Raw genomic sequence first — 272232 nt, 5'->3', positions numbered from 1 at the left:
AATAGCTAGGCAGAGGAGGGATAAGTGAGTCTGGATAAGAGAGAGACAAGGCCAGCCAGACATGAAGGAAGCAGGATGGACAGTATGTAGATGAGATAAACAGCCTCAGGGCAGGACATAGACTAATAGAAATGGGTTAATTTCAATTAAAAAGCTAAGCAGAAACAAGCCTAAAGCTAAGGCCAAACATTCATAATTAATAGTAAGACTATGTCATGATTTGGGTGCTGGCAGTCCCAAGAAAGCCTGCTGCTACAAATCCGTAACTTCACATGTATATATTGGATGATTAGAGACCAAATACCACTGCCTAGCCTTGGGGACTTCCCAGTTGAATGTACTTTTCCTTTGTGGTCCTATGGTCCTATTTCTGGCTCTGGCTCCTTAATGCCCAACAGTAATATTATTAAAGTCCTTTTCTAGGATATGAGACACACACTTCCTCCCAAATTGCCATCCAAAGCCTCATCACCCTCTGCAGTAATCCAAGTGCTTGTAGTGCACCCTGCCTCCACCATGGTTTTAGTTTTAGTACATGATGTAGCTCTGTTGTGCAAGAGGCATAGTGGGGAAAAAGGAAAGGTTAGGTCGAGAACTGCCTGCTATGGGCACATCACTTTTCTGTCCCGGTTTGACCTGGGTACAGGGATAGTGCCCACTTCTTGAGGTTGCCTGGACTAACCAGGTTCCATGTGTGTACCCTAGAACGGATCCTTCTAGATCACTGGAGACAGTGTGTCAACCATTATTTACTAGCATCACTCTGTTTCATGTGTTGTATTTTATCTCTCAAGATTCTAAGTCTCTGGGGACAGAAAGATGGTTTGTAACTCTCTGTTCCTTCCTTGTGCACATGTGTATCCCCAGCACCCTGGGCATGCAGTCCTTGACAGAAGTGGACTGACTCAGAAGCCCCATGCTTATCATTTTGTCTTCCCTCTTTAGGGCTGGGAGTGCCCCAGGATGGATCTGAGGAGGAGGAATGGCCCACCCTGGAAAAGGCAGCCAAAATGACCGGAGTGGACCACCAAGCAGAGGTGGTTGTGGACCCTGAAGATGAATGGGCCGTTGAAATATTTATGAATAAGAACCCTCCTATGAGGTAGGACTTAAGAGTTGGGACAGTAGATCCTGGTAGAAAGTTCCCACAAACTAGTTCCTGGCCAGCTTTTGGTCTGAGCACTGCCAGCTATAGAATACCATCTTGGCCAAACCTTCTAAGTGAGCCTGACCCAGACTCCAGATAGCTCCTCTTTTGTCCATCTGATGGAGAACTTCCTGGATTACCCAGTTTTCTCTTGGCATGTTACTCTCAGACCTTAGGCTCCCTTTAATCCAGGGCTTTCTGTCTCGGCCCTGGCATTTGGGCTGGGTGGAAGCTAGAACCTAAGGATCTTCTGCAGCTGTTGCTGACATCTCCCCTCTAGATACCAGGAGTGATAATGAAAAATTATCCCAGGCATTGCCAAATATCACCAAAGGAGTAAAACTGCCTCCAGAGAGAACCAGAACTTCATCCCCATCTAGTTTAAATGCTGCTTCTGAAACATGCAGGTATTTCGGTTGCCTGTGGTCAAATTCTTGGGCAGATGTATCTGGCCTGGTGCGGGTGGGGAAATAAGTTTAGGGCAAAGGGCCCTCATCCAGTTTATTCTGACTCTGCATAATGAACGTGTGGCTGTTCTCAGTTCTTCAGAGTGTGGTACAGTCTGTCTCTTATCATGAATGTGAAGTGATGAGGGGACTATGGCTTGAGTGTGTAGAATGCTGAGAAGAGCCCTCACAGATGGATTCTGACAGCTCTACTAGAGTTCACAAAGTGTGGATCTGGTTCATGTTCCTATCCCCAGAGGGCTCCCAGTGCCACCACATATCTGCTCTTTCATGATTCCGACAAACTTAGCAGATTGGGTTTCTTCGATCCACTGTAAGTGACGAGAGTAGAAAGGGGGCTCTGAGTTTCTGGGCTCTTGGTACTGGCATCTTCAGAACCAGGGCAAGGTCTTTGGGAACACAGCCATCAGAACATGTAAACTATGGCCCATGGGAGGGACTGTGAAACACTGTCAGATGGTATAACCTGGGGCACATGGAAGAGACTGTGAAGACCAAACTAGAGGTTGAAATTTCACCCTGTCCCCAATAATGCCTTAAAACCTTATTTGGATTGTTTACCTCTGAGTTTCAGGCCTCTGTGTCTGGGAATAAAAGCACCGCCCATCAGACGCAGCGGTGGCACACGCCTCAATCCCAGCACTCTGAAGGCAGAAGCAGCTGCATCTCTTGAGTTCAAGGCCAGCCTGGTCTACAGGGCTAGTTCCAGGACAACCAGGGCTAGCCAGAGAAACCCTGTCTTGAAAAAAAAAAAAAAAGCGGCAGCCTTCTGCCAACATCCTACTGCAGACCATAGGACACAGATCTGGAAGTCTGAACAATGTTGCCTGGAGGCTAGAACCCAGGGCCTCATCTGAGCTAATCACTGACTGACACCTCCAACAGAGGGGCCACTTTTAAGTATGTGTCAGTGACCTTAAAGATGCCATGAGCAGACTATAACCTGCTATGATGGTAATATGTTAAAATTTTCTTTCTTCGTTTAACTTCATGTATATGGGTATTTTTCCTGTATGTATGCATGTATGTCATGTGAGCAGGTGACATGGCTGCACAGGGTATGCTCTTTCTCGAAGCCTTGGTACTTAGGTGGGTCCTTCTTGGGAAAGAATTGTCCTGAGAGTTGAGGATGCTAGCTGCTTTCACAGGACAGGATCGGTGGTTACAAAGCTGGGCATCAGCCATGTGGGGGATGACACTTGTTGCTTGAGCCTTAGGGAGGGGAGGGGCAGCTACTGGGCCTTTGTCCTCCTCTTTGATGGAAGCCTTGGTAGCATCGGAGAATGGTTTGAAGTGGCCGGTAGATGGCGCTGGAGCCATCACAGTTGACACTTGATAGTGGTCAAGGTCAGAGGGGCTGTAAGGCGGAGTCAAACAAAACACCGGGATTGTGTGAAGGACGGGTGTCCCTGGAAGCAAGCTCTCCTCTTTGGAGGTGTCGGACACTGGAGTGACCGGCCTGTTTTCAAGGTATTTCTTGAAGCCAGATTTCCAGTCGCAGCTCATAGACATTTACAGTAGGCAGTGTACTGTCTAATCATCTTGTGAGTGGTTGTCTTCCACAGTGACTAGGAATGATGAGACCTTTCTCGATGTGAGGGCCTTTGAGAGGCCCCCCCTCAAGGAGTTTCCCGATTGTAAGAGGTTTCCTTGAATGTCTCTAGTTGATCTGCATTCATCGGTCCACTGCCTGCCCTTACCACATCTTCTACATAACTCAGAAGGCAGAGGCCTTCTATAACGAGACATGGTTGGAATTTCCTTGCCTACAATTCCTTAGTATGTCCTATTCTGCCACATTTGAAACATCTAGGTTCTTGGTGCCTTCTTGGCCCTCTGGATTGCCCTTCCTACCCAACGTCCTGTTCCATTACAGTGATAGCATCTGGTCTCTTGGTGTGCCTATTTTGACCTCTGGAAGTTAATTCTCCTTCCCAAGCTCCTGCATCATTTAACCTCTTGGTCTTAAAAAAAAAAAAAACCTTATGAGATTGCCCCTCCAACCCAAGCTCCTGTATCTTGGACATTATAGTCTGGATTAGCTGTATGCAAAACCCCTTCTTCCAGTGCTGCTGATCTGATCTTTAAAGGTGAAAGTATTCTTTTGCATATTGGGTTTGCATTTTCATACGCTAGAGAGTATGATTTTTCTAGGTTCTGGAGCTGCTACCTGTAACTCTACTGTCCTGGATAGTCTTTGTAAAACGTTTTGAAACTGTTCTAGGTTTCTTTCTCCTGGTTCATGATTCTTTTCCCAGGCATTTAAGGCTGCTGTCCTGCATAGGGAGAATACATGCTAATCATATTCAGCCTGAACCTGTGGGTCAGCATAAAGACCCTCGCCAAGAATCGTATCTAAGGGAGCTGCATAACCTTTCGTTATGCCTTGAAGCTCGAGGGCTTTTGCTGCCTCCCTCCACAGAATCTGAGACAAATCTTCAAGCACAGCTGATACTAGGCATTCTGAATCAGTGGGTGTCACCCCATTGAAGGTTGCCTATGAATTTAATAATTCACATGAGGACTATGGAGACCATATGAAACAAGGGAGTTCTTGAATCCCTTAAGGTCTTTGAATTGTATGGGTTCCCATTGATATGGCATCTGGCCATTTGAATGCTTTTTGGACAGCAGTTTTTATTTCATAGTTGCTGGAAACACCATGGGTGTATGCATAACAAACTTAGGAAATTTTTCCTGATGTGTGTTTTTTGCATTAAATAAATATCTTATTAAAAACACTCACATAGCATTATCAGGAATGATATAATAAACAGCTTTCAATAGCCTGCATAACATTACAATACAAACAGTATTTATAACCATCTCAGGGTTTATAAACAAATCCAACATCTCATGAAAACTAAGTTAAAAAAAAACCATAGAAAAATGCACACTGAAGTTCATTATCTTAGTGAAAAACTGCAAAAGATTTTCCTAACAAGTTAAGCACTACCTTGTAAAGTGAACTATACATCACTGTGTCAATCAAGATGAAAAATTCATTCAAGTAATGTTGACGCCATGCAGAAGCACTTTCAAGTATGGCTCTGTAGTCAACCTGTTCCTCTAGAAGCAGATTGCCGATCTGCTTTCCATTTGATCTGAGGTTGGGTGTCATTTAATTGCCTCTCTTCTACACAACCCATCCTCTCAAAACCACACTGCGTGCTCCTATTGGGCAGCAGTTTGACAAATGACAGTGGGAGACATGTAAAGCAAACCTTCCTTATTGATGGCCGGCTCAAAACTGCCAAACACACCTACAGGTTCTTGATGTTGTAGATTCAACATCATGGTGTGGAAACCATTAAACCTGTGGCTTTGTGTGCAAATCAGACATTCGGAAAGTTCTAATGACAAAATGAGACCAATAAATTGGTCTCCGAGACTCATCACAAAGCTATTTATTTGAAAAACTAGTAAGCAACACTATATTTAGGCCACAATGTAACATAGAGTTCTGTTGCACAGTACACCGCCAGATTCCAGGACTGTTTGCAGACACTCGTTGATATGAACCTGAAATCACTCCTAGATCAAAACCATTCTCAGATTTGGCCAACAGTCCCGTGACCTTTTACTTCACAATTTTCCCTTTATCAGGTCAGTGCACTCTATCTTAAACTTGTTACTTAAAAAAAACAACTTTCCAAACTTTAAAAATGCTTTTCTTTATAATTAAAAGTCGACAGGTTTACCAAATTATTTTCAGTTATCAGTACATGTACAAGCAAAATGGGAGGGACTCAAGATAAAGACTTAAACCCCTGAAAAGAGAATATTAACTGGCAACATTATGTCGCGTCCACCCTTGACCAGCAAGAACGACACAACACCGAGGAATCTTCTCACAGTTTATTCGGGAACCTTGATTTTCAGGAAGTGGACCCAAACCCAGGAAGGCGGGGCTTCATATATCCAGCAACTACCAATCATCTACGCCCAGGTGGCACGCTAGGATAGGTTGTCACCAAGCCGATTTAGAAGGATACGTGGCCTCTCTCCTAATAAGGAATTGTTTACCACAGAGAGCACTGGCCGTTGGGCTGGCGGAAGGCGGAAACCGGCGCCATCTTTTAGGCGCGGTACTCTGCAGCTCCCAACAGTTCCCCCTTTTTGTTTTAATATTATAGGAGTAGCAGTATCTATCTGTTGTCAGATTTCAGTCATCTCTATCTTAGGTTCAACCCCAGTGTCCCTATCTTACCCGTCAAAGAGTCACTGTGTCGCCCTCACAGGCTCATGTCTTAGGTCGAAGGGAGCACATGTATGCTTATTCGCTCAGCAAAAGGGTAGGTGCCCGCATTGAGCATGACTGATTCAGATACGCATCACTCACTCAGCAAGGGCGAGACAGACACCTATTTGTCTGTCAGCATGGATAACCATGCTTGAGGGGATTGTCCTGCTTCCACAGCAGCAAAGGCCTGTACCAACATGGCAGCTTGGGATTTTTGCGACTTCCTGATCCTGCATAGACACCACAGGCAAACAAAAATGGCTAACAACATCATGGAGAGCATAACCCCCACCCCAGTCCATTCCTTAACTAAACTAAAGGCTTGCTTAAGAGTAGTTAAGAGGGTATTGACAGTGGGCAGGCTCAGGCGTGTAGCATTCATGGCAACAATTTGTTGTGTTAAGGTATCTGACAGGTTCTGGAACTGTCGACTCCAATTTCCCTGAAGGTAGGCACTCAACTGCCAACTCAGGTTGCTGTTCTCCGTGAAATTGTTGGCTATCCTGGAGGTGATACATAAAGAAGAAAAGGAATGAATGCATCCTATGGAAGTTAAGGTTACTAAATCATCTACTTGCTCCTGCAACAGGTCCACTCTTTGGTTCACAGTTAAAATGCCAGCTTTTAAGTGGCCATCAATAGATCTTAAGGTAGTTAATGTGGCCGTTTTTTCCACAATGTCATTGTCACTGTCATTTCCACAATGTCACTGTCTCAGCTGTTTGGACCTGTGCAGCCATGGCAACGGCAGCAGTTGTAGCCGCTGCTGCAGAAAGGGTTATGGCAGTAACCAATGCTGCAGTTATGCCAAAATCCCGTTTGGATCTGAAGATTTCCATAATGGGAAATGTTCCTGTATCCACTTTAACCGGAATAGGAACATACGTAGGGACCCTCATCACTACTGCTGTATTAGCAGAACCATTCCAACATTGACTAGCAATACAGGAGACGTCAGTTGAATTACACGAGATCACTTCCTTGGCAGCATTAGTAGCATTAGAGAGCAGAAAGAAAAAGGGAGCTTTTAGACATACTGGGCTAGCTGGAACAGTGAAATTATCCAAAGTTTTATGTACTGATTCTTAAGAGAAGGTCCCTTCTCATCCCTTGTACCAGAAACATTAAGAAGTCTTATGGTGAGATTCTGGAGAACCGCAAAAGGTTCAAGGGAAGTAAATGCTCCACGCTCGTTGGAGAGTACCCACTGAAACCATGGCCAGGTATTTTTACTGCCTGTTCTTTGGGAACCTCCCTGAGTTAGGTTATACTGATACCTGTCAAGAGGGGGAGTAAATTCAAAACCAGGAACTATCTGTTTAAGTTTGTGGTCTGGACTCTTGACAGGGCGTCCAATGAGGAGGATACCCTCGATTGGGTGCACAATAAGGCAAGACTTGTCGAGCAGTGGAGTTCTCTTGACTAAAGTGTGAATTTGAGGGTCGGAGCCCCTCCATGAGCATCAGAAGTGTAATGATATTTACATCCTTGGTCCCATTTGTACCAGTGCCGGAGCCAGAACTAGCGCCTGTACTAATCCGGGTCAGGACCTCGGTGAGCATAGCGCTCGAGATTTGGTTATGAGTAAGGGGGTCAAGCCAATTGCCAACAGAACCATTTTTCATCCAAATGCATGGGTTAGAACTATTAATGAGGGAGAAGCATAATGCTCCCTGAAGTGACACATTAGTAGCCGAATACCGGGCAGTATCGGGGTCTAAATTTACACAAGGCAAGCCCAAATCACAGCTAGTAGAAAAGAAAACAGGCAAAACTTTAGATGCGCTATGAACAGGCAAGGGAATTGGCCACGCTTTCGCTATGGCCCACAGGATTTGTTCTCTGGCCTGGATCAGGCACAGTGTTGTCAAGGTCAGCAGCAGGATCAATATCGGAGGCTTCATCTTGTTTGTTGCACCGCCTTGTTAGTCTCTGGAATCCACACCGGGTCTTGCTGATCCTGGGGAAAAACACAAACAGAACCTCTCGCCCATGCTAACACTGGGTCCGGTCCATGCCACAGACCCGTAAGGATATCTTTCCACCTTACGTAGCCCTTCTGAGCAGGTGCCTGAGTCTGGTGCCTATCGGCAGCAGAAAGGCCTTGAGAATCCAAATTTAAAAAATTTAGAGTAAAGAGAGCCAAGGATAGTTGTTCCTTTGGTGTTCTACCATGGCCTATTCCCCCTTTTTGTTTTAATAAACATTCTTTCAATGTGTGATGAGCTCTTTCAACTATTCCTTGACCTTGGGAATTATAAGGTAGGCCATGGTTTAATTGGACTTCCATTTGCTTACAGAAGGAGGTAAAAGATTGAGCTGTGTAAGCAGGGCCATTGTCAGTTTTTAATTGCTGAGGTTTTCCCCAGGCAGCCCACGACTCAAGGCAATGTCCAATGACATTGTGAGCCTTTTCCCCACTCATAGGTGTGGCATGGATGATGCCTGAACAGGTATCCACAGACACGTGGATATATTTGAGTGTTCCAAATCCTGAAAAATGGGTTACATCCATTTGCCAAATTTTCAGGGGCAATAGCCCTCTGGGATTGACCCCCACGCTAGGGGGGTGCAAAAAGGTTATGCACTGTTGATTATTCAATACTATCTCTCTAGCCTCAGCTCGAGATAGCTGAAACTTTTGCTGCGAAGTTTTTGCAGATACATGGAATTGTTCGTGAAATCGCTGCACCCGCTCCACAGGGGAAGCAAAAAATACATATTCCCCTCTAGTACAGTGGTCTACGACCTCATTGCCTTTTGACAGAGGTCCAGGCAAGTTAGTATGAGCCCTAATATGTTGTATAAAAAATTTCTGATGGCGATGCCAGATCAACTTTTGCAACTCCTGTAAGAGTTTGCACACTGTACTATTAGGTTTTATAGGTCCTGCAACCTCCAGGGCCTTAACAGCATTCACAACATATGCCGAATCAGAAATCAGATTAAAGGGGAACGGGCAATTTCTAAACACTTTAAGGACAATTTTACATTCAATAATCTGGGGGGAGCCAGACTGATATTGAAATTGCACTGGATCCTGATGCTCTATCATATAGGCTCCACAGCCCGACTTGGATCCATCAGTGAAAATGTTTGGGGCTCCAGCAATAGGAGCAGCTGCGGTCATTTTAGGAAAAATGACCGGATGTTCTTTAAAAAAATGACATTAGAGGGTGTTTTGGATAATGATTATCTATTTCTCCTGAAAATCCGCAGCGCAGAATGGCCCAATCATACACAGTTCCACAAAGGATCTTAACTTGCTGAACAGTATATGGGATTATGATCTTATTTGGTAGTCTCCCAAAATATTGAATGCATTGCTGTATCCCATTTTGAGCCAAGTCAGCAACCGCTGCAGGATAGTATTCAATAGTTTGTCCTGGGGAGGATTTAGAATAAATCCATAGTAACGGACCATCTTGCCACAGCAAAGCTGTAGACTGGGAGAATGTTGGGAGCACACACAAAAGAATATCCATATTTTCTATTAGCCGTTTAAGGCTGGCATTTTGTAATTCTGTCTCCACTTTCTTCAAAACTTCTCTGGCTTTAGCGGTTAACTGCCTAGGTGAATCTAACGCTGAATCACCATTGAGAATATTATACAATGGTTTCAACTCATAATTAGGTAATTTTAAATAACACCTTATCCAATTTATATCTCCCAACAACTTCTGAAAATCATTAAGAGTTTTTAAATTATCTTTTCTAATCTCTTATCTTTTGTGGAATAATTGTATGAGGGAGAATCTTAGCCCCTAGATAATAACAGTGTCCCTTTGTACCTTTTCTGACTAAATTACGCATCTCAAGCAATTTTACCAATTTTATATACGCCTTATTGAGCGTTTTATCATCTCTGGCAGCCAATAAAATATCATCCATGTAATGAACACATCTAATCTTTGGAAAGTCCACTCTCAAAGGAGCAATGGCCTCTGCCTCCCGAGTGTTGGGGATTAAAGGCGTGCACCACCAATGCCCGGCCACAAGGTGGAGCAACCAGAAGCTCCTACTTCCTCTTTCCAGCAGTAGGGGAGAGGAGCAACAGGGCGGTGCCTTTGCTTTACAGCCGCCATTTTAGGGCGCTGTTTTTCTGGTACTTTTAAGGAATGTTTTTCCATGAGCTCAATAATCTCTCCCTCCTCATCCTCCGTGAGGTCCTCATCCTCACATATATCCTGCTCTGATCCTGAATCCTCTCCTTGTTCTTTTAACTCCTTCCTCAATTCTCCCGGAGAAGGATAGACTCGCTTCTTATTCCCTTTCCGTTTTTCCTTTCCAGCCTCACTTTCTGACTGTTCTGATCTTTCTTCTTGAAACATTTCAAGGGCAGCTTGTCCATTTGCTATAGCTTTCTTATATCCCTCTTGGTCCTCTAGACAGCTGCGTACTAGTCGCCATATCGGACGAACGCACGGCTTCAACGTTCCTTGTTCCCAAGCAAAATCCAAATCTTTCCCTAATTTATCCCAACTAGCCACCGAGAGATTGCCCGAAACCGCGAACCACAGTGCAATGGCGTCGCATTCACTCAGGAACCTCTGCAACGTGGCTTTAGTTAACCTTAAATTTTTAGAATGAAGCAGCTCTTGAAGAGCCAGAAAAATTGGATGTGATGGTGACGATCCCATAGTGCTTTTGTTTCAGTTTGTGTCCTCGCTCCGAAGGTGTGCAAGTCGGCTAACACCACCAAAAAACAAAAGCCCACACTGCAATGTTACAAAGTAGCCAAATCACAGCTATAATAGTGGGGTCCATTCACTTTACTCTCACTCTGCAAGTTAAAGCAGGAGTGAGGTGTTTACTTTCGGTTTGCTTTTGGGAAGATTCCCCATACGGGCCACCACTTGTCGCGTCCACCCTTGACCAGCAAGAATGACGCAACACCGAGGAATCTCACAGTTTATTCGGGAACCTTGATTTTTTTCAGGAAGTGGACCCAAACCCAGGAAGGCGGGGCTTCATATATCCAGCAACTACCAATCATCTACGCCCAGGTGGCACGCTAGGATAGGTTGTCACCAAGCCGATTTAGAAGGATACGTGGCCTCTCTCCTAATAAGGAGTTGTTTACCACAGAGAGCACTGGCCGTCCGGCTGGTGGAAGGCGGAAACCAGGGCCATCTTTTAGGCTTGGTACTCTGCAGCTCCCAACAACTTTACATAAACACAGATGACAGGTTAGCATAAGGAGAACGAGCTGAACATCCCTGAATTTTTAGAACAAAAGTTTTGAAATTCAAGTTATACTTGCTAAGAAAGCAAGTATTGAAAACGGTATGCTTTAATAAAACTTTTTAAATGGTGGTATACAATGCTATAAGCTTTCATTTAGTTCAGTATCCTATTGCCAAGCTAGTGTTGAGGTATATGACAAGTAGGAACATCACTCAAACTTTTAATCAATTCTTAGCTCATTAGCATCTATTTGTAGCAATCTGAGTAGCACCATCATGTTTATTTTTCTTCAATCTCCTACATATACATATGTATATATTTAATTCTTACAGTACTAAAATACTAAAGCATTACATTGAAAAGTTTTACAATTTAATTTACTATACAACTGTCATATTTTATACAAATTTATGATTTGAAATCCCCACGGCAAACCAGCAGCCTATTTTGTTTAGGGTTTTTGTTCTGTTTTGTCACTGACAGATTGCTTAACCCTGACTGCTCATCTTATGCAGGCGTCAGTCCACTCCAGCGACCTGGTTAGGAGACTTAAGCAAAGCAATGACATTGAAATGCATGAGTAACCCAAAGGCAGCCTCCTGTCCTGACCATACAGATGCAGGAGACGGTGTGGACCTAGGTGGACAAGCTAGCTTTGCTGGGTCTGTGGCAATCCACTAGTTATTGCCTGCAGTTAGCAGAGAATCTTCAGCTGTACCCACAGAAGCAAATGAACTTGTCATACTGTTTGTAGTATAGCATGTAAGATGAGCACCAGAAAGCATGTATTTTGTGGACTAACACACCCATTCAGCTTCCATTTGGATTTCACAGGCCGTGTCAACAACGAATACTGCTCATCAGCAGATACATGGCTAAAAGCAAATGTTTTAAAAGCTTTCCTTTAAAAAAAAACTTAATCTTAAACGAAAGTAAACTTAAAACATCCCAGTGCCTTAACATTGTTAAAGTTGCCAAAGCTTAGGTAGGCAAAGTGCTTCTAAAACACCACTTAAAATATTTCAATATACATGTGTTTGCACATATAAAAATGTGTATATGTACACATTATGTTTATAGTCCTACAAGGACATCACTGGATGAGCAGAGTCCAGAGGCCTTTAAAATGCCCATGTTTTAAAAACTAAGCTGTATAAGAATAAGACAGAAATGTAAGTGAAAGGTACCCCCAGCTCTTCAAGGCCACTCAATGCACTGGTTGCATGATAAAAAGGCATTAACTTTTCAGCTACTAAAGACACTATTTGTGTAACACCATTTCATGTCCTACCCCAAAATTTCAGTGTTTTGCCATTATTCACCAAAGCTTCCTATCACTACTTTTGATGAATAAGTTAATGTTAAGGTTACAGTAAAAACTGCATGTTAAAAAGCCATAATTCCAGTATTCAGTAATCAGATCAGCACCAGATGATTCCTGCAACTGTATGACTACAGTATTGTGTCCCATGGCTGTGCAAACTTGGTATTAGAAGTGGTCACATGTGTGGAGTGGCCAGGGAGCATCTCACACACATATGACCTCAGCCAATAAGAGAACCAGTGGTTTTAAAAATAGAAACTGTGGAGCACTTGCTTTCTACCTTCCCTTTGCATAGGATGCTTTGGTCTTTTTCCTGAATGCCACCAGTGACCACTTGGGAAGTCAGCAGAGATTAAGTGCAATGGTAAAATTAATTCCTATTTTGCTGGTGAGTTGACACCCTCCCCCAACACACATGTTCACACACACGTGCGCACACACACACACACACACACACACACACACAGAGAGAGAGAGAGAGAGAGAGAGAGAGAAAGAGAGAGAGAGAGAGAGAGAGAGAGAGAGACAGCATTTGTCATGGATGCTGTGACCTTTCCCAACTGCCCATGACATGAGAACTATACTACTGACAGGTTATTCTAGGTGGCCTGGCATAAAGGACAGCATCATGCATATCTGTTGTAAGGCCCCCGTGACCTGAGTGAAGGCATATGGAGATGTAGTCACCGTGGAGTCTGTGGTCACAGACCCTGTGTTCTCAGCAAGAGACTGGATGAAGCGCAGGTAACCGGGCTCAGAAAGTTCCTGCAGCTCTTCGGGTTCACATTTTACCCTTTTGCCATGGCTTTTCTGAGACACGTGGTCTAGTCCATACTTTTCACGTGGTCTGGTCCATACTTTTCACACTCTTCCCCTTTCTCTTGGACCTTTTCAGACATTTTGGCTTCCCAGAGCCAAGCCATGCTTTGGCTCATTCAGTTCTTATGCTGGTAAAATACAAGTGAGATCCTGGCGGGATGACCCCAGTCAGGATTATTTATTTGGGCTGTGGCATGAACCTCTCGCTTTGCACTCCCAATGAGAATGGATCTGTGAGTTAGAGCCACAGCCACCCCTCCAATGTCAGCATCCAGAAAGCTCTGCTCACTGTCTGACCAAACCTCCTCATTGTCCTCCACAGAAGAAGCTGCGCCCTGGCCTGCTGCCCCAGGCTGCTTCTCCTGACTGTCCTCAGTCAGACTGTGGAACAGGATTTGGGCAGGAGCAGTGCTGTCATGATTAAGCCCTGGAAGCACCCTGGATAACCCGTTAGCTGTGAGGGAGAGCATGTTCTCCTTGTTGTGGAAGGCCTGACTGGAGCTGGCTGTCGTGCCTCAAGCTGCAGGCGGGTAGCTGTGGATAGTGTGAGAAGGTGGATGGTGCTCACTGTTTGTGTAGTGTTTGGTTTGCTCATGCTGTATGGTAATCTGGAGGCAGCTCCCATGAAATGGCCATCCATCCCAGGGGTGGGATAAGGAGGAAACGTTGCCAGGTGATGTACATCCGGTTTTATGGTAGAGTTGCTGAGGGCATTCACTGCATGTTTTGGTTTCCATAACTTAAGTACTTAGAGGTTTGGAGACAGTCTCTCTAAGTGTGGTAAAGTGTGTGGATGGGTGGTAGGTTCATCTTGGTGAGGGGGTTCTGGCTTGGATATCTATACAGATCCCTGGGCTGAGACTGGGGGAAGTAAGAACCAAAGAAAGGAGAGCAGTTGTCCACAGACATGTTCCCATTGTACTAGTATGCTGCATATTGGTTATTCTGGTTGAAAAACCCAGGGTTAGGGGCTCATGGGGTCAGAACTCAAATATGAACCTGCAGCTTGAGATGAGGTGGATAAAGGTTTGCATGATTGGTATTTCCGTACATCTCTGAAGTGTGTGAAGAACTTGGAGAAACACTAAGTGGGTTGGAACATCTCATGCATGGGTTGGTGGAGTAAGAGCCAATGGACTCGGATTGAGAGTTGCTGGGCAAGATACGCTGTGGCTGTGTCTGAGGTGGCTGTGCCTGTGCCTGGTGTGGCTGCTGTACTTGGTGACGGTTCCTCTGGAGTGGCTGGGGCTACTGTGTATGACAGATCCTGAAGGCCACAATTGTTCTGGCAGATGTTTCTTTTGGTTTGCAGTTTCTATCTGCTTTGTTCATGAAGACTTGTCCTTTTCATTCTTATTTGAGCAGTTCTCAGGGGAGAAAGCTTTTCAGCTGCAGCTCTCTTGGCCTCCAGTTTTCTTTGTCGACAACTCTTGACCGGCTCTGCTAACATCCTCACTTTCCTCCAATAAAAATTCCGGACCTGAATCGACCTGTTTGGTATCTTCTCCTCCTGACCTTCAGCACTCCAAACTCCTCCACAGGAGAGATTCTGTACATTGGTAATACGCGCAGCTGCTCATCCTTAGGTTCTCCTCCAATTTCTCGATTGTCCTCTCTAGTGAGGGTGCCCACCAATGTGCTGACATTTGCCATGTTGTGCAGGTCTCTGTGGGCGTAAGCACAAAAGTCCATACATGCAGTGACCCCTGAGAATGGTTGGCCTTCCTTCAGACCCAAACGGCACTCTCTGGAGCTCGGTGTTCACATTCCATCTGATTATTGTATGCATCAGGTGCACACTTCTTGTCTATTGGAGCAATGAAAGTAGACAGGTTTTGCAAATGAGATTCTACTTTCTCTTCCTCTTTTGGATCATCTCCAAGTAGCTTAAATTTCCTTGGGTTCTAGCTTCTGGCATACTTACATCCATTATAGTACATGCTCCAAGAACAACCAAAAGAAAAGGAGGCACCACAGGTTTCTGAATCCAAGCCCTGACAAGCACAGGTTCCCTCTACATTCAGGGCACAGCATCAAATAGAGGGGGCACCGTATTTACTCAGGGCCTCTCTATGATCTGAGTAGAGTTGGTCAGCCAAGGTCTTGGGATTCCTTCCCATATTATAAGAATCGGAATCACAGCAACATCACGGCTATGGCCAGCTCGCTCTCGAACCAATCACAGGAATTTCTCAAGGCTCCCTTTTCAAATCACCCATTTGGCAATCGGGCATCCCTGAGAACTTTTGCCTTCTTTTCCAGGATAGATGACTTTCAATCCTAAGAGCTTTACCCTTCTGTCCAAACCTTTTTTTCATGATTGTTCTAATAGCTGCCACATTAGGACCAGCTCCTAGATGGGTATAAAAACAACCTTTATCTTTTTCATTAACTTGTTCCACACATCTGCATGATGCGATATCATATTGAGTCTTGATGGGAGTATCCAATAAATTTTTATAGCAAGTTTTAGGAGTTTGGAAGGTGAGTCCAAAAAATTGTTGAGCAGAGCCAGCTGTCCTTTTGGTTGCTGGTTTTTCCGAAGCTGGAATGTGGCTCTCAGGATCTGCAGCGTGAACATTAGTAGATAAAACTGTGATGGCCCCTGATATCTCCACTCTCATTGGTTCCTTTTGAGAGAGTCAGGGACTTGTGGTTAAAGAATGAGCTGAGCTGAAACTGCTTCAGATGCTGCTCCGAGGTCTCAAAGATGCTCTTCGGCTGCCCATCATCACAGCTCAGCGGGGAAATCTCTTGCTTTATCCTTCTGGACAGATTTTCTTGGGGTGCCGGCATGGGGCGTTTACAGGAAGAGGGTTTGGACCCAGGCTCAGTCTTGATTGGCCTGTGCATCTGATTATGACAAGAGTCAGCCTGGGACTGCTGTGCTTGCTGCTGCTCTTGCTTCTGTAAGAGGAGCCACCTAGGGTGGCATGCTTCTGAGTGTCCCTTTGAGGAGGGGTCTGCATCTGATTTCCTCCTGGCTTGGGGACAGAGAGTGCCTTTGCTGGATTAGGCACCGAGTACCTCTGCTGAGCTACTTCAGCTAGTCTTGCTGCCTGCCCAGATGACAAATTCTGGCTTCTGCCTTTTAAATCCCTGCAGAGCCAGAGCTTGTGGAGGCTTCTGTTCTTGGACAGGGAAGCACCTGTGATGATGAATATCCTAATTTGGGTTCACATCACTTGGAAAATATGGAATGTTCTGCAGGCTCGGTCTTATTTCCTTCAGAGTTGAGGATATAGAGTTGGCTGAGTCTCAGGAACTGGGTGTGTATCATTTGAACAGGAATCTGTGATTTTCTGGGATTTGATTGGAAGATATTCAGGTAAGAGTAATTCTTACTACTCACATTCTGTACTGGCTCTAATGGCCTTTGGCTACTGTGAGTTTGGAAATTACTTGATTTTTGAATACTGGTTTTCACCACTATAGCATTCTTCTACTTTAATCCGGCCAGAGCATGGTCCTTCTCTTTGCTTCTCATTGCTACCTTGGAGATGAGAAAAAGTCTGGGGCATTTGTTCTTTATTCTTCCTCTGTAATTGCTGCTGATTACAGTTCTGAGGAAAATTGGAGTTCTGGGATACTTGTGTTTGGGCTGTCTGCTTAGCAGGTTTATGTAGTAAAAAGGTTGAAAATGGCTCGGTCACTTAGGTCTGATGATTCAAGTGCTTATTAGTGGAGGGACCCACTCTTCGCTGGAAATGAAACAGAGGAACACTTGGTGCTTGCCCGTGGGTGTCAGGAGAGGGGTCTGCCTTGGAGATGCACCCCTAGTATGAAGTTTGTTGGCACTGTAGATGTTGGTCCCCCATACCTGGTGAGTGGCCTTGACTTATCTCCGTTTGGTATGTTTGTGACTTCTGCTCAGGTGGAACTGTGTGTTTCCCTTGAGTCAGCCCTGAGATTTGTGTGGGGAAGACTGGTTCTGGTTGTTGGGCTCAGCTCCTGGTTGTTGGAGACTGAGAGGGCCACCCTTGAGTGGAGAAAATACACAGGAGCCGGCCTGTGCTGTGTCTTTAATGCCTTATGCTCCTGATCGGGGAATTGACTATTGCTCTGCTCTGAGCTTTTCTTAAAGCACCTGCTCTCACTGCCAAATTCAGGAAACTGACTGCTGAGTGGAGATTCGACACAGAGGCCACAGCATATCCAGATCCAACAGGGACTAAGAGCTGAGTGATGTTTCAGGGGTGAACTGTCAGGCTCAGTATATGTCCCAACCCAGCACTTGTAGTTTTGGGTCAACATAGGACTCCAGGGCTGGGCCAGGTACCAGATCTTGGTTTCCTTGAGGGGGTTGGTTTCAGAGGTCTCAGCCTTCTTTAAGTGGAGGGGAGTGGCTCAGGATAATGGACTGGGACAAGTGTAAACATCAGATCTGTGAAATTAGAAGCCAGCCTGTGTGGATTCATCAGCCCCTCAGCCTGGTGACAGGAACTTAGATGATCCTGAAGGTCGTGTTTGAGGGCTAAGGGTTCAAAGTCATAGGAGATGGACATGTATGAAGCATAAGCTGCCTAAGAATAGACAGAAGTCTGTCCTATGTTTTCCTAACTCCATCCTCATTGGGGAAGATCTTCTGTGTATTTGTATCTCTCTTGGTTAATGAATAAAACATTGATTAGCTAGGTAGGAAGTGACATAGCTGGGCAGACTCAGAATATAAAAAGGGACAAGCAGGAAATTGCTCTCTTCTGTCTATTCTCTCTCTACAGACATGCTGAGCAGTCAACATGTAGGATGCCAGAGGAGTAATTGGTCCCTGGACCTTTCTTCTGTAAAAGATCACGTGGAAGACATAGATTATTAGAAATGGGTTAACTTAGATGGAGCTAGCCAAATAAGAAGTCATAGCCAACAGTTTCATACTTAATATAATTTTATATTTTCATTTGGGGTTGATGTGGCTATGGTTCCAGGCAGGCGGGAAGAGCTCACATTACAGCGTCTGGTATCCGCAGATGGCTGACAGGATGGAACTCAACTGATGCCTGCCTTTTTCTGCCTCCAAAACTGAACTTGAGGCTGGTGTGTGGGACTTATGTCTTGTTTCATAGTGTCTGGAAGGGGAGTGACTTTCACTCTCCTGTTTCTCTACTTTTGTTCAAGTAGTATGAGTAATTTCAATGTTTTCTGTGTGACAATTTTATAAAGATTTTTAGAGTTCTCAACTTTCATTTATGCATGGGAAGTCTTCCAGTTGCAAGGGAAATTAGGGGGATATAACAGTATTTCTTTGATTTTACTTTTTTGAGATATAAGGCTCATCTGGCCTTTATTGAACATAGTGCAGCTGGGGGTATCTAAAAGTTAGGCCAGCCATCCCTAGGATAGCTCATCTGACTGGGTTGTGTTCAAAAGATCCCAGGTAAAATGAAGCTAAGTAGCCAAGACCCCGAGTTTCCCCAAATGTGTTCCTTCCTGCATTGTCTGCCTACTGCCTGGGGAGAAGCAAGGTGCTCTGAACACTGAGATGCCATGCTTGAAGAGGAAAAACGGACATTTGGCAGACCCTCCTGCCATGGACTTAATTGAAACCATGGGAGTCACAAGTTGAAATTAGCAATGCAGAAGTATGGCCACAATGGGCCCCCATCCAGAGACTACCGGTCAGAGTTCTTGAGCTAAAAATTAATGATCAGGGTGGCAGGAATGAGACTCGTTATGATCTCACAAGTGTCTGATCTCCATAGAAGATTCTAGAAGCTCTGCCCCCACCCATAGGAAGCTTTGCTTACTTTGACGCGGGAAGTTTTGTTCAGTTGGGAAGCCTCTTTAATTTTTTTGGCCTCCCTGTCCACCACTGCCTGGGACCAAACTTCTTTCCTTAGCACTAGCTATCTGCTGCCCCAGGGTCTGTGACTTTGGCAGCTAACTGTACTGCTATTTATGATAGATCTCATGTAGTAGTGAAAGACCCCTGCCCTTAGCTTTTTCTTTTAAGTTTGCCTCCTTCTCCGGTCGGCAGCTGGCGGAGCGGGGAATACATCCTCCCCTGCACTCCCCGACCCTTGATCCCCACAGCTGCCGGCACTTCCCCGCCGCCGCACAAGGCCGGCCCCGGCCCCCGCGGGATCGCTCCGTCCCAAGGTCAGCCATCTGGACGCGGCAAAAGATAAAGGCCGTTTCGCCTGACTATTACGGTGCCTTTTTCCCCTATAAAAGGACTCCCCTTCCGGGGCTCGGGGCTTAGCCTAACAAAAGCTAAGACCCCAGGTACCAGCGCTACTAATAAAGCCTCTTGCCTTTGCATCCAAAGTTCGTGGTATCGCTGATTCCTGGGTGCGGGTCTCCTTCTACGAAAGTACCTCTTCTGAGGTCTTTCATTTGGGGGCTCGTCCGGGATCGAGACCCGCCCAGGGACCACCGACCCACATTTGGGAGGTAAGTTTTATGTGGATCCACTGTCTTGTTGAAAGACCTCAGAAGAGGTACTTTCGTAGAAGGAGACCCGCACCCAGGAATCAGCAAAACCACGAACTCTGGATGCAAGAGCAAGAGGGTTTATTAGTAGCGCTGGTACCCCGGGGCTTAGCTTTTGGTAGGCTAAGCCCCGAGCCCCGGAAGGGGAGTCCTTTTATAGGGGAAAAAGGCACCGTAATAGTCAGGCGAAATGGCCTTTATCTTTTGCCGGTCCAGATGGCTGACCTTGGGACGAAGGCTCCCCATTGGGGGGGCGTGGGGGCGGGGGAAGTGGAGGCCGGCGGGGGCAGGGACAGCGGGATGAAGGGGAAGCAGGGCGGCTCCGCCCTTGGCCTTGGAGGTGGCTCCCTGCTCGCAGCTCGCAGCTCCCGGACAAGCATCGCCCGCGCTGCACTCTCCAGCCCCTGGCCGCATCCTAGCCCTGCCCTGCTCAGTCCCCGACGTGCTGCCCTCGGTCAACTGCTCTTCCCAGCCCATCCCGGCTGCTCCAGAGAGAACACCCAGCATCGGCATAGGCGAGGGGAGACAGAGAGGCAGCGGGCCTTTCATTGTCTCGTCCTGTCCTGTCTTTCTGTCTGAAACCATTTTATGAACTGCGCTTGCGTTTGGAGTACACAGCTGCGTACATTTGTATTTTATTTGGCGGCTCCGGGGAGGAACTGACGGGTTCGGACTCCCGACTGCGGCTCCAGGAGACGTCCTGGTAGCGTTTGGAGCCTCGATGGGCTCATTTGTTTTCTGGCTAGGTTAGATGCCTTAGCGTTTGGAGCCTCATTGGGCTCATTTGTTTTCTGGAGTTTTACTTTCGACTCTCTGTCGAAACCGCGCTGCGAAAGCCTGTTCTGTGTTGTTTGGTCTTTGTTTTGTAGTTGATGTGCATAAACGCAAATGGATTACTCTTTGTTCCTCAGAATGGCCAGCCTTTGACGTGGGCTGGCCGCGGGATGATACCTTTAACCCCCAAACTATATTTCAGGTAAAAGACACCCCAAGGGCCCCCCCTTCCTTTCCCCCTCTAACCGCCCGCCACGCACTCCCTTACTCCCCCCCGGGAGAATTGACTGAGGAGCCCCTGCCATATCCGGCACCGCCGCCGCCCCCGCCAGAGGCAGAAGCGGCCCCGCCGCCTCGGCAGGTCCTCTTAACCTAGGAGGAGAAACAGCGCGTCCAGCTGCCCAATGAAATTGATGCGGCTTGCCCTCTTGAAAGACCTGAATGGGATTTTACCACTGTAGCAGGTAGGACGTCTCTATCGCCGGGTGCTCGTAGCGGGTTTCCGGGGGGCAGGACGCCGACCCACCAATTTGGCCCAGGTAAAGCAGATGATACAGGGGGCTGAGGAATCGCCCGCCGCTTTTCTAGAGAGACTAAAAGAAGCATATAGGATGTATACTCCCTATGATCCGGAAGATCCAGGGCAGGCCACCAGCGACCTGGACAGGGATCAATGTGCTTTTTGCTATACTTCATGAAAAAGGGACTTTGACAAAATTTTTATGTTGACTGAGAAATGAAAAAAATATATATATAAGAAACTTAAATAATAAAGAGGGAAAAAAAAGAAAACTTGTCTAAAAATATCTAAGAGTCAGAAAAATGAACTAAAAGGTTATAGAGAGCTAAAGCAAGTCATAGCAGAGAAGATTGTTACAGAAAATAATAGAGGGTTAAAGCAAGTTATAAAAGGTCAGAAAAAAAAGGTTGTTAAAAGTCAGAAAAAAAAAGGGGTTGTTATAAGTCAGAGAAAAATATAAACTATGCTATGGTTTCTCATGTTTAACCATATTAAGCTAATTCTGTTTTAAAAGGTCCTGTTTATTTCTCAAAAAAATTATATATACTTGTTTTAAAATGTTCTGCTTCCCGGTAGCCAGCACATGGCAAAATGTTCACATGACTTGACTGGTCGCCATTTTGCTAAAATTAAAAAAAGAATACTTAAACCGCCATCTTGACTAAAGATGAGCGCATGGAAATTAGAGATACCATCTTAGAAACAAGTTTTTCAGTTAAGATTTAAAATGTTAATGCTTCTATATATTACAGAAAGACCTTAAGGAAATTTAAATTTCTTTAAAAAAAAAAACAGTTTTTTAATGTTTATTTTTATTAATGTTTGTACTTAAAGAGCTTCAATTTAGAATTATTTTTGAGCAAAGCCTGACAATATAAAGTTTTTGTTTTATGAAAGATGCTGATCTATTATAAGATATTACAGTTTATATTTTAGAAATAAATTTAGGATGTTGGTAACACACACCTTTAAGCTCAGGATATAGGTAGCACACACCTTAAAGTTTAGAACATTGGTGACACATGCCTTTAATCCCACCACTCGGGAATAAGAGGCAGATAGATCTTTATGAGTTTAAGGCCTGCCTGGTCCGGCAGATCGAATTCCAGGACAGGCTCCAAAGTCACAGAAAAACCCTGCCTAAGAAAAAAATTAAGCTACTGTTTAAGGAATATAAGGTAGCTCTATGCAGTTTTAAGTTCAGCTGTGCTGTTTCAAACATCTTACTAAGTTAAAACCAGTTACAGTCAGACTAAAAATTATTTACAGAAATAAGACCTTACCTAGCCACCTGTATACTTAATGTGTGCTTAAGGCAAGTAATTAAAACAGACAAACAGACCTCTAATGCTTCAGAGATCTTCAGAATATGGCATTTAAATTGTTATCTTTAAAGTTTATAATGTCAGACAGACTGCCAGATCCTGACAATGACCCGAAGATTACAGGCACCTCAGTTCCTGCACCTGGACCAATGAGCAGATGCTCAGATATGAAACCTGCCGCCTGCCAGAACCTGGCCGAGACTGTGGACAAAGCTGCTGGACACTGGAAAATTGATTGTACCCCTTTGCCTAGACAAAACAAGGTCAGTCTTTTCCATGTCCCTCTTCCACAGAGAGAAAATAAAACGTCTCACAATATAGGCCTGGCGAAGATTGTTTTCTTTGAGACAGCTGCCTCCAACGGTAATGGAGAAACTTGGGTTTGGCTAACTGTATATGGACCTGCTTCTAACTGGCTTCTGTCACTTTTTAGTAGATTCGGACAAAATATACCCTTCTCAGATCTCTGAAATATTACTGGTTGTCAGCTTGACAGCATCAGACAGTCAGATCCACTATAGACTAGTAAATATGTTAGCTGATAAAATAATGACTATCTACTGTTCAGGCACAAGCTCAAGGTTTTTAAGTTTATTTTGGTTGTCATCTAAGTACAAACTTAAGGGCTTTTCATCAGGCCAAAGACACCTCTGTCCAATCCATACCTGCCTCTCTGGACAGAAGAAAAATGTACATGCTTATAGCCCAAATCTGTAGTTTTTGCTAAATATGTTGTTGCTGTTTGAACAGATATCCAGATATCTGCTTTTTCTACACTGTGGGCTTCAGTAAATAAGTTTTAACCTCTGTTCCCAGTTTAAATATGTCTTAAACAGGTTTCTGCTTCTGACAGACATCTGAGTACCAGTTGCTGACTTCAGACTGTTCTAAGTAGACTGCGAACCCTAGACTTGCTATGGATGTGAACCAGTCTGCTGATGTGGACACCCCCTATCTCTGCAACAGTGTCTGCTAACCAGAAGCCCCTGATGGATTCCCCATTGTCTAAATTCCTTTTTGCTTTTGACTAGCATTTCAACCTTCTGGGGTCCCTAACTTCGTCCCAAAGTCAGCAGGAAGCAGTTTGGAAAGAAATTTCGCCGTCCATTTTCCCTGGTTAAAATGCTAAGTCAAAAGGAACTCCCTTGCATGGGGATGCAAAACGACAGGGGATGCTCACTGGAAGCCTTCATCCTCATGGGACAAGATTCAGGTAACCAGAGGATGGCAAAAGGGCTCCACCGGTACCACCTCTATGCCTCTCCTTATTTCCTTTACGGATGAGGGTAAGAAAGCATCAGAATGGCAGAAGGGAGATGCTTGGGGCCTTCGCTAGTACCTGTCGGGATCAGATCGGGGGGCCATCTTTAAATTAGACTCAAAGTAAAAACTATCACCAACCTGAATATGTTTACAGCATACTAAAGAAATCATCGAGGGAGCCAATATCCTTAACCATGGCCCTATTATTAGAAGGAGTAACAATGGGGGGCAAAGCAGCCGGCATAGGGACCCCTGGTTATTCTATTTTTAATCCTTATATTGGTCCCTACATTCTAATAGACCCAAAATATCCAGAGACCTCTGAATGAAAGATTCCATTCAGTTCCAAGAGAAATGGGGGAATGAAAGACCCCCGCCCTTAGCTTTTTCTTTTAAGTTTGCCTCCTTCTCCGGTCGGCAGCTGGCAGAGCGCGTGGGGAATACATCCTCCCCTGCACTCCCCGACCCTTGATCCCCACAGCTGCCGGCACTTCCCCACCGCCGCACAAGGCCGGCCCCGGCCCCCGCGGGATCGCTCTGTCCCAAGGTCAGCCATCTGGACGCGGCAAAAGATAAAGGCCGTTTCGCCTGACTATTACGGTGCCTTTTTCCCCTATAAAAGGACTCCCCTTCCGGGGCTCGGGGCTTAGCCTAACAAAAGCTAAGACCCCAGGTACCAGCGCTACTAATAAAGCCTCTTGCCTTTGCATCCAAAGTTTGTGGTTTCGCTGATTCCTGGGTGCGGGTCTCCTTCTACGAAAGTACCTCTTCTGAGGTCTTTCAGTAGTAGAAATACACTACTTGGGAACAATGGGAGTGTTTGGCTACCATGGTGAGATCCTGGTTCCCAGTCTCATGTAAGTGTTCATGAGCAGCCATGATAGTCTGGAAAGTCCTAGAATAGAAGTGAAGGAGTATAGACTTCCTGGGAGACTGAGACATTAGTTCCAGACAGGGTGGGTGACTAAAACCACTGCCAATGTATTATCTGGATTCTGTGGCAGAGTTTGTCAGTGCTGTTAGTCAGGCTGCCCTGGTATCTTCTGTGACTGGATTGGGGAGAAGCAATTTCATTGTAATTCTTCCCTAGGCAGCAAACACAGACTCCCTTTCTGAAGTTATAACCTCAACTATGCCATTCTCCTCTCTTATGAAATTTCATTGTGTGGTTTCTTTGGCCATCTTGGTGGCTCCTTTGATAGCCATCTCAGGTTTCTTAGAAATCGGCTTCGTTTTGGCTTCAAGAGATGTTTGGGGAATAGGACATTCTTGTTCTGAATATGCATTTTGCTGGAGTATCGAGTAGACTTCAACTTTCTTGCCGTCTGTACTCATGATAGCAGCACCATTTCTAAAGTGTGTTCTGGGTCACCTCAGTTAAATGGGAAGGATGTACGGCAGGGGTGGATGGTGCTTTAACTTGGATACTGAGGATTTGATATCCTTAGAAGATGCCATGGGGAGTGGAGGAACTGGTGGCTTTTGGCCTATGGTTGAAGAAACGACTGATTCTGGTGGTAGTGGTATGGTGACTTCCTCCTCAGGAGCTGCGAGCAGTGTTGAAATTACTCCCTTCTCATTGAATTCTTTGGGAAAGCACAGTGAACGCTTAAATGAACTTGGCTGTCCAAACAGCTGATATTTATGCTGGAGGAACTTCTATCCAGAGCCATGGAGAGGCATCTGCAGGATACAGTGAATGGGGGAATTCAACTTCTTATTGGAGACAGGACCCCAGTAGCGGTGTACTCCAGAAGGGCAGGAAACTAGTTTCCTAATGGGACAGGGCTCATGGTGTAGAAATACTTCTTGGGAATAATGGGAGTGTTGAGTTACCATGCTGAAATCCTGGTTCCCAACCTACTTGTATGTGTTCAAGAGGGGTCATTTGATTGCCTGTAGGAAGTCCTCCAAGAGAAGTGGAGGTGTGTAGACTGTTCAGATCATGCAGCACTCTCTCTTCATGGATCTTAAGAAATGAGGATACTCATGTGACCAAGAACCTGAATTCCCCCAACATCTGTGAGAGTCATTTTAACTTTCCAGATTCGTAAAACAGGAAGGAAGTGTCTCCATGATTCACAGGACTCCTTGATCCATGTTAAATAGACCCCTGAAGGTTGTCAGTGAATTTAGTACAAGTATTGCTTTGTTCTCCAGTGGTTTGGATACTAGAAAGTGGCTGTTCTTCACCCCAAAGCAGATCACATCATCTCACTGTGCATACCTGCTGGGTGTCCCCCAAAGTCATTTGGTCCTGACATCCTAGTTAGAAACAGCCACAGTAGACAGATCAAAGAATGTCTAAGCACTTTAAGACGTCTGTCATTTGAGCTGCTGAGTGCCAGTATCGGGTCATCTGTGTGTACATATGGTTATGAGTGTCCTTTGCTTTGAACATTTCTATCCATTAAGAACACCATAGAGCCCATGACAAGAGGGTAAATACAATTAAATGACACAAGTGGAAAGAGGGAGAGGAGAGCCAGGGCCATGTCTGTAGGAAGGATTTTGTTTCCACTCAGGGCACATGAGACTTAATGCATTCATCTTTGTTGATGCCTTCAAACTCACTTCTTACATGCTGCTTTTTAGACCTTTTTCTTTAAGGTCTGATGTATAGGTATGGTGTTTAGTTTTATGCAGTTTGAGGTCAGGGGCTCTGAACTTTGTAGCCACCTGTCCATCCCTGTTGTAGGAGCCTTCGTATGTAGGCATGATCACAGCCAACACTGACAACTCTCTAACACTCTCCTCTGGGAGCGGGACTCAACAGACTAACCTGCCAATCATGCTTGTTGTCAATGACCAGGGCACATCTTGAAGTTATCAAGTCCTCCAAGTGTGCCATCTAAGACTGCTCATTCCAGATACTGCCCTGGGAGCCTTCCTATTGCAACTTCTTGCTATAGAAGTACCTCATATATTTAGGTAATCTTATGTACTTACCAAGAAGCCAATATGCTTCAAGACATCTCTATTAACACTTGTGTGACCCGTCCGGAGGGTCAGTCATTCAGGGTTCTGAAGGGGGGCTGCCTGAAAGAGTCATGGGTGAGAGAAGGGAAGGAGACCAAGCGCACAAGAGAGGGGACCAGAGTCCATCTGTGCATTGTCAAGGCCTCGATTTATTGGGGCTCAGAGTGGGCTTATATAGCCCTGGAACAAGGAAATTAGGCAAGCGGGGGGATAGCAGGAAGGAACGGCTGGTATTTGCTGGGGCTGGGACATTCTTGCGGTATCTTCGAATCAGCAGGCAGAAAGGCCCACACCTTTTCTCGGAACGCAGTTGTTAGCAGTCCCGCTTGGCCAAACTTATCTAATTATGGGTCACATGAGGCTCACAGGGTTGTCTTTAAGCCGCAAACTTTAAAGGTCATAAAATGCTTACAAAAAGTGGGCTTTAGACAGCATAGCTTTGGGCCCATGGCCCCTTACACTTGTGTGGCAGGTATGTAGTGAAATGACCGTCTCCTAATGAGTTTGCCTTCTTTGTCCATACATCTCATTGCCACTAACTTGGTCATCTTAAATGGCTCTTCAGGCACTCGGGTGAGTGAAAGATATGTGGACCCTATGCTGTGGTTAAACCTAGTCATACGTGACAAAGCCCAAGAATTCCCTTGAGCTGTGTAGGTGCTGAATGAAGTTTACTTGCTCTCACTGGTCCATGTTTTCATCCCTGTGTTCCTGACTTCAGTGACCTCTGCTGGGATTCATGCTCATTTTGCAATGGCCTAGCTGGACCATGCCCTGTTAGTGCCCCATCAGTGGAGGAGCATCAGGGACATGTGTGCAAATCCTGGGGTAGTATTGACTCTGGCTCCATTCCACTCTATCTGGGTTGTATTCTGACTCATCCCAATGTGGATACTTGTAGCTTGTCTGGATGGGTTTGATCAGGGTCCTGTATTAGTGTGGGTTCCCAGGCTGCTGTCTTTCACATGGGCAGTCTCCATGAATGAGATGGGGAGATAGCCTAAGGATCTTGTCACCAGGGTCCCTGCTGAAGAGCTTCTGTTCTGCTGTATCTCTGGCCTTGGTGTTTCATTTTGATTCTACACCAGTGGCTGTGAAGCACACAGAATCCTACTTCTGTACTAAGATTGTGGCAGGGCCCAAATTCCTGGTTACCTGTTCTTGATCTTCATGATACTAATTCCTAAGATGGAGTCTGTGTCCCTTGCTGTCCCACTGAAACTTGATTGGAAAATGGTGGCCTTAAACGCTCAGATTTGAATGCGGCCTGATTCCTGCCTTTAAGGTTGTACTCTATCATGACCAGATAGGAATCAAAAATATGTGTTAATATCACAGTATTTTAACAACCTCTTCTTGTGTCATTTCAAACACTTCAACAAGATAGCCCAGGTGTGAATTCACACAACTATCCTCCTACAAGCTCCTCAACACACATTAGGCAGAAGGTATTTAGCCACAATATTCCAGCCACACTGGACTAACAAACTGTCTCAAAACTTGTATATTTAGCATATTGCAAATACCAATTAAATTAGAATTACTCCCTGAAGATATTTCTAACTCTGACCATAACACTCGGGGGAAAAATTGTAAATGGAGACACCTTTTTTTATGACCACTACCTGGCCTAAATTACACAAAAGCTTATGAATACAAAATGATCAGGCCTATAGCTTAGGCTTATTACTAATCAGTTCTAACAACTTAAATTAACTCATGTCTATTAGTGTATATGTTGCTCCTTGTTTTACCTGTCCTCTAACATTGTGCTTCTTGGGGAATGTTTACGTTCTCTGGATTTTTCAGTTTGGCTTTACCAATAGCCTTATACCGCCTTGCTATTACCCAAATTGGCTTCTTTATCAACAAGTGAGTAATACATATTCAGTGTACTGATGATTGCCCTACAGCACAAACTAGGCAGCTGACTCGAACATTCCTGGCCTGTGTGGGCTGCATGTTAAAAGATAACCAAAGCAGATGAGGTGATGACACCATGTAATCCCTGCAATGTGGGACAAGGTTCAGGGGTATAGCCCTTGAGACAGGCTGCTCTGAAAACAATGAAACCGAGTCTCAATCTGTACAAATTAAGTTAGCAAGTGAGGAAAACACTGCATCCCAGAAGTGAGGGTCAAAGCTACTCCCATCTGTGAAACCCAGGCCAAGATCTGGGGAAACACTTGGCAATGGCATCTGTAGGAAATATACCAGTGTCCTGCCTCTCCACTGCTGCTCCTTTAAAAAAAAAAGCTACAGGCTTTGTCAGTAACTTTGAGATGCCCCTCAGGAGCCTGCATTGCCAGGTAGGGAATCCAGCCAGGTTAGCAGAGGCAAATGAGGCAACATCCCCAGAAAGCTGGATCAGAAGGACTCCACACCAGATGTGGACTTTCATCTACAGGCACCAATTCTACCTGCCCAATAGACACAGCATGTCCTGACCTCAGGCCTACAAAGCCACCACTTCATGGCTGTAGGCAGGTCTTGGCCCAGATCAAGAAATTCAAATAATCCAGAGTGAGAAGGGCTCAGTGACATCAGGGTCTAGAGAGGTCTTAAATGCATGGAGGTCTTCACTGAAGAGCTGGTCATGGATGACAGCTGAGCCTGAACATTCTATGGCTGGGATTGTGTTGACTGGTGATCTCCTTGGGCTTCCAATTGCCTGGCTTAGGGTCCTTCTGCTTTGAAAAGTCAGGTGGTCTGGCTCCAGACACCAGGTCACCAGAGGGGACAGTCCCTCATGCCCAATTCCCTCTTAAGCTCCCTGGGAACCTGGAGTTAAGTTGCTACAGAACCTTTGTGAGCTGGGACCAGCTGGCCTGCAGCAAGAGCCACACAGGGTGTGGACTGCAATGTGTCTTCATTTGGAGAGAATCAAATGGGCTTGGGGAATGGGAGCCGTGGATGGTCATTAAGGCTCCTGCATTGAGGAGTATCTTCCACTAGGGTGTTTCAGACCTCCTTCCCTGAAATCCTCTTAGAGCTTTGTCTTAGCAAGACTGAGGAAAGGCAGCCGCTCCTAGTGGAGTGGTTTAGCTCCTTGAGATTGAGAAGAGGCCACTGTTGAGTGGAGAACATATCCAGCCTGCACTGCAGCTTTGATACCCTCATCCTCCTTTATTGTGGATTGACAATTGCTCTGCTGTTTTTCCTTCAGTCTACTGAGGCAGAGGCTGTCACTTCTGTTAATCAGGCTGCCCTGCTCTCTTCTCTCTACTTACATCTTCCAAAATCCAAAAGAACATTTTTGTCATGTGTAGGAATCTGTCCTTTCCTGACTGAGTCTCAGGCTGAGATCTCTAAGTTATGGTGATTGTGATGAGAGTACAGACTGGTTCCAAAGTGTATGAGATTAAGAATGATAAACCAGGGTGATTAAGAATAACAAAGCCAGGGTTTTATAAACACTGGTCAATGATGATGTCCACTTCAAATTCAGTACCCTATCATATAATTTCATAAAGACTACTCATGAGACACTAGGAAATTACTTTACAGTTGTTTAGCCCTTAGAAATTGAAGATCCTCCACACCTGAGGACATGATTTTGGTCAGAAGACTTAATAGTGTTTTACAAGTAAATCCTGAAAACTATAAGCAATAAAAGTTGGTGGCATTGATGTCAGAGCTCAGCCTGTGGTTAAGAGCAATTGCTGCTCTAGAAAAGGATCTGCTTTCAGGTCCAGCATCGTGTTGTGGCTCACAACTGTGAGTTCCATTCCGTGGGTAGGATGTCCTAGCCTGGACACGATACACAAAGCTTACAGACCCTGCAGGCAAAACAGTCTCGTGACAATTTTCTTTGTTTAAAGGGGAGCACTGAAAACCGCCACAACATATTACAGTAAATGCTGAAATGAAGACTTGCCTATTTAAACAACTAATATTTTTGCTGGAGGATCCTCGGTATAGAGCCATGTAGAGGGACTGCAGGATATAATGAAATGGGGGGAATCAGCTGCTTGTTAACTGGAGAGAACCCTCTCTTATGAGTGCCTTTAGACCTCAAATTCAGAACACAAGAATGTAGTGTCTCCTCCATACTGCACAGGACTGACTGGTCTATGTGAAATGGACCCATGAAGGTCACCATTATTTGGAGAGTGGTTACTGTAGGGAGACACCGTAACCATGTCTCCTAAGGTCTGGCTACAGGTGTGCCTGCATGGTCAAGGTGAGGTCAGAATGACCCAGCATGGGCTCTTAAGCAACCACCAGCACTTGGAACCCCCTCTTCTGCTGCCCCATCTCCCTGGCCTCACTGCCCTGGCTTGCGTTTGGCTGGTATTTATCTGAATTAAAGGTATCTTGAATCTACAAGCATTTTCCTTCACTTGGCTCCCAACGAAATCAACGACCCATTCAGGCTCTTTGCAAGCCCGCTTGGGCCTCTGCTTTCCACTAGGAAAGGCTGCCCAGCCCAGAAGCCCTGCACACTTGCCAGTCTACCAGCCCAGAACCTGCGGAAGCGACCCGGCTCTCAGCGCCACAGCGGACTTTGGTATCTCCACCCACACATACATGGAGACACTACGTGTGTGTTCGCAGTAAGTAAACTGGGCTTGCGCTGAGAAGCCCGTGCCGCCTGGAGCTATACTCCGTGCATGCTACTGCTGCTGTCCGTGCTCACACCAGGGTACAGTGAACAGCAAGGAATACCACCACAGCTTCCAGCTGCCTGCTAGCCACATGCGCGCACCAGCGGCCCTAAACCAAACCCAGAAAGTTTTTCTTTCTGTGCAGGCCCCTCGTTTTCTGAGGTCTGCAGCCGCTGGTGTAACAACCGCCCATCCTCCACCGAGCCTGCTCGCTGCGGTGCCCCCGCCCCACGCAATCATTCCAAGTTCCTGGTCCTGAAGCTGCAGTACAGCTCAGCTGCCCGCCACACCGTTTCAGCCACGAGCCCCTGCCCAGCTACACCCGCCAAGCTTGGTCTCGACCAGGTTATATCCAAAGGTTTTCCCATACCTAGTAAAAACACATCCCCAATCCATCCTTCACACGCCCTATAAGGGTTTTTCAGGAAATTTCAGGTCCTCCTCAAACTAAGTGCATCTGCGCCACCTGCTGGTCAAACTTGGTTACTGCATCTGGAGTTAATGCTACTGGTAAATATGGCCCAATACTTATCATTGGTCTCGATGGGTAATGTTTTCAATTCTTATGTAAATTCAATGTTCGAGGAAGAGGTTGATCTGCTAAATATTGGCCTATATGCTTTATTTGCTGTTAATGTGTTAATATACGTATTATCATTAGCCAGAGGCCTCAGGAACAGGGATAAAGCTAATTTCACCACCTGCCTACAGGACATGCAAGCTTTACGTAATGAGGTTTTGGAGACCAGACTGACCCATGATACATTTATGCAGCATGTAGAACAGAAGCTAGATGATAGGCTTTGCTCTGTTTTATACGATATGGGCAGAACTGTCTACCACCCAAGTTGAAATGCAGTGCATTTATGATAAGATAAACGTAGAGAGATGCTCCATTTCAGAGGTGTTAAAGGCTAGGCGGTCAGAGGACTGAGATAAACTAAAGAATATATGTAACCAACTAGAAACTCAAATAGCCTCTCTGGATACTAAGATGCAAGATACCCAGGCTAGTTTTAAACAATTGGATCAACTGGAAACTCAAATAGCCTCTGTGTCCTGTAGTTTGGATACTAATATGCAAGATACCCAGGATAGGTTTAAACAATTGGATAATGCCATTAAATCAATGGCTGAAAAAATACGAGAGGGTAGATGATAGAGTTGAATCTAAGTTTCAAAGCTTGCAAGATGAATTACAGAACAGAGCTAACAAACTAGAAAGGTTTATCAAGTCAATTGCTGAGGCAAATCATGACCTTGATTCTAAATTTCAATTCCTGGATGGCAGTCTCCATGCCACCCAGATGCTAGCTAGGGATGAACGTATTAAACACCTAGAAAACCATATAGAACAGCAGTCACAGCAATTCATAGACTTGCTATCATGCCTTGAATCTTTCATGATTGGTGAGATTGAAACTTCACATGGGGACATCGTTGCTAGGCTCAAGGATCGCTTGGAGGACGAGGAGATGGAATGCGCTCCATCTGAGGCACCTACTCCACACAGGTATTTCAATCATTCTAAAGTTATTACGCATACACCATTGGTCTACCCAGCAACACTGGTAGAAAAGTCACCAACTAAAAAACACCTCCATGGACACGTGGCTTATATATGGCAGCCTATCCAGTTGAAGGATCTTAAGCATATTAAGGAATCAGTTGTCTCATATGGTCTTCATGGCCCATTTGTAAAACAGCTATTACATCCATGGGCCACCTTTAACAGGGTGACGCCCGCAGATTGGGTAGGACTGGTGTCAGCTGTCCTTGAGAATTCTTGTCAAATCTAATGGAAGGCATTACTGAGGGAAGGAAAGCTTCTAAAGCGTCAAGCCATTAGAGACGGTCTTAATGCGCCTCTTAAAAAATCCTAGGAGGAGGTATTTATGCTGACCCACAGGTTCAGGCTGAATATGACGACCATATGCTGTCCCTATGCAGGAAAGCAGCACTAAAAGTATGGGATAAGGTTCGTGAGCCAGGGGAACCAGTGGAAGCTTATACCAGAATAGAACAGGGACAAACAGAACTATTTCAGGACTTCTTAGACGGGTTGACCAGAGCAGTAGACTAACAAGTAACAGATCCAGCAATAAGACATTGGATTGTGTATACATTAGCTTATGACAATGCAAACCCAATATGCAAAAGAATACTTTTGCCTTTGAAGATCAGATCAGCTCCACATGGGTTTTGCATACTGCCCACATTGACTATAATATGCAATATGCTGGAATCTGGGCAGGAGAAGCTATCCCAAGAGGTTTCAAAAGGTGACAGGAGATTAAAAGTCCCAGAGATGAGGACAGAAGGGATTGGAAAGGAGAAACACCTTACAGGGATTGATATAGGTACCAAGAGGCCAGGGTTCATGGCTACTATGAACCAGAGCCTCGGGTAGGAAGAGCCAACTCCAGGAGTCCATGGAAGTGTCAGGAAAATAGAGGTTTCAGCTGTGGTAGGATGGGACATATAAGGAGAAATTGCAGGCAAAAAGATTCTAATGATCCCTCACAAAAAAGGCCACTGCCTTCCGGGTTGTGTAGGAGATGTGTTAAGAGCAGACACTGGACTAATGAGTTTAGATTGACCAGGGATATGCAAGGGAACCCGTTAAGGCCAGAAAATTCCAAACCCCACATCTAAAAAGGTTCGGTCGTTTCCAGTAACCTTAGATAATCTGTCACAGAATAGATAGTCCATCGTCTACTGTGAAAGATGACAATGCCATAGATGGTAGTTTGGCTAGCGAAAAAGAATTAGGTAAGACTGGATAAGACGAAAAGCACATATGTTGTCAGACCTCAAAGACAACTGACCTCACTTACGGATACAAATAAATGATAAAATTATTAACGGGGTAGTGGACACAGGCGCTGATGTCACTATCATTACCCACAAGTCCTGGCTGAAGGAATAGCCACTCAGGGAAGCGAATGTACAATTTTTGTGTATTGGAACACTATCTACAGTACAACAGTGTCCGCTCGGTGGTCTGCATTGGACCAGAAGGACAGAAATGGAGACTAAAACCTTACATAGCAAATGTAGCTATAAACCACTGGGGTCGTGATCTCTTACAGCAATGGAAAACTCTAGCATCCCTCCAGTGTCAGATACAAATTATAGACAATTGCTGGATAGTAGAAAAGATCGGGTAAGACGCTATGGGAAATGGTTACCAACCATCCAGGCTGTACAGAAACTAAATACAAATGATAGACCTGCCATTAAAATGGCTTACAGATGAACCTGTCTGGATAGGGCAATGGCCTTTGACCTCTGAGAAGCTAGGGGCTCTAGAAAAGTTAGTACAGGAACAACTAGAGGCTGGACACATAGAGGAGTCTACCAGCCCTTGGAATTCTCCTGTATTTGTTATCAAAAAAGTCAGGTAACTGGAGAATGCTGACAGGCCTGAGAGCCATAAATAAGGTAATTCAGCCTATGGGCTCTCTACAGCCTGGAATGCCACTGCCTTCCTTAATACCTAAAGGATGGCCAATCATAGTTATTGAACTGAAAGACTGTTTTTTCACTATACCATTACAAGAAAGTGATAGAGAGAAATTTGCATTTACTGTACCAACTCCTAATAACTCACAGCCAGTTCGGAGATATCAATGGAAGGTTATACCCCAGGGGATGCTAAATAGTCCTACTTTGTGTCAACACTTTGTACAGCAACCTTTGGAAGTAATTTTTAAAAAATTCCACAATCTCTTGTTTATCATTACATGGATGATATTCTTTTATCAGATTCCAATAAGGAAACTTTGGAACATATGTTTGACATGGTGAAGGAAGTTCTGCCTAGATGGGGGTTACAGATTTCCCTGGAAAAGATACAAAGAGGAGAATCTATTAACTATTTAGGTTATAAGATAGACTTATAAAGGATCAGGTCTCAGAAGGTGCAAATTAGAAGGGATCATTTCAAACTCTTAATAGTCTTCAGAAGCTGCTAGGAGAAATTTCTCAATTGCAGATGATTATTGGGGTAGAAGGTCATGACTTAAAACATTTAAAAATGGCTCTTAAAGGTGATAAGAACCTAAACAGTCCATGAATATTATCTGCCGAGGCAGAAAAAGAACTATTATGGGTAGAGAATAGAATATTGATGTACACATGAATTCCAAAATTGCAGACACAGGGAGGTGTAGTGTTTGCTCCATTGTTCACACGACTGACTAGCCTGTTAAAATGAATCACCAAAGGTTGCCATTCAAGTCAGAATGGTCACTCATGTTCTACAGTGTTCAGACACTAGACCTGAACTGACTGACCATTCTTCACACACTAAACAGTTCTCAGTGCATATTAGTGTGCATGTGTGTGTTTGTGATGAAGTTCCTGAGATCATGAAGGCTGACCTAATGACTACATTATCTATTTAACTGTATGGTACAATTGGGAGGTGGTTAACAGTAGGAGGGGCCTGTCCAGAGGAGCAGGGTCCTGAAGGTATGCCCTTGCAGTATCCTGCCCAGGGCTCTTCCTTTGTTCATTTGTTTTCTCTGACCATCAGGTAAACTGCTCCACTCTGAAGATATTCTGAACTTTGTTGGGAGTGAGTTTCCCCAGCTTAGGATTTGGAATATGAACAGAGATTAGGCAGTACCTGTCTAAGGATTCCAAGGAAGTTAGGATGACAGGTGCTGCCCCAAATGCCTCTTTGCCTGAATTGCTTACCCACTGTCTGCCAATTCCTCTCCCCTGTCCTTCATAGGCCTCGATCCAAGTCAGCACTTCCTGCTCACAAGGATAGTCAGCACCCTGAGAGTGGACAATCCCTGCTCTTCAAGCGCTCTGTAGGCCCTAGCCTGAGGACAACTGTGGGGCTGTTCATCTGAATTTGGGATTTGAGCCTTTTGTCACAGTCATGGTCACGTTCTTGTGCTCACTTCCTTTGCTTTTTTTCATGCAAAACTGTTTTATTAGAATCTGTAGAATGGTGGGGGAAATAATATCCCGCTTAAATCACTCTCAAAACCAGAGAGGGATCACAACTGAATAGTGAGAACACTGTATGCTCAACACAAGTTCATTCTTCCATCAACATTATTGTTCAAAAAGAAATGTATGTGAATATGGTATAAATCTTCAAGTCACACAAGGAAAAGACAGACCTGGAACACACCTCATCCAGTCCATTATGCTCTGTGTACTATCCTGACTTTAGATCCTTCCCTGTGTCTATGGTCTTTCATACCCTGATTGTGCTGGGATACAATCCCTACCATTTTCCAATCTTTTCCTGACCATGGTTGGGCCTTCACTGTTGGCCCTCAGCTGATAAGGAGCCCCTGATTCTCCAGGGACACACCTCTCTCTTGTCTGAATCAATGAAACATTGTTTTTAAATAAATCCAAATCCCCTTGAACAGTCATTCTGTGTCTCTAATGCATCACTTGAGTCCTGGCCTTCATTTCTCAGAGCCCAACAGTAATCTGTCATTTATACCCAATAGGAACATAGTGAGAACTCCAGGATATAGACACAGTATCCCTGGCAATCTAGACATCTGACTCACAAAGTAGACCTCTTTTGGCTCTCTTATAGCCAGTAGTATTTCCATGAGATGAGAACAATGTTGGGCAAATATGTCTGGCATGACATTTACCGATGCCATCACAGATTTCTTCAGGAGCAGGGTGTACCTCCTGGGCCAGATGTCTCAGGTTGGCAGTGTGCTGCAGCAGCTTCTTCAGACTGGACACAGTCAGGAAGTTCTTCACAAAATTCACCTCAACCAGCTGAGAACACTGGCTCAGGGCAGGGAGAGGGACACCAATTTGGAAGTCCATGAGCACATACAACCCCTCAATTTTAATGTCTGCAGTGTATCTGTCAGTCTCTCTAGCAGCATTCCTAGAAGTGGATGACTTAAATTTAAAAAGCTGACACCAGTCAGGTCCAGATGTGTGAGCTGATGGATGCTTAGATCCTGGGAAAGATACCTCATGTCTGATTCTGATAGCACACTGTGAGTGGTTGGAAGGGTATCTAAGGGACTCCTCAAGGACCTGAGTACTTGGTCCAGTCTTTAATTCAGGAAGAAAACCCCATTCAAATAGATATGCTGAAGCTTGATGAGTTGGGAGACCTGGGAAATGATCTTTCATCTCTTGTTTGCTAATCCATTCCAAAGGCATTAAGATATCATGGAGATGGAGTTTCTGAAGGTTCTCATCTTGCTCTTGTAAGCACTACAAGGGATCTCATGTCCCAGAGAACAGTCGCCTCCAGTATAGATCTTGGCTCTAATATCTCCAGCAGCTTTAGGGGGTTAAAGGCAGGGATGGCCCAAATCTCCAGCTTTTCACAGTTCACCTGCAGAACATCTTTTCTCTTTTTGGCCTATCAGTGGAAATACTCTGGGCATTTACAGAGATGCCTGGACTTGAGGAAAAGGTTCATCAGTCACAACCTGCTTTCCCTGTCATATTGGATAACCCACCACTGGTTGGGTCTCACTAACGACATCTGGGGAGCAGACACGGTCCTCTATTCCAGCCCATGCATTCCAGAAGTTATGTTGGGCATCCCAAAGATCCAGCACTTCTAGTTTGCAATTCCTAGGTCGATCATTTTGCTTAATCGGCAAATCAAGGCCACCCATCACAGCTTTCAAGATCACCAGATCGGGAATCTTCATCAGGGCTCCCACAGGAAGGCATTGCTGAAGGGCCAGGATGCCTCCATCACTGTCAGGATGTCTGTTTGCCATGAAGGTGCTTTTCAACAATGTTGGGAAGAGTTCCATGGGTACTTCCTTCAGAGCAGATACAACCAGAGCTTCATCTTTCAGCAGACTTCTCATTGCCAGCTGCTGGAGTGTGGATGGGGAGCTCCTCCTGAACTTTGTATACACAGGAGCTGAGGCTCAGGTTGAAAGGGTTGATCCATGTAGGACCTCTTCACCATACCTCACACTGCTGCCTCTTTCATGCCTGTCTTCAGTGTGGCTGTGGAAGAATGCCTGATGCTCTCCTTTGCTTATTTTTGAAGCATAGTTCTGAGACCTCTTGGCAGAGGTCCAAGCCTCTGAACTAGCTGCACTTCAGCCTGTTTCTGGCAATGTTCATGCTTTATACTTGGCCTCAAGTCTTGATAATGTCCATTCATGGAAGACACATGGGCTTTCAATGATATTTCACCTTCATGGAAAAGTCTCCAGTCTCCAGAAATGTAGTGACCATTTTCCATGGGGTTTTGGTTTGGGTCTTGTAGGGACATCTGAATTCTTGGAAACCTGATCTGTTCAGGTTGGTCTTACCTAAATCAAGACGTGTTTCCACATGTCTGGTTTCTCATTTGGAAAATTCTATATCCTTCTGTACTCTCTGCTTGGGAACACTATATTTCTCAGGACATTGTTCAGATCTCCAGCAGTGTTCTGAGGATGTTGTGCATATGTGAGGTGCATTTTGGGTGTTCCATACTTATCTTCATGAATGCAAAAAAGTCCTTAAGATGAAATGGGGGTGCTTCTTGAAATTCCTACTTTCCTGGGATCTTCAGCATCACCTTGCTGGATTTGACTAATTTCCTCAGGTAGTGAGAAATTCCTGAGTTCATCCTGAAAGGCAACTTAGATTTCCCCTTTCTTAGAAAACTGAAATCCATTTCCCTACAGTCTGGATGTGCCTGGGACATTGTAACTTCGAATTTTCAATTTGAATGCCAACATTCTGGTGTTGTAATGATGGCATCCACCCGTGTGTCCAGTAATTTTCAAGTATTCAGTTTGGGTCTTTGGTCTGTTATAGAGGTCTACCAATATAAGTTGTTTCCCCCATGAATTTTTGGTTCATCCTCCAAAGCCATTCTACCACTCACAGCAGCATGATTTTTTTACAAAAGGCACTGGATTTCTTAATTGTTCTGGGGAGGGTTGTCATACACTGTGAATGACTGGACCTTATTTGACATGGGGGGGCCTTCAAGAGCCCCCCCCAAGAGTTTCCCAATAGTAAAGGGTTGCCTAATTCGTCTGTTGATCTACATTCACTTTTTCCATTGTTGGCCTTTGCTGCATCTTCTACATAATCCAGAATGCTGGGGTCTTCGATTTGGGTTATGCCCAGAAGAATTATTTCTTTCTTGAAGTACATAGTAAGTTTTATTTAAAACGATGTATCCAAAATATCATAGCTACACAGTTATTAGTGAGATTATTTTACGTCACTTTTATAGTTTACACTTGCCATATATCTGAGAGTGCTCAAAAGCCACTAGTGGCCATTGGCTGCAGTGTCAGCCGTCTCCCCGACATCAAGTTTAACCCTTATATCTGTAACTTTTTTCACAGTTGACTATGAAAGCTTGTAGCACCTCTCCACCAACGTCATAGCAGCTCACCCATCCAGAACTTCAATTTGAGCTTAAGTAGATGTTCTGGGGTGAGATGAAGAGGCAGTATAAGCCTGTAAACCTAGTTACTCGGGATGCCAGGCAAGCTTAAAGTCAGCCTGGACTTGATTGCAAGTTCAAGGCCAGCCTGGGCAACTTGGTAAGACCCTGTGTCAAAAGAACAATAATAAAAGACAAACAAAAGCAGGGTTGCCAAGTGTGGTACTCGAATGCCAGCCTGATACAAAAAGCCCTGAGTTCAATCCTGAGCCCTACAACGGAAAGAAGAGGTGTTGTGGAACATTCCTTTATACTGTGGGAAGATGTGTCACTGTGATTGACTAAATAAAGACTAAAGAGTTGAAAAGCAAATAGCTAGGCAGGAAGAGGTTAGGTGGGACTTATGTGGACAGAGAGGACGTAGAGAGGGGGAAAGGCAGAGTAGCCACAGGATGGAGAGGAATCAGGATGGGCAGTACAGAGTAAAGGTAACTGAGCCACGTAAAAGAATGTATAAGAGCTAGCTAAGAACCAGCCTAAGCTAAGGCCGAACTTTCATAATAAGTCTGTCATTTTTTTGAACTGGTGGCCCAAAGAAAAATCTGTTTAAGGAGAGAGGCTAAATGAGGGCCAGAATACATCATCATTGTGAAGTGGCTAACTATATTTCTTTCTCTTCTGACATTGAAAGACCCCCGCCCTTAGCTTTCTCTTTTAAGTTTTCCCGCATGCAGCTGGCGAATACATCCTCTCCTGCACCCCCTGACCCTTGATACCCACAGCTGCCGGCACTTCCCCGCCGCCGCGCAAGGCCGGCCCCGGCCCCCGCCGGACCGCTCCGTCCCAAGGTCTCCGCCCCCAAGGTCAGCCACCTGGGCGCGGAGGGAGGAATCAAGTCTGTTGTACCAGACACCAGACCTTGAGAATATGCTGATCTGGAATGGCTCTGTGCCTCATTTGAACCATCAAATAGAATCCCTGCTCCTAGCTTGCGCCTTTTTCCCTATATAAGGACGCCTTTCCCTTGGGGCGGGCGCGCTTAGCCACACAGAAGCTAAGTCGCCCCAGGTACCTGCGTCTCCAATAAAGCCTCTTGTTTTTTTGCATCCAGTTCGTGGCCTCGCTGATTCCTGGGTGTGTGGGTCTCCCTCTACGAAAGTGCCTCTTCGGGGTCTTTCAACATAATAATTGGTATTGGTTGATCATTGCCCTCACCCTTATTTACTTTTCTCTCTTTTAAGCACATTTTCTATTTTCATTACTACTCTTAAAATCTTAAGATGAGCTGGGTGGTGATGGCCCACGCCTTTGATCCCAGCACTAGGGGGGCAGAGGCAGGCGGATCTCTGAGTTTGAGACCACCCTGATCTACAAGAGCTAGTTCCAGGACAGGCTCCAAAGCCACAGAGAAACCCTATCTCAAAAAAAAAGATGAAGGTTGAAGGTTGTGGTAGCATTTATTGTAAAAACCAAAGCTATAATCTCTTCTTGAAGCCATTAAAACTAAAGTGGTGAGTGAATTTTTACTACTTTTAAAATCAATGGTCAGTTCAATTTTCTTATCAAAGGATAAGAGGGGCTAAAGGCACATAAGGATAAGAGGCACATAAATTATATATATATATATATATATATATATATATATATATATGATTTATTCTACCTTGTCCATTATTACATTTTGTATAACCTGACAGATACAAGAATGGAAAATTTAGAGGCTATTTTGTTTGTAAAGAAAGCAAAAAGCAAACCTAAGCTATAAGTCAGCAAAAACAAAAGTACTGAATGTTTCGAGTAATAACGGTTTACTTACAAATCAGTGGTGGACTCAACAATTGAGACAACTCAATGTAGCTGGCCCAGGAACAGAATAAAAGGGACATACAATTATCTCAATGATTATAGAGAAAAATCTATTGAACTCAATATTTAGTATAAAAACTCCTATCTAATTCATAGACAATTTCTTACATTTGGCCACAGACATCAGTTTAAAAAAAAGTCATTAAAAACTATGCTTAGCCAGGTGTTGTGAGATAGACCTATAATCAGTGTTTGGGAGCTGAGGCAGAAGCACTAAGTGTCTGTGGCCAGCCTGGGTTATTTATGGATACCATATGTTGAACACCACTAAAACAAAGCCACCACAGAAGCAGGACAATTAGGTCAGGGTCATTCTCAATTACACAGAGTTCCAGTGCAGCCTGGGCTAGAGCCTGTTTCAAAACAAAATCCCAACAAATCAACAGACAACATTTGCTGGGCCTTGGTGGCACATGCCTTTAATTCCATCACTCAGGAGGCAGAAACGGGCGGCTCTCTGTGAGTTGGAGGCCAGTCTGCTCTACAGAATGAATTACAACATAGCCAGGGCTATACAGAGAAACCCTGTCTGGAAAAAACAAAACAAAACAAAAAAGGATCATACTTAACAGAGAAACAGGGAAAATTTTCCCATAAGATCTATCAAGAGTCCTCACTAGCACAAGTGGGAGGTTATCCTGCGAGAACATAGAAAATGGAGGCTCAGAGAGGAAACTCGTATTTGAAGGAATCTACTCATTGCTGTGGCAGGGTGCTAGACCTCTCAAGGGCTTGGGCGACGAAGTCATTGAGACTACACAGCTGTAGGGACTGGAATATGGACAAAGGGCAGTAGGAAAGTAATACTTAGAGAAGGTGGTGATGGGAAAGCCATGGTTTGTGACATTATAAAAGGAGACAGTGCCAGCCTCATAGTCTAAGAAAACCCCGATGTGGCAGGTGGCACTGTCATGGAGAGGAGCGAGGAGGTGAAAGAGTCCTCATAGGCTCTGTACTCATGCTTATGCTGCAACCCAATCACCCAGTATCTGCTCTGGGGCTGATATCTGGAGTAGGCATTCTGCTTGTCCGGATACTGGCTGAAAGAGAACATGGGTTCCACCGGGTTACTGCATACACCCAGGATCCACGCCGTCTTCTTGGTCACATCCACCTTCCAGTAGTAGTTTCCTGAGAAGTGCTGAGAGCCCAGGACACTACAGTCATAATGTTCCTCCAGACAGGAAGGCTTGCACAGCTTGGCACCCACAAACCTCACCTATCTCCGGTTTTTAGACAGTACAAGATTTAAATTAGCCATCTGTGGATTCAGACTCACGTCCACCTAGTTCCTTTGGACGTTTGTCAACTCTCGAAAGACTCGCAGCATCTTTTTCAGATGTGGGACTCAAAACAAACTTTTCAGCTTGGTGGGGAGAACTTGAGGCTTCCTCAAAGTCCAAAACTCACTCCTTTTTGTGACATCACTCGCATCCTGCAGCAGCTCCACTGTGGAACCCTGGCAATGGTGCTCCAGATCTGAGATGAGATCTTTCAGTGACTGGCTCTGATGGATCAGGTCCCCCTCTGCCTTCTCTATGATGCTCAGCCCCTTCTTTTCTCCTTCCAGTTTCCTCAGTTCCCTCTGCTCCTCCTGGTCCAGGCTGCTCCGTAGCTGCTTAAACTCAATCCGGATCCGGTGTCTCTCAGGCTCCACCTGATTCTTCCAGGATTCCCTCTTTTCTTGGATAAGGGCTTTTAGCTGCTCGGCTTCCTGCTGCTCCTTCCTCAGCTTCTTCAGAGACTCCTGGAACATCTCCTGGTAGTCCTTGGTCACCTCCTCCATGAGGAATGTGAGATGACCATGGTGTTCCTCAAGAAGCATTATTTCTAGGGATGCCTTGTCTACAATTTCTCAGATAATCATATTCTACCACAACTAAAACATTTAGTATTCCGATGTCTTTTCATACCTTTGGGAGATTGTGGGGGACTGAATATCTCTGTTATGGAATATTCTGGGTCCAAGGTTCTGGCTGCCTGTGGCGCCAGGAAGCTCCAGCCCACTATTGTATTGTTAATGTCAGCAGGGCTACTTTTGTTTATCATGGCCTCAGGGTAATATGCCTCCTTATTTGCATATCTATGCACCTAAGCATCTGAATAGGCCTGCACCTGGGCAGGGAGATCAGAGGTATGAGTAACTTGTGAGGACAAAAGGTTAGGAGCTAAGGGTCCAGGGGCCAGAGCAGGAGAGAGCATCAAGGGAAAAAAGACAGAAATGGTTGCCTCGTGGTATTAGCAGGATAGTTAAGAGACACCAGAAAAGATGGCTAATAAAGAAATGACTCTAGTTTCACAACATGGAACTGAGAGCTCTCTGAAGATGACAAGATGCCTGTGTTTGATCTTTATCGCTGTTGGGTTGCTGGGAGCTTCCAGGTCCACACACCCCTACTCAGGCCAGACCTCAAGGCTGTCGTGGGTTAAAGCTGAGACAAGCCACGCCATGACAGGAGATCACTTCCCTTACCCAACTTCAGTGTTATAGTCAAAGCACTCAACATTGGGTGTGTGCAGGATCCATTCTTCCATTGGTGCTGATTTGATCTTTAAGACTCATGCACCTTTTTGCATTTAAATTGACATTTTCAAAAGCTAGAGATTGAATGAGTACTTGTCTAGCTTTTAGACCTGATACCCTACCCCTATTTTTGTACAGCTTTCATCAACCTTTGCAAAAAGTCACTGAAAGGTTCTTTGGGGCCTTGTATAACCTTAGTAGATGACTTGTTTTCCCAAGTTCTTGAATCTGGCTACTGTGTGAATTTGTGTACAGAGAGGAATGTATAGAAGCAATGTTGTGGTAGGCACTGCCTGAAGGTTGTGGGTGGCTAACTGTTTTGAACCCAAGAACCTCAGTAGTTTGAGGCCTGTGGAGTTGGGCAGCACCTGGAAGCTGTTGTAGAGAGGCTGCAACAGGAAAATCCCAGACTTACTCAGAGGTTGCTCTGGTGGCAGCAAAGCCAGGGGCAAGTAGCTAAATTGTGACTTTTGTGCCTGAGTTGGATGCTAGATGTGTTTATCTAATTACCAATAAAAGCAATTCATGCAGATCCTGTGGGGCCTGGGGTCCAACATCTCCCAACAGTGTTTGAGGGCTAAGGGTCCAGAATCACAGGAGATGGACATGTATGAAGGGCAAGGTGCCAAAGGATAGATAGAACTGTCCCATGTTTCCCTAACTACATCCTGATGGGGAAAGTCCTTCTGTGTATTTGTATCTCTTATGGTTAATGAATAAACACTGACTGGCTGATTGGCTAGGAAGTAATGTAGCGGGGCAGAATCGAAATACAAGCAGGGACAAACAGGAAATCACTCTCTTCTCTGCCAACATGCTGGGCAGTCCGTGGAGGACACCAGAAAAGTAATAGGTCCCTGGACCACTCTCCAGTAAGTCAACATGGAAATACTTATACTACTAGAATTGGGTTAATTTAGACAGAGCTAGCCAAATAAACTATAGCCAATGGCCAACAGAATCCTAATGTTTTGTGTGGTCATTTGGGGTTGATGCGGCTATGGGACCAGGCTGGCGGGAAGAGCACACATTACAGCATCCTGTGTCCACAGAAAGGCTAACAGGCTCAATTACTGCCCTCCTGTTTCTGTCTCCAGACCTGAACTTTAAGGCTGGTGTGTGGGACTTAGTAACAGTCTCCTGTTTCCATAGTGTCTTGAAGTGGAGGGACTTTCACCACCCTGTTTCTCTATTTTGGTTCAAATTGTAGGATTAATTTCAATTCTGTGGGGCTATTACAAAAACATTTGTGCATGGGAAGTCTTCCCAGTTGAAGTGGATAAAACAGAATTTCTTGGGTTTTATTTACTTGGGAAACGAGGCTCATGTGGCCTTAATTGAACATAGTACAGCTGGGGCGGGGGTAAAAGCTAGGCACGTCATTGCTAAGAAAGCTCATCTGACTAGATTGTGTTAGAAAGAGGCCAGGGAAGATGAAGTAGCCAAGTGTCTCCCGTGCCACAACTAGGTCTAATGGAAACTCCCCTTGTGGTGATGGCACCACAACTAAGTATCAGGCAAAAGCCTGGAGATTTACTTAAAGATGTCAGATGTCCGGTTGTTTGTGCTAGGACAATGTGTATGCCTCTCTTTGCAGGGAGGGAGAAGCCTTATATAGAGACTTACAGCACAGTGAAAAACCCCAGGTGTAAGAGGTCATAGTTTTGGTGCCAGTGGGGTAAGGCCAGGGCTGTAAGCCATGCCTAGAAAACCAGATGAACCTGTGAGTATTGGTTGAAAAGCAACCCCATGGGCTTGTGGCCAAACATCTCCCAACATCTCTCCTAACAGCCAAGACCCCTAGTTTCCCCAAATGGGCTTCTTCCTGGTTGGTTTGCCTACTGCCTGGGGAGAGTGGCTCCTGACTCTGAATATGGGGGTTAGATCCCCTGCTTGAAAAGGAATCTCAGACACTTTGGCAGGGCTCCAGCCAAGGTCTTCACTGAACCCCCAGGAGTCACAAATTGGCAGTGCAGACACATGGTCATGATGGGGCCACATTCCAGATGTAACCACTGGTCATAGGTCTTCATCTCCAAAGCTAACGATTGGAGGGGGCAGCCTAAGAATCTTAGGTTTCATTACAGATCTCACACTGGGAGCCTTGCTCACTCCGAGGAAGGAAGTTGTGTTCAGTTGGAGATATTTTTAATGACTTAGACCATGCTGCCCACATTTCCAGGCTCCAAAGTTCTTACATGCCACTAGCTATTTCCTGTCCCAGGGACTGTGACTAGCAGGTAAAAACATACTCCTATTATTACAGAGCACACGTTACAGGACTGCTACTTGGGAATAATAGTGCTTAGGAACCAGGATCTCGGTATGGTAACTGACCTCCGTGTTTGGTTTCCTGTAGGGGTCATTAAGCTTGCCTGTAGAAGGCTCCAAGAGAAGAGGAGGTGCATAGACTTCCTGGGAGACTGGTTGAGACATAGGCTCCAGATGGGAAGTGTGAAGAACCCTGCTATTCTTTCAATCTACTGAGGCAGAGGCTGTCAGTGCTGTTAGTCAGGCTGCCCTGCTGTCTTCTTTCTACCTACATCTTCCAAAGTCAAATGAGCATTTTTTAATGCATAGCAATCTTCCCTTTTCTGTCTGATTCTTAGGCTGAGACCTCCAAATTAAGGTGAATGTGCTGACAGAGTGCCGACTCATTCCACAGTGAGACAGATGAATAATGACAAAGGCGGGGTTAGATAAGTGGTCAAAGATGTCCACTTCAAATTCAGTGTCCATTCATAGAATTCCTTAAGACACCTCATGAGATGCTAGGAAATGTCTTTACCAGGGCGTGTAACATTTTACATATTCAAGATCCCACCAGCCTTGACTCCTCCACACTCAGGGACCTGACTTTGGTCAGAGAGGAGAGTTTGGATAGTCTCCAAGTACATCATTAAAGCTAAAGGCATTAAGAGTGGTCATGAGGTCAGCAGATAGAGCTCATTCATTGGTTTGGAGCATCTGGTCTAGAAAATCCCTGGTGTCGGGTTCATTCCCCTGTTATGGCTCAAAACTGTTAATACTGTTCCAGGGGATATGATGTCCTAGCCTTGGTGGATACTACACACATAGTACACAGATAAGCATGCAGGGAAACACAAATAATACAAAGGGTTTTCAAAATGGCTGCATTGAATACTGCTACAATCTATTGGAGGAAATGGCTTAAATTAAGACTTGGCCATTCAAACTGTTAGAGAGCTCTCTCTGACATGAAATAGAGCAATTCAGGATTTAATCACCTGATGGCACTCATTCAGTGTTGAGAGATTAGAATTCCAAAACTGCAGAGACAGGGAGGGTGTAGTGTTTGCTCCATTGTTCACATGACTGACTAGCCTGTTAAAATGAATCGCCAAATGTTGCCATTCAAGTCAGAATGGTCACTCATGTTCTACAGTGTTCAGACACTAGACCTGGACTGACCATTCTTCACACACTAAACAGTTCTCAGTGCATATTAGCGTGCATGTGTGTGCTTGTGAGGAAGTCTCCAAAAATTAGTCATTAGGTCAGCCTTCATGATCTATTTAAATGTATGGTACAATTGGGAGGTGGTTAACAGTAGGAAGGGCTTGTCCAGAGGAGCAGGGTCCTGAAGGTATGCCCTTGCAGTATCCTGCCCAGGGCTCTTCCTCTGTTCATTTCTGTTCTCTCTGACCATCATTAGGTAAACTGCTCCACTCTGAACACTGAACTTTGTTGGGAGTGAGTTTTCACAGCCTAGGATTTGGAATATGAACAGATAGTCCTTGTGAGTCCCTCCTCTCTGGGGCTCTAATTCTCTCAATTGCCAAAATGCCCTAGCACCTTCCAAAGGTGTTGCCCCTCCTAGGGTCAGTGCATTTGGATTCGGGTCCTTCAAGCATCCTGATGACCGTGCGTGAGGAACCAAATTGATGGCTGCTGTGTAATCCATGCTCCCAGCTGCTCTTAGAGGGAACAGCCTAGGCCTTGGTCAGAGGGGCAAGAACCTACCAATTCTTGCTTTGCTTCCTGCTCAGCTTCTGTGATTGAGGGCTCTTTGAGGGGTGCTGATGGTCACTTTAATTTATTGCTTTGAATACAACTCTAAGAGGGCACAGTGAGGCCTGTACCCCACAAGCGGTGGTAACCCTGGTGGTTGCTGTTTCCCTCCCCCTCCGCTAGTGCTTTGTGGTCCAGGAGCTGCTACAGCCTGGGATGGGGCCATGCCTTCCTCTCCTGAGGCCCTGTACCTCGTCTTCCAGCAGAGGGTTTGAGTAAGGATGGATGCTGTGGAGGACAGAGCCTATCTGGAGAGGTCCAAGCCCTATTGATACAGGTCTTTCCTTAGGCTACAAGGTTTGGGCTGGTGGCCCATTTTTATCATGCTGCCTTAATAAAGATTCCGGGATAAAACTTGCTTTGGCTCTTGCAGTCCCTGGGGCTGTGTGTAGAGGTAGGGAGACATAAGTCAGCTATCTCGGGTAGGGAGCATTTCTTCTTAAAGGCAATGTGGCCCACTTTACCTGTGTACTTCTACAAGTTATGGTTTAACGAGTGATCACCATGCCCCAGAGGGCTCATGGGAAAACAGGTCTGGACAGTTTTATGTAAAACAAGAATTTTGCTGTACTCTGGCATGGTGGCCTATTCCTGTAATCTTTGGTGGCAATCACAGGGCAGAGGAAGTTGTTCTAGTCTAGCCTGTGCTACATTGCAAAATGTTGCTTCAAAACCCACACGGGGACTGGACTCTAGTGGCCCAGTAGCTGAGAGTATGGGCTACTCCTGAGAGCTAAGATTTGACCACAACCATTAGTAACTCTAGTCTCAGGATCTGATGCCATGCAGGCACAATGCTCATATACATTAAAAAACAAGCGATGGATGGGGTAGGAATGTGTCTGGAAATACTTTCTCTGGTTCCCATTTGCAGTACAGCAGAGAGGTAAACTGGTAGAGACATGACAATACGGTGAGTCATTTGGCTTGGCTGAGCTAGGTATACTTTCTCTGTCATTTACCTCCTGTTTCCAAGATGAACTAAAAGTGTAAGCAAATGCAAATGCCTCAAAAGATTGAAACTGTTTGCAGACACATGAACTGGATTGTGACAGGCGTACTTTTTCAAAAGCAAAAGTGATGTAGCAGAGTGACTTGGGAGTTGTCAGCTGTGATGCAAATGGCTTGGACATGGATGTGCCCCCTACCCCGAGATAGGGTTAGTTAGTCCTGTATAGTCTGTATAGTTAGTTCTGGTTGGTCTCAAACTTAGTTGCAGCCAGGCATGGATCTCTAAAATTTCATACACATTTTAAGCCATTAGAAAAAGATTGTTCTTTGTTCATCAGCTATACAAATAGGCACTTGACCCTGGTTTGCTGGTCTCCTCCCAGAGAGAGGGCCTGCTCCTACAGCAGTCTCCACTGAGAGCAATGAGGCGACTACGACCTTTCCAGCAGAACACCAGCAGAAGCTGGTGTTCCCCCAAAATAGCCCATGAACATGTCTTTGGTAGGGAGTGTGTGTATTGCCTGCATGCGTGCAATACACACACTCTCTTTGTGGAGAGGAAGGGGAGTCTAGATAGACCGTTGTGAGGAACAGGGTGAGGGTTCTATGGACACTAAGAAGCCACTCCTCTGAACTGGGAACAGAAAGAACCATGAATGACTCTCACCTCTAGCCACAGGGGAGGCAGGAACCTCCAGGGACTGAACCAAAACACAGAGCTTCAATAAATAACCAACTCTGTTTTATCCACACCCCAGTGAACTGACACAGTAACTGGAGAGAGCAGCCCTAATACCAAGTACCGGCTGGGTTGAGGGAGTGCTGACATCAGGTAACTCCAGTTAGCTTCCAGAAGTGAACAGGGACCAAAGCCTAGAATGGCAGAGAAAGCCAACCAGATCAATCCTCCTGCCCAGGACTAGAGCCACACACAGATGCTGTCGTAAGCCTTCGGTGCCTTAACCTAGGTCTTTAACTAGATCGTTGGTCACCAACTGGGCTCCTGGTGTCCTCCTATCCTCCCTGGACCAAGACAGGTGAGCGCTGTCATTCCATGGTGACAGGAACATCTTCTACATCTCTGGGGACTGCACTCTGGAGCTCACGTCTGATTTCCGGAGACAACTGTGGGTGGGGCTGCAGTCGAAGCAGTTCCAGGAGGGCCTCCTTCTGGTCCGTGGCCAAGTCGGCCTTGTAGCGTTGTGCCAATGTCAGGAGGCACTGGTGCCAGAGCACAGGCAGCTGGCGCTTCTCCGTCCGGAAGCCCAGAAAATGGAAGACCAGGGCGTCTAGCACCCGGTATGGCAACGCATACTTCTTATCTAACAGCAGGCGCAGGAAAATGCTGTTAGCGCCACTGTATTCCATCTCGGCAATCTTCAGCATGGCCGCACTAGGAGGGAAGCTGGAGTTAAGGACTAGTGGAGAGATTCTGGACAAAGTGTCTCCCCAGACTCACCCTAACCTAGAGCATTCCCAAGGTGTCCCCGCATCTCCTCATTAGTACACTCCTGGGATTGATTCTCTTTACCGCCTGTCTACATCCATCTCACACTTCTGCCTCTGGCCGGGATAGCAAACAATCCCTGCATTCAACTCGATAGGGTGTGTCTAAATGTCTCACCACTCCACCATTTTTCACACCTTTTTCTAGGTATCCATTCATTCATGCCGTCATTCAACAACTATTTACTGAACACCTACTGTGTGCCAGGTCTTTGGATCCTGCCCTCGAAGGCTTCTATTCTACTGGAGGAAATCATATACCTGCTGGTTTAAATAGCCACAGACTCTAGGTAATCATAGCTCATTCTCCCTTCTTGCCCTCCTGCCAAAGTTCTGGCCTCTCTACTACATGACTCTCCACCGACCTCACCAACACTACCTGGAGTGCAACACAGGGATGGAGCACTTGGTGATGATGCTGCCCACGATGATGGCTTCTCGGAGGGTACATGTGCCAGACTCGCACAATGGGATCAGGATTCCTAGGCAGAGTCATATACAGGGACTTTTAGTACCCAGCAACCCCATCATCTAAGGACCAACAGTGGAGATAGCCAGTTGCCAAGCAGAGTACTGACCCTTCCTTTCTCTCCTAATTCTGGGTTTTTACCTTTGAACCAGGCTCCAGGTTTGAAGAGGGCTTTCTTGAGTGCCATGTAGAGGTGAAAGTTGAGTCGTTTGTACTCTGCGATGTCATCTCGTACTCGGGGAAGCAGGACAAGGTTGTAGAAGCGCTGAGCCATCCGTTCTCTCAGATTAGAGGCAAAAATCCTAGCAAGGTGGGAGTTTGCAAGTCACAAGAGTCTGGCCCTGGCCTTTTAAGTATCACCATGCATGAGAGAGGTTTTAGAGTAAGATATGGGGACATCACTTCAGAGAGGGGTATGTGAAGTGGTATGTGAAAGGTTCAGGCATTATGCTGGCCTGCCTCTGTCACCTGGCAGAATCCACTCAGGCAGTACCCTGGTAAGCCCAGGGTTCCATGGGAACTAAGTCTGCACGCAGGTGGTATAGAGGAACCCTTTAAAAGACAGACCCTGCCCACTTACACTCTCTTCTCTTCTCTTCTGCTCTCTCTGCCTCTCTATGGCAACCGGTCATGGCGGTCAGCCATTAACCCCGTTCCTCTTCTTTCTTAGTCTCTACTCTACCGGGCTTATAATAAACTGGGTAATACATCTTAGTCTCATGTCTCATCTTGTGCCTCTTCTTCATTTCTAATTTAAACAAAAGAATAACAGTATGCACACCACACCCAGGTCAGCTTAAAGAGGAGCTACTTTGCCTGCAAGTAGGTCTGTGCACCATATATGTTCCTGGTACCCATCGGATTTCCTAGAGCTAGAGATGGTTGAAAGCCTCCACGTGGGTGCTGGGAATTGAACCCAGGTCTTCTAGAAGAACAAGTGCTCTTAACCACTGAGCCACCTCTCCAGACCTAGCATTTTTCTTTTGTTGGTTTTTCGAGATAGGGTTTCTCTGTGTGTAGTCCTGACTCTACTGGAACTCACTGTGCAGAGCAGGCTGGCCTAGAACTCACAGAAATCCACCTGCCTCTGCCTCCTGAGTACTGGGATTCAAAGTGTGCACCACCATTGCCTGGCCCCTAGTGTATTTCAGACAGTGCTGTTGCTTAGCCCCATGGCCTTTTGTGCATTATTTAAGCGAGGCACCTCGAGCTTCTTTCCCAGTCCAGTTTTTGGCTGGCTACTCTCCTTTCTCCACCATGAGGGACCTGAGGTCACCGGAGAATTCTCAGAATTCTCGAGCTACTCTTCTCTCACACCAGGGCTGTATCCTGGAAGCTATGTAGGCCCTTCCCATGGAAGTCTACCACAGGACTTTGTCCTGAAAACACAGGAGGAGAAGTTAAGGGAGTAGTAGGAACAAGTCCAAGGGAGAGAGCCATGGGCTGGCCAATGACATGGCTGAGGGAGGCAGAGTCTACTCACCACACCCTGCACCACAGATCAGCCGCCCTAGACCATCTACACTACCTGGTGGCTTGATACATAGCAGCTGCAGTCCAGGCCTCAGGCTCAGTGACATAGAGGATTTGCTCCCAGTTGGACAGTGCAGGGATGATCTTAAAAGCCTTGGGCAGTTTCCCACTTCGGTACTTGGATAACACCTGGAGATGGAGGAGGCAGAGCCATCAGCACCCACGGTTGAGGTCCTGGCCCCGTCCCTGCGTTTTCATGCGCGGCCTCACTTATCTTCAGAGCAACCCAAAAAGGCTCATTTCTCAGGTGACCAGAATTTAGTGACTAGACCCTGAGCCCACTGGTTCTGCCTCAGTCCTTTTCTGTCCTGGCCACCATGGCTCACTCGTCGGGTGCCATGTGTGAGAGGCTTCCTGTTAGGATACCCCACCACACATGCCCTCACAGTCCTTACCTCCCGGACTCCTCTGTAGACCTCCAGGACCCGGGGGTCCAGTTGAGGCATAGGGAAGCCCGACACCTCTGACATGACCGTCTCCACCTCTGTCTGCTTCTCTGTCAGCTTCTCCATGATGATGTCAGCCAGTGTGCGCCTATGGAGACAGAGGGGACAAGGGTGAAGAACTAGGGTCACTCTCCAGGAAGCTCTAAAGTCCCCTCACCCTGTTCATGAAAGGAAGGAAGGACAGACAGAAGACAGCCAGCCAGCCATAGTGGCACGAGCCTTTAAGGCCAACACTTGGGCAGATCTCTGTGAGGTTAAGGCCAGTGTGGTGGTCTTCATAGGGAATTCCAGGTCAGCCAGGACTCCGTAGTAAGACACTGTCTCAGAGGAAAAAAGGAGCCACAAAACAGTCCCCAAACAAATCAGGAATGCTGCACAAACTAGCATGTCACCCTTGCACAGGGGTCACTCTAGTCTGTGATATTGTTCCAGTTTTAGCATAAATGCTGCTATAAGCAACCAACTTACAACTCCTCTGGATGACGACAAACTTCACAAATTACTGCAGACAGTGAAGAACCTGAATGTCACCGCATTGAAGACAAAGCTAGCAGTGGAGTGGAGGTTAGGTCCTTGGACTGATGTCAGTTCTGCTCAGGTGTCACTCTTCTCTCCCCTGTATGATCTTGGGCCTGTCACTTTACTCCTCTGTGCCTCAGTTTCCTAGCTATAAAGCGGTGACAGTACTAGGAATACTTTGTCCAGTCAACTAAAGGATAAAATGAAAGCCTGCACGTGCAGCACTTGGTACTATCAGTCTAGAGTCAGTGTGCATCCAAGGCTGCCTACTTCAAACACACCTAAAACTGCTGGCAGAATGGTGAGCACTATCAAGAGTACAAACTGGAGCTCTGGCCTCGTGGGTACGCCACACATCTCCATCCCTTGCTAAGACTCCAGGTGGCTTCATTCTTTGAGGAGACTACATCACCACCTTCTCCCCACTCACAGAAATAGTCCTAAGACCAACTGCATCCTCCTCAGCCTCTTTCAATTGCTCCTTAAACTTGATTATTTTTTTTCTTTTAAATTTATTTATTATGTATAGTATTCTGCCTGCATGTATGCCCACAGGCCAGAAGAGTGCACCAGATCTCATTACAGATGGTTGTGAGCCACCATGTGGTTGCTAGGAATTGAACTCGGGACCTCTGGAAGAGCAGACAGTGCTCTTAACTACTGAGCCATCTCTCCAGCTTGATTATTATTGCTGTGTGCTCATGTGGAAGTCAGAAGACCACTCTATGGAGCTGAGTTTTCCTTCCACCTTGAAGTGAGCTCTGGGGATTGAACTCAGGTCAGTCAGGCAGGAAGCACTTCACCTGCCTGGCCATTTTGCTGCCTCACCTTTTCAGCCTCTTTAAATAGAAGCCATCAAATGAGGATTCAAAATTACCATAGCCTGAGGCTAGAGAGACAGCTCAGTGGTTAATCGCACTTACTGTTTTTGCAGAGGACCTGGGTTCAGTTCCCATTATCTGCACAGTGGATGTGACTCCTGTTCTCATATTCTTCGGACTTTCATGGGCACTAAGAATGCACATGACATACATACATACATACATACATACATACATACATACATACAGGAAAAATACCCATATAAATGAAGTAAATCGAAGAAAGAAAATTTTAACATTATTACCATCATAGCAGGTTATAGTCTTGCTCATGGCATCTTTAAGGTCACTGATACATACTTAAAAGTTGCCCCTCAGTTGGAGGTGTCACTCAGTGATTAGCTTAGATGAGGCCCTGGGTTCTAGCCTCCAGGCAACATTGTTCAGACTTCCAGATCTGTGTCCTATGGTCTGCAGTAGATGTTGGCAGAAGGCTGCCTGCTTTTTTTTTTTTTCAAGACAGGGTTTCTCTGGCTAGCCCTGGTTGTCCTTGAACTAGCTCTGTAGACCAGGCTGGCCTTGAACTCAAGAGATGCAGCTGCCTCTGCCTTCAGAGTGCTGGGATTGAGGCATGTGCCACCGCTGCGTCTGATGGGCAATGCTTTTATTTCCAGACACAGACAGAGGCCTGAAACTCAGAGGTAAACAACCCAAATAAGGTTTTAAGGCATTATTGGGGACAAGGTGAAATTTCAACCTCTAGTTTGGGTGCTTCACAGTCTCTTCCATGTGCCCCAGGTTATACCATCTGACAGTGTTTCACAGTCCCTCCCATGGGCCATAGTTTACATGTTCTGATGGCTGTGTTCCCAAAGACCTTGCCCTGGTTCTGAAGATGCCAGCACCAAGAGTCCAGAAACTCAGAGCCCCCTTTCTACTCTCTTGTCACTTACAGCGGATCGAAGAAACCCAATCTGCTAAGTTTGTCGGAATCATGAAAGAGCAGATATGAGGTGGGCCCGGGAGCCCTCTGGGGATAGGAACATGAACCAGTTCCACACTTTGTGAACTCTAGTAGAGCTGTCAGAATCCATCTGGGAGGGCTCTTCTCAGCATTTTACACACTCAAGCCATAGTCCCCACTTCACATTCGTGATAAGAGACGGACTGTACCACACTCGGAAGAACTGAGAACGGCCACACATTCATTATGCAGAGTCAGAATAAACTAGATGAGGGCCCTTTGCCCTAAACTTATTCCCCCCCCCCACACATCTACCCAAGAATTTGACCACAGACAGCTGAAACACCTGCATGTTTTAGAAGCAGCATTTAAACTAGAGGGGAGATGTCAGCAACAGCTGCAGAAGATCCTTAGGTTCTAGCTTCCACTCAGCCCAAATGCCAGGGCTGAGACCAAAAGCCCTGGATTAAAGGGAGCCTAAGGTCTGAGAGTAACATGCCAAGAGCAAACTGGGTAATCCAGGAAGTTCTCCATCAGATGGACAAAAGAGGAGCTATCTGGAGTCTGGGTCAGGCCCACTTAGAAGGTTTGGCCAAGATGGTATTCTGTAGCTGGCAATACTCAGACCAAAAGCTGGCCAGGGAACTAGCTTGTGGGAACTTTCTACCAGGATCTACTGTCCCAACTCTTAAGTCCTACCTCATAGGAGGGTTCTTATTCATGAATATTTCAATGGCCCATTCATCTTCAGGGTCCACAACCACCTCTGCTTGGTGGTCCACTCCGGTCATTTTGGCTGCCTTTTCCAGGGTGGGCCATTCCTCATCCTCATCGTCGGTTCCATCCTGGGGCACTCCCAGACCTAAAGAGGGAAGACAAAATGATAAGCATGGGGCTTCTGAGTCAGTCCACTTCTGCCATGGACTGCATGCCCAGGGTGCTGGAGATACACATGTGCACAAGGAAGGAACAGAGAGTTACAAACTATCTTTCTGTCCCCAGAGACTTGGAATCTTGAGCAATAAAATACAACACGCGAAACAGAGTGATGCTAATAAATAATGGTTGACACGCTGTCTCCAGTGATCTAGAAGGATCCGTCCTATAGTACACACATGGAACCTGGTTAGTCCAGGCAACCTCAAGAAGTGGGCACTATCCCTGTACCCAGGTCAAACCGGGACAGAAAAGTGATGTGCCCATAGCAGGCAGTTCGCGTCCTAACCTTCCCTTCTTCCCCACTATGCCTCTTGCACAACAGAGCTACATCATGTACTAAAACTAAAACCATGGTGGAGGCAGGGTGCAACACAAGCACTTAGATTACTGCAGAGGGTGATGAGGCTTTGAATGGGCAATTTGGGAAGAAGTGTGTGTCTCATATCCTAGAAAAGGACTTTAATATTACTGTTGGGCATTAAGAAGCCAGAGCCAGAAATAGGACCATAGGACCACAAAGGAAAAGTACATCCAACCGGGAAGGCCCCAAGGCTAGGCAGCGGTATTTGGTTTCTAATCAACCAATATATACATGTGAAGTTACAGACTCGGAGCAGCAGGCTTTCTTGGGACTGCCAGAGCCCAAATCATGACATAGTCTTACTACTAATTATGAATGTTTGGCCTTAGCTTTAGGCTTGTTTCTGCTTAGCTTTTTAATTGAAATTAACCCATTTCTATTAGTCTATGTGTTGCCCTGAGGCTGTTCTTCTGTCTCTACCTCCCAAGTGTTAGACAGTGTGGTCCATGTTTGTAATTCTAACACTGAACTCTTGGTTTGTTTGTTTTTGTTGTTGTTTTTGAGAGACAAGGGTCTGACCATGTAACCTTGGCTGGTATGGAACTTGCTCAAGCTCACAGAAATCTGTCTGCCTCTGCTTCCTTAGTGCTCAGATTTAAAGTCACGTGCCAATACACCTGGCTGACTTTTGAAACACCACACATAGCTGGCAAAGACCCTGGAAGAGTCTAACAAACCAAAGGAGTTGAAATATTATATAACAACAGGTCATTTGCAACAGAATTGGACTAAGGGTACACATAGCTCAGGAGAGTACGCAGAGCATGTCCAGCGAGACCCATGTTTTGTTGGTTTTTTTTTTTAATTTTGTTTTAGACTTATATACACTATTTTATGTGTATGCCTGTGAGTCATAAATGTCCCTGGTGCCCAAAGAGGTCAGAAGAGGGCATATGAGCCCTTGGAATTGGAGTTATAGATAGCAGTGGTCTGGCATGTGAATACTTGGAACCAAACTCTCGTCTTTCTGAAAAAATAAGTGCCTTTTTTTGGTTTGTTTTTCGAGACAGGGTTTCTCTGTGTAGCTCTGGCTGATTGGAGCTCACTATGTAGACCAGGAAATCTGTCTTCAACCCCCTAGTTCTGGGATTACGAGCTGCTGTGTATTGAGGTCAGGGGCTCTTGCTTCCAAAGCATGTATTTCACCAACTGAATTTTCTCATCACCTCCCTAGCATCTGGTCAGCAGAGGTGGACCCAACAGGTTGTCACTGATCACTAGCTGACGAATGGATTACAGACGTTAGAGAACAGTAAATGATGATGCTCCCACAGTGATTCAAGGGAACTCAAACAGGAGGATGTTCCAAGCTAAGGAAGTGGATATATCCTGAAGACACAAATCATCAGGGTTTACTGACAAACCTGATGTAGAATGAGAAAGAGGAGCCTTGAGCAAGGGGAGGCTAATGTGCTAAGAGACTCCATGGAGCAAGCAGTGAGATGTCAGGTAGACAGGTGGATATAGGGATGTTAGTTTACTGAAAGAACTATGTCTGAGAGAAAAAGCTGGGAGTAGTCATCAAATGCATGGTTTCAAACCGGAATCTGCAGACAGCAACACAGGAAAACCTAAAACTCAGGCCTGCTCTGGTCACAGAGCAAGTTCAAGTCCCGCATGAGTAACTTAAGGAGACACAGTATCGTAATTTAAAAACAAAAATTTAAGGGCAGGTGTGGTGTCAAATATCTATATTGCCATCAGTTGGAAAAACAGAGGCAAAAATCAGTAGTTCAAGGTCATCCTCACCTACATACAGAGTTTGAGGCCATCCTGGGAATGAGACCCTACCTCAAAACAAGGAAGTAAAGCTACTATGGCCCTAAAGCCATATTCAATCATCTCAATACTGCTTTTAGAATAAGAAGGCAAGACTAAGAAACTGGAGGTCAACCTTCCCAATGAGACAAGTATCAGGTACTTTCCCACTCATCTCTGCCGCCCACCCCCACTCGATTCTAAACTGTTTTCCTGCCTCGGTTAATGGAACATTTCCCATGTTTTTTATATCTTAGTCGGCAGGGCACAAAACTGGGGTGCCTGGCCTGTTGAATTAATGGCGGGTTTGTTGTTGTTGTTTTGAATAGGAATATATTCATTTTCTTTTACTGTCTCGATCGATAGAGGTATACCATGTATATCAGGCTGATCTGGACCTTACTATGTAGTCCACGAGGGCCTTCTTCTGCCTCAGCTTCTCACCTGCTGGGATTACAGGCGAGCACCGCTGCTCATTGCTGGAATATGTTACTCTATTTAATATTCTCTGCCTTGGGGTAGACTTCCGGTGCTAAAAGCAAGGACGAGTACATTGTTTATTTCGGTATCAGAACTGCCTAAACTCTTTTTTATTGGGGGGGGGGGTTTCAAGACAGTGTTTCTCTGTGGATCGAACTCACAGAGATCAGCCTGCCTCTGCCTCCCGAGTGCTGGGACTAAATGTGTGTGCCACCACCGCCCGGCTTAGAACTGCCTGAACTCTTAACACAGTTCAAAGCATTGCACAGGAAACACAGTCATACTTCACAAGCCCAGAGAATAAATACTGGAACTTGGTGTGAGTGATTACTTCCTGTTGGAACTCTGAGGTAGGTTCCAGAAGGTACGCGTTGAAGTGAAGGACCACGCGGGAAGGAAAAACTGCCTCCTCTTTGTAATTCCAAACCCGTATCCGGATGGACTGAGCTAGTCCGGCCCATGCCACCACTCCAGCCCGTGTCACTCACCCAGCCGCGTGGCGCGTTCCCGTGGCTTTGCAGGCTGGTCTGCAGTCCCGTGTTCAGTCTCGAGCTCCTCCTGCTGTTGCCTGGCTTGCTGCAAAATGCGTCTGCTCAGCCGGGGTCCAACATACTCTTCCTCCTCTTCAACCCCGCGTCCCCGCCGCTTGTCTCGGGTCCCCGCGCGCACTGCATTCCCAGCCAGAATCTGCTCGGCCAGAGGTGCATGCTTCTCCTGATTCCGGGCCCCGCGGGCCACCTTCAATTTGGGCATTTTTCTCGAAAAACTTGCCGATGCTACTCACACGTGGGAAGCCGGTTTAAAACTAGGACTGTGTCTGCGCCCTGTGTTCCGGTGCTCGGGAGGTCACCGAGAGTTCACAGCGCCCCCCAGCGTTCGGAGGCCGGAAGTGCCTCATATACCGCCATCTCTCCAGGAGCTCCGGGGCGGGAGCTGGACTCCCCAGATTCTCAGGTAATCTCATTGTACGGAAGTGGGTGGATGTCCCAAGTCACCTTTTCCAGACAGAATTCATGAATGTAGCCTGAGAGGTCCTGTCAAAGCAAAGCGCGCCCTGGGGGCGGAGCCGGGCTGATGACGGAATTCGTTCATCGCTGGAGCGCCCGGGCACGCCTCCCTTCTGTGGGTGTACCGCTCTGGCGCTCAGATTTTGCGTATTTCCGGAGCCTGCATCCTGCTTTAGGCGGCTCTACCTCCAGGGGCCTCTGGATCCCTTGACTTCGAGTGTTTGGCAGTGCCACCCCTTTGACCCTGCGCCATGGGAGTGACTTGGTAGGACTGCAGGGGCTCTTGTGGGACGGAGCTTGGGGTCGTGAAGGCCCCAGGAGGGGGATCGGGACGGAAGCTCTCGGTTCCTCGCGGGCTGACAAAGATGTCCTCGGGTCGTGTTGCAGCAAGGGACGCCGTGTGGTGCTTCTTCCTTCCCAGGCGCATCCTTTTGGCAAAGCCAACTCTTCATTCCAGGAACCTGTCAGGAGTCGTACCTTCTTTTTCTTGGTACTTCTTCATGTCCGTCAGGCCATAGTATTGTCGCCAATAGGACCTAAAAGTTGGGAATAGGCTTTCGCACTAAGAATTATTTGCAGGCAGCGATAAAAAAGAGGGGGGCGCTCTAGGAGAAAGTGACTTTTACATTTTGCTTGCAGTAATAATAGCCTGGCTTTAATTTGGTCTAATGTCAGAGGGAGAGGAAAAGGAGCTGTTGGAGGTTTGGAGGTCGGGGTTCCAGGCACATTAACTATCCAAGAATCACTTCCTACATGTTTGAGTCAGGTTTGGGTTTTTTTTTGTTTTTTATCTGAAACGTGTTTTAAATCTCACTTGGAAAAAGAGAGGTGATTGGTAATGTCTGGACACCGTGCTTTTCTTCAGGGCATTAATTCCAAAGTACTAGGCTTCAGCACGTTAAAAAAAATCTTGGTAGTGGTGTGTGTCTTCCCAGCTGTTCTGTATAATGTGTGTGTGGGATGTTCTTCAGGAAACCCAGGCTCTTGCAGGGTTTTTAGTGACTACTATACGTGCAAATTAGTTGACACCAGGAGCCTTATCTCAACCTCATCACACCGTAAAAAGTACCTGTCAGCAGTGAAAATAGAAATCACAGCAGAGTCACTGGGCCCTATAAAACATTTCTGTATATGTTTTTATGGGCTGTCGATCACCTGCCTCTGACTCCTGCATCCTGGGATCACAGGAGTGCTCCACCAATGCCTGCCTGCCTAGGGTTCATTATACAGAGAAAAGGTTTCCCTTCCTACTAGTATCGGTTCAACTCTCTCAAAATCACAGAGTTTCTGTCACAGTGTCAGTTTAGTGACTCTTCTGTTTTATGTATTGCTCACTGGTCCTTGAAACGACTATTGTCTCTTTTTCTAGGCGTATACACTCGAGGGATGCGTTCTCTTTGTTCTTAGTGCCTTTAAATGGAACTCTGTGATAGTGGGAAAGTTCTGTCCACAATGTCCAGAATATTATCCACCAGCCTCCTGGGGCTCTATACCTGACAAAAGCAGCTTATGATAGGGTTTATTTTGGCTCACTAGTTGAGTTTAAATAGAATGAGGTGGCTGGTCACATTATGTCCATAGTCAAGAGGTAGGTAGGGGTGTGTGGGGGTGTGTGTGTTTGGGTGTGTGTGCGCGTGCGCGAGAGCACGTGTGGTGTCCTACTCAGCTGATTTATCCACACCTTAGTTAAATAAGAATCTCACAGACAGGGTCAGGAGTTTGTTTAAGAAATAGGTCTCAGCCAAGTATACCCCTATAATTCCAGCACCTGGGAGGCCGAGACAGAAGGATTGCTAAAAGAGTGAGATCAGCTCAGGCTAATTCAGTGAACTCCAGATCATCTTCGGCGGCATTGTAAGACCCTATCTCCAAGCTTCTAGGTCCTGTCATGTTGGCACGTAAACCATCAATCACATCCACTGTACAACTCAGTGACACTGAATGTGTGCAGTGTGTGCTACCTAGAATCAACACTTAATGTTGGTATTTGTACCTTACTTGGGAATGCTGATGTGGTAGAAAGTTCCATGTCCCTGTGTGAGACACTTGAGACCTGTGTTCTGCCTGTTAAAGGAACTCTTGGACTGTGGGCCTCTTCCTTTCTCAGTTTAAGGGGCAGGATCAGAGTTAGTGTTATCTAAAGTAACTCCTAGTCCTGTTGATCTGGTAACTATTTGGGAATGAGTGGCTCAGCCAGAGCATGTTTGTCTCTGGACACTGCTGACTGTTCTGTTTCTCAGTGTGTCCCAGATGCCTGTGGCTGAGGGCAAGAGTGTCCAGCAGACGGTGGAGCTCCTCACCAGGAAATTGGAGATGCTTGGGGCAGAGAAACAAGGAACATTTTGTGTGGACTGTGAGACTTACCACACAGCTGCCTCCACCCTGGGCAGCCAAGGTCAGTAGATGACTGCGAGCAGATGTTTGGACCCGGCTTGGAGTCCTACAATTATTCATAGTCATTGGCATCTATTTGTGGTGGTCAGATTGCAGTTTGAGCTACTTGTTTAATTAAAATTTTTTAATTGTGTGTGTGTGTGTGTGTGTGTGTGTGTGTGTGTGTGTGTGTGTGTGTGGATATGCGCACTAGTGCTCCTGTGTGTGGATATGTGCACCTGAGTTCAGGTGCCTTTAGAGGCCCGTGGTGTCAGATCCCCTGGAGTTAGCCTTACAGGTGGGTATGGGTACTGGGAACTGAACTTGGGTTCAAGGCCAGCCTGGGCTAGAGAGTGAGAACCTTTCTTGGGAAACAAAAATTGTCTAGCACAACCAGAAGTGCTTTCTTTATTAAAGAATAGTGTTGGGGCTGAGGTGATAGCTCATCAGTTGAGAGCACTGACTGTTCTTCTAGAGGACCAGGTTTGATTCTCAGTACCTACATGGCAGCTCACAACCTTTTAAACTCCAGTCTTAGGGGAATCCAATGCCCAGTGCCCTCTATGGACACCTGGTACACCAACATACATGAAAAGCAAAACAGTTATATACATAAAAATAAAATAAAATATTAAAAAAATAAAATAAAATATTAAAAACAATATCCTAAGAGTTGATGCTAGCTCACTGGTAGAGCATTTGCATAGCATGTATAAGGCCCTGAGTTCAATCCCTAGCAACTCCCCTTTCTACTCACACAAAGTCCTTAATTGCTTTTTAAAAATTTCAAGGCAGTGCAGCTTCATGTAGTATGAATCTTATATGTAATTAAAGTATGTAGACCTGAGAACAGAGTGAAATAATTTAGAGTGTGACTCTGAGGGCTGACATGCTGCTAATGGATTTGAAGAGATGAAAAGTGTGAATTGGCAGTGCATAGATGGTTCCATGCAGAGCTTGCTAAATTCAGCAGGTGGCAGTAGAGAGTCCAGTGCAATACAGGGAGGCACTGAACTCCCCAACTCCTGCCATCTTTCCCCTCTATCCATCACTAACTTTTAAAAAAATATTTATTTATTTGTTTTTTATACATATATCATATATATATTGTGTTCTACTTGCATGCATTCCTGCACACCAGAAGAAGACATGAGATCCATTACAGATGTTAGTGAACCACCATGTGGTTGCTGAAAATTGAACTCAGGTCCTCTGGAAGAAAAGGCAGTGCTCTTAACCTCTGAGCCATCTCCCCAGCCCTCATCACTAACTTTTTAAACAAAGGATTTGTTTTACTTCATTAATTTTGTGGGTTCTTTTTTTGTAACAGGGTCTCACTATGTAGCCTTGGCTGTTCTGGAATTTACTATGTAGGCCTGGGTGGCCTTGAACTCACAAAGATCTGCCTACCTCTGCTTCCCAAGTACTGAGATTAAAGAAGTGCCCCACTATACCCAGCTTTATTTTCTTTGAGTATCTGGATGCCCATGGAGGCCAGCAGGAAGTGTAGGATCCCTTGGAGCTAAAGTTACAGGCACTTGTGGGCAGCCCAGTGTGGGAGTGGGATCTGAACTCTAGTCTCCTGACAGAACAGTGAGTGCTCAGAACTGCTGAGCCATCTCGACAGCTTCTTCTCCCTGCTAGAATACCATCTTTCCTGCCCCTCCACATCCTCCAAGTCTTGTTTTTCCTTTGATCTTTTCTTATGCTGAAGTCTCAAATTTCTTGTCCCTTTCAGGTAATCACTCTTTAAATTTTTATTTTATATTAAGTAGTTAGGTTTTTGAGATGAGGCTTTCTGTAGCTCAGGCTGGCTTTGAACTTGCTTTGTAACTTGTGTTTCTGATCCTTCTGCTTCTACCTCTCCAGTGCTAGGATCTTAGGTATACATCACCACATGCAGTTTATGTAGTGCTGGGAATAGAGCCCAGGTCTTCGTGCATGCTGGGCTAGGACTATCATTACCAGACTTCCCCCCTGCCCTTTTTTGTTTTGTTTTTGTTTTTTTTGAGACAGGTTTCTCTGTGTAACAGCATTGGGCTGTCCTGGAACTCGCTCTGTAGATCAGGCTGGTCTCCAACTCATAGAGATCCTCCTGCCTCTGCCTCCCAAGTACAGGGATTAAAGGCGTGCACCACCATCAACCGACTAACTAGACCCTTTTTATCCATCCATCCATCCATCCATCCATCCATCCATTGTGTGTGTGTGTGTGTGTGTGTGTGTGTGTGTGTGTTTATTTTGGTGTCTGGGGGGGGGACAGCGGGTATGCCCTTGAGTGTGGGTGCATGCCCACATCTGTGAAGGCTAGAGAAGGCTGTTGGATGTGGGGTGGTTTCTTCTATGGCTTTGCCTGATTGCCTTGAGCCAGAACTTCTCACTGAACTGGAAGCTCGTCATTTTGTGTAGCTTTCAGCCGGCCACTGAAGTCTCGGGATCCATCTAACTCTGCTCCCAGTGCTGTGGTCACAGGCATGTGCAGCCCTCCAGGCTTTTTTACCTGGGTGCTGGGGATTAGAACTTAGGCTCTCACTGAGTTATCTTCCCAGCCCCTATTCCCATTTTTTAAAGTAGCTTTGTGTGTTTATTTATATTTTTATTCCGTATGTGTATATACATGGACTCTAACAAGGAAGTAGAAGTCAGAGGACAACTTGCAGCCACTGGGGCTCTCATACCATCCTATGGGTCTCGGAGATCAAACTCAGGTTGTCAGGCTTGGCAGCAAGAGCTTAACCCATTGAGTTATCTTCCCAGCCCTATTTATCTTTTTTAGACGGGGACTTTCTGTGTAGCCCAGGCTGGCCTCAAACTTGAGACCATTATACTGCCTAGGCTTCTTGAGTACACAAGAGCTGCAATGTGTATCTATTTAGAGACTAGGGCTCCTTTTGTAGCTCTTCCCAGTCCCAACCTCAGCCCCTCCAGTGCTAGCATTATAGGCTTGAGCCACTTTTGTTTTATGTTGTGGACTCCTTACCTTCTTTTAAAAAGGGTTTTGTTTTGTTTTTTGTTTTTTTTTTTTTTTGAGGGGGTTTTGACAAGACAGTGTAGCAGGTAAAAGTGCTTGTCACTGAGTCTGATACTTGAGTTTTATCCCCAGGACCTACGTGGTGGAGGGAGAGAACAGATTCTCCTAAGTGCCCTCTTCTGAATTATACAGGTCAAGACACACATGTGCCCCTGCCCCACAACATAAATAAATGTAAATTTAAAAAAATAAATTGGGGAGCTAGAGAGACGACCTCATTGGTAAACTTCTTATCTTGCAAGCATGAGCATTTGAGTTTAGATCCTTAGAATCCACTTTAAGAGTTGGGTGCAAGCCAGGCGTGGTGGGGCATGCCTTTAATCCCGGCACTTGGGAAGCAGGTGGATCTCTTTGAGTTTTAGGCAGCCTGGTCTGCAGAGTGGATTCCAGGCTATCCAGAGATACATAGTTAATATTAATAACCTGTCTTTGAAGAAAAAGGGTCTAGAAAACCAGTAGAATCAGTGAGTGGGCTGGGCTGTTGAGTGGAGAGCACTAACTTAGATCCCAGAGTCTTGCACACTCTATCTCTGGCACCACACAATAAGTGACAAGGAAATCAAGCCAGCTTTGGTAGCACACTCTTGTAATTCCAGCATTAGGGAGTTATAGTCACATTCCAGGTTATGTAGCAAGACCCTGTTTAGAAAAATCAAACCAAGCTGAGTGGCAGTAGTGCACATCTTTAATCCCAGCACTTGGGAGGCAAAGGCAGGTGGATCTCTGAGTTCGAGGCCAGCTTGGTCCTCAGAGTGAGTTCCAGGAGTTCCAGGACAGCCAGGGCCACACAGATAAACCCTGTGTCTAAAAACAAAACAAGAAAAGGGGGAGGGGATGGCTGGAGAGATGGCTCAGCCATTAAGAGCTCTGGCTGTTCTTCCACAGGACCTGCTGTGGTGATAATCTGACTTGTACAAATAAAGCCTCTCTGAAGGTCAGAGAATGGAGCTTGCCACTTGCTTGCCATAGAGGTCTGGAGGTCTCTATAGACAGACAGGAAGTGAGGTAGCTGTGTGGAAGCAGGAGATAAGCAGGGAGAAACCCACAACCTGGCACCCACATGGCAGCTCACACTTCTCTGTAACTCCAATTCCAGGGCTTCTGACACCCTCATACCACATACATGCAGGCAAAACACCAGTGAACATGAAATAAAAATAAACTTAGAAAAGAAAAAGAAATCAAACCAAATCTAACCAACTAGACAACAGTACATCCTAAAGGAAACTCATTTGACAGAGACGGGGAAGGGGCTGAGGAGCATAGCTTCAGGTCCTAGAGCTAAAGTTCCTTCATGGTACACTCTGCTTTCCAGTGGTGCATTAACATTTGCAACAACTGCCAGCTTTTTTTTGTTTTGTTTGTTTGTTAGTTGGTTTTTGGTTTTTGGAGACAGGGTTTCTCTGTGGCTTTGGAGGCTGTCCTGGAACTAGCTCTTGTAGACCAGGCTGGTATTGAACTCACAGAGATCAATCTGCCTCTGCCTCCCGAGTGCTGGGATTAAAGGTGTGTGCCACCAATGCCCAGTCAACTGCCAGCTTTTTAAGGCATGGCAAAAAGACACACTTAGCTCAGCATGGCTGTGGCCGTCTGTGCTCCCTATTCCAAAGCCTCTGTAAGAGCATTTTGATTTCAAAGGAGGCATTAGCTGAGGTCCAGAGTTATATACCAGATGTTATTACTTCTGTTTTAGTTTTACTTTTATGTTTGAGGTTTTGGGGCTGGAACTTAGGGCTAGGCCAGTACCTGTTGCCAAGCAACACCACCATCCCTTAGTTTTATTTATTACAGATGATAAGGTAGAAGAGAGTCTCTGTATGGATTACTAATCATCATGATAAAGTAGCCACCTGTGAACTCACCACACAACTGCTCTCAACACCCTGAGAATCCCCTGGTGCTCTTCAGGTGTGTATAGCCCTTGTTGTGGGGCTGGCTTTTCCAGATGCCTGGCTTCTCTGGAAAAGGGTAGCATTTAAGGATCCTTTCCCTTCTCAGACTGCCAGGGTACCAACTTCCAACTGGTCTCGTTTGCTGCACTTGAGCTATCCTGGGGTATGTTGACACAGTCCTAATCATGAGTGGGCCATCTGTCCCTTGCAGGCCAGGCTGGGAAGCTGATGTACGTGATGCATAACTCCGAGTACCCCCTGAGCTGTTTTGCCCTTTTTGAGAATGGGCCTTGCCTTATTGCTGACACCAACTTCGATGTGCTCATGGTGAAGCTCAAGGGCTTTTTCCAGAGTGCCAAAGCCAGCAAGATTGAGACCCGGGGTACCCGCTACCAGTATTGTGACTTCCTGGTGAAGGTGGGCACAGTCACAATGGGGCCCAGTGCCCGTGGCATCTCTGTGGAGGTAAGACCTTGGGGAAGGACAAGCAGAATATGCTATGGGCTGCACAGTAAGGGTTCTGGAAGTTTTCCCACCCCACTTAGTATCTCGCCTGCCTCTACTATAGGGATATTTTGTTTGGGGGGGGGGTGGTAGACTCATATCTCAGGCCTTGAACTTACTGTGTAGCAAAGGATGATAAGTTTATGGTCCTCCTGTTTCTGCCTACAAGCACTGAGATTGTGGAGTGTACCACTATACTATACTCTTTCTTATGTTATTTATTTTTATAAGACAGTCTCATTTGCCTTGAATTCTGTGCCTTCACCTCCTGAGTGCTAGGATTGCAGGTGTATTTCACCAGGCCTGGTTTTTTGTGGTGCTGAACATACAGCATACACCTGAGAGAGAGAGAGAGAGAGAGAGAGAGAGAGAGAGAGAGAGAGAGAGAGAGAGAGAGAGAGAGAGAGAGAGAGGAAAAAAGGGGAGAGAGAGGAAAAAAGGGGAGAGAGAAGTCGTACTGTAGCCTGTTCATGAATTCATGCAATCCTTCTATTTCAGCCTACTAAGTGCTAGGATTATAGGAGTGAGCCACCATGCCTGTTTCTCTAGGAAATTTTTTAGATTTATTTTTTTGTTTGTGTACATGGGTATTTTGCCTGTGGGTATGTTTTGTGTACCACATGTGTGCAATGCCCACAGAGGGCAGAAGAGGGCATCTGGTTGATGCCCTGGATTTGGAGGCAAAGAAATTGTTAGTCACTATGTGTGTGCTAGGAACGAACCCCAGTCCCACGAGCAAGCAACACATGATTTTAACTGTTGAGCATCTCTCCAGCACCTCGCTAGGGTTCTTCTGTCTCTTCTTTAGCTATTCCGTCTCTGGCCTAGGATTGACGTGGGTTCACTCGGGTCAAAGGTTAGAGAGGCTGAAGGCACAACCCAGGAAAGCAGAGGAGTAAGGATGCAGAGATGCCAACCACCCTTCCCAGGAAGGGCTGGGAGAGACAGCTTTCTGAAGGGTGCTTGGGAGGTGGGATGTCAGTCATGTGCCTGTACCCCCTTCTTAGTATGTTTTATGAGAGGCCTCAGAGCTGTGGAACAAAACTACACTTTCCTTTCAGCATTCGTCAGTTTTCATGGCGAGCAAGAATATCCAGATGAGATGCCTTCATCTAGTTGTTTTTTAGTCAAAAAACTTGCTACGTTCACTTATGGCTGGCGTGGTGTATACATGCACAGCACGTGTGTGGAGATCAGAGCAGTCAGGTCTTTCTTCTACCATTGGGCCCTAGGGATTGAATGCAGGTTATCAGGCTTGGTGGCAAGCATCTTCATTGACTGATAGCCTTCTTCTTTGAGCCTAAATACATATGGATTGAAGGTGATATATGGGGGATATGGTGGTAGATAGCTTTAGAAGTGAAAGTCCAAAGCCTATCATGTGTCCAGCATTAACTGAGATTTCAAAAATAAGATATAACAGATATAAGCTTGCAGAGCCTGTCTTTTGAAATGTATCATTTAGTAAGCAAGCAAAGCTGAAACACAACCTGCAAGTTCCAGGACAGCTAGGGCTGCACAGAGAAACTCTGTCTTGAAAACAACAGCAACAACAAATAGAGAGAGAGAGAGAGAGAGAGAGAGAGAGAGAGAGAGAGAGAGAGAGAGAGAGAGAGAGAGAAAGAGAAGAAAAGAAATGCCCTGAAAGGCATTTGGCTAAGGGATTCAGGCTGTCAAGAGGCCTTGTGACTGTAGTTGTGACTGACATTCCTGTGAAGCAGTGTATAGAATAAGGAGCTCCAAGGCTGGGAGAGCTGGTGCATGCCTCCTGTCTCAGTTCTAATGAAGTAGAGGCCAGAGGATTCTGAGTTTGAGGCCAGCTTGAGCTGCACAGTTAGATCCTGTTGCAAAGTGAAAACCAGAGGAAAGTGAGTCTGGGGAGCATCCTTGGTAGTTCAGAAAATGATCTAATGGCAGGTTTTTGCTTTGTTTTGTTTTTGTTTGTTGTTGTTGTTGTTGTTGTTGTTTGTTTTAAGGAACCTCCAGGGCCCAGATTCTCTAAATCTTTTCAGTTGTGACTTTCAGTGGTAGCAGTGGCAGGAGGAGGGAGCGAAGAGTGAAACAGGCCTCATCCTTGTCCTTACCCTTGCTGTCTGTTCTTCTGTCCCAGGTGGAGTATGGCCCTTGTGTGGTGGCTAGTGACTGCTGGAGCCTCCTGCTTGAGTTCCTACAGAGTTTTCTAGGTAGCCACACACCAGGGCCCCCCACAGTATTTGGAAATAGACATGATGCTGTGTACGGGCCAGCAGATACCATGATACAGTACATGGAACTCTTCAACAAGATCCGAAAACAGCAGCAAGTGCCAGTGGCTGGAATTCGCTAGTGACTGGCAGCTGCCCCCATCTAAGCTGTCACCAGGGTATTGCCCAGGAGGAACAGGTGCTGTACGCAGGGTCCTTGTCCCTGGCCCCAGCTGGTTCCCAGCTGTAGCATGTGTTCTGGGGCTCTGGACTCCCCTCCTGACCCCATCACAGCTGTTTTTTACTTCATGCCTTAACTGGATTTGGCTTGTCTTCAAGAATGGTAATTGTGAAGAATGGAGAAGCTTGGGCTTTCCTGCTGTAGGGTAAAGGTAGAACAGGGTTGTCCCTGCCAGCACTGAAGGTGAAAACAGTATGTGTCCCCTGTTCCTGAGGATTTGGTATAGGCCACAGTGGCCACACTGTGCAGTGTGGCTGGGCTGGGTGGAGCCCCCTTTAGCTTGAGGACCTCTCCTGGAGATGGTTGGGTGACATGACTGGATTGCTCTCGATTTCTGGCTTGTTGGCTGCAGAGATTTGAGAACCAAGTCAGTTGGACTGTTGCTTTCATCCTTTGAATTCTGATAGTTTCCCTTTCTGGCTTGCATTGTGTGAACCCATAGGCTAAGCTGCTGTAGCAAAGCTAAAAGCACATTTTATTTCTTACCTTAATAATTCAGGGGCATTCAGTCCCCAGGTGCGGAATTAACTCTAGGATTAGCATGAACTAGGCTTCTTATGTCTTATTGTTTGGTCACCCCAATGTTTTTCTTACCACAGGATGTAAGCACACTTGTTGGCTCCACATTCACAGTCCACTGAGCAGACAGAGAGTTGCTCAAATCACTGCAGGCATGCTTTCCTGACTCTCCACTCTTGGTTTGTTTAGGGTCTTCTGCATTGTACTTCACAAGTTGTCCTCTTGTCACACTTGCGCCTTGAAGTCATTCATTGATACCATTGCTTACCCTACCTCACACCTGCTGCGGAAGCAGTGAACCAGGCTAGCATTTGAGATACATATAGGTAGGCTTGGGAAAATTGCTGATATACAAAGTGTAGCGTGGTCCTCAGAGGACAGCTAAGCAGACTTTCCAGAGCATGTTTGTTTCTACATCAGCTGTGAGGCGCTGCCCATGTTTACCCTAGCTTTGGCTGGCAGGGAAGCTCAGTATACCTTCCTGGCTGGAGGATCTGTTGTCCATATTGGTCACTGTTATTTCCCTTTGCTTTTGTTGTTAATGTTTATTTTATTAGCACTTCAAAAATTGAGGTATGTTTTGGGTGTCAATAAAATTTACAAATACTACATTTTGGCCTTCTGTTCCATATCTGGTCTTGTTGCAGTCTGTCTACTTTGAACTTTCTATAGGTTGCCTCAAATCTTTTGTGGATGAGACAATGTGCAGACAGAATTTTGAACATACATACTCCTGAAAACACTGAAGTTAAATGCGGTAAACATGGACTCTAGGCTCCTACATAAGAAGCGGCTCAGTTCCTAAAAGATAAAGAGAAGCATACACAGTCAACATCTTGTTAGTTGTAGTTGGCTTGCTTGCACATTTCTGGTATTCTTCATTTTAGCTTTTTTTTTTTTTTAAGATTTTGTTTTTAATTATTAGTGTGTGTGTGTGTGTGTGTGTGTGTGTGTGTGTGTGTGTGTGTGTGTGTGTGTGTGCATGCAGTGTTCTTGGAGGCCAGAAGAGGGCATCAGATTCCCTGGATATGGTGTTATGGGCAGATGGAGGTGCTGGGAACTGAATTAGGTCTTCTGTAAGAGTAGCAAGTGCTCTTAACTACTAGGCTGTCTCTTCAGTCCCTTCATTTGGTTCTTTTCCATTTGAGCTCACACTTGACTGGCTTTAAACCTAGTGACATGAGATCAAGCTTGAAGAACTGCTACATGGGTACTTTGCTTCATCCTTGTCAATGAATGGAAACACAACACTGAAGGAAACTGGCTAACACAACACCTGATAATGGCTCTGCTGGCAGAGGCAGCAGAGTGAACTATGACTGCTGAGAAGGCCAGTGTGTCATCTGGCTTTCATGTGCAAGTCTGGATGGGGCTTCTTAGAATACTGTAGGGCACAGTTGTCATTACATAACTTCTTGAAGGTTTAAGTTGTGTGAACATTGGGATTATTTTTATAAATTTAAGGGGAAGGGTGAGTGATTGTCATCATTTTATACATACTAGCACCTGGGGCTACGATTCAGCCAGGCTGGCTGGCCAGTAAACCTCAGAGATCTGAGATTCCACACATAGTCCTCTACACTTGCCTTTTTTACCTGGGTTCTGGGGATTGAACTTCGGTGCTCATGTGCCAGGCAAGGACTTTACTGACTGAGCTGTCTCCTCAGTTCCAAGGCAAAGATTCTTCATTTTCTTGCATTGTTTCGTTTTCCAACTTAGTCATCCCAGGCCCAATCACATAGCAGGGCTAAACTTGAAAATATTTTCAAAGGTGTGTGTGTGTGTGTGTGTTGTGTACATGTAAGTGCAGTGCTTGAGGAAGCCAGAAGGGGGCATTGGATCCCCTGCAGCTGGAATTATAAACAATTGTGAGCCTTTTGACATGGATGCTGGGAACTGAATTGGGTTCCTCTAGAAGTAAACACTCTTAATTCCTGAGCCATCTCTACCTGCATATAGGCTCATTTTTAAGGGTAACTTAAATTATACTGAACTGTCCTTGGAGTCCATTAAAAAGAGAATTTAGCCCAGCTGACCTTTAATCCCAGCACTCAGGAGGCAGAGACAGGAGGAACTCTTGAGTTTGAGGCTAGCCTGGTCTACATAGTGAGTGCCAGCACAGCCAGGACTACGTAGACAGTGTCTTAAAAAATCAAAAATAAGAGAATTTAAGGCCTGCAAGATGGGTGGGCAGGTAAGGGTACTTGCCACTCAAGCCAAGTGATCGGAGTTCAGTCCACGTAAGGTGGAAAGAGAGCCAACTCCACAAAAGTGCTGACTTCACCAGGTGCCGGTGTAGCGGTGTAGCATGCCACATGTGTACTTTTCCCTAATATGCACCGGCACACTAGTGTGTGGGTACACACACACACACACACACACACACACACACACACACACACACACAGAGAGAGAGAGCACTTTAAAAGGAAAATGTGGAGAGTCCTGGAGCTAAATCTAACAGTGGGAATCTTTGGTTGTGTAGGAAAGGCAAGGCTGGGGCTGTGACAGGCATGCTGGGGCTGCCAGTTAAAGGGATGAGAAGGCTGGATTAGGAGCTGCTATAATACTAGGTACCCGAATGTTGCTGTGAGAGGACAGTGTTGGGGATTATTTCTCCTCTGTAGTCCCTGAATCAAATCTAGGATGTCAGGCTTGGTGGTAAGTGCTTCATAGGCTGAACAATCTCGACAGCATCATCCTTAAATCGTGTGTGTGTGTGTGTGTGTGTGTGTGTGTGTGTGTATTGTGCTTATTGTGCAGGGGTCAGAGGGCAACTTGCAGAAGCCTGTGCTCTTCTACTGTGTGCATCCAGGGGAGGACACTGGGAAGGCAGGCTTAGCAGCAAGTACATTTACCCACTGAGCTTTGCCCTTCCTTTTTTATTGTCAGTGCAAATGACATTCCCACAACAAAGACCGATGGCTTCCAATATTATTTTAAAACTAGTTTGGGCCTCAGAGAACCTCTGTAAGAACCTTAAGAGCCTATGCACTCCCCTGGGCACAGACTTGGGGAACCACAGGTGTAATGTGTGCTCACGGTGGTGCGACTGTTTTCCTCCTAGCTACTCTGAGCACGCAGCTTTCTTAAAGTCCTCACTCTGAAAAGCACCTTGTTAGGAACTCTGAGTAAGACACTTAACTGTCTTCTCTAAGAAAGCTGTTGGGAACTGGGAAAAGAGAAGGAAAAACAGCTGTAAAAAATTATTATTACATTCACTTAAGGAGTTACAACTTAAAATTCCATAAACAGAACTGTTAAAGGTAACATGGCCTCCACCATAGGAACTGAACCTAGGGCCTCAGTCTCTTCCTATGCTACATTGGAGACAGGGTCTTGTTACTTATCCAAAACTCCCAAACTTACCATGCAGTCTATAGAGTCCTAAGGCTTAATGCCATCTTCCTGCCTCTGCCTCCTGATTGCTTTGATTACCACGTTTGGCTTTATTTTTTAATGATTGCCATTTTTGCTTCCTTATTTCCTATTTATAGACATAAAGCCTTGAATCACTGTAGCATATAATATACATTTACTTCCTTTTGTTTTTCTTAAGCTAAAAATGTCTTTATCCTTCTTAGCCTTGTCTTGGGTGTTGTAACACTTTTTATCTTATTTGGAGGGATCCTCCCCGCAAGGTCTGTCAGGAAGTGTTCCCATGAAGCTTGCCTACCTTGCAAGCCAGTCTTTCCTTTCTGTTTCAGAATGGATTTCATCCTTCTCGGAAGTCCTTAGGGCCACTGTCACCTCGGTCTGATTTATTTCCTAGTCCCCATTTGGGGGCAACGATCAAAATCCTCCGGTTGAAGAGGATTTTCATAAACAGCTGAATCCCGCCTGGGTCATCAGTGGCAAGAGTCCACACGTGTGTGCCTGTCTGGGCGCCAAGAGTTAACTTTTGCAAATGCTGCCTCGGGAACTCCAGGGTTCGTTGGCTGCCGCTTGCTTCGCCGTCAAGAAAATAACAAACCCCCAAAGCAAGCAGGAGTGGAAAAGGCCTCTTTGGAGCGGTGAGGCATATTAAAGGTAAGCCTCAGAGTGAGCAGTACTCGCTCAGAATTACTTCACACATCCCGGGGAAGAAAAGGGGTGGGCTGGGGAGAGTGTCTGGCCCTTTAAGAAGGAGGGTCAGACACTAGACTCTGCACCTTTAAGAGTCTCTTTGTCTAGAAATCTTCTGTATCCTCTGGTGCCTCAACCAAACTTTGCCGGGGACTCTCCCGCGCTACTCCGCGCCTGCCCCCTCACGCCGGCCGGCCTCGGGGTCGCGGCTGACCCGAACTTGGTGCCCGCGGCGCGAACCCGCGGAGAGGGTGCTGAGGCCAGGGGTCGCGGCCGGGAGGCGCGCCGTTGGCGCAATGCGGGGCCCTGGGGGCGGGGCTGTGGCCGGCGGACCAATGGGCGGCAGGGGGCGTGGTCTGCTCGCTGGTCTCCGCGCCCTGGTGACAGCTCGCGCGTGCTGATGATGGCGGTAAATAGAGGGGGTGCTTGGGGAGGGGGCGGAGGGCCGGCGGAGCGGCCGAGGAGGCGGCCCGGGGGGGGTGTGGGGGGCTGCGGTGTCTGGGAACCCGCGCGGACATTCGGGGGCCGGGACACCCGGCCCCGGCGTGCCGGCCCTCCCCTCCCGTCCCCTTTTAAAGGAGGAAAACAAGCCTCTCACACACCGGGTGAGGGGCGACAAAGGCGGCGCGCGCCTGGCGGGCGGGAGGAGCGGCGGCAGGGGGCGGGATCGCGACGCCGGCAGGCCTGGGGCGCCCGGGGCGGGGACGACGGGCGGCGACAGCCCCGGCGCGCGGGCGCTGCGCGTTTTTGGCGGGGTGGGCGACGTCTGGGTTCTGAGGTGAAAGCCCTGAGGCGAGAGAGGGGAAGGCACGCTGCGGGGGCAGCGGGTGCCGAGTTTGAGATGAGGATTAGGAGAAAGGGTTAGGAGCCGGGAAGAGGAGAGAAAAGGAAACCCAGGCTGTCCCCGGGATGAGGTTAGGAAGCCCGGGGCTGGGAAGAGGGATCCGGGGTCAGGGCTAGGAGCAGGGGTCTGGAAGAGACAAGGCTTGGCAGGTGGGTGGTGTTGGGGTGAGGGGTGCCAGGGGCAGAAGAGTTGTAAGTGGAAGACAAGGAGCAGAACCGCGTAATAGTTGGGAGTAGGAGAGAGAGTGATTAAGAGCCAGACGTGACAAGGGTGTGAACTAGTGCCGAGCCAGGGATGAGCTGAGGGGCTGGGATCGGCTGGGGTGGGATCCACAAGGTGTAGGCCAATAGCTGGCTGATGGGTGTAAATTCTGCAAAGTGAGGGAGACAGAAGGAGACCTGGATTACAACCAGGTGGAGTCAGAAATTGGAGCGTTTGTGGAAGGACTAAAGGAACGAGAGTTTAGAGCTGGGCGTTAATAGGACAGGCAGTTCTGGAAGAAAAAGCTGAAAGGACGCTAGAAGAGGGTGTCAGGAATTACAGGGCTCTGGGACGGGACCCGGGGGGCGGGGGGAGGGGGCTGGGGAATTGTTTAGTGAAGAGGTTCAACAAGGTCAAGATAGTGTAGTGCAAAGATTGACTTTTCAAGCAGCCTGAGAAGATGAGCAAGGAAGAGTTGGGCCCTGGAATTTAAAGGATGGAATGGGGAGTAAGAGAAGGGAAGCTGGGAGAGCCCTGATGGGTGTAGAACCGTGGTGGGCTGCACAGGGGTGGGGACTGCATGTGTATTTGTCCTGAGGTGCCCCAGAAGGTCTGGAAGGGGCAGGGCACAAATGCTGTAGTGAAGAATCCAGTGGAGAGGCCTTTGATGCAGAAGATAAGGAACCATGGTGAGTGAAGGGGGCCCTAGAAACAAGGGTAGAACCTGCAAAGTAGGGGCCCGGGTGGGGGTGCAGCAGAGGAGTTCTTTGTTAAGAGAAATGTGTATTGAATTTGTAAGTTCTTTTGTCCCTAAAAGTAGGAAATTCCAGAAATCGTTTTCTCTCTTGACGGAGTCTTGGATTCAGTTTCCATCTTTCATTGCTTGAAAATCCACTTTCATGTCCACTTTGAAAAGATGAGACCCGTTTTTACTTGATTTTGTTCTTGTGTAATAGAAAAACCGCGTAATAGTTAGGTGCCTAGAAACCTTTGGTTTCACTGATGTGCTAAAGGGTAAAAGATTTGTGTTTATTTACTAAGTGCCTGTGTGCTGTGATAGTTTGGGTAGGTGGTGTAGGAGTTTTGTACCTGACAAGTGCTGACCAGGTTGTATAATGGACAGCATTTTCCTTTCCATTGAAGAGTTTGAGTGCACCACTGGGTTAGAGAAAGCTAAGACTCTTTTTATTTTCATTAATCAGCCAGGTTTCTGCTTCGTTGTTTTCAGGGACTGAAGAATAAGGAGAAACCATTCAGAGAAAAGTGAATAGCCAACCAGGGAAGTTTCCTGAGGGGAGATTGAAGTCAAGGCTCTGAGGATATTGCGTTCCTAAGCTACCTTCAGCTTTGTGCAGAACATTTTTGTGTAGTTGCTTACTCCCCAGTTTTGCAGACTGTAAGAAAGAATGTTGGGAGTGTAGAGTTGTGGAGAGTTTTAGAGCCATGGACTCATCTTTTAGATTACATAATGCATTTATGAGTACCTTTTATGAAAAAAAATCTGTAAGGTAAGATTGCAGTTCCTCTGCCTGCTTTATTTCATGATTGTGAATAGGAAGGACACATTGATATTCTTTAGAACCTTTTGATTTGTAAGATCTATTTTTAATGAAACTATTTACATGTATTTATTTGTATGTGTTTGGAGCACATGTGGAGGTGGGAGACAACTTGCGGAAGTTGGTTTTCTCTTTCCATCATGGGGGTACTGGGGATTGAACTCAGATTGTCAGGCTTGTCCTCAAGCCATCTTCCTGGTCCTGTAAGACCATTTTGGAAATTAAAAGGAAGATTAGAATTTGGGACAAAACTAAGGTTATTCTTTCTTGGTAGTGTGTTTTAATGATTTTCATTCTAAAGTGTTTGCATTTAGCTAAGAATATTGAGTGTTTTCCTTTGCATTTACTAATGTGAAAGATAGTGTGTAGCCTCCTTTCAGGAGGACAGAGGATGCAAACTGTTGTTGAGAATCTTTTTAAAGTTTAATTTTATGTGAATGGGTGCTTTGTTTGCATGCACGTTGTCTATATACCACATGCATGCCTGGTGCCTGCAGAGGGGCACTGCAGAAGAGGGAATCAGATCCCCAGGAACTGGGGTTACAGACAGTTGTGAGCTGTGTGTGGGTTTTGAGTATCTAACCTGGGACTTCTGGGAAGATCAGTCAGTGCTCTTAACCACCGAGCCATCTTTCCAGTTTTGAGATTATTTCATTGGTGTACATTCAGATACACAATGATACCTTCTCCCCTTGAAGTCTTGTAGAGGTTGCAAGTGTTGTGGAACTCACTCTGTAGATCAGGGTGGCCTGGAACTCACAGACATCCACCTGCCTCTTCCTCCTGAGTGTTGGGATTAAAGGTGTGCACTACCACTGCTGGCTTTGATCTTTTCTGTTTATGAGACATTGGTCTCACTATGTAGCCCTGGCTGGACTGGAACTTGCTATGTTCACCAGACTGGCCTTAACTCACAGAGATCGACCTCCATCTGTTTCCATTATGCTGGAATTAAAGGCTTGGGTCACCATGCCTTCTGAAAATGGATGATCTTATCATTAAGGAGTCCAATGTTAAATTTAAGCTGTGTTTTCTTTTGTTCATCAAGTAGAAATGTTTTGTTTTGAAGTTCTGGCTGGAACTTACTAGATAGACCAGGCTGGTGACTACTTTCTGCCTCTCCTGTGCTGGGAGTAAGGGTGATCTCTACCACACCTGGCTTGTCTCTAGTTTTCTGTTTTTGTTTTGAGATACAAGCTCACACTGCATACAAACTGTTGAAACCTACTGTGTAGTCTAGCCTACCCTAAAGTTGTGGCAGTCTTCCTGCCTAGTGTTTGAGTGCTAGGATTATAGGCACTGGCTACCATACTCAGCTGTCAATGGAACCTAACTTTTATTTTGGTTATTATCTTATTTGCTAAGAATAAACGTATTTATAATATTTTTAGGTTTGGATGAGTAGGTTGTACATAATTCATTTTTTTCTGGTTAATCTTAGAGTCTTTGGACGGGAAGAGACCTTGAAAAGACCTTGGGTTTATCCTGCAACTTCAGTCAATATCCCACCTAAATCATCCCAGGTAGATCAAAACTCACCCTATTTTCTTAAAAATCTTCAGTGACAAGAGGGCAACCTGAAGTAATATCTTCTAGCATTTTGTTATTTTCAGGAAGTCTTTTTGCTTTTCTAATCAGCAAACACTTAATGCTATCTAGATTTGTATTTATTTATTCTTGTCTTGTCCTCAATCTTTTACTAGAAAAAAAAGTCTGCTTATTGTGGTATTTATAAAATTTCTAGCTGGTGCGATAACCCATGCCTGTAATTCCAGCATTCAGGAATTTGAGACAGGAGGATTTTCAGGAGTTTGAGCCTAGCCTAGATTATGGAGTAAGTTCCAGGCCAGTCTGAACTATAAGGTGAGACATTGTCTCAAAAACAAATAAGCAAGCAAACAAACAAACAAAAAATGAAACCCTTACTTATTCACTGGTAACAGACGGCATCAGTGAGATTCACCACCCTCTAGTGCCATATTCTGCTGTGAGTCAGCTCCCTTCAGTGACCCTGAGGCAGGGGTCTATTATTGCATTGAAATGAAGTGTCCCTTGAGATGAAGTGACTTGCCTATTTCTATAGACGTGTTTGTTCATTAATAGTCTTTCAGCACAAATGCTATTTTTGTCCATTGTTAACTCAATGTTGCAATCACTCCTTTCTTCTTGATGATGCGGATTGTAGTCACTGCTTCAGGTACACTAAGCTTGCGCTCTACCACGGATACCCATCAGCTCCTCAGTCTTGTGGGTGCGTGTATAAGTGCGCCCTCTTCCTCAGTCACTCACTCCTCACCCCTTTCTGGGACAAGGTCTCTCCTAAATTCTAACTTCACCAGCTAGGCTAGGCTGGCCAGTCAGGAAGCTCTAGGGGTCTGTCATTTGTCGTTTCTGCTTCTCCAGTGCTAAAGTCACAGACAAATGTCACCCTGTCTGGCTTTTTATGTGGGTATTAGGGATTTAAACTGTGAGATTAGTCCTCTTACTGGGTCTTTGCCAGTCTTTAAATGATCCGTGGTCTGTTATGAAACCCCTCACTCTTTTTTTTTTTTTTTTGAGGTAGGGTTTCATATAGCTCATATTGGCCTAGAATCTGGGACTGTCTATTTATGGAAAAGGATGTCCTTCAGTTCTTTGTTGTTTGTTTGTTTGTTTGTTTGTTTGCAGACAGTATTTCTCTGTAGCCCTGGTTGCCCTGGAACTCACTCTGTAGACCAGGCTGGCCTCAGAGCCCCACCTGCTCTGCCTCCCACCAGGATTGAAAGCTTCCCCCCTCTCCCCTTTTCACCCACCCTCCTCCCCCTTTAATTCTCAGCCTCCTCCTGCCTTCACCTCAGTGCTAGGTTCCAGGTACTTGCCACCATCCAACGCCCTCCTCTGTTTCTTTTTAAGTGGTGAACCTAGGACCAATACCACAAGGGTGCCATCTAATACACATATTATATCAAGGTTCTCCTGTGCTTTTACTTATTTCTTATTCCAAAATTGTTTTTAGAAAGCCAACAACCCCAAACCAATTTTATAGCACCTTACTGTGTTTCAAATTGCCTGTCTACTTTTGAAGTTGGAAAACTATTTTGTACTCTGTTGAAAGATTATTGCTGTTTGAGGAAAAATGGATATCCATAAGTAAAAATTTGCTGAGAACATTGCTATTTTATTTTCTTCTATATTTTCTCTTTATGTATGCCTGTCTAAAAAAAATGTACTAAATATTCTGCTTTCATTTGTTGAAATCAATTTACTCATTAAAATTAGAAACATAGCTTGGTGAGTTCGGTAGTTCACACCTGGAATTTAGCACCTGGGAGCCTGAGGCAGAAGGATTAACCACACGTTTGAGACCAGCCTAGACTAGAATAAGTTCTAGCCCAGCCTTGGGCTGCAGAGTGGCCCTTTCCAAACAGACAGGAACAAACTAAACTACTTAGTGCTTACCTTAGGTAGACATGAAAACTGTAACCTGGTGAGAGGCTTCTGTTAGTAACTTTTGAGATAGGGTCTCACTGTAGCTCTGGCTTGCTCACAGAGCTCATCTCTGTTGAACTCACAGAGATGGGCCTGTCCCAGCCTCCCACCTGCTGAGATTTAAGGTGTTTGCCTGTTGTAGCTGTAATTTGTCTTGGAACTCTTGAACCTTCTGCTTCCACCTTCCAGGTTTGGCAAGTGTAGACCTGTGCCAGTGATACAGTCTGGGGTCTTGAAGTGGTCTGGATTGGGTTCAGTTTTCTCTGCCAGTTAAAGAATAACAAGACAGGAAAAACTGAAGCATGACAGGTAGCACCAGAGAACACTCAAGCAACAGACAGAATGGACAGTTGAAAAAAAGGAGTTTAATGGGGGTAAGAAAACATAAGTAGGCAAAACAGAGGGGGCACTCAGAAAGCTGAAAATCCAGTTCCTTAGGGCTGGGGGGTTTAAAGCCTTTGAAGAGTTTTCCTCCCCTACTTTGGGGTTGATGAGTTTGAAGATAGATAGGATGGCTGATTAGTCTCCAACTGCTGTGTGGTGTTTTCTGAACTTGCTGAGCAACTCCATCAGCAGGGGTCTTGCTGGGAGATAAAAGTCTGAAGGGTGAGGAAAAGGAGCTGACCATCTTGGAAAATTGGCACCTTTATTACCTACTTGTGGCAACTCTGTCTATCTATCTGTCTGTCTGTCAGGGAGTCTGTCTAACTGTTGGTCTCTCACTACCATGACCTACAAAACTATTTGTTTTTAATGGCTGTGGGTTTTATTACAATTTTTCAATCTGAAGGAAAGTTAAAGAAATGATAAAAAGATTTAAAAAATTTATTTAAATATATTTTTGTGTGAATTGGTGTGAAGGTGTCAGATCCCCTGGAACTGTAGTTACAGTAGTTATGAGCTGCCATGTGGGTGCTGGGAATTGAACTCGGGTCCTCTGGAAGGGTAGCCAGTGCTACTTAACTACTAAGCCACTTCTCCAGCTGAAGTACAAAGAGATTTTATATGCTTTTATTCAAAATCACTACTTGTTTGCATTTCATCTGACTTGTTTTGTCAGGTTTTTTTGTTTTGTTTTGTTTTTTGTTTTTTTCTCCCAAGACAGGGTTTCTTTGTGGCTTTGGAGGCTGTCCTGGAACTAGCTCTTGTAGACCAGCCTGGTCTCGAACTCACAGAGATCCGCCTGCCTCTGCCTCCTGAGTGCTGGGACTAAAGGCATGCGCCACCACCACTAGGCCATTTTCTAAGTATTTTTAACCAAATAATATAGGATAAAATTAATATGAACACGTTTGTTTTAAAAAAGAAAAGGGAGCCAGGCAGTGATGGTGCACGCCTTTAATCCCAGCACTTGGGAGGCAGAGGCAGGCTGATTTTTGTGAGTTTGAGGCCAGCCTGGTCTATAAAGAGTGAGTTGCAGGACAGTCTCCAAAGCCACAGAGAAACCCTGTCTCAATAAAACCAAAAAAGAAAAAGAAAAGGGAGGGAACTGGTATGAGATGACTCAATGGTTAAGAGTAACTTACTGCTCTTGCAGAGGATCTGTGTTTGGTTCCCAGCACTCATGCTGGGTGGCTCTCTACTGCCTCTAATTCCAGGTTCAGGGGCATCTTAACACCTCTGGTCTCCAAGGGCACCTGCAGTCATATGTACATACCCACATACTCAGACATAAATAAAAAATAAAACTAGGCTCATTGGTTAAGAACACTTGTTGATCTTACAGAGGACACAGGTTTGGTCTCGGTACCCACATAGCAACTCACAATTGCCTATAACTCCAGTTCAAGGTGATCCTATAACTTCTTATGGTTTCCAGCATCAGCAGGCTTGCATGTGGTACACACACATACATACAGGCAAACATACTCATGCACATAAAAAAATTAAAATAGAGGCCAGGTGTGGTGGCCCATTCTGTAGGCAGAGGCAAGAAGATCTCTGAGTTTGAGACTAGCCTGGTCTGTATAGTAAGCTCCAGGACGGCCAGCGCTACATAGAGAGACCCTGTCTCAATAAATAAATTAATATCTTAGGGAAAAAATGAAAGGGAATAAGTTTGCTGTATATTTTATTTTAGTTAAAGCCTTTACGGTGAAGTAATGTCAAGATGGAATTTAGAAGTCAGAGGTATTGGTGCAAAGCCCGGAATCCCAGCACTCAGGTTGGGGCATAAGGGTTACCATACATTCCAGGTCATCCTGGGCTACATTATTTCTGTCCTGCTTGGGCTAACAGTGAGACCTTTTCTCAAGAAACCTAAATAAATAAATATTTGGAGGACTTTGTAAGGTTATACAGTGTGCTTTCTTTAGTAGATGCTGGGGAAGATTCTGTCACCTGTGAATGGCAGATAGATGTGTAGGCCCCTACTATTAACAAAAAATTGTGTTGTCAAATGCTTTTCTGTTGGGAACTTCTTGAAACTCACATCCTTAGGATGCGGCAGCTTCTAGTATTGCATGATGATGATTGTGTGAGAGACAGAGCTGTTAAGCCATGACATGAAATATTTGAGATGAAATTTCTACCTTGAAAATCTTTATGCAGCTTCAAGGAACTAGAAAGGACCAATGTACCTAAGGTTCTACTTCCAAAACATTGACTGGGATTCCTACAAATAGGTCTGCCTTATAGTGAGGTGATTCATAGAAGTAGTAACATGGCCATAAACCTAAATCTTGAGCCTTTCCCATTGTTTTCACTTAAGGAAATGAACTGACCCCATCTCACCTCCAATCAGTCTCCAGTGTTTAAGATGTTAAATGTGTGAATGCAGATAGGCCTGTCTAACTTAAGCCAGAACGCTATTACTTGCATCCTGACAAATGTAAAACACAGAACTTGTGGGCTTCACCTCCTTTTCTCCCCCTCTTTAAGCTGTTATCAGAGCTATGAAATATAGCTCCTTATAAAAGCTGATTGTAATAATTGGAAACACTTTCCTTTCATAAGAATGAGAAAATTACAAATTATTTGGGAAGCATTGTTTCTAGTCATGTGTTATTGTTTCTGAGACATGGACAGTTTTTAAAGACTATAATACCATCCCTTTTCCATTCACATGTTAATAGAAGTCTGGGAAGTAAGGGCTCCTCTGAAATGTTCAGGGTTGTTTTTATTATGTGTCAAGTTGTAAACAGCATTCTGTGACAGGTATTTTCTCTCTTTGTCTTCCTTTGAGCTAATTAGTAATTTACACTCTAGTAGCATCTCTCCCAGTCTCACTGTGTGAAAATGCCTGCTACTCCATGTCTTCCAAGCAGTGGGGACTGACAAATGATTGGGGGCAGGTGTTGGCTAGCACATCAGAAGAATCAGGGTAGAATTTTATTTTGTATGTGTCTGTCTCCCTTTTCACCATGCCCTCCCTTAGACATAAGAACTCATGTAACCCAGAGCTACTGCCCATGGCTCAGTTTGATAGTTATGTGCTGTTTCCCACCCCCACCCGTGCTGTGGGATTTGGGGAGGATTAGCCTAGCACTCTGCCTGGTGTAGAGCCCAGGAAACTGGTCTTTACTGCTCTCTCTTCATTAGAAGAGTAGCAGGTTTCCCCCATTGTCTTTAGAAGCCACCAGCAGTGCCTCTCTAGCTGGCCAGTGACTGCCAGGTGGTGGGAGGGCAGCACAGTAGCTGGTGTGTTAGAAAGATACTTATATCTGCTGCTCAGATCACCAATGGAAAGACAGTCCTTCCATAGTCTCAACTTTTTCAAAAGGCAGCTGAGTGACCAAAATATAAATTACATCTAAGTGTTAGCATGTGTCACATAGAGGTCCTGCTCTTTCCAGCCTCTTTCTCTCTTTCTTCATTCCATCTCTGACATAGGGAGAATGGGTCATTTGTGTGTGTTTACTTGCCCACATGGGGGTGTTAAATAAAGCAGCAAGAGCATTTGGCTCTAAAATACCCTGAAAGGACCCCTTTATCTGTGAATGTAAACTTTACTTGAAAATTAATGCAAGGATGGGTAGAGGCTTATTGGTTTATCTGTTTTGAACTAAAACTCTTCTAGAATGGCAGATAAATGACGGTACTTATTTTTATAATAATAGATACTGATTTATCAGGATAGTAAGGTCAAAGTCCCTGTTAAAATTAATTCGATTCTTAAAAAAATTGTTACCTAGAGGTAATGATGATGAAAATTGGGTAAGAGAATGTATGAATAGCTTATTCAGCCATCCTTGTTAATAGGTGCATCATCATAGGCACTGAGCCTTTGACAGCAGATCAGCACTTGTGAACAGAGGTCATCTCATTTATGTGGGCACTTACAGAGAATGTGGGTCTGAATTAGTGTTTGCTTTTTATAAACCCAAATCCCAGTCAGGCATGGTGCAATCCTTGCACTTGGGAGGTGGAAGCAGAGTGAGCTGGAATTCAAAGTTAACTGCAGGTATAATACCTGAGCGTTAGAGTTTAGAGCACAGGAGATTAGAGTTTGGTTCTAGGACCCAGGTTGGGTATCTGAAAACTGTGTTACTCCAGCTCCAGGAGATCCATTGCCGTCTTCTGGCCTCTGCAGGCACATACACTTAGTGCACATGACCTCCAGCCCCATAAACACATATGCACACGTGCACACACACACACACACAGTAATAATAATAATAATGGGCTGGAGAGATGGCTCAGTAATTAAGAATTCTTATTGCTCTTCTAGAAGATCCAGGTTTGGTTCCCAGCACCCACATGGCAGTTCACCACTGTCTGTAATTCCAGTTCCAGGGGCTCTAACACCCTTGTCTGCCCTCACAGGCACCTGCATGCATGTAATGCTCATAAACTTATACAAGCATGTGTACACTTACACATAAAGTAAGTAAATCTTTTAAAAAAAAGTAACTCTATTAGTCTGTTAGTTATTCTATTGCTATGAAGAGACACCACAACCACTGCAACTCTTATAAAAGAAAGCATTTAATTGGGGCTGACTTAATGGTTTCATGGGTTTGGTCCATTATTTTCTTGGTGAGGAGCATGATTACACACAGGCATACATAGCAGCTGAGAGTTCTACATCTGCATCTAAAGGCAGCAGGAAGAGAATGAGCCTTTGGACTTGACTTGAGCTTCTGAAACCCTAAAGCCCACCCCCAATGACACACTTCTTCCAGCAAGGCTTTACCTCTTAATCCTTCTCAAGTAGTACCATTCTCTAGTGACCAAGTATTCAAATATATGCGCTTATGGGGCATTCCTATTCAAACCATCATATTAAGGAAAAATCCCAGAATGTCAGGATATCCTCATGGGTAGCCAATGCTAAAATGTAATCTTTTTAAAATTATTTCATGTATTGTCTGCATATGCCACAGATTATTAATCATGGAAGTCTCCTTCTACTATGGGGGTTTCAGGGATCAGACACAGGTCTTAAAGCTTGGTGGCAAACACCTTTACTTACCCACTGAGCCATGCTGGCTGGCCCCAACATTTACTTTTCTGTTCTTTTTTATGTTCATTACAGCTACCTATCTGAATTTTATTGGATACTCCTGGTTAGACACTAATTGCATGTTTATACTTTGTAACATCTAGAAAAGATTCATTAGCAACACTATAAAAGATGTCATCAAAATTTATTGATCAGAGAGATATTATCAGTAAAGAAGAGAACTAAAGGCTAGAGGTGTGTAGTTCAGCACTTCCCTAACACGGGGAAGGCCTGGGGTCTGTTGTCAGAGTGGCAAAAATAAATCAGTGCATAAAGACAGGAAAGTGAATACATGACTATGGTTGTTGGTTGGTTTTTTATTTTTTATTTTTTTTTTTAAGACAGGGTTTCTCTGTAACAGTCCTGGTATTCACTCTGTATACTCGAATTCACAGAGATCTGCCTGCCTCTGCCTCCCAAGTTCTGGGATCAAAGGTGTCCGCCACCACTGCCCAGCTCTAAACCTACTCTTAAATGTTCCAAATGTATGGCAGAGCCTAATGAGCTTGTCATTACATTTCAAGTGAAAGGCAAAAAGTATGCCTTAATGATACATCTACGTCTTTTGTGGTTGATGTCATGGTATACCCTGTGCCGAAATTCTTAGCTGAACCAGTGACACCAGCCTCCTCAGTCACACTGTTAATGTGCCTCTTGACTTTTTTTCTTTAAGCAGTTTATCTTAGTCTACAGCTATTATTGTTGTAAAATCCACCTGAGCTTTAAATTCAGAAGTTAAACATTTAAATATAAAATGAAACATCATTTGCTACCCCTTTACCTGTAAGACTGACATCTTAAGTCAGTGCTTGCCAGTACGATGTGGGAAAACTGAAAACCTTGCACACTGTTGTCTGGAATGGAAACTTTCTTGGAGGTAAATTTGGCAGTGTTTATTGGAATTTAAAATGTGTCTATTCCTTTCTAGGAATTTGTTCTGTGTTCATATATTTGAGATAAGAAGAGAAGTACAAAGCCTGACACGTGGCTCACACTATAGTACCAGCACTGATGAGGCTAAGGCAAGATGACAGCCATATGTTTAAGCTAACCTGGGCTACATAGCTAGACCTTGTCTAAAAAAGGTCAGAGAAAGGGGAAAAGATAACAGGTGTTTTGTTTGGTTTTTAACTGTCATGTTCTGTTCTAAGAGGATGTGGAATAGAATGGTCACCTTGCACTGAGTATGCTAATCAGGTTTTGTGTGCATGCATGCATGTACATGTGTATGTTTAAGTGTGTGTGAAGGTCAGAGGTCAAACTCAGATGTCATCCTAAAGGAGCCATCTATGTTGTTTTTTTGAGACAGAGTCTCTTACTGGGACCTGGGGATGACTGGCCAAAGAACTCAGGGATCCTCCTGACTCCACCTGCCTTGCTTTGTATGTGGGAACTAAGAGTCCTCACAGGTGTGCAGTTAGTGCTTAATTGACAGCCACCTCCCAGTTTGTGAGTCAGTTTGTGTTAGCCTGTGGTAATGAGCACATTATAAAATCTCACAGAACATGGGAATCTCCTGAGTGTTTTTGTTTCCTGGTTTTTGTTTGTTTGTTTTGAGTGAGGAGGTTCTCCTTAAAAGTAGTTTTTTTTTTTTTTCACAGTGAAAGTGTCTTCCCTGTGGACTGAGGTATGGCTATCATTAGAGCTTTAGAGTTGCTTTTGTATCCCATCCCAACTTGTTTAAAGAACTTGAAGCTGTCTTTTAGTATTTCTGTTTTGTTTTGTCTTTTTGGAGATAGGGTCTCATATAGCCCAGGCTGACCGTGAATTTGCTTGATTTCTTGATCCTTCTGTCTCGGCCTCCCAAGTGCTAGTGTTAAAAGTATGAGCTACCATATTTGGCTCTCAAAATATTTATTTGTATTTTCTGAAAAAATTGAAGGATATCGCTTACTGGAAGGTAGCACTTGCCTAGTATGCATCAGGCTTGGGTTTGATTACAGCTTCATTTGGTAAAACAGTTATAAGAATGTTGAATTCTGAGGCTGGAGAGATGGCTCAGTGGTTAAGAGCACAGGCTGCTCTCTTCCAGAGGACCTGGGTTCAGTTCTAGGGTATCTGATGCCTTTTTCTGATCTCTGTGGGAACACATGTAGTGTATATACATACATGCAAGACATCCACTCATATATGTAAATAAAATCAACAAATCTTTTTTTAAAAAGGTATGGATCTTGTGGGGTTACTTAGTCAGTAGTGCTGCCCTGTGAGCATTAGTTCCTTCTCCAGACCCACATGAAGAGCCAGGCATGGCAACTGTTCCTATAGTCCCAGTGCTATAGGGTGGGGGAGCAAAGAAGCTCATTAGCCAGCCAGCCTAACCAAATCATGAGTTTCAGTGAGACTGCAGCTCCAAAAATAAATAAATAATGGTGGCTCATGATCAAGGAAGGACACCTGGTGTTGACCTATGGCCTCCACATGCGTATCACACACACACACACACACCACACACACACACACACACACACACACACACACCACACAAAAACCCACAATAACAAATACATACAACACACATATACACATATGTTGAGCTTCTTTCTCACTTGGTAGTAGTATATATAATTAAATTTACCCCAGTATGTCTATTTAAACATATAAACAGATATAAGATGCCATGTAAGAGATATTTAAAAGGTTTTATTGCATAAATTAATTATGTATGAGTACAAAAATGTTTTTCAAGTTTTGGGAGGTTTTCGTTTGTTTTGTTTTGTGTTTTTGGTTTTTCGAGACAGGGTTTCTCTGTGCTTTGGAAAACTAGCTCTTGTAGACAGACTGGTCTCAAACTCACAGAGGTTCGTCTTCCTCTGCCTCCCAAGTGCTGGGATTAAAGGCTTGTGTCATCACATCTAATCCTTTAAGAGGCAGATAGGTAGGTGTGTGTGTGTGCATGTGTATAACTGGGTAGGAGTTCTCTTCTACTGATGTATCCTCGGGATCAAAATCAGGTCATCAGGCTTGGGGACAATCATCTTTACTCTCCCATCGTTTGGGGTACTCTTGTTTCGGTGGACAAAGGCCTTCTGTTCACCTTTCCCATAGTCCTTCCCTACAGAATTTTCCCTAATGTGGCTTATATAAGCTTTTAATTCTATACGCATTTTTGTAAAACATTTAGTAATGTGGGTGGTGTTTATCTTTAGTCACAAAATATCTGGTTCTATACTGCTCTTGTAGTGTATAAATTTGGCTTTATAATCTGCTGGAAATGCCACCTTACTCTGGTTTTCACTTTGTTTACTGTTTGAAGGTCTATTTATGCTGGATGCAGACTTAGCTAATTGGTCTTAACTGTTGCATAGTATTCCATGGTGTACATAGATTCCCCATAGCAATGGGTATCTAGGCTACTGTAAATAATAGTATCAGAGCAGTCTTGCAGTATCCAATACGAGCATGTTTTAGAATTTAGAATGAATGGATGTATCACTTAACACCCCACAAGCACGGCATTTCTGTACTGCCCCAATACTTAGTCTACTTTTTGCCATTTAATACTAATGTCTCAGTCTAACTTATGTAAGGCACTAATGAGCTGGAGCATTTCTTCATGTTTCAGTTACTTGCTTCCCTTCTGTGTGTTGTTTCCTGTAGAAACTAGAAATTATATATGATTATGATAATCATAAACTTCATATCTAGACACAGTTGCACAATCCCTGGTTGGTTTTGAGCCATAAGAATATCATCTGAGTATCATCTATTAAATTTGTGTTGTTCTTTATTGAATACAAATGCTTGGATTTCATGTAGTCAAATCTATCACTGTTAGTTTTAATATGTTTTCCTTATTAGTGCTTCTCGGACTTAATGTTGCCGGGTTGTCTCCTAGATTTCTTTCTTTAGCTTTATGGATTTACTTTTCCTATTACATTTAATGTATGTGGAACCCTTCCTTCCTTTCCTTCATTTCTATCCTCCCTCCCTTCTTTTATTTCCTGGGCTGGGGGACCAAATCTAGGACCTTGTGTATCATGCTAAGCAAGCCCTCTACAGCTGGGATATTCTCAATCTCCTGTTGTAATTTTGACTGACATTGTTTAACTTTTAGGCTAATTTAGCAAGACCTGGCATCTCTCTCTCTCTCTCTCTCTCTCTCTCTCTCTCTCTCTCTCTCTCTCTCTCTCTGTCATGTGCACACATGTCTCTCCACTTATGAGCATGAAAAAAAAAAACATAGGCTTTTTTTGTTTTTAAGCTAAGACATTTTTAAGGATAATAATATAGTTTCTCAAACTTTAAAAAGGGAAACTGGCTTGGTAGAACACATGTTATAGCCTCAGATATTGGGGAGGCTAAGATAGGATTGCTTTATTATTACTCTTTTTTATTTCTTTAAAAAATATTTTTGAGATGTCGTTCATTTTGTAGCACTGCCTGACATGGAGCTCCCTATGTAGATTAGGCTGGCCTTGAATTTGCAGAGATCTGCCTGCATCACTGCTTCCTTAGTGTTGGGATTAAATGCAGATGCCAAAACACCTAGGTTTTCCTTCTTTCCTTCCTTCCTCCCTTCCTCCCTCCCTCCCTCCCTCCCTCCCTCGCTTCCTTCCTTTCTTTCTACGAAGGCCCAGAACTCATAAGAGATACACCCACCTCTAATTCCAGAGTACTGTGATTATAGATGTGCGTCACTGCACCCAGCTAAGTATTTTTTTTCTTAAATTTTTACTGTATATTTGTGTGTGAATGGTGTGTATGTGTGGAGGTCAAAGGACAACTTTGTGGAGTCTCTTCTCTCCTTCCCCCTTTATGTGGAGTCGAGTGATCATTTCAGGTAGCTAAGCTACGTGACAAGTGACTTTATCCACTGAGCCATCGTGCTGGCCTAGTAGGATCTCTTGAACATAAGATTTTAAGGCCAGCTTGGATAACATAGTGAGAGCCTATCTCAATCAATCAAAAATGGGGAGATCACACTTTGTGATTCTAGGGGTAATTATTATCTAAAATGTTCTACTTAAAGGCTATAGAGTATGCTACAGTTACTCCCTACCTTGCTGCTACTTATCTTTTCTCATTGTCTTAATTAATGCTGAACAGTGACTAGTGGCTTTACTGGAGTGAATTTGATTTAGTTTGGTTAACCCAAAAAACCTTCAGTGCTGAAAACTCAATAAATAGACTATCAAAAGATATCAAAGATATCAAAACTCACTAAGCATGGTGGCATATGCCTGCAATCCCAGCAACTGGAGAAGTAGAAGCAAAGGATCAGGAATTGATGGCCACCCTCTGCTACATAGCCAGTAGCCTTTTTTTTTTTTTTTTTTTTGACCATATAAATTGCTTTTTTTTTTTGTTTTTTGGTTTTTGTTTGTTTCTTTGTTTGTTTTCGAGACAGGATTTTTCCGTGTAGCTTTGGAGCCTATCCTGGCACTTGCTCTGGAGACCAGGCTAGCCTCAAACTCAGAGATCTGCCTGCCTCTGCCTCCCGAGTGCTGGGATTAAAGGCGTGCGCCACCAACACCCGGCTATAAATTGCTTTTTAATTTAATTTTTTTTTGGTCAGGGCTTTGTATTTTGCCTTTTTAATTTTCTTCTTTTTTTTCCAACTTTTTTTTTATTTGAATTAGAAACAGGATTGTTTTACATGACAGTTCCAGTTCCCTTCTCCCACCCGTCCTCCCCTACCACCAACCCCCCAACTAAAGCCTTATCTGTCACATATCTTTTCTGCTCCCCCTGGATGGTGAGGCCTTCCATAGGGTATCATCAGTGTCTATTGTATCCTTTGGGATAAAGCCTAGGCCCACCCCCATGTGTCTTGTTTCAGGGAGTATTCCTCTATATGGAATGGGCTCCCAAAGTCCACACCTATGCTAGGGATAAATACTGGACTTCTACAGGAGGTCCAGGTTCTCTAACCAGAATAATATCACACATGTACAGTTCTTGTCTATTTATAATACATTTATATACATTTCCTTATTGATCTTTGCACCATCTTTAGGATGTTATGTCCACTATAGGGAAGAAGTATAGGGGGTCTCAAGTCACAGGTGAGTTGTTCAGGGTTTCACAGCCTCGGCTTCTCTACAGCCTCAACTTCTCTTATGAAAAGTGAAAGTTGTACGCTAGGGATACAGTGTTATTGGTAGAGTGCTTGCCTGATGAGCGAAGCCTTACATTCAGTATTCAGTACTAAGCACCACAGATATCCACCTGCTTCAGTCTTTAAAGTATTGTCATTGAAGGCATGTGCCACTACACCCAACACATAGCCTTTGAGCAAGATCAAATATAGGATGTTAAGCATAAATTCCATGTGGTTATATATCTTTACATGCTATTGAGTGTAGAGGTGGTTAACATAGTTAGCTGAGGGGGCATCTAGAGTTAAATTTACTTGGTTTTAACTGTATTGCTTTTTGGGGGGTGTTGTTACTTTGGAAATCAGGTTTGGATGGGAGAGAGGGGCACTGTTTGAGTTTGAGGCTCCATTCATTCAGTTTCAGTATGGTTTATCTGAGTACCTTAGGCCTGCAGCTTATAATATATAGTAGACAAAAGCTGTAAGTTCATGATCTTGCAACTCTTTCTGTCATGTGGTCCACACTTTCTTGCCCCGTGCTACTGTTTTGCACCAAGTGCACCCAGATGTGAAACTTGGTGCCTCTGATTTTCAGAAAGGCTCTATTCACACAGGGCATTGTGGATTTGTATACTTAACTAAAGAAAGGGAGCAGAATAGAGGTGGAGAGAGCCTCGCTTTGCATTAATGCAGACAACTTTCAGCTGTCCTTGGCCTGAGCTCTTCACCCCCACCCAATCCCAGCTTTGCCCTATTGTACTAGCTCTTCTTTTCTTCTCTGCCCCTCTCATCATTCTTCTCTCAGTTCCTTTTAGAGATAAAACAACAAATTCTTCCCCTTGTAGAATGCCGAGCAATTTCCCTTTCTTGACAGCCATTCTGGGATCTTGACAGCCATTCTTCAGGGAACCACCCACTCTAAGGGGACTGGACCTGAGAGGTTGGGGCCCCATATCAAGGGTGCATATTTTTCTCAAAGTTTCTTTCACAAGGAATTCTTGTGTTCACTGTTAGGCTGATAAAATGGGGGAATTTGCCATCTTGTTACATAGCAACTAATACACCAATCAAGTTTTATTAAATCCTCAATGAATTTTCAGAAGTCTAAAAAAATGATTACATGTGTAATTTATTGAACTCATAAACTCTAATTATCTTTGCTTATAATATCCTTGTGTATAGAATATGTTGCTTTTAAGGATACTTGCTGCTTACCTATTTGTCATAAACCCAGTTAACATAAAGGAGTTGTCTCACACCCTCTCTGAACCATTATGTATTTCACTTATGCATAAGTAAGTTTAGCTTTTGATACTCCAGTATTTTTGTTAGGGTGATTTTTCATTTCTGACAGTTCCAAATTATGTAAAGAAAATGTGTATTCTTTACAGAACTCCATTTTTTTGAAGAAAGCTTTTATTTTATTTTTTTATATTTACTTATTTAGTTAGGTTATTTGGAGATAGAGTTTCTCTATGTAGCCCTGGCTGTCCTAGAACTCACTCTGTAGACCAGGCTGGCCTCCAACTCAGAGATTTACCTGTCTTTGCCTCCCAGGTACTAGAATTAAAATTTGTGGGCCTCCACCACCTGACCAGAAGAAAACCTTTAATGCTTGCATTTATGGCTTATTGTCTCTGTAAATGTCTGAATCTTTGGTTGCTCTTACCTGAAACATGGGTTGTATTTTTTTTTCTATTTTTTAAAGTATCAATGTCAAAAAGTTGTAGGGATTTCGCTGTGTTGTAATATATTAATCCTTTTGTAAATGAAGGTTTATCTCCTGCCTGCCAGTTTCCGAATAAACACTCAAAGGCTTAATGTTAATTATAATTGTTTGACCAATAGCTCAGGCATATCACTGACTAGTTCTCACAATTAAGCCATTTAGTCTATATTTTACCATGATGCTTGAGGCTTGATACCTCACATCTTGCTTCTCCATCGACTCCATGGCGTCACCCTGACTCCGCCTTCTTTCTCTCCATATCTTTGTATTTCCTGCCTGGCTCTATTCTGCCTGGCCATTGGCAAATCAGCTTTATTTATCAACCAGTAAAAGCAACACATATTTGCAGCATACAGAAGAACATCCCACATCATCTTTTTATGAATTTATAAATGAAATTGCTTTTTTCTTGCTACGCATTAGCTCGGGCTCACAGATTGTTTTCCTTACAGGTAGCTGAGAAGAGGAAAGCCCAGCCAATTTATGTGGTAATATGGAAGAAAATGGACAAAGACTGTTTAATGGGTAAGGACCAAAGCTGTAGTAAGATCTTATTAATGAAAATCAGTCCTGATGGCATGACCAGTCTGTCTTACAGTCCTGTCAGGGGAGTGGTTAATTATGATCTGTATTTTGGTGAAGTTCTAAACTTCCGATCCCAGTGTCCATCTTAACCTTTCACTTTTTTAATAGTTAAAGGTAAAATGGACCTTGAAACCAGAAAGAGTACTGAAACCAGGCTTAAAGTTGATTGGTGGTTGACTAGAGACTGCGCTTGCCATGGCCTGTCAAGAGTAATACCCACCCTTTTCCTCCAAATACTGCCAGCTTATGTGACATCAGGCTCCATACTATGGGGGTCTTGTTCACTTGTGTAACTGTAGATGTGTGTCAGGCAGCAATCAAATATAATTTCAAAAGCTCATATATTTTTACTGCCTAGAACTCAAATATTCTAGATAACCAAAACTGTCCATGAATGTTAAGTCCTTCGCAGAGTCTAGAGGTTTATACAGCATTCATTGGGCAGCCTTCTTCTCTGTCTAGTCCAGTGGGTCCCAACCTTCCTAATGCTTCAACCCTTCAATACAGTTCCTCATGTTGTGCTGACCCCCAACCAGAAAATTACTTTTGTAACTTACTTTGTAACTGTAATTTTGTTACTGTTACAAACTATAATGTAAATATCTGATATGTGACTCCTGTGAAAGGATTGAGACCCACAGGTTAAGACCATTGGTTGAAAATAGGAGCTACTTTGATACCAGACTACTTTGGGACAGTTGCTATTAGCCTGCTTGGGTGAGTTGATCTCTGAGCTTCAGTTCCCTAGCTCAAAGGGAGAGACATATGTTGATGCTGAGGGTTGATTAGTCCATATGAAAAATGTGCAGAGTGCCTGGAACCGTGTCAGTGCTTGGTGAATATCATCTGCAGGTGTCAGGTGCTATCCAAGTTAGCATGTTTATGCACACACGGATCTCTCTGTGATGTTACACTCTGGGAGTTAACCTGTCTTAGGGAAGGCCAGTGCTGAGGGCAAAGGATTCTTTATGAGAGTTTTCATCTTAGCCTATTTCATTTCTCTTAGAGTGTGTTGCTAAACTGAGAAGAGAGTTGTACACTTCCAGCTCTTACTGCGCATCTTATAGTGTATATGAATAAACAACCATTTTCAGGCTGTATATAATAGCTGCACCTCAGCTTGTATCAGCAGCTGGTAGCACGCACCAGTAGTCTAGCACTCGGGAGACAGAAGGATCATGAATTTCTGGTCAAGCCTCTGCTCCATAGTAACATCCTGCCCACCTGTCACCCCTAATTCTGTCTGTGCAGGATGCATTGTTTTGTTTTTGTTTTGTTTTTCTTTCTAGATAGGGATGCCAAATTTCCTGTTCAGAGTCTGAGTAACTATAACTAAATGTTTTTTTTCTTGTCTTTAGGAAGGAAAATTTGCAATTGTGTGTTACGGGATAGGTTAGGATTCTGTGGGGTACTGAGGCTTGAACTCAGGGCCTTGTTCTCATATGCATACAATGTAAATATTCTATTACAGAGCTACACCCCTGGCTTTTTCCTCCCTTGGTCTTTTTTTTTTTTTTTTTTTTTTTTTTTTTTTTTTTTTTTTTTGTCTTTTGGAGGCAGGGTTTATCTTTATAGCCCTGGCTGTTCTGGAACTCACTCTGTAGACCAAGCTGGCCTAGAACTCAGAGATCCACCTGCCTCTGCCTCCCAAGGCTAGGGTATGCTTCTACCACTACCCAGCGGTATGTGGGTTTTGTCCCGGGCTCTGTCTTATCAGAGCGAAGCATGGGTTTTTCTTTCTTCAAATGGCAATTCCCTTAACGTTAACGAATGAAGGAAATTAATGTTAAAGGATAAAAAGTAAGTAATATTTAAAGAATCAGCTGTGTGTGGAGTGGAGGCGGCACACGCCTTTTATCCCAGCACTTGGGCGACAGAGGCAGGCAGATCTCTGTGAGTGAGTTCCAGGACAGCCAGGACTGTTTCAGAGAAACCCTGTCTCAAAAAACAGAACAAAACAACAATCAGCTATGCTGATAAAATGTCTTGGCTTTGTTTTAAGTGGCACTACATGCATTGGTGGTTCCTTTTTCTTTTCTCATCCCACCCCCATCCATCGTTTGAGCAACTTTTCTAAATGTTGATCCAAGTATGGCTTTAGCATTTCTACCCCTTAACAGTGTCTTGCAGGAATTCTGGGAACTGCTCAGACTTTTCAGAAGTTGATGAAGTTGGCATTATCTTAATAACAATATTAAATCATGGTTTGTTTTCAATCCTTATCCATTCCTATGCATCAGCGCGTTTTCAGAAGCCTCCAAACTACGAAACTGACTGGATATAGAAGTAGATGAAGAGCCGGGTGGAGGTGGCACACGCCTTTAGTCCTAGCACTCAGGAGGCAGAGGCAGGTGGAGCTCTGTGAGACCAGCCTGGTCTACAAGAGCTAGTTTCAGGACAGCCTCCAAAGCCACAGGGAAACCATGGAATTTGGGGTTGGAGGGATGGTTCATTGGTTAGAACAATTACCCCTCCCCCTCATCAGAGGACGTGGGTTTGGTTCCCAGCATCTACATGGTAGCTCACAGCCATCTGGAACTCCAGTTGTAGGGGATCCAGTGCCCTCTTGTGGATTCTGTGGGCTCCTGTACATAGGTGCATGTAAACTCACTCAGGCACACAGACACACAAAAGTAAATAAATCTTCTTTTTTAAAAGTACAAAAAAATAGTGCCAGGCATTGGTGGTGCACACCTTTAATCCAAGTACTCGGGAGGCAGAGGCAGGCGGAGCTCTGTGAGACCAGCCTGGTCTACAAGAGCTAGTTTCAGGACAGCCTCCAAAGCCACAGGGAAACCGTCTTGAAAAGCAAAAAAAAAAAAAAAAAAAAAAAAAAAAAAAAAAAAAAAAAAAAAAAGCAGTAGTAGATGAAGAATCTCTTTGTTATTTATTCTTGGACATCAAAAAGATTTGTAGAAACTCTAAATGTCTCGCTGGGCGTTGGCAGCGCACACCTTTAATCCCAGCACTCAGGAGACAGAGGTAGGCGGATCTCTGTGAGTTCGAGACCAGCCTGGTCTATAAGAGCTAGTTTCAGGACAGCCTCCAAAGCCACAGAGAAACCCTGTCTCAAAAAACCTAAAAAAAAAAAAAGAAAAAGAAAGTCCAAATGTCTCTCTTATCCGTAGGTTTGCTATGAGCAGTAAGCTCAGACTGCCAGAGAGTCAGAGTTCTGTTCTTTGTGTGGCATGTTCCTGGCTTTGGATGCCAGATGGCTCTTTATTTTATAGTATTATCCAAGCATCTACTATGTTGCAGCCCTGTGGAATGGGCTGCAAACAAGGTAGTAAACAAAATGAGAGAAAAAAAAGCCTTGCTAGAGCCCATGTCCCTTCTAGTCTTTGAGTTTCTTGCCCCAGACAGGAGAATCTGAGTTCTCTCTCTCTCTCTCTCTCTCTCTCTCTCTCTCTCTCTCTCTCTCTCTCTCTCTCTCTCTCTCATTACCTGCATGCATGTGTGTATCTGGTACTCAAGAGGCCAGAAGGCATTAGATCCCCAGAAGGCATTAGGTTATGACCTGTGGGGTTCTGGGAACTGAACCCATGTCCTCTGGTAAGAGCAGCCAGTGTTCCTTACTGCCAAGCCATTTCTCCAAACCCTATATTTGCCTTCTTTTAGTGGGTGGAGAGGACCGAGCTCAGATCCTCTTGCTTGCTAGGCAAGCACTTCCCAATTAAGCTATCTCCCCAGCTCCTAGATCTGTTCTCAAATAATAATAACTGTTGTTAGCAAAGAATCTTTAACAGTCCTGACAATTTTTTAAACAAGTACATATTTTGTAGCCCAAGCCCTCCCCTAATTCTGGGATGACAGGTATATACCACCTATCTGACACTCATTTTTTTTTTTAAATTGGTAGTACTTGGGACTGACTGTAAATAAGGGTTTTAAGAGAATGGGAGGGCTGGGTGTTACTCAGTAATAGAATTCTTGCCTAGTACACAAGGTTCTGGAATTATTCTTAGCACAATAAAGGGAGAGAGGGAGGGAGAGAAAAAGAATGGGGAGGGGAAGAGAAGGAGAAGTGAAAATGAATAAATGTGAATGAGGATTTTATGAGGATTTTATGGATGAATGAATTTTATTTCCTCGCTGCCGATGGGTTTTCACAACATATTCTCAAGTCTTGGAATAGTGTATAAAATGTATGGAATTAAACTGGGCTGTGGTGGTGTACGCCTTTAATCCCAGCACTCTGGAGGCAGAGGCAGGCAGATCTCTTGAGTTCAAGGCCAGCCTGGAATATAATGGGAGTTCCAGAATAGGCAGGGCTATAAGAATACCCTGTGTGGAGGGAAAAAAAGTATTAAGGAGAAATTTTTTTTGTTTTGTTTTGTTTCTCTGTGTAGCTTTGGAGCCTATCCTGGCACTCTCTCTGTAGAGCAGGCTGGCCTCGAACCTCAAACTCACAAAGAAACACTTTCCTCTGCCTCCTGAGTGCTGGAATTAAAGGCATGCGCCACCAACGCCCGGCTGTTTTTGTTTTTTTGAGACGGAGTCTCTGTTATGTAACTCTGGCTGTCCTGGAGCCAGATAATGTAGACTGTGTGTGCTAACCTCAAACTCACAGAGATCCACCTGCCTCTACTGAGATTAACAGCCTGGACTAACACGTTTGGAACATATGCTGTGTCTTTTTGACATTTGTTTGAATATCCTATACTTGCATCATGTGCTGCATGTCACTTGAGAACTGAGTTCAGTAAGTCACCTTGCTTACTGCTATGCAATTTGTCATTTTTAAGCTAAGATTCTAAGTATTTTATTTTTGGTTTTTTGAGACAGGGTTTCTCTGTGTATCAGTGGCTTTCCTGGAACTCACTTTGTGGACCAGGCTGGCCTCAAACACAGAGCTTCACCTGTCTCTGCCTGTGCTGGGATTAAAGGGATTATATAATTTAAAGGCCATTCTCCCCTCAATGCCCTTGGAAAATAAGTACTTGAGTTCATTGGAACACACAGTCCTTTTACAAATCAAGTTTTACAAAGCCCAATAGAAAAAGATTTGCACTGATGGTTCACATAAAACAAAAAGATAGATATTTACCATAATTAAAGCCATACAAATAAAGCAATGTTTATACAATTTTTCAGACGTCGTACTGAAGCATATTGAAGATGCCACTTGTTAGGGAAACCCTGCTGCTAGAGAGTATGAGAGGGGCTGGTAGAGTATTTCTCTAAAATTCAGTAACTATATCCCTAGACGCAGTGTGCTGTAAATTATCTCATAGGCATAGTTGTGCAAGTGTGCCATGGTACGTATTCAGCGATACCCATATGCATGGCTTATGAAGGTGGTAATAATAGGTTTCATTGTGATGCTCTCACACATGGCCTTTTATGTATTTTTATCATTTTCACCACCCCTGTGACCCTCCTTCTCTTCCCTTTAACTGGCTTCATTTCCTTTTACTTTGTGGTGATTCAGTGAGTTTCATTAGGGCTGTTTGTAGGAGTGTAAGTGGGAATTTATTTGACTACACCACTAAAGAAAATGGCCCTCCCACCTATTAGAGCTTTAAACTTTTTTTATTATATTGCTTACATTTTTTAAAAGATTTCTTAAAATTTTATTTTGTGTGTATGGCTGTTTTGTCTGCATGCATGCTATGTACCATACTGGGGAATCGAACCTGGGTCCTCTGCAAAAGCAACAAGTGCTCTTAGCCTTTAGCCATCTCTCCAGCCCTATTATATTGTATTTTGAGAATTTTTTTTTTTGGTTTTTTTTCGAGACAGGGTTTCTCTGTGGCTTTGGAGGCTGTCCTGGAGCTAGCTCTTGTAGACCAGGCTGGTCTCGAACTCACAGAGATTCACCTGCCTCTGCCTCCCAAGTGCTGGGATTAAAGGTGTGGGCCACTACTTCCCAGCTGTATTTTGAGAATTTTTTAAAAAATGCTTTTATAGGGTTCTAGTGATGGGTAAGACAGAGTAAACACATTCTGCGTGGTCTCTCACACTTAATGCAGCCAGCAATATGCACAGAAGGCACACAGCAGCAGTCTGAAGGCAGGGGGCGGGGCGGCAGGGTGGTTCCAAAATGTAAGCAGTAGCAGCTGGACAAGAGAAGAGCAGGGTTTGAAGTTTCACAGGCCAGGTCCCTGATGTGGACTCATTGCAGGCAAACCCAGAGGTGCACCAGACTCAGTCATGCACCAGATGTGACAGAAAGCTTGAGTGTGAAGCTTCTAATGTGTGTGTGTTGCACTTATTTACTTAGTGTGTCTGGGCGTGTATGTTGAAGTCAGAACAACTTGTAGGAGTCAGTTTTCTTCTTCTGCAGTGTGACTTCTGAGGAGTCAGACCCAGGGTGATGGGCTTTGCAGCATGCATTCATACTTGCTGAGCCATCTTGTTGCCCATAAAACCTCTAGTTCGTACAAGATTGGAGGGGAGAGTGTCCTATCTCTGCACTCTCATACCCCAGGTCTCAGGCACTCATGCTGCTTGTGTGGACGGGTGTAGGCAAAGAGATAGTGCAGAAGCTCAAAGATGCCTGAAATTCAGAGGAGACCTTCTTCTTCACTGCAAGGTCTGTAGTAGTACAAACATGTGAGGAAACTCTATCATTTTTTCCCTTTCTGCAGCCTTGTCCCTCTAAGAATAAAAGCAATGTGGTCATAGAAAAGTGTTATGAAGTGGGCTCTCTAAAGCCCCAGTCTTTTGGCTGGCAGAGGATTGTACCTGGGAGGAGAGAGCATACACATGAATCTGATCCTAGACATTGATCTTGAAAGACTGGAATGAGACTAGATCAGAGGTTCTCAACCTGTGGGTCACTACCCTCTGGGGTCAAATGGCCCTTTCTTATAGGGGTCACTAAAACCATCAGAAGACACAGATATTTATATTACAATTCGTAACAGTACCAAAATTATAGTCATGAAATAATGATAAAAATAATTTTATGGTTGGGGGTCACCACAACATGAGGAACTGTATTGAAGAGCCACAGCATTAGGAATGTTGAGAACCACTGCTCTAGGTGGATCACTACCCAGCTCCTAGACTGGAAAATGGTAACACAACAGACCCGAGGCACATAGTTCTGATGTGTAAATTTATCAATATAAGGTTATCTGAAATCGACCTAAACTCAACCAGGGTTGATAACTTACTAAAATAGACAAAACAAAAACAAACTTAGTATTCTAGAGAAAACACAAAGACTTGGGGATTCTCAAAATTAAGCAGCCTCCAAATAACCACCATGGTCTCAACATAGGTAGACAGGAGACCCAAGATGCCATCACTGAGATGACAACTCCCTTCTGTCTGATGGGCTAGTCTTGGCCACATCATGCCCTCTGCTGGGCTAATGACTTTACTGCCAGGCAGAACCTTGCAGAGAATGGCTTGGATTCTCAAGACTGATCTGAGCTTGTCCTGAGGCCCAGCTGCTCCTGAGCCACATGGCGTTGTGCAAGAAGAGCAGATGCTCAGGGTGAATAGCAAAATTGTTTTCAGTCTTCATAATCACTCCTCTCTAACACTTGGGTTTCAAGGTGGGTTTGTAAATTTGTTTTTATGGTGGGATGCAAAGGGTTGAGAGGAGATTGTGTGTCATGTGTCTCAGGACAAAATATAATAGTCCTGTTGTGTGTTTTCCCTTTGTATATGAGCCTCTCTATTTTCCATTTTAGGCAGATGAGTAAATGCCTTGTGGCCACCTGTCACTTTAGCAGTAAGATAAATAACCAATTGAAGAAGGCAAATCTAAGGAGTCACACCTGATCTTTTGTAGTTGCAGATGATAGTCACTGACCAGCATTTGCTGTGAAGCCAGCAGATTCTTACCAGCTATACATCCCAGCCTGTGATTTACAGCACAGAACCCATGTTCCACACTTGGCACAGTTTGCTCCTGTCATCTTCTTAAAAAAAAAAAAAAAAAAAAAAACTCTTTGAGATGCTCACTAGGCCCCCTGGGTAGATCTGTTACTGCGGTTCCATGTCCCCAGTGGAGCTGGACCATTTGAAGTTGTATTTCTGTATATTTTCAAAGTTTTTCTTTGGCAACTCTGCTTGATTTTTGTCTGTTCACCCAGCAGCTACTGGAGCATGCAAAGCAGAGGCTTTCAGAAAAAGGATGCTTGAGAGAGGCTGCCCAAGTGTCAGAGCTACAGTACTGCAGGTTCTCAAAACCTCCAGTTGTTCAAGAAGAGAGTTGAAAGTCATAACCCGGTAGTTACAATTTAATGGTGTGGTATGTTGTGTGGAACTAAGTGATTGGGTTTCATTTGAAGAGAACTAGCAAGAACCCGGAGTAATGCTTTTCCCAGTCACGTTTTGTCCATTATCTGTATCACTTGCCTGGTAGGAAGGGGAGTTGGTGGGGGTCTACCCAAAGGATCTCAGCAGGAACTAGCTCGTCAGGCTTAGTTTGCTCCAAGTGACTTCTGATCATACCAACACTTGATGAGACAACTGTTTCCTGAGCTCTGTTGGTGCCAGGCATTGCTTGAAGCGTTTTCTTACCTGCTCACTAATTGAATAATGCAAAAGTTCCATATGTACTAATAGGAATATTCTTTTGTTTCCTGAAGAAACTGAGGTCTGGAGATCCCACTTGTCAGTCACACAGAGCTAACAGGAAGCTTGGCTTGACCTAACCACTGTGCTGATGCCACTTGGTTCATTTGCAAATGACTGTTGGAATTTCACATTTTATAGTTGTAGGACCAGAAAATTTTAAATTAAAAAGGACTTTTAATGAGAAAATAATAGTATACAAAGGAAAACTCTCGCAGAAAGCCCACCACTGGTGCTCCATATCACATGGTACGGTGTCTAGAGCATTGTGTTCTAGTCACAGCACCAGAGGCTGGCAGGGCTCTCCAAGCTTGCTGCTGCTGCTTTTTTATTTTTATTTTTTTCTTTTTGAGACAGGGTGACAGGGTCTTACTATGTTCTGGAACTCACAAACTCACAGAGATCTGCATGCCTCTACTTCCTGAGTGCTAGGATTAAAGATATAAGTCATCATGCCCAGCTGTTTTTTTTAATATTTATTTATTTGTGGGTTTGTATGTGTTGTGTACACACACATGAGGAGGTCAGAGGACAACTTATATAGTTGGTTCTCTCCTATCATGTGAGTGCCAGCAATTGAACTCAGATGTTCAGGTTTGTCAGCAAGCACCTTACCCCCTAACCATCTCATCAGCCTGGCTGTGGGCTGTTTGTTTTTGAGTCAAGAAGCAACTATATATTTTAAAAAACATGAGATTTAGCAATAAATACACTTGTTTGTACACACACAAAACAAAATATAGTGGTTCCTTTATTGTAACAGTCACATCCATTTCAAAGTGATGACAAGTACATGTGGTAAGACCTTGTTCTCCAATGCTTTGACCTGTAACAGTGGTTATTGGTGATTTTAATGGATCTTTCAAATACAGTAAACTACAATCTATTGTTTGTTCCATCAAAACAAAACACTTTAACATTAAGAATATTGGAGATAAAATCTCTTTATAAAGAACCAGTGTTTCCCAAGAACAGAACTGGTAAGACTCATCCTAGCTGATGAAGATGTGTGGTTAGAAGATTATTGTCTGGGTTGTGGGATCAGATTCTCTTTGGAAGTAGGATGGATTATCTTGGACCAGATGAGCACTGCTGCAGTCATAGTGTCATTCTGTCCATCCAAAATGCACAGGGACATGGATGGGCAGAACAACTGCTGTGGATATTCCCACCTTGTCCTATCACATTCTTTTTGGTTTTGTTTTTAATTATTATTTCAGATGTACATATGATTTGCCTGCTTATATGTATTGCGTTGCATGTATGTCTGGTATCTTTGGGGGCTAGATGAGGTTATTGGATCCCTTGGAACTGGAGTTACAGACGGTTGTGAGCCTTCATGTGGGTGCTGGGAATAGAATATGTGTCCTCTAGAAGAGCAACAAGTACTCTTATCTGCTGAACCATATCTCCAGCACCCCTTTTTTTTTTTTTTTTTTTTTTTTTTTTTTTTTTTTTTTTTTTTTGTAAAAATGGCCTGGGTGCTGTTGCTTCTAGCTCTTTAGGTTTTCCCAGAGGTATTCTGGTTCATACATTGCTACCACTGCCTGGGGGACCAGCCTCCAGCAGCACAGGGCTCAAAGGGAAATCCACAGAGTCCGTGTACTGTGACTTTTTTTATGTGAGGGAATAAGGGGGAAAGACACTCACACATTCCCTTGATGGTTTCCTTCAGACCTTTTCTTTATTCTTTTGTATTCTCCATTCTCTATCCAGAAATGTCCCTTCTGTCTCTCTTGGTGTTTTCCTTCTCCTCTACCTTTATTCTTATTTTCCTTCTTGGTGTTTTCCTTCTTTTATGGTGTTTATTTTTCCTTCTAAAGGACATCTTTATTCTTAATATTTTCCTTCTAACTCCTTCTACCTCTATCTTTATTCTTTCCCTTACAAGCTGTATACCCCAGCAAAATCTTTCAGGCAATACAGAAATTACAGTGTGGTTACATTCTGTTTTTCAAGTGAATGATTACAATGAATACAAATAAAAAAAACCAGCATGTTTTCCATATCCCTTAACATGATTAAACATTTTATGTATTACTGGTGGAAAACAAATTATCCCCAAGAACCCACATACATTCATACCCAAGCAGTTTGTCATAGATTAACAGAATAAGCAAGCAAGGTATTCTTTTCATCCAGTTTTTTTTACTGGCAGGCTGTGTTTTACAGTTACAAAAGAAAGAAAAGACAATCATTTTATTATTTATCTTGAAAGGTCATCTTATAAGGAATCTTAAAGGAATCACAAACCTAAACTTTTATACATGAAAAACAATCAGCTCTACTTTAAATCTTTAGGGTACATACTCACTCATCAATATCAGGAGACTGAGGGCAGAAATAGGTACAAGAAATTAATCATCACCTTGGTCATCAACCCATCCTAGCATGAAAGGTATGTCAGCTAATAATAATTGGACTGCTTTGTTCTTGCTCCCTGACCTTAATGAGTTCCCCATTCAACTATGTGCCTTTTTAAAACTTTGTATTTGTCCTCTTGGGTTTTTCACCTCAAAGCTATTTAACAAAAACATCTTAGTCTAAGTTATTTTCAAAGCTTTGTTTCAGCTATGATGCACTCCGAAACTGGTGAACACATCTCCCAACATTAAGGTTAAAAGAAAGGAAGCTAGCTAGGTTACTGGGACTCAATTGTTTTTCTTAATCATTAACCCACGCCAGTTTTTTGTTGTTGTTGTTGTTGTTGTTGTTTTGTTTTTTTTTGTTTTTTCGAGACAGTGTTTGTGTAGCTTTGGAGCCTATCCTGGCACTCGCTCTGGAGAGACCAGGCTGGCCTCGAACTCACAGAAATCCGCCTGCCTCTGCCTCCCAAGTGCTGGAATTAAAGGCGTGCACAACCACTGCCAGGCATTCTTTATTCCTTTAGTATACACTGAATATTGACTAGGCATTCTGTTGCTCCTAGAAATATAGTGTGTGTGGAGAAAGCATAGTGCCTGCTCTCTCCATCTGCTGGAGAAGGACCTCTGTCTGCCCACACCAATTTGCTAACAGCACTGCCTCTATTACTTTTTTTTTTTTTAATTGTTTTTACTTTGTTTCAACTCAGAGTCTTTCTATGTAGAACAGGCTGGAGCACTTATGCATTTTTAAGGCAATTTTCATGGCATTGGAGACATGAGGAAATGACGATTACCTTGCAATCATTTACCCTCCTACTGAGAAGGGATGTGTTTATAAGTTGAAAGTACTGTATCCAGGAGCTCAGCTCAGAGTAGGACGTAAGTTTGTGGGCCTTGATTGGTGGTGATCATAAACCCATCTGCTTTTGGTGACAGTTTTTAATGGGAGGGGTGTTTGGGTGGAAACTTTTCCTTGAAGGTGGAGCCCTTCAGTCCTGAGCTGGTGGGAAAGTTGTCCAGGTATTCATCAAAAGGGGAAGGAAAACCATGGAATGGGACATGAACAGGACAGGCTCCATGTTTACTAGTGTCTTGTTTCAGGGTCTCAGGTACTGTCTTGTGAAGACTTTTAGTGTTCTCCAAGGCCCAAAAAGTTTCTTCTCAGTGTCCTTCAGGCCCACTCTGCCTGCTCCTGGACAGTCCTGTTTCCCCTATGTCCTATTTCCTGCACCATTCTTTAGCTTGGCCTCTGCTGTTTTTTTGTTTTGTTTTGTTTTTTTACAAACAAAGCAGAACAAAAGGCTGAACATTGTATTGTTTTACCATATGCTACAATCAGTGTAGATAAAATAGTTATAATCTCTTGAAATAGAAATCCATGAAAATTCAGAGAGGTTAATGTTAAAGACTGACAAACAAAAGATTGTATATCATGGCGCATATGCTACGTGCTTCCCATTTAGTTCTCTTCAGTATTCTGTGGTTCATGAAAAGTGTTTCTAGAAATCTGAAAGATTTAACTACAAAAAGGAACATGTCTGTGGGGGCCAGAGAGATGGCTCTGTGTTAATAGTGTTTGCTACTCCTCCAGAGGACCCAGGGTTGACTTCTCATGAGTCTATAACCCTAGTCCCAGGGAATCCAATGCCCTCTTCTGGCCCCCACAGACATGCAGACACATAATGATATATATGCAGGCAAGGTACGTACATTAAATAAATGAAATTTATTAAATAAATTTAATTAATTAAATAAATGAAATTTAAAGCTTGAAATGTTATAAAAGGAACAGACTTCTGGGATCTGTAGGGATAGATCATACTTGAAGTCATCCCATCAGCAGAGGGTCATGTTGAACTTTCTTCAGATAGATGTTTTGAGTCTGCAGTTGCCTGGAAACCTTCATGAGTTGAGCCCTTCCTCCAGCCAACTACCATCTTGAATGTGATGCTGGAGGAACCCATCATGGCATGGCACACTCCAGAGCTGGGTCAACTGTCTGTCCAGGGTCACCCTTTAGATCTTTTTTATTTTTTATTTTTTTGTTTTTTTGTTTTTTGAGACAGGGTTTCTCTGTGGCTTTGGAGGCTGTCCTGGAACTAGTTCTTGTAGACCAGGCTGGTCTTGAACTCACAGAGATCCACCTGCCTCTGCATCCCGAGTGCTGGGATTAAAGGTGTGCGCCACCACTGCCCGGCTCCACCCTTTAGATCTTAACACAACAGTTGTATTTGCATTTCAGTGCTTCTCATTTTCCATCCTTCAGTAACCTAGAAAACCTAAATTGCAATCAAATTGTCTTTCAGGGTTTTTTTTTTGGGGGGGGGGTTCAAGACAGGGTTTCTCTGTGTAGTCCTGGCTGTCGCCTTTCAGAATCATGTAATGTCAATGCCATTAACACTCCTCTCACTTGACTAAAGCCTCCCTTGCATGCTAAGTGTGGCTTTGTCATCCTTCCAGCTACTCATCCATTCATCCAGAAGGCCTTATTGAACCATCGACTTTCTGAGAAATGTCAGACAAATGTAAAACATGGCAGCCCCACAGCAAGCTGTGTTCTATAACCTAAGGATTACTTGAACAGAGGTAGCTCAGCAGGTTAAGGCACCTGCCACAAAGCCTAATGACCTAAGTTCAGCCTCTGGAATCCATGTGGTAAAAAAGAGAACCAGCTCTTACAAGTTGCCTATGACCTCCATACATGCCCTGTGACACATGTTTGCCCCACCCCAAACATAAATATAAAAATACATCAAATAAAAAAGGGATATAGTAAGTACTTCAGCAGCTTGTCATGGGAAATAAACAATATTTATCTTCAGTTTTACAATAACTCCAGTTTTTGGTAATTGAGAGTAGGTTTAATCACTTATAGTGCCAGTTAATCATACGAATGTGGAAAAGCACCTTTGCCTAACCAAAGTTGTCTGTGTCCTGCATGGAGAGAGCGTGGATGGAGAGCTACTTAGTCTGAAAAATGCATGGCTACAAGCCTCTTACAGGACTCCCAGGTGGCATTACCCTAGTGCAGTCATAACTAGGGTCTGGACCTTTAACGCTCAGTTCAGAACCTCAATTTTGTGAAAACACGATGTGATGACCAGTTTTCTTAGGAATAGACATATGTGGTCAGAATCATCAGAGGGAGGATTCATTTACAGTGAGGAATAGGACTGTTAAGCACGCTGATCCTTGAGTGTGGTGGTTATTGCATTCTGTCCCTGAAGACCAGCTCCATGGAAAATCAATTTTGGTTTTCTGTACAAGGAGTAAGTGTAGAGAGAGCCTTGCTGGATAGTTCTAGTGACTGGTTCCATCAGGTCCTTTTGTGCTATCAGCAGGCTCCTCTGTTGTATTTATGAGTTGGGAGACCTACTCCCTTTCAGCCCTATAGGAAGAACACTGATCTATTAGTGCAAAGACTCTCTGTACACACTCACTGGTGACCCCCAGTCTGTAGTCAGGTATAGGCACACAGTCCTTTACAATCACATTCTCTCTGGCTGTCTAAAGTTGTACCTGGATCACTTTGATCAATTTGGGGATTATCAAACTCTGAAGTCACTTAGATGTCTGACATCTTGTTAATAATAGATCTCAGTGTTTTGGTATTTTTATTATTTATTTATTTATTAATTGATTGATTTTTTTCGAGATGGGGTTTCTCTGTGTAGCTTTGGAGCCTATCCTGGCACTCGCTCTGGAGACCAGGCTGCTCTCGAACTCACAGAGATCCACATGCCTCTGCCTCCTGAGTACTGGGATAAAAGTTTTGGTAATTTTAAAAAATGAATTATTAAGTGTATACTACATTACTTTCTTCATTCTCAGATATTATCCTAAAACTGTTTTTGTGGAAGCATTTTATGTCATTGTTATTATAAACATAAAGTGGTCATTGTCTCTGTCTCTCTCTCTCTGTCTCTGTCTCTGTTTCTCTCTCTCTCTCTCTCTCTCTCTCTCTCTCTCTCTCTCTCTCTCTCTCTCTGTGTGTGTGTGTGTGTATTAGTGTGTGTGTATTAGTGTGTGTGTATTAGTGTGTGTGTATACACTGGGGTTTAGAACCTTGGACCTTGCACCTGCTAGATAAATACTCTACTAGGGCTACATTCCCAGTCTCTCTCCCACCTTTCTCCCTGCCTCTCTGGGAACTTGATATCTAAACTAGGCTGGCCTCAAGCTCATAAAAATCCTCCTGCCTTAGCCTCCCAAGTGCTGGGATTAAAGGTGTGCACCACCATGCCTGGCTTCTTAAATTTTGACTGTGTTCAATGATTTTATGATCGTTAATCTCGGTTGTCACCTTAATTTGAGATCTAAAATGACCTGGGTTAGAAGTCCCTGGGCACACCTGTGGTGGTGAAAGATTCCTGGAGGCTCAGGCCCCCAGGATCTTGGCTCAGGACTGAGACGACCCCAATCACTAGGTAGAGGCGAAAGCTTGATGCAAACAGCACGAGGCTTTATTGTAGTTGTTTAACGAGCTAACCCCATGTTAGCTCAGGTCTTTCATCCATCCACCATGCCGGATGGCTAGGAAAGACGGCAAGAAGCCGCTGCATAAAGATCTTATAGGGCAGCATAAGGGGAGTGTCTAGGGGTATGCACAGGCTCAGGATTGGTGTGCCTCCAGGCTTGCCCTATGTTGATTGGTCAACTGGTTGTTATGGCCCATAGGCCCTCCCAGGGTAGTTGCTATGCACTGCGCATCATTGCTGTGCACTTGTCGGTAAAGCACACCCAGAGCTGTAAAGCATAGCACCACCAGCTAACTTCTGATTGGTTCCTTGTCATGAGGCAGGCATCTGACCTCCTAGTGATTAAGACAAGGTCAGGCAAGTACGTGTTCGGCTGTTATGGCTGCTGAAATGGGGAGCTGGTCCCTTCAACTCTTCATAACTTCATTCTGTATGTAACTAGGCACAATGCTGCACACCTGTAGTCCAGATTCTCAGAAGGCTGACACGAGAGATTACTGGAGCCTGGGATTTGGGGGCTAGACCAGGCTACTTGGTTTTGTTTTTTGTTTTTTCCAAGACAGGGTTTTTCTGTGGCTTTGGAGGCTGTCCTGGAACTAGCTCTTGTAGACCAGGCTGGTCTTGAACTCACAGAGATCTGCCTACCTCTGCCTCCTGAGTACTGGGACTAAAGGCGTGCACCACCACCTCCCAGCCAGGCTACTTGGTTTTAACAAATAATCAGATAAAACCTCAAACTAAGGCTGGAGGGATGGCTCAGTGGTTAAGAGCACTAACTGCTCTTCCAAGAGGTCCTGAGTTCAATTCCCAGCAACTACATGGTGGCTCACAACCACCTTGAATGGGATCTGGTGCCCTCTGCTGACATGTAGGCATAATGAATAAATAAAATCTTAAAAAAAAAAAAAAAAAAAAAACTCAAACTAATGAATGACTTTGTCTTATTATTTGGTCTTTGTTGTAAGTATGCATCATTGATGTTATAATTTAGTCAGTTTCTACAGGCAACGTAGAAATCAACAAAACTCAGGTTTTCCATTCTCATATCTTGTACTTTTCATGACCAATGTCATCAGTCTCGTCAGCACTACAACTCAGTTCTTCCTTCCTTGGGGTCTCAGGCCATGACTCACACTTCTCTCTCTTCCTCCTTTCTGCCTGTCTTTGCTCATGCAGTGTCCTGTCCCCAATTCTGCTTTCTGATCCCTGCTGTGGTAAGTGAACCCACACTTAGTTATTAGCAGCTGATTGGCTTGTTTGTTTTCCCTAATGAGATTATATGTTTGCCTCAGTACAGACTGTGACGCCTTGATGGTAGGACTGGCTGGCAGGGCAGGAAGGCTGGTTGTTTTTGTTTTGTTTTGTTTTGTTTGTTTGTTTGTTTGTTTGTTTTGAAACAGGAGCAGAGGTGCTAAGGCTTGTGGGGCTTGAACCACAGGAACATTGCCTGAATGTGTATTGGCCTTTGTGTAAGAGCCAAGCCAGTCCTCTCTCTTGGGCCTGCTCACTGGACTTGTTCGCGCACAGTGTGTGTTTTTGACACCCTTTTGTGCCTTACTAAGAAGACCCTTTTCTATTCCTGTCACCCAGCATATTCTGCAAGGGTTCAGTGTGCACCCCTGCTGAAAGCCCAGCTGAGGCTAATTCAACTGCACTGAGTTTGCTTTTGACATCTTAATTGGACTCTTACTATCCTTGCTCTCTGTTGCTATTAAATAACTTTGAAAAACTTTTAAAAAGTAGAAAATACTGGATAAAACTTTTCAATGTATTTGGAAAAGATAGTACATTTTCTTATTTCTAATTTTAGCGTGCTGTCTGACTGCATAACATCTCACTGTGAATACCTTGTTGGATGACGCTCTCTGGATGAAGTCGGGACAAGTTTCTTAGTTCTTATAGGACTCCAGACTCAGACAGGGCCACTGTTGGCCGAGTCTACTAGGGTCTTGGTTACATTCAGTGATTGACTTAGTATAGGGAGGCTGGACAGTCCCTTCACTGAGCCTGCCTCCCTCAGCTGATTCTCCTCCTTTTCTCCTTCAGGGACCTTACTTGGGTATTAGGAAAAGATACACTAACCACTAAACTGGAATATTATTGGAGCTGTCCCATTGGTGGAAAGACAGTCTCCTCAAAAATTCACTTCTATGAACAACTTTTGGGGCTGACACCTGGGAAGAGGACACATTACCTTGCTACCTTGGTTGATATGAAATGTCAGATGATTGACACTTCACTGATGGAGGCTCAGTTGTTTTGCCACTCTGCAGTAAACGGAAGAGAGCTCACTTTGCCATTCAAATCGCAGGGAGTTGGAATGAGGATCGGGCTCTTTCTGAAATGACTAGTGTTTAAAATAGGATTTCTTAAAGGTACTGCATAGTTTGCGTCATTAGAATCCCTATCTAAATATTTTGTTTCCTAATGAAAGTGTGGTAAACATCTGCCTAATGCCTGATGTTCACTTTTGTTCATGTTCGTGTGTGTGTGTGTGTGTGTGTGTGTGTGTGTGTGTGTGTGTGTGTGTGTGTGTGTGTGTGTGTACTGAGCCAGAGGTAATGGATCCCCTGGACCTGGATACAGGCAGATACAGCCATCTGACATGGGTTCTGGGAAATGAACTTGTGTCTTCTACAAGAGCAGCTGGTACTTTTAGCCATTGAGCCATGTCTCCATCCCCTCATGTCTGAATTTTTAAGACAACTGAATTACCAAATCTCTCAGTGTCATCTCCTTTTGAAAATAAATAACCATGTTTCATCCCTCAAAAGGGAATCTCCTTTCCATCTCTACTCTCATTTCCAGCAGTACACTCATTTCTTCTTTATTCTCTGGCATTCATTAGGTTGGAGGGCACTCATGACATATAATACAGTATGTTTCCCTTTGCTTTTCTTTACATACTGTATTTTTAATTATACACATAGCCACCCCCTTCTCTGCAATTCAAAAAATTAATTAGTGGATTCCATATGTGGCCGATTTATAATACCTTATTGCTTTTTTTTCTTTTCTTTCTTTTTTTTTTTCTTTTTTGGTTTTTCGAGACAGGGTTTCTCTGTGTAGTTTTGGAGCCTATCCTGGCACTCGCTCTGGAGACCAGGCTGGCCTCAAACTCACAGAGATCCGCCTGCCTCTGCCTCCCGAGTGCTGGGATTAAAGGCATGTGCCACCACCACCTGGCTTTTTTTCTTTTTTAAAAAAGGTTTTTAGACAGTCTCATATAGCCAGGCTGGCCTAAACTCACTTTGTATCCAACAAAGATCTTGACTCTATGGCTTCTACCTCCCACGATGGAGATTTTCTATTTTTATGTGGTGCTGGGGGAAGAACCCAGGGCTTCATATACGAAAGGCAAGCACTCTGCCAACTGATCACATCCCCAAGCCTGATTTATAGCAGCCCTGGCTTATTCCCCACTAAAGTCCCGCTAAAGTGTCCCCATGCTCTCTTTGTCACTTCCAGATTTCTCTTTTAGTGTGCATTTAACATATAGTCCTTTGTATTTGGACATTTGTCATCTTTACTCTTGAAATCAAGTGCTAAAAGTTTGTGGCTCCAATCATGCAAAATATGATGGGTCTTTGCCCTGGCAGATACACTTAGGTGTGCTGAGAGTAGGCAGGGTGCACACGACTTAAAGTAACCCCGTGTCTTAGAGTAGCCACTGACATCTATTCCAGAGAGTTCCTTTGTAAAGTCTAGTCAGATGTATTTTTGTATTCACAGAAATTGTCTTTTTTTCCCTGTCAGTGGTTCTTCGCATAAAAAAAGTATCTTCTGTGCAAACAGCTATGTGAGGAGAGAGCCACCTCCAGCCATGTGAAGAGAATAAGGATATCCCCAGTTCCACTGTTTGGGCTGCAGCTGGAAAAACAACTGCTGGCATCTTAACTTTCTAGCTCAGATTAATTTCTTCAGCAGTGCCTATAATCCCACTACTTGGTAGGCTGAGGTAGGAGGATCACTACAAGTTCAAGGCCAGCCTGAGCTACATCAGGAGACCCTGTCTCAAAACAAAATACTTTCTGCAGCTTGCTGCCAATGTGATGAGGTAGCCCTGCACTCTAGCCTCATATTACAGACACCTAGTAGGTTCATTTTTAGACTTACTGGTATTTTATGTATAGGTGTTTTGCTTCTATATATGTCTTTGCACCACATGTGTGCAGGGTCTTTGGAGACCAGAAGAGGGTATCAGGTCACCAGGAGCTGGGGCTATAGACAGTTGTAGATTTCCATATTCCATATAGATGATGGGTATAAAACCTTCATCCTCAACCAGGCATTGGTGGCTTACACCTTTAATCCCAGCACTTGGGAGGCAAAGCGAGTTCCAGGACAGGCTCCAAAGCAATACAGAGAAGCCCTTTCTCAAAACAAAACAAAACAAAACAAAAACAAAAACAAAAAGCAAAACCAAAAAACCAACAAAAAACAAAAAAAAACTTCGTCCTCTAGAACAGCTAGTGCTCATAACTACTGAATCATCTTTCTAGCCCTTCCATCTTATTTTCTGAGACAGGATCTGGAGCTCACTGGTTCAGCTACAGCAGTTGACCAGTGACAGCTAAAGTTACAAGCATGCATCACCATGCTTAGCTTTTACCTGGGTTCTGGGGATCTGAACTCAGGTCCTCTGCTGAAATTTTCTCTGGACTGCCAAATAGCTCCCAAATAAAGACATGGAGATTTACTACTACTTATGAATGATTGTTAGCTTAGGCTTGTCCCACTAGCTCTTTTAACTTATTTTAACCTGTTTCTATTCATCTACATTTCACCTCAGGGCTTTTTACCTTTTTTTCATTCTGTATGTCCTACTTTCCTGCTTCCTCCATGTCTGTCTGTCTGGCCTCTGGCAAGTCCCTGACATCTCTGTCTGTCTTCTGGAGCCTAAATTCTTCCTCCTACTTACTCTCCCTGCCCATAAGTTCTGCGTATATCCTCCCTCACTCTTTGCCATTCAGCTTTTTATTAGAACCATCAGATGTCTTGACAGCAACACATCTTTACATAGTTAAACAAGTGTAACACATCTTTGTGCAGTTAAACAGACATTTCTCAGCAGTCCTCAAGCTTTCATGATACGCACATATCTGTAATACCAGACTCCTGAGGTGAGATAGGAGGCAGGGATAAGGGAATCCCTAGAGGCTAGCAGACCAGCTAGCCTGGTGTACACAATGAAGGACAGCAAAGAGATTCTGTCTCAAACAAGGGGAAGGTGAAGGCTGACAACGTAAGCTGTCCCCTGACTTCTACACATGTGCTATGGCACACATGTGTTGGACTCACTCATGAACATATGCACATCATACACATACCTTAAACCACCCTCTCCGGGGGTGGGGGTGGGGTGGGGGGATGAATTTGGGCCAGCAGGATGCCTTAACAGGTAGTTACTTGCCATGCAAACTTGACCACACAGGTCCTGTTCCTAGAACACATAGTAAAAGGAGAGAACCATTCCCAAAAGTTGTCTCCTGACCTGCAGACATGACCCAGCAAGCTATTCACACTACTAAACTTGAAGCAGGCTCACATATGTAATGCTTACATAGAAACCCGGTTTCCCACTTGTAGCTGCCATCTCTGCACAGGGTTGGGGATTGTTTTTCTTGAGGTTCTAGGAATTGAACCAGGGGCCTTAACCATGCGGTGCAAGTATTGTACCACTGACCTATCCTCAGCCTTCTTTTACCTTTTATTTTGAGACAGGGTCACACTAGGTTGCTGTCCTAGTTACCTTTCTGCTGCTGTGACAGAGTACCATGAGCAGCACAACATAGAAGAGTTTACTGGGGGCTTGCTTGTAGTTCCAGAGAGTTAGTTCATGGCCATCGTGAGGTGGAGGGCATCCTGCTGGAGCAGTAGCTCACAACTCATAGAGATCCACCTGCCTCTGGGATTAAAGATGTGTGTGTGTGTGTGTGTGTGTGTGAGAGAGAGAGAGAGAGAGAGAGAGAGAGAGAGAGAGAGAGAGGAGAGAGAGAGGAGAGAGAGAGAGAGGGAGGGGAAGGAGGGAGAGAGAGAGAGAGAGAGAGAGAGAGAGAGAGAGAGAGAGCTCTAGTAATTAGTATGTGCAGGGTTTCTCTGAACTTCATCTCTTGCCTTCAGCCTCTTATTCTGGAAAATGAGTTAAATTTTAGACTCAGATCTCATTAGCAGTAATATAGAGTTATTAGGTCAAAAATTTGGTTGTTCCCTTGATGGTCTGCTGGTTTGGCCCCATGGTGGCATTTTCTTAGTCCTTTTACTGATCTTGCTCATCTGGAAACCTAGATTCAACAATGTATACACAGTGTGGTCATCACTGCTGCCCGCACAACCCTTGCTTTCTCCAGCAAGTGTCATTCACAGTGGTATCCCACAGTGCAGGGATAAGTGTGAAATTTCAATATCAAGTTGCTGCATTGAAATAGAAACATTTTCTGTTTCAAATTATAGTGTGACACTATGATGTTAGTAAAAATTATTGAGCTATAAACTGTTGTTTGAGACAGATACTCGCCTTTGTATTTATTTGCTGTCAGTTGACATGTCTGCCTTTATCATTTTCTCCATCATGTTAGGAATGGCTTCTTTCCATGAGCAAACCAGTGTTGTAAGCTGGGCCTAGTTCCTAGATGAAGCTTTATTCCTATTTTCACCAAAGAAAGCAGATCCTAATGTAATTGAAACCTCAGCAAGCTTTACTTGACTATAAACTTGCTGTGACCTGGCATGTGACTTATTTGTAGCATTAGCGCTTGATTGTTGACAGCAGACAAGAGCACACCTTGGGAGAGCGTTAGCACACTGAGCACATCAGAAGCCATCATCCATGGCCAAGGTCCATCAGCTAATGCCTGCCTGCCTGCCTTTCTTCCTTCTGTCCTTCTAGACTGTCTTTCTTTGTCCTAGTCAACAAAGGTTGACCTAGAAATTACTACGTAGCCCAGGCTGGCCTTCAATTTGCTGTGATCCTCTTGCCTTAGCCTCCCTAGTGCTGGGATTAGACATGTGAGCCACCATGCCCAGGTAAAAAATCTCTTCTTCTTCTTCCTCCTCCTCCTCCTCCTTTTCCTTTTTTTTTTTTTTTGTTTTTTGTTTTGTTTTTTGTTGTTGTTTTTCTAGACAAGGTTTCTCTGTGGCTTTGGAGGCTGTCCTAGAACTAGCTCTTGTAGACCAGGCTGGTTTCAAACTCACAGAGATCCACCTGCCTCTGCCTCCTGAGTGCTGGGACTAAAGGCGTGTGCCACCAAGCCCAGCTCCTTTTTCTTTCTTGTGGGATAATTTTGTTGTCATTATTTTAGTTTGGTTTTTTGAAGGTCTCTCTATTTAGCCTTGGATATCCTGTAACTTGCTACACAGACCAGGCTAGCCTTGAAAGACTAGAGATCTGTCTCAGCGCTGGGATTAAAGATATATACCACCACACCTGTCTTAAACACATGTTGATAATAAATTATATTTTCTCCTATGCCTTGAGAATAAAATGTTAGTAACAAACACCCTACCTGACAGAGTATGGCACAGGGACAGTGCAAATTCCAGGTGCAGAAACCTAAATGCAAGGGTTGGGGGTGGGTGGGCACTGCAGCACAGCAGAACTGCAGGCCAAGAAAAGGTGAGCTGATCATCACCCAAAGAAGTCACACTGTGCGACCGCAAATGCTAAAAACAAGCCTAGAAGTGGGGATCCGGACCAGAAAGAAACTGAGCGTGATGTGGTGATGAAGGCCAGCTCCAGCATGTCTAAGAAGCGGGGGCTCCTGAAGAAGACATCAAAGAAGGGGACCCCTACAAACCGGCTGGCCTTAGGGAAGAAGACCCTGCTCCAGTCCTGTGGCACTTGGAACAGCAGTGAGCAACTGTGCTTAGGCCAACTCCCCAGGTGCTGAAGAGGCACTCAGCTTTCTCTGACCTTAGGGTCAGACTGCGCTGCAGTGACACGCAGTGATACATCTGGCACTATGGATCCTCCAAAAAAAACACCCTCATTTAACACATTTAAAAACATCTTTACTATGTCACCTCTATAGTCTGTGTACATTTTGTGGGAGACTCAATTCTGGGCTCACTTAGTGAATAAAAGGGTTAAAATACCCAGTGAGATTGCATATGGCAATGAGCAGAATCACAGATGTTGATGATGCCACGTAATTAGTATTCTTTTATGTAAATGAAGGTTGTGGGCACATTACCATAGTGTCTACCCTCTCTGAGCTGGGCTGTATGCCATTTGGTCTCACCAAGACCAAGGAGGAATTCCTTGGTCCTTAGGTAAGAACTGAGAAAAGGAAAATTGAGAGAGAGAGAGAGAGAGAGAGAGAGAGAGAGAGAGAGAGAGAGAGAGAGAGAATTTCCTATAGAAATTTCCTTAATTCCTATTTTATTCATTGAAATTTTCTGATGATGTGGTTACACATTGCTAACACATTTTCTGTTTGAGAATAATGGGAATAATCCAATTAAAAGACATTTTCATATTGGGGGGGTTCTTTTTTGGGGGGGTGTTTCGAGACAGGGTTTCTCTGAGGCTTTGCAGGCTGTCCTGGAACTACCTCATGTAGACCAGGCTAGTCTTGAACTCACAGAGATCCACCTGCCTGTGCTTCCTGAATGCTGGGACTAAAGGCCTGCACCACCACCGCCTGGCATCTTCAACAGTTTTTAAATGATATAATAAATCTAGTTTCTCATCAGTACAAAAGGCAAAGGTTAAGATTTCTCTTAACATTCCATTTGACAAGTAGGGATAGCTAATTTTGCATTCATTTAAATGGAGGATTCTGGTTTTATACCCAGCTTTTGGTTTCCTTCTTTTGTCCTCTCCCTCCATAGTGACTGGGGATATTGAATCTAGAGCATCATGACTGCTAAGCAGAGCACTGGGCTACACCTACAGACCTTATTTCAGTTTTTTAAATTAAAAAGGTGCTGGGATTGTGATTTATGCTTGTAATCCCATGTGCTGACTAGTTTTATGTCAGCATGATTCAAGCTAGAGTCATCAGAGAGGAAGAAGCCTCTGTGAGAAAACATCCCTATAAGATCAGACTATAAGCAAGCCTGGAGGTCATTTCCTTAATAGTGACTGATGTGCTGCAAGGGCCCAGCCCATTGTGGGTGGGGCCAGCCCTGGATAGGTGGTGCTGGCGCTATAAGAAAGCAGGCTGAGCAAGCCAGTAAGCAGCACCCTTCCATGGTCTCTGCATCAGTTCCTGCCTCCAGGTCCCTGGCCTGACTTCCCTCATTAATGAACAATTACCCAGAAGTGTAAGTGAAATAAAGCCTTTCCTTTCCACATTGCTTTTGGTCATAGTGTTTCATCACATCAATATTAACCCTAACTAGGACATCCTATCACTTGACAGGCTGAGGCAGGAAGATTGCCACAAGTTCAAGGACAGCCTGAACTGGTATGCCTCAAAAAAAAAAAAAAAAAGTAAATAATCAAACTGTGGTGATTAAATATCAAATGCTACTACTCACTGGCTTTACTTTCACATATATGCATGAATCCAAGGTGTGCAGGGTGTTTATAAATGAAGTGGCTGGTCTACTCAACAGCACAGAGCTGCTGAGAGTCCATTCTTTGCCAGTTACACTCAGGTTCATCTGTTGACTACCTGTCACACTGGGTATGTAAGTGTCAAATGAGATTTTAGAATTATTGTGACCTTTGAGAATGTGAAGAGAAGGATGTACATGTCAGAAAAATACAAAGTGGGGTTTGGGTGTGGTCAGAAGGAGTGTGGGAGAGCCAAGCCCATTTGGGGTTGTTCTCCTTTTTCTGTGTCTTAAATTGGATGAGTTCGTTGTTTTTACATCACTTTGGGAGATTTTCATTTTGAGATCATATATACTGTCCTTTAGAGAAGCTAGTCTGCCTCGCTGAGGTAACTGGTGTGGTGCAAAGAGGTCCAGTGTTTTCCTGAATGGTGTACTCTGCCATGTGGCAGCCGTAGTGGGTAGCCACTACAGATGTGTAATGGGAAGAGGACTGGATAGGAGATGATGGGCTTGACCAGCAGGTGAGATCAGGAGAAACGGTTTTCAGGGCACCCTTTCCCTTCATCAGGTCTCCACAGAGACAGTGTGCTTGTTTGCTCGGGGTCTGCTGCTGTTTCTCCATTTCATTACTATCCCAGAAGCTGGCTTTAAAGACAGTCTTCTGGTGCTGTGTTTCATGGTGTCAGACTTGGTGGCAGTAAACTTCCTGAAGACACATCAGGAAACAAAATGGAAACATTTGCTGGGCATCAGGATCCTGTAAGAGGAGGCCATTCAGATGTGATTCCGAAAGCCGTGACTCAGCCTGGCCTGGTGTGCCTAAGTCTGTGTGACTGTAGTCACTAGCCAGATGTGACTATTCTTTTGTTTGGGTTTTTAAGACAGGACAGCTACATAATTTCGAGACCCTGTCTCAAAAATAAATAAATCAGTAAATAACTTTTAAGAATTTAGAGAACTTTGTCTTTAAGATTTTGTCTGTGTAGCTCTAGCTGTCCTGGAACTCGCTCTGTAGACCAGGCTGGCCTCAAAGTCAGAGATTCACCTGCCTCTGCCTCCTAGTGCTAGGTCTAAAGGTGAGCAACACCATTGCCTGGAACTTTTAGGATATTTTTAATCCTGGGAAAACTTAAGGTTTCCGAACAATAAAATATTTTTAAAATATTTGTTCAGCTTAATTCCCTATGGATGCCTACCTACTATATTTTCCTCATGAAAAACATTAAAAAGCAACATTAAAAGCCAAACATGGTGGTGCATACCTGTGACTCTAGTATTGGAGGTGCAGAGAAGGTGAGTTCAAGGCCAGCCTGGACTCCATATTAGTTCCAGGCCAGCTGGGGCAACATAGTGTGACCCTGTCTCTAAACCAAACCAACCAAACAAAAGACACAAAGAACAACAACAAAAAAACAGTATTAGAGATCACTAATCTCAACTCTTGTTTGAAGATGTAGGAAGAGTGCCACCAATTTGGGCCAGCCTGGGCTACAGAGTCAGTCTCAAAAAGGAAGGGAAGCAAACTTGCTTCTGTTTTCTTGTTTCTTGTGTCTGGGTAGTTAGCTTGAACACTGTCCCAATAGCTACACCATCTCTTGTCCTATCAGATTCATCTGTGTATTTACTTATTTTATTTTAATTTAAAAAATTATTTTATGTACATTGGTGTTTTGCCTGCATGAATGAATATCCTTATGAGGGTATTGGATCCCCTGGAACAGGAGTCATGGACAGTTGTGAGCTGCCATGTGTATGCTGGGAATTTAACCCGGGTCCTCTGGAAGAGCAGTCAGTGCTCTTAACCACTGAGCCATCTCTCCAGCCCCTCATCTGTGTATTTATTTACTTGTCAGTAAAGACGGTGAGAGTTTTGCCAAACTTTCTACAAAATGTGTTCTCTTCAGAAAGGCTAACTTCTAAAATATTACTTAAATTGAGACTTGGGCTCTGCCTCCTCAGCTGTCAATTCACTTTCTTTTTATCTTTCCCTTATTTTGTACCTTTACTATGAGATACACTGAAATTAACCTAAGGTGGTCAGGTTGATTTTGTTTTGAGGCTCTTGGTGGTACTTGAAATTACCAGTTTCAACTTTCAAAAGAACAAATTTTGAATTAAAGACTAATAAATCTTGCACAGAAATGGCAATTACAGCCCTTTTTCTAGGAAAATATTTTGCTGAAATGCTGCTTTTTTTTACCCCCTTTTGGGGGGCTTTGTGATTCCAGAATAAGAGAGTGGCGACTGCGCTAAAACATGGATAGATGCAAACATGTAGGGCGGTTACGGCTCGCCCAGGACCACTCCATCCTGAACCCTCAGAAGTGGTGCTGTCTGGAGTGCTCTACCACAGAGTCTGCGTGGGCCTGCCTCAAGTGCTCCCACGTGGCCTGCGGCCGCTATATTGAAGACCATGCACTGAAACACTTTGAAGAGACCGGACACCCGCTGGCCATGGAGGTCCGGGATCTCTATGTGTTCTGCTACCTGTGCAAGGACTACGTGCTCAATGACAACCCCGAGGGGGACCTGAAGCTGCTGAGAAGCTCCCTCCTGGCGGTTCAAGGCCAGAAGCAGGACCAGCCCGCGAGGCGTGGGCGGATGCTGCGGTCCACTGCTGCAGGGGAGGACGTGGTCCCACCGCAGCGCACTCCTCAGGGACAGCCGCAGATGCTCACAGCTCTGTGGTACCGGCGCCAGCACTTGTTGGCCAAGACGCTGCGGCTGTGGTTCGAGAAGAGCTCCAGGGGCCGCGCACAGCTAGAGCAGCGGCGGCGGGAGGAGGAACTGGAGCGCAAGAAGGAGGCGGCGCGACAGCGGAGGCGCGAGGTCAAGCAGCGGCTGCTGGAGGAGCTGGCCAGCGCGCCGCCGCGGAAGAGTGCGCGCCTGCTCCTGCACGCGCCCGGGCCCGTGGCCGTGCGCCCCGCTACCCTCGCTACCTCCCGGCGCGCGCCCGCGGCTGCCCTCAAGCCACGCCGTCAGCCGGCCGTGGCCCCAGGTGTCACGGGCCTACGCAACCTGGGCAACACCTGCTACATGAACTCAATCCTCCAGGTACTCAGCCACCTCCAGAAGTTCCGGGAATGTTTCCTGAACCTCGACCCTTCCACCTCCGAGCACCTGTTTCCCCAAGCAACCAACGGGAAGGCTCAACTCTCTGGTAGACCAGCCAGCACCTCTGCCACGGAGTTGTCAGTAAAGAGTGACCGGGCCCAGGGGTGCGAACCTCGGGGCCTCTGCTGGAACAGCGGAGCCTCCATCAGCAGGAGCCTGGAGCTCATTCAGAACAAAGAACCCAGCTCAAAGCACATTTCCCTCTGCCACGAACTGCACACCCTCTTCCGAGTCATGTGGTCTGGGAAGTGGGCGCTGGTGTCGCCCTTTGCCATGCTTCACTCGGTATGGAGCCTCATTCCCGCCTTCCGTGGCTATGACCAGCAGGACGCACAGGAATTTCTCTGCGAGCTGTTGCACAAGGTGCAGCAGGAACTTGAGTCTGAGGGCTCCACGCGCCGGATTCTCATCCCCTTCTCCCAGAGGAAGCTCACCAAGCAGGTCTTAAAAGTGGTGAACACCATATTTCATGGGCAGCTGCTCAGTCAGGTAGGTGTGTACCGACCCGAAGCACGGTGGGAAGCTTGGGTGGTAGTTTGGGCTTCCAGATTCCTGGGCTAAATGGTTGTTTGTACCTGACACTGTACACTGGTGACCATGTAGGTGAACTTGGGTATTCTTTGTCCAGATCTTTTAATCAGTCCAGTTTACAAAACTGAACGGTTTGTGTCTAGCACTCTTTCCAAAGTCGTTTTAAAGGGTCTTTCCCTTTTATTTATAAGTAGTTGGGGGTATGCCAAAGACCAAGTGAACGTCCTTCCCACTGCCCATAACTCCCCCCACCACCCCCCCAAAATATGGTCCCCAGTAGCCAAGTGTGCTTTAATTATGCAGCTGAGGATGATATTAAATTTCGGTCCTCCTGTCTCCACCTCCCAAGTGCTGGATTACAGAATCTATGTTCTCATTACCTTTCACTTTCAGGATCAAAACCATTCCCAGACCTAAGTAAGCAAAGATCCCCAGGCCTTATAAAATATACACAAAAGGAATTATTACATATTTAAAAAAAAGAGTGGGCAATGTAAGGAGACTTGGGTTAAAGCCTCTACACTGAGTTTCAGAGGTTCTGTGCCTCAGCTATTAAGATTGTGAAAAGACTGGTGAGTAGGCTGGGAAGGGAAACTGAGTAATCTCCCTCCTTTCTGCATGTGAAACCGCATCTGGGGACATAACAGTAGGAGAGAAAGTCTAACCACAGCAGATGGGATACTGTGGCAAACAGGTGAACCAAGTGTGGCCTTACCCTAGCACTTGAGGCTGAGACGAGAGAAACCAGAGTTCAAGACCAGTAGGGAATATACAGCAAGACTCTATGTCAAAGGGAAATAAAAATAAGAATGAAGGGAATGTGGGGAAAGGACAGAGGAAGGAGAGAAGAAAGAGCTAAATTTGCTACATGGAAGGACCAAGTAAAAGAGAAGAATTTGAGAGTGAACAAAGCAGACAGTGACCTGCCAATCCTCTCTCAGCCCAATTCCTTGAATGCCTCTGAGGTCCACTGAGACAGCAAGAGGGGAGAAAGCAGGGGGTGCCCTGTGGTTAGTTACAGCATAGTTAGAAATGCAGCCACACATAATATGCTCTAATGCTTTTAGTAGAGTTATTTAAGTTCTTACAACCTTTTGGGGGAAAGTGGTTGGTAAATTTATATGTCTCCTATAAAACAAGCAAAATTGTACGTGGGAAGCATGGAAACTATATAATCTGCAAACCAATCTTGTCGTTCTAGGTTACATGTGTATCATGCAATTATAAATCCAATACCATTGAGCCCTTTTGGGATCTGTCCCTGGAATTCCCTGAACGATACCACTGCATAGAAAAGGGGTTTGTCCCTTTGAATCAGACAGAGTGCCTGCTCACTGAGATGCTGGCCAAGTTTACAGAGACAGAGGCCCTGGAGGGGAGAATCTACGCTTGTGACCAGTGTAACAGTGAGTGCTGCATGGAGAAGGGGTGGGGATTGCAACTGAAATACAATTTAAGGAGCTATTTTTGACCCTTTAGTGAAAAGAAACACAGAGCCCGGTGGTGGTGGTGAGTGCCTTTAATCCCAGCACTAGGGAGGCAGAGACAGGTGGATCTCTGTGAGTTCAAGGCTAGCCTAGTCTACAGAGTGAGTTCCAGAACAGGCTCCAAAGCTACAGAGAAACCCTGTCTCAAAAAGAAAGAAAGGTCAGAGACACGAGGTGAGTCTAAGCCATCTTTTAAAGATCCTTTTCTCAGAGTCTCTATGACTTTACATAGTAAAAACAGACCTGGCTCAGTGAGTCAAGGTGCCTGCCACACAAGCCTGGTGACCTGAGTTCAATCCTTAGAATCCAAACAGAGGTGGATGGAGAACCGACTACCATAGCACACACACCTACATACACACACTTTTTAACATCGAAAACAAGGGGCTAAGAATTGTGTCTCTCTTGACTTTTCTGACTGACCTTAGTTATTTGGGAAGTGTGTGAAAGTGGTTTCTGAAAGGGGCTACAAGATTGTTAGCACTTACCTTCAAAATGCAACGGGGGTCCTAGGTTCACACATGTAGTCTGATGGTTCTTATTTAGTCTAAATCCGGTGGTATACCCCATTTGAGTACTGAGATGAGAAAGTATGTTTTTGTATTGAGTCTGTAGATTTAAAGTCTGTTAACCCATGCAAAAAGATGGTATGTTGCGGCTGGGGAGACTTCTCAGTTGCAAAGGGTTTTTCTTTGTGAGCGAGAGGGAACTGAGGTGGAGCCCATAACGGAGGTAAAAGAGTCAGGTGTGGTAGTGTGTGCTTTAAGCCCCAGCTCTAAACAAGGAGATACAGGTGGGTACCTGAGGTTTGCTGGCCACCAGTCTAGCCTACTTAGCAAGTTCCAGACCAGTGAGAGACCTTGCCTCAAAACAGCAACAAAAACAAACATGGATGGTTCCTGAAGAATGACACCCACAATATTTGCTGGCCTCCACAGGCACATGTGCACAAGCATCTACATATACACATATATCCATGCACAGACAAGATTGGAGGCTGGCCAGATGGCTCAGCAGATGAAGGCACTACCTGACAACCCAAGTATAATTCCCAGGACTTACATGATTGACAAGTTATCATGTGACCTACATAGACACACATACATACACTGTAAATAAATAAATAGATGTGATTTTTAAGGTATTGGTATATAAAACCAATGCAGCGTATTGCATGGCACTTGATCAATGGCAGCATCGTGGATATGTTGTACTTTTTCCTTCACATGCTTGCAAAGCTTTCATTTCAGAGAAAATCACAAAGAAGTGTCTGTATCCTTGGTCTAATTTATAGTGGGTCTCTTTCTTTGTAGCATACGTGCAGGCCCTTCTGTGTCTCCAGACTAACACCTAGTGCTCCTGCTAGCCCAGCATGCATAGATAGAAATGCACAGCAAATATATGGACATTTGTGTCTGGTGACAGTGTTTAAAGACTGATTTGTTTGCATGTGTGTGTTGGTCTGTATGAGCAGCTATGCACTGTGTGTATGCCTGGAGCTCTTACAAATCAGAAAAGGGCTTCAAATCTCCTGGAACTGACTATGAGCTGCCAAGAGCAGCCGGTACTCTGAATACTGAGTAATGTCTCCAACCCTGGTGTCTAGATTTTATGACATAAAGATGTAGAGATGAAAAATAACAAAGTTATGGATTATGAAATTGTTAACCCCACTGATCAAGAATAAGACCACTACCACAGTTTAAAGCCAAATTTGAAATAAGTCTTAATTAAATACTGGCCAAGTAGATGGACTCTGGCCAGGTCCATACCCAGGTTCCTGGGAAATGAACCAGAACCACAGTTTGCAGTGGCTTAAGAAGGAAAACCCATAATTCACTGCATTTCTCATCAGGTCCAATCAGGGGCAAGCATATATACTGGCTTGCTCCCGCCTGTGAACCACATGTGATCAAGCACATCCAGGGCAGATGGGTCAAACAAACCTTATTTTGGGGAGTGAAAAACAAGGGGCTTGTTATCTCCCATAAACAATAGCCTCCAGCATTCCAGGAACTATCTGTCCTTGGACAAGGGCCTTGCAGATCAGAGACATTTTCTGTTTCATGCATCTCTATGGCATAGTTATTAAAACGTAAAATGCCTTTCACACAATGACCTAGTTTGGAGTTTACTCTGAATTTTTTGGGGGGGGTCGTTTTCTATATTTTTTTGTTTTGAGACAAGATCTCTTTATTATATAGCCCTGGCTGTCCTGAACTCTATTATGTAGACCAGGCTGGCCTCAAACTCAGGAATCCGCCTGCCTCTGCTTTCCCAAGTGCTATGATTAAAGGTGTGTACCACTACACCTGGCCAAAGCTTTTTAACTGTAAGGAACAAAGGGGCATTGACATCTTTGTATCATTCTTGGATGTGACAGATTAGGCAGGAAATACTCAGTTTTTCAGGAAGTCGTTTTCTGGATTAGTCAGGATTTCTCTATGCCGCTGCTAATGCAGAAGGCATCAGTAGGCATGAACTACACTGGCTTGGTGCTTGTGAATTTAAGGATTGTCACTCTTCTTCCAATCTGTATCTTGAGACAAAACTGGCTCGTCTCAACTGAGTCAGGAATTTCTTTTTCTTTGTGGAATTTCATTTAGGGAAACAAAGAGAGTCTACATTGTTTCCACTTTAGCTCACTACTCCCTCTGCTGTGGATTGTGGTCATTGCCAGCTTCCTAAGCAGAGCTACATTCCTTTTCAAAGGTCCTCAAAGCCCTCTCTGGGTGCTTCTTGCATATCCCACATGTCATGACTACATGGCTGCATTCTAATGTTGTCTGCCCTGAGCAGCTAACCCTCCATGTCCTGTTGTCACAGAGAGCTGTTTTCACAAGTGCGGCAAACAGGTCTTGAAATCAGATGCCATGGTTCTACTCTGAACCCTCAGAACAACAGCTCAGAGACAAGCAGCAGCCCCCCCCCCCACCACGAACTTTGTGTGTTCCAGTCTGTTCCCCTCTGTCGGATCAGTGAGTGCTTACAAAGGACTCTGATTGAGACTGAGGACGTTTTATTTTCATTGTCTATTTTCTCAGGATTTAGGGCTCCATTCCATTTATAAGGCTATAGTTCAGAAACAAAATTATAGAGTCAGCATTTGTTCTTTTGGACTAGGGCAGTGGTCCTCAACCTTTCTAACACCGTGACCCTCAAATACAGTTCCTCATGTTGTGGTGACCCCAACCATAAAATTTTCATTTCTACTTTGTAACTGTAATTTTGCTACTGTAATGTAAATATCTGGGTTTCCCATGGTCTTTGGCAACTCCTGTGAAAGGGTCATTTGACCACTATGGGGTCATGACCCAGAGGTTGGTGACCACTGAAATAGATGAACTTGGCTACCTTCCCATCTTGTCTATAAGAAACACACTTCAGGTGCCGGAGAGATGGCTCAGAGGTTAAGAGCACTGGCTGTTCTTCCAGAGGTCATGAGTTCAATTCCAGCAACCACATGATGGCTCACAACCATCATAATGAGATCTGTATGCTCTCTTCTGGTGTGCAGACTGTGTATGTAATGAATAAATCTTTAAAAAAAAAAGGGGGGGAAGAAAGGAAGGAAGAGAAAGAAAAGAAGGAAGAAACGCATTTCAGCCAGACAGTGGTGGTGCATGCCTTTAATCCTAGAAGACAGGAGGATCTCTGAGTTTCAGGTCAGCCTGGTCTACAGAATAAGTTCCAGAACAGCCAGGGCTACACAGAGAAACCCTGTCTCAGGAAAAAGAAAAAATACATTTCAAAAACTATGGCATAAAAACACAGAACTGCCCTAGTTTGCTTTCTGAAAAACACCATGACCAAAAGCAACTTGGGGAGGAGAGGTTTATTTTAGTTTGCATTCCATCATCAAGGGCGGTCAGAGAAGCTCATGGTGAGAGCTGAAGCAGAAACCCTGGAGGAAGCTCCTTCCAAGCTTCAATCAACTATCTTTCTTATACCAATAAGTCCAGCTGCCCATGGGCAGTGCACCCACAGTGGGCTATTCTTTCCTACATCAATCAGCAATCAAGGAACTTCCACACAGACATGGTCACAGGCCAATCTGATGTAAGCAATTCTTCGATTAGGGATCTCTCCAGATGTATCAAGGTGACAACCGAAATTAACCATCACAACCACCAAAGTTTATTTTTTAAAAGTTTGTATATGCCATAAGCAAAACATGTTGGGAAAAAACTGCTTTCATATTCTGTCCTTTAATAATCATAATTTATGATCTTTTTCCTAAGCCTCAAATATATGTAACATACAAAACAAAACTGTATCTCCTGGTGAGGGAGCTGAGGCTCAGAGTTTGAAATAACATTCATTTGGCCCATAGATATATAGTTAGTTATAAACAGGAAATGCAGCTAGGCCAAACTGTTGAAAAGAAAAAGCCTTTTAAACATAAACTGCATGGTAATTTAAGTGATAGGAATGTAAAAGCAGCCAGGCGTTGGTGGTGCACGCCTTTAATCCCAGCACTCAGGAGTCAGAAGCAGGCGGATCTCAGTGAATTGAAGGCCTGGTCTATGGAGTTCCAGGACAGCCAGTGCTACACAGAGAAATCCTGTCTCTAAAAACTAAAAACAAAACAAAACAAAAAGTCATGACACCTGAAATATACTATTCTGAACCCATATCACTTCTGGAAGCTGCTGATGGCAAAAATTTGAAAGCAGATATATCAGGATCAGGATTTTAAGAGGCCAATAACTGACTGTCATATAGAAGTAGTCTGGAGGGCATCCCAAGGCTAGCTTGTGGCTGCATGGCCATCAGGGAATGAAGGCTCCCACTGATTCACTATCAGAGTGCAGAGCTCATCCACAAAGTTATGTCAGGGTCCCATCACTCCTTTCATCTTAGCCACAACTCCAGAGCCAAACTGGGAAATGCAGGCATACTTGGGATATCACAGTATTACCATAACTAAAACTAAGGTCCAGTTTTCAAAAACTAAGGAGAATGTCTGTTGAGTGGCCAGTAACTGTGGTGGATGCTCCTCACTGCCTGTCTTATACCTTTCCAAACCACATAGGCAAACGACGGAAATCTAACCCAAAGCCTCTTGTTCTGAGTGAAGCTAGAAAGCAGCTAATGATCTACAGACTACCTCAGGTCCTGCGGCTGCACCTCAAAAGATTCAGGTGAGCTTTGGGGGAGAACAAATGGCTTTCTTTTCCTCTTTTTCTTTCTTTTTTTGGTATGGGAAGGAGAAGCCTGTTCCTGTGGGGCCTTTCACTTGCTGTGAAGAGTCAATGGTTCTTGGCATATCCCCTTAATCCCAGCACTTGGGAGGCAGAGGCAGGTGAATCTCTGTGAGTTTGAGACCAGCCTGACCTACAGAGAGAGTGCCAGAAAAACCAAAAAATATTAAAATAAAAAAAAGAAAGAAAGAAAAGAAGAGCTGATGTTGGAGCCAGCATTCAGCGCTCTTGCCTTGTTTAATTGCTAGCTTGCACCTAATGTCTGTTAATATCCTACCTTTGTTTGGGTTTATGCAAATCCATCCCAAGTGAATGGGCAAGTAACAGACTATACAGAGACCATGCCTGAACTGCCTTTTTGGTTTTTTTGTTTGTTTGTTTTTTTTTTGTTTTTTTTTTTTTTGGTTTTTCAAGACAGGGTTTCTCTGTGGCTTTGGAGGCTGTCCTGGAACTAGCTCTTGTAGACCAGGCTGGTCTCGAACTCACAGAGATCCATCTGCCTCTGCCTCCCAAGTGCTGGGACTGAAAGCATGCACCACCACCGCCCAGCCTGAGCTGTTTCTTTAAGGGTTTGTAGGTTCAAATACGCCATAGAGTTTTCACAGCTGATATACATGTAGATTTTGATTAGCAGGGGGCAAAAGCAAAAACAAAAGCTATTTTCTTAGCTCTCTTTAACTAGCTTACACCAGTCTGAATGAATAAAAAAAATTCATTCCCATCTCCTAGGTGGTCTGGCCGTAATCACCGAGAGAAGATTGGGGTCCATGTCGTCTTTGACCAGGTATTAACCATGGAACCTTACTGCTGCAGGGACATGCTCTCCTCTCTTGACAAAGAGACCTTTGCCTATGATCTCTCCGCAGTGGTCATGCATCACGGGAAAGGGTTTGGCTCAGGACACTACACAGCCTATTGCTACAACACAGAGGGAGGTGCGTGCGCTTTACTCTGTGGGGGCGGGGACATGGAAAAGGGTTGGTTTGTTCACATTTTATTGCTTTTCATTATTTCCATCCCCCTGAGTCAGCTAGGGACAAATTAAATACATTAGAATTCAGTGAGATGCATTCTGAAATTGGGGTTTGGTAAGGATGTAAGGTTATGGTAGGATGACCCAGTGCTGGAGGTTAGCGTCAGCACAGTGTCATCAGTAGTACTAATTATCAGTGGGATTGCTATGGCGATGGTGATGATAATTCTGCTTCCTTAGCTTCCTTCTTGGTCATGCAGAAATAGCAGGGCCTTTGTAACTTTGTGGCTATATGTTATAAATCTTTAGCCTCACTCAAATAACTCTAAGGACATTGGGGCACTTTCTGTGTCCTCATTCACCCCTTACTGTGAGGAGTGTGGGTATCAAGGGCCCTCCAAAGGAGCCCCAGCCCTACCCTGGGGCAGTCTCCAGCTGCTGTGCTATAAATATGGGTTGGAATACAAACAAGTGCTGCCGTCACTCCTCTGTACTCCAGTTCTCTTCCCCTCTTCCTCTGCTTAGTCCAAATTATGCTGGCTGTCTCCGAAAGCTTTAGTAGACATTAAAAAGGCATAAAGGAAACAAGGGCAAAAATTGGTCAGTCAATACTGTAGGCAAGAGTCTTTTTGGTGTTTGGTGGGGCGAAAGCCTGGGGTTATGGGGAGCGTGGTGTTATTCACATATCCCTCCCTCCAAATGGTCAGAAGGTGGCTCTGTTCCCCCATCTCCTGGCTGCACTTGTCTAGGAATGTCAACTAGGTCATCATTTTCTCTTTTTCTCCTTTGGCTTCCTAGGTTTTTGGGTCCACTGCAATGACTCAAAGCTGGATGTGTGCAGTGTCGAGGAAGTGTGCAAAACCCAGGCCTACATCCTTTTTTACACTCGAAGAACAGTTCAGGGCAGTGCAAGACTCTCAGAACCCCAACTCCGAGCTCAGGTGCAGTCCAGCAGCAAGGACGAAGGCAGAACATACACATTCCCCTGACTAGGAGGCATGCATCAAAATGTCCTTACATTTTTCCTCTTGGGTAATAAGGCTTGCCACAGTAACAAATTGCTGGGTTTGCCTCACTGGGCCTAGAGGAGACAATGCCAGGTGATTCCTGCCCTGTCAAAAATTGGTAGTCACTTTCTTTTGAAAACTGTTGGAAATTCCCTCCTTTCATAAAACAAATCTAAAGGAGTAACTTCTATGAAGATTCTTTTGTCAGTTGCTTCTGGGTAATAGAGGGATGGGGAGCGGGGGTGGGGGGTGGGAGGGGTGATCATCCAGTTAGGAGAGCAGCCATGTCTGTCTTCTCTGTCATGAGCCCCTGCTATCAGGACCTCCCTGCAGCACTGCACAGAGCACATGAGAAGGGCCCCAGGCTGGCAGCTGGTGGAAAAGATTGGTTCCAAAGTGGAAGGTGAAGTCACAGTGTTTGTTTGCACAAAAGAGGTGACCACCAAGGGTCACAGCTTGCAAAGCTTCGTTTTTTAGGAGAGAGAAGTTGGAGAGTGGAGTGAGGGGCATAGAGCAGATTTCCCCATGCCAAAGGGGAGGCTTTCAGAGACAGGCTTCTTCGGAGCTGCTGCTATCACCTCCATCCTTCCTTTTGAAAAGGCAGTCATAGGAGGAGGCACAGACCAGTGCGTGGTTGGTCTGCCCATGTCCCCGGTCCTGTAGTAGGACGCTGGCTCAGGCTGGAGCCAGCACATGGTTTAGTTCAGATTGGTCATTGGGTCAGTGGTCAGTCTCAGAGTTCAGTGAAGGTGAGTGGGGACTGTCCCGATGCCTGCTGCCCCCAGGGTCTCACCTTGTATGGTGTGCAGCTTCTTCTCTGCACCTACAACATTGGGTCACAAGGTTTGGGAACTTTGGCTTCCCTAGAGTGTGAACGTGTATCCCGTTCTTTCTCACGACCTTGCCTGTTCTCTTCTTAGTCTGCTACTTATTCTCACCTGTTGCTCTGGCAGCCTGCCCTAGGTCCATGAGCCATACTCTGTTAGTAAAAACACATCTTTAAAATTGGTTCTGTTTCTAACTGGAATCCAAATGCCCAGACAGAGGCACAGTAAAGCCTCATTCTCTTTGCAGTACCACAGCGTCTCCTATGAAAAGTAGCTCATGTTAATGTAGTACAGTTGTCGATTGATGGGGCTAGGGAAGGGAGTTATAGGGTGGGAAGCAGGGACGATGAGGCACACCTGCAGCCTTTATTGCTGCCCTCGTTTGAGATGTAGACATGGAAGAAATCAGACAGAAAATGGCTCCCCCGACAGGGATGGTGTGGCTAGATTTAAACTTGCTTTTTTACATACAACACTGTGAGGTTTCTGTATTTAGCTTTTATTTGGAAGCAACAATGTATGGCATTTTTGTGCTGTTTGGTTTTCACTGTCTGCTGCAGGCTTTCTGTGAGCTTTGCATGGCCTCATCTCCAGGACACTGTTTTAAAGTGTCTGGTGGCCCATGCTGCCTGTGGGTCTGATGGAAAGCTGTACCCTGAGGTCATCAAGGCCCACATTACCAAGGTGCATGATAGTGATGATGTGTTACCATGGTAGGAAAGCCCACTAAAAACAAAGCCAGGTATACCCCTGGAAGGCCAGCACTTGCTAGGCTGAGGCAGGAGGATTATGAGTTTGAGGCTACATTGTGAGACCCTGTCTGAAAAACAAAAATAACAACCCATTGAGAGTAAAAAGGAAACAAGACTGAATTGCATCTCATCTTAGACCCTGTGCAGTTTGTTCTAGAAAGAGAACTTGCAGGCAGAGAATACATTTGTCTGTCCAGAGGGGAAAACATTAATCAATATAAACACTTAAAGGAAAATTAGAAGGCTCTAATTCGGGTTTTTTTGTTTTTTGTTTTTTTTTTTTTTAAAAAAAAAGGTTTTATAGCAACTATCAGCAAGACTGGTAAGCGTATTGGGGACTTTATATTTAGCTGACCTGAACACCCACATATGAGATTAATAAAATCACTTAAAATGAGTTGCAACTGAAACCAGCTGTCTCCACGGAGCCCCCCTCATGAAGGTGCCACTGCAACCACAGACATCACCTCAGGCACCAGAAGCAGCAGCTTGAGAGTTAGGGAGTTGGTACTTAAGGAGATCTCTGTTGCAGAAGCACTGTGTGCTGTGTTGCCCTCTGCCTCTGGTGTCTGCACAGCCAAAGGGGGGGAGGGGGGCTGTGTCAGTTACATCACACTGAAACATTCTAAAGAGAAGAACAGATAGACCTTGAGTAGCTGGCTTCAGGTCAAATGCCAGGTGCTGCTCTCCCAGCCACAATCTCTCTGTGAGCCCTTTGTAATTGGCTGGTGTGTTTACTTATCACTGTAGCCAGCCAAGATGAATATACCCCAGCCCTCAAAAAAACAAAAACGATTTCTTACCTCAGTCTAGCCGGGCCCTCATGCTTGTGGTTGCCTCTTAATAGCAGCACCCATGCTAGTACAAACGTAGCAGGAATACCCTTGGCAGCCAGGAACTGCAGCTCTTATCAAATGGCAGGCAGAGCTCTTTAACCAGCCCCTCTGGCTGAAATGGGAGGGCAGTGCCACATGGTAAAGAACTAGATGTCTCTAAAATGCCATGAATGAATTAGAAACTGTAGAAGTGTTCATGTGTCCTATGGACTCAATAGCAGAGTTTATTTTTGTTCACAATGGCAAGGCTTCTAGAGTCCATGATTGTATGAGTCCCCTGTTCTGGCTATGCCTTCAGCTCCATCTACATTCAGGGGAAAAACCAATGAGGTGGACTGGCTGGCAGTGTCCCAGAGTAAGCTGATCGGTTAAAAAGTAGTGCAGAATGAAGACTTGGGGGTGGGGGTGGGGGTGGGACAGGGGAGATCTGAAATTTGTTTTACTGATACAGCTTTGTGAACTAATTTTATACAATTCATAAAATTTGGTGCCTTGTACTTAATTACACTTTGCATGAGATTGAAAGTTAAGAGAAAGGATTCCTTTTTGTCGTGTCAAGTGGCAGATGGATCTGTAGTGTTCAAAGGATATGTGCTATCAGATTTTTTAGAACATTCTTATCTCTTGTGTACGAATGCAAATTGTTCTTACCAGCATTGAGTTCTAGAGTTTCAATGTCCATAACTGTATTTGTAATCATCCCTCAAATGGCTGTCTTTCAAGGCAGCCAACACACACCATTGCTGTTCATTGCCTCTTGTATATGCCAAACAGTAATGCTGGCCTTTTCTGGAAAGTGATCCTTTCCTGAATGTGTTATCACACCCCTATTTGGAGTTGGTTGCAGCTTATGTGTGGAAGGGTTTCTAGCTAGATAGGAGAGCCAAATGACCAGAAAAGCCTTTATGAAACCCATGACTGAAGCTAGGCAATCAATGGCAGTGTAATCTTCACCAGTTCTGGAGTCCTGCACAAACCACCAGGAAGCAGTGTAGGAAACAGTTCCCACATGTGAACCTTTAGATTGTTAAGACAAACCAGTACACTGTAATATGCAGAATGAATGATGCAAAAATGATGTCCCTGTCACCACCACCCTCAAGACTTTCTGGGCAGATGCGACCAGGATGGTGCCAAGTGGCTGTGAGAGATTGCAAGACTCAAGACTGTTGTCAGAGCTGTTCACAGCCTGGTTCTTTCACTCCAACCATAAGGTTTCTGCTGAGCTTGTGAGACTTCCCCAAAGATGTTGACAAGGTCACCATTCAAAGTACACTCAGTAACCGGGTTCACTCAGCCTAGTTCCTGAACCAGTTAGGTGAAAAGTTGTATCTTCAGGGTGAAATTTTCCAGGGCCACTTGGTTTTTTATTAGCTAAGTGTGGGTCTCTCCAGTGGTTCTCTTTTTGTCAGTGCTAAAACACCTTATCAAGACCGTGAGCCTTGTCTCTTCCACATTCCTGTCTGCTCTCAGGCCAGGGCTACACTTTAACACTACATACTTGTTAACCCACACATGGCTCTAAATACACCCTAGCTTAGTAGCTACGAGGCAAGTAGTCACTTTTGTTAACTGTCCATACTTATGCTGGCATGTTTTATTTATTTATTTATTTATTTTGGTTTTTCGAGACAGGGTTTCTCTGTGTAGCTTTGGAGCCTATCCTTGCACTCACTCTGGAGACCAGGCTGGCCTTGAACTCACAGAGATCCGACTGTCTCTACCTCCTGAGTGCTGGGATTAAGGTGTGTGCCACCAATGCCCAGCTTGCATGTTTCACTTAAAATACAACTAGTGCTTGAGCACTTAGCTAGCATGCTTGGGGCCCTGGGTTCCATCCAGACCCACTAAACCAATTTAAATAAAACTGCCAAGCCAGCATTATGGCTTCAAAAAGCAACAGTAAAGTTACTTGAAATTACACCTTAAATTTGGAATGAAATTTCAATTATACTTTTAAAAGCTATCATATCTTAATTCTTTCTAGATTATTTTTCAACATAGAAATTTTAATTAAATAAAACTACTTAGTTTATTTTGTTTGAGTTTTTTTTTGGTTGTTGTTGTTTTTGTTTTGTTTTTCGAGACAGAGTTGCTCTGTGTAGCTTTGGAGCCTATCCTGGCACTTGATCTGGAGACCAGGCTGGCCTTGAACTCACAGAGATCCACCTGCCTCTGCCTCCCAAGTGCTGGGATTAAAGGCATGAGCCACCAACACCCGGCTGGCTCAGGTTTCTTAATGATCTCTAAAATAAACTTCAGAGTATCTGTTACTCAGAATAAATTCTAGGGTCTTAATTTATGTTAAGCTAATTCTAGGTCTGAATTTACTCAGTTTCTCCTAGCCATCATCACACAGGTTCTACCTGATAAACATTCACAAGAAAATGGTAATCCCTACCCTATATATAGTTAGGCATGTAGCTCAGTAAAGTGCTTGCCTGGCAAGCCTAAGGCTCAGAGTTTGATCCCAGCACCACACAAAATCCTAACAATTGGTTGGCGAAGGCAGCAGGATAAGGAGTTCAAGGCCATCTTCAACTATGTACTTAAGTTTGAGGCCAGCCTGGGCTACAGATACCCTGTTTCAAAAACAAAAACAAAACCTTTTCAGTTGCCTTCCCCTGCCCCCTTTCTTTTGGTGTGTGTTTGGAGGTCAAATTCATGAGTTTTCTGCAGTGAGCTATGCTCCTAGGCCCCCCAGATAGACTGAATGAAATGTATACCAGCAGATGTAGGAAAGAGGCTAGAGGTAACATCTGTCAACCATGCAGATGTGGCTCAGTTACCTTGACCCTTTCTTACTCATGCCCAAGGTCAGTTCTGCTCAGCATTGGTGGCTCACGCCTTTAATCCCAGCAGGCAGATCTCTGTGAGTTCAAAGCCAGCCTGGTCTACAGAGCGAGTTCCAGGATAGACTCCAAAGCAATACAGAGAAACCCTGTCTTGAAAAAAACAAACAAGACCAGTTCCAAGGGGGCCTTGGCACATAAAAGCAGTATTTTTTAAAATGCCCAGTAAATTGACTAAATGAAATTATGGAGAGTCTATTTGTAGCACTGCCTTGTCCCTTCTTGAGCCTTCCCTTCTTGGGAAGTGGCATCAGCATGAATCTTGGGGGAGGAAGCTACTCCCTTGTGCCCAGTAATGAGTCTGCCTCTACTCACACACATCAGTGCCCTCTTCTGCCACCAAATCTGACTCGAACAACAGTGTCCTCCCTGGTGCCTGGAAAGCACACCTAGTCAACCAAAATGCCAAAAAACACCAAATGGCTTCTTCTCCCAGGACTGCTCAATAGAAGAAAGTCCTCAACAATCAGCTTTGTGGCATGTCTGCATCTCTGTGGAGTAGGAGGTTCCCTTCCAGTTTCTTTTTTTCTTTCTCTCTCTCTTTTTTTTTTTAATGAGGCAAAATATCTCCATTACAATCCATGTTTGGGGCTCATTCCTGTCTCTTGAGTGTGAAATGTTTTTTGATTTTGTAAACTGACCTTTTTACACCTTGGTTTTGAAAGAAGTTTCTTATTAAAAGAATAAAACGTCTGTCTTTGTGTGCAGGTTTTATTTGAAATATTTTTCAAGAACCATTACTAGTCCTCAGGACATGGGCAAAGATCACCCTCTGCAGAAACTTGGGAAGTGCACACAGAACTGTGCAACGGTAACATTTAAGCCAGGCTCGGGACTGGCCAGGGGTGGAGGTTCAGGCAAGGAGAGGAAATCCACTTCAGCTGCCATAGGGCAGTGTCTTGTGGTCACAGACATTAAGCTGTCTTTGGGAAGTTGGAGTGAACAGGATTTCCATTATCTGCAACCAGATAACAAGTGGTATTAGGAATGGGAAAACACAAAAAAGAAAATTGCTTTCACCTAGAAACCCTAAGGGTGAGGATTTACACCAAGTCTCCCTCCTCCCTGTGAATAGCTGACAACATATTGTTGCCATCATCTTTCACGACTTGTGAAACAGGCAAAGTTAAGCGCTTACTTGGCTACACCCCTGGCTGAGGTGCCATCAAATCAATGTCACTTAAGTTCCTGGCCAGCCAAACTCCCGCAGCAAACAGTCCCAAATTGAGGATCAAGTTCCTGGGTAGAGAATATATTTCATTAGCCCTGAAGTCAGAGTCTCATGAAGCTAATGACATACCATGGGAAGTTTCCCCTCAGCACTACCTTCTGGAGGTGTTGATGAACACCTGATACAGCAGTATGTCGCCCGATATGCACGTGAGAATTTGAAGATTACATCTACTCCTAACTCAAACAAGGGCCACCTTAGCACTCTTCCAGGGCTAAAACTCCCGTTTATGTGTTGACACCTCTTCCCTGCCTCGTAGGTCAGGGCGACTTCTTAAAAGGATTACATTCATTAATTTGCGTGTATGTGTGCGACCGTGCATGTTCACACAGGCAAGTGTGGAAGTCAGAGTATAACCCGCAGTCCCAGAAATCGAATCCATGTCCTCAAGCTTGGCGGCAAGACCCTACGGTCTCGACAAACACAAAAAGTCACCACGAGACCACTGTGTTGTCAGTGTGGTAAAATCTCTGGGAATGCCAGGCTCACCAGGAAGGGAAATGCAAGTTTACTAAGGCCAGGGGGGCCAGCCTCCGTTACCTCCTGAAGTCGTTCCTATCCGTGGCGAAGCGGTAGACACCGCGGAGCCAGTCTCCCACGTTGTCTGGAACTTCGGGGGCCTCGCTGGCCGCGCCCGAGGCGCTCACCGTCACCCCGCTAGAAGCCATAGCAGCACCGAGCACCTCCGCACTGGGGGCGAACGCGCAGAGAGTCGGCGCAGACCGATGGCGCAATTTCCGACTCCGCACTTCCGCCGGCCGGTAGTGAGAGGCAGAAGGCCCGCCCCCGACCGCATCCGCGAGTTCAGGGACCCAGGTCGGAGGTGGAGCCCTGTTCGCTACCCCACCTCCTGAAGCCTGCAGTTTAAGCAAGGTGCTGACACTGGGGCTGGCCCATCCCGTGGGGATAGGGGCTAGCTCACCTAGCAAGCTCTGGGCAGTGCTGAGTCCCCAAGAAAGTTTTCTTCAGGCTGGAGAGCGCGTGGTGGGATGGGACTGCTCCGCGTGCCTGACTGCCTGTTAGAGTCTCGGCTCTTTTTACGCACAACAGCTGTTATCCTGCTTCACAAGTCCCGCATCTCACCACCTTGATCTCCGGGCCGCGCTACTAACAAATGGTGCAGTGCTTCCTGGAGATGTCTCTGTCATCTGCCTGGAGGTTTTCGGGGGTCTTCCAGGGACCTGGAAGGCGCTGGCCGAAGAAAAACCCTTCGGGTTCCGACTCGGAGGAAGAGGAGCAGGTGGGGCAGAAGCTGTCCTCTTTGGGGTTTCCGGGCGTCTGTGGGCGGTCTCGGTCCTGCCCTTTGGACGCTGGGCTCGGGGGTCCCAGGGTGGAGCTGGCGACTGTAGAGAAAAGCCCATCTCGGAAGATGATCTTGTCATCCGAGCAGGCACGGTTCCAGCCGACGCTTGGATCGGGGCCTGTTCCCCCTGTTCCAGACCGGTTAGAAAGGACCGTGTCAGCCCCCAAATCCCTGTGCAAGAGGCGGGCCAGGGTTGCGTGCAGCCTCCCGCCCCGCCCCAGGCTGTGCCGTGCGCGCCGCCGCTGCCGCGAGTCTTCCCCTAGGGGCCCCCGCCTCCGTCCACCAGTGGGCGACCGCGTCCCCCGCCCGGGAGCGAGTCTGGCGCCGCAGCCCCGCCGGGTGGGTTCCGGAGGCCTTCGGAGCGCGCAGGCCAGGGACGCGCGGTGAGAGCTACGGGCCCCGATGCTCGCGTCTGGGGGTTGCGGTGGGAGGACGGGGCGCTGCTGGAGCGGGTAGGACAGCATGGGGATGGGACGAGGGGTTCTGGACCGGGAGATTTCCCCTTCCCCCATGCTCAGCCTAAGCCGCCGCCCCCTCCCCCTTTAGATCTGCACAGTCCCCTCCTTTACCAAGGGACGCATGCCCTTCCGGTGCCTCTTCTGAGTTAGAGCCTGCACTCTGGTAGCGGTTCTCGAAGCAGCTGGGGCAGCAGGGGCTGCCCCCGGGCAGGGCATAAGGACCTGCACCTAGAGGCCCGGCGCAGTCCTGGCAGCAAAAGTGGTTCTCGTGCCAGCGCCGTCCCTCGGCCTCGGTGCAGCGCTGAGAGAAGATCAGCTGCGAGGTTGAGGAAAAGGGTTGAGTCGTTCATTCATTCACTCATTCATCCATCCATCCATCCAGTAACCACGCCTTATACCCGTTAACTTTAACGCTTTAAAAAAAAAAAAATGCCCACAGGCATTCCGATTTGGAGCACTTTGTCACTCTTGGATTCAGGGAGGGTGACTGGCTTTGGCCAGATCCTCCCTCCACGGAGCAGGTGGCACAGCCAGAAGTTGGACCCCAGAGCTTCCCTGACTCTCATTCCAAGGCTCAGTACTCTTTCATGTTGATGTCAGGGTCTTTCTAGCATGGTCAAGATCAGCACGGAGCATCTAGCATAGTGATGAGGTAAATATCTATTCAAGAATCCAGAAACAGCTGGGCAGTGGTGGCACACTCCTTTAGTCCCAGCACTTAGGAGGCAGAGGAAGGTGGATCTCTGTGAGTTCGAGACCAGCCTGATCTACAGGAGCTAGTTCCAGAACAGCCTCCAAAGCCACAGAGAAACCCTTTCTCAAAAACCAAAAGATAATCACAGAAACATTGTGAGTCCAAACTAATTTAAGGACATCTTCTTGCACTGAGAGAAAACAGATAAAGGCAGCAAGTTCCACACGGCTTGAAAACAGGCAACAGAATGGCCTTGGCTGCTTCCTAGTTCTCTCTACCTTCTTCCCCACTTCTACTAGAAGAGCCTATAGCTTAGGAGGGTGTTCCCTGTTCCTACATTGCTGGCCCTGGGGAAGAATTCCTCTAGTGTCTCCCCTTTGCTCTACCTGGTCACAAGCGGGACATCGAGGTCGTAGCAGCTCTGCATGATGGCGGCCACAGTAGAGATGCCCATCGTGGTAAAAGTAGATGAGGTTTATCAGGGCCTGACCACAGGCCTGGCAAGCAAAACAGGCTCTATGCCAGCAGCTCTGCTCACCAGCCCTGGCTGCAAACACTCCATACTCTCCTGGATTCAGCAGCTTCTTGCACTGGCAAAGCAGGGGCACTGGGCTGGTGAGAACTTGAACCTGTTTAGTTCTCTCATGGATCTTCAAGCACAGCCCCAATCTAACTCCTGGGATTGTGCTGCAGGCCCACCTCCACCGCAGAGGTCAGCTCCTCAAACCTGGCTCCCCCTTCCCCAACACTGACCCTGAAACATTTCCCTGCTAAACTCCTCAAAACCCTTTCTGCTGAAGTAGAAGAGCAAAGGGTAGAGAAGGGGAAGGCTCAGGGGTAAAGAAGGGAGAGCCATACTCCCTACCTTCTCACAGGTGTGTCCTTCAAGCTTGGGAGGTAGCAGGCGGGCCACCCCCTGTCCCAGGGATTTCTGCTTCCGCTGGGCACAGAAGAGTCGAAGCTGGGCCAATTCATCCTCCCCTAGGGCCAGACAGTAGTGCTCCTGCAGAAACAGGCCCCCATCCACCCAGACCTCACTAGGATTGAAATGTTCTCTCAGGCTTAGATGCTGGGCCGGAGAGAGGTAGAACGGGAGAGAACGCATGTGCTTGAGAAGGAGGGAAGTGAACACAATTACGTGAGTAGGTTCTCTGCTGCCATGGACATGGCTGTCACTCAGGGCTGCACAGCAGTTAGCGTCACTTTCACCTGTTTTCTCTGCTTCATGGACTGTCCTGACTCCTCTAGTGAATTGTAAGCCTTCAGGCTGCACATGGTGGGGCCTCAATAAATACTAGACAACCATATTTCTACATTTGTGCATTCCATTCTTGATTTCAAATGCCGTTCATGTCCATTTTCCCATTTGCTCTTGAGCCTTATAAGCACTATGATACGCAGAACACATGCTGTTGTACTTGTTATTAGGTATGGAGACTCAAGCTAAGGGAAACTTCCTCCAGCTACTGGCAGAACCAGGCCTTTTAATCATACCTCCTTAATTCTAGACCAATACTCTTTCTTCACAGTAAGTAACAAGGTGTGGAGAGGGAGTGAAGGAGGAGAGAGGGGGCATCAGAAGGGTGACCCACATCACTGTCCTGTGGAGGAAGCTGCTGCAGGAGGATCCGGAACTCAGGCCAGTTGGAGGCTTGGTTGATATCCAGGCAAGGTGGGCCCAAACTTGAGTCTGTAGAAGCCTGAGGAGAGACGGGAGGAAAAGAGGGGGACTAGGTTTTCCCTTTCCCTTCCCTTGTCCTTATCACCTTCCTTTCAATCTATAGCAACTCCCAAGCATCGCTCTCCACTTGGAGGGAAACCCTTCCTGTCCATCACGAAGCAAGAACAGTAGGCCTGCCATGTGGTGGTGATGCAGGCCTCTAATCCCAGCAGGCAGGCAGAGGCAGGTGGATTTCTATGAGTTCAATCCTGGTCTACAAAGTAAGTTCCAGGACAGCCAGGGCTACACAGAGAAACTTGTCTCAACCAAAAAGAAAAGAAAAAAGGAACGGTACGTCCACTCCTGTTCTGTGCTCTGCCTGGAAGGAGCCAAAAAAAAAACATTCCATATGTTTGAAGCTCCCCATTCACTCACTCCCTGGAGCCAAGTCTTTGACAGTTAAGACAGACCCAGGAGAGATACTATATGTTTACAGGATGAATTTCAAGTCAAATCCCTAATTCCTGAAAAGAGAACAGGTCTACAAAGAGCTAGGCAAAACCAAGGGAGTGTGTATCCCTATAATCCCTCCCACTAGGAGCTTGAGGTAGGAGGACTGAAAGTTTCAGGGCTTGCCTCAAAGTCAGGGAGAGGGGCAGGCTCAGCAAGTAAAGACGCTTAACACCAAGCCCGAGTTTGATCCCCTGGACCGACATGGTAGAGAAGAGAGCTGACTCCGACAGGTTGTCCTCTGACCTCCACACATGTGATACACAGCACACATTAAATAATACTTAACAGTTTGGGGGTTTTGTTTTGCTTTGAAACAGGGTGTCTCTCTGTAGTCCTGGGTGGCCTGGAACTTGATACTCGATATATAGACCAGGCTGGCCTTGTACTCCCAGATATCTGCCTGCATCTACCTCCTGGGTGCGGGGACTAAAGGTGTGCACCACCACACCTGGCTAATAAAGGTTTGATTTTGTTTTTAACAAAGAAACATGGTTGGTAGGAGGGGAATGAGGGCCAGAGGATTAGTGCATGCTGGCCTCAGAAAGAGTGTGACTCCTACCTGACCAGAGGTATCCATATAACACTCCACTAGCTGGTGGCCTGAATGACTGTCTGAGCTGATGGGTGGATCTGGCTCCCTGAAGATAGGACAGTTCTGTTGGAGGGACCAGTCAGAATTCTGAACTGACATTGGTGACAGTCTTCCTGAAAAAAATAAAACACATACACACACACACACACACACAGAGAGAGAGAGAGAGAGACACACACACACAAAAGAACGCCTCATTTGGTAAGCCTTTCCAGCATGCCAGGCAATGCAAAGTGCTTTTTGTAAGCATCATCTCAGTCTTGTCAACAGTCAGGTGACTTAGGTCGCATTGTCCCCATTTTACAGATGGCCAGGCTGGGGCTCAGAGAGCTGTGATATATATATATCAAACAGCTGATAAGTGGCAAAGTCAGATCTTTTAGCCCCTGAGTTTGTGAAGTTCAAATTCTCAGGTCTTACAAAGTTGGGTGGAGTAGAAGAGAAGGCAACAGGGGAAGGAACCATTTTGTTCTCCCATGAGCCTCTGGGTAGGCTGGACCTATCCTCACCTCCCCAGTCTTCCCAAGGTTCCTCAGTGCATCCCCCATATCTGCCCCCTCACTACACATGACTTGGGCTGCACATTTCTAGCTACGTCCTTTTGGAGCCTGGCTGAAGGCCTCCTCACCAGGACTCCTCCTCAGCTTCGCTGGCCTGTACCGGTTCTCCCCTCCGAGTCCTCAAAGCCCCCAAATCGTCACCCAGTGTTTCCCCATCTAGTCTAAATACCTCAAGGGTCCAAGAAAATCTGTGTTCACTCATTCTTTCTGATTGAACCCACAGCCTCTCGAAAACCTGGCAAGCTTTCTTCCATCAGGCTATACCACCTGCCGTTAGAGCAGCATGAGACAGGGGCTCATAGAGCCAAGGCTGGCCTTGAACTCCTGATCCTCCTGCCTCGACCTCCAAAGTGCCAGAGACCTAAGGCATGCACCACCACACCCAGCCTTATAGCAGCAATTTTAACAGATGGTTCCAGTGCACCTCTTTAGCCACAGTTGAAATGGGATCACAGTTTCTTCGGGTGGGACTAACTGCTCTTGATGGGGGTCTCAGGTTTGTGGGTGAGAAATGTAACCAGACAGAACAAGGCTCATGTACATTAATCCTGGGTGAAGGGTTGGGTTGTGTGGGATGCTGATAGCCAGAGCAAACTTTTAGGTTCATGTAGTGTCAGTAACTATTCTAGAATTTTACATAATACAGTCCATTCTTATAACCCATTGAAGCAGTTTCTTCTAAACTGTTTTACAGTTGAAAAACCAACCATTGACCAGTGAGTAAACTAGAAAGCTACAGAAGTTTTAGGAGGTAGCCTACCTCAGCAGCAGCTGGACTCAAAAGGACCAACAGAAAATCACCAGGCTTTTGAGTGTTCTGCAGTTGTTTATAACCATCAGAGCACCTCCCAACTCCAAGTACCACCCCCCCCAGCTCCCCTTCAAATATCCAGTGCCACCCCTCCCTCCTTCCTGACTCCACACCCACCTGCTTCCGGAATTCCTGTTAGTCCCTCAGGTCAGGTTTCCTGTGGAAGGTGGCCAGGATGGACTGTCCACACTCAGGGGTGGGAACAGCCACACCCCTTAGCAGCACTGTTTCAGCTCCACGAAACAAGGGAGGGGGGGTGCGTTTCTGGGGCCCCAGAAGGGGACTTGTACCCTCTTCCTGATTAGTTCTAGTTTGCATGGAACTGTCTGGCACACAAAATAACAATCAGAATTCAGACCTCTACCCTTCATCCTTCATATCCCCCATCTCAAGAGCAACCTAGGGACGGACGTTGGTGGCGCATGTCTTTAATCCCAGCACTCGGGAGGCAGAGGCAGGCGGATCTCTGTGAGTTCGAGGCCAGCCTGGTCTCCAGAGCGAGTGCCAGGATAGGCTCCAAAGCTACACAAAGAAACTCTGTCCCGAAAAGGAGTGGGAGAGAGAGGAGAGAGAGAGAGAGAGGAGAGAGAGAGAGACCTACTTCACCCCCTGTAAGTCCCCTCCTCTCTCCTTTCAGGTAAGAACAGATCAAACACTGGCTCCGCCCCCTCACCCCAGATGCAACCAAGCTCAGGGTTCAACCTCCCCAAACAACACCTCTTCTTGGAAGGATGAGCCCCAGAGGCCCTAGGGACTGGAGGGCAGTGGACGTGGGAAGGTGTCCCTGAACCAGAGGGAAAGGGAGGAGAATGTACGTTTTCATTAAGTGGCCTCTCGGCAGAGCCCCAAACTTTTCCTAGGACTTTGCAGGTCCACCCGCTGAGCGGGGGTCAACGTGTGCTTACCAAGTTCGCTTGGGGTCCCTGTCTACCTGCTGGTCTAAGAGTAGGGACTCAAACTCTCCGCAGGGGTCTCAGCGTGGCCCAGTCTCTCTCTCTGGAGAGACCCCCCCGTCGGTCTACGCCCCCGGTGGCCCCGACCAAAGGGTGCTGCAGACTGAGGATCGCGCTCGTGGGTCTCAGGACGGGGAGGGCGCAGGCAGGCATCCATAAACTTAGCGACGCGACGCTCCACCGCCGAACCGCGAGGCGTCTGCAGCCCCTCGGCCGGCCCCCGGCTTCAGCCCCGCCCCCTGCGGTCCTCTGCAGCTCCCCCCCTCTGTCCCCAGTGGTCCCTCGCCACTTTCCCTCCTGGATTTCGAGTCCTGTCCTGCTTCAGTGGCCGACCCGCTCTGCTGCCTTTGGTGATTCTCTTCTGCTTGAGAGATCGCTGATACCTACGTTCCCCGCCCCACCCGGCGCCTCAAGCCAGGCCACGCCCCTATGGGTTCCCAGGCTCCGGCCCCGAGCGCCCTCTGGCGTCTGCGCATGCTCTCTGCCCCCGACTGCAAAGTCCTCCAAAGGGACCTTCTAGGCTGCCTGCCGGTGGCCCCCGCCCGGGTCGGCCTGCCCGCAGCGTCTCGTTGGTGCAGCCGGTGACCTCCGACCCCGCGGGACCGGAGCGGGGCGGGGCGGGGAGGCCTTAGCTGCGGGCGGGCGGCGGCGGCTGCTGCTTCGGGACCCGGGAGCGGGGCCCGGCGCCGCCCGGGCCGCGGGGCGATGTGAGTCGGGGTGCGGCGGGGCGGGGACCAGGCGACTTTTCCGAGGCCGTGTCGTGCCGCGCCGCAGTCTCCGCTCCTACCCTAGAAAGCCCCAAACGGGCGGGCTAGCGGCGGACCCGGGGGCTGGGGGCGGGGATGCGGTCTCGGAGGGCGGCCGCGACCTTCGCATTCCGTCTGGGTATCTAGAAAACCTGTAACCAGTTCTGCCTCTCGCTCCCCAGACCCCACCTCTCCTCTCTCCCCTCTCCCCTCTCTCCTCTCCCCGGTTACACCTTCGGGTCTCCGGGATCCCGCAGAACCCCCTCACTCACTTTTCCAGACCCACAGACACATCTCGTTCTCCCCTCAGTGGCCCAAAGGCTTCCGCAGTCACCATCCTGAAATGCCTCAACCTTTTCATTCTTTTTGCTCCATGCCGGAATCCAGAATCCTCACCCATCTTCGTATACATTTTCAGTCCTCATACTTCCATCTAGTGTCTGTCCCCAAATCTAACTACCTCAGACCAGAGCCTCCCCCACCCCACGCAGTGTAATCCCACTCTGGATTATCTAATAATGTGTTTGATATCTCAAAGAAAAGGAGGGGTATCGGAAAGGTACAAGCCCTCCCCCATCTTGCATCCAGTGTACTTGGCTTCCCATCCCTTCCCAACACCCTGTTGACAGTTTAAGCCCTATGGTCTTTTCAGTACCGCCTTTAGCCTGCACACACCTCCTTCCAAAGCCAGACCAAGAGTGTGGGGATTCTTTTACCTAAGTGTTGTGCAAGGGTGCAGGGCTGGTGGGGGGGGGGGGGAGACACACCGGGAAGTACTGTTTTCCTGGAACAGGAAGGAGGGATTTCAAGAGTTTTCTTCGGAGTCCTGGTTTGTCAATTCATCTACCTAGGGCTCAATCTGAAACTTTGCCTCTTGTTGTAACTGGCCTTCCTGGCACTAGGAGCAGAAAGCCTGTCTAGCTTTCAAATGGGCAGTGCCTTATTAATACCTATTTCTAGAAGTTACTTCAGCTAGAACTCCCATGGTTGACAGATGTTTCCTAAAGAGGGGCGGGGGACAAGAGTTAGAGGTCTTGGGGGGGGAGTGACAAGCCCCCACCCAGATATGTCTATGTCATAGCAGGAAAACATTCCTGCGGGTGAATGTTGGTTTTCAGAGGCTCAAACTCGTGCTCTTGCTGCACTAGCATTTGTTAATATTGTTGTTCTGAGAGAGAAGGGTCAGGTGATGGTCTGAGCTGCACCTGTCCCAGAGGGCACTCCAATGATGGCTGTGAACTAAAGGTGCTGGGCTATCGGAGTTCACTGCCGTTGGACCTAGGGAGTTCCTCCCGGGACTGAGAATTTGTAGACCTTTACCAGAGATTGTGTTCACTGGCCTTTCTGTTAGGACCTAGGCCAGATAAATCCAGGTGGGATGCACTGCTAACAAGTCTGTCTCATGGAGAGTTAGGGGCTGAGGATAGGTTTCCATTAATGTGTGATCTCTGTCTCCTGTGCTAGGTGAGCCTCAGGTGTGACCCACAGGGATCCAGGTGACGTCTCTGCAGACTCTTTGCCATGTCACCCCACCAAAGACTGGGGGAGTAAAGTGGGAATTCTTTCCCATGCCCCTCCCATGGTCAGCTCCCCAATGGCCTGGGTGAGGTAAGAACTGTGGCTAGGTGTCAGTTTTGTAGATTTCTTAACTTGGGAGAATTGTAGGGAACAGGTCGCTGGATTGTTCAAGGTCCTACCACAGCAGCAGCAGTTCTGGGATAATCTGCTGCCTCATGGTTTTTTGCTGGCTGAGTCTAGGAGTGTAGCTCAGTGGTAGTAACTTGTTTGGGCTCTGTCCATGTGTTTCTTGTTCCCTTAGGTCACTAAGGTCTACGAGGTCTCCTCTCCATATTAAGGCAGAAACCTGTCTGTTGTGACATGTCATCCAATTACAAGTATCCTGAAGGGAAAAGCCAGCCAAGGTCTTTTATCTGTTCTTTGGCCTTTGGGAAGAAAACTAAGCATTCTGGTAGTTATTTTAGAGTGCTGGTGGTTGAATCTGGTGCCTCACATGAAAGTCTACCACTGAGCTACATGCTGAGCCCCAGAATTTTTTTCTCAGTGAAGAAATACCTAATCAATGTTTTTTTTTTTTTAATCATGCTAGTTTGAGCCCAACCTGGTAGTATGCACTTTTACTCCAGCCCTTGAAAAATGGAGACAAGAGCTCTGTGAGTTCCAGTGTTCAGTCATTAAGTGTGGGGTTGTTTTAGTTTATTGGTTTGTTTATCGCCCCCCGCCCTCCCCACACAGTCTTTCTCTGTGTAACAGCCCTGGCTGTCCTGGAACTCACTGTGTAGACCAGGCTGGCTTTGAACTCACAGAGATCTGCCTGCCTCTGCCTCTGAGTGCTGGGATTAAGGGTGCATACCACCACCACCCGGCATAGCTCATTGTGTTTTATGATCACAGTGTAGCAACAGTTTACTTGAGGAGAACATCAGAATTACTGGTTTCCAGTGGAAATTGGGGTGGGGCATGAAAGAAAAGTCAGAACATGGATAGAGTGGAATGGGTAAGGTAAAAGCTGAGGAAAAGAGAAAGCAACAAGACGGTATCTGGGACACCAAGTGGCACTTTGCTGAATCCAACACAGCTGAGGCAGCCCCTCCCCACACCATTATAGCCATGCTGCCTTTGCAGCCCAAGACACTGTCCATATCACTCCACAGGTAGGAGCCCTGTGTGCTTCCCAGTGCCACACTAACTGTTACCCCCCCACCACCTGCAGGAATCCTTAACTCATTCTAACTTGAATTAATGTTTATCCCAAGCGTGTTTGGCTGTGGATTGAGAGAGAATTCCCTCAGGGTGTGTCTGTGTTGTGCAACCTCTTGTCCAGAGGATATGTTCACAGTGCACCGCTCTGCTCAGAGCTGCCGAGCAGGGTTGCCGGTGAGCTACTCATCCTTGTCTTTCCCTAGGGTGGAAAGGCTGCTCTGACACCATGGGGAGCTGCTGTAGCTGCCTGGACAGAGACAGCGTGCCACACAACCACCCTACCAAGTTCAAGGTACCCAGAGCCTCCCCCCTCGTTCTCAGTGGCTTGTTGAGTTTAGGCTGCCAGTATCTCTAGGGAAGGGGAAATGACAGGCTGTGGTTGTGGACTCATTAAGGCACCTTGTGCTTGCTCTTTGACTTCTGAGGTAGTGGGGGGGGGACTAACTCTTGTTTTTTATTTTTGATTGTTCTCCCCCCCACTCTTACCACCAAGAATAATGTGTTTTAAAGAGAGCATGCATAGCCCCTAAGAAATGCTACGTTGGTGATTCATGAACCTTGGTTCCCTACATCCCGTAGGAGGCGCCTTCTCCTCACACTGAGATTTCTTAGGGTTAATGTTTCTCCTTCCCAACTGAGAGGGAGCCATCAGCAAGTTCTCACAGTTGAGCGGTTGGAGGCTGGCTGTATTTGTTCTCCTTGGGCCTGTCAGCAAGTCTTTAGACTTTGAATTAACAGTTAAACCCTTCCTCATTGATATCCCTGGCCTTTGAATATTAAGCCCCAGGAAGTCCTTGAACATTGGACAGCTAACCACCTGGTCTTTGAGGTCAACAGGTGAACTCTTTCCTTTCTGCAAATGACAAACCTGTGGATCATAGATGAGATTTCTCCAGAGAACTGTCATGACCCATGGCACTGCTCTGTGTGACCCAAGGGATCCAGTGTACCTGTGGTACAGCTAAGAGCAACTCAGCATCAGGGCCCCAGCCCTATACAACACTGCCTCCTGGTGGCTCAGGGTCCTTTGCAGACACTTCCTGGGTTCTCTACTGACCCTGTGTCCACTCTCCCTGCAGGTGACAAATGTGGATGATGAAGGGGTGGAGCTGGGCTCGGGGGTGATGGAGCTGACACAGAGTGAGCTGGTGCTGCACCTGCACCAGCGGGAAGCTGTCCGCTGGCCCTACCTCTGCCTTCGGCGCTATGGCTACGACTCCAACCTCTTCTCCTTTGAGAGTGGCCGCCGCTGTCAGACAGGCCAGGGTGAGTAGCAGCTCTGCCCTCCAGGACAGGGACATGAGTTTGTTATAGAAGTGGAGAATGGCCCTTAACATTCTACCACCAGACATCAGATTTGGTGGTGTTGCTCAGAGCAGGGAAAGGCCATAGCTGGGGCCCACAGCCTGTTATTTGAGAATTCTGTGGACCCAGACCAGTACTCTCCACTCTTCAGTCCCTGCTGTTTTTCCTGGGAGCCTGTATGGGTACACTTGGGGTACAACCCATGAAGTAGCCAGTGCTCCTAGGTCAGAGCCTACCTAGCAAAGACAAACCACTCTTCCCATTGCTGCCATGGTTTTGGGGTCCTACTGCCCCTGCAGTGGGAAAAAAGCCTGAACTACCATGTCATACACTCTGGACTCCATACATAGTGGAAGAGAGGTCAGGAGAAGACTGGCTGCTCTAGGCTGAGTGGCTTGGGGTGGAGATCTGGGGAAGCAGAAGCTTGGGTCTCTCAGATACAGACTAACCTTCAAGAACCTGACCTTTGTCTGTCATTGCCCGTGGGCAGTGATGTGTACTGGATTCCCCCTGCCCATGTGCCGTCTAGCCAGAGGTCAGGGGCTGGCACGTTGTTTCATGAGGTTGAGGTTAGGGCATGAGGTCTGGGCTTGCCTGTTATGTTCAGATGTGGCTCAGCACCAAGAGTCTTTGGGACTGCTGCAGGTGGACAGAGGCATAGGTGATCAGTGTCTCTCCTAAGACAGCAACAGACTAATGAGTCTCCGGGTTGATTGCTGTAGGGCCCTTTTGTTGCATGTGTCTCATTCCTGTATTTCACAGGTACAGGAAAACATGGCACGTGAGCAGAGAGATGAGGCAGAGGCAGTCTCACTCCTGGTGTGGCTGATCTGCACTTGGCACCTGAGATGGGTTGTCTGAGTTCCCAGTGCAGGGCTTCTCCCAATACCAGGCTTTCTCTGCCCCCACGTCCTCCCTCCGTCTCTCCCTCCCTCCGTCTCTGCCTCTCCCTCCCCTCCCCACTTTGAGATGGTTTTGTTATAGATGGCCTTCACTGGTCTCCAAGCTCACCTCCCAAGTGGTGAGCTGGGTGTCATAATCTCTTCTTAGTGACAGGACTTCTTCCAGCTTTTACATTTCCTGTCAGAATAGCCCTTTTTTCTTCCCCATCTTTCTCATTCTGTTTCTAGAAACTTGAGTTACCCTATACAAGGACTAATGGATAACAATATAATAGTAATAGGATACCCATTGTCCACATTCCAGTTTAATTATATCTGTCATTGTGTGGGTATGGTGCTCTGGTTAAACCCAGGGCCTGTGCATGCTAGGCAAATATTTTACCACGATTCCACCCTGCCCCTGATTTTTTGAGACAGGTTTTCATGGGTAGCTCAGGCTACCCTTGAACTTGGTGACTAACTGTGGGTGTATAGTGCCATACCAGGTAATATCTATCTTTGTTGTGGATGTTTCCACAGGGTGTCCCCAGAGCTTCCCCTGAGTCCATGATTCTGTGTTGAGAGCTCCAGAGCCATTGAATTCCAGGTGCTCACCCCAGTCCTGCCACTTTGGGGACAGACTTGACTTGGAGGGCTTAGAGGCCAGCTGCACTCAGGAGCCACGGGGCTCTGCCCATATTTTCTTTTTGCACCAGAACCCATGCTCTGTGAGGGACCTATGTGCAGAGAGGGAGGCCTTTGTTTTCTGGCTAATCTTTAGGCTGAATATCCTGTGAATGATCTGGGAGGAGGCCAGACCCAGCTGTCCTTAGAGGACTATTGGGTAGAGTTAGCTACATGCTGGATGAAGCTCTTTTTCTTTCTGGGGAGCAGGGAGTGGTAGGTACAGAAAGATACAGCAACTCTCTGACTTTCCCCTTTCCCCAGAAGGCACCCATCCTTATGAAGACAGCTATACCTTGGGGAATATGACTGCAGTGCTGGTCTTAGGATGATAGTAGTGGGTAGTGGGGGGATCCAGGTGCTTTGGGCTCATCCCTGTCCCCTCCAGTGCCCCTGGGATTCTGGAAAGCCCCTGGGATGGATACTCAGGAAAGGAGAGGCACCAGTGTGGGACTGGGGCTCAGGGACACTTCCTTTTGACTGACTGATGGTCCCTAGCCAGTCAGGAGTGAGAGGAGCCTCATCACTTCCTTGCCTTCTCCAGGTATCTTTGCTTTCAAGTGCTCACGGGCTGAGGAAATCTTCAACCTGCTCCAGGATCTCATGCAGTGTAACAGTATCAACGTGATGGAAGAGCCAGTCATCATCACACGTAACAGCCACCCCCCAGAGCTCGACCTCCCTCGAGGACCCTCACAGCCCACTGGTGAGGAGACTCCCACCCCCGGAACCCTAGCGTACACACTTGTGAGCATGAGTCAGGGAGGCCCGAGTCAACCTAGCAGGTAGGGGACAGCTGGGTTGAGCCAGCTGTCCTGGACATTCACCCATCATCAGAACCATTCCTGAGGATGGGCCAGTCCTGGGCAGGGCCAACTGGGTGACTCAAGCTGGAACTGCAGAGTCCTGGGCCTTGGGTCGACTAATGGTTGGGGAGCAGACAGGAAGACGTTAGGTTGCCATAGAAACAGCAGTCTGGATCTTTTTGCTTCCTTCTGTCTACTGGGCTGGGTTACATACAGCATGCACCTCTCCTGGCTTTCTGATGCAGCCATCTCTGGCCGTGACTGTGTAGAGGTTCCCACAGTCTGTGCTTTTGGGTCACTGAGTCAGACTGCACAGCTGCTTATTGTTCTGTGTTCCCTGGCACCGGTCTGTGAGAAACAGACAGGCTAGAAATGGCCCCCGTGTTGTAGAGTTTCCCTTGTGCTCACTGGCAAAGCTTGATGGGGTCATGGGATGGTCCAGGGGTGACAGGTATATCTTCAGTGTTGAAAGTAGGACTGTGTTAGAGGAGGAAGCTGGATAGCCTCAGGATGGCTTCAGAAGACAGGGCAGGGTTCGACTGCATGGTCTGCCAGTTCAGTGTGGTGAGTCACAATAGGGGCTTTCAGAGTGTCTTGCCTTGCTGTTGGAGGAGTTGCAGGGCACCCCACAAATGTGTGCATGTGATTGTAAATGATGGTCAGGTGGTTCCCATTCCTCTCCCCTTGGCTGCCACCCCTAGGCTACACCATCTCCAGCCTCTCCAATGGCTACCCTGGCTGTCCTGGAGAGGGCCCACGGTTCTCTGCTCCCCGCCGACCCTCCACAAGTAGCCTGCTACACCCATCGCTTGGGGAAGAGTCCACCCACACCCTCATTGGCTCTGATGAGCAGGTGCGCATATGGTGGGCCACACTCAAGGTGGGAAGGGGGCCTAGGAAAGGTTGTGGGAAGGGGAAGAAACTGAGTAGGGCTCCTTCTTACCCCCAGAAGGGTGGCAGCATGTTGGGAGGTTTGGAGGCTGCAGAAGAAACTGGCTCTTTTCCTGTCTTTTCTGGTTCTGTCCCTCTGCCTTCCCCTTCCTCCTAGTCCTTGAACCCACTTGCTTCACTTGACGTCTTCCCCTCCCCCCACAGTCCCACACCTATGTCAACACACCAAGGGGTGAAGAAGACCACCGCAGGAGTCGCTACTGCCTTCAGCCACTGCCTGAGGGCAGGGCACCCTTTCCACCACAGACCCGGGTTTCCGACCAGCGGGATGCACAGGTGTTCTTGCAGCCTGGGCAGGTCAAGTTTGTGTTGGGCCCCACCCCTGCTCGTCGACAGGTGAAGTGCCAGACCCTCTGCCCCAGCATGCACGACCCTTCCCATCACAACAACAACGAGGGCCCTTCTGAGTGCCCAGCCCAGCCCAAATGCACCTACGAGAATGTCAGTCAGGGGAACTTGCGGCAAGGGTCTGGCTGGAGACTGAGCCCAGAGGAGCCAGGGTGGAGTGGCCTGGCCCACCGTCGGGCTGCCCTGCTGCACTATGAGAACCTGCCCCCTCTCCCCCCTGTGTGGGAAAGCCAAGTCCAGCAACTGGGCGGGGAGGCCGGGGATGATGGGGACTCCAGGGATGGGCTTACACCATCCTCAAATGGCTTCCCCGATGGTGAGGAGGATGAAACACCCCTACAGAAACCCACCAGCACCCGGGCCTCTGCCCGTAGCCACAGCAGCTTCCCTGTCCCACTGACCCGCCGCCGAGGCTCCCCAAGGGTCTTCAACTTCGATTTCCGCCGGCCAGGCCCTGAGCCCTCAAGGCAGCTCAACTACATTCAGGTGGAGCTCAAGGGCTGGGGCACAGACCGTCCCAAGGGGTCCCAGAACCCCTCCGTGTCCGGAGCTCCTGGGCCTACCCCACACCCTGTTCGAAGCTCAGACTCCTATGCTGTGATTGACCTCAAGAAGACCGTGGCCATGTCCAACCTGCAGAGGGCTTTGCCCCGAGATGATGGCACTGTCAGGAAGACTAGACACAACAGTACGGACCTGCCTCTGTAGAGCTGGTCCTCCGCCTGCCTCTGCCTCCTGCAGGGAGACCTCCACCTCACCCACCAGCCCGGACTCACAGCTGCTTTGCAGAAAGACACTGGGGTAGACCAGATGTTTCCCTGCATTGCTGGAGTCCCCAAAGACGGCAGCCACTGAGTGTCGGTCCCCAGAGATGGGGAGAGGAGAAGGGTGAGCTGGAGAGGAGGGAGCCATGGTGTAAACTGTGAAGGGTTTCCAAGGTTGCACTTTCCCCCCTTTCCTAATGTCCATTTGTCTAGTCTGTCAGCTGTCTGTCTGTGTCTGTGTATGTGTTTCTTTCCTTTTTTTTTTTTTTTTGGTTGGAGTTTTGAAACATTTTGTACCTGTTGATTTTATTTATCAGTTTATTTTTCTATTTATTGTTTTAAATGTAACTTAACATATTTATTATTAATATAATTATTTTTAAATTCTGATTCAGTGAGTGCTATCTTCTTGTGCAGTCTTTCCTGGCAGAGGTCTAGATAGGCACAACAGGGAGGCCTAATAGAGATAGGGGCTTCATTCTGGCAAATCCAAGATGGTGTCAAGTCTGTGATCATTTCTTTTTCTTCTCTAAGAAGCCCCGGTTTAAAACTTACAGTTTCCAGAACAAGACCCCCCTTCGTTGTTGGGAGCCCAGATGTAGAAGGAGCCTGGAGGGAAGGTGCCCAAGAGATGGCATTCTCAATACAGGCTGGAATGGACCAGGGAGAGGAAAGCCCTTTCACAAGACTCCTCTGCAGCCGCTCCAGACAAGCCCCAGGGACTACTGCAGTCCCTTAATATGTTGACCCAAAGGTAGATCACACTTCTCCTCAGCTACCCCCAGCACAGCTGAGCTCAGGCCAGATCCTTTACACAGAATTTTGCTAAAATCCAAGAAATAGTCCAAGGAAAACCATATGATGTCTGACCAGCCTTCCAGCTTGTCATTGAAGCTTTCCTGGAGAACCACCCCAGGATGGGGCACCCTGGGGCCCATCACTCAGCCCCCATCACTCAGGCTACCTGGTACCCTCTTGTGGTAGGGACTCCATTTGTCCTCAGGTTGTTTGTGCTTCCTCCCTGTGATGAGCTCTGCTGCCTAAGCGAGGATGAGAGCCAGTTTGCCAGAAACATATAGACAGGCCTTTTATCCGGGTGCTTTCTGTGTGCCAGCTCCCTACCCTGTGCAGTGATCGTGTGGCCCTCTTCATCAAGGCAACAGTCCAGGGTGGGGCTTACTGGTTTCCCTCTGCCACCATCTGGCTTCTTTTCTTGGACCTCTTCTATGTGGAGATTAAACTGAGCATGCCTGCCTGACTGGGCATTACCCACACTCCTGAATGAACAGAACTGGTCACAGCAGGATTGAGAGAGTCCCCTCGATTGGGACCCAGCAGGATCCAGAGGAGACTAATGCCTTCTCCCTTAGCTGCTTTGCTGATCTCTGAGCTGGGGGATGACCCTCTGCAGTACTGATTCACTTGAGCACTGCAGCAGGGTGTTCCTGGCTCTGCATCCTCCTGAAGTGGCTTCAGTGCTGCCCCTGTGTCCTCCAGCATACATGCCCCCTGTTCTTGCGGTCCCCAGTCAGGAGGACTAGTGTCTGTCTGTACACAGGAAGGTCAAGGTCAAGAAGGGGGGGGCAGAGTGAGGGCAGATATGACTGTGCCAGGATCAAGCCTTCGTACCCTAGCCACACTTGAACAGTTACCGGTTCTGCTGACAGACTGCCTTCCCCTCCCCGCTAGTCTCTTGCCCCCTTTCTCTGCTTCTCTCCCTGTACCCCTTGGAAGGGAACCCAGGGCTTCATGAGTACTATGCTGAACTACACCCCCCGTTCCACTGACGACAGACACTGCAGAGGGGTGGCTGCTGTAGTCAAGAGACCAGATTCTGTCCCTGGCTCCACCACTCTGCTGGGTTAAGCAAGTGGGCCTCACTCTGCACCTGAAAGACACAGAGCCAATGTGACAAGTAGCCAGCCAGGTGATGATGGGATTCCACTTTGAAAGTAGACAGATTTCAGTATGGCGCCATGCACTTTAGTCCCAGCACTTTGGAGGTAGATGAGCTTAAGGCAAGCCTCCTTTGCATAGCAAATCCCAGCCCAGCCAAGATACATACTAGAGAGCCCAGCTGTTCATGAGGGACAACAATCAACAGTTGTCCCCAACTTCTTGAGGCCCCCAACTTCAGATTTGCTGCATTCCTTCCGAGACACTTATTCTCATTCTCTTGGTTCAAAGGCAGCTCTGACTCCCTGGGTCCCCAGAACAAGTCACCATTGCTTCAATGGGAAAGTCCAAGACACAGGCCCCAGAAATTGGACACAGCCCAGTGGGGCCCTCAGGCTGCCCCTTTCCCTCTGCCTGTGATCCACATCCACTATAGGAATTTTCCTCTCCCAGGGAGAGGGTAGAGTGTGAGAGGGCAGCCTTCCTACAGGAAGGGATGGATTGTTGAATGGGCACAGTGCCCAGGAGGGTAACAGCTGCCCCTGTGTTGGGACCTGTCCCTCAAAAGTCAGGGCTGGGAGCTTAGATGGAGTCAGCTATGTTGTCCAAAATTCATTAATCAACATTAGTGGCTGAGCGTTCCCTCCCTTTTCCTTCCAATCAAGCGCTGCTGGCCCCTGGGCTTCCCTCAGGAGTGGACAGGATCCAGTATCCTGTCTTGTGAGTGACATTTCAGGTCAGACTGGAGAGGCCCTCCCCAAACCCACCCCCAAGTAACAACATGGCTTCACCAAATCTATACAGAGCAGCTTTCCACAGAGGCTGACACCATTTATCACTGTCAGGCCTCACTGGGCAGGTTTTGTTATCTCTGTGTCCAGGAGAGGAAACAGGCCGGGAGGTGAAGAGATTCACCTCAGGCTATGAGTTAATTAATGGCTTGTACTGGGGCTAGAAGCCAGTCGTGTGGCTATCCCACCCCACCCCATCCTGTTCCACGTCCCAACCCTGCTCTGGGCCAGGCCTGACCAGACTGGGGACCTCTCCCCCTGCCCAAATGGCTCCATTCTCAATAGAACCACATTCCAGTGCCCCCACTTGCAAATCCTTTGGAATTCCAAGCCAGTGACCCTGCTCCTCCCAAGCCTGTCCAATACCCACAGATCCACCCTGCTGCTATGCCCTTGTACACCCTCAGGGACAGCACCTTCTGTCCATGGGAGGGGCCTAGGCAGGTGTGTGGGAGGCTTGACCTGCCCTGCCCTGATTTCTCCTTCTTGTGGGTAGAAGGACCTCTCAGGTCAGGTAAGGCTCCAGGATCCTGAGTCCTGGGTGCTCCAACAAGTATCTTCAAGTGAAATCCTACTCAGAGGTGAAGGGGTCATGATAAATGCTGCAAGGCCTCCAGAAAAGCCATGGCAGTCTGTGGTGGAGAAGCGTTGGGCCAGGGTGAGCAGGGTGTCCACGGGTATGGTGGGGAATGGGGCTGCCCACATGTATGGTGGTTTCTCCTACTCGATTAAACCGACCTAGAAACTTCCTCTCAGACATCCCAAAAGTCTGTCTCCCAGGTGATTTTAACTTTGTCAATCAAAGTTAACTAGTACAGGGCTGGGAGATGGCTTGTCAGGTAAGAACACACCCTGCTCACACAGAGAAGCCAAGATCAGTTCCCAGTATCCATGTTGGTCAGTCCATACCTCCTTAACTACAGCTCCAGGGTATTGGGCACCCTTCCTCCCTCCCCATGCCTCTCCCCTGCCTCTGTGGGCACACATACATATAACATGATCATAAATAAAAGCATTTTTCTGTTGTTTTTCGAGACAGGGTTTCTCTGTAGCTTTGGAGCCTGTCCTGGGAGTCCCTTTGTAGACCAGGCTGGCCTTGAACTCACAGAAATACACCTGCCTCTGTCTCCCAAGTGCTAGGATTAAAGACATGTGCCACCACTGAAAGGTTCAGGCTTTAATGCTGATCGCCTCTACCTCTTTAAGAGACAGACCCCGCCCCCTGACAACAGTCAGGGCACGCACAGGAACATGCCATCACTAAATCACCCACCACGCATTTGCAGCCTGCGTGAGGACTCTGGGCATGCTTGGAACCTCAATGCGAATGTGCAGTCTTCCCTTTAAAAGTTCCAACTTCCCTGCTTTGCTCTCTCTCTGCTTCTGTTCCTCTCTCTCTCTCTCTCTCTCTCTCTCTCTCTCTCTCTCTGTCTCTCTCTCTGTGTCTCTCTCTCTCTGTCTCTCTCTCTGTCTCTCTCTCTCTGTCTCTCTGTCTCTCTCTGTCTCTCTCTGTCTCTCTCTCTCTCTGTCTCTCTGTCTCTCTCTCTCTCTCTCTCTCTCTCTCTCTCTCTCTCTCTCTCTCTCTCTCTCGACCCAGCCATGGTGGTCAGCCATTAACTCTGTTTCTCTTCTCTCTTAGTCTCTCTACTCTGCCGGGCCTATAATAAACTACTAATGTGTCTCATCTTGCACCTCTTCCTCTTTTTCTTTATATCTAATTTAAACAAAAACATAACAACCACTACAATAAAAGCAAATCTTTAGACCGGCGGTGGTGGCTCACGCCTTTAATCCCAGCACTCGGGAGGCAGAGGTAGGCAGATCTCTGTGAGTTTGAGACCAGCCTGGTCTACAAGAGCTAGTTCCAGGACAGCCTCCAAAGCCACAGAGAAACCCTGCCTTGAAACACCCTCCCCAACAAAAAGTGAATCTTTAAAAAAAATGAATTAACCACCAGGTGGTGGCAGCATACATCTTTAATCCCAGCACCCAGGAGGCAGAGGCTGGCAGATTTTTGAATTTGAGGCCAGCCTGGGTTACAGAGTAAATTCCAGAACAGAGAAATCCTGTCTCCAGAAGCTAAAACAAAAACAAAACAGTAACAACAAAAGCTTCACCATCACAACTTACTGGAATCCCAGCATGAACATGCCTGCCATGGTCCCTTCACCAGTCTGTTATCCAGTCTGTTCAAGCCCTTCCAGGGACAGGGTCACCACCCTAGAAGTCCTCTCTCCTCTCCACTCAGTACTAACTCTGCACACAGCCTGCACATGACCTCTAAGGCAGACCTCTCTGCTAAGGGTGCTGAGCCCTGAGACTTGGTGGCACCATTTGACCACTTGTCATCAGTTTCTTCATTGGTCACATTGGGATAATAACAGTTCCTCCCTCCAGGGATTATTACAAGAGTCAAATTGGAAAATGCTCCCCTCCAACATTAACCATGCACCTGGCTTGTAGTTAAGTGTTCAGTAAATGGTGAGTGACTGGTGCTACGCTCATCTACATTCCATCCTTCCCAGCATGCCTTCACATGGCTCTTGTTTGAGCCATGGCTGAAAGCAGCACCCGTGCCTGACCTTTGCTTACCTCCAGCCAGGCATTGCCCTGTTCTAGACACTGTAATTTCACTAACACAGACCATAAGTGTTCACTTCTCTGCTGGTTCTTGGGAGCTCAAACCAGGCCTGAAACCATCTTCCTATATAAACCCTTGCCATATTCCTTGTCCCCAGCCCTGTCTAGCATGGGAGTTTTTGGCAAATCAAACTCTGAATGGTCCATGCAGCCAGGTGTTATCCCTTCTCAGCCCTCTAAGTATGCCCTGGGATTGAGTGGTGCCAGTTCTTGCCATGGGTGTGGCGGTGACGGAACACTAGGTATGGGATCTCAGGTTTCAGAAAGGGTCTGGGAAGAGGGTCTCCACAGGGCTGGACTTGAGAGTTTGGCTTCAGTAGCCCTGTCCGTTGGCTTAGGGCTTCCTGAAGCTTCATCCTGTGCTGAGATCAGCAGGAAAGCACCCTGGAATCTGCTCGGTCTCTTGTCTTGCTCTTTGGGTATCACCTCTCTCCCCTATTTCTACTGGACGGACACTGCTGGCAGAGCTGCGCCTGACCTGGGAGGCCAGGGGGGTCGAGGGCATCACTCCTGTGCCAGATGTGAGGTGTCATTACTAGGATCACTGACTTTGAACAGTGCAGGGTGTGGCACCCCCACTGAACTTGTGACCCAGTTGTCTGTGTCCTCCCCGAAGCCTTCATCAGTTCTGTCCATTAGCAGGGAGCGGAGGCCTCTTGGGGACCAGGGGAAAGACTCTTCCTGTTGCTTCCTTCTACCTGCTGTCCTTCAGTCTGTCCCACTCTCCCTCCAGGGAAGACTCCCAGAAAGTGTGAGGCAGGGAGAGATGAGCACTAAAGAGTAACTCCCTGGGGAAGGAGTGTGATCACTGCTCTGGACTGTGTACACCAGGCTCGGGCAGCCGCAGTGCTAGGAGCAGCTGAGGCTATGGCTGGAGGGTGTCAACCTGAAGAATGGGGGTGGGGAGGAGGTACCAGGTGTTCCTGGAGGTTCCTTGTCTCCCTTTGCCTAGGAACATATCAACAGACTGATACATGGGGGGCGAGGCCCAGTGTACACAAGTACAGTGACCGTGATTTCCCAAGTAAACATTGCACGTCCGGGATAGAAAATCTGGACTGTGTGAGCTGAGCCCTAATGAAGCCTGGAACTCCCCCAAAGCTTTTGACTAGGTAGAGAAACAAAGCGGTAAAAGGACAGGATTATGGAAGATGTCCTCATATCTCTGATAGCTGTGGGACCTCAGGCACACACCCCAACACTCTGAATCCATTTCTTCAACTGTTACGGGGAATGATTAGAACCTAGAAAGTTGCTATGAGTAAAGTTAAAAAATGGACACAGGGGCCTGGAAAGCTGGCTCAGAGGTTAAGAGCACTGACTGCTCTTCCAGAGGTCCTGAGTTCAATTCCCAGCAACCACATGGTGGCTCACAACCATCCGTTATGAGATCTGGTGCCCTCTTCTGGTGTGCAGATATACATGGAAGCAGAATGTTGTATACATAATGAATAAATAAAATCTTTAAAAAAATGGACATACGGACTGAGAAGATGGCTGAGTGGGTAAAAATACTGGCTGTAGAAACTTAAGTTTGATCCCCAGCAATTACATAAACAGCCAGTGTATCAGTACACACCTGTAATTCCAGTACCAAGGAGGCAGAGACAGGGGGGTCGCTGGGGTTTGCTAGCCAGTCGTTTTAACTGCATCAGTGAGCTGCAGGTTCAGTGAGAGACCCTGTCTCAGAAATTAATATGGACAAAAAGTTAAGGAAGACATCAGACAGTCTCTGCTGGAGGCAACAAATGCACACAGGCACACATCCCCTCACACATATGTGCATGTACTTACACACACACACACACACACACACACACAATTCTCAGTGGTTACCTGACAACAGTCATAACAACAGTCAGCTGATACGAGCACATTCCTGAAGGAGGTGGGCCCTGATCTTGTAGATCTGGGGAAGAAAAGGAGGGTGTGGGCCGAGCAATGGACCTGCTGAGAGGGAGAGCCTGAACTGTCAAGAACAAGCAAGTAGGTGGGGAGGGGCTGAGAAGAATGGCTCGGGGTGGGCCAGGAAAGTGGAAGTGACTGCCCTCTGTGGTCTATGGACTATGGATCTGTGTGCCTGTGAATAGCCTTTGGGGGCCGGGCTGTGGGTGGTGGAAGGCTTTGGGTTCAGTCCAGTGTGAGCATTCATCAATTCATCCAACAAAGAATTTATTGAGCATCCACCTACTCAGGTATCAGGCACTATGCTCGGAACCTAGCCTTGATGGGGACAACTAAGACCTCACAGTCCTGCATTCCACTGTCAAGGATGGCCTGTGGGAGGTTAGATTGGAGCAGAGATGTGAGTGCCAAGACAAAGTCTGAGGATGGCTGAGGGAAGGAAATCTCAAGCAGAGGGAATTTCAGGTACAAAGGCCCTGGGGTAGGAGATGGACAAACAGATGAGTTCATGGAAGAGTAGAAGGGTCAGAAAAGACCAGGGAAGGTGCTGCAGGGAGAGGGAGGTGCAGGCTGTGGTTACAGGACCAGGTCACATGGGCCAGGGCAGGTGGCCTTTATCCAAGAGCAACAGCACTCTTTTGGAGGGGCCTGAGCAGATGCCACCTAACGTAGGATGTAAGGGATGGGTCTTGCTGCTGGGAGAAGTTTCGAGTTGTTATGAACTAAATGTTTGTGCCCCCAGTTCCTCATGTTGACACCCTACCTTTCACTGAGAGCGCGGCCCTAATGGGACACTGGCAGTGATCCCAGCTGCTGCTATGGGGAAGAGGGTGTACGTGGAGGAAACTGAGGAGGACCGTGAGTCTTGGGACTGGAAGGAGGCTTCACTTCCTGCAGTGGGGAAGCGATATGGGTGAGGAGAGACCCAGAGGACAAACCCTTGACAGTTGTGTCCCATCCCCGGAGCCAGAGACCATACAGCATGTCTTCTGCCACACCCTCATCATCCTGGAGGCCAGGCATGGCTTTGTGGGGCCCCACAGCAGCAGCCTGCACCTCCAGTCTGACCTCTGCTGTCCCAGGGTGACTGGATAGCAAGTCCCAGGACACCTTGGACTTTAGAAACCCAGATAGCAATGCCCTAGCTGAGACCGCAGTAATGTCCACTGTAGGCCTAAGGGACGTCAGCATGGAGGATCCTGAGAGATCCTCCTAGGCCACCAGGATCATGGCTTCAGCTACTCTAGAAAGGGAGATGGGTTCTCTGCACTCTGCACACCTCTGAAAGCAAGTCCCCTCACAATCTGCCTGAGGGGAGCTTCCCACAGAGCACTACAAGGTCACCCAAAGCCTCGGGACCCTCCCTTTTTGTTGTCCCCATATAGTACATGAAAACCCTCTGAGGCCATCAGTCTCTTGCCTGCTCCAGGCCTCAGTTTCCCATTCTGTTCAGAGCTAGAACCTCCCTATCTGAGTTGTATGTCTTCCCATTCTTATCAAGGGTGTCTCTCAGGAAGTTCCCCATCCAGGTTCTTTGTTCTCCTTGGACACATCCTTGGCCCCATCACATCCCAGGAAACCACCACAAGCACACCTGAGTTCAGAAAGAGCCAGGCACACCCATCAGACCCAAGTCTGACAGGGCCACCCAGCTAAGGCTTCACTTGGGGGAGCGGGGGAGGCAGAGATGGAGGCAGAGGTGGGGCCAGACGGTCCTGAGCTCATTATCAGTGTTTTGCAGGTCCAGATCCTGCTCCTTATCCAGGGCCATGATTACATTCTTTGAACTTTGAGGTATCCGAGCCTGACACAGGACTCTCACTTCCCTGCCACCCAGTCTCCAAACTCAGCACTGCCCTCACCTAAGGACACCTAGGTTGGGCACAGTCCGCTGAATCTCAACAACTCTCCCACACTGGCTCTCCCCTCAGCCTCCTGCTGCTACCACCCCACCTTCCTGGGCCTCCTGGGGAGCACAAAGCACAGGAGTTTGGGTCCATGCAAATCTAGGTCCTTAAGACAGAGGCAGGTCAAGACCGGAAGGGAGGGAATCTGTGGTAGCTCACAGGCCCCCTACCCTCTGGGCCCTGCTCTCTGATACAGAAAAGAAGGCTGTGGATACGCATATGTGGGACCAGGATGGACCGGCCATTTTGTGCTGCTGTGGGCCCCATCACACTAATTTCTGCTGTAGTCACCATATAACTGCTTTCCCTCATCTCTGCTCAGTTGTGGTGGCTGTCACTCAGTAAGAGCCTAAGGGGAGCAGAAGCTGCAGAAGACTTAGCAAGCCTACTTGTCCTCTCCAGTGGGGACAACGAGGAGGGAGAGGGACCATAGGAAGGTCTTTGCCCCCTTTGCCCCCTCTGCTCCCAAGAAGGTGTGGCTATGCCATGGAGACTTGCATAGACACATCTCCTGTCCCTGGTCTGTCCCATCCACCTACCCCGAGCAAATACATCCTTACCCAGACTAGTGCCCCAGTGAGGATTCCTCAGGGAGCCCAAGAAGTGGGGCCATCTTGGACAAAGACAAGGCTGTTGCAGAGGAAGCCTTTGAGGAAGACAGGTATAGGAGTGAGGCGGTTGTGAGCCTGCACCTGTGCCTGTGGTGCTTCTGTGTGTCGGCTCCTGCGTGCACACACACACACACACACACACACACACACACACACACACACACACACATGCTCAGGCATGTCTCTGAGTCAGAATAGCTCACATTATCATAGGACATATCTGAGTCAACCTCTGATCCATTCTTTCTAATCCACTGCATTAAAAAAAGACCATCTGGACTGAAGAGCTGGCTCAGTGGTTAAATGCTTGTAAGGATCCTTCTTGCAGAGGACAGGGGTTTGGTTCCCAGCACCCATATTAGGCAGCTCAAAACCAACCACCTAAACTCTAGTTCCAGGGACTCAGGCACTTTCTTCTGGCCTCTGCAGGAACCCACGTGCACATGTGAGCATAAACTCACTCAAACACACACATACACAGAAATTAAGTAAATCTTTAAAAATAGCTTTTTAACCTAGATAAATAAATAAAGCTGGGCATGCAGATATGCACCTTTAATCCCAGCACTTGGGAGGCAGAGGCAGGGGATCTCTGTGAGCTCGAGACCAGCCTGGTCTACAGAGTGAGTTCCAGGACAACCAGGCCTATACAGAGAAATCCTGTCTCAAAACGCAAAGGTTTTTTTTTTTGTTTTTTTTTTTTTTGTTTTTGTTTTTTGTTTTTGTTTTTTAATAGAGCTTCAGTTTGAGGATGTAGGCTCAGCTGGTAGAGTGCTTGTCTAACATGCTGGAAAACCTGGGCTCAATCTCCAGCTCTCCACAGACTGGCTGTGGTGGCATATTCCTGTAAGGCCAATGCTTGAGAAGTAGGGGGAAGATAAAGGTGTTCTTCAGCTACATAAAGAGTGCACGGCCAGCCTGGGCTACATGAGACCAGAGAGAGAGAGAGAGAGAGAGAGAGAGAGAGAGAGAGAGAGAGAGAGAGAGCTGGAAAGAGACAGGGTACAGTGTAGGGGGGATTGTTTCTCACCAACAGGCTTGCTTCAAGACACACAAATGGGATAAGACCCACCATTTTGAAAAGCCCAGCAGGGGGTTAGGTTGTCCTCTGTGATTGGAGGGAAAGATGGACCCATTTACCTCCTGTCCAGCCTTACCCTGCTTGGCCTCATGACACCATGAACACAATGAGACCCCACACTGTGCTCCTGAGCTCCACCCAGATCCCAGGTCTGTCCAGGGCCACACTCTCATTTTAATGCCTCCTGCCCCACAGCAACCCTTCCAGACCGCACCCTTACACCACCCCTCCCCTTCCTGCTTGGGTCTTTCCGCAGCTCAGCAGGTCTATTCCTGTTTTCTCTTTATTTCCTCAATAACGTCCACCCTGTCTGACCCCCTGCTTCCCCTGCTGGTGGCCTAGCTCAGGACAGTCTTTCTTTCCAGTTTGGGGCAGCCCTAGTGAAGAGCAGAAATTGCTTGTAAACTCCCATTACCCATGTTTCCCTAGAAAGCCACTCAGGGACAGGGGTGTCAAAAAAGAATTGGGACTGGCCAGTGGTGGTGCATGCCTTTAATCCCAGCACTTCGGAGGCAGAGGCAGGAGGATTTCTGTGAGTTTGAGGTCAACCTGGTCTCCAGAGTGAGTTCCAGGACATCCAGGGCTCTTAAAGACAGAGAAACCCTGTCTTTAAAAGCCAAAATACACAAAGGAATGAAATGTTTCATATTTCATAATGATATTCTGCTATACTCATAGATCAGTGCCTAGGCCAACCATCACCAGAGAGGCTTCATCCAGCAACTGATAGACGCAGATGCAGAGGCCCACACCCAAATATTAGGCAGAGCTTGGGGAACTCTGCAGAAGAGGGAGAAGGATTGTAGGAGCCAGAGGGGTTGAGGACTACGGAATCAACTAAGCAGAACTCATAGGGGCTCACAGAAGTGGCAGTCATGGAACCTGCGTGAGTCTGTGCTAGGCTCTCTGCATACATGCTGTGATTGTTAGCTTGGGGTGTTTGTTGGACTCCTAACAATGAGGGTCAGGATGTCTCTGACTCTTCTGCCTGGGATGCTTTTCCTCCTACTGGGCTGCCTCATCTATCCTTGATATGAGGGGATGTGCCTTGTCTTTTTGTAACTTGTTACGCTGTTTGGTTGATATCCCTGGGAGGCCTGCTCTTTTCTGAAAGGATATAGAGGAGCAGTGGATTTTTGGGGAGAAGGGAGATGGGGGTGGGTAGGAGGAGTGAATGAAAGAGAGGCTTTGGCCAGGATATATGGCATGAGGGAAAAAAAAAAAAAGGCTGGGCATGCCAGGAAGAGCAAGCCAGTAAGTAGCAGACCCCCTTCACAAGCAGAAGCCAGGCATGGCGGTGCACACCCACGTTCTTAGCACTTGAGTAGTGGAGGCAGGAAAATCAGGAGTTTAAGGTCACCCTCAGCAGAAGAAGCTACTTAGCCTGTCCTTCATGAGACCCTATCCCAAAAAATCCAAAAACTTTGGGTCATCGGTTCTGACGGCCTGAATTTGACACCTCAAGTTGTCCCCTGACTTCTACACTCATACTGTGGCATATTTGTCCCTCTATACCACACACACACATAAACAAACAACAAATCAGTGTAAATTTAACCATTGAAAACATCCCGGCACTCAGGAGGCAGAGGCAGGAGGATCTCTGTGAGTTCTAGTCCAACCTGATCTACATAGTGAGTTCCAGGCTCACCAGGAGGACATAGTGTGACCCTGCCTTAAAACAACAACAAAACAAAACAAACCTGAAATCCAAAGAATCACCAATAAAAACAGGCTCAAGCTTGTGATTCTAACACTTGGGGAACAGGTGCAGAAGGACTATCTATGAGTTCAAGGCTATTTGGGGCAACAAAATGAGTCCTTGTACCCCCTCCCCTCAAGAAATAATAAAATAAGTAAACTCCCACACATTTAAGGGAAAATCCAAGCAAATACCAGAAATTGTAACTAAAAATTTATGTTGTGATCTGCCAAAGATAAGCTCAGACATCAACACACAGGAGAAATCCAGATCTCGGGCACAGTGTTACACCCAGTGCAGGTCCTCCCCTCAGAGTGACTCAGAAAGGGTCCTTTGGCCTCTGGTTGCATACCCCTGATCATGGGAAACTCACTACTCTGTGCCTTTGGATGCATCCTAGTGTGGGAGCCTGAGCTATTGATAGCAATGGGAAACTGGAAGGTACCCAAATGAATTGGGCCAAGTACTCCTAGCTAAAAGATACAGCAGCATGCAGCCTGTGAAGTCGATAAGGGCTCAGCCTATCTTAATGCATGGAAACATGTTTCTGTGGCAATCCGACACGATAAGGACAGAACAGAAGTTGCCTTGGCATAGGGGATGTGGTTATGTTAGCCTAAGTGTGTACAATAAGCGCTGCTAGATAATTTTAAAAGGTGCAAACACTTGCAAGCTACTTTGCTTTTTTTTTTTTATGGTTTCGTTCGGTTTTTCAAGACAGGGTTTCTCTGTTTCTCTGTGTAACTTTGTAGACCAGGCTGGCCTAGAACTCACAGAGATCTACCTGCCTCTGCCTTCTGAGTGCTGGGATTAAGGAATGTGCCACCACCACCACCTGGCTAACTTGATTTTTTTTATTTTTTCCTCTTTTTTTTTTTTTTTTGCTAATGTTGGTTCTTGAACCTAGGATCTCATGCATGCTAGGCAAGCACTACTGAGAAACACTCCATGCCCAACTTAACTTTTTTAAAAACAATTTTTTATTTTTATTTTTATGTGCATTGGTGTTTTGCCGGCATGTATGTCTGTATGAGGCTGTCAGATCTTGGAGTTACAGACAGTTGTGAGCTGCCATGTGGGTGCTGGGAATTGAACCTGGGTCCTCTGGAAGAGCAGTCAGTGCCCTTAACTGCTGAGCCATTTCTCCAGGCCCCCCAACTTAACTTTTATAAAAGTGATTTATGTATATGTGTGTGTGTGTGTGTGTGTGTGTGTGTGTGTGTGTGTGCATGTGTGGTATGTGTGGTGGTGGTGGTGGTGGTGGTGGTGGTGGTGCGTGTGTGTGAAATTTTAAATGAAATTTAGAATTCCTAATTTATCTTCAAAATCTCTAAATGTTTTTGTTTTGTTTTGTTTTTTGATACAGGGAACTCACTACATAGAACAGGCTGGCCTCAAACTCACAGACATCTGCTTGCCTCTGCTCACTATGCCCAGCTTGACAAGCATCTAACTCTGGTTTCACATTCTAGAAACATTACCAGCTCCCTGTGTGACTTTATAATGCCTCTGTCTTTGACTGTTTAAGTTGTGTACAAGCCGGGTGTTGGTGGCACATGCCTTTAATCCCAGCACCTGGGAGGCAGAGGCAGGCGGATCTCTGTGAGTTCGAGACCAGCCTGGTCTACAAGAGCTAGTTCCAGGACAGCCTCCAAAAAGCCACAGAGGAAACCCTGTCTTGAAAAACCAATGAGAGACAGAGAGACAGAGAGAGAGATACCATAACAGAGGGAGACACTATAGGTTTAAAGAGAAATTAGGCACTAGGGAAATGTCTGGAGAGCTACAAAGGTGACACCAACTAACAATCTAAGCAACAGAGGAGAGGCTACTTTAAATGCCCTCTCCTGATAATGAGATTGATGACTAATTCATATGCCATTGTATAGCCTTCATCCAGCAGCTGGTGGAAGTAGAAGCAGACACCCACAGCTAAACACTGAACTGATCTGTAATCCAGTTGCAGAGAAAGAGGAGTGATGAACAATGGAGTCCAGACCAGGCTGGTGAAACCCACAGAAACAGCTGACCTGAACAAGGGGGAGCTCTTGGTCCCCAGACTGATAGCTGGGAAACCAGCATGGGACTTCTCCAGACCCCACGAACGTGGGTGTCAGTGTGGAGACCTCGGAAATCTATGGGGTCCCTTGTAATAGATCAGTACTTATCCCTAGTATAGAGGGATACTCCCTTAGCCTAGATGCACCGCATGGGCCTAGGCCCTATCCCAAAGGATATGACAGACTAGGAAGACCCTTTATGGAAGGCCTCACCCTCCCTGGGGAGCAGGGATATGGGATAGGTAGGGTGTTGGAGGGGACGGGAAGAGAGGAGGGAGAGGGAATTGGAATTGACATGTAAAACAATCTTGTGTCTAATTCAAATAAAACATTTTTTAAAAAAAGTTGTGTGCAGAAAAAGACTCCTTCTTGAGTTGAGGTTGTAGAATTTGGGTAAAGTCAAAGGAAAAGAAAATCAGTTTTCCACAGTAGTTTGAGTAGGTGGGCACCATAGGGAGGACTCTGTAGGCCTTGTCTGAGTCTTGAAAGGGGCAGTAGCCTTCACAGATGATGTGCAAAGTGGGACAAGAGCACGGCTGCTAAGGAGAGAGCAAGGACGATGTGTAGACTAGAAAGGGAATGTCAACTTGGAATAGAAACCTGGCCACTGGTATAATGTGCTACGAGGAGTAGCTAAGGACCCCTGAAAGCAGTCTGCTGCGTTTTATCCACTGTTCCTGATTTTTGGTGATGTGAACACTTGGTCTCTACACACTGGCAGGAGTAAGATGAGGAGCACTAAGATGACTCAGTGGGTAGAGGTGCTTGTTGCCAAGCCTGATGACCCATGTTCAATCCCCAGGACCCACGAGTGAAAGGAGAGAACTGACCCCAGCAAGTTGTCCTCTCATGTACATATACGCCATGGCACACAAGTGCCCATGCATATAAATGCACACACAATACGTACATATGTAAATAAATGTAATTTTAAAACACCCCAGGAAACAGCTGCTGACCCATGTGACAGCTAGAGCTGGAGTGCAGGCAGGCTGTGCTGTCGGGGTGTGCAGTATGGGGGCTAAAACCAGTGGGACAGTGCTCTGTACTACACTGTACAGAAGAAGATGGCCTTGGTGACTTCTGAGTTGTCCTCAGGGCCTGCAGATCCATGACACATAAAAAAATGAGCTTTCTAGTCATTGAGTCTGGGGACAGACCAGGGAACCCTAAAGTGACTGGCAGAGCTGTCAAGACGGTCAGCTTAGATACACAGGGGCTGCAGAGCCTCTGGGGCCTGTCAGCTGAGCAGGGATATCCTGGCCTGCTCTGTGGTGGCACTTAGACTAGAGGTTCGACTGGCAAGGACTCCTGGGGTTCTAGCAAGGAAAGATCTCTGAAGGGTGAGGTTGGGGAATCCAGTAGGCCTACAGGACTTAGAACATTCCACGGTTGGCAAGCTTCCAAGGATTCTCGCTATCTTTTTCCTGCTCTCCCAAATCTCAGGATCCTCTGGTTTACTCCCCCAATCCAGCCTCCAGTGGGTCTCTGGAGACTGCAGGGGAAGAGAGCTGAGCTAGCTGACCTTGGAACACAAGCATGCAGAGACCTCCTGATCTGTGCCAGGCCCAGGCAGACTCTTGGTGCCCCATCCCCCCCTTCTCTCCCTCATCACAGGCCTGGGCAGGTTCCAGAGCTTTGGCCAGGTGGTGGGCAGCAGTGGCCAGAATGGAAAGTTCCTACTGGATACACGACATAGGTGGCTAGCAGATCTGGTCCCAACTTTCTGCCTACAATGCTAGGGTGTGATAAGTCTATACAGGGCTCTGAGTCTGGGGTAAAAGATGATAGAGATGATTCTGGCAGGGCCTTTTCCCACTCTTTACAAATAGCTTGCTGGTGGTCAGGTTGGTGGCCTAGCTAACCTGGGAATGTTGTAGCAAGGTTAAGAGGAACAAAGAGCATGGTTAGTTGAGGTGAGTGAGGGCTTGGGAGAAAGTGATGGGAGAGACAGAGGGATTTTTAGAAGCCTTAAAGATTGGAGTGCCTGGCCTAGTTGGTATAGGCCTATAATCCTACCTACCTAGAGCTGAGGCAGGGAGATGACAAGTTCAAGGCCTGCCTAGGCTACAGCATGAGTTCAAGTATAGCCTGTGCAACTTACTGTCTGTCTCAAAAATAAAAAAGATTCAGGCACAGTAGCTCATACCTATAATTCTGGGACTTGGGAAGATAAGGCAGAAAGATATTGAGAATTCCAGGCCAACCTGGACTACATATTGAGTTCCAAGCTGATTTGGTCTACAGTGTGAGACGTTGTCTCCAAATAAAAAATTAAATTAAAAATAAAAATAGTCTAGATTGTGCAAGCATGGGGACTTGAGTTTATATCTCCATCACTCTCATAAAGAGCAGGGTGTGGTGACATCTGTCCCCCTGGCACTGGAGGAGAGAGGCAGATAGAGTCCAGGGACTCACTAGCCTTTAGTCTAGATAGAGCAGCAAGCTCTGGATTCAGTGAGAGACACCTCCTTAAAAAACAAGGTGGAGGGCCAGCAAAATGTCTCAGTGGGTAAATGAGCTTGCCACCAAGCCTGAGAGTTCATTCGATACCCAGGGCCCACATAGTGGAAGGAGAGAAGAACTCCACCAAGTTGACACATAATCGTCCTCTTTCTTCCCTCCCTCCCTCCTTCCCTCCCTCCCTGCCTCCCTCCCTCTCTCCCTCTCTTCCTCCCTCCCTCCCTTCCTCCCTTCCTTCCTCCCTCTCTCCCTCCCCCATCTCTCTCATACACACAGAGTAAATGCATTAAAGTTTATTTGAAAATTCAGAAAACAAGGTAGATAAGCAATTGAAGAAGACACCCCGACATCAGCCCCTGGCCTCCACATACACCACATGCACACACCCACAAACCGGCTGCGGAGTATCTCAGTGGCAGCTGGCTAGCACATACGAGACCCTAGGTTCAACCCCCTCCCCCAAAAACCTCCAACCAAATAAAGACCCCAGGTATCAATAGGGAGGGAAAAGAGACAAGAGAAACAGTGAGAGGCCGCTGTGGCCCTTCTGCTCACATCTTGCTCTGGGCATCTTTTCTGGTTCTTATGGCCAGAGGTTGTGTGACTTTCCCCCATTAGTGAGTCCTGCTGAATTAGCACAGGATTTCATGCCAAAGGCTTCCAAAGCCAACCCTCCATTCTGACTTCATCCACTAGCACTGGCCACTGTGGTCATAACCAGCAGCCTGGTTCCGGACCCCTTAGACCCCAGACATCCTGAACTGCAGCTCTAAGAGGTTTAAGGGGTACTCAGAGACAGGACTTAAGTTGGATCTCCAAGTATTTCACTTGTATGTAGAACAGCAGTTCTCAAGGACTTGTTCCTAAGAGGAAACCAACAATGCCTGAAGACATGGTGGCTACAGCTGGGGTGGGAGGGACTGCTCCTGGCACTTCGTGGGCTAATGGGATACTGTGAGCACCCTGCACTGGAAAGGACCATGTCCAGAACAAGGAGTTGTTTCCTTCCAAATGTCACTAGTGCCAAGCTTGAGGAACCAACCATCAGGTCCCTGGCCCCTTGTTCAAGTCCCCACCCCCAAATTCCCATGTCATGGCTCTGCTTCCCAGAACTGTAATCTCTGCCACCCCATTGTGCCGCAACTTTGTTCCCTCTTATCACTTTTACCTCCTGGCCTTCCCTGCTTGAATTAAAAAGTCAATAAGATGAAAAGTGACATGGTCATGCTTCAGAAGGAAAAACACACAGAAACCATTGATACATGGAGTCCACGGGACACCTCAGCTTGGGGGTCATGCTTACCTAGGGAATGGGGGGGTAGGGGCTGGGCTAGCTCCTGGGTGTATAAAAGGAGGGAGCAGTCCTCAGGTCTTCACTCCACCACAACGGTTGAGCTCGAAGTGGTTTGTCCTGTGAGACCAACTTCGAATCGGCATCATGAAGTGGCTGGTGGTAGCCTTGCTCTGCCTCCCGCTCTTGGAGGCAGCTTTGGTCAGGTAAGACTGGAGATGGCCTGTAGGCCCAGGGAGCCTTACGTGGAAGTCAGGAGCCTGGTGCCTGTGGAGGCCAGAAGAGGGTGTCAGATCCCCTGGGACTGGAGTTACAACTCCAGTTATAACTGGAGTGGGTGCTAGGAATTGCACCCTGCTCCTCTGGAAAAGCAAACAGTGCTCTTAACCGTTGAGCCACGTCTTCAGCCCTCTCACTGGGCCTGAAGTAACCTAGAGATAATTTAAAGTGGTGAGAGGATTCACACAGGTTATAAATGATGTCCATGGACTTGAGTATCAGTAGATTTAGTACCTTGTACTTTCTTTTTTAAATTATGACTGGATTCATTTTGTGTATGGGAGGGGAGTGTGAGTGTACCTACACCACTGAATACATGTGGAGGTCAGAGGAAGATTGCAGAAGCCAGTGCTCTCTGTCTATCATATAGGCCTAGGAACTAAACTCAGGTCGGCAGGCGTAGCAGCATGTGCCTTTACCCGTTGAGCCATCTTACCAGGCCTGCTACCTGGTAGTTTCTTGGGTAAACAGTCACTCCTCCCAGAAAGTTCTGTGATGCAAACAAACTCAATAGAGGTGGTTAGTGTGGCTCTTGTGAAGGGCTTAGCTGAGAAAGCCCGAAATGCAGAGTCCTAAGAGATTGAGGATTTAAGATGGGGAAAGAAGGAAAAGGAAAAGGAATTCTGGGTTGCAGAGCAAGCGGTGCATCTGCAGAGGTCCCTGGGAAAGGGCAGACAGCAGCTCTTAGATCATGCTTATGGTGACACTCGCAGAAGCCGACTCCTAAGGTCTAACTCCTGAACTCCCAAGCCACTTTCCCCAGGGACTGTCCAGGGAGGCACAGTGATGTCCCTGGGCTGTAAGTAGGGAGAGTTAGTACTGTCACAGCTTGGTGTCAGAAGGCCACCATAGGGAAGGAGTCTTGGAGGTAAACTGCTTTCTCTGGCCCCCTTAGAAAAACAGACCAGTGTGGGCTGGGAGGTGGCTCAGTTGGTAGAGGACTTGCCTAGCTTGTTGGATGCCCCAGCTTCAATCCCCATCACTCTGTAACCAGGGTGTGGTGGCACCTGCTTGGGAGGTAGAGGCAGAAGGCTCAGAGGTTAAAGGCAGGTGCTGAAGTTGATTAATTTTTAAATCTCAGGGCAAGCATTAAGGAAGAGTTTGAGAGCAATAGGAAAGTAAAAGAAAAAGACAAAGGGAGAAATAACTGGAAAGAAATCAAGGCAGAGAAATGGGGAAACGGACAGATACAAACAACAGGCATGTGTGGGGTAGCGCGGCAGAGAGATGCAGGCACAGGAGAGAGGGAGGGGAGACAGAGACAGAGAGAGACAGAGAGAGAGGGGGGTGTCGAAGGAGAAAAACAGAAGGAGGGAGGGGGACGGCCTGGCCTGACACATAGCCTTCTGCAGGGTACCCCTGAAGAAAATGAAGACTATCCGTCAGAACATGAAAGAGAAGGGTGTGCTCAAGGACTTTCTGAAAACCCACAAGTATGACCCTGCCCAGAAATACCGCTTTGGCAACTTTGGTGACTTCAGTGTACTCTACGAGCCCATAGCCTACATGGATGTAAGTCTTAACACCCCCACACACCTCCATGGTGTCACTGTCCCTGCTGCCTGAGGGCTCCCTGTCTTCCCACTCTGGGGTGCATTCCCTTCTTCCAATCTGCCATGGGCAATTGTTCAAAGAGCCTGGGGAAGAGTCCTTTCTGACCTTGCAGCTGAGCCTGCAGAAAGCTTGGTGGCTGCCCTGGGCAACATAGACTGGGCTTGGGGTAGGTTTCGAGGGAAGACTAGGGCCACTGGTTTTGGCACAGTCTGGAGGGTGGCAGCTGGCTCCTTTTCTCCTTCCCTTTGGAGTTGCTGAGTCTCTGGATCCCTCAGAGCTAAACAGTCTACTCTGTGACCCCCCCTCCCAATTAGGCCGCCTACTTTGGCGAGATCAGCATCGGAACTCCACCCCAGAACTTCCTGGTCCTTTTCGACACTGGTTCCTCCAACCTGTGGGTGCCTTCCATCTACTGCCAGAGCGAGGCCTGCAGTGAGTGCTGGATGGGCGACAAAGGGGACAGACACCTCCCTAGAGTTGCTGGGGGAATTCATTCCTGGAGAAGATGGTGGGGTTATGCAGTCACATAAAATATCCAAGCCTTGTCAACGAGGCTGGCCTTGCAGCTGGGCAGCTCTTTTGCATTTCCTGCTAAGCAATTTATACCTTCATCTATGCCAGCCCATCTCACCCATCCCGATGACCAGGACAATACCATCCCTTTCCATGTGGGTAATCTCCACTCTACTACATCACAGTCAATTCTGCCTCTATCCACCCCACCTGATTCCACCACCCATCAAGTTTGCATCAATTTTGTCTAAAGGATGGGCTGGAGCAATACTGGGTGTGTTCTGGTCCTGCCATAGTTTGGGCAGGCAGGTGGAATTTGGGCACGAATTTTGTAATACTGTTTTGGCCCCTATCAGAGCCTTAGGATCCTATTATCTCTGGTCCAAGGAGTCTCTCTCCCTCTCTTTTTTTTCCTATGTTTTTAAAATTTAAATTAGAAACAAGCTTGTTTTACATGTCAATCCCAGTTTCCTCTCCCTCCTCTTCTCCGCTGCCCCCCACTAGCCCCATCCCATCCCCTTTCTATTCCCCAAGGAGGGTGAGGCCTTCAATGGGGGAATCTTAAAGTCTGTCATTCATTTGAAGCAGGGCCTAGGCCCTCCCTCGTGTGTCTAGGCTGAGAGAGTGTCCCTCTATGTGAAATGGGATCCCAAAGTCCATTCGTATGCTAGGGATAAATACTGATCCACTACCAGAGGCCCCATAGATTGCTGAGGCCTCCTCACTGATACCCACGATCAGGGTTCTGGATCAGTCCCATTCTGGTTTCCCAGCTATCAGTCTGGGGTCCATGAGCTTCCCCCTTGTTCAGGTCAGCTGTTTCTGTGGGTTTCTCCAGCCTGGTATTGACCCCTTTGCTCATCACTCCTCCCTCTCTGCAACTGGATTCCCAAGGAGTCTGTCTTTGGTTGTATCTCATGCTACCTCAGGATCTTGGTATAACCAACTTCTTGAAGGGGTGGAGGCTGTGGGGTGACAGCATACTTAGGAGGCCCATTCACTCCTAAGGGGCATAAGGAGTCAGTCCATGCTAGGGCTTTTCTGGGACCTATGATACAGAGCTAAAGTCTAGTCAACCCTGCCCACAGAGGCCATAGTTCCAGAGCTTACCATATAAGTCACGGGGCCTTCAGGTTATGGTGAGTCAATGCTGGGAGCCTCTGCTGTTCACCCCTTGACTTGCTGTTGTGAGTAGGGGATGCTGAAATCCCAGGTTCAAGTACAGCCTGAGAAGGAAGCCCTCCATTCAACTGCCTGACCTCTATGTCCTGCCTCCCCTGCAGCCACACACCCCCGCTACAACCCCAACAAGTCTTCCACCTACTACACTGAAGGGCAGACCTTCTCCCTGCAGTACGGCACCGGCAGCCTTACTGGCTTCTTCGGCTATGACACTCTGACTGTGAGTGAGGTTCCCTACTCCTGGGTTTTAAACAAAGCCCCTGAAATGTGAGGGAAAAACTGTTGATAGGATGGGAAGTCAGCACAAGGTCTCATCCATTCACAATGCTGACGCTGATGGCCATTTGGGAGGCTATGATGAACCCTTTGGTTGTGGTTATTTTCCTTCAGGGACACACTCTTCAGAGGAGAGAGGGAGGGGCAGCAACAGTGCTGATCCTTGGGAGAGAAGGCGGCTCCTGCCTGACTTAGGAAGGTGGGGCGGGCGGAGGGGGGAGTTGAGTCGAGGAGAGATGAACAAGAGTGGACTCTGGGGAGAGGGGGCTGGGGGACGGTGCAGTCTGGTGTGTCACTAACCCTCTATTTCACTTCCACTCTAGGTCCAAGGCATTCAGGTCCCCAACCAGGAGTTTGGCCTGAGTGAGAATGAGCCAGGTACCAATTTTGTCTATGCAGATTTCGATGGCATCATGGGCCTGGCCTATCCCGGCCTGTCTGCAGGGGGTGCCACCACTGCCATGCAGGGCTTGTTGCAGGAGGGTGCTCTCTCCCAGCCCCTCTTCGGTGTCTACCTCGGCAGGTAAGCAACCACTTAGCAACTGTGGTTCAAATGTTTGTGGGCTGGATGCTTCGGCCACACCTGTCCCAGAGCCTTCCTCTCCAGCTCCGGAATTTTGTACTCCCCACCCCATATCTGTTTCCTGTCCATTCCTATTTTTTTTTTCAACATTTATTTATTTGTATTAGAGCAGGGGTCGGGCCACATACCACAGTGAGCTTGTAGAGGTCAAAGGACAACTTGCAGGAGTCAGTTCTCAACTTTCACCGTGTGGGTCCCAAAGACAGAACTCAGCTTGTCAGCTTGGCCACAAGCATCTTTACTGGCTGAGACATCCTGCTGGCTCCTGCAACTGTCCTTTGTGTTCCCTGGCCATGACAGGCTCGATCTGGAGTGGCTTTCACTCTAACGCTTCCTGGGTCTGCCTCCTGTGCCCGCCCCGCTGAGGTCCCTTTCTGGCCCAGATTTTCCACTCTGTATCTCTTTTGTGTAGTAATCTCTTGCTCCATCTCTGATCTGTTGTTCCAACTGGTCCTGGAGTCTTTGGGGCTTGGCCCAGGATTGACTTCTAACCTGTTGTTATCCTTCCAGCAAACATGAGCAGGCGCCGTCTGGGCTTCATGTTTCTCTCTTTTTTCTTCAGTTAGCCACCTTCTAGAGAGTGTCCATATACTCACTGTGGCTTCAGGGCCTGAATTTGACATTGGCACCTTCACTGTCATCAACTCTGCCGACTTAACTTTGCTTCTGTTTACAATCACTCTACATGTCCCCTTTGGGAGCTCCACCCATCCCTGCACTCTGCTGTTTGTCAGGAGGGCAACTGGCCACTGTGTAAAATCTTCTTCCTCCTCCTTCTCCTCTTCAATCATGGAATCCCCAGTTCTCTGTTCCAAGAGAAAAGTTAACAAGTTGGGCTTATATGGCCTCCTGGTGACAGGCTTCATTCACCAGCTGGCATGATGTAAAAGGCAGAAGACAGCAGTAGCAGGTGGGGCCCACAGAGTAGCTGCCCCTTAACAGGGCTGGGACTCAATGGGATAGCATCACTCCAGAGTCCAAAGCACTGGGGATTTTGAGAGACCTAGACAGGGAGCCCCAGTGTGAGGGAGGCCTAGGCTGTCCTCAGGAAGCCTCAGTGGGAAGTGAGGGCAGGCACCCTTCTCTGAAGGTGGCTAACTCGCCACGGGAATCCTTTTGCTGTTCCCTCCTTATCCTTCCTTTTTCTTCTGTAGCCAGCAGGGATCTAATGGTGGACAGATTGTTTTCGGGGGTGTGGATGAGAACCTCTACACTGGGGAGATCACCTGGATTCCCGTCACCCAGGAGCTCTACTGGCAGATTACCATCGATGAGTGAGTCTGGGGACCTTGGGGAGTGTAGCCTTTTTTCGCTTTTACCTCAAGACACCACCCACCCATCCATCCAGGCACTGCTGTTGGAGATGAGTGGGAGGGGCCTCTAAGATATACCCTCCCCCAAAGTCACAGCTGACCTATGCAGGAGCATCAGCATCCAGCTAAATCTGGGGAAGAGGTGTTGGAGGCCACACCAGGAGGGGCAGCACATAAAATCTCAAACATGAGGTCCCCTGTAGTCCAACACCACGGGTTAGAAACTGAGTGTGTTTTGAAGTCCTTGTGACAACCAGTAGCTCTGGCTTTGAGTGTGTCTACAGTCTTCCTTGAGAATTTGGAAGTAGATTCAGTGGCTATTCAATGGCTTTGAGTAGATTCTAGGGTGATATGAAGTGGGGTCCCCTTGCCTTCTTCAAGAACTGATTGCCTCTGTATGTGGCCACCTGTGGAAAGCCCCTCTGACTGCCTTGAACAGGTGGGGACTGAGTCTAGTATCTTCTTCCATTCAGCTTCCTTATTGGTGACCAAGTCTCCGGCTGGTGCTCCCAGGGCTGTGCAGGCATTGTAGACACAGGCACCTCTCTGCTTACCATGCCCTCTCAGTACCTGAGTGACCTTCTGCAGACCATAGGAGCCCAGGAAGGAGAATATGGAGAGGTGGGTGTGGTAGGAAGAGCCCTCCTTTGGGGTGGCTGGAGTGTGTGTGTGGCCTTACAGTTTCTCTTTGGGAACACAAAGCTAGCTGAATTCTTGGCCTCCAGGCTTTTAGCTACAGAGGGCAGTGGGGTAGGTGGGTAGCAGCTCTGGAAGAGTGGAGACCTGGGGGTTGGAGCTGAAGTCACCTTGGATTAAACATTGTCTAGAAGTTGGGGCCAAGCAAATGAGTGACAAGGGACAGCCCTGTAATCTATATGTCCCTCACCTTCATCTCCACCCTAAGGCCAGTAAAGAGTTTGCCTACTGAGACAATTCTCATTGATTTTTTTTGGGGGGGGGCACTGATGAGCTACATGTTCTTACAAATTTTCAGAGGAAGGGCAACAATTCAATCTCTCTCAGAGCAGAAATTCAGTCAGGAGCAAAGTTTAGGCATAGTGGGCTCCTCAAATCCCTACCTATGTATGCCAATGCTGAGGTGCAGGGGTGATGGGCACTATTCTAAAGGAGACGAAAAGCCTGGGCTGTGTTCCTCTCTGCAGTATTTTGTGAGCTGTGACAGCGTCAGTAGCCTGCCTACCTTCAACTTTGTCCTCAACGGTGTCGAGTTCCCTCTGTCACCCTCTTTCTACATCCTCCAGGTAAGGCCCAGTTCCTGTGGGCAGAGCCACCTGGGTTTACAGTGGGTCAAGAAAAGCTATGCTTGAATAGCTAAGCTATGAATCCAAGTTAGTCAGTCCTTAAGGCATAACTGCCAGGCTAACCTGCTGCAGACCAGGAGTGGGGGGCAGGGGATGATGATGACAACTATAGTCTGTGGAGGAAGATGCCCTCCACTCTGTACAACCATTGCAACCTGGGGTCAGCTGTTGGGGAAACAGTGCCCTCTCTCCCAGAGCCCTAGCAGTCCTTGCTATGAAGGGTCAGCCGCCCTACGAGCCCTTTGGACTGGTGTTTGTGTCATTCAAGGGCAGTCCACTCATGAGCAAATGAGTGAATGCTGTCCCTCCTTTAAACAGGAGGATGGTGTCTGCATGGTGGGCCTTGAGAGCAGCCCTCTGACCTCTGAGAGTGGCCAGTCCATGTGGATCCTTGGAGATGTCTTCCTCAGGTCTTACTATGCCATCTTCGACATGGGCAATAACAGGGTGGGCTTTGCCACTGCCGTCTAGATTTGCTGTCTGGACACCCCGTGCCCTTCTTCCAATTGTCCTTCCTCTCTGCACCCTGCCTTCCCTTATTCTGTACCCTAGACTTCCTCTAATAATAAATAGTTCTCCACATTGACCAGCCTGTTGGGTCGTTTGTGTGTGGGGTATGTGGGGTGTGGGACCTGGGCAAAGCTGTAACTCGTCAGACTCCCGGATCTCAGGGATTGTGGGTGCAGGAGTCCCGGCAAGTTCCACTTTGACCTCAGTGACCACCTGGTGGGTCCTTGAAATGCTAAGTGAAGCAGGCTTGGAGATAGGCTGTACCCTTCAGAGTTTAGAGCCACTTCACAGACTCCCTCTGAGGAGATAAGACTGGTGATGGGAGTGGGGCTTGTACATGATGAGCAAACAGAAAATGCTCTGTGGAACCACATTCCCAGACTTGCCCACTGACCTCAGGGTCACAGGAATGTCCACTAGCAGTGTGTCTGAGGTCTGACACGATACAGAGCTAAGGGTTGTCTCTTCAACTTTGAATCAATTTTGACTAGAATTTTCTGAAGGACGCTGTACCTGTGTTTGTTTCTAACAGTTGTAGATCTTTGAGGAAGCAAGATGCTCATTTCTAGGAGGACTGCAGAAGGTTGAGGCTGAGTTAGAATAAATATAATTTTATCCAGCCCTAAATCCTAGGACGTTGAAGGAGGGAGAGCTGTCCCTTGGCTATGAAAAGGATGGCCCACCTCTTTCCTTAGCGTTCTCTGACCAGCCCAGTGAGAGGTCTGTTGCTCTAGACTTCATTCTTGCACTTCCTTAGGAGTTTTTTTAATAAAGTCCCAGAAACATGGGGTCACAGGATGGGCGACGGCAGAGGAGAAGCAGAAGAGGGAGAAAATAAAGGGTGAGGTGGAGGGAGAGAGGAAAGGAGGGGAAGAAAAGGATGGGAGGCGTGGAGAAAAGGAGTCGGTGAGAGAAAGAGTGAAGAAAAAAAGGGGGAAAAAGCTAAGAATGCTATTTCAGTGCTCTTACCTTCCAGTTGGAGGAAGAGACATAAAAGAGACTGGAAAATGTCTGAGCAGTAAAAGGGTGGCGGTGATGCTGTTCCAACTTTGCCACTTAACACTTATGGGTAGGGACAAAAGGGCAAGATCCAGGTCATGTGCCCCACCCCAAATTGAGACAGGATAGGCAAGGGAATTATGGGACTTGAGAGGAAAGGAGTCCCCGCATTTGGTCTGGGTCTGGATGAAGTCTTTGTCAGCTGAGAGTCATGACTTCTAGCGCAATGAACATTTCCTGAGGACTGTCAACACAGAGACCATTTCATTAAGAGCTAGAAACAAAAACAAGCCAGGAGTAGTGACGTACTTTCGGAAAGTAGAGGCATGCAGAGCTCTGTGAGTTCGAGGGCAGCATAATCTACTAGTGAGTTCTGGGTTATTTGGTGAGTCCCTGTTTCAACAAAACAAAACAATGGTAAAAAATAGCAATAAACCAGGATTAAGGACTAAGGCCTGAGTAGGTCCTCAACTCTCCCCCAGACACTGTCTGCAGTAAGACTGTTTTGTTTTAAAATATCCTAGCTTCCTTTATGATCTTTTACCTGGTCAGTTACAACACTATCAGGCACACCTCAGGAAACATCCTGTGATCTTATTTAAGTTTCTCAGCAGTCCTCCAGAGATAGCTTCAACTCACCAAAACAAGGCATCTGGCTATCTTAAAAGACAATGAGAAACCCACACCCAGTTTCTCTGGTGGGCCTATTCTTTTCCTGAGCAGCAGCATCTCTCTCTCTCTCTCTCTCTCATAAATACATACACACACACACACACACACACACACACACACACACACACACACACATATTCTTGCTTTTGCATCCAAGTTCGTGGCCTCGCTGATTCCTGGGTGCGGGTCTCCTTCTACGAAAGTACCTCTTCGGGGGTCTTTCAATATATATATATATATATATATATATATATATATATATATATATTGCCCCGCCCCCCATGAGAATGAACCAACGACAAACCTCCATAATCTACATTTATTTATTTATTTATTTATTTATTTATTTATTTTTGGTTTTTCGAGACAGGGTTTCTCTGTGTAACTTTGGAGTCTGTCCTGGAACTCGCTCTGGAGACCAGGCTGGCCTTAAACTCACAGAGAATCCGCCTGCCTCTGCCTCCCGAGTTCTGGGGATTAAAGGTGTGCGCCACCAACGCCCGGCTTTGTTGTTGTTGTTTTAAATAAACTACAGTTCTGCTTCATACTGGCTTGTCCTGAAATAATAATTAATAGGATAACAATTATTATTATTATTTAACAAAGAAGTCAAAAGTCTCTCCAAGTGGCGTTTCCTAAAGGATAAGGTAACTGCTTAGGCTGCCGCTGGCAATCCTGTGTCTCCCATTGCACCACCTTTGACATACACTGGGAGGAACCACCTGGAACCCTGTATCTTTCTCACAGTCCTGGAAAAGTAGCTTGGTATTGGTCCTTTTACAAGATGTCATACTGTAGTAGATCCTAGCTCGGACATCACTGATAGAGAAGAGAAAGGAAATCTAAAATGGGGAAAAGGGAACAAACGTTTAAAGTCAAAAGTCGACTCTTTGGGAACCTCGGCCAGCAGGGTAGAACTGTAAATCCCGGCGAGCCCCGCGTGGCTGCTGCAGGGACTACGTTTCCCAGCGGGCGCCACGGTAGGCCTCCGGGGGCGGTCCGCAGGGGGCGGGTGCTGCCCTCTGCCGGGCGCAGCGGGAAGTGGGCGCGGAGTGACAGCCGAAGCCCGAGCGCCGGGCGCGGGGCTAGGTGACAGCGGAGGCGGCAGCTGCGGGCGGGACGCAGAGAACGGCGACGGCGCCGACGGCGGCGGGAAGGGCGGACGGGGCGGGTCTGGCTGGTGGCGCGTAGCCCGAGGAGCCCGACAGCGGGCGGCGGGTGAAGATCGGGCGCCGGGCACCCGAACTTGGACAAGTTGCCGGAACCACAGGGCGCCGGCGGCGGACAGATTGACCTTCAAAGCGAGGTGAGCGGGACTAGGGGGCAAGGGGTGCACGGGGGACCGGGGGACGCCAGCTCCGCACTTTCCATCCTGTGGGTGCCGGAGACAGGTGGGGCGGGTGGATGGGGTACAGACTAGAGCAGGACAGGGTGCACCGCACCGCACCGCCACCCATCCGCAGCCGGTGCAACCCTGGGTACCCGGCGCGTGGCCCGAGCGGTGCAGCTTGTCAGCCGGGGAGCCCCTCGGGCCCCTCCCTTCAGGCCGGGTAGGGGGCGGCCTCCCCGCGACCTTATGTAACCGGGGCGGGAGTGGCCGGGGCGGGCACGGGCCTTCCTGGCCGGGGAAGCTGAGCGGAGCTAGGGCGGGAGGCGCAGGAGTGAACTTGCAAGAAGTTTTGAGGGACGCTCGGGCCCTGAGCTCGCTCCCCCTCCCCCGACACGGCAGGGGCGGGGGGCTCGGGGGAGGGAGTCCGGGGCCCGGGGAGGTGTGCAAGCACCAAGGCCGGCGGGGCCTGGCCCAGCCTGGATGGTCGCGGGGGAGTGGGAGGGCCGGAGAGGCGCCACGCCCCGTGGGCTGGACTGCTGTGTCGGGGGTGGTGTGGACGTCCCATCTCTCCCTCCCTCCCTCTCTCCCTCCCTCCCTCCCTCCCTCCCTCCCTCAGTGCCTCTCTCCCTCCCTCCTAGGTCTCTTGCAGAAGACACCCTGATTTCAGCCCCTGGCGTCCCCGGCAAACTTCTCCTCTTTCATTTTTCCACCACCCTAGGGAACCCCAACTCGGGTCGCACCCTCTGTGCGTCTCTTTTTCGGCTTCCTTGAGCTCCCAGTCGTCTGCCCTCCTCCCCGAGCCACCCTCTTGGTCCCCAAGTCCGGAAAATACGCCCCCTTTCCCCTGTCTACCCCTTCACTCTGCGCCGACCAACCCCAGGCTAGCCCTCCCCGCCAGGTCAGTGCCTCCGTCTCCCCCACCCCCAACTCTGGACCCAGTCGCCTCTTCCGCCCAGCGCCTCCTGGAAGGGAGCTGGCGGATGCCACCTGGGTCCCCGCCCCTCGGCCCCCGCCGTGCTCTGGGTTCTGGCTTCACGCACCGCTGCCCCGAGCTGCTCCGGGCTGCGCGAGCAGGTTCGCGCCGCAGCCGCCTGGCGCGCCCCAGCCCGAGCCCTGGGGAGGAAGGGAGGGCGCCCGTGCGGGTGGGGCTGGCCTGCGCCAGTGCTCCCCCGGCCCCCGCCCTCCATTCTGCGCCTGCCCCTCACCGCGGCGCCCTTCCCCAACCTGCGCCAGCGTTCGCTCGTCCTGCCGAGGACTGCTCAGTGTGACAGTTGCGGGACTAAACTTGAGCGCTCAGTGCACTGGGGAAGTATGGGCTCCACCTCCCCCGACCCCGAGTGAGGGAGTGGGGATGCAGCAGGGAAGGGGAGCCTCTAGGACGTGGCCTGAGGTCCCTACACCCTCCCTGGCCCGGGTTTCGCTGGCCCAGACCAGGCACTGTTGGGGGGTGAGGTGGGGGCTGATCTCCAGTTTCCTCTAGGGCGGCCAGGTGCAGATGCTGGCAGGCAGATCCGAACGCGGGGACCAGGCTCGGTGGCCGGTTCCATTCTTTCGTAGCCGCTCGGTGCCCCGCCGGGGAGCCGGTCTCCATTCCCCAGGCTCTGCCCTGCGGCAGTGCCCAGTCTGGAGAGAGAGCCGGCCGTAGCAACCGTCTAGCCAGGAGAGGCAGTAGACCGGGAACGGTTGCTGCCTCTGGAGCTTTCACTGTGCCTCAGTTTCCCTCGACTCTTTTGGTTCCCTTCTTTTGGCTTGCCTCCTAGTTATAGGAGAGCTGAGAAGCAGAGCGTGTGATGAAGGGCAGGTGTGTTTGGGGGGTCTCCTGTGTGAGAGGGGCCGATATTGCTTATACTTTACATCTGAATGCTAATTCTCTGTCCACCTAGGAGGTGGAGCTAGATGGAGACCCAGGTCTCTTGGTTCCAGGCCCCGTGGAATGAGGCAAGGGACATCTGAGGTGAACATTGAATCCACAGAGAGCCAACTGTGCATTTAGGGCTGATGGCCTGGTGACTCAGTCAGAGGTGGGCAGGGAGTGGGCCAGGGAAGGCAAGAGTTCATTCAAGTACCACTGGGGGTTTTCAGTGCCCGCCCATCCCATCTCCAGTGAGCCCCCACCTGCCCCCACCCCATTTCCTGGGTGCTGGGAAGTAGGTGGGAGGGGACCTACTCTCTTGCCTGGCTGCCCTTTGAGGGTCTGGCTTCTGGCCCTGCTCCCTCCTGGGCTCTGTTTATGGCTGTAATTGCATCGTTAGCTAGGGTTTATAGAGTTACTTAGCACCTGCCCCCACAGGGAGTGGCCCAGCCACCCTTCCCTCTGGCTTCTGTCTCTTCCTTTTCAAAGTCAAGTTGGTTTTTGCAGGCAGCAGGGGTTTCCCCAACCACAGTTGGCATGAAAGCCAGGTTGAGCCTTTGTCCTGGGGATGGAGAGCAGGGGACACTTGGGGCCCAGCTTGGGGCTGCCATAGAAATGATAGTGGCCTCCGTGTGTGTGTGTGTGTGTGTGTGTGTGTGTGTGTGTGTGTGTGTGTGTGTGTGTGTGTGTGTGTGGGAGGGGGGCAGGGGAAGTTCAGATTCTCAAAGCTTCCAGAAGTTTCCCTATCTCAGGGTACAGCCAGACTCTGATATGCTGTGAAAGGAGAGACTAGAAATGGAATCACCTGTTAGCTGCTGTGGGGAATAAGGACAGCGAGGGGCCAGGACCTGGAGAGTACATGTGGAGTGTGTGTAATGGGTGAGATGTGTGGAACCTAGTCTTCTCTGTGCATGAATTGTGTAGATGAATGTCTCTGACAGGAACAAGAACACAACACTGTATTAATTAGAGTATTCAAGTGCTGTACCAGAGCGGGACTGTCATAAAACCTAGCTGCAAACAACTGTTGCCAGCATCGAATGTGTCTCTTTGCATCAGGATAGGGATTATTTCTTTTGTTATAGCGATTCAGAGAAGTTAAGTAAATTGTTGAAAACCACATAGCCTGAAAGTAGAGGACTAACCCAGGTTCTAACCCAGGCTCAGCTGATTCCAAGCTTCACATCCTTGATTCCTGAAGAAGACCACATCCGTGTGGCAGACATTCTTTTTTTATCGTTTGTTCTTATTTATTTATGCTGATTTTTCAAGACAGGGTTTCTTTGTGTAGCCCTGGCTACCATAGAACTCACTCTGTAGACCAGACTGGTCTCAAATTTACTGGTCTCTGCTTCCTGAGTGCTGGGATTAAAGGCATGTATCACCACTGCCTGGCCAGAAGTTTGTTCTTTTCTTTCTTTTTTTCTTGTTTTTTGTTTTTTGTTTTTGTTTTTCGAGACAGGGTTTCTCTGTGTAGCTTTGGAGTCTATCCTGGTACTCGCTCTGAAGACCAGGCTGGCCTCGAACTCACAGAGATCCTCCTGCCTCTGCCTCCTGAGTGTTGGGATTAAAGGCAGGCACCACCACGCTTTTTTAAAAATTGATTTATGTGTGTTTGTATGAGGCTGCGCATACAGAGTGCAGGACACAGAGTCCAGAAGAGGGTATCAGGTCCCCTAGAGCAGGAGTTACAGGCAGTTGTGAGTTACCAGACAGGGTGCTGGAAACTCAGCAAGAGATCTTACCCGCCAAGCTTCCTTCTCCTTTAAAAGGTGTGGAGGGTAGGGGGCTGGAGAGCTGGCTCAGAAGTCTGCAGTTAAGAGAACTGACTGCTCTTCCAGAGGGACTGAGGTTCGATTCCCAGCACCACTTGGTACCCAACTGTCACAACTCAATCCTATGTGGTTGGATTCCTCTTCTGGACCCCTTGGGAACTGTACACATGCAGTACACAGACAAACACTAACACACATAAAATAAAATGAAAATTAAAATCTAAAACAAGTTGTAAAAAAATAAATACAAATGAATCTTTTTAAAGTGGGGGTATGGTAGTTTGGGGACCTTCTCTTTGGTGCCCAGGGTCTTCTGCCCTGGGACTGCACTTGTCTCCTAGCTTCCTTTCTGGGCTGCTGAGCCAGGTGCCCAAAGGTCCTCTGGGAGACCCTGTCCTGTGAGGAGATAGGCCGACAGGGCTTTTGATGGCCTCTCTGGAAAACTCATTTGAGCCAGGAAGGGGAGGAGGCTTCTTATGGACAGCCTTCTGGGTGTGTGGCTTTGGCTACGGACAGCGTGTCCTTTAAGCCACAGTACACCCTCAGTAAAGGTGCATTTCATCAGATGTGGGGGAAAGGCAGTGAGTGGGACCTTTGGTTGAGAAAGTCACAAGGTCACAGGACTGGGAGCCCAGAGACCCCAATACCATCAATGACTATCAGTGTGACTCTGCTCAGCCTCCTTTCACCTGCCTATGAACACTAATCATCTGTAGAGTCCCCTCCAGTAACAGCCTTCTACAAGCCTCTGCCTCAGGCACCAGGACACCAGGCTACAGAATGGGAGGGTGTGGGTGGCAGACCTGGGATTGATGGAGTCCCTGGATTCAAGCCTGGATCATGTTAGGATGTAACCCCAGCCACCATTTATAGCACTATACTGAGTGTAACTTCATCTGGATGAATATTGGCACTATGGGTTCTGGGGCCAGGCTGCCTGGCTTGGGGTCCCAACTCTGTCTCTTCCCACTATGGGATCCTGGGAAGCTGTTTAGCAACCCACCATGCCTACTTCCATGATTAAGAAGTGTACACTCTACTTGCCCTACCCAAGAGCAAGAGCAGGTGTGTTGATGTCTGGAATATACGGCATACTTAGAATAACAAACACGAACTCAACTCTTGTGACTCTTTTATTTTTTCATTTCTCACTTTTAAGTGAGACACTGAGGCCCAAAGTGCTCCAGGAGAGAAAAAAAGGAACCATGGAAGGGCTGGGGATGCGTATGTAGCTCAGCTGGTAAAGTACTTGTTTAGCATGCTGGAAGCCCTGAGTTTGATCCTTGGTTCCAAATATGCTGGGCGTGGTGGCACACACCTGTAGTCCCAGCACTTGAGAAGCAGAGGCAGGAGAATCAGAAGTTGAAGGCCATCCTATGCTATAATATTGAGTTTGAGGTTAGTTTGAAAAACACTGGACCCTCCCTTTAAAAAAGAAAAAAAAATCAATCAGTGGGTTTGGAAAGAAGGTTTGCTGCTCTTCCAGAGGATGGATTCCAAGCACCTGTGCTGGGCAGCTCACAACCTCTTGTAGGTCCAGCTCCAGGGGTTCTGACACCTTCTAACCTTCACGGACACACAACAACACATACATTTAAAAAAACACCTTGAACTCACAGAGATCCACCTGCCTCTGCCTTCCGAGTGCTGGGATTAAAGGCGTGCGCCACCAATGCCCGGCTAAAAAACATCTTAAAACAAAACAAACAAAAAAGCCGAGGGTTCTAACAGTCCACTGGATGTATCTAATACCCTCAAATATAACACCTTCCAGGATGGAGAAATGGCTTGGCCATTCGTTAAGAGCACCAGCTGCTCTATAGTGCACCCAGTTCCAGTACCCAGCACACACATAGTGGCTCACAACCATCTGTCTCCAGTTCCAAGGGGTCCATCGCCCTCTTCTGGCCTCGGCATGCACATGGTACACAGACACATGCAGGCAAAACACTCATGCATAAAACAAATGTTTTATATAATATATATATATATATATATATATATATATATATATATATATAGTCAGGCAGTGGTGGCACACTATGTATACACTATAATATATATATATATAGTCAGATGGTGGTGGAATACTATGTGTGTGTGTGTGTGCGCGCGTGCGTGCGTGCATGTGTGTGTGTGTGTGTGTGTAGTCAGGTGGTAGTGACACACGATGTGTGTACTGTAATGTATATAGTTGGGCAGTGGTGGCACACACCTTTAACCCTAGCACTTGGGGGATGGAGGCAGGCAAATTTTGTGTGTTTTAGGCCAGTCTGGTCTACAGAGAAAGCTCCAGGACAGCCAGGACTACACACAGACCCTGCCTCTAAGATAAATAGATGGATAGATAAATAGATAAATAAGTGTGTGTATATATCCCTGGGGTTTTGCAGACTCTGGCCACAGACCCAACTACACTCTACACTCCCTCTCCCACGTCCCGATCTCCAGCTTGTTCTCGGCTCTTCTCTTCAGTTAGCTGTTCTCCTCAGTTATCTAGGTTGTGCGGGGTGGTGGTGGGGGAGCAGGGTGGCAATGCCTCCGCGTCTCTGCTACCTCTCTCCCTTTGAATGTCTCTGTGGGGCATCTGTCCTGCCACCTCCTAGCCATGGCTCTCGAATTCCCTCTCTTGTCTGCCTTCCTTTCCACTCTGCACTATTGACACTGAACCTCTTGGCTGCTGTGGGCAGAGATAAAAATCCCAGTGATAGGGAGGACCCGAGATTTATCTCTCCCACAGGAAGTGCTTTGCTGTGGAGTGTGCTGGCAGTAGATGAGATCAGAGGACAGCCAGAGAGGCAGAAGCTCAGACAGGATCATTGTTGCTTCCTGGTTTGTATATTTTTTTCCTCCTCCTGTTGAGTATCAAGCCTAGAGCCTTGTGCCTGCTAGACAAGCAAGTGCTGGGCTCCTGAGCTCCACCCCACCATGGTCCCAGCCATAAATGCAAGCATAAAGAATGAGAGCAATGAGCCTGGCCAGTGCCATGTCTTGCCCAGTTTTGCTAACAGACATTCCACCTTGTTGGCAGTTATGCATACAGTGGCAGTCCCAAAGTAGGATTTGATGCTATGGAGACTAATCCAGAATTCCATCAGACTCCACGTCTTGAAAGCTATGATTTCATATGCCCCTCTTTCAGCCCACCTTCCTTCAAGTGCTTTCTCCCACCACGTCTTCCTTGCACTCTTCCTCCAACCAAAGTTTTCTCTTAATGAAGTCATAGTTCCCAGGGAGGCCATTGAACCTTTCTCACTGCAGGCCGGCTGATTAATCTAATCACCTGAGAGCTCTTACAAAATACCCTGCCTCCTGGTCTCTGGGGGTGGGGCCTCGGCATTAGTAGGAAAACAATGCCCAGGTGGTTCCCACGCCCTTTCTCCAGGCTATAGACCTAGGGCAGCAGCTCTTGCACCAAGCAGGCCTGAGAAGCCCCCAGTGGGACTGTTTAGTCTCTGCTTTCTCTGCCTTGCTTTGCATCTCATGCTCAGTAGTTCCACAAGTGTCTGAGGTTTTGAGTTTTACTTTTTAAAGATAAGGATTTATTTATTTACTTATTTTTTAGTGTGTGTATTCGTTTGTGTATGTGTGCAGGTTTGTTCATGTGTGCAGAGACCAGAGGCAACCTTGGACGCCATATCCGGGAACCCTGTCTACCTTCTTTCAGGCAGGGCTTTTCATTGGTCTGGAGGTTACAACTTAGGGGAGACTGGCTGGCCAGTGAATCTCAGTGGCCCCCGTGTCTCTGTCTCTAGCTCTGGGATTATAAACATGTGCCATCACACCCCACATTTTCACACGGTTCTAGGGAGTGAACATAGGTCCTTGTGTATTTAATCATCGAATGAGCCTCACAGCCACTATTTTATTTTATTTTTTTTATTATTTAAGACCTTTATTAACAGATGCTTACAGTTTGTTATTTTTTTTGAAAAAATCAAGTTGTAAACTTTTATTACAAATTTAAAATGAAGTGCTTAAAAATCTCAACTTGACCAGATATGAAACAATTTAAAAACCATTAAAGGTATATTGAGAAAAACCAGACCTCTATTTTATTTTTTTAAAGGTTTGTTTTTTAAGTTATATATGTCTATATGGGTATGTGTGTTCATGTGTGCAGTTGCCCACTGAGGCCAGAAGAGGACATCAGATTCCCCTGTAGCTAGTTACAGTTGTGAGCCACCTGTAGTGGATGCTGGGAACCAAATTCAGGTCCTCTGGAAAGGCAACAGGCACTCTTAATCATGGATCTATCTCTCGATCCTTATTGTATTTGCTTATTTATTTTTCTTTAAAAATAAATTTTCATTTTTATGTGTATGGGTGTTTTGCCTGATTTCTGCTCATCAATGCCTGTGAAATACCTGTGAAAGCCAGAAGAGGGTGCTGGATACCCTGGAACTGGAGTTAGAGACAGTCATGAGCTGCTATGTGGGTGTTGGGAACTGAACTCAGGTCTTCTGCAAGAGCAGCCAGTGCCCTTAATCACTGAGCCATCTCTCCAACCCTATTTTATTTCTTTTTAAGACAAGGTCTCGCCGGGCATGGTGGCACACGCCTTTAATCCCAGCACTCAGGAGGCAGAGGCAGGCGGATCTCTGTGAGTTTGAGACCAGCCTGGTCTCCAGAGCGAGTACCAGGATAGGCTCCAAAGCCACAGAGAAACCCTGTCTCAAAAGACCAAAAAAAAAAAAAAAAAAAAAAAAAAAAAAAAAAGACCTGTATATCTCAGGCTGGTTTCACGGTTGTGACCTTCCTGCCTCTGCCTCCTGAATTCTGGGAGCACAGGTATGAACTGAATTTGTGGTGAGTTTTCAAATGAAGTCAAGTTTTTGGTCCCCAGAACACACTCTTAGCTATAGCCGAGCAGGTACCCAGGGGTGATGTCTGAGTCTGTTTTGGAATTGTTTGGCTGATGTTGTCTTTCAAGGCAGATCTCTAGGGCAGGGCCTACTTCTGAGTTGGGTGCCAACATTTCTGTTCCAAACCCCCATGTATTGGTCTGTTTTGGGTTACTACAACAGAACACCAGAGAATCAATAACATATAAAGAAAGGGTTCGGTTTTTAGCTCACAGTTTGTGTTGAGGGCAAGGGACCTCATCTGAGATGACCCTCTGGTTGAAGAGGGGGGTGTAATGTGTTGTGTGTGTGTGTGTGTAGGCCAGAAGTCAGTGTCATGTGTCCTTCCTTCATCACTTAATACATTTAATTTATTTGCTCATTCATTCATTCATTCATTCATTTTTGAGGCAGAGTCTCTTGGAACCGGAAGCTTTTTAATTTGTCTAGGCAGGATGGCTTCAGGATCTGCCTGTCACTGCCCACTTCAAGTTGAGCACCAGGCACAAGCTGCCATGCATGGCTTTTACATGGGTTCTGGGTGTACAAACCAGGGACTCTGGCCTTAAAAAGGTCAGTCACGGGTACTCCATCCTGATGATTTTAGCCAATTCTATCACTTCCCAAAGGCCCTGCCTCTGAGCACCGTCAGATTGCATTTCCAGGGTCTTAATCTCCACCATGAATAAGAGGGTTAAATCTCAACCCTTAGGGGACACTCCAGTCACACCCAAATGTGAGCACCCCAGGAAACTAGGCACTGTTTAGCCATCTGATTGGTTCCACTCTGGGACAAGTGCTTAAGAAATATGTGTTTTCTGTTAAGGCAGAGTGAGATGGATGTGTGACAGCTCTGAGCACAGTGTCATCAGAACTGTGGGGGCCAAAGCTGCTGAGAGTGTGATCCGTGTCCTGGGACTCTGTTGGAAGGAGGGAGCATTTTCCCGAGTGAGGTTGCTAAGCACCTGTCACCTTACCTTTCTCTCCACACAGGGCCACAGGGCAGCATTTGATCACTGAATTGAATCATTATTGAGATAATGGAGGAGGGCACATGCCAGTATGTGTGTGTGTGTAGGTCGGAAGACAGCATTGTTTTGTTTTGTTGTAGACAGGGTCTCTCTACATAGCTCTGGCTGTCCTAGAACTCGCTCTGGAGACCAGGCTGGCCTCGAACTCACAGAGATACGCCTGCCTCTGCCTCCCGAGTGCTAGGATGAAAGGGGTACACTACCATGCCTGGCAGAGGACAACTTTGTGGAGTTGGTTCTTTCCTTCCACCTTTATGTGGCTTCTAGGAATCACACTCAGGTCCTCAGCCCTGCAGAGCAGGTACTTATCTGTGGAGTTGTCTCACCCAACCCTAAATCGCATTCCTTACTCAGAGGAACATAAAATGCAAAAGAAATAACTTTCCCTTTCTTTGCTCAGAGAGGCATTAGGAGGATCCTTGAGGGAGGACATTTCATCCAGAAGGTTCTGGGCTCCTATTTACTTACGTTATTTTAACTTTTTACTTACTGTGTGTGCCTGTGTGTGTGTGTGTGTGCATGTGTGTATGTGTGCTTGTGTGTGTGCCTGTGTGAGTGTGTGTATGTGCATGTGTGTGAGTGTGTGCATGTGTGCATGTGTGCCTGTGTGTGTATGTGTGCATGTGTGTGCCTGTGTGCGTGCGTGCGTGCGTGCGTGCGTGCGTGTGTGTGTGTGTGTGTGTGTGTGTGTGTGTGTGTGAAGATATGGTGCTTATGTGGGGGCCAGAGTACAACTTTTGGGAACAGTCTCTCTCCTACCTTGTGGGACCCAAGGTCAAACTCAGGTCATCAGGCTCAGCAGCCATCTTGGCCCTTGTGTGGGTTTTTGTTGTTGTTGCTGTTTTTGAGACTGGGTCTTATGTAGCCCAGGCTGTCCATAGACTCTCTATGTAGTCAGGAATAACTTAAAACTTCCCATCCTCCTGCTTGTCTCTCTCAAGTGCTGGGATGACCAGCATGCATCACCATGACTGGCTTTATTGATTTTAACATTTTGAGACAGGGTCTTACTATATATCCCAGTGTGTCACTCAGGCTAGCCTTGAACTCGTGATCTTTCTGTTTTAGTCTCATCTCCTCCAGTGCTGTGATTACAAGTTTCTGCCACTTGGGCCTTGAGGGTTTTACATTATCAGGAGTGCTAGGGGCCCAGGGTTGGAGGGGTTGGACCAAAGCTGGTGGGGAGGAGCTTAGAGTCCCAGGTATCAGATGATTGACTGTACAGGACCTCAGTTGTTGTTTTTTAACTCTTAGGAGGCCCATCGCCCAGCTCCCAAATAAATACATGAGCACTTATTCTAACTTATGAATGCCTGACCTTAGCTTGGCTTGTTTCTAGCATGCTTTCCTAACTTAAATTATCCTGTTTCTCTTTAACTACATTTTATCTCTGGGCTTTTTACCTTCCTTTATTCTATATATCTTTCTTTACTTCTTACTCCGTGACTGGCTGTGCAGCTGTGCGGCTGTGGCTGGGTGGCTGGGTGGCTGGGTGGCTGGGTGGCTGGGTGGCTCCCCTGGCATCCTCCTCTTCCTTTTCTCTCTCCTCCCCCTTCCCTAGATTTCTTCTCTTTCTTATTTATTTATTTATTTATTTATTTATTTATTTATTTATTTATTTATTCTCTCTTCCTGGCAGCTTTGCCTATTTCCCTCCTGACTTGCTATTGGCTGTTCATCTCTTTATTAGACCATTCAGGTGTTTTGGGGCAGGCAGAGTAACACAGCTTCCCATCCTCCTGCTTGTCTGTCCTGCTTCATAGAGTTAAACAAATGCAGCACAAAAGAAAGCAAGGCATCTTTGCATCATTAAACAAATATTACACATCATAAATGAATATAACACATCTTAAGCTAATATTCCACAACATGACCTCTCAAGACAGGGATTTAGTCTATTTCGGTCCATTCCCTCTGCCTAAAGGAGAGCCTCCAACATGGTGGATGTCCAGTAAAGCTTTTCAGGATGAATGAGTGAACACAAATTGAATCCCCTCATATGCCCAGAAATGAGGGCCTACAGATGGCTTCTCTAGGATTCCTACTCTGTAGGTACTTCATCCCTAGATATCCAGGACCTCATACACAGCTCAGCAAAGACCCCAGTCCTTTGCTTCTGCTCTGACCCTTCCTTGACCTTCTTCCCCTTCAGTGATCCAGCCCTCGGCCTTCTGACTTGGGTTTTTTATTTATTTATTTTTTTTGATTTTTTGAGACAGGGTTTCTCTGTGTAGCTTTGGAGCCTATCCTGGCATTCGCTCTGGAGACCAGGCTGGCCTTGAACTCACAGAGATCCACCTGCCTCTGCCTCCCGAGTGCTGGGATTAAAGGCATGAGCCACCTACGCCCGGCTGACTTGGGGTTCTTGGCCTGCTTCTCCCCATAGAAAGTTCTCCCAGTTCTATCAGTGGGTCTTGGGGGTGGGGGGCAGGGCTTCTGCTTGTTTGGCAAGGGAAGTCACAGCCTGTCCTCTGGTTTGTTTATAATCAGTTTGGGAACAGCACCTGTTCAGACCCCTATAGTCCCTAAGGGATGTGGAGTGGCCAGGAGATGACACACTACACCCCCACCCCCCACCGTCACTCATCTCTTCCCAGCTCTAGCCAGGTGTGCTCAGCTGTCCCGTCAGGGCAGTGCTGGCTGGCTCTCCCCTGGGCTGATTGGAGCTTTAGCAGCTGCCTGGATGGCACTGTCTCTAAGTTATTGAGAGGAGGAAGGAGGGAGCATAGAGACCCAGCAGCTAGCAGCCCGTGGCCTTTAGAACTATGGGGGTCACCAGATGTGGACTTGGCACCCAAGTCTGTACTGTACAAGTAGGTGGTTAGAGACAGAAGCTTCTGGAAGTCTCAAAGGACAGAGACCGGCAGACAGGGAGTAGACAGAATAAGGCAGGCAGATGAGGCCTTTTGACTCTTGGGTGGGCCCTCAGCCCTCCCTGCCTTCTGGACCCCAGAAAGGGCTGCTCTGCCACACTCTGGGTTATTTAGCTAGGGGTCACTGCTGCAGGCCCAGGAGGATTTCTTCCTGGACCAAGTCCTTCCTTCTAGGCATTCTGGAGGAGAGGGGAGGCCCCTGGGCCATTCACCTGCTGTGTAGAAGCCTTGGGACTCTGAGGTATTATACTTGGAAGCCTGAGGCCAGTGTGTCTACTTCTCTCTTCTCCACTCCCTCCACTTCTCTTCTCACCCTTCTTCCTCTCTCCACTGCTATCTCTATCTCTAGTGCATATTCTCTCTCTCTCTCTCTCTCTCTCTCTCTCTCTCTCTCTCTCTCCACTCTCTCTCCATCCACTTTATTTCTTTTTCTGCCTTCCTCCTTTGCTCGTGCTCAGGGGATGACCCAGAGTGAGCCTCCAGGTCCTGCCATTAGGCTCTCAGAGGAATGCCCCAGGATAGCGTGGGGTGGGTGTGCACCTGGCCTGATGCTCTCACCCTGCCCTTATCCAGGAATGCATCCTGGTCAGGATGAGGAAGAGGTTGAGGTAGCCAGCTCTGGTTGGCTGAGGGGCAGCCTGCAGCCTGAGCCATGCTGGGCACCTTGGGGGTCTTCATAGAGAGGGCCCCAAGCATCACACACTCTGACTAATTATAGGTTATCATCCAAGTGTTTTGAGCCTAATTATAGTGTTTTCAAAGCCAGGTGTGGGAAGAAAATATTGGAATTTCTATTACTATTTACCTATATCTTGTCCTTTCCTGCCCTGTTTTATTGTGAAATGCAGGGCAGTTGCCAAAGACAGCATAAATATACAAGCATAAAAGTAGCTGGGTCAGCAGGATGGCTCAGGCAGTAAAGGTGCTTGCCATTGAGCTCAGTTATCTGAGTTTGGTCCCCAAACCCACACTGAGGGAGGAGAGAACTGACTTCTGTAAGTTGTCCTCTGACTTCCTCAGAAGAATGATCACGTGCATAAAAAGAACCAATAAGCAAGGAGGGCGCCTGAAGGGCTGGAGAAATGGCTCACTGGCTGGACTCCCAGCACCCACATGGGGCAGCTCACAACCACCTATAACTTCAGCTCCAGGGGATCTGGCACCCTCTTCTGGCTTCCAAGAGTGCCTGTACACACTTGCACATACAAACATGTACACACACATAAATACAAATAAAATAAATCTTTTAAATAAAAGGGACTCCTCAGATACCAAGCTCCTGGATGGAGAAGCAAACTGTAACCTGAACTCTAAAATCAGCTTTGTGAGCTGGGTCTGGTGACTCACACCTTTGATCCCAGCACTCAGCAGGCAGAGGAGGGTGGATCTCTGTGAGTTCAAAGAAACTTCTTCCCTTCCAGAGCTTACCACTATGTTTGCATTATTATTATTATTATTATTATTATTATTATTATTATTATTATTATTTGGGGTTTTTCCAGATAGAGTTTCTCTGAGTAGCCTTGACTGTCTGGAACTTGCTATGCAGACCAGGCTGGCCAGAACTCAGAGATCCAGCTGCCTCTGCCTCTCCTGGGATTAAAGGTGTGTGCCACCAACTTGCCTGGTGTCTTATGATAGGTGTAATTAACATTCCCATCCTATGTATACCATGTGTGTACAGTACCTGCAGAGGCCAGAAGAAGGTGTGGGACCCACTGGAACTAGAGTTACAAATGGTTGTGAGTCACCGTGTTGGTGCTGGGAACCAAAACTGGGTCCTCTGCAAGAACAGCAAGTTGTGGTGATGTATTATTTATGATTTATTAAAGCTTGCCTGAGGATTCAGAAAGCAAAGTTAGCCACAAGCCATAGAAGCCAGGCACACACCTTTAATCCTAAGGCTCAGGATTAAGAGGTAGACAGATCTCTGTTAGTTCAAGGCCACACTGAGCTATACAAAATTGATGCAGTCCTAAAGAGAAATAGCTCACACAAAGATGATCTCAGTGCTTGGGATCACACACCTTTAATCCCAGGACTTATTAGAGATATTTAAGACAGGAACAGGGTCTCAGGGCTGGCGTTCATTCTCCAGCCACGTTGAGGAGAGCATAGCAGTCTGAGTGAATCTGAGGAGCAGTTTGAGGATCACCCCTTTGGTCTGAGCTGAGGTAGAGGTTAAGAGCTAGTAGCTGGCTGCTTTGCTGCCTTAACCCCTGAGCCATCTCTCCAGCCCCTCATTTTAAAAGTAAGTCTATTTTTGGCATATTTTTGTTTGCTAGTATGTATATGTTAAATCATTGGTGTATACAGTGGACCCTCTATCTAGGAGTTCTACATCTGAGAATGGAGTCGACTTCAGGTTAAAAATGTCTGAGGAGGAGACCTAGTGGTTAAGAGGGCTTGCTCATCTTTCAGGGAATTTAAGTTTGGCTCCCAGCGCCACACTGGTGGCTCATAAACTGTCTGGATCCAGCACCTTTCTCTGGGTTCCGTGGACACTGCACTTTTATGTACACACCCACGCCCAGACACACACATACACATAAAATATACCTGTACTGAATATGTACACAGTTTTTCTTGCTATTCCTTAAACAATACAATCATGTTAGGTTTTGGAGTAACCTACCAATGGTTTAAAGAACATAGGAGGATGAGCACTGGGCTAGATGTCCTGTGTATAAGAGAAACCAAACATTTCTGGATTTTAGCATCCGAAGGGACCCTGGAATGACTCCCCAGAAAACCGAGGACTGGAAGTGATGCTCATATTTCTGAGGTCAGGGAACGCATCAATTAGGATTAATCAGTTTCCTTCTTTTCATCTTTTCTGGTCAATGATGGAAGGGGTCTCTCATCAAAATGGAGACAGACCTCTGTACTATTGGAAAGTTGCCAGTAAGTCATGCTTGAATGGAGGGGACCCCAAATGGCAGTGCCTGCTATGGGGGTACCCTCTTCCCAGCCATGCTTCTGGACCTCCTGCCTAGAACATCTGGCACTGGAGGAGCACTCTGTACCTTCCATTGAAAGTGGGGGGGTCCTTTGACTTTTAGCCACCCCTAGGGCAGAAGTTTTCAGGTGGGAGCAATTTGCTGACTGGAGGACATTTGGCCGGGTCTGATGACATTAGCTGGTGTTATTATGAAGCACCCTAAAAAGAACAAGTTGTCCCACATCAGAAAATGGCCCAGCCCCAAGTCTCAGTGGTATGGCCTCTGAAAGTTGCTTAAGTGCTTTGTGCCTCAGTGTCTCAATCTGAAAAACTGAGAAACGGAGGTAGGGTTGCTACCTCTCTCCTTAATGGGGCTGTCATCAGGATGGGGGCTCAGGTGTTGGGGAAGCTGTTGTATATGGAACCCTGGGGCTACTGTGTTTCCCAGACAAGACGGGCTTTCTAGCATTGCCCCTTCCTCCCCCACTGTGTCCTTGTCCATGGGACAGAGGGAGTCAGCAGATGAGCCTGTTGCTGTGGGTCCCCCTGCAAGGAACCACCCTGCAGGCCCCAGGCTTTTGATGAAGACTGTAGAAATGTGGGGCTCTGTGGGAGCCCTGGGGCCCAGGCAGACCTACTGACTTTGTCCTTAGCTGGAGTCCAAGGTTGTGGGCATGATAAAGAGGTACTTATGACTGTTCTTTATCTGAGGCCCCACCGAAGGTCCAGGACAGCATTGGGGCTCTGCACATCCAGCTAGGCTCACCCTTCACGTTTCTTCCTGTTTGTTAGCCCAGGACAAGTCAGAGTCTAATTGTCCTCTCTGGTCTTCTCCGGCCTCTCTGTTCTGGGCTCCCCTCATCTCACTAGCCTCTGCCTTTTCCAGGAGTGGAGTCACAGCTGGTTCCGTCTCCCTGCTACACCTATCTCTGCATTCTCCAGGAGTCATGACTGGTCCACCCTCCCCACTACACCTCTGAAATACGCTGGGAAGAAGGGTCCAGGGAACTCCTCCATCCTGAGGTAGAGGTGGCTGCTAGCAGCTTAGTAACTGCCTTCCAGACAAGTATCTACCTGTGGGCACCCAGTGCAGGCTTTGTCATACCTCTGTGACAGGCTGTTAGAGAAGAGACCTAGGAGCCATAGAAATTGTAAGAATGGTTATGCATAAGACTGTTTCCACCAGGCAGAGTGCTTTGGCTCCTGTCTGCACAGAGCCTGACTGGGTCTGTCATATCAAGAAGGGCTATATAAGACACTGAACTGGGTGCCTGGAGGCCAAGGCCATGGGTATGTGATCAGTGGGGTAGGTGGAGAAGAACTTTGGTATCCTCTGGGAGGTTTGTGTTGTCCATTGTCCCTCTGTGTATCTCTGGGTGACTAAGAAAGTCTCTCTAGGACTGGAACCTGGGGCTGGGGAGGTTGGAGCCAACCTGCTTGGAGAGGGTGGGCTTTTGCAGGGAGGGAAAGAGGCTTCCAGCTGGAGCTTCCCTCTGTGCCGTGAGTAATCCTTGGCCACATTTGCTGTTCCCAGGGGATTGTGCAACTTCCTCTCACTGAGATGTAGGGGGCTGGGTGAGAAACAGCACTGGGGAAAATGAGGAAATGGCTGGGGCTCAAGAGGAAGTGCAGCTGAACACCTCAAGGGGCCTCCTTCCAAGGGTTACCCTCTCCTGTGTGTGTGTGTGTGTGTGTGTGTGTGTGTGTGTACACTGGGGTTTGGAACCTTGGACCTTGCTAATGCTGTACCACCCCAACCCTCAAGGGAGGTTTGATGGAGAGAGTGGTATGGTAATATGATTGGTTCTACCTTAGTCATTTACTGTGTGACCCTGAGCCTCGGTTTCTTCATACTGGAAATGAGGACCCAACAATTCCTACCTGCTAGAGGGATGGGAGGGATGAGGTCAGGTTGTAAAGCAGCATGGGTGAAAGGTGAGTGGCGGGCCACCCACTAGGCCTGGAGTTGAAGCTGCATAGGTGTGGGACCGGTGGTCAGGGAGGGCTGTTTTGAACTGTGGACAAGACCACTACTGAACTCATGAAGTCATTGCTGTGGTCTTCATGAACAGTTTTTGTTGTTAAGAAAAAACTTACGTGTGTTTCTGTGTGAGTGTATGCAAGGTGAGGGCAAGTGCTTGTAGAGGCCAGAAGAGGGAGTCCAATCCTCCCTGGGGCTAGGGTTTCAAATGTCAGCCACCTGATGAAGGTGCTGAGAAGCAAGCTCAGGTCCTCTGCGAGAGCAGGAGGCACTCTTAACCATAGAGCCATCCCTCTGGCCCTCCACAAACATTTTTAAAAACTAAAAAGGAATAATAGAAAAGGGCTGTAGAAGCTGGGTGGTGGTGACACACGTCTTTAATTCCAGCACTCGGGAGGCAGAGGCAGAGGCAGAGGCAGAGGCAGAGGCAGAGGCAGAGGCAGAGGCAGAGGCAGAGGCAGGCAGATTTCTGAGTTTGAGTCCAGCCTGGTCTACAGAGTAAGTTCCAGGACAACCAGGGCTACACAGAAAAGCATAAGGACCTTTGAATCCCCAGCACCCACATAGAAGCCAGGAATGGCCACGGGTGCCTGTAACTGCATTGTTGGGCATTAGAGATGGGCTTCCAAGAGCTAGCTGCCTTGCTGCAACAGTGATCTTTAGGTTTGGTAACAGACCCTGTCTCAGAAGAATGAGCAGAGGGTAATAGAGCAGGAACCTGCTGTCTCTCTGGCATGTGCTTGTATGCTCGAGCACATGCATACACACATATACACACATTCACACACATACACAGAATAGAACAGAACTGTGTGAGTGTGTTGCACAGTGCCAGTAGATCAGGAACTCCTGTTTTGGAAAACACTTTGTTTTGTGTGTGCGCCTTCAAGGTCAAATGAAATATGTCTTTCTGTGAGTCATGGTTAAAAACTTTGGGGCCGTTGCCTTAGAGACTCTCTCTTCTGAGCAGGGCTTATGCAGGACCTATTGCTTATAAAGGCTAGCACCTCAGCTGAGCTGAGTTTGCCATCCTAAAACCCAGAGATATGGCTTGGGGGTGAGGCTTCAGGGAGATGATGGAGAATCCGGAGTGTTGAATGGGATGAGGGAAGAGATAGTTCCTGGCATGGTTGGTTGGCTTGTGGTCTAGGGGCCTAGAGAGCTCTAGAGGCGCAGTTCCTTATTGATGGAGGCTGCAAGGCTGGGCCTGGCAGGAGGTGTCGTGTGTGTCAGATCAGAAAGTTGGGTGGGCATCCCCTGGGGACACTGCGGAGGGTTGTTTCTAGTGCTTCCAGATGGTGGGGTACTGTTGAAGATTTAGAGTTGCAATGTCCTCCTCCCTGCTTGCAGTAACTGGTGTGAAGCAAAGGGTTTAGCCCTTTCCCCTCTTGCTGTGCCTCTGTAACCTCCTGAACTTTGACTTGCCCTCTGCAGCCCCAGCTGGCTCTGGTGGGCCTAGTCTGTGACCTGACCCTCAGCTCTGAGTCCTGCCCCAGGAACCTAAGGCCCTTATATCCCTTAAATCCTAGCCTTGGCAAGTGCTTGGATCTCGGTGTCTTGTTTGTAGAGTGAGCACCCTAACCCACTGACAGCCTGCTAGGACAGTGCCCCAGCATCTCGTGACTCAGCACTGATAAACCCATTGCAGGAAGTGTAGGAGCTCTGGGTGGGTTGCTGTTGTGGTCTCTCAGGCTGGGATGGCTGAGGAAGGTCATGAGGATATCAGCTGCCTGTCTGGAGAATCCCCTTCCTCCCCACCCTGTGACTGAGGGTAGTAGGAGGAGCTGTGGGGAGAAGCCTGTGATCATGGCAGGCTGGGGATATCCCTGGCTTTGAGTGTAGGTGGTCAGCTAAGGCCCCAGGGGGTGAGACCAGGTCTGGCAACCCCCAGTCTCTGGAGCACTCCCTTCATTGAGTCTCCAAAGAGCCCTGGCTTGAGGGTTATGTTGCCAGAGGAAGGTCAGTGCCCAAGGTAGCCTCCAATTTCCAGAAAGCTGTGGGCAGCTTCCGGTCTGCCCAGCACTGAGCCCAGAGGCTCCAGCATGAGCTTCATAGTGCAGTGAGGTGTTTAATGAAAATCGACCTATAGTGAGCAGCTGCTGTTTGATTGTGAGCTAAGGGGTGCAAAGCACTTTGTTCCTAAGGGCCCTGGATTCAGTGTCACACAATCGATCCCTTCCTTGCCCCTCTAGGTAGAGAATCAGAATCCCCCAGGTGGCCTAAGAAGGAGCTCTCTATGGCAGAAGAGCTAGCCTCCTATAGCCCACAGGGCTGCTAGAACTTTCTAGTATTGGCGGCTGCCCTTGGTTTGGGTTTGCTTCAAATTCTCATGGCTCCTGTTGACCTCTCTACGAAGTCCTCAGATTGATAAACCTGAATCGTCCAGGGGTTTTCCCAGACCGTTTCTGTTGATGGCTTTGGTGGTCAAGCAGGTGTGGGGTGTGAATTTGAAAAGTGAGATGTGGGTGACGGAAGACTAGGAGTGCTGGTCGAAGGAGGCAGAGCCTCAGTACAACAAGAAAACATTACCCCTCCCCTCGGGGCATGCCGTACAGCACAGCAAATTTAATGAGCTATGTTGTCTTCTTATGTATTGCAAAATAGCTGAGATCAAATTTTAAATGTTATCACCATCACCAATGATAAATATCTGAGGTGTCAGACATGTTAATTAACTTGGTTTAATTATTCTACATTGTGTGAATATATTGTAACACCAGTTGTATATGCAAATATGTATGCTATTTATTTATGTTTACTTTATGTGGGTGTGTGAGTGCTTGCAATGTGCCTGTGCACCGTGTGCATGCAGTGCCTACAGAGGCCAGAAGAGGGCGTCAGATCCCCCTGGAACTTGAGTCATCAGTTTTTGTGAACACCCCTGCAGTGCTTGGAACCAAACCCAGGTCCTCTGCAAGAGCAGGCAGTGCTCTTAACTGCTGCACCATCTCTCCAGTCCTATACAGCAGAATGGGAGAGCTGGGTGTAGTGGTGCACGCCTCTAATCCCAGCATTGGGGAGGCAGAGGCGATGGATCTCTGAGTTCAAGGCCAGCTTGGTCTACAAAGCAAGTTCCAGGACAGCCAGGACTACACAGAGAGACCCTGTATTGAAAAAAAATGGGAAAAAAAAGAGAGACAAAAATGAGGGCTAGGGTGTGGCTTAGTGGTGGAGTGCTTACATAGTGTACAAAGTGGGGCGAGTTCTTTGCTGGGCTTGTTAGAGCCTTTGATGGGTTAATATTCATTTAAAATTAATTTTGCATGTGTGTATGTATGAACATGTATGTGGTATATGTTTTCATGTATGTGTGTTTAAGTGTACTTGCCAGCACACATGTCCCTTGAGACAGGCCCTCTTACTGAACCTGGAGCTAGACTGGCAGCCAGCAAGCCCCAGTGACATGCTCCCTACAGTGCTGGGTTACAGATACACATGCGTCCACTCCTGGCTTTTTGTATGGTTTATTTCCTGGGGATTTGAACTCAGGACCTTATGCTTTCACAGCTCATTTACCTGCTGAGTCTCCCTATTAATCCTCTTTATGTCTCTCTAATGTGCCTCATGTCGTTGAATTCCTGCTGTTCAGGCTGCATTTTCTAGATGGACTGGAGCGAGGCTCTGTGTGATTACCTGTGAAATCACGGAGGCTGGACCAGGTGCTCCAACTCAATGACCAAGATTGGCTTGAGATCCTTCCTTCCTCTCTTCCTGGAGTGGAGCTTGTGCGCCAGGAGCTCTGTCCCCCCCCCCCCCCCCCCTTTTTTTCCAGCCCTCAGCATGAGAATGTCTTGTGTGCTTAACATGTGGTTTCTGGGAGACACTTCAAAGGCTGGGGCATGGCGCTATGCTTTGTCTTGCTCTTCTGTCCTCTGGCCCCGGGGCTCCCCTCTGCGGAAATAAAGCCCTCACCCCATATTGCTGCATTGCTATGGAGAGGAGTTCCTTCGGTAGAATGTGTGTGCTGTGTGGTTCGCAAATTCCAGCTACAGATGGGCACAAACGAAACAAGCTTGTGATTTCTGGAAGGAGACCCCAGCCATGGGGTCCCATTGGCTAAGAGTCCTCTGGGTTTACCTGCTGTGTGATATTGGTCCTGTAGTAGACTGCTGCCCCTCTTTGGTCTCTGCCCACTGGAGAGAGCTGGTCTGACTGGCTCTGGAGACCCATTTCACAGGTGAGCAGAGGTACCAGCCAGGGGGCATAGTGTTGAGGGAAGAAACATGCCTTTTCAGAAGAAAACATCAGTTTACTTCTGCGATTGGGCATCTCTGAAGCTCTCAGGTGCCTGTGACTCCTGTCTTTCACGCAGGGCGCTGGAGGATGACCTGTGCTGCGGGTGCTTGTAGACAGAACCTGCCTGGTCGTGTAGGTGCAGAGGTAGGGCTCCTCTGTGAATGATGCAGTGCTCAGCAAAGGGCTGGGAAGGGCAGGAGGTGGTGCTTCCCTGGCAGCGTCCTTTCCTGGAGGGCTGTTTGCCCACTTATTCTTAGCCGTGACTCATTATGGAGTCTATTTTTAGCTCTGGTTCCAAGTGTTGCCAACATGTTGTGCATGGCGACTCCTGTGGATGCTTCTGGGGGCTGGAGGAGAGCTGCGTGGTCTCTTATATCACTCCCAGTCACCACTTGAATCTGGACGTGTAGCAGGGTTCATATTTACTCGTGTCGCTTTCTCTTGCCATCTCACTCTGCCTCAGTACGGTGGGTGGGGATAGTGTGGGGGTGATGTGGGCTTTGCCACTAACTACAAAGGAGAGGTTAAAGGTAAGGGCATAGGCTTCCCCAGGTAGCCATCAGTAGATCCAGTTGGCCTTTGGCCCCCTGCAGACAAGGGTCTCAGAGAAGTGAAGCAGGCTCCACACTGCCGGGATAAAACAGGACAGCTAAAGGAGGAGGCATGAGATAGTGGGTGATACTTAGGGACTGAGAGGATTTCTCAGCTTTCCTTTATGTCACATGACTCCTGGGATGGGGTTCAGAACAATCATTTATACCAGGCATAGTGACAGTGGTGACTTTGGCACAGCAGCAGCCATGAGGGGTTAAGAGCACAAAGGTGGGCTGGAATCTGGGCTTATTCCTCAAGGTTGTGTCATGTCCATTTCTATGCATGCAAGATCCAGACTGTAGAACCTGGCCACAGGGCACGAGTGTGCATGGAGCTGCAGCCGTGGTACTGTTGGGAGATGACTCTAGCCGTGCCCCTCCCTCTTGCTTTGGAATTGTGGAAAAGAGGCTGGCATTTGTCCTGTATGGACTCCATCACACGTGCCTCATCCATTTCCTCCAGCCAGCTATTAGTTGAGGAGAAGCCAGAGAAAGCTGGGCCTTTAAAATAAACAAACCAATATTCATTTATTTCTTATAGTATGTATTATTACTCCTTGGAAATTTCATACGCTATATCTTGGTCATACATACCTCCCCTCCCCCACACGTCTCACAGCTATGGTCTTGAGAGCATGGCAGTGCCCTGTGACTATCTGGGGTGGAGGTGACCCTCCCTTCTCCCTCTCCCTCTCTTTAGTGTAAGGGCTCCATGTGTTTTGTCTGGAAATGAGGTCCTGCTGCTTTAGTGGGCTTGGGCTTGGGTGACTGCCATGTCCCCGTCCTCTGATGTTCTGTGCCCTGCCCCTGGCTGATGACTGACAACACAGACTCTTTGGTGCTGTGTGCCCCTCAGTGTGTGACACAGATGAGCTGCTCTGGATAGACCCTTGAGCCTGGTGGAGCTGCTCTTCCACACTGGGCAACCTTGGAGATAGTGGTCATCTTAGAGCTGGCTCTTACAGGTGGGATGGTCCTGAACAGAGAGGCCCCTACTACAGTGCAGATGCCCTCATACGCTATACAGGCAGCTGTGAAATGGCCCCAGCGTGACATCCCAGAAAAGTGGGACTGGCACAGTGACCTCTTTCCACCTTCCTCTCCCTGCTCCCTTTTTGATTGTCTGTTTCCTGCTCTGTCGAACTAGCCTGATGCTACCCCAGCCCTGAATTCCAGACTCCATCATAGCCATCTGCTCTCCACAAGGCCCCACTGGTCTCGTAGTCTCTGTTCTCAGGAAACAGGAGCAATCTCTCAGGGTGAAGGTGGGCATAGTGCAAATGCACACACATGAACACACACATGAACACACACATGAACACAGACACACACACACACACACACACACACACACACACACACACACAGAGGATCACACGGATTAAATATGCTCTAAGACACCATACTATGTGAGGCCGATGACCTACTATTGTCATTTGGCTAGGAGACGGAGGTCTTTGGCCATCAGAAGAGGAGTGGTCATCCATCTGTGTCTGATGGATGAAAGCTGTCATTGTGATTTTTGTGTGTGACCTTCAGAGAGTGTGAAGCCTATAGGGCCCCACATTTGTGTGAAAGAGTGTGTGAAACCTGTTGCAGAGCCCCAGAGGCAGCACCAGGTGCTTCCCCAGGCTCAGGAGAATGGAAAGTGACTTCAGCAAAGGGCCTGTCCCATTTGGGTCACAACCTGAGGTATAGGTGGTTTGCCCTCCTCCTCCCCCTGCCCACAGGTACTCCATCCCCACTCCCTCACTACTCCCTGCTCAAACCCTGCTTATTCCTGGGGAAAATGGCTGCCTTGTCCTGCAGTCCAATGTCCTTCCTTGTTGTGGTGCTTCAGCTAAAAGAGATAACACAGGGACCAGGAGGTCATCAAGTCCCAAAATTCAGGCACCAGGCAATCCCTGCCCCCAATGGAAGTGGCCTGTTGAGGTCCAGTCTGGGACACTGTGGTCAACACCTGATACCAACTGAGTGGTTTTCCAGCTTGAGACCTGCCAGGGAGGGGAGCGGGCAGCTGAACCTGCCCACCGCCTGCCTGACACCCTGGCTGTAGCCAGCTGGTGACTCATTTCCCCAGGGAGAGCGCCAGCAAGTCTCCTGGGGCACCCTAAGGGTATCTGTACAGCTGGATGGCCAGAAGTCCTGGGTGCCTCAGAAAACTTGTGCAGATGTAGTCCACACCTGGGCAAGCCGTGGAGGTAGCAGTAAGGTCCTACATATGGGACCAGGGCACTCCCTTGTCCCTCCACCCTCCCTCTGACTACTAAAGAGGCTGCAATCCCAGGAATACACTGTCCCTATTATGTAAGAGGTCCAAAAGTGAGCAGATAGCCAGTGGGTAGACTCAGGAGTCCCTGTTTCTATTGCCTGTCCCTGGCCTGTCCATTCTTCTCCCTGGACTGAGGGTAGGAAGTGTTTGCTCACCCCTGCAGCCCCTGCTCCAGCCTTGCTGCCCAGAAGGGGTGGGAGGCTCTCTCTTGGGAAATGAATTCTTGGCTTGAGCCCAGGTCCCAGCTCTGCTCCAGGGTAATGCTGGGTGTACACACAGCCCCATTGTGTGCCTGGGCTTCAGGCCTGCGTCATGGGCCTGGCACTGGTGCTATCAACAGCAGTGGCTCCCTAGTCTCTTCAGCAGCTCCCACAATGGTCTGAGCCTCAAACTCCGGTGAGAGGTGGGGGGCTGGTGATCAGGAGAGTCCGGGTGAGGCCAGGAGCACTCAGCTGCTTAACCACTGGTCCCTGCTTCCAAGCTGAACTTCTGAAATTGCATGACCCCAGCTCTCCACAGCCAAGCTGGGAAAGGGAGGCAAATTTCTTCCTGGTAAATAGCTTCTGGGTTATACAGGGAGCCCGTTACATGAGGACCCAGATCCCCTGTGTGCTTCGTAAAGTAAGGTCAATAACAATCAAGGATGGTATGGTTGGTGGGAAGAGCAAGCTTCCAGAGCTGGAGAGCAGGCTCTGCCTCAGTTCCCCCATTCTAGCAGTATTATACGTTCTTTCTAATAAGGGAAAGAAAGGAGAGTAGCGGTGAGGCGTGACCGCGACCGGGCCTAGAATCTTCTCTTGAGCTCCATAGACTGGCCCTGAGCCCCTCACAGGCCTTGGTTCCACTGGGAAGCAGGGCATTCTGTCTCTAGATGCTTCTATTCTGAGAGTCTGGCCTGAGTCTCTCTATCTCCTCAGGTTTCTAGCCTGAAGGGGCCTCTACAGCAAAGGAGCCTGCCATGGGCGGCCTAGCTGCAGGCAATAAGGGTCCCACTTCTGCCTTGTGTCCAAGTCTGATGGCCAAGGGAGAGTCCCCAGACATGCCCTTTGTGGGTTCACCTTGTTTTGCACCTCCATAGTTGGACTTACTCTGAGAGTCCTGTTTCCCATAACCCACTTTCCTAGCTACCCTGTCCATCCTGAGTATGAGGCCTGTGTCCTCCTTCAGTACCTTAGCAAAGGACAGGGCATTCCTTAGTGACTGTGGCACTGTGAAACCCCAGGGCTGGTGCACGGGGACAGGTGGAGATGATAGCTGGAAGGGGAAATGTCGGCTGGCTCCATCCCTCAGTTCCTCCCTTCACGATGCTCAGGGTCCTCACTCTGTACCTTTCCCAACACCCTGCCACCACGATCCCCTCCCCCCAGGGCACAGCAGGGGATATAACAAGCCCTCAGTGAATGAACACGGCAGGCATGACCCAGAGGGTGGCATCGGGTATCTGCTACTTGGAGGATTATGGGAGTTCCAAGGAAGACAAACCCAGGACAGGCCTTGGAAAGCTTACACACTAACTAGAAAACTGGACAGGGTATTAGAGATTTGGGTCAGCAGTTAAAAGCACTTGTTGCTCTTGCAGAGGACGCAGGTTCAATTCCCAATACTCACATGATGGCTCACAGCCATCTATTATTTCAGTTCTAGAGGATCCAACACCCTCGTCTGATCCCCGCAGGCTCTAGGCACACATGTGGTCACATACATGCACACAGGCAAAAGACACATTCGTGAAATAAAAGAGAATTTCAGAATCAGACAGGAGCTTCTCAGTGCCTCAGTTTCTCCACTGAGTTCCTTACATCTTATTGACAAGGTCCCATGAAGGGCACATGAGAGAGCCCTTAAACACATCCCCCCCCCCGCCCGAAAGTGGTGAAGTGCTGTTTGCAGGTTTCAGGGTGGGAGCAATAGACCACACAGTCAGTTCAAGGCGAGGGGCTACATGACACTGTAAAAGTGCACAAACTGGACAACCTGAGTTCAATCCCCAGAACCTGCAATGGAAGGAGAGAAGTAACTCTTGAAAGTTCTTCCTGACTGCCACATCAGTGCTATGGCATGCAGTGACATGCATGTGTGGGTGTGTACCCACACAACAAATAAAATAAAAACCATACTGTGTACACCCATCTATCCAGCCATTATGTCCACCCGACATATATAACTATTTATCTCTCTATTTATAGATTATGTCAATCTGTCCATTCATCTACTCATTGGCCTATCTATGTATCCATTCATCGTCCACACACATATCCATCCACCCACTTGTTCCATCCATCCATGAATGAATGGTATTCATCTCTCATGGCTTGTTGAACTCTCAATCTGCCAGATGCTGGATTATATACTTTATACTTCGTCCATACAGAAACTCCCCAGGATGGAGGTTATTTTCATTTTATATACCAGAAACCCGAAACTCTATTAGATGAGATAGATTAATGAAGCTCTCACAGCCAGTACGTACAATTCAATCTCAGCCAGTAACTGACATTCAGCCCTGTCTGCTTCAGAACACCTGCTTCAAAAAAAAAAATTATATTTTTATTTTATGTACACGAGTGTTTGCTTGCGTGTGTGTTTGTGTACCATGTGTGTGCCTCATACTCACAGGCCAGAAGAGGGCTTTGGGTTCTCTGGAACTAGAGTTATAGATGGTTGTGAACTGCCATGATGGGGGCTAGGAACAAGACCTGGTTCATCTGCAAGAGCAGCCAGCATTGTAGACGGCTACACTGTCTCTGCAGAGCACCTCCTCTTGATGCTGAATCAAATGGTGGCCCTAGTGTTCCTTCCTGAGTTCTCAACACAATGACCTCGTTAGCAAATGAGTGGCTCACTAGTGTGCTGTAGTGGTGGAGTCCTGGACTCTACCCTAGAAGCACCCTGCGGGTGGAGGAACCTAATGTCACCGTCACCACCCTCGACAGACAGTGTTCCCCTGAACATTAGCATTTCTGCTGAGCCTGGTTTCTTCCCTCCACCTTTACAGCTCTGCTTCCAGGGACATTCTTACCTGCCCATTGGTCAGAAAGTTATAGGTACACATTTGGCCACTACATCTGACTTTGGCCATCTTTCCCAGTGACTGAGTCTTACATTCTTGCTTCTCAGGTCCCCACAGGGAGGTCAGCTCCTGTCGCCAGCTCATCCGCAGTTGGCCCTTCTAAGCTCAAGAGCTAGCAGCTCAGTTTCAGTTCAGATTCCTACTGGCTGACAAAAGAATGCAGCTGGAAATAGTTTATTTGGGAGATTTCCCAGGGACTACCTGGAAAAGTAGGGCCCATGAGTCCTGGAAGGGCAGGAAGCTGATAAAATGTAGATTATGAGCCAGGCGTTGGTGGTGATTGCCTTTAATCCCAGCACTCCGGAGGCAGAGGCAGAGGCAGTCGGATCTCTGTGAGTTCGAGGCCAGCCTAGTCTCCAGAGCTAGTGTTGGTGTTTACTCCATTTCTGACACTGGCTAGTCCTTTCCTGGCCTCACCAGGTGAGAGACCCCTGGGTACTACATTTTCACCTAGAAAGATGTGTGATCATGCTAGGAGGCACATAGCCTGCAGCCAGAAGTCCCCCTTTAAAAAGAAAAATACGATTATTATTTTGTTTGTTAAGATCAGGTCTCTTGGGCTGGAGAGATGGCTCATCAGTTAAGAGCACTGACTGCTCTTCCAAAGGCCCTGAGTTCAATTCCCAGCAACCACATGGTGACTCACAACCATCTGTAATGAGATTTGGCGTCATCTTCTGGCTTATAGGCATACATGCAGGCCGAACACTGTATAAATAAGTAAATAAGTAAATAAATCTTTAAAAAAAAAAAAAGATCAGGTCTCTCTACATAGCTCTGGCTATCCTGGAACTCACAATGTAGCTCAGGTTGGCCTCGAACTCACCTCCTGATTTTAGACTCCTTGTAGGGGCTATTCTTCTTTCCTTTCTTTCACTGCCCCTGCCTCTTCTCCAGACCCATGGCTACCTTTGGCTGCCCATTGATCAGTGGGGCCTTCTGGTGCCCCTCCCTGTGTGTGCATCCGAACAACATACAGTTCGTGAGACATGGTTGTTGTGGGGTAGTTTTCTGCAAACTCACTCCTGATCCTTCCTAGTGAAGGATCTTCCAAGTCTGATTTGAGGGGAAGGGCTATCTACCCCAGCCCTGCTACCCTCATGCTATGTCTTCTACCTAGTTGGGCTAGCAGGGAGAGTCAAAAGAGGGAGTGGCAGGCTAGGGGTGTGCTTAGTTGATAGAGTGCTTGTCTAGCATGCTTGAAACTCTGGGTTTGATCCCCGGCCCTGAGTAAAACCAAACCTAGAGTCTCAAGCCTGAAACCAAGCATTCAGGATGTGGAGGTCGGAGGTCAGAAGATCAAGGTCATCCCATGCTCTGTTGTGAGTTTGAGGACAGAGTGGCTCCATAAGATACCAAGTAAGCAAGCCCCCAGCATGAAGCTGGTGAAGAGCTGGGACAGGGCTGGGGCAGGGCTGGGGCTCACCATACGTCTCTGCTGGCCAGGCCCACCACATGGATCCCTGTGGCTTTGGCTTTTCTTCCTAGCTGCCACTTGCAGCTCTTCTCTGTTGATGTTTGATGACTGTTTGCATGTCTTGGTGGTGGTGTCAGGCACATGTCTGCCACGGTGGGTCACCTACCTCACCACTGACACTCTGCTTAGCAGGGGTGTCTCTTCCCATGTCCATTGCACTTCCCCTTACTCACTGGTATAGAGGGTGGCCATGCTTGTTCCAGGCCCAGCTGAGTTGGCCAGGGACTGGGAGTTTCTGAGGTAGGCATGCGCTAGATGTGTTTTTCTGGGTCTTTCTCAGGTTTGGGCTCAAGCATCTTCCATCTGTGGGGAATCTGCTGCTGGAGTCTCCTGTGAGCGAAATGGAACAGCTCAGAGTCCTGGAGGTGGCAGAAGGACACAGAGATAAAGATAATTACTGGGGGCAAGATACTTCGCCGGCTACACCGACGCATGGTCAGGGCTCCTCTCTGCCACCTGGGAAGGGCAAAAGACTAGTGTTTAAGGACTAGCAAAAGGTAGAAGTGACTGGGGGGAGAAAGATGTCCATGTTCCTCTCATACCTGCGTGTGGCCCCGGGGTAGAGCTGCAGGTGGCTGGCCAGGACGCAGCACTGTGAGGCTGTTCTGGGAGGGCCCTTTCACCTCAGGAGAGGAGAAGGTGGCTTTCAGAGCAAGTGTCCTCTGGCTTCCTGGTTGGCGGGCTGGAGAGGTCAGAGTGCTTCCAGGCAGTGCAGGTGTAAAGGCTGAGTTCTGGGTCGGGCAGCTACATCCCTGGACACACCCAGGTGGGCTCACTGAGGCCAGCACCCTGGCAGGGAGCTCCCCCTCCTTGGTACCCTACTGCCTCTTCCCTGAGCCCACTCACTCTTGGGCAGGACAGGAGAAGTGGGTGTGGCATGGGGAGAAGAGCCCTCCACTGAGGGTTCTGGACCACTGCTTGTGGTTGTCCGGTGGCCTCTATCCACACTGGCCACCCTCTCCTGCCCCCACCAGGCGTGAGTCAGACCGAAAGCAGAAGCAGCCAGACACTGTGCCGGGTGAAGCGAGGCAGAACCAACTGTGCTATTTTGGAACCTGATTAATTCCCCCCTCCAGCTCTGCCACCTCCTTGTTCTCAGGGCTCCTGTCCTCTCCTGGTCTTCAGCACTTTGCCTTCCTCAGGGGACAGTCTGGATGGTACTTTGGTTATCCCTGATCTGTATGGGGGTGGTGTTAAAAATTCTCCTATTTGGACTTTCTTGCTGGTTTCTGGGGTATTAGCCCTTGGGTGGGTGTAGGGACAGAGCGCCCCTCCTGGTGGGAACTGGCGAACACTAATAACCCTGTACCACCACGCCCTGCCCTGCCCATCTTTCACCAACTCTCAGGCCAGCTGTCAGCTGTCGCTCCCAGGGTGGGAGCTGACAAGAGCTTCAGGTGGGAGCCTGTCCCAGAAGTCAGTCTCAGAGGGGTGGGGGTGGGGATTTCCAGACCCAGAGGGAAGATATTTTGGGGTCACAGGCCTTTTCAGAACCCATGAAATCACTCTCTGAAACAGGCTTAACTGACCTCCATAGTAAGTGGTTTTTTATTGGGAATGCTAGGCCTGTTTAGGGTTCTGGCCCCATATGTTGGGGCTTCTGTGGTGCCCACATGAGCTTAGGTGTCCCACAAGTCCAGCCTGCAGAGGTGAATGAGGTCAGTGGGGTGTGGGATGGTGTGCCGATGGTGGGGTGCTGGAGGTAAGAGCTGCCACATGTCCATGGACAGAGCGGACAGGGCCTTTCCTGAGTCTGTGTAGCTGGAGACAGGTATGGTTGCCATTGTCATGCGCAAACGTGTGTGTGTGTGTGTGTGTGTGTGTGTGTGTGTCTGTCTGTGCTGAGTCTTAGTGCCCTAAGACTCTATGTATCTGAGAGTTCTGGGTCTTAGAACTGTCCTGTCTTTTGGGGGAGTCAAAGACCCAGGTTGGTGTGCATGTGACAGGTGTAGCAGTGGGTGTTCCTCATGCAGTTTGTCCTGACGGAGTCCGGTACCATCTCAGCCTCCCTTCTGCTATTCCATAAACACTGGGTGTGGGTGCCTCATGCACTGGGCCTAGCTGTGGATGAAGCAGCCAGCCGCCCACACTCTGGCCTGCACTTTGGCTCCTGGGCTGTTTGCTCAAGTCACTGTGGAGATTATTTCTGGCCCCTCTAGGGCCAGGACCATCCTGGTCTCTCCCCACTCTTGTCCCCAGTTTTCACTCTTAGAATCAGGTGACCAAACCCTCAGAGGTCAATGTGTAAAGTCTCTCTGTTTACTTTTCCACAGATCTGGGAGACTTGTTAGAGTATATCTTCAGTCTCTGGCAGTCTGGGCTAAGCCCTGAGGCTCACCCTTCTAACCAGCACTCAGGAGTGTGACACCTATGGATCGTGTGTGTGTGTGTGTGTGTGTGTGTGTGTGTGTGTGTGTGTGTGTGTGTTGTGTGTGTTTGAGAGAGGGTTTCAAGTAGCCCAGGCCACCCTCAAACTTACCCTGAACTTAAAGATGACCTTGAATTCCCAATCCTCCTCTCTCCACTTCCCAAGTGCTGGGATTACTGGCAGGCACCACCACCTCTATCAGATCACATGTTGAGGGATAAGGACATAAAGCCCCTACCTAGATCTAAACTGCATTTGGTAGACAGTCAGGGAGCTGACACACTCCATCCTTCCCCTGAGCCAGAAACATCACCCCTCACCTGCTCCGAGGAAGACAGTATCACTGCCATCTGTTTACGAATAGGGAAACTGAGGCTCCAAAAAGCTATGTGCCTGCCTGCCATCACACTAAGAGCCAGAGACAGAGACAGAGACAGAGACAGAGACAGAGACAGAGCCAGATTTGACTTCAGCTTTGAAGGATCCTGAGCACAAGTACACTCTGCTGAATCTCGGGGCTCAGGTAGACCCCACTACATCTGAGGCCCAGGATTCATGCACCTCTCAGGGGACTGCAGTGCAGGGGTGATCCTTGGTGGCTGTTAGGGACGAAGGAGTGGAGCAGAGTTCTGGGGGAGGGCTGGTGTCCTGCGTCCACCCACTTCCGTGTGCACTTCCCAAACAGACATCTGGGTGCACACGCCATCTGGGTATGTGGGTTCAGAGAGCGAGGGCTCCATTGCCTACCTGCTGTGTGGCCTCAGGCATCTCATCTGCCCCTCTCTGTTGCCTCCTCTGTCACAGGGTTGTTTGCTCAGAATGGTACTTTAGGTGTCACTAGCTCCCAGTGAGGGAAATGAGTGCATGGCCTGGGCAGTTTATGCCTTGGAGCTGCTGCTGAGCTGTGTCTGTTCAGGGGCATTTCCTCCTTCCTCTCTCCTCCCCGCTGGCCCCATGCCTTGTTTATTTGTTTGTTATTACTTGGCAGAACCTGGCTGTTGCAGTTAAGATAGATTGAGGAAGTAGTTCCTCACAGCCACAAGTGGGGTGAGGGCGGGGGCAGCAGAGGCTGGGATGAGCGTCAGGACTGCAGACCCAAGGGAAAGGACACCCTTCCTACCCCAGGAGCCAGACCAGGGGTGCTCTGTAATCCCCACCAAACTCAGGGAGTGTGACTGGATGACAGTGTCCCTCAGGGCTTTAGTAGCTCAGGAAGATAGAGGGAGGCCTGGGTACAGAGTTAGGCCTTGGACCTCAGAGCCAGAGTTGCTATGGATTTACAAGGAGCTTTTCCAGCCCCAAGAAGGGTCCTAGAGACTGGGGTGGGGCAGGCAGTTTGGTTCGTAAGGCCTTTACAGTTGTGGAGAAGAGCTTCTAGAACATCAGGAAGAGACTGGAAGGCAGCCCTGGTTCTTACTGTCTAAACCCTTCAGTCCTACCCACCATGTACACAAGACCTAGCCTTGTAGACATTCATGCTGCCAGAGTCTTCTCAACGTCAGACTAGGCAGGAAGGAGTCTATGAGGAGCCCGTTAGCCTAATACAGGGAACTGAGGCCCAGAGAGCAGCATTCGTCTTAGAGTCACAGCTAGAAGTCTTGCCTGTTGTACACACCTTTCACCCTCTGACCTCGGGCAAGCGTTGCTGGAGCCATTGTAACTTGCTATTGTGAACACAGCTGCTTCTTCACTATAGGGCAGGCACAGGCTGAATTGGCACAGATGGGGCATTGGTACTCGGGGTCCTGGTCTTGGAGTCTCCCTCATCTGCCCTGAAGCCCCATTCCTGTTTGAATCTGAGAGCTATACCTCCCTCCCCTCTCCCATCAGGCTCCTGTCCTTCATTGGGCGTCAATTCTCTGACTCATGTAATTACATTCTGTCTGACAGTTTGACATGCTTCTCAGGCATTATTGCCGGAGTGAGGTTCAGATAGATGGTCCCCGAGGCTCCTGGCTGTGTATCTTCTTGGCCAGAAGGTGGGCTTCAGTCTGATGGCCTGTAGGAGAGCCAAAGGGGTGGTGCCCAGGCTGGGGCTGGTTCACTAAGGGAATGTGTGGGTAGGTGGGCAGGACTGGGGGTAGCAGTACCCCTGTTCTCCTGCGGAAGCTGGCATACTCTGTGAGGAGACCTGCTCTGTAGACTTCCCCAGCAGTGTGACATCATACAGGCCACTTTCCCCTTTGAGCTTCAGTTTCCTCTTTGCTAGTGTTGCTGTCTGTGTCATGAGGTGTTCGTGGGTTGTATGCAAGATCTGACTTGGGCCACATGTCAAATGTGATGCCTGGCACACAGTGGGGACTCAGAAGCACTTGCAGAGCAAGAGGACAGGAGGCCTGTGAACATGTGGGGTTACTGACAGAGTTCTGCTTCTGTCCTGGGAAGTGTGCTGAATGGAGGGTAGACAGGTTCTGGAGAACGTGAGAGGTAGTTTGCAGCGGTGGCAGGGGTGGGGGTGGGGTGGGGTGGTGGTGGTGGTGGTGGTGGTGGTGGTGGTGTGGGGCTTTCCTGTAGGACAGCTGGGGAGTCTGATGGGTGACCAAGAAACAAAAGGCAAACAGTGGACACAGACAGGACACTTGAGTGGATGAGAGCCTGAGGTACAGAGGTGGTGGTTCAGACCCTTAGTCCCACTCCAGCCCAGGGAGCAGGTGGCATGTCAGCTAAAGGAAAGCTTTGGCTGCACAAGGACAGGAGAGAGGGAGAGGGGCTGGGGGAAGAGAGACAGGAGAAAAGGAGAGGGAGCCATCAAATACAGGTCAGCAGGCAGAGAGACAGGGTCTGTGTGGAGGCTGAGTCAGAACCCAAGGACTTTTCTGATGTCCCTTCCCCACCCATGGCTCAGCTACACACCCTCTTCCCTCTTCCTGCCTCTCCATCCTCCCACTCGCAGTGACTCTCCCTGCAAAGGGATCCAGCTGGTCCCCAAGGGTCAAAAGGCATCTCTCTGGTCTGGGGTTGCCTTTGAAGCTGTTCCCTGTTGCCCAGTTGCTCAGGTTGCCCCAGACTCACAGGCTGGTCAGGCAGGAGGTGTCAGCTCCTGCCCTTTCCTGTGGGATGTGAGCAGGGCCTGGGGTTGATGAACTGTGAGAACTGGAGGCTACCACAGGCTGATCAAAAGCCCATGCTATGCGCTCCCCTCCCCCTTCACTCCCCCTCTCCTTCCTTCCCCATCTACCTCTTGTGCCTCTGTTCAGGGGTTGGAAAACAAGCGCTGGTCAGGCCTGGAAGCACTGTTCTATAAACTGTCAGCTACTCAGGGGGCTGAGGCAATAGGATCATCTTAGAGAGGTCATGTTGCAAAATAAAAAGTAAAAAGAAGCCTGAGGCTACAGCAGAGTGGTAAAGCCCTTGCAGGGAGTGTGGGAGACCCTGGGTTCAATTCCCTGTACTTCAAAAATAAAACAAAACAGGGCTGGAGAGATGGCTCAGAGGATAAAGTCCTTTCCTACAATCAAACTCCAAGAACCAGAGTATGGGTTCCCTGAACTCCTGCAGATGCCAGATTGGTGCAGTGACCCACCTGTAATTCCAACACCTGGAATAGACAGAGACAGGATCCTTGGAGCAAGCTGGCTAGCTAGACTCACCCATGTCAGTGAGCTCTGAGTCCAACTGAGAGACCTTGCCTCAATGGATAAGGTGAAGAGAGACTGAGGAAGACCCCTGATGTCAACCCCTGGTCTGCATACACATGCACAACACACACTCACACACATGTATACCCCCACATGCACACACACACACATGCACACACACACACATGCACACCACACACTCACACACATGTACAGCACATACACACTGCACACTCATACGCACACACACACATGGGCACCACATACTCACACACATGTTAAAAGAGGAGAACAAAGACAGGCCTCTGACTACCACAGCCTCTAGCCCCAGCATGGACCCCACATGTGTTCCATGTTGTCACTGTGTTTCTTGGGATGGGTTTACCTTTGCTATACTGATGTTTGTAAGGGCCCTCTATTTCTGGACCTATAGTTGTCACCTGTAAGGGTCAGGCAGGCCTATGCTAAGTGCCCCCACTTAGCTAAGTAATGGCAGGCCACATTCTTCGTGACAGCCTGGTGTGTCTTAGAGACCAGTGATTATCAGCTTAGGTGCTAGAAGTCAGCCTGGAGAGGCCTTCAGGGTGGGGCCTTGGGAGACCCCTCAGGTGCCTAGAGATGGCCTCCATCTACCGTAGAGTTGCTTTTGCGATTGTACCAAGGAGTGATCTGGCAGTCGTGCTGAGTGAGGGAGCCTGTCAGGGACATGCTGGTCCAGATGTTGATGAAGGCAAACTGCTTACCATTGCTTTTCAAGTGTGCAAGGTCGGCCTCCCTCCTTCAGTGAGCTTCAAAAAATGAAAACAATTAGGAGTGAGCAGCTGGACCAGTGCTCATAAACAAGTCAGCCTGTGTCACCAGCACCTGCAGCATGTCACAGACCATTCCTGGTTCTCTCCCGCAGAGTTGCCCTTTCTCCCTCCCAGGCAGTCCCCCAAGGCTAACTGGATCCTGACTTCTCACACAGTAGATGTTTTGTGCCTGGTTTTGAACTTTGCATTTGTAGATGCATTCTGGGTTTTTACTGTTGTTGGTTTTTTGAGGCAAGGTCTCTCTATGTAGCCCTGGCTGTTCTGGAACTCCCTATATAGACCAGGCTGGCCTTGAACTCATAGAGTTCAAGCTTGTCTGTCTCCTCTGCCTCTGCCTTCTGAGTGCTGGGATCAAAGGTATGCGCTACCACACCCAGCCTGGCTCCAGGGATTTCTGAATCTGGCCTCTATTGCAGCATGTCTAAGAGGGCCCGTGGCAGTGGTGTGTGGGGTCAGTGGTCGAATGGTGCTGAATGGCTGTGCACAGCTTTTTTTCCAGGCGGGGGAGGGGGAACTGGCCCAGAGCTTGCTATGAAGGCCAGGCTGACCTCAAATTCATAGAAATCTGCCTGCCTCTGCCTCTAGAGTGCTAGGATTAAAGTCATGGCCTGTGCACAGCTTCTTTATCCCTTTTTCTTCAGTGAATATTAGGTAGTGTCTAGTTTGGGTTCCAGTTACAGTGCTGCCAGGGGGAACCCTCATCAGTGTCCTTGGGTGAACACATGGATTTCAGCTTTGAGATACAACCTTTATTTTGTTTGTTCGTTTGTCTGTTTATTATTTATTGAGACAAGCTCTCAAGTATTACCCTCAGATTCTCTATGTAGCCAAAAATGACCTTAAATGTCTGTTCCTCTTGCCTCTGCCTCTGTGTGCTGCAATCACAGGTGGGCACCACCCACCATGTCCAGTTCATGCAGTGCTGGGGATTGAATCCAGGGCTTCGTGTGCTGGGCAAGCACTGGACTAGCTCAGTTACATCTCCAGCTCCAGCAATCCAAGTTTTAAAGGATCTCCCTACAAGGCAGACAAATTCCCGAGAAGCTGGGAGTTTGTAGCCAGCCTGGACAACACAGTGTTGGAAAAGCAATTCATTTGGTTGTGTGCCTGCTTAGCGAACAAGGAGCCCTAAATTGGATGCCCAGCAGTGCAGAAAACCAGCTGTGGTGGTGCACAGCTGGAATCCTATCTCTTGGGAAGAAGAGGAAGAAGTCTTACAAGCTTGGGGTCATCCTCTGCTACATAGTGAGTGCAAGAGCAGCCTGGACTACTACAGCCTCTGCCACTCAGGGTCCCCACCTGGCTTAACAGCCGTTGCTCTTAGTAAGGAGAACTTGGGCCTGGTGATGACCTGGGGAATGGGGAGACCCCTTCTTTTCAGAGGTGCATTCAGACATGATGGGGCTCCTGCCGGCCTCTAGAAGCTAGCCTGCCTCACACAAGTTACACATAGTCATATGCTTCATAAGTGGGGCAGAAACCATGTAAACAGGTCCCCATTCACCACTGGGGACTCCTCAGTAGCTGTGCAGCTGTAACAAGTCACCTCACTTCTCTGTGTCTCCCTTCCCTTCCTGTAAATCCCTATGGTGACAGTCCTCTCCTAGACTAGCTCCAGCATTGTGATCCTTCTCTTTCTACCCATCTACGAATTTTCTGCATAACTGGGCTTGGGCCCTCCATTATATTCTGTGGTTGTTTCCTTCTCCTCTTTGACTCCATGGTGTATGTTTGCTGTCTCCTTTCCTGGACACACTTTCCCTGGGCATCTCTCTATACTCCCATCCTGACTCCCACCCATCTCCTTAGGAAAAGTTCATACTCAGATGTAGATGACTGGTTAGAGAAGTCTATATACTGGTGGGCAAGGGGGAACGAGAGGCAGGGACCCTCCCTCTCTTCGAGCTGCTGGATGTCTGCAGGGTCAGTCTCCTAGGAAACTCACAGCAGCTCCACCCAGAAGGCACTTTTTTTTTTCTTTTGAGACAGGGTTTATTGTATAGCCTTTGTTGGAACTCATTCTATGGATCAGGCTGGCTTGAACTCAGAGATTGCCTATCTCTGCCTCCTAAGCACAGGGATTAAAGGTGTGCACCACCATGCCTGGGAAGCATTTTTGTCTGTTTGCTTTAGAGATCAAGACAGTGAGGCACAGAGAGGCTTTTTATAATTTCCCCAGGTCCCCCAGCCAGTGAAGGCCATCTGTGAGTCTGGGCACTCATGGGGTCGTTCAGCTTTGGGTTGAGGCAGCCAGCTGAGGACCTGGACAAATGGCAGCTGGAAGTACCCCATGGATTTCTGGTGTACAGATGGGGTTGGCAGTGCCACTGGGAGAGGTAGGGACTTTCTGGGGCCACTGACCCTTCCCTGTACACAGTAGGCCCTGTGGGTCCCATGTTCCTGGGCTTGCACAGTGGGCCCTTTCCAGGCTTCGAGGGACAGGAAGGGAGGGGGTTCACCCTGGCCAGCCCACTGAGACTGATCAGTGTATAGGGTCCCTCCTCCTAGTACCCGCAGGTCTCCTAAGCTCAGTAGGGGGAGGCTAGAGTCCTACCATCAGGAATCTGGGGTACAGTAGCTCTGTCCAAGAGGTGCTAGGGAGTGGGAAAGTTTTCTGCCTGTTTCCACCCTCAGAGGTCACTGGCACCCACCCCTCTCACCATTCACACACCCATTTCACAGACAGGAAGATGAGGCTAATGCAGCCAGAACATGGCCTATTGGGTCTAGAACAGTCCTTGAGGTAGCTAGGTCTTTGTCAGGGGAACAAGGGACTCCTTATCCCCAGCCCTCCCTGAGCCGGCTGGCACGGCTAGGCCCCTTGGCCTCCACTGGCCATCAGAAGTCGGATTGTCCATGAAAGGGAGGTTGCCGGCTGTCTAGTGGATGTGTGGGGCTGCATCTGGTCAGAGCCAGGGGTCTGTTTGCCAGTGTGGTTAATGGGCTGTGGTGTGAAGACATTCCTCTGTAAGAGCTGGAGAAGGGTGGTGGGAGGCAGCTGGTGGCTGCTACGGATGGGGGAGGGGGAGGAGTCAGAGCCTGGGTTGTTGGGGGCTGCCCTGTAGACTATGGGCTGCTCAGGCCTTTACTGGGTAGAGAATGGAAGATGAGGTGATGGCTGCTGTGTCCTGCAGGACAGCCAGGATGGTGGGTATCCTCACCCCATTAGGGAGCCGTGTAGATAGTGGATGGAGTCCTGGTTGGGGGACCTACCCCCAGCCCTGTATACCATGCTCTCCTCCCCAGCATGGAGTAGACCAGATAGACACCTTGAATGGGTCCTAGCTCTCTCTGGCCACAAGAAACTTTTTTCTTTTCTTTTCTTTCTTTCTTTCTTTTTTTTTTTTTTTTTTTTTTTTTTTTTTTTTTTTTTTTTTGAGACAGGGTTTCACTGTGGCTTTGGAGCCTGTCCTGGCACTCACTCTGGAGACCAGGCTGGCCTCGAACTCACAGAGATCAGCCTGTCTCTGCCTCCCAAGTGCTGGGATTAAAGGCATGTGCCACCAATGCCCGGCTGGCCACAAGAAACTTACCTGCCCTGTGCTTCTGTTTCCCCTTCTTTATGAAAAGACCATGGTTTGTGGTTGAGCAAGGGCTTCCCAACATAGCTGATGGAGGCCTTGGGTCCCAGTTTGAAGTCCCTAGATAGATTGTGCCAGTCTTATGCACTGTGCAGTGCCAGGCACTGCACAGCCACTTGGTTTTTACTGGACACAGAGGAAGTCACTGTTTAAAGAGGAGGAATCTGAGCCGGGTATTGGGGAAGCCTTGCTTAACCATAAAAGCGATCTTGCCAAATCCCTGCACTCCCAAACTATACTCTCATGGACTCAGGTACCCCCAAACCCTGTGCCCCCAGTCTCGGGCTGCCCCTGAGAAGTCACTGGGCTCTGCTCTTTCCTTTGTGTCCCAGTGAGGAGAAGGGACTTGCCCCCTGTCATTCAGTGACCTAGGGACGGAACAGTCCCAGTCAAAGGACTCATGCTGTCCCACCCTCCCACCCAGCCTAAGTTTGGGGACCTCAGTTGTCCCTCCCCACAGTGGGGAGACCCTCCAAGCAGTGAGGAGACCTGATGAAGTGACCCTTCTTCACAGGACTGTACCTGCCCTGCCTGTGGGGCCTCCTTTCTTTTTGAGACTGTGGGATCCTGGAGCTGGGGGACTACATCTCCAGAATCTGGTTCAAGGATCATATCCATTCTCTCATTCTCTCCACCTACCTCTCTCTGTCTCCCATGCCCCAGAGGCTAGGGGCCGAAGGTACGGCAGTAAACAAACAGATGAAATGTGTCCCCTCAGGGGACTTGCATTCCTAGTAAGGGACAGACAGTGAATGCAGTAACAAACATAATAAGAAGCAAAAAATGCCCTGTCCTAGATGGTGGCATCTGATACAGAGAAGCAAGGAGGTAGGGGCAGGGCAGGGGATAATGCCATTTTAACAAAGTGGTCCTGAAACTGCACTATAAGGTGACATTCAAGTCTTGGAGGAGGTGAAGTGAGCCTCGATGGTATCCGTAGAAAGAACATTCCAGGTGGAGGGGACAAGTGCAAAGGCCCCGAGGTGGAAGCATGCCTGGGGTGTTTGAAGCATAGTTTAAGGCTGGAGGTGTGGCTGGAGTAGATAGAACAAGGGAGAGAAGCACGGTGGGGGGGGGGAGTCTAAGGGGGACCATGAAGGCAGCAGATTACAGGGGGCCATTGAGGCCATAGGCCATAAGCCTGGACTTAGGCTTTTGCTCTGAGTGAGCTGGGAGCCATGGAGAGTTCTAAGTAGAGAGCCAGCAGGAACTAACAGGATGATGGAGTTTTGAGCAGATGGTGGGGGAGGAGCTCTGAGCATCTGGAGGCTCCTGGGGCACTCAGAGGAGGCGTGGTGCGGGCTGGGCTGGGGAGGGGCAGGAGAGGAGGACGGAGCTGGGGCCAGGTATGAAATGCTCAGGATGGGAATGTGACTGCTGCCAGGGGTTACTTTGAAGGACAGAGTCCTCGCTTTGGTCCAGGAGTCAGGGGACTTGGGCTCATGGCTCAGCTTGCTCAGTGGCCTTGGGCAAACCCCTTCTGTCAGGACTCAGTTTCTTCTTATGTACAATGGGAGCAGCCAAACTTGTGCCAGCCCTCGTTTAAAGACTGCGAGGGTGATGACTACTTCATGGACCTGTCTCCTCTCAACTGCAGGGAGCCGGAGCCGGCAGCTGCCATGGCGTCACGCATCGGGCTGCGCATGCAGCTCATGCGGGAGCAGGCGCAGCAGGAGGAGCAGCGAGAGCGCATGCAGCAGCAAGCCGTCATGCATTACATGCAGCAGCAGCAGCAGCAGCAACAGCCACAGATGGGAGGCCCCCCTACCCCAGCCATCAACACCCCAGTCCACTTCCAGTCACCACCGCCTGTACCTGGGGAGGTGCTGAAGGTAGGGCCTCTGCCTCAACTTGACTTCCGGCCCTGCTCTGTGAGTCCTAGCCCCCTCTACAGCTGTGCATTCACCTTTCCCAGGTGCAGTCCTACCTGGAGAACCCCACCTCCTACCACCTGCAGCAGTCCCAGCACCAGAAGGTTCGGGAGTACCTATCGGAGACCTATGGGAACAAGTTTGCGGCCCACATCAGCCCTGCCCAAGGCTCCCCGAAGCCTCCACCGGCAGCATCCCCCGGGGTGCGGCCTGGACATGTACTGTCCACCTCAGCCGGCAACAGTGCCCCCAACAGTCCCATGGCCATGCTACAAATCAGCTCCAACCCTGAAAAGGAGGTGAGTGAGGGCTGCCGGCTTGCTGTCAGTTGTGGCACTTTGGAAAAGCCTGGTTTTAACGGCAGAAGTGGAGCTGTGTCTTCAGGGAGCTCCAGTCTGAGGGAGACACAGTCCTGCCCCCAGGGAGCCCAAGTCTGAGGAGAGTTACCATCTTACAAGTTCTGCTGGGGATAGGGCACACTCACAGGAAAGCTGGCACTCTTTTGGCCCTGGATAATTGTGTCAGGAACTCCCTGGCAAGGGGCTCCTGGGGACAAGCCTAAACTGGCCTTAGGCTCATCTGTAGGAGCCTTCTCCAGTCCATTTCCTCCTCCAGATGAGCAGGTTGGGTGAGGTGGTGTTGTGCTAGGTGAGCGGCTGCCCCCCTTCAGGTGGGCCACCCCCAGATGAACTTTTCTCTCTTCTAGTTTGATGATGTCATTGACAACATTATGCGGCTGGACAACATGCTGGGCTACATCAACCCCGAGATGCAGATGCCTAACACGGTACTCTCGGGCTGAGGGTGGGGCGGTGGCCCACACAGTGGTCCCCGGACTGGAAAGAGATCTCAGAGCAGAGGGGTATCTCTGTGGAGTCAAGAGTCATCTCCATCAGATATTGTGACTAGGACTCAGACCTTGAGTAGAACTGAATCCAGAAAGATAAGCTGGGTGTGGTTAATTCCAGCACTTGGGAACAGAAGCAGGTGAATCCCTGGGAATTCGAGGCCAGCCTGGTCTACAGAGTGAGTTCCAGGGCAATTAGTTGGAGCTACATAAGAGAGACCTTGCCTCAGAAGGAAAGACAGAATGCCACAGCCTTGGCCAGTGTGTGTGATGGGGCAGGCTCAGGGAATTCCCTGAGTGGGGTAGAGAGGAGCAGGGAGAACCTTCCCGGAGCAGCAGTGTGCCCTGAGGACGATTCCTGGGAGGGTCTATGGCTCTCCTCTGCTGTGCGCAGGGCCCAAGGTCTGTGTTACTCATTCGGTAGGGATGGCCTTGTCCCCAACCACAGGACCCCTTCCTCTGACAGTCTTTGTCTGCATGACCATTCTATGGTCTCATTGGCTTGCGTGGGTAGCAGATGAGGAGTCAGGCTTAGAATCAAGAGACTGGGATGCTCTGTCATGCCCTTGGGAAGTTCCCCCACCATTCTGACTCCCTGTCCCCTCATCTTCAAAATGCTGGGGTGATGCCATCTACCACAGGGTTGTGGAAAGATTAGAAGGGACAAAAAGAGAGGGTGGGGCTGGAGAGATGGCTCAGTGGCTAGCAGATTGAACAGCTCTTGCAGAGGACCCGAGTTTGGTAACTCACAGGCATGTTAGTGATATATAACTCCAGCTCCAGGGATCCAACGCCCCCTTGTGGACTCTATGGCTGCCTGCACAAACCTGTGTGCTGACACAGACATACACACAAAATTTAAACATAAAACTAAAAATAAAACTAAAACAGAGGGTGACAAGAGTTAATTCCCAGAAGGCAGACCTGCCAGAGACTGGAGCCCACCACCTTTCTTGGGTCTCACCTGTTTGCTGTGAGTCCTTTGGCTTGAGCAGAGTATTGCCATGGCACTGGGAGAAAGTCCTGGAGAAGGTAGAGTCCGTCTTCAGTCCCTTCTGCTCTGGTGACATTGCCGGGTGGTTGAGCAGGAGGCAGAGCCAAATTCAGTTGCTAGTAGGCACTAGTAGGAAGCTAGCCAGGAGCAAGCAAGGTTCTTCAGTTGGTTTTTCAGTCTCCCTCAATGGTTCCTGTCTACACTGGGAGTCTCTAGGCCCGTGGCTGGCTCTTGCCTGGCTCTGTGGTGGCGGATCTTTTCCAACCCTGCTGTAATGTCTTCCATGCTCCTGTTCTGTTGAATTCCATAGTCTCAGAAAAACTCAGCTCCCAAATCAATTGAGCCCCTCCCTGGGGCTTCTACTGCAGGAGCTGTTCTGCTCCTCCTCCACCCATCCGCCCTGGCCAGGGGCTCCTGAGGGCAGGGCTGTGCAGGGCCACACTTTCCAAAGCAAAGCCTTTTACAACGAATCCTGGAGAAGGGACTCAGGGGTAATTTTAACACTCCTGAGAACAGCTGCTCCTGTCTGGCACCATGGGTCCTGGTGAGGACTCACCAACACCCCCTCCACTCCTTCCCCAACAGCTACCGCTCTCCAGCAGCCACCTGAATGTGTACAGCAGTGACCCCCAGGTCACAGCCTCCCTGGTAGGCGTCACCAGCAGCTCCTGTCCTGCTGACCTGACCCAGAAGCGAGAGCTCACAGGTACTGCAGTCCCCTCCCCTGTTCCCTTGGGGGGTCCCCTTCCTTCTTTTTTTCTCACTCCCTCCTTCCCACCATCTCTGTCCCTCTCTGGCTTCCAGATGCTGAGAGCCGGGCCCTGGCCAAGGAGCGACAGAAGAAAGACAATCACAACCTGAGTGAGTCCAGCTCCTTCCCTCCCCATCTGACTAGGGCTGAGAAGCCAGAGCCTGCTCTACTCCCCACCCAGCCCTGTGCCAGCGTCTTTAGTTCTGGACATGCTCTAACTAGGCCAGTGGTTCTCAGCATGTGTGTCTCGACCCTTTAGGAAGGAGGTCAACTGACCCTTCCACATGGGTCGCAAACTAGATATTCCACTTATCAGATATTCATATTATGATTTATAACAGAAGCAACATAGCAGTTATGAAGTAGCAATGAAAGTAATTTTATTTTCATTTTATTTCAACATGAGGAACTGTATTGAAGGATTGCAGCTTGAGGAAGTTTGAGAACCATTGCACTAGGTCTTTTTAGGAAACTGGGAGGGGCTGCTGAGAGGAGTTGTCTTGAATTTTCCAGTCTATCAGATTTTATTCTTCAGGGCCTGGGGCAATAGGAGTGGAGATGGCCCCAGGCAGTCTTTCGTTTACTAAAGTTGATTAGGTCTCCTGACCCCGCCCCCTAATTGTCTAAACTGCCTCTGACCCGCCTCAGTCTTCAGCCCCTGCCTGCAGATTCCTTCCTTCCTTCCTTCCTTCCTTCCTTTCTTTCTTTCTTTCTTTCTTTCTTTCTTTCTTTCTTTCTTTCTCTTTCTTTCTTTTTCTTTCTCTCTCTCTCTCTCCCTCCTCCCTCCCTCCCTTCCTTCCTTTTCTTTTTTTTCAAGACAGGGTTTCTTTGGAGGCTATCCTGGAACTCACTCTGTAGACCAGGCTGGCCTCGAACTCACAAAGGCCTCTGCCTCCCAAGTGCTGGGATTAAAGCACCACACTGGGCCTAGGAGCCCTTTTATTCTAAACTAGGATTTTCTATGGGGTGCCCACCCTAGGTTGGGGGTTTCTCTCAGGTGGGCCCCCCTTTCTAACCACACCCCTGAAATCTTAATCTGTAGTTGAAAGGAGACGCAGGTTCAACATCAACGACCGTATCAAGGAATTGGGAATGCTGATCCCCAAGGCCAACGACCTGTGAGCAGGGCTCTGCAGGGAGGGGAAGGGTCTGGGCTGGGCGGCAGCTGCAGCTCTCAGTTGCTAAGGGCAGTGGTGCAGGTAGCATGTTTGAGAAGAGCCGTTCCTGCCTCTTCGGGGTCAAGACCGCTTCTGTTGGGAAGGCCTGGGGTAAAGGAGGGACTTCCTAAAGGAGGAGTCATGCTGGGAAAGTGTCAGAAGGGCCCTGGACTGATGGAGAGGAGAGAGATGCAGGGCAGAAGTGACAGCTGAAGACAGGGAGACGGGTATGAGTTGGGCAGGCTGCTCAATCCCAAGGATTAGGGAGGAGCCTGTTGTTCCTGTAGACAAACCTCTTTTACTCAAGGCCAGGTATGGGCAGGGGTGGGGGCAGCTGGGACTCTGAGTGTCAGCCTAGTGTCAGAGGGACCCAGCCAGGCTTCTGGGTGCACATGCGCCTCTGACTCCACGCTGTTGTGGCTTCAGGGATGTGCGCTGGAACAAGGGCACCATTCTCAAGGCCTCTGTGGATTACATCCGGAGGATGCAGAAGGACCTGCAGAAATCCCGAGAGCTGGAGAACCACTCTCGGCGCCTGGAGATGACCAACAAGCAGCTCTGGCTTCGCATCCAGGTCTGGCCCTGACTTTGGACTCCTTGGGTGACAGGAGTGGGTAGAGCATAACCATCTGAAGGGGGAGGGAATGAAACTGTGTCTGCTGGGATGTGACACCTCAATGAAAAGTGGACCCCGCTTCCTCTAAGCAGCAAACACTAGCAGGCTCTGTTACGTGACACACTCATCCTGCAGTCCACACTGGGGGACCAGGCAGGTCTAGCTCTCCTAAAGTCAGGTAGTCATGTGTTGCTCACTTTAAAAAAAATTTATTTTCTGAGAGATGGGAGTTCTCTTTGTACAGCAGGCTGCCCTGGACATTATAGTCCTCCTGCCTCAGTTTCCCAAGTGCTGGGATTACAGCTCCGTGCCACCATGCCTGGATCTGTAAATCTCTTTAAGGCACCACAGTCACTTTTGCTCACATATACGTGGGCAATTCAAAGTATGCCCTGCACCTAACCTCGAGGAAACAGGAATAACTGCCCTGCCCTGGGTGTCTGGAAGGTAGAGTAGGGCAAGGCAGTACTGGGGATCAACAGGCTTCGTGCAAACTGAAGAACAGGCCTGAGAGTCAGCACCCTGCTGGAGCTGTGACTCCTGTTCCTGGTTGTATTGAGGACCAGCCTCAACCAGTGGTTCTCAACCTTCTTAATGCTGCGACCCTTACTACAATTCCTTATGTTGTAGTGACCTTCCACCACAAAATTATTTTCATTGCTATTTCAGAACGGTGATTTTGCTACTGTTATGAATTGTAATGTAAATATTTTTGGAGATGGAGGTTTGCCAAAGGGGTTCCGAGCCACAGGTTGAGAACCACTGCTCTCAACAGGCTGACTGGACCACAGGTTTTAGTGTTTGATTGCTCCCACCTTGCACACGGACACTTGAGTGGATAAAATTCGTCCTTACTGGATGCAATGTCTTTTGATAATTTCCATCCCCACATCACCCAGACAAGTCTATTTCAATTTAAACTTTTGAGAGAAAGCTGGCCCAGGTGCTCTGTGGTGACTCCACAGACCGCTGACCCTCTGTGACTTGAAGAGAGATCCTGGTCTAGAGTCAGGCTGCCTCTGCTTTCTTCTCCTCCAGCTGAGACAGTGTGTGCTCTGGAGTGTCACAGGGGCGGGACAAGTGGTGCCGCAGTGTACAGGGAGGGCTAGCCTGGTATGTGTATCTTATCACCCTGTCCATCCCCAACAGGAGCTGGAGATGCAGGCTCGGGTACACGGCCTTCCCACCACCTCACCATCGGGTGTGAACATGGCTGAGCTGGCCCAACAAGTAGTGAAGCAAGAGCTACCCGGTGAAGACGGCCCAGGGGAGGCTCTGATGCTGGGGCCTGAGGTCCCTGACCCTGAGCCGATGCCGGCGCTACCTCCCCAGGGCCCACTGCCCCCAGCTGCCCAGCCACAGTCCCCTTTCCATCACCTGGACTTCAGCCACAGCTTGAGCTTTGGGGGTGGGGGTGATGAGGGGCCCACAGGCTACCATGATCCCCTGGGGACAGAACATGGCTCCCCATTCCCCAACCTGTCCAAGAAAGATCTGGACTTAATGCTCCTAGATGACTCCCTGCTACCCCTGGCCTCCGATCCCCTCTTTTCTACCATGTCCCCTGAGGCCTCCAAGGCCAGCAGCCGACGGAGCAGCTTCAGCATGGAGGAGGGTGATGTTCTGTGACGCTGGCTGCCCCTGTGCCGAGGAGCAGGGGCTGCCTGGGGGCTGGGAGGACAGGGCAGAGCCCTCCCACCCTTCAGGCTGCACTTGGTGTGAGGTAGCTGCCTACCCTGCCCGTCTTTCCCTTCGGTTGGCCCCTGTTTGGACTTAGTGCCTGCCTGGCAGCCAATGGGCTGGAGAAGCCCTCCCGTTCGGCTTAGGAGCCCCCTCCTCTGGGGGCAGTACTTTATGAATTGTGGTGGGGAAGAACAAGGGTGAGGGGGTGAGGAGTAAGAAGAAACCCCGGTAGGGGAGCCCTCTCTTCTGAGCCTGCTCCCCCAACCTCCCCGTGAAGGACATTTTGGAGAAGGAGGTATAAAAAGCATCTCTGGGCAGCAGTGGGTCTGGGGGTGCCCAGGCCTGCTTTCCTGGGACTAGATGGCACCCAGCCTGTCCCCCAGACTGATACGTCCCCCACAGATGGGGCACCCACCCCCCTTTGGTGCTAACAGCTCTCCCCTGGTGGTATGAGGGTGGGGTGGCCAGAAGAGGAGTCTGGGTCCAGGGTGGAGAGCACCCGGCCCCCAGACCTCCCACTTTGTGCCTTTAGTAAACACTGTGCTTTGTACCATGTTGTCCTGGCTCTGCGGTATATGTGGCCTCAGCCGGAACCAACCCAGTCGGCCCCTTCCCGGGTCCAGAATTCAAGTGCTCCATGTGGGGGCTGGAGGAGGTTCTCCTGAATTCAGCTCCAAGGGAGGAGAAACAACCTTTACATCGTGTGGCTGAGGACATTGTGTCTCACTGATGCCACGAGGTGGCACTGCAGCTATGCTGGTCCCACAGCTCCAGCTATGGTCCCAACAGCTATGCTTGCTCTTGGATATGAACAGGTCTGCTCTCCGCAGCTTCCCTCTGTGTGTTGCTCTGGCTGGCCCGGGTTCTAGTGGGGCCCTCAACATTCTTCCCTTGTCCGGGTAGCTACAGACCATTTGGAGGGGACCACCAGGCTGTATCCTCTTGGCTATGGGGAATCGATGGGAGCGGAGAACCCTGGCTGGGAGTCTGAGGTGCGGGCTCACCTCCGCTCTCCAGCACTGTCCAGTAGTGGGGTTTCAGAACACCTTTGCTCCGGGTTCTGGGGTGTCAGACCCTTTCCCTGGATAGGGAAGCAAACCTGATTCCCCAGCAGGGCCTTTGTAGGTTTTGCTTAGTTCCTTGATTTTCAAAACTCTTCTGTCAGGGACCAAAATGGCTTTGTCTTCAAAGGGTTCTAAAAGGCCAAAGAAGCCTAATATAAAAGAATTTTTTTTTTAAAAAAATTACCAGGATGAAGATGGTTAGAGGGCAATTTGCTCTTCGAAGAATGAGAGATCAAGCCAGCATTGGAGCAATTAACGTGTGGAGAAGGGTGCCAAACAGTGTGGGCGAGGTGGCCCTGGGTTGGCTGGGCTGAAAGATTAGTCTCAAGGTCGGATGGAGCTGTGGATGACCTTGTACAGCCTGAGCCCGCCTGGGCACAGCTCCTTCCACTTCAGGGCCCTGTTCCATTGCCTGGTACCTTTCCTCCCTAAGCCCTCCCTCTGAGACCCCTAGCTTGAACCCTGAACTCTGGTTGAGGTCAACAGGAGCCTGGGATGTGGGGTCCACAGACTCTGGGGCCAGCACTTCCAGGGGTTGGTGGATCTGGTATACCCAGATCCTTGAGGAGTGACTCGGAAAGCTGCCTTTTACGTCCTCATATAACTCCTTAACTAACCTAAGCTCCCCCCCCCCAGTCACCGAGGCTCGCATCTTCTGGGTCTCAGAGTTCCTCTCTTTTGTTCACCACCTGCTGCGTGGACAGTGGGTCAAGAGGGCACGTCAGACAGGACCAGGGTGTGAGTGGGATTCTGTCCACACGAGGGCGCAAGACTCAAGCATCGGTCTGAGAAGTCAGTCTCGGGACTGAGCAGTCTGTCCACACTTCCTGGGTGGCTTCCCTCCTGCCAGGGGCTGCTGCATCTAACTTCAACCTAGATGCTGCCTCCAGCCCTTCAAACCACCAGAAAATGGGTATCAGAGACTGGCTGGCAAGATCCTTACCTGCGGCTGGAAAGCAGTCAGGCTGGGGGTTACGACTCTTCCCAGTAAGATAGGGGGCTCTGTTTCTTCATCCTTAGATGATGGATTTGTCTTGTTAAGGCCGAGTACAAAGATGGCCCCGCTGACCCTTTCCTTCCAGGAGGGAGCCCCCTTTAAGGCCTCGGGGACAAAGTGTGGTGTAATGAGGTCCCAGCAGCCATAGCTTCCTTGGGTCCCATGTGGCAGGGCCCAAGGAAGGAGCTGGTGGAGCAGAGATGGGGCACATGTATAATATCCTGTCCCCTGGCCCTCAGCTCCAGTTCCCATGTCTGTCTGTCTGTCTGTCTGTTTGTCTGTCTGTCTGTCCATACCAGCTGCTCCCTCTTCCCTGGTTACTGGTTCTGGATTGCCTGTCGTCTACAGGGACAACTGGGACTTCAGAAGGTCCTGCTTGGCGTTTGCATCCCCACCATTCTTTTAAGTTTGATTCTTCATCTGCTGTTTTGTGGCCTTTAACAAGTGGAGGGTGTGAGGCTACTACTGCTACATACTGCTACAAACACAGAGACACATTCCTGACTTCAGTTACACCTGCCCCCTGCCCACCTCAAAGTCTAACTCTTCCCCTGCCCTCTGAGCGCCCCAGCTGGTCTTGGGGCAGTGGAAAAGCCCCTTTAATGCCCTTCCTGCCCCACCTCACAGGGCCTTCAGACCCATGGTCCTGCTCCCACCCACCTTGGTGTCTTCCATACTCATCCTTTCTTTGCTGTCTCTTTTCTGAGGGGGGCAGTGGAATTTATACAATATTTAAGCAGCCAGAGCCGGGTCCTGGAAGATATTATTAATGTGGAAGGGATGGGCCGCAAATGCTTCTGGACCTGGTTACAATTAGAGGGTGATTTTTCTAAAGGTCAATGAATTCAGATAATATCCACAGGGGGGAGAGAAATTTAATACCTTTTTAGTGAATTAATTAATTATAATATTATATCGGCTTGGGGTTCTTTTCCAGAGTGATTAAGGCAGCGATCTGTCTTCTGTGAGCTCCCTGCCATGAGGACCCTGTCATGGGCTTGGCGACAGGGCCCTTCACTCTCCTCTCACCAGGCAGGTGGGGGTTGGGGAGGAGCAGAAAACGCTGAAGGGCGGCAGCAGGTGGGATAAACTGCAGCACCCTGTTCCTCATCTTGCATCCCCAGCCTGCTTCCTGCTGCATCCAGCCTCATCCCACAGTGACTAGAGGAAAATCCGTTACACTTGGGGAAACTGAGGCTCATGGACTTCCACATCTTGCCTGAGCATGATGGCTGCCAGGCAGAGCTGGCTAGAAACTCCACTCTCCATCCATCCCCTAAACCAGACAATCTGGACCACAGACCCTCCATAGGGAAAGTTCCAATGTGGCTTTCTGCTCTTCCTGTCACAAAGTGATTACAGGATATGGAGTGTGCCATGAGGCTGCAGGCTGGTGAAGAGGAGCTGAGATCTCTGTCCTGCGGAGACCTGAGCACACACATTTGTTCCTGTCTTCAGTCACACAGTCATTCAACAAGCCTTCAGGGCACACTACTTTGTTCCGTGGGAGACAGGCTGAAGTTGTCATCCTGGAGTCCCAGCCATTCATGGACACTGGGTTGAGCAATCACTGGGAACTGGTGCTGTCTGGATAGCCTTAGGGGGACAAAGGACAGACATGTAAGCTGGGGACATGGTGGGGACACAGACATGTAAGCTGTAAGTGATAGCGGGAGCAGAGTTGGCAGTGAGCTGAGTCTCTAGGGACCAGGTTGGCAGGAGTGCTCCCCCTGTAGGAGGAGGAAGGGAGCACTCTAGGTATGGGACTCCAATTGTGCAGTGAGGCCTGAAGGTGCTGAAGTCAAATGGGTGAGGATCCCTGCAGATGGGGCCTGGCAATCTGAGGCCAGGTTATGGCTGCTTCTGTCCACTCACATCCCAGATGTGTTGACTGAGACTGTTCCACGAGGCCACAGCATGTGGGTGGAAAGCCAGAAGCAGCAAAGCCAAACAGACCTGCATTTCATAGTGGACTCTGCCTCAGCCAGCTGCATGACAATCTGTGCCTCAGTTTCCCCTTCTGTGATGGAGATCTATAACCACTCAGGCTGCTTTAGGAACTAAATGAGGACTGAAGAGGAGCTAACGCTGCTCTGAGCTTGCCTGACATCCTGGGGGTGGGTGGTCACTGCCCCACCCCCACCTCTCTTTTTTTTCAAGGGGGTACCAGTGGAAGCTCAGGTTAGGGGTGTTCTTTGTCGGGGGACAGACTTTTTCCTTGGCTCTGCTTTTTTCTTCTCCCTGCCCCTGTCCCTGTCCCTCAATGCCCTCCTTGGCCTGGCTCCCCCTCCCAGCCCCTCCCCCACTGGCTCACTCTGTGTGCGGCAGGCCAGGGAGGGCCTTCCCATTGTACTATCTTTGGGCCCTAAATTAAAATTGATGACATCTTGAAATGAGCAGTGAGGGTAATTTTGCTTCAGAGCCGGGATGCTAATGAGGCCCCTTAATGGTGCAAAAGCTGAGCTGACGGGTCGTGTGTCACACGCAGCAGCTAGGGGGGTAATGGCCACGGTAAGTGCTGGTAATTACACCCTGTCTTGCTGTATTTTGGCAGGCCTGGTGGGAGAGCAGAGGCTCAATCACCACTGGCGGGGACACCCCCACCCACCATGGGACTGACAGCCAGGGATACCCCCTGGGCCCAGCCAGGCCCCCTCAAATCCAGCCCCACGTAGAATGAGGGTCTTGGCCATAGCCTCCAACACAGGCGCTGCAACACACAGTAACAGCACTGGACACCCCTCGGCCTTGCACATTCATCCCCAGAACCTGGGCATGCTCCCTGTGCGGTCATGCAACGCACATGGTGCTGTGCGAACGAACGCACAGCTTGACCACTGTGCTCTCCGTGAACACACAAAACTGTGTAGAGGCACATGCAAACCCACACAAAATCGCCTTCTCAGATATGAGCATGCAATGAGTGCCTAGGAGCTCACCTAGGAGCTCTCGCCCTCCCAACCAACTGCCTCTTCCCACACTTCTCTCTCCCCGCCTCCTCTCTGTCTTTTACACAGTCACTTTATTTACGCATGGATTGATTTCTTTTATTTTCTGTGCTTATGTGTTTTGCCTGCATGTATATCTGCTCTATGTGTGTCTTGTGCACGAGGAGACCAGAAGAGGGCATCGCATCCCCTGGGACGGGAATTACAGATGGTTGTGAGCTGCCACAAAGCCCCCAGGCTCTTGTCCTGTGGGCATCCTGCCTCTTCCAGGCTCTGAGTTAACAGCATGGACTTGGTCTGACTGCCTGGGTTCTCCATCTAAGTCAATAGAAATGTGCTGTTACTCAGCCTTTGCCTCCATTTCCTTATCTGTAAGTTGGGGGGTGCTAAGGGCATCTGGATGTAGACACAGATAAGTGAGTTTATAGTTGCCAAGCACATGGTGTCTGGCACAACTTCACTAAGTGTGTGGAGAGGTTGTGTCCTGGCAAAGAATGCTCTTCAGGATGGGACAGGCACCAAGGAGCAGGCAGTGGGAAGCAGAGCAGGGATGCCACCTAAGGCTGGGGTGGCCAGGGAGGGTCTCACGGAGGGAGAAAGCTTTGGACTATAGCCAGCTTTGCCTGTGCACCAGCAGCCTCCTCTGCTCCTCAGCTGTGAACTGGGCCAGGTGTACGGTCCCACCAGAGCAACAGGTGACAACTGAGAGTGTCTGGGAGAAGAAAGACACAGGGCCACCCATTCTATATGCAGGGCCAGTAGGCCATGGAGGAGAGTACTGTATCATACCGACTTGTTCCTCACACATTGCTCAGCTAACCTCTCTCTCTCTCTCTCTCTCTCTCTCTCTCTCTCTCTCTCCCTCCCTCCCTCCTTTTTTGAGACAGGGTCTCACTGTGTTGTCCTGGCTGACTGGCTTGCTTAGAACTTATTACATAGACCAGGCTGGCCTTGAACTCACAGCCACCTGTCTGTGCCTCCCCATTGCTAGAATTAAAGGGGTGCACTAGCACACCCAGTTGAATTCTTGTACAATCCAGGACTACCTGCCCAGGGGTGACACCACCCACAGAGTGGTGGACCCTCCTGGATCATTCATTAGTCAAGAATGCTCCTAGGGACTTGCCCACAGGCGGAGGTGATACAGGCCTTTTCTCAAGTGAAGTTCTCTCTTCCCAGATGACCCTAGCTTGTGTCAAGCTGACAAACAAGCTAACCAGCATAGGTAAGTATCTTTGTCTTTTCTGTTCTGTTCTTTTTTTCTTTCTTCAAGACAGGGTGTCTCTGTGTAGCCCTGGCTGTCCTGGAACTCACTGTGTAGATCAGGCTGGCCTCGAACTCAGAGATCTGCCTGCCTCTGTCTCCCAAGTGCTAGAATCAAAGGTGTGCACCACCACACCTAGTTATGAGAACCAATCTTTTGAGTCTTGAGTTGCTAGTTCAGAGACAGGCCAAAAGTCAAAATTATAGGTCTGATTTGATTTGTTTTGAGTCACCTTGAAGTTAACAAAACAAAACAAAACAAAAAACTCTGAGTGCAGCCAGAGATGGTGGCATATATCTGTAATTCTAGCACCTGGGAAAGGAAGGCGGGAAGATCAGAAATACAATATATATTGATTTCATGACCGGTCAGATATACATGAATCTTGCCTTTTTAAAAGAAAAGACAAAAGAGGGGCTGGTCATGTGGTTCAGTTGCACGTATGAGGTCATGAGGGCCTAGGTTCGATCCCCAGCATCAAATAAACCGGGAATGGTCAACTACACCTGTGATGCTAGTGGGGGGAGTAGCATCAGGAGTTCAAGATACTCCTTGGCTACATGAGGCTTTGAGGCCAGCCTGGGCTACACGAGAATCTGTCTCATAAGCAAAAACAATGAAGAACTCCCAAGTGTTCGGCTGGGAGGCATGGGTATCTGCATCATTGCTAGAAGGGAATCTGGATCCAGACTGGGATGGTGTGACCATTCCCAGAATCCTCTGGGTGGGGCTGGGCTCGGGAGGGCTACTGCCTTCCATGGGCAGAGGCCTGGGAAAGGGGAGGGAGAAGGGCTTTCTAATGAACAATTGGTGTCTGCTGTGCCTCTAATCATGTGGTCCCATGTAATTAAGAAGTTAATTAGTGCTGTGTCAATTCAGGCTTAATTAGTCCCCTCTTCAGAGAAGCCTAGAAGACCCTCATGCTAGAAGCTTCTGGAATAAAAAAAATGTGGGAGTAGCATGGTGGGTGCAAGGAAGGACAACAGGGTATGGGCAGAGAGAGCCCCACTTTGTCTTGTGACCCTTCCAGGCCTGGGATCAATGACTTCTGACACCTTTTCATCCCCCCTCAGTGACTTTGACCACGGAGACACTGGGGTTATCTGAGGCTCCCCCCACCCCAGCATACTCTGCTAAGCGCCCATGGGAAAGTGCCCTTTAGCTACTACACCCCATTCTCTGAATTCACCATGGAATCCACAGTTCACACCCCATTCTCTGGATTCACCATGGAATCCATAGTTCACACCCCATTCTCTAAACTTGCTTTAGGGAAACCACTGGTATTTTCCTGTAGATGGTGAGGAAATAGGTACCAAGAGCTTGAATAACTCACTCAAGGTCACATATCCAGTTAAGTGGGGGACCTAGACTGTGGGACCCCAAGACCTGCAGTGATGATGGAAGCAAAGCTTGGATCTCACAGGAGCCAGATGCAACTCCCAACACTCAGCTCTTACTTCTGCGACTGTGGCCCTTCTCTGTGATGATGGTGGCCTTTCTCCCATTCAGCTCTCTCAGATAAAAGTCCTCATTCAGAGCCTGTGGCCTCCTGTGGAAAGCAGCCCACACTCCTGGCCCATCTCTAATGGGGTGGGTTACCACGGTGGGTGTCTTCACCTGAGGTGGAAACTGCAGGCAACTTTCCTGCTCGGGTCTCAGAGCCTGGCACCTGATATCCATTCTAAGGTATCTGTGGGATGAAAGGACAGACACACTGTGGGCCTCTAGAGCCCTAGCAAGATGGCTTGGTGCACTGGCTGCTCTTCTAGAGGATAGAGGATCTGGGTTCCATTTCCAGCACTCACATGGCAACTCACAATCAGCTGTAACTCTAGTTTTGTGTGTGTGTGTGTGTGTGTGTGTGTGTAACAAAATTTTATAAGTGGTCACCTAGGGTGCTGGGTGCAAATAAAATAACAGATAAAATTAATTTCTAGCTCTGTTTTTAAGACAGGATCTCATATTTTCTAGGCTGATGCCAAACTGCCTAGGTAAGTAAGGATGACCTCAACTTTCTCTTTGCTAGTGTGTGTGTGTGTGTGTGTGTGTGTGTGTGTGTGTGTGTGTGTATTTGTGTTCCCATGTGTGGGTGTGGGCATGTGTGCTTTCAAATGTGTGGATTACATGTGTGCATGTGTGGAGACCTGAAGCTGGAGGCAGGGGTCTTATTGCTCCTCTCTCTCCTGACGTCTCTCAGTTGAAGCCAGAGCACAAGATCTGCTGGATGTCCTCACTAGCTTGACCCCTGGGGACTCCGTCCACCTCTCTGCCACACCTGCCAAGCTTCTATGTCCACTCTTAGGTTCCAAACTCTGGTCCGGAGGCTTGTTTGACCAGCCTTTATCCAGTGAGCCATCTCCTCAGCCTCACCTCTAGGTGCTGGGGTCACAGGCATGGGCTACCACACCTGTAGGACTGGGTGGAAGGAGCCTCATATATGCTGGGCAAGCATTTTCCAGCTGTGCAATCCCCCAGCCCTTTACTGTCTCTTCCTTCTGTCCCAGTTTTAATGATACTTCTTCTCTCCATGGCCCCCCCCCCAGCCCTGCCCCGAGAGAGGGTTTCTCTGTGTAGCCCTGGCTGTCCTGGAACTCTCTCTGTAGACCAGGCTGGCCTTGAACTCACGAAGACCCTCCGGCCGCTGCCTCCCTAGTGCTGGGATTAAAGGCATGTGCCACTGATGAGCTTATCAGGACATCCACTACACCTTCCCCTGTTCCTCAACCCAGGCCTGGTGGTTGGCACCAAGCTTGCCTGCTTGCCCTCCTGCTGGCAGGAGGCGGGGCAGCACGTACCATGCTGGATGGCGAGGTCTCCAGCTTGTACAAAGAAGGCACTAAGGAGGTAGGTGTCCCACACCGTAGTTTTTCCTCTCCTTGCTCGGTCTCCAGGCAGCAGTGGGACATCTTATTTCACCAACACAAACCCTATAACCACCAGCAATCACGGCCATCCCCTCCCTCACCGTACACACTTGGGCAGACGCTGTCTGCATTCGGTGTCTCAGGTATGGCTTGTGATCTGTGTAATTCACGGGACTCCGGTCTTCCCTGCCCAAGCTCTTCCCTCTCTTCCAGCCTCTCCACTCCATGGCAGATTGCTAGCCAACCAGAGTTTGAAGTCCACTGAGGATGGTATCTGCTGGATGTGACAAAGACAAAGCATGGCTTCATTTGCGTCCAAGCCCCCTTGCCTTCTCTGTCTGCTAGGTCCCATTTGGGGTCACCCAAGCCCTGGAGGCCTGGCCTGGCCTGGCCCTGCAGCCCCTCAGTTCTTAGTGTGGCTGGGAGTGACACTTTTCTTAGCTAGCTCACTGCCCTGTGCTCACCAGGTGAAGCCCACACACCCTCAGGTGGGGCAAGGGTTGCTTTTCAGTCTCTGAAAGCCATCAGTCTCAGTGTTGACTGCTTCTCCATAAGATCCCCATAGTTTAGCCTGTCCTGTTCTCTTCTCTGCCTGCCTCCCCCATCTCACGTAGCTCAGTTTGGCCTTAAATTCAGTAAGAAGCTGAGAACGTCCTTACACTCCGGATCCTCTTGCTTTCATCCCAAGAGCAGGAATGGCAAATGTGCACCACACCCCTGTTTCTGAAGTGCTGGGGGCTGAACCCACAGCTTCCTGAATGCCGGACAGTCTGCCAGCAAAGCTGCATCCCCAGCCCTGCGGTTTTTCCTTAACTCCAAATTTCCCAAGCCAAAGTCAACGATCTCAGGTCTAGTCGCCCTTGCAGCTCGGCAATCCCTTCTGGGCACTTTCTGGACACAGGCCTGGGCCTCTGCCGGGGCTGCAGATGTGAATGTCAAAGCCTCGTCCAGTGTTGACTCCTAAATGGCCCCAGAGTAAACAGCCCAGTACAAGGGTCTTCTGGGAACAGAGGCTACTTACGAGGGCTGGGTCACATGATCCTGACCACCAAGGGCCTCTGCCAGCCTCCCTTCCCCCAGCAGGAAGGTCCGCGGGGGGGGGGGGGGAGGAATCCGAGAGATTTGGCTTGAGAGGGGAGGGGATGAAGTGGAGAATAAATATAATTGTTCCCGTTTGATAACTTTTTCTAATTAGGGACCAATTATATCTGGTACTTAACTGGGGTCCCGGTAGATTCTTTAGTTTGCTAGATAATTACTGGCTAGTAATCCGGCAGTGGGAAGTGGGCAAAGAGTGTGCCCCCACAACATTTTGGTTTGTCCTACCTGTGGTGGGGAATGGGGTGGGGTGGTTCTGCCCACGGCTGGGTGGAGGTGGGAGGGATGGACGACGACTTTGTCCAAAGAGCAGGCAGGCACTCTAGAAATACCTAGGCAGTCCTACTTTCTCCCTGTCCCTGAGCCCCAGGCCCCTATCCAGGAGCCTGTCATTTCTCTGTAGCCATCAACCAATACCACAAGGGGGCAGGGACGTCTGGGATTGTGCCTTTTAGCAGGCACACGCCCACTCAGCTTTCAGGAACAGAGTCACTTCCAATTTGGGAACTCTTTTAGGAAGTGCACCTGTACACACACGCACACACACTTGTGCTTAGGGGCAGAGATATGTTTAATGATAAGGGTATCGCCAACCATACTTTATAGGTCAGAAAACGGAGATGCCAAGTGATGTGAAGTATAAATCCAACTTACTAAAATTGCCAAGATTGTGATTGAAGGGGCTGGAGAGATGGGTTCGTGGTTAAGAGCACTTGGTGCTTTTGCAGAGTACCAGGGTTCCCAGCACCCACAACCATCTGTAATTCAAGCTCCAGATATGATGCCCTCTGCTGACTTCTTTGGGTACTGCAGCCTGTGGTGCGCACATGCAAGTGCAGACAAAACACACAGAATAAAAATAATCTTTAAAAATGTGCTTGGGGCTGGAGAAATGGCTCAGAGGTTAAGAGCACTGGCTGCTCTTCCAGAGGTCCTGAGTTCAATTCCCAGCAACCACATGGTGGCTCACAACCATCTGTTATGAGATCTGGTGCCCTCTTCTGGTGTGCAGATATACATGGAAGCAGAATGTTGTATATATAATAAATAAATAAAATCTTTTTAAAAAATGTGCTTAAAGACTTTAAGAAAGATCTATTTATTTTATGTGTGAATGTTTCCTGTTTTGTGGAGAGGTAAGTGGCCCACATAAATTCTCATCCGGAGTAGCCTGCTGCCATGCCCTTTGGCCACGGTGGGCCTTATCCCTCAGACTGTGAGCCAAAATAACCCTTATGTTCATTTTGTCAGGTGTATGGTACCAGCAACAAGAAAAAAACGGTTGATAAATTTATATATTCAGTGAACAAATGTCATATATGTGATGTGTGGCCATTTTATATGAACTTGTGCTCCCTTTTCTAGGATTAGAGCCAGGTCCTCGTCCCTGGTAGGCAACCATTCCTCCACCTCAGCCTTTGGGGATTTTTGGAGAAATACCAGTCTATGTTTTGCTGGCTAGCCAATATAATTTACTTGATGAGCTCCAAGCCAATTAGAGACACTGTCTCGATAAACAACATGAGGAGTGGTGTTGGGGATTTAGTTGAGGAACTTTCACTGGTGTGGAGGCATGGTCTGGTTATACAGCCGTGTTCAAAGTCAGTGAGTAGAGCAGGCTGACATTCAAATTCTCAATGATCACACTGCCTCTGTCGTCTCCCAGGAGCTGGGATTGCAGGGTGGCCACCACATTCAGCTGCAGATGTGCCTTCTTTCTGCTCTGGCTCCTCAGGGAGTTGTCTCAGCTTCCCAGATAGGGCTCCTTTACTGGCCAGAGAGCTTGCCTGGCTTGTGCAAGGCCCTGGGTTTGATGAACAGAGCAAAGCAAGGGTTAGCATGCAGGTCATTTGCAGAAATGGAATTGTCCCTGTTGCATGTCATGGAGCCTCTGCAGATCACATGCTTTGTCGGCCAGGATGGTGTTGAATACCCATTCCTAAACCAACCACCAGCGAGGGCCAGGGAACAGCATGGCTGGCGTGGATCAGTCATGATTCCTGCCCGAGAGCTGGGGCCTGCTCTCTTGAAGCTCATAAGTGCCTGGCAGAGTCAAATAAAACAGAAGTGTATTCACAAAACAAAATGGGTGGGGCTGGAAAACAGCTCATCAGTTAAGAGCACTTTTTGCTGTCATGGAGGACCTAGGTTGAGTTCCCAGTACCCTCTTCTGGTCTCTTGAGGCCACAAAGCATGCATGTGATTACCAAACACACATTCAGGCAAAACACCCACATACATTAAAACACACACACACCACACTCACACACACACACACACACACACACACACACACACACACACACACACATACACTCACACACAATACATGCATGCATATACACATACCCCCCCACACATACATAACACATGCATGCACTTGCACACACAGGCACATATACACACATGCTTACACACACACACACACACACACACACACACAGAATGAACAGGCCTGAAGCAGCCATTCTCCATTTCTTTTTCTTTCTACTCTCTCCCTGCTCCCTCCTCTTCATCCCTTTCTCTCCCCCCATTCCCCCCATTTCCTTCTGTCGCCCCATCTTCTTCCCACTTTCTCTGTTCTAGGGATTGAACTTGAGGCCTCATGCACACTAGGCAAGCATTCTACCCCTGAGCCACACTCCCAGATCATTTTTTCCATTATAGAAATTTTGGCGGAGCACACGGCCACCCAGAAGGAAGATTACACTCCCGGCCTCTGGTGCAGCTGACTGTGACTGTTGGCAGCGTTCCGGCCAATGGGAAGCTGCAGATGTTCCAGTAGCTCAAGAATCTTCTTTAAGGGAACTTTGGCATAAGCCTTGGCTCTCATTTCTGTCTTCTCTCCATTTGCTGTCTGGAATGTGGGTGTCATTGTACTGGACCACGAGAACAAGAATCGTGGCAGGGAATGTGTTGGAAGGAGCCTGGGACTGTGAGACCTCAGGACAGAGTCTAGTCTAGCATGCGGAGAATGGACCAGAGAGACACTGTCTCCATGAACGCAGCATCATCAGTTACAGGTAACTGAAAGCCTACATCAGTACCCAGGGCTTGGACTCCCAGTGCAGGGCACACTCTGCTGTCTATGTAACTGAGTGACATACGCTCAGGAGATCTGGGGACCAGGCTCACAGGGGTACCCCGTTAGAGATGCTATTTAGGAAGGGTTGCTTGACTTGGTGGTACTGGCCAGCGGTTCCAGCTACTTGACAGGCTGATACAAGAGCATTGTGACTTCAAAGCCCACAAAGCAGGTTTGAGGCTAGTCTAGAGAATTTAAAGAGTTCTGCCTCAAAATAAAAGGGTTGGGGACATGGCTCAGTGGTGGAGCATTTGCCTAGCATTTGTAACATCCTGAGTCTGATAGAGTCTGAAGAGTCCGAGTCTGAAGAGAAAAAAAACCAAAAGGTTACCTGGCGCTGCTGGTTGGTTTCCTCATTAGGAAAAAGAGGACAATAATTTCTGTGGTGCTGAGCACTGATGCACGTAACACCTTCCAGGGACTTACTACACCATCAGATGTGTGGAGATGAAGTGGGCTGTGTAGTCTAACCTCGAGTAAATATTCCAAGATGACCCCACTGATTCTAGCTTTCTAGGTTCAGCTATGCACACCATCTTGATGTCTTCCAACTTGAGTAGGGCTGACTCAGACACCCGGGTTCTTTGGGACCCCATTTGGCTGAAATGGATCATTTGTTTTGGAGGAAGTTGATTACACTGAGTGAGAACCACTTAACTGTCCCTCTGACATGCCATGCATGGTGGCACACTCCTTTAATCCCAGCACTCAGGGGAGGCAGAGACATGTGGATACCTGAGTTAGAGGCCAATCTGGCTTACAAAGTAAGTACCAGGACACCCAGGGCTACACAGAAAAATCTTGTCTCAAAACCAAGCAACAACAACAAACAAAAAATAAAAAGCAAACGAACAAAAACAAAAAACCCACCACCACCAATAACAAAGAAATCCCTGTAGCAAGGTGGCTCAAGGGTCTGAGGCCTCTTGCTACTAGCCAGCACAGACTTCCATCCATAGGAGTGTGCCACCTTGGAAGCAGGTCCTCTAGTCCCGTAAGATGATAGAGACAACAGTTCTAGCTGACATCACCACCACCACCACCACCACTACCACCATTAAGTGGTGGATGGAATGAGAGTGACTCCCATAGGCTCATATACTTGGTTCCCCAGTTGGTGGAACTGTTTGAGAAGGATTAGGAGGTGTGGCCTTGTTGAGGAGGTGTGTCACTGGGGGTGGACTTCGAAAAGCTCAAGCTATTCCCAGTTAGCTCTCTCTGCCTTGTGGTTGTGGGTCAAGATGTAAGCTCCCACTACTGCTCCAGTACCATGCCTGCCTATCTCCTGCCATGCTCTCCACCAGGATGGCCATGGACTAACCTTCTGGAGCTCCGAGCACCATATGAAATGCTTTCTTTCATAAGTTGCCTTGGTTATGGTATTTTATTATAGCAATAGATAAGTAACTAGTCATCACCATTTGAGACAGGGTCTCAGATAGCTCAAGCTGGTCTAGAACTTGCTTTGTAGCCCAGGATGACCTTGAACTTGTGAGCCTCCTGCCTCTACCTCCCAAGTGGTGATATGATAGGTGTATGATACTATGCACAGTTTAAGCAGTGCTGTGGATCAAACCAATGATTTCATGAATGCCAGACAAGTATTCCATCAGCTCCTGGCTGCCATCCTGAGAGACCCCAGCCAGACTCTCAGCACTCTACTGTATGCAAATTCCTGCAACACATTCCTGTGTGAAGCCATGGCTGTTCCTTATGGTTTAAAGCTGTTTGGTCTGAGGTTATTTGTTACACAGTAATGGTAAGAAGCAACAGATGTTCACGAGCTACGAATTCCATCTTGTTTCTGGCAAGGCTTTCTCCTTTGCAGTGCGTCCCCCACCTCTCCCCCACCACATGACCCCATGCCCCAGAAATACAGTGGTGAGATAGAGGAGGCAGCTGCCTGCTCACACCAATGTCCACAGAAGCACCGAGAACCCAGAGACACCACCACCCTGTCTCCGTTCTCATAGAGTTACCATGTGGAAGAAGACAAGATAAGGGTGAGGATGTGGTCCGGGCGATAGAGGGAGAGGAGGGAAGGGAAGGGAAGGGAAGGGAAAGGAAGGGAAGGGAAGGGAAGGGAAGGGAAGGGAAGGGAAGGGAAGGGAAGGGAAGGGAAGGGAAGGGAAGAGAAGGGAATGAGGACATGGCTTGAGAGAATGTCCCCCATAGTCTCGGTTAGGCATTTGAACAGTTTATCCCCAGCTGGTAGCGCTGTTTGGAGGTCAAGGAGGCTTTTGGATGTTGGGAAAGTGTGTTCCTGGAGGTGGGCTTTGGGAGTTTAAAGACTTGTGCCATTTCCGTGTTCCAAGATGTGAGCACTCAGTGTTCTGCTGCAGCCACCATGTCTGCCCCGTACTACCACGCTTCCTTGACAGACTCTGATCTCTCTGGAGCCAGGAGTGAAAATAAAGTTTCTTCTGCCGTCTGCCTTGATCATGGTATTTCAGCATAGTGACAGAAAAGTATCTCAGAGAAAAACCCCAAACATTTGCCAGATTCCCAGAAGTCCTCTCTGCGTGTCCCTTCCAGCCCTACCCCTTAGAGCAGCATGGGTGACAGCAGTCTGACTTTAACACTGGGGATGGGTGTACCTTGACCTTATGCTTTGTATGAGCAGAGGCACACAGCACTCTCTGGCCTCTTTACCTCAGCTCTGTGTGTGGATGCATGGATCAAGATTCACAGGACTAGTCTTACACAAGCTTCGAGTTCCAGCTCCAAGGATTCACACAGGCTGCCCTCAGTGACCTGACGGGAAGGAAGAGAGAGCCATCTGTTCTGACCCCAGACCTAAAACCCACTGACTACACCTGTGACCACGCCCAAATGGGTGTGGTCAGCACTACAGATGCGGGGCTTGGTGGGTATCTCACCACATCTGTGTTTGTGAGATTTCTCCGTGTTGTTTCAGGCAGTTAGGATCCTGCCTCCTCCCTGCTGGGTAAGAATTCAATACACTGGCCTGTATGTCTGCTCAGCCAGCATATATGAGACAGTCAGGTTTTCCACTGGGGTCTTTGGTGAACAGTGTGACATTTGGTTTGTGTGAGTCCAAGGTGTTTTGTACACAGCTAGCAGGTAATATGGTATGCATATGTGCACTTGGTAGCTTTTACCTAAGTAGATGCCCCAAATTACAGTTGCAAGGGCAACAGATGAGGGATAGGAGGACTCAGGTGTGTGCCACCCTCAAGAGGTGGGAAGTTACCTCAAGTCAAAGAGTTGACAGTTGGCTCGGAGTGGAGGAAGCTGGAATTCCCCACGCTGAGAGTGGGCACACTGCAGAAGCTGGGCCATCTCAAGAATCACCTCTTTCCTTCCAGTCAAGGAGACAATACAGATTAAACCACACTGCCAGGTGATGGTGATGCACACCTTTAATCCCAGCACTGAGGAGGCAGAGGCAGGCAGATCTTTATGAGTTCAAGGCCAGCCGGGCCTATAGAGTGAGTTCCAGGACAGCCAGGACTGCACAGAAAAACCCTGTCTTGAAAAACAGCAACAGCAAAACTCAGAAAAACAAAAACAAACCAAAAATCTGCATGTTTCTGCTGATTGCCAAATATCACTTACAGAAGGCTTTGGGCCCTTTGGACTTGAACCTTCCCACAGCTATTCTTAGCTTCTGGGCTGTGCTGTCATACAGGGGCTATAGAGGCTTGGTGTGAGAGACAAGGCAGAAGAGGCCATAGGCTTCAGCTCCACAGGTTGACTGAGGATCTGGAGCTCAGGACCTCGGGTCCTAGAAGGGAAAGGGACGTGGGGGCAGCTAGTATTTGGCGTCCCAAGGACAAGGATGAAGAGGACAAGATGGCAAATCCGCCATCAATCTGACCATGGGGCACATTATTATTGTTATTATGAAGTATCCCAAGGCTGATGCTCACGCTGGCCTGGCCAGGGGAGGGGAGGCCCTAATAGTCCCATAAATCCAGGCCATAAAGAGTAATGGGGGGAGACAAATGAGATAATTAGAAATAAATCTCACCGAGGTCTCTATTCATCAGCGTCTCTGGAACTGGCCAATCTTCCAAGCCATTAGCCAGGGCCTCTAATTAATGCTAAGCTGCCCAGTTCTGTGAAAGCTCTATGTTTGGGAGGGACTCAGGCTGAGGGGCATCACTACCCCCACAGCCCACGATGGGTGACCTTGGGAGGAGCCAAGGGCCAGGTCCCCACAGCACTCTCCTCTCCTGGGCGTCCAGGATCTTATTTGATCTCTTCTGACTCTTTGCTTTCTTTTTAAGTCACATTTTATTCGTTTGTCTTATGTGTGTGTCTTTGCCTGCTGAGCTATCCACCAGCCCTGCTTTCCTTTCTTCAGTTCACCCATTCCTTCATCTTCTCTAAGTCCTGGTATTTCTTTTTTATCAGATGGCCATGTCCGTGTGGTTGAGCCATGGAGGGTCTCAGTTAGAAGGTGTTGTGGGGGCCGCCTGGGATAATACTCCATTCTGTCTTTCCTGTCACCAGGTCAACACCAGGACAAAGACCCATCATGACCCATGCCCCAGAGCAGTCTGGGAACAGGGGAGCTGCCCTTGGGGTGTTAGTTCCTAGGACCCTAGTCATCCTCTCTCTCCGAGAGCTGGAGCCTCTCCTATCTGTCTGTCCTTTGCTCTAATGTCTGCTTGCTGGGGCCTGAGAGGGAGCCCCCATCTCCTCCAAGCCCTGGCTGTTGAAGGCACACATCTCTCCTGAGCTGTGTTTTGCTGTTGGAGATCTCGAGGCCAGCAACCCCACCAAGTGTGCCACCTGTACCCCCAGAGTCATCTAGTGGCCCCCACTGTTTTTGTTTCCCAGACTGCTTCCCCCACCCCGGCCCCAAAGTACCTCTTCTCTATTCCACATGGTTCTGGAGGGAGGGCCATGTGATGCACCTTCTCCAGGTCACAGAAGTGTCACATGACTTGGTCTAGGCAATCACAGCCCTCCACTCCCAGCACACCAATAGGTCTGTAGAGGAAACTGAGTAAATCAGTCTTTTGCTTGTTTTTATTTATTTAGATTTTATTTAAATTATTTTTATTTAAATTAGAAAACAATCTTTTTTTACATGTCAATCCTAGTTCCCTTTTCCTCCCCTCCTCTCCTCCTCCCCTGCCCCCACCCACCCCCATCCCATCCCCTGTCTCCTCCCCAGGGAGGGAGAGGCCTTCGATGGGGGATCTTTAAAGTCTGTCATATCATTTGGAGCAGGGCCTAGGGCCTCCCCCATGTGTCTAGGCTGAGAGAGTACCTCCCTATGTAGAGTGGGCTCCCAAAGTCCATTTGTATATTAGAGATGAATACGGATCCACTGCCAGAGGCCCCATAGATTGCCCAGGCATCCTCACTGACACCCACATTCATTGGGTCTGGATAGCTGGTTTTCCAGCTATCAGTCTGGGGTCCATGAGCTCTCCATGGTTCAGATCAGCTGTTTCTGTGGGTTTATCCAGCCTGGTCTTGACCCCTTTGCTCATCATTCCTCCCTCTCTGAAACTGGATTCCAGGACTTCACTTCAGTGTTTAGCTGTGGGTGTCTGCTTCTGCTTCCATCAGCTACTGGATGAAGGCTCATGTTTGCCTTTTTTGTGACTGGATTACCTCACTCAGGATGGTTTCTTCTAGTTCCCATCCATTTGCCTGCAAATTTCAAGATTCCATTGTTTTTTCCCGCTGAGTAGTACTCCATTGTGTAAATGTACCACATTTTTTCTATCCATTCTTCAGTTGAGGGGCATCTAGGTTGCTTCAAGGTTCTGGCTATTACAAATAATGCTGCTATGAACATAGTTGAACAGATGTCCTTGTTATATGAAATGTGCTTCTTTTGGGTATATGCCTAAGAGTAGAATTGCTGGATCTTGTGGTAGATTGATTCTCATTTTCCTGAGGAACCTCCATACTGATTTCCAAAGTGGCTGTTCGAGTTGGCATTCCCACCAGGAGTGGAAGAGTGTTCCCCTTTCTCTACATCTTCTCCAGCATAAACTATCGTTTGTGTTTTTGATTTTAGCCATTTGGCAAGAGTAAGATGATATCTCAGAGTTGTTTTGATTTGCGTTTCCCTGATGGCTTAAGGATGTTGAGCACTTTCTTAAGTGTCTTTCAGCCATTTTAGATTCCTCTATTGAGTTCAGTATCCCACTTTTTAATTAGATTATTTGGTGTTTTAGCTTCTTGAGTTCTTTGTAAATTTTGGAAACCAGTCCTCCGTTAGATGTGGAGGTTGGTGAATATCTTTTCCCATTCTGTGGGCTGCCATCTTGTTTGTAATCTAGGACTTCTTAGGGGTGCAAACTGACACTGTGGTGGGTAGCTAGTGTGTGAACAGCCCCAAACACACATCCAGCCCTGCCCCTCTGCAGTGATGAGGATGCTATCCCCCTAAAAGCAGGTTTAGAGGTGGTGGCAGGGCTGGGAAAGGGTGGCAGAGCCACCTGAGGTCTTATGGCATGGGTGTCATCCCAGATTGTGACCTTCCTCTCCCTAGGAAAGCCAGAGCTCAGAAAAGTGACAAGTCCTGTCATGGCATTCTTCCTGTCCCCAGAGCTCCTCTCTGTGGCCATGCTGCTTTCCTAGCTACACTGCAGTCTACTGCTTAGGGGCCATGCCAAGCCCACTACTGGTTGGCAGAGGCCCAGGACACAACTGGCTACAAACAGGTGTGGCTGCTCAATGGCCCCCTCCAGCAGCTCTGGAGCCAGGGGTGGTGTTCTGACATTCTACATGCCCAGCTTTGGGTCCAAGAACAGAAAGTGCCCGCTAATGTGAGGGCATGGGTGAGCATCCTGCCTCACACACAGCCTCTGCTCCCACTGTGCCGTACCTCTTAGAGCAGAACATGAAGTCCTAAAATGGTTCAGGCCAGGGACAGCTTCAGTTGGGCTCCTTATCTTATCTCCTACAAATGTAAGAATGACTACCTTGGTGTGGACAGCTCAGGAGTGAGTAACCTCACAAGAAATGCCCAGACAAGGGTGGCCAGGGCACTGCTCCAAAGATCAGAGAAAAGCAGAGGCAGGCGCCCCCTGACTGCAGCTAGTCCCTCAAGCACCAGTGAGTACAAAGGATGCCAAGGCCCAGACGGGGAGGGGGGCTTGTTCTGTGATGCACAGCAGAGCTGGCTGAGAACATTCACCCAGCTTTGTCCCACTGTAAGCAAAGGTAGGCCCCATCAGAGGGTTGTGGGGGAGAGAAGGGGTGCCCAGCTAGGGCTTTCCTGGGAGGCTGGCCAGTGCAAATGGGTAGAAGACAGCTCTAGAGGAGTGCCATCAGCTTCTGGACAGAGATGAGACACCTGGGGAAGGTGGAAGCCGGGAAGCAGGGCAGGCATGGCAGTGCAGGGTGCACTTTGACCTCTGGGGAGGAGTCTCGGTTTTGGCGTGTAGAATGGGGGATGCCATGTGACTGTCTGGAATGTGTGTGTATGAAGGAAGGTACATATGGAGTGGGTGCTCTGGTAAAGGTGTATGTGTGTTGAGGGGTATGTGTGTATAAGGGTGTATGTAGAAGGGTCTGTGTGTGAATGAGTGTGCATATGAAGGGGTGTGTGTGTGTGTGTGTGTGTGCTGGGCCTGGCTAAATCCTTCCTGTGTCCAGCCCCCACCCTGCTCAGCTCTCGGGATTCAGCCGCTATCCTAAAGAAAACAGCCTCGAGCCTGCAACAGGAAATCAGTGTTTGGACTGCAGAGGTGCCTCTTCCTGCCTCTGCCAGCAGTCTGTGAGAGGGAGGCCAGGAGGGGCTTCCTGCCCACCTGGACTGATGCTGAATGGGTCGGGAGCCCTCATCTTTACCCTGGATCTTCTGACAACCTCTCAGCCCCCAACCCCTAGACTGAGTGAGATCTGAGGTTGCCAGGGGCTGAACAAAAGCTACCCCACAAATCTCCTCTGGTGAAAAGAGCTGAGCTCATGAGAGATGGGGACAGCCTGAGGTCATGTGTATGGAGGCCGTTTGACATCCACAGAGGCCCACTGGGGACCCTGCCATAAACACCCATGTGCCCAGGGCTGCCACTCTCAGATTCTGAGACATGCTCCTACTACGTTGCTATCTTGTAACCTGTCTCAGCCTTTGGAGTGTGGGATTACAGGCATGTACCATCACACACACACACCTTTCATTTTCTGGAACCGTCTTTAGAGATAGCACGTTTATGTAAATGGGTGTATTCCTGACTGCTGAGAATGGACGAGAATAAAGTCAAGTCACTCATCCACTGACTTCAGTGGCTCTGCTTCAGCCCTGGGGTTACTGAGAGAATCAAATTACCTTCATGACTGTTGTTGAAAACAACAACAAAACGTCTTTAATCTCAGCACTGGTGAGGGAGAGGTAGGCAGATCTGTGAGTTTGAGGCCAGCCTGGTCTATAAAGTGAGCTCCAGGACAGCCAGGGCTACACAGAAAGAACTTGTCTCAAAACAAACAAAAAGAGCATATAAAATGTATGTTGAACTCTTGAACCTGGGACACTCGCAATAAGTAAAAAAAAAAAAAAAAAAAAGTAAACAAATGAATATAGACACTTTAATGAACACTAGGGGGCCGTGAGCTTTCTCTTGGCATGACTGTGACTCCAGGCAGGTCCTGTCTTTTCCTAAGTTTCCAGTGCAGTATTAGAATCCAGAATGCAGGCAAAGTAAGGCCCGTGCAGACTGTAGGGCAGAAGTCCCCTTTAGGGCTTGTCACAGTTGTCTGCTACGGCAGGGAAGCCCACTGCTCCGTAATATTCCTAAAGGGAGTTTGGGTTGCCTACAGCCCATCTGAGTGTCCTTCCCCGCAGAACCTCTGTGCGTCACTCCAGCCATCGAGATGGGAGCGGTGCCTGCTCATACCTTTGTGTGCCTACACCTCAGGCCCTCCTTAGCCAGGTCCCTTCCTTGGACCCCTAAGCCTCTGCCATATGACCTGACCCTGATCCCCGAGGGCCTGCACACCCCAGTGCCGATCAGTGATGCCCAGGCCTGCCATGGCTGGCCACATCCTGCTTTTTGCCTGAATGGGTCACATGACCTCTGAGGCTCCTGTGGTCCTGACAAGGCTTCCTTCTCTTCCAGCCTCTGGCAACTGGGGAACAGGACTTGAGCCAGGGAATATGACCCTTGTTCAGGCCACATCTGCCCTCAACTCCCAGGATCCCAGGCACAAGTCAGGGTGTACAAGTCTGTGGTAACCCCTTCCTAGGCACTGCTCTGCAGCTGACACATGGCCAGCCTGAGCCTTGGAGCCACTCCATCAGGAAGCTTGGAGAAGCTGCAGTCAGCAGGATTAATTAATCAAAGCCTGAACACATCTGTTGTTAATTACACTATGCCAAGGTTAACTCTTTCCCTGCCAGACTCTGCTGTCAGTTGGCGGGGCATTGGGAACAGCAGTGAGGACTGGACCTATCCTTTTCCCTTTCAGGAAGCGAAATCATGAGCCAGGGATAAGGGCAGTGTGTCTTCTTAGGATTAAGAAAAGAAGAGAGAGAGAGAGAGAGAGAGAGAGAGAGAGAGAGAGAGAGAGAGATCCCAGAGAGCAGTGGAGGCCTGCCCACAGGGTTTGTGCACGCCTGTGTGCCACAGGACAACCTCAGGGTCAGCCCTTGCCTTCCACCTTGTTTGAAATAGTTTCTTGTGTGATAGCTGGCCTTCAAGCTTCCAGAGGTTCTCCTGTCCGCCTCCCATCTTGCTGTAGCAGGGCTGGAATGGCAGACACAGGTTTCCACACCCATCTTTTATGTGGATTCTGGGGAATCAAACCCAGTTCCTCATGCTTGTATGGCAAGCGTTTTACTTTTAGCCCATCCGAGGCCCCGTACAAGGTGCAGTGGGGGTGGGGTGGGGTTGTTTTTGAGTATTTATGTCCCCATACTTTGTCATGAGTCCTGAGGAAAGTGGAGATGGAACAAATATCTTTATTTACAGCAATGAATCAGCCCCTCCCTCTACCCCCCTTCCAGTCTTTTCCTTACCCCCCTCCCACCCAACCCCACCCCAAGCCCCATCCTCTTGGGTCACTATATGGGTTAGGCCCCTACAAGAGCCCAGTAAATGAGCTGGGGAGGTGGGGAGGGGCCTGACAATGGGCAGGGCAGGTGTCTTTTCACATTTTCTGTCCTCCAAGCTGGGGTAGCACAGGGAGGTGGGCACTTGGAGCAGAGAGGTAGAGAAGGACATGGGCCTCCCATTCCAGCCCCCTCCCCTGCCTTTCACAGTGTTCTGAGTCCTGGCAGCTAACTGGTTCTGTCCTGCCAGGTTCTAGATGTCATGTTCTAGATCAAAGAGAGCAGGCGTGTCTGGAACAGACCTATCCTGTGGCTGAGGTGACTCCTCTGGCCATCCCACCTTCTCACATCTGGATTGGGATTCTGAGTGGGCCCCGGGGTCAGGGGAGTTGGTCAAGCTTCACGTGAGAGCTCTGGGGCCACTCTGGCATCAGGAGGAGAAGCAGAGTGCACAACATTCCATGCAGATTTCCAGGCAGTCCGCTGACTCACAGCAGGCATCCACAATGCCGCAGTCCAGGTCGCAGGGCAGGTCACAATCCACACACTCACCTGAGCCACAGCAGCAGCAGCAGAGGCAGGAGTCCTCAGAGCTGCAGGAGCCGCAGGTGGCGCAGTCCAGGACGATGTTGCAGAGTGTCAGGAACTCACAGAACAGACACGACAGTATGCAGTGGACGCAGCAATCTGTGGGCAGTGGGCAGGCGAGTGAGGGACAGGAGCGAGTGACAGGAGCCCCAGCGACGACAGTCCAACAGATCTAGCTCCTGAGGTCCCCATCGCCCCAAGAAGCAAATGGAGCCGGTGGGGGTACCCAGTGTCTTTACATGTACAGGAGCAATCGAATCAGAGTGGGGACTGGAGGGAGCCCAGGCAGTCTGCAGGAGGAGTCCCTGTTCTTAATCGCCTTCTAATTATGGATTTAAGGAACTCCGGTGAAGAGGCGTTCCAGGCACTGCTGTGAGAGCTAAGCCTAAGCCTCCCATAACAACTCGGTGTCATGGGCTGTAATCAGCCTTTCTACAGATGAAGAAACTGAGGCACAGAGAAGATTAGCCACTTGAAGATATACCCAAAGGGCTGGGGATTCGGCTCAGCTACTAGAGTGGTTGCCTTGAATGCCAGAGGCCCTGGGTTCAATTCCCAGCACTGTAGAAACCGGGCATGGTGATGCACACCTGCAATCTCAGTTCTTGGGGATCAGAGGTGGGAAGATTAAGAGTTTGAGGTCAGCCTGGGCTACACGAGGCCCCATCTCAAAAACCAAAACAAATAAACAATATGCAATCCAGAATTCAGATCATCCCTCCCTCATTGAGCTGTCCACTCTGTCTTTGGCTGTACCTCACCAATCTGTTGTCTGTCCCAGAGCCAGGAAGACCTTTAAAAAGAGAGGCTGAAAAAATAAAGCTAAAGACAGAGGTCACACCAGGTCCTGCTCTGCTCAGAGCCCTCAGGGACTTCCTCAGTCCTGGTGAGCTCGTCTCTCCTGGTTATTCCTGGGCGCCTCCCACTCTGCTCTGTCCATACTGATCTTCTGGAAGAACCCAGGCCAAGCACAGCCGAACAGGTACCTCTCTCTGTGCCTGGAATAGTCTCACTCCTTTCTTTCCTTATTTCTCCAACTGTCCTCTCTACAGCAGGCTCTACTACTGCGCAGTAGAAAGAAGAACTCTCCTCACCCTGGCATACCTCACCCACTGCCCACCTGCGTACCTTCGTCTTCCTAGCCGAGTCACTGCCCACTGAACAACAGGCGTTAAGTGGATGGTCATCTCACCCTTGCCAGCTTGTGGTGGTTTGAAAGAAAATGGCCCCCAAATAGAGTGACACTATTAGGAGGAAGTGTGTCTCTGTGGGGGCGGGCTTTGAGGTCTCTTTCGCTTAAGCTTCCCTCAGTGTGACTGTCAGTCAACTTCGACTGAACCTCTGACACCGAAAGTGAGCCATACCAATTACATATGTTCTTTATGAGAATCGCTGTGGCTGTGGTGTCTCTTCACAGCAATAGTAAAACCCTAACTAAGAAACAGGTTCTGCCAGGACAGTCACCTTGGTCTGTTACGTTCCTAGACGTGTCACAAAGTCCCCAGAACAGGATGTGGCTCAGTCAGCAGATTGCTTTCCTACGAATTGCATGCCCAAAGTCCTGGGTTCTAGCCCCAGCACTCTGTATACAAGCTGTAGTTGTGCATGTCTATAGTCTCAGCTCATGAAAGGTACAGGCAAGAGGATCAGGAGTTCAAGGTCATTGTCAGCCACATAGAGAACCTGAGGTGAGCTTGGGCTACACAAAGTGCACACAGTATGTGCTTAGTTGAACTGGTGGGCTGTAGCTCTCACTGCTGAGTGCTGGGCAGTAAGCCCTCCTGGGGACCAGGACAGAGGACAGAGCACCCAGTCCTCCACACCAGAGCTGCATTTTGCCAGTTAATGCCATCCAGCATCCTGGTGGCATCCCTGTCTTCCATCTATGCCCAAAGTGGGTACAGTAGTTCTATTCAAATGCAGATGTCAGTGAGTGGTAAGTCACTGCTGTGTTGAAACCTCAGTCCATCCCCACCATCCCGGGTATCATCTTTGCACTCCTCAACATGGTTGGCATAGTTGATAAAAACCTTCCCAGAGCCCCTGCCTCCAGGAGTCTCAGGCAACCTTCCAAATGCCAAACACACCTACCACCAGTCACTTCATGTTCGTCTGCCCCACATGGATCCCTAACGTGGCCTCTGGACTTTACACTCTCCCCTCTTCAGCCTTCTGTGTTGGTGTGGCCATCCCCATGCTAACACAGCCTCTGTACTTCAGCCTCCTGCACTGATGTGGCCGTTCCCATGCTAACACAGCTTCTATACACTTGTCACATGGATGATAATCCCATGTGCACCCTTTTCATGAGAGCCGGATGAAGACATGGATTAGGTACTTAGCATGTGTTAGATCCCCCGAATGCACAGTTGTTATTATCATTCATTTTCTCGTATCCCTGGGAATTGAACCCATGGCCCTGAACATGCTAGATAAGTGCTCTACCATCTAGTGCCCTGGCAAGTTAAGTGAATGATTGCCTGATTGCCTGTCATAAAACACTTTGGGCAGAATCTGCCTCAAGAGGTGAGAAGGTTTCAGAATGCCTTACTTAACAAATTCGGGGGTGAGGTTGCGGAGGGGGCAGCAGGGCCCACATGAGAAAGATGGATCAGTGGTTAAGATTTGTTGTTCTCGTAGAGGACCTGGGTTTGGTTCTATCCGGTTCAATTCCTAGCTTCTACATGATGGGTCTCCACCATTTGTAACTCCAGTTCCAGGGGATCTGACACCCTCTTCTGGCCTCTGAGGGTACCAGGTACACACATGGCCCAATACATATGTGCAGGCAAAACTCTCATATACATAAAATGAACAAATCTTAAAAACAAGGACAACAAATGCACACATTGAATCCTGCTTGCAGGGGGCCTTCCAGGCTCCCCCAACACGATCAGGGGGTTCCTGAACCAGGTGACTGCTCCATGATAGCTCATGGGCAAGCAGATGGCTGACCTGGGAGCCCAGAGAGACTCTGTGCTGCTGGAGCAGCAAGCAGCTGGGTGTCTGGTCTGCTGTGCCTTGTGCCCTCTCCCTCCCTGTCCCTTCCCCCTCCCTCCTCCCTGTCCCTTCCCCCTCCCTCCTCCCCCTTCTCTCCCCCTCCCCCCTTTCTCTCCCTCCCAGTCCCCCCTGACCCCTGCACCTGCAGCTCCACCTCACTTATTCTCTCCTTTTGCTTTGACTAAACAGATGGTCCACTCCTAAGGGTAATGTTTTAGATGTTTTTCTTTGGTGCTGGGGATGCAAGCAGGGACTTGTGCATGCTGAGCACGTGCCCTACAAACCCCCTGGTAGAAATTCTCTGATTGTAGAAATCAAGTGGCTTAAACTGGATCAGCCCAGGTGGCTACATTCCTCGTTAGAGTAAGCCTGAGAGAGTCGGGCTGGGACAGCGGTCACCTCACCATCCGCTGTACATGCAAAGTGTACTAAGTTGAATAGGGCATCAAGGGCTCTTGAGGGCTAGGCCTTTGGACCCCTCACATCAACCCTCACCTTGGCTTCTGCCCAGCCTCTAGCTGTTTTTTCCCTGGGCCCCATGGATGGTTCACTGGAGGCTGGAGGTCTACCTTTCTATACACACATCCCACATGGAGGTCAGAGGGCAGCTGGCAGGAGTCAGCATGTCCACCATGTGGATACCAGGAAGCAAACTCAGCTCATGGAAATCCTGCTTCAGCCTCCAAATGCTGGACATAGGAGTGTGAGCCACCAAGCCTGGTTTATTGCTGCTTAAGACAGTGTCCTGTTATGTAGCCCACGATGACCTCCATCCTCCTGCCTCATCCTCTTAGGTGCTGAGCCAATAGGCATGAGGCACTGTATCTAACCAGCAGCTGGTGATGCCGCCTGCCTGTGGCATGGCAGGACCTTACCTTCCTGTGCCTGGAGGGGGACCTGCGAAGCCGACCGAGTGCTGCCTTTGCTCTTCCTCCCGGCCTGGCTGCTCAGAGATGGGTGGGTCTGCAACTTCCGGGGGGCCTTGGAGCCTCCGGGAGCACCATTCCCCACATGCCTGGCACTGCCCGGCTCTGAGGGGTGCCTGTGGCTGGAGCCATTTGGCAGTAGTGGGGTGCAGCCTAAGGGATTCCCCTGAGGCTGGCCTGGAGGGATGAGGAGAAAAGGTGATGAGGAAAGAATGTGCTGCCCTCCAGTGATCAGTTTGAACCCTGCCTACTTCATTCTTGGTTACACCTCAGGGCAGCGAAGGCAGGTTTGTGTCCTTCACATGGAGAAACTGAGGCCCAGAAAGCAGAAATGACTAGCCCAGAGTGACACTGTAGAACAGTCTCAGACTGGGGCTCAGCTCCCAACTTCCATGGCAGTCCTCATTCCAGAAAAACAAGAACTCAAACCAAAGGTACAAATCAGGGGTGAAATCTGTTCTCTTGTTTTAGGCTCTGGGATCCGGGCTAGAGTAGTGGGGTCAAGGCAACACGGTCGGGTGACACAGTTATCTGGAGCTGCTTAAGGCAGCAATGAATCAGTTAAACCTTCACCTGGGCCTCTGCCAAACCCCCAGCTGTTTTCGCCCTTGGTGCTGCTGGGTGACTTATTGGGAACATCTGTTTGGAGACACATGCTTGGCCCTGGATGAGGGCCCCTCACGAAGCCCTTTATTTTCTCCTTCTTCTTCTTCTTCTTCTTCTTCTTCTTCTTCTTCTTCTTCTTCTTCTTCTTCTTCTTCTTCTTCTTCTTGTTTTCTTTTTTGTTTTTTGAGACAGGGTTTCTCTGTGTAGCTTTGGAGCCTATCCTGTCACTCACTCTGGAGAGCAGGCTGGCCTCGAACTCACAGAGATCCGCCTGCCTCTGCCTCCCGAGTGCTGGGATTAAAAGCATGCGCCACCAACGCCCGGCTTATTTTCTGCTTCTTGTCCTCAGCCTTGCATAATCCCACCCTATCCTGTTGCTGTGGGCAGAGAGGGCTGAGGGCTCCTGGGTCTAGGTGATGGGGGTGGGGCAGGAATAGGAGAAGAGCTGGTGGGGAGAGAGACCTCTGTAAAGGCCAGTCACCCTCCTAGGCTAAGCAACCAATTTCAGGAAGCTGAGCCTGGGGACCACCCACCCCCCCCCCCCCATCCTCAGATGCTCTCCAGAGCTCACTCAAAGGATGCTCAATGGAGTGGCTTGGAACTAGTCTCAGGAGGTGCCGGTATCTGTGTGTTATGGTGGTAGGGTGTAAGAAGGGGTCACAAGAGAATGCCTTCTGCAAACATGGGATGATTCTACCCTTTAGCTGGGTCCTGGTGCCTCACTTCTCCAGGCTGACTTGTAGATTTACATTCTACAGGAGAGAGATGTCAGGTGCCCTTGAGTGCTCAGGAGAGAGGAAGGTGGCCTTAGTGCACCTCTGGTCTATGTGGGCTGGACACTTGTGTTCCAGCCTGTCACTGTCCCCTTGAACAATCTGTGTGCTGGCCAGTCACTGTCCCCAATATTTGCTAACTGTTTTCTCATGGAATCCTCTTTTGTAGCCAAAGCTGGACTCAAATTGGCTATGTAGTTGATGACCTTGGATGTTCAAGTCCCTGGTCCTCCTGTCTCCACTTCCAACGTACTGGGATTACTGATGGAGACCACCCTTTTCTTACTGATGAGGAAACAAAGTTCCAGAGATAAAACTAACCTGAGATTCTGAGCTGGGCTCAGGACAGAGAGGCAAGGGGTGGGGCAAAGGCTGGGAACCGAGGGGTTTGCATAGTCACTTCTTATAAGTAGTAGCTAGTTAGCATGTTTAAAGTGGGTATTAGGGGCAAGATGCTGTCATGGCTAGAGCCTGCACCTGGCAAACAGAAGCAAAGCCATGGGAGTGGCCAGGCCTGAATCACACTGGCTCTAGGGAAGATTGGTTGAGTCTTTGGCCAGTTTCACTGTCCCTTGCCCTGCTGCCTAAACATGGGTACAGTGGCCAGAGGGAGGGAATCTGCGGTGAGCCTAGGGCCCTGGGAGGTACTGCAGACACAAAGCTCTCCTGTGGCCTCGGCTGTGGGGTGGCCAAGGGGTGGGGGTGGTGTTGAGTCACAGTGCAAACACTCAGGGCCACAGACACAGGGGTGTCTGTCCCTCTCTCACCTAGGGCCCCTTCCCTGTGGCCACGGCCATGACCTCCTTTTCTCAATTTTGTATGTGTGCATGTGTGTATGTGTGTGTGTGTGTTTATGTGTGTGTACATGTGTATGAGTGTGTTTATGTGTGTATGGGTATGTGTATGTGTGTTTATGTGTGTGTATATGTGTATGAGTGTGTTTATGTGTGTATGTGTGTATGGGTGTGTGCATGAGTGTATGTGTGTGCATGTGTGTTTGTGTGTGTATGTATGTGTGTGCATGTATGTGTTTATATGTGTATTTGTATATGTATGTGTGTATGTGTGTGTATGGGTGTGTGCTGAGTGTATGTGTGTGCATGTGTGTATTTGTGTGTGTATATGTGTACGTGTGTGTGCATGTATGTGTTTATATGTATGTGTATATGTGTGCATGTGTGTGTATGTGTACATGTGTGTATGTGTGTGCATACGCATGTGTGTGTATCTGTTTTTGTGTATGAGGCTGAGGACACTGCTCTCACAGGAGTCAAGAACCTGACTTCCAAGCTGTCCAGTTTGGCCTGCGATGCCCTCGCTAGAGGTGCAGAAGGCGCATTATTTCTGCCAACAGAGCAGGTGGACATAGCAGAGTGCGGCCAGGAGGCTTGAGTACCTCTTGTGTCCTGATCTGGTCTGGGTCTGTACCTCAGTTTGCTCATCTACAGAAGAGGCTTGATGAGCTATGGTGACGCCAGTCTAGGGAAGCACTCAAGCTCACTAAAAGACAGAATTTCCAGCACTATCATGGAAGGCAGCAGTTGGTTATGGTAAAAACAACCCAGGCAGCCCTTGTCCAGCTCCCAGGGTGCTGTGGAGACCTCCAGACAGGCCTGGTAAAGAAGGTGAATTTAAGCTGGGCGGTGTTGGCACATGCCTTTAATCCCAGCACTCTGGAGGCAGAGGCAGGTGGATCTCTGTGAGCCTGGTCTACAAAGCGAGTTCCAGGACAACCTCCAAAGCTACACAGAGAAACCCTGTCTTGAAAAACCAAAACCATAAATAAATAAATAAATAAATAAATAAATAAATAAAATAAAAAATGAATTTTGTTCCATTCTCCCCAGAGCATCTGGGGATTCTTCCTCTCCTTTGCACCCCAGCATCCCTCCCAGCGTACTAATTCTCTTTCTTATAAGCAAAGGGTGCCTCCTGTCCTGCAGCCTCAAGCTGTATTGCCTGAAGCCTGGCCTCTTCCAGGGTAGAGAAGGAGAGAGCTGCTGCACCTGTACTTCCAACAACGTATCTGGGTTGGATTTCTGAGGGCAGCCCTTGCTTGTTGCCACCCCAAACCCCAGTTCCCTGAGACTCACACGTCACAGCTTCTGTGGGGACATCGAGGTCAGTGCTGTTCAGAGCCTGGTGAGCCCCGGGACCACTGTCTTGGGGCATGGATGTTACCACCTCCTCCTCCGGGGAGCCCTTTTCTGAAGATGCCTCTGTAGGAAGAGTGGATCCTGCTGCTACCTCCAGCCCAGGGAGGAGGGACATGGTCTGGGCTAGGGAAAAGCAGATTATGACAGACTGTTTTCTGGCGTCCTCTTGTCCTGCAGGCCAGACCACTTGATGAGCTCCTTCCTCTGGTCCCTTCACGAGTCACCCAGCTACCACCTGATCTGGCTGTGGTGTTTCACTTCCCAGTGGAAAGTTCCATATGTGTACAAGGGTATGTGGGCATGGAAGTGTCCCTGGGTGAGTGCACACATGTGGCATCAGGAGGAGGGGCCTATGTATAAAGAGAGGTAGGGAGAAGAGAGGCACACAGTGCGGGCAGCCATGGAGAATGACAGGCTACAGGGTGGATGCCAAGAAAAGAGAATTCAGGAGATTGGGTGGGAAAGGCAGAGCAGCTGAGACCTGGTGACAGGCTGTCTGGGACCAGCAAGAAAGTCAGTCTCGAAGACTAGACAGGGCCTGGGCTGACCAGAGCAGGAAGCTGTTGTGAGACAGGAAGAAGGCAGATGTGGGGAAACTGGGTCAGCGAGGGGATGCTGGCATGGAGAGGAGAGCAAGCACAACCTGGGGGTGAGGAGCACGGAGAGGCCAGGCAGGAGGAGAGGCCAGGAGACAGCCAGGAGCACTGAGGAAGAGGTGAGCCACAGTCCCGTGTAATTAGAGTGGCTCTGGGCAGGGTAGGCGGAATGAGGGAATGAGGCCACCTTCAAACCACAGCTCCCTGGGCAGCAGGCATCAGGACTAGGGCCCCTTGGGCTCCCAGGAAAGGACAGGGGATGTGAGGTGTCTGAGAGCCCACAGCCTCAGCCTCTGGGTAAGCAGACCCCAAGCTGTGCTGAGCAGTGGGATAGCAGTGGTCTCAGAGCATGGCCTCTCTACCTCTGTTTCCTTCCTACTTCTCGTGCTGAGAGAAAGGAGAAACAGAAGCAAGAGGCTCCAAGAGAGGCAGACACCAAAGGCAGGAGGCAGGCTACATAAATGAGGGAGGGGAGGTGGAAGAAAACAGAGTGATGCCCAAAGATGAGAGACCAGCATCCAAGTCACTCTGCACACACCAGAGAAAGATGGAGAAATGGAGACAAAGAATCGTCCTGCAAATGGAAATAGTTCCATTACAGAGAACAGAGACGAACTCACATAGATGTCCTCTGAGCTGTTTTCAGATGGGAGAGGGAGAGATGACAGCCGTGGAGGAAGATAAGCAAAGCTGTCTGTGAAGATGTGGGCACTTGGATCTGGGGTTCAGAAGCTGGAAGTAGGCTTGGGGTGCTCCAGTGTCCAGCTACCTCGCTGGCTGCTGAGCCTGAGACCCTGTTAACAGCCCCTAGTTCCCCTTGGCCATGTGGACAGAGATCCCAGAAGCCTATTGGGTAGCACAGAGGACTGTAGGCCCAAGTAGGCATGCTTCTGTCTGCCCGGGGCAAACCATGGGCCCTACCTGCAGATAGGAGCTGGGGCAGATAGAAGGAGGTGCAAGGGGCCAGAAGGGCAGAAGGCTTATGTGTTAGGTCCTTGCACAACAATACCAACTCAAAAAAAAAGTTGCAGCAGGGATATTTATAAGGTTTGATGAGGAAGAGGGTTGGGAGTGTATTTCAGTTAAAGCACTTGTTTGACATGAAAACAACAACTATGGTTGCTACTCTCAGCACTGCCAAAAACCCAAACCCCAAAACAAAACAAACTGTGCTAGCTTTTTCACCTCACGGGTGATGCCAATGGGGTGTGGCACCACTTACCTATAATCTCAGCACTAGGGAGTCAGATCTCTCTGAGTTCAAGACCAGCCTGGTCTACAGAGTGAGTTCCAGGACAGCCTGGACTACACAGAAAAACTTTGTCCCAAAAGACAACAACAACAACAACAACAAAAAAAAAAAAACCCACAAAATTTAAAGGCCTATAGGTAGGGGTGTGTGTGTGTGTGTGTGTGTGTGTGTGTGTTTGCCTGTATTTGCACACATGTCAGAGGTACCCTGGAGAAGGCAGTACCCACTGACGGCAGTATCTTGGGGGAAGGTTGTTTGAGAAGAGCTATGGGAACCAAGACCCCAGAGCCACCATCTTGGTGGGATGAGGGAGCATATGCCATTCCATGCTATTGAGGCTGGGAGCCTGGGATAGCAGTGGGTTTCCCTGACTTTCTCTTGAGGTCACAGAGTGCACAGCTCTGTATAGGCAGAGTCAAGATTCCTGCTCTTTTGACCCCCCAGGGCTTGAGAAGAAGAAAAACAAGAAAGAGGGTTTAAGGAGATGAGAGTCTCTTTGCTGTGCCTTTCACCCAGGTGTCTCTCCTAACAATCACTACAAGGCTGGTGGTCTTGAGCCTGAACAGAACAGAAAATTCTAGAGAGACTGGACTGTGGCCTGAGGAAGCTGGTCCTGTAGGAAGTTTGCCATTCTAGGACCATGTCCAGTGGTTCAGCCCGGACACCGAGGGCCAGACCTCCTGAAGCTAGGAAGGTCACATTGTGGGCCAGAAGGTGGGGACAAAGCAGGTGCTCAGAGACAGGCCAGCAGAAGTGGAAGGAAAAGGCAGAGTCAGGAAGACCTGTCTGCCCCAGGGATGCTGCCCTAGAAGATAGGACCCCAAGACACAGGCTTAACAGCACTTGTAGGATGGGTGGGACAGAGGAGCCAGTGTACAGATGGGCAGAGGACTGGCGGCAGATCAAGAGGGTAAAGAGCCCAGTTTTCCTTCTCTGACCAAAAGACTCCACCATCCCCACCATGGAAAAGAGAGCATCTCTAAGGAGGGTATCCTGAATGTGAGTGTAGAAGTTGGCAAAGGCCAGAAGGAAACACTGTGGGCATGCATAAAAGACCCCACTGAAGGCATGGGTGAGGAGGGGAAGATGCCCCAGCTGAAGTCTTAGCAGGTGCCATCTGGCCACCCAGCTGTACCAGAGTGACACCATTCTTTAATTTACACAGTGACCTCAAACACGCTAGTGTCCTGCACCCCTGGTGAAGTCCAGACAGGAGTCACTTCAGCACATGCTTATCCCTAAGTGGGTCAAGGCTCTGGCCTCCGTGCCTCTCTAGAAAGGAGTTGAAAGAACATACTGAAATCCACACGCCCCACGGAAAGTTTGGGAAGACTCACACCAACAGCAGGGACCCCGTGGACTCCCTCTGTCTGTTATCCTCCAGGCTGGGGGATGGTTCTTGGCCAGGAAGGAAGAGGAGAACCTCTTCCAGGTGGAATGGGTTCACTTCAAGCCTGGCCAGTTTCCATGTTCTGGGGCTCCAAGTTCAGCCCCCAGCATTGTCTTTGTGGACCGTGAATCTGGGTTCCCTGCCCCTTGGGCTATGACTGTCTCTGGAAAGAGAAGACCAGGACTTCAGACTAGAGAGTGGTGGCTCAAACCTCACACTCACTCTCAGCCTGACCAGATATCCAGGGCCTCTGTCACACATCTTCAATCAATGTACAAAGGTCTTGTGTTCCAGGCAGACTAGCCTGTCCAGGCCCCTGGGCCATCACAACAGCTTCTGGCCAGACTACCTGTGCTTACATAGTTCCTCGTGACCACACTGCTGCCCGTCCTCCCTGGTCCTGCAGCCTCATCTCTTTCTTCAGAAAGCCTTCCCTGACACCTGTGGTATCAGTCTGTCCTCCACACGCCCTGTTACTGACAATCAGACAATGAACTGCTAGTTTCTCCTTCAAACTGGACTCTCGTCCATCCCTTTTGGTGTCAGTATTTACCTCTGCATGTCTGTGGCTGAGTGCTGGAGTTCAGAATGCCCCAGGTTAGGGGGAGGAGAAAGAAGGTCCACATCCAGGATTATGGATGGCATCTGGCTTTGAAGCCCAAGGAAACCAGAGAAAGGGGACTATTTTGGTGTCCTTCAGAGACCCAGGCCACTAACTGGAGGACTGGAGAGGATATGAGCTGCTGGTTATGTCCAATCCAGTTGTTTTATTTTAGGTCCAAGGGCTCCAGTTCCCAGGAAATTGAATTTAGAGCCATGGCTAGAAATGTGATGCCCCAGTGCTAGGCAGAAATCTTGTGGGTTAGGGAGCCAGGCTCTTGGGGCTCTCAGGAATGGGTGGGGTAATGGCCAGGGGTTAGAGTCAAGAGTGTGAGTACTTGGCCACCTGCCCTAACCACAGCTGCTGAGTCCTCTTGTGCCCTGTCTATATCTTGGATGCCTGAAAGCAGAGGCATGTCACACCCTGGCTGTCCTGCCAGCAGCTTCCACTCTGGGGACAGTGCTGTGGTCTCCCTGTTCTGTGGGCACACAGGGAGCATGGGGGGGTTCTGGTCTCAGGGTCAGGCGTCTGTGAGGTTTTTGGCTGAGTCTCCTGCGGTTTGGGCTTCCTGGGTAGCAGGCAGAACAGTCCAGAACAGGACAAGTGTTACAAAAGCCACATTGTCTGGCCCAGTTCAGGCTGGGGAGGGGGCTTGCTGGGGGCCTCAAATTACAGCCCAGGACTAACCCTTCCCAGCAGCTCTCCCTGGACTCTGCAGCCTGTCTTGAGCACACTTTGCTCCCCTCCTCTGCCATTGGGTGGAGAGCAGGTCAGACAGGGGAGGGGGTCTTGGATGGAGATATCAGAGGAGAGAGCCGAGAAAATGAATAAGAAGGAAGGAAGCATGGAAAAGTGGGAGTGGGAGAGAAGCCAAGAGAGACAGAGAAAGTTCCCAGACACAAAGGACTCCCAGCCCCCTATTCCCTGTTGTCCTTCCAAGCTGAAGGAACCTAGTCCTTGGTGGAGCATATTCCCCAGAATTCTAAGTCCTTGTATCAAGGGCTCTACCAGGACAGGGATTTAGCACTGGTGCAGACAAGAACACAGACAGACTTGTCTCCATTGGCCAGACATCCCTGGGGTTTTGGAGATCCTCCACCTTTACAGTTATGAGGGGCCAGGCCAGGCAACTGAGACCATTCCCAAACAGACAATTCAGCTAGGGTGGCCAGGCTGGGGGTGGGGCTTGGGAGGTGGGGGTGGAGACTGAGGCCCGAGAAGGGGAAAGGACTTGTCTAAGACCATGAGGGGAGTTTGAGGTCCAGGCTTGAATATTCATTACTGAAAACAATCGGGGGTCAGGGGAGAGGGGAAGGGAGCGGTTAATTTGGTGGGAGGAAGGCAGGGCTTCTGACCTAGCCAGAACAGGGGTTTAAGTTAGAAAACCTGGGTGGACACTTTTGCTGCCTCCCAACCAACCGAATCTGGACTTCCATAGAGCCTTCCTATGAGGAAGCTCTAGACTGTGAGGACAAGTAACTGGGAAGCTAAACAGAGCCACCCTCCACATCCTTCTTCAGTCTGTACAGTCCAGGGAGAATCAGGGTGGTTTAGCCTCTGAGGTGGGGGAAGGGACCTTTTACTACGTTGCAAATAATGTGTGTGTATGTGTACCACGCTGGGTAGGAACTGAGGGGAGGGAACCGCAGCTAGCAAGGAGAGACGGGGCCAGGGGCCAGGTTCGTAGCCACTAGTTGCGGAAACAAAAGTTTTCAAAAAGAGCTCGAGCTACACTACACTCTGCTTAGTTTGGGGGAAGGAAGAAGAGAGATTCAGACACCGCCCCCCTCCCGCCACACACCCCCTCCTAAGGCCCTCATAAATATTTACACACTGGGCAGAAATGGTTGGGACACAAATCCCAATATTACGGGCAGACACCACGGAGTGAGTGTGTGTGTGTGTGTGTGTGTGTGTGTGTGTGTGTGTGTGTGTGTGTGTGTGTGTAGATGGGGCTGGGGGGAATTGGAGCCAACTCCGCTCGGCCATGGCTGCCTGCTGCGGGCCCTGCCTCCTCACCCTAGCCTTCTACTCCTTTCTACTTCTCTTGGACCGGGTCCCCAATACTCAGACTTCTCACCCCCACTCCCACCCAAGCTCCTGGGAGCTATCCATCGGCCCGCGTCTCTGCGAGAGAACTAACAGTCCCACCCCCCAAAACCCTCTTAAATTTCCACCCCACTCCGGTCCATCTTCTCTTTCCATTCCCGCTCCTACCTGGGTCCAGGGCAGCGCTGGGAACTCCATGGGGCGCGTCGCAGAGAGAGGGGCACTGACCGCTCACCTGGGACATCGGCCCGGGACCTGGAGAAAACAGCGCTCTGAGGGCGGGGCGGGCTCCCCCGGGTGTGTGTGGGGGGGACCGGGGACTGGCTGGGGTGCACCAGTGCAGACTCATGCGAGCTGTGCTCCCAGGCAGGTCACCGCGTGGACCCCGCCATGCGGCTCCTGGGTGTCGCCCGTGCCCCCTGCCCGCTCACTCGCTCTTGGCTCCCATTCCAGCGCCAGCTCGCACCCACCGATTGCCCCTTCCTTCCTCCTCTGTCTGTCTGTCTCTCTCTCTCCAGCCCCCTCGCTCCTCCCCTCTTCCCGGGCCCACCCTGTCCCCGCCCCCTCCTCGCTGTCTCAGCCCCCACCGCCCCCCACGCATCCCCTCCCCCAGTGCGGGGCTCGGCGCTGCCAGGGCAGGACACGTCTATCCGCGGGGCGTCCGAGGCCTGAGCCCCCACAGGAAGCCAGCTCGTCTGGTTTCCTCCCCTCGTTCAGAGCCAGGGGCTCCAGTCTCCCCAGATCTCCGCCTCCTCAGGCCGGGAGGACCTCGCCGGTTGCACAAGGGGCCGCGTGTTTTCCTTCGGTTTAAAACTTTGCAAAAGTTTCCAGAATATCAAAAGAAAGAAGTCACAATCACCCCCGGACAATGGTCTAAATGGAAGTAGCCCTCAAATCGCGCTCTGGTGCCCTTTGCTCATGTCCTCGGCTTCCATTTGGGAGCTGGGTGCCTGGAGTTTGGGGTTCAGCCCGCCAGAAACTGGACCTCAGGGAAATCCGTCTGTGTCTCACCAGCCTCCCCTGTCCCACCGCAGCCAGAGGCATCCCCGGTGCCCTGCCATCCCTGCCAGCTAGACTGGGAATTCGTTTCAGGGACTGTTCACTCCGTTTTTAGGCTTCAGGACGGCACCCCAACTTTCAAACACGAGGGTGAGTGTAGAAGGGGGTAAGGAGAGATCAGTTTGTTGGCTCGGCTGGAATTGTAAACTCTGGCTGTGGGGAGGAGCTGTCCCAAACAGGGTGTGGGGTGGGGGTATGTCCGGAGACCCCCAGAGTGACCCCAGGACTTGATTCCGAGAGCTTGCGGGCAGCCAGGTGGGCTGGGCAGGCCCACGGAGGTGATCTCAGGTAGGAAGGGGCTCACATCGGACCTGAACTGCCTCAAGCGTCTGAGTCGGTACCACCAGGGCTAATTATGGAGGTGATGGCGCCAGGCCACCTCCTCCCAGCCCGCGTTACAACCAGAAGGAAGCTGGGACGCCAGGGATGGACCTTCCCCACGGTCGCCTCCCAGGCCTGGAAGTCACTACTTACAGCTCTTGTAGGTCTTCTGGGCGCCGTCGGGGCCGGGTCCCGCGTGGCCCCCACGGCGCCCGCAGAGCTCTCACCACCCTCGGCCACGTCCCGGCGGTGGGCTGGAGTGACTGCTCTGGGAAGGAGGCGGGACGGAAGGGGGTCCCGCCCTGGATGCCTGGATGCTCGCCGCCGCGGGGAGCTTGGTTCGGTTCTCCAGAGCTCTCCGAAATCAGGCTGTTGACCCGGGGAGAGCTTGGGTGCACTCCTCCTTCCTGGTACAGGCTGAGTCACCGCGACGCGCCCGCGGCTTGGAGGGCTGGGCGGCTGTTGCATTCCTCCCGGCTTACCTGAGCGGGTAGGCTGGGCCTCACCTCCTTCAAAAGCAGCTCCAGCCTCCCGCTGGCTTCAGCGCCCCACCTTCAAGTTTTTCTGTTTCAGAGCGGGGCTCCTGGAACTAATGCAATCCATAAGCCATGGGTTGTCAAAGCCCCTGTCAGAAGTCCGTGTTTACTTCTGCGTAGCTGCAAGAGTACCTTTACCTTAGCCATGCTGGTTACGCAGGTGTGCTCCCTCTGAGGACTCAGCATGCAAGGTACTTGCGTTGCGGGAACTTTTTCTTGTTGTTGAGACGGCTTTCACGTAGTCCAGGTTGGCCACAAACTCCTGTATAGCCAGTGACGACCTTGAACTTCATATCCTGCTGCTCCTGCTTCCCAAGCGCCCTGATTTCAGGTCACCACAGCCCACTTAAGTAGTGTGGTGAGCATCACTACACCTGGCTTCTAAGAGTTGTTTATTATCGTTATATTGTTTTTGAGACATGGTCTCACTATGTTACCATGGCTGGCCTAGAATTCACTTTGTAGACCAGGCTACCCTCAAACACTTGCTTTGCCTCCCAAGGTCTGGGATTAAAGGTGTGTGCAACCTGGTCCACCTATTCCGCTATTACTAGAATTTTTTAGATTATCATAACACTTTTGTGTGTATGTATATATATGATCAACAAATACATATCACCAAAGGCAATCCCCCCCAAAACCTAGTTCCCTTACAACCCTTCCTTGATGCTCTCCAAGTTCAGATGTGGTATCAGATATCTCTAATATTAATTCCAGCAATTGGGACACTGAGGCAGGAGGATCCCAAATTGGAAGCCAGCCTGGATATACAGTAGGAAGTGGTCTTAATATAAACCAGCACAAGACATGCGTTTCTCCTGCCTTCCTTTTTTTTTTTTTTTTTCCAAGACAGCCCTGGCTGTCCTGGAACTTGCTCTGTAGGCCCGGCTGGCCTCGAATTCACAGAGATCCGCCTGCCTGTCTCCAAGTGCTGGGATTAAAGGTGTGCACCACTACCACCTGGCCTTTTTTATTATATATATATATTGTGTAATCTTCTTTGGTGAGATGTCTGAGTCTCTTGTCTAGTGGTTCACTATTTTATGGATTAGTTTTGAGAGTTCTTTGTGCACCTATGTATGCACAGAGGCCAATGGAGGACAAGAGTGTTCTGCCCTGTCACTCCTCATCCTCACTGTTTTCTTGGGTCAGGTTTGTCACTGAACATGTAGCAATAGGCTGACAGCTGGCACCCCCCCCCATGACCCCCTTTTCTTAATCCCACAGCACTGGAGTTACAGGCAGTATGGCTATGCCCAACTTTTTACTTGGGTGCTGAGGATTTGAACTCAGGTCTCCAAGTTTATACAGCAAGCACTCTTCCTCTGTGGAGTCAGTCTTTCATCAGATACAACTTTTGCAAACATTTCCCTTCAGTCCTGTCTTCTTCTCGACAGCTTTTTATTTTAATTAAATCAAGTTTATCACTTATTTCTCTCATGTGGTATGGTACTTAAAGAGTCACTGCCATGGCTCTTCTGGGTAATTTGTTCCTTCATATACAAATTATTTCAACATTCAACCAGTAAAGTGCACAATTCGGTGGATTTTGTTACATTACATTGTTGCTTTAAATTGCAGTTTAAAAACAAAACAGATACAGATTTCTTTTATTTCAGCAATTTTGAAGTGTCCAACTCAATTGGAATAATTATACCCCTGATACTGTGCAAAACCTGTTTATAAAACTCTTTATCACCCCAAACAGAAATTATTTAAATATTAAGCAATAATATTTATTATAATATCCCTGTTTTAGGTAGAGAGAGAGAGAGAGAGAGAGAGAGAGAGATCCCAGTCCACCAATTCTTGGCTTGTGGACCCATTACTCTGACCTGATTGCCCATTTTCACAATATTCATCCCTCTGGACAAGCTGGAATCTACAGCCATCATTGTCAAAGAATGTAATATAAGCTGGGTGGTGGTGGTGGTGTACACCTTTAACCCCGGCACTCAGGAGGCAGAGGTCAGCCAGTTCCAGGACAGCTAGGGCTACACAGAAAAACCTTGTCTCAAAAAACAAAGCAAAACAACAACAAAACAGTATAAACATCACAAGCAAATAGAAAAGTCTTCGTGAATTTCACTCAGGAGAGAGCACAAACACATTTCCTCATTGCCAAAGATTACATGGTCAAGTTTCCTACATGGGGGGGGGGGACCACAAGGGGCAGCACACCCAGAATGCATTGGATGAGTCTCGCCATGGGGAAATTACCTTTACCAAACCATCA

General features: G+C 48.0%; 9 protein-coding genes, 2 non-coding genes and 2 pseudogenes across 35 annotated transcripts in view; 5 read left to right on the top strand and 8 right to left on the bottom strand.

Annotated features, from left to right (window-relative positions):
- Positions 1-12962: 12962 nt before the first annotated feature.
- Positions 12963-24054, bottom strand: LOC100773639 (annotated as a pseudogene).
- A 17391-nt stretch (positions 24055-41445) lies between these two features.
- Positions 41446-49399, bottom strand: LOC100773054 (annotated as a pseudogene).
- Positions 49400-49545: 146 nt separating this feature from the next.
- LOC100772765 (bystin) lies at positions 49546-59470 on the bottom strand. The gene is made up of 7 exons (XM_027394475.2): positions 59110-59470; positions 55783-55945; positions 52729-52867; positions 52329-52462; positions 50942-51102; positions 50711-50813; positions 49546-50218 (listed from the first exon to the last, which is right to left on the bottom strand). Exons 1-7 carry the CDS (start codon positions 59372-59374, stop codon positions 49873-49875), a joined length of 1311 nt encoding a protein of 436 aa, XP_027250276.1. The 5' UTR covers positions 59375-59470; the 3' UTR covers positions 49546-49872.
- LOC113833404 lies at positions 53137-53238 on the bottom strand. Its single transcript, XR_003481052.1, has one exon. It is a non-coding gene; the product is annotated as a U6 spliceosomal RNA (small nuclear RNA).
- A 274-nt stretch (positions 59471-59744) lies between the features above and the next one.
- Positions 59745-70982, top strand: LOC100771319 (mediator of RNA polymerase II transcription subunit 20). 3 transcript variants are annotated; one of them, XM_027394477.2, is made up of 4 exons: positions 59745-59893; positions 61869-62023; positions 67136-67389; positions 69539-70982. In XM_027394477.2, the coding sequence occupies exons 1-4, from the start codon at positions 59880-59882 to the stop codon at positions 69752-69754; spliced, it is 639 nt and encodes a 212-aa protein (XP_027250278.1). In that variant the 5' UTR covers positions 59745-59879; the 3' UTR covers positions 69755-70982. The 3 variants fall into 3 exon arrangements, with proteins under 3 accessions (XP_027250278.1, XP_027250279.1, XP_027250280.1); XM_027394478.2 differs by having other exon boundaries at positions 59767-59893; positions 61879-62023; XM_027394479.2 differs by lacking the exon at positions 61869-62023 and having other exon boundaries at positions 59776-59893.
- A 417-nt stretch (positions 70983-71399) lies between these two features.
- On the top strand, positions 71400-131698 carry Usp49 (ubiquitin specific peptidase 49). Of its 9 annotated transcripts, none has more exons than XM_027394487.2 (9): positions 75125-76170; positions 78482-78563; positions 94173-94245; positions 121417-122791; positions 124035-124239; positions 129356-129464; positions 130254-130308; positions 130391-130459; positions 131296-131698. In XM_027394487.2, the coding sequence occupies exons 4-9, from the start codon at positions 121445-121447 to the stop codon at positions 131488-131490; spliced, it is 1980 nt and encodes a 659-aa protein (XP_027250288.1). In that variant the 5' UTR covers positions 75125-76170; positions 78482-78563; positions 94173-94245; positions 121417-121444; the 3' UTR covers positions 131491-131698. The 9 variants fall into 9 exon arrangements, with proteins under 9 accessions (XP_027250283.1, XP_027250287.1, XP_027250286.1 ...); XM_035451159.1 differs by adding an exon at positions 76710-76989 and having other exon boundaries at positions 75126-76170; positions 130254-130459; XM_027394482.2 differs by lacking the exon at positions 75125-76170 and adding an exon at positions 71400-74400 and having other exon boundaries at positions 130254-130459.
- Positions 131699-137464: 5766 nt separating this feature from the next.
- Tomm6 (translocase of outer mitochondrial membrane 6) lies at positions 137465-138837 on the bottom strand. The gene is made up of 3 exons (XM_027394499.2): positions 138543-138837; positions 137910-138010; positions 137465-137729 (listed from the first exon to the last, which is right to left on the bottom strand). Exons 1-2 carry the CDS (start codon positions 138668-138670, stop codon positions 137914-137916), a joined length of 225 nt encoding a protein of 74 aa, XP_027250300.1. The 5' UTR covers positions 138671-138837; the 3' UTR covers positions 137465-137729; positions 137910-137913.
- Positions 138838-138964: 127 nt separating this feature from the next.
- Positions 138965-145981, bottom strand: Prickle4 (prickle planar cell polarity protein 4). Of its 11 annotated transcripts, none has more exons than XM_027394496.2 (8): positions 145499-145786; positions 144711-144919; positions 143190-143335; positions 142050-142157; positions 141323-141460; positions 140844-141047; positions 139875-140079; positions 138965-139345 (listed from the first exon to the last, which is right to left on the bottom strand). In XM_027394496.2, the coding sequence occupies exons 3-8, from the start codon at positions 143319-143321 to the stop codon at positions 139110-139112; spliced, it is 1023 nt and encodes a 340-aa protein (XP_027250297.1). In that variant the 5' UTR covers positions 143322-143335; positions 144711-144919; positions 145499-145786; the 3' UTR covers positions 138965-139109. The 11 variants fall into 11 exon arrangements, with proteins under 11 accessions (XP_027250297.1, XP_027250293.1, XP_027250296.1 ...); XM_027394492.2 differs by having other exon boundaries at positions 138965-139432; positions 143190-143331; XM_027394495.2 differs by having other exon boundaries at positions 138965-139432; positions 143190-143331; positions 144711-144750.
- Positions 145982-146067: 86 nt separating this feature from the next.
- Positions 146068-155056, top strand: Frs3 (fibroblast growth factor receptor substrate 3). Its single transcript, XM_027394489.2, has 7 exons — positions 146068-146253; positions 147757-147900; positions 149217-149305; positions 150093-150279; positions 152428-152589; positions 153391-153542; positions 153785-155056. The coding sequence occupies exons 3-7, from the start codon at positions 149240-149242 to the stop codon at positions 154694-154696; spliced, it is 1479 nt and encodes a 492-aa protein (XP_027250290.1). The 5' UTR covers positions 146068-146253; positions 147757-147900; positions 149217-149239; the 3' UTR covers positions 154697-155056.
- An 18190-nt stretch (positions 155057-173246) lies between these two features.
- Pgc (progastricsin) lies at positions 173247-180592 on the top strand. Its single transcript, XM_027394459.1, has 9 exons — positions 173247-173305; positions 174731-174890; positions 175247-175364; positions 176729-176847; positions 177227-177426; positions 178641-178760; positions 179273-179420; positions 179963-180061; positions 180440-180592. Exons 1-9 carry the CDS (start codon positions 173247-173249, stop codon positions 180590-180592), a joined length of 1176 nt encoding a protein of 391 aa, XP_027250260.1.
- A 2891-nt stretch (positions 180593-183483) lies between these two features.
- On the top strand, positions 183484-231385 carry Tfeb (transcription factor EB). Of its 4 annotated transcripts, XM_035451172.1 has the most exons (10): positions 183484-183608; positions 199835-199971; positions 224514-224748; positions 224832-225086; positions 225494-225574; positions 227214-227334; positions 227433-227489; positions 228422-228497; positions 228963-229110; positions 230302-231385. In XM_035451172.1, exons 3-10 carry the CDS (start codon positions 224536-224538, stop codon positions 230779-230781), a joined length of 1431 nt encoding a protein of 476 aa, XP_035307063.1. In that variant the 5' UTR covers positions 183484-183608; positions 199835-199971; positions 224514-224535; the 3' UTR covers positions 230782-231385. The 4 variants fall into 4 exon arrangements, with proteins under 4 accessions (XP_035307063.1, XP_027250302.1, XP_027250303.1 ...); XM_027394501.2 differs by lacking the exon at positions 199835-199971 and having other exon boundaries at positions 183486-183608; XM_027394502.2 differs by lacking the exons at positions 183484-183608; positions 199835-199971 and adding an exon at positions 184302-184530.
- A 23107-nt stretch (positions 231386-254492) lies between these two features.
- Mdfi (MyoD family inhibitor) lies at positions 254493-268324 on the bottom strand. 2 transcript variants are annotated; one of them, XM_027394503.2, is made up of 4 exons: positions 268249-268324; positions 262130-262315; positions 258607-258834; positions 254493-254830 (listed from the first exon to the last, which is right to left on the bottom strand). In XM_027394503.2, the coding sequence occupies exons 1-4, from the start codon at positions 268322-268324 to the stop codon at positions 254574-254576; spliced, it is 747 nt and encodes a 248-aa protein (XP_027250304.2). In that variant the 3' UTR covers positions 254493-254573. The 2 variants fall into 2 exon arrangements, with proteins under 2 accessions (XP_027250304.2, XP_035306229.1); XM_035450338.1 differs by lacking the exon at positions 262130-262315.
- Positions 268325-272087: 3763 nt separating this feature from the next.
- LOC113833408 overlaps positions 272088-272232 on the bottom strand; it is a 170-nt gene continuing 25 nt past the window's right edge. The window contains exon 1 of the small nuclear RNA XR_003481057.1: positions 272088-272232. This exon is cut by the window's right edge and continues 25 nt beyond it. This is a non-coding gene — a small nuclear RNA (U1 spliceosomal RNA).

This window comes from Cricetulus griseus (genome assembly GCF_003668045.3).
Source record: "Cricetulus griseus strain 17A/GY chromosome 1 unlocalized genomic scaffold, alternate assembly CriGri-PICRH-1.0 chr1_0, whole genome shotgun sequence".
Lineage (NCBI taxonomy): Eukaryota > Metazoa > Chordata > Mammalia > Rodentia > Cricetidae > Cricetulus > Cricetulus griseus.
Note: the sequence above shows the minus strand (reverse complement) of the source record. Positions and strands in the feature narration are given on the sequence as shown.

Excerpts from the sequence above, each read along its gene's own strand:
- LOC100772765 (XM_027394475.2), bottom strand. The coding sequence starts at position 59,374 with ATGCCCAAATTGAAGGTGGCCCGCGGGGCCCGGAATCAGGAGAAGCAT. Across the intron at positions 51,103-52,328 it reads GCTATGTATCAAGCCACCAG|GATTTTTGCCTCTAATCTGA; the intron begins GTAGTGTAGATG and ends CCACCTTGCTAG. Across the intron at positions 50,814-50,941 it reads ACCTGGAGCCTGGTTCAAAG|GAATCCTGATCCCATTGTGC; the intron begins GTAAAAACCCAG and ends GACTCTGCCTAG.
- LOC100771319 (XM_027394477.2), top strand. Across the intron at positions 62,024-67,135 it reads CTCCACCCTGGGCAGCCAAG|GCCAGGCTGGGAAGCTGATG; the intron begins GTCAGTAGATGA and ends TGTCCCTTGCAG. Across the intron at positions 67,390-69,538 it reads CCCGTGGCATCTCTGTGGAG|GTGGAGTATGGCCCTTGTGT; the intron begins GTAAGACCTTGG and ends CTTCTGTCCCAG.
- Usp49 (XM_027394486.2), top strand. The coding sequence starts at position 121,445 with ATGGATAGATGCAAACATGTAGGGCGGTTACGGCTCGCCCAGGACCAC. Across the intron at positions 122,792-124,034 it reads ATGGGCAGCTGCTCAGTCAG|GTTACATGTGTATCATGCAA; the intron begins GTAGGTGTGTAC and ends TTGTCGTTCTAG. Across the intron at positions 129,465-130,253 it reads CTGCACCTCAAAAGATTCAG|GTGGTCTGGCCGTAATCACC; the intron begins GTGAGCTTTGGG and ends CCCATCTCCTAG.
- Tomm6 (XM_027394499.2), bottom strand. The coding sequence starts at position 138,670 with ATGGCTTCTAGCGGGGTGACGGTGAGCGCCTCGGGCGCGGCCAGCGAG. Across the intron at positions 138,011-138,542 it reads GATAGGAACGACTTCAGGAG|GAACTTGATCCTCAATTTGG; the intron begins GTAACGGAGGCT and ends TTCTCTACCCAG.
- Prickle4 (XM_027394492.2), bottom strand. The coding sequence starts at position 143,321 with ATGTCAGTTCAGAATTCTGACTGGTCCCTCCAACAGAACTGTCCTATC. Across the intron at positions 141,461-142,049 it reads TTCCTCCACAGGACAGTGAT|GAGCACTACTGTCTGGCCCT; the intron begins GTGGGTCACCCT and ends CTGTTTCTGCAG. Across the intron at positions 141,048-141,322 it reads AAGGACACACCTGTGAGAAG|TGCAAGAAGCTGCTGAATCC; the intron begins GTAGGGAGTATG and ends CTGCTTTGCCAG.
- Frs3 (XM_027394489.2), top strand. The coding sequence starts at position 149,240 with ATGGGGAGCTGCTGTAGCTGCCTGGACAGAGACAGCGTGCCACACAAC. Across the intron at positions 149,306-150,092 it reads ACCACCCTACCAAGTTCAAG|GTGACAAATGTGGATGATGA; the intron begins GTACCCAGAGCC and ends CTCTCCCTGCAG. Across the intron at positions 150,280-152,427 it reads CCGCTGTCAGACAGGCCAGG|GTATCTTTGCTTTCAAGTGC; the intron begins GTGAGTAGCAGC and ends TGCCTTCTCCAG.
- Pgc (XM_027394459.1), top strand. The coding sequence starts at position 173,247 with ATGAAGTGGCTGGTGGTAGCCTTGCTCTGCCTCCCGCTCTTGGAGGCA. Across the intron at positions 174,891-175,246 it reads AGCCCATAGCCTACATGGAT|GCCGCCTACTTTGGCGAGAT; the intron begins GTAAGTCTTAAC and ends CCTCCCAATTAG. Across the intron at positions 178,761-179,272 it reads TGGCAGATTACCATCGATGA|CTTCCTTATTGGTGACCAAG; the intron begins GTGAGTCTGGGG and ends TCTTCCATTCAG.
- Tfeb (XM_027394500.1), top strand. The coding sequence starts at position 224,359 with ATGGCTCAGCTTGCTCAGTGGCCTTGGGCAAACCCCTTCTGTCAGGAC. Across the intron at positions 224,749-224,831 it reads TACCTGGGGAGGTGCTGAAG|GTGCAGTCCTACCTGGAGAA; the intron begins GTAGGGCCTCTG and ends CACCTTTCCCAG. Across the intron at positions 225,087-225,493 it reads GCTCCAACCCTGAAAAGGAG|TTTGATGATGTCATTGACAA; the intron begins GTGAGTGAGGGC and ends TCTCTCTTCTAG.
- Mdfi (XM_027394503.2), bottom strand. The coding sequence starts at position 268,324 with ATGTCCCAGGTGAGCGGTCAGTGCCCCTCTCTCTGCGACGCGCCCCAT. Across the intron at positions 262,316-268,248 it reads CAGCGCTGCCCTGGACCCAG|CCCAGACCATGTCCCTCCTC; the intron begins GTAGGAGCGGGA and ends GCTTTTCCCTAG. Across the intron at positions 254,831-258,606 it reads CCCCCTCCAGGCACAGGAAG|ATTGCTGCGTCCACTGCATA; the intron begins GTAAGGTCCTGC and ends CACTGCCCACAG.